Source organism: Histomonas meleagridis, assembly GCF_020186115.1.
Source record: "Histomonas meleagridis strain 2922-C6/04-10x chromosome Unknown contig_32, whole genome shotgun sequence".
NCBI classification, from domain to species: Eukaryota; Parabasalia; order Tritrichomonadida; family Dientamoebidae; genus Histomonas; species Histomonas meleagridis.
The window spans coordinates 289,015-519,354 of NW_027150863.1; the positions used below are offsets into that span (position 1 = coordinate 289,015).

The following is a 230,340-nucleotide window of genomic DNA, read 5'->3' on the forward strand; positions in this document are numbered from 1 at the left end:
ATAAAATAAATATGTAATTAATAAATAGTTATATTATATTAATATTATTTATTTAAACACTCTTTTTAAAATTATAAGTTGTAAAGAATTCTTTAATGATCATTAAATTCATATTTTTACTGTCTGTTTTGAGCGCTTTTTGTCGTCAGGATCCCAAACACAGCGAACGGTCAATTCAAATTGAAATTGCTCATAAAATATTTTTGAATGCAATATTATCGTTAGTAACAGTTTCCAAATGTATTAAATCTGAGTGGCAAAGATCTAAAATCATAAATGCTTAGCCAAAATAATTACTACGCATCTCAACAAATGCAATATTCAGGTCTACAAACAGGGTACCAGCAAACATTATATCCAAATCAACAGCAAGGACTTCAACAAATCGCATGTTTAAACCAGCAGCCAGGGTACCAGCAAATATTATATCCAAATCAACAGGTAGGATACCAACAAATTTCTAGCACAAACCAACAAGCACCATATTTAAATCAACAAGCAAAACCACTGCAAATAATATACCCAAATACATTAAGCACTGTCAAACTTAATTCCAATAATTCCAAAAAGCCTAAATCAAAACAAAAACAGCCCAAATTATCTACTAATTTATATATCAAAAATCTTCCATCAAGTATCACTACAAATGAAGATCTTGGCAATATGTTCTCACAATTTGGTACTGTTAAATCTCCCCTTCTCTTGAAGTTTGGAACCGGACTTTGCAATATGGCGGACCACAAAAGCGCAGTTGCAGCAATTAATGCACTTAACGGCAAATTTGTTGAAGGGAAATTCCTTGTTGTGAAATGGTATGTTAGCAGCAAAGAGAAAAATAAAAGGAAAGAAAGGAAACAAAAAGTTGAAAATTGTTAAAAAATTTGATGTTTAAATATATTTTCTTTTTATTAAATAAATTTGTGATGAATTAAAACTATGATAACTATTATATATGTTGTTTAGTTAATCATTTTGTAGATTTTATTTACTTCTATTCATTTGTATTTATGATTACGAAGATGATATGCAAATGCTATGGAATTTTTTGTCATTAATTTTTTAGTTTTATTAAAATAGAGCTATAATGTTCTAAATAATGCTTTGGTCATCTCATAAATAGGTGTTTGTGAACAAAATCATTTTACTTTTTTTCTAAAGGAAATGAAACTGTAATTAAATACCATCTTAATGTAAATAAAATTTTTATAGGAAAAAGGAATGACAATTATTGATGAAATTATAAATACGTCAGCATTAATTTGAAATTTATATCTTGAATTTTAAATTATTTATGTAAATTTTCTACTAAATTTTAACAAAAAAACCTTGGTTGCAATCACTGATTTCATAGATTTAAATTGATTTAAAGATCATTTTAAATTCTTTTTAAAATCTTTTTGTCAAAAAAGTGCACGTTTAATTTTTACGAAAAAAAAGTTTCACCGGAAAGAATCGAAGTTCCAACTTTGAGATAATGGGTCTCACGAACTGCCATTGTTCCACGGTGAATTTCAAAAAATTGGCTTTTGGATTTCTTTTACGATTTTTTTAACTATGTTCTTTTCTCAAATAAAAAGAAATAATTACATTTTTAAAACGAGGGTTCAATGATGGAATTTCTTATGAAGAAGTTTCTAGATATCTTCGAATCTTACTTGTTTTTGCAACCATCATACAATAAGAACAATACGAATTTTCCATGATTTGGTATCTTGTTCAAATCAATTGGATCCATTTCCTTGAATTACACATCTAGCTTGGAGAAGAATGTACGGAAATGTTCATACAATATCTTATTTGATGATTTAATACTTTTAGTATATTTATCAGATGAATGACATCTCTTAAAGATATACAAAATTGGCATATCAATGATTCGTCTAATTCAAGTTTCGGATTTTCGGATGTATTAAATTGTTCTTTTAATAATTTAATTACAATTTCTTTCTTGAGCTTTTTTATGCCTTGTGTTCTTTCCTTTGTTTTAATTTAATGAATTCATTTCAATTAAATGTTTTTCCATTTTTGGTATTTTCCATGTCTTCCATATATCATTGAGTCAAGTCGACATATTTCACGTTTTAACGCTTTGTTTTGAGATTGTAGTGAAGTAACAATATATAATTTTTGATCTTTTGGAAGGCTCATAAGAAGTTCAGGTGTTATGAATTGATTTGGTATAGGGTTTACTGATTGCTTAACCATTAATTTTAATTGACGTGTTTTTGATTTCTCAATTTGTATGGATCTTTTTAGTTCAGTAATTTTGTTTTGGAGTTCATTTTCTTCAGAAGATGAATTGTATATTAAATTTGAAAAATGTTTCGGTAAAATCGGATACTTCTGTTTCTGATTTGGAACTTTGATTAATATGTTCTTGTTGTAATTGTGACAATTTTTGAAGTTGGTTTTGATGTTCTATCGAAAGTTGAGAAACTTGAATTTGATGATTATTTTTTAAACTTAAAAGTTTCTTTTTTAAATTGTTCAGCTCTTTTTGCATAACACTTTCATCAGTAAATTTTTCATCATAAGTTTCAATTTCTGATTTTAATTTTGTTAGTTCTTCTTTAAGTCTTGCTATCTCATCATTACGAAGATTAATTTCACGGTTACATATAAACTGAAGAGAATCATATATTCTATATTGCATTCTTTCATAAGAAGAATTCATTTTTTTTTTCTTTTTTAAAACGTTTCCAAAAGAATTAACGTTCGTTTCAAATGCAATCGAACAAGAAATCAAAAAATATAAGATCAAATTCATAATTGTTGGTGAATATCATAATTTAGAAATTTTCAAATTTTCCCCTTCTCCAACAACCCTTACAATTTTTTTTTTAAACAAACAAAATTAAAATAAAAAAATTAAATAAATATGAAATTCTTGTTTATTTTTATGTTTATTATCTAAATTTGTGTTTGTTTTTCTATTAAACAGTTACTTTGTGTTTTCTATTTGTTGCCGTTGGAGAAATTTCATAATAAATTTATTCCTTTACCACTATTTTTATCAAATTGTGCAGCTAACATCAATAAGTATCCAAGCGAAGATTTATTTTCACTCGGCTTCTGAAATGTTTGCTTCAATTGACTTTCTTCATATTTAATTCCTTCTTTCCTTTTAAGTAATTCAACTATTTCTTTATTATTCTTTATGGATGCAACAACAATTGCTGTTTTGCCTTCCTTATTTTGTGCATTAACATCAATATCATTTCGTTCAAGAAGTAATTTAACAACTTCAGTATTCCTATTTTTTGATGCAATTATAAGAGGCGTTTCAAATAACTTTAATAAATTCCTTATATTTTATTGGAATAATATATTATTAAAATAAATATTAATTACAAAAATTTAATATTTTTAATATTAACATCAATTCCTTCTTGTTTAAGAAGTAATTGTGTGATTATTATATTACCAAATGAAGTTGCCCAATGAAGTGATGTCCAAAATATTTTTAATAATTTCCAAATATTAATTTAAAATATCAAATTATTGTTATTAAAATTAAATAATTTATTTATACATTTTTAATATTAACATCAATACCTTTTTGTTCAAGAAGTAATTGAACTATTTCTTGATAACATAATTCAGATGCTCTTATTAATGCTGCTTCAAAATGTTTACATAAATTCCTGATTTATTTCGAAAAAAACAGTATTATAGAAATAAATGTGATACAATAAAAAATTAACATCTTTTGCATTAATATCAATATCTTTATGCTCAAGAAGTAATTTTACAATTTCGATATTACCACAAATAGATGCAATCATAAGGGGTGTTTGCAATATTTTGAATAATTTCCAAATATTATATTAAAACATCATATTATGAAATTAATTAACTTATAAATCAAATAAATATTTTTACTGTTGATATCTATTGTTTTGAGAAGTAATTGAGCAATCTCTATTTTATTAATTCCTTTTTTATTCATTAGAAGCATTTCAAATATTATAAATAAACAAAAATTATATTTATGAAACTGTAAATTCATGAAATAAAATTTATTTAAAGAAAGTAAATAATTTTATTATTTAAATCAGTTCTCCCTTGATCAAGAAGTAATTTTACTAATTCAACTTCACCATTTTGAGATGCAATCATAAGTGCTGTTTGAAATAATTTGAACAAAATCTAAATATTATATTGAAATATTAAATTATTAAAATAAATATTAAACATAACAAACGAAAATTTCTTACATTAACATCAATTTCATTTTGTTCTAGAAGTATTTTTACTATTTCTATATAATTTTTTTCAACTGCTAGAATTAGAAATGTTTGAAAATATTTAAATAAATTCCAAAAATCGTTTTAAAACTTCAAATATTTACATTAAACATCAATTAAATTAGATGAACATCTTGATCATTAATATCAAATTTATTCCTATTATAAATATTATTTATGGTTTTATTGATTTGATTTTGCATGAAATATTCGTTTTGAATCTTATTGTATTCCAAAAGATGTTTAACAAAATAAGAATTACCATTTATTATTGCTTTCGAAATCATCATTCTATTTATTATTAGTTTTTCTCCTAAAAAAAAAAAAAAAATTTCATAGTTATATGAATCAATACAATTATTAGCAAAATCTTTTAAAGAATTATTTAATATTTCTATTTTTTGTGAAGGAGAATAATTATCTTACGAAAAATTTCTTAATGGTATCCTTGGCATTAAATATATTTTTTTTTTTAATATAATCATTATAAAGATATTTGAAGATATCATTATGATGAAATTTAATTGCTGCTTCTAAAGAACCGTAAAAAGATGCATGATTTTGTTCACATAAATGAATTATTTCCAAATTTCCATTTGCAACAGCATAATCACCTGTTTTATATATTTTAGCTCCATTCATAAGTAAAAATTTGAAACATTTAATTGATCCATAAAATGCTGCATAATCAATTAATGAAATACCACAATTCCTAATAAATGAATATCTTTCATAAGTTGATGGAACAATAAATTGATTAAAATCGAAATTATTTTGTGATGAAATCTCTTGAAGTTTTTCGATTTCATCATTTCGAATTATTTTAGATATTTCATTCGGATTTCCTTCATTAATATTTTTTTATATGATTTCTCCAATTATCTTTTTTGATGTTTTCAATGTTTTCTTTGTGTCCAAAGAATATATAAAGTTGACTATCACTTATTTCTTTTAATAATTTATCTGAAAATAAATGTATGAAATATAATTTTGTTTTAACTTTATCAAAATCATATTCTATTAGCTTTTCGGAAGCTAACTTAGCAATAAGATATTTTGATTCATCACATTTTTCCTTTAGAAGAAAGTCAAGAAAAAGATTGAAAATTTGTGGATTTTTTTTAATGATTTTTTCTTCTTTATATTCAATGGTTTTTAAAAATTGGAAATATAAAGAAAAATCTTTTCTTTTAGAACGGAATGAAGAAAATACAAATTGACATAAAAGGATATTAAATGTGAAAACTAAGTTTTCATCAAAATACTGTATTAATTTCTCTGCAGATAAATCTATATTATCTTGTTCAAGTTCGAATATTATTTGGTTGATTAACTGTATAGTTTTCAATTCTGGAGAACTTTTATTAACAGAAATTGTTCTTTCTTGTTCCATCATCCAAAATATTGAAAATAGAACGTTTATTAATTAATGAATTCAATCATGAAACCGTTATTTACAGAAATACCCATCGTTATGTTGAAAGTTCTATCGTTTGTCCCAAAGATTTATAAAAACATCAATAACTCATTAATCCATCTCTTGATTTCAAAAATTTTCCATAAAAATATCGGAAATCACATAAGCAAATTAATTTATTCATCAAATATTATATAGTGAATATTAAATGCGTTGTTTTTTTTTTTTGAATGTATTTAATTTTTAGGTCACTTTTTTAATAAATATTATTTTTCAAATCAGATAATAATATATGGCCACGAAATATAAGGAAAATTTACAAATGTTGCAATGCCTTACACAAATTATTTTTTGAATTAAGCTTAGATAATATTAATGAATCAGTAAAATCATCATTAAATTATTTTTATAAAGAATCACCGTTATCATTTAATATTATAGTGTGTAACTTATTATATTCATACTTTGAAGCAAGATATCATGATTATTTTTGTATTAAATATTTAAAAGAACTTGAAATAGAAGAAAGTAAATACAAAAATATTTCTCATAACAAAGTGATCGAAATTTTTGTACAACTTCTTTTAATCAATCAAACTCAAGAATCAAATTATCTTCTTGAAAAAATGATTAAAAATGGATTTGCTAATTCAGAAATTTGTAAAATTAAGAGAACACCATATTTTGTTCATAGGGGTATTGAAGAAAGTTATTTATTTATATCTCATAAACCAGACCCTTATTTTATGATTAATAACTCAATTCTCAAAGCTAATGATTGGGAACTTCATAAGAAATTAGTTGATGAAGGAATTAATCCTAATGAAATCTCAAAAATAATTCGAAATGATGAAATAGAAAAACTTCAAGAAATATCATCACAAAGTGATTTTGATTTTAATAAATTTATTAAACCATCGCAATATGAAAAATGTGCATTTATTAATCAAGATAATATTTTATTGGTTGATTATGCAGCATTTTTTTCTTCAATTAAATGTTTTAAATATTTACTTATGAATGGAGCACATTTAATAGACACAGGTAAATATGCAATTGCAGGTGGGAACTTAGAGATAATTCATTTATGTGAACAAAATCATTCATCATTTGATGGTGCATATGAAGCAGCAATTATATTTCATCGAAATGCTATCTTTAAATATATTTATGATAACAAATTAGAAGAGATTAATAATTTAGAAGAATTAGGAATTAAATGTATTTTTCATGACAATTATGAGGTTCTTTTATTTTTAGAAAAGGTGGGGATGAAAATTAATGATTCTCTTATTCTTGAATCAATAAAAAAAGGTAATTTATTTATAGTACAACATTTTCTTGAAAAAAATCCAATTAAATTAAATATTTTGGATATCTCAACATTTTCTGGAAATAAAGATTTGTTTGATTACCTTATTAATAATGGATTTATTAATTCAGATGATTTAAATGTTTTTTAACTTTATTTAATTTTTGTTAAAATGTTTTAATAATCCTAATTATTATTTGGAATTTAATAAATATATTTAAAACAGCATTTTTCAATGCTTCTAAAAATGGATATCTAGATATATTAAAATTTCTCCTAGATATGAAAATAATTGATATTAATGTTAAAGATGTTTCATTGTTTTATTTGAAATTTGATTCAATTTTGTAATGTTTTAATATAACAATTGGAATTTATTTAAATTATTACAAACAGCACTTATGCATGCATCTACTAATAATATAGAAATTGTTAAATTCCTTCTTTATCAAAAAGGAATCGATATTAATTCTAAAGATATTTTTCAAATTGTTTTAATGCTTATTTTATTATTTTAATAATTCATAATAATATTTGGAAATTATATAAAATATTTAATACAGCACTTATTTTATCAGCAATAAAATATAAACCTGATATTGGAAGATTACTTATACAACAAAAAGGTATTGATATTAATGCTAAAAATATTTTCTTATTTTATTTCATATCTGATTTAGTAATATTTAATATCAAAATAATTTTTGGAAAACATTAAATTTATTTAAAACAGCACTTATGTATGCTTGTATAAATGGTAACAAAAAAATAGTTCAATTGCTTCTTGAACAAAAAGAAATTGATGCTAATGCTAAAGATATTTATCAAATTATTTTAATATTTATATTCATTATTTAATAATTTTTATAAATATTTGGAATTTTTTTGAAAATATATAGAACAGCATTTGAAATTGCAAAGAGTTTAGGCATCAAAGAAATAAGTAATTTATTTATTAAGCATTCCTTAGTGCATAAGAAGAAGAAGTTCACTTTCTTTTACTAAAAAAATTATTGTAATAAATTTTTCATATAAATGCAAAGAATTCATCTAACTCTACATAACAAAAGATTTTAGATGATAACAATCTCCAGCACATAAAACCAAATTTTTTATTGACAAAATGAACAATATCATACATTATACTAAAAAGGAAGTATATAAGTTATCTTTCAAATTCAATATATTTTGTTTGAAGAGTGGATTTAAATATGGTATAATCTTTTCCTTAATAAATAATATTAAATTCTATTTATTCGAATTAAGTATTTAAATCAAATAAAATGAAAATCAGATTAAATTTTTATACGATATTTGATAAATTAAACTATAAATCAAAAAGAATATCATTTAAAAACAAAAGAATTTTAAGGATCATAATATTTAAATTTAAGAAAATATAAATATAAAACAAATTTATATTTATTTATTATCATTTTTCATTTTATCTCTTTTTTCTCCTTCTTTAAATGTATCCATTAATTCCTTTAATTTGTCTTGTATTTCTTGTGCTTTAATTTGCTCAAAAAATTTCACTTTTCCTGCTTTGATACACATTTCATCTGCAGCTTTTTCATCTTTTTCCACGCCTTTACCATTTTTTAATAATTGTGCATAATCGAACATCGAACGTGAATATATTTGATCTGAAGACAAACGTAACCATTTTGCACCTTCTTTATAATTCGGTTCACATCCGCGTCCAATTATAAGTGAAACTCCATAATTAAATTGTCCATGTTTCAATCCCATTTCTGCAACATGTTTCCACATTTGATTTGCAAGTTGAGGATCTTTTGATTCTATACGTGACGCATAATTATTAATCGATTGTGGATAATCATTTTCAACTCCAACTTTAAAATAGTCAAGTGATTTGTCATCATCTAAACCTATACCTGATTCAATTGCCAATCCATACATATGAATCGCTTCAGGTTTTGTTTTACGTGCTGCAATACGTAAATATTTGGAACTAATATAAAGATTAATATTACGCATAAGACCTGAATATTCCCAAATTGCTTCGGTGTAACTTTGATTAGCTGATAACTCAAGAAAATGTTGTGATTGTGCAATATCTTTTGATGTACCAATCCCTTTAAGATAACAAAGTCCTACATTATATTGTGAAATCGCATAATTCATTTCTGCACCTTTAAGAAAATATTCAAATGATTTATGTTTATCAATGTTTAAATATAACATGCCAATATTATTATATGAATGTGCTGTATTTTTGAAGAAGTGGATTTTGATATATAGAAATAGCTTTATTTATTTCTTTTGCTTGAGTATAAAGATAACCTTGAATAAGTAAATTGATAATTGTTGTTGTTGTTTCAGTGAATAAACGGTCGAATTCGGAGTGCTCCAAAATTTCGACTTTTTCTGTCTCGTGACCGTTAAAGAAATTATTAATTTGGAAAGAAGTTGGACGCGTTTTATAGTTATGTGAAATACATTGATGTGCTAAAGATTTTAAAGGTGTATCATCATTTATTATTTCTTGAAATCTCCAAAGTTCATCAAGAAGTTCACTTTGTGTTTTTTTATTGAGAATTTCTATTATAAGAAGGCCAAACATAAAAACATCACGCGTTTGAAGTGGTTGTTTATAGAATGGAAGATAAAGATCTTCTTTTTCTAAATCAATGAGTGAAAGTGGTTGAATACATCCAATAAAGAAAGTATTCGAATCTTTAGTAAATATAGATGATGATTTAATACGTAAATGTTGAAAGTTATTTGAATGAAGAAAATTAATAATACTTGCTGTTGTTTTAAGTAACTGATTTATTTGTTGTTCTGAAAGTAAATCTAATTTAACAATATTAAGGTCAAAATCATCATAATATAAAATTTGTAATGTTTGTGAATCTGACGAAATACCATAAAGTGGAAGTAAACCTTCAAATTTAAAATTATGTAAACTATAAAAAAAAAAAAAAAACTCATAAAGTGATTGAGAATTAAATCCATTTAAAGGTAAAACATGAGATATTAATTTTTTGTTGAGTTTTAGAATCAATTAATTTCTCGACTTTTATAACACCTGCTTGAAAAATTACTTCTTTTGGAATTAATCTTGTTGAATCAACTTGAAATTCTTTTGTTTTATTCAAAAATATTTTTGTTGGATTTGACATTTCACATTTTCATACAATTTTCATTGACACAATAAAAATTAAATATAAACGAATTCTATTATTTTTTTATTTAAATCTATTTCTTTCTTGTTCTTTAACTTTTTCATTGATTAATGCTCGTTTTATTTGACCTTCTGGGAGATTATTAGGATCGAAATATGACGGGGAAGCTTCTAATAACCATTCAGGTTGAATTTCTGAGACATTTCTTAAATAAGCTTTTGTTGTGAACACATAATCACTATAAACGATCCATTGAGGTTTCCTTCTTAAGCAAGAAGAAGGATGAATAAACGCTTCTTTAGGATTATCAATTTGTAAATAACTTCCTGTGGATTCATTTAACATTGCGATTTGCATAAAAAGTCCTTCAAGTAAACCTCGTAATATTAAACGCTCTCGGTCAACATTTGCTCTTGAAATAGATACGATTTCGATATTAAATTTTTTGTAACAAAGAAATAAGTTGATTTCGTGATCTTTCTGCACGTGATAATACTTTATAATTAATGAAATTATCTTCACACCATTTTTTATCACTACCATTATTAACGAATTCTTCATAAACATTAATTAATGAAATATGATCTCCATAACCACTTTTAAATTGTGAATGTGCTGCATCTGCTTTAGTAACTTTATCACGTGGACGTAGAAATATTTGTCCTTGTTCTGAAAGAATAGCTATTAATGTAGACATTTCATTCGTACATCCGAATTTCTTAGATGCTATTAAAGATTTAGCATGTTTAGGTTCAACTGGTAAAACGGCCATTAAATTTCCGATCTCTGTAAGTTCTGCGTTATTATTAATTGCTCCTAAATGATATAATTCTTGAATAGCTACTGCTAATTGTGTTTGAGGTGGTGCATCTATAAAAGGAAAATGAATAATATCTTTAATACCTGTAGCAAGCATAGTTAAGATTACTGATGAAAGATCTGTCCGTTGAATTTCTGGAATTGTTTGTTTCTCTAATTGATTATTATATGAAGATTCAGTATATAAACGATAACATTTTCCTGGACGAGTTCGTCCTGCTCTACCACTCCGTTGATTAGCTGCTGCTTGTGAAATAGGGGTGACAAGTAATGCAAACATTCGACGATCTGGTTGATATTGTGATTGTTTAACAAAACCTGGATCAATAACATAAACAACTCCATCAATAGTAACTGAAGTTTCTGCGATATTCGTCGAAACTATAATTTTCCGAATATTATCATGTTTAGGTGGTAAAAATACTAATTGTTGTTCACGTGGTGGTAATGAAGCATAAAGTGGTAAAACTAATGTAGACATTTTAGATTTACTATTTATATTACGTGTACCTTCACGAATTCGTTGACATGCAGTTTCAATCTCTTCTTCACCTGTTAAAAAGATTAATATATCACCAGATGGTTCATCACGATGAATTTTAATAGCATATGTAATAGCTGATTCAACATAATCACTAACTGGTTCTTGCGTATAAATAATATCAACTGGATAAAGTCGACCTGGAACTATTAAATGTGGTGCACCACCAAAAAAAATTTGTAAATTTTTGTGCTTCAAGTGTAGCTGACATAACTACAACATGAAGATCTGCTCGAATCTCTGTAAGTTGTTTTAATAATCCAAGAATAATATCTGAATTAATATTACGTTCATGTGCTTCATCAATAATGACTATACCATATTGTCGAATTTGTGGATCAAGGATAAATTCTTTCATTAAAAGTCCATCTGTCATATAAATTAATCGTGTGTTTTCACTTACACGTGAATCAAATCGAACAGAATAACCTACAATACTACCAAGTGAAACATCCATTTCTTGTGCAACACGTGTTGCAACATTAATAGCTGCTACACGACGTGGTTGTGTACAAAGTACTTTCTTGTCATTACTAATAATATTGGATTCTAATAAAAATTGTGGAATTTGTGTGGTTTTACCTGAACCTGTACTACCTTCAATAATAGTAACTTTATTATTTTGAACCGTAGAAATTACTTCTTCTTTAAATTCATAAACTGGTAATTTACGACGTTGTTTAAGTATCGTTTTATAATTTTCTGAATATGGACGATCTGTCCATGGATTAGTAACATTTTCTTCTATTGTTTCTTCAGGTTCTTTATGATGATGATGACGACGACGATGATGATGTTCTTGCATAATTTTTAATTAAATTGTTTTTGTGGTCTTATGAATTTGATGAAAAAGAGAACGTTATCAAATAAACGGACTCAAATTTTTTTTTTTCTTTCTCATTTTAAAAATATGAATTAAGAATGCAAATTGAAAATAGAAATAATCATATGACCATCTCATTTTATTTTTAATTATATTAACTTTATTCAATAAAATTAAATTTTTAATAATCAGCTGATTAACACTCAATCATTTTAAAATAACAACATTTTCTTTTAACATAAAAATATTTATATAAATTATTTTATTTATTTGTTTCTAATGCTTTTTTTGCATCAGGTTGACCCGCTTCAGCTGCCTTTTTCATATATTCGACAGCTTTTTCTTGGTCAGGTTTAGTTCCAATTCCATTAAAATAATAAAGAGCCAAATTATAAATAGCATCAGGTTCTCCATTATCAGCTGCCATTTTCATATATTTAAATGCTTCTTTCATTTTTTTTTTTTTTTTTACCTTCTTTAAAGTAATATGCGTATGTCCCCATAGCCATTGTATGTCCCATTTCTGCTGCTTTCTTTTTTTTTCTTTTAGATTCCTTATCATCTTTTTTTAACTTCAAATCCGGAATATAAGAAATAAGCATAATTATACATAGCATCTGGTTGACCTTGATCAGAAGCCATTTTATAATATTTAACAGCTTCACTTAAATTCTTTTTAATTCCTATTCCATTAAAATACATATTACCTAAAATGAATTGACAAACACTATTTCCCATATTTGCGCCAAGACTTGCATATTTGAAAGCTTCATCATAATTTGGTTCACCTAAATATCCATCCATAGACCATATTGCACATTGAAGAATTGCTTCTGCATGACTTTTATCAGCTGCCATTTTCATATATTCATATGCTTTCTTTTTGTCAATTGGAACACCATCACCACGTGAATATATAAGTGCTAAATTAAAGTTTGCAACAACATCACCTTTATCGGATGCTTTTTTGAAGTATTTAATGGATTCTGTTGGATTAGTATTCATTAGAGAAACAGCATAATCGTTTTGAGCTGTTGTAAAGCCTGAATCAGCTGCCTTTTTCATATATTCAAGAGCTTTTGCTTCATCTTTGACGACACCATAGCCATTTTTAAAGCAAAGAGAATAGTTATATTGAAGACGTGGATCTCCAAGTTCTGATCCTCGCTTAAGATATGCAGCACACTCAGAATAATGTTTCTTCTCAAATAAACAATTAGAATAATTCGTAATACCAGCAATAGAATTAAGGTCAGCCGATTTCTTAAAATATTTCTCAGCTTCTTCTTGATTCTTTTTAACACCATTACCAGATGCTAAAAGTTCACCATATGAATTACATGCTTCAGGATGATCTTTGTCTGCTGATTTCTTAAGATATTCAACTGCTTTTTGAATGTCTGGTTGAATATCTTTAGTACCCTAAGCCATGTATGATATCATAATCATAAACTAATTAATTGATATTTTGAATTTTTTTCATCAAAGATAAATTTTATATTGATTGAAATGAGTTAATTGAAAAAATTAAAAAATTTCATTAAAATTTAATGAAAAATTGTTTAGAAGCACTTGCGGTGGACAATTCCTGGACCAGCTTCGTTGTATTCGTCACGTGTGATAACCATTTGTGGGAATGTGGCAAGGGAGGCAAGGATGGAGCCACCGATCCAAACTGCGTACTTACGTTCTGGTGGAGCGACGACTTTGATCTTCATTGTTGGTGGTGCGAGGCGGACCATTTCCTTCTCCATACGTTCTGGGAGACCTTCGAACATTGTGGTACCACCAGAGAGAACAATGTTAGCGTAGAGATCCTTACGGACATCGATATCGCATGCCATGATGGAGTTGAAGAGGGTTTGGTCAATACCTTCGAATTCGAAGCCATTGAAGTGTGGCTTGAAAAGAAGTTCTGGGCACCTGAAGCGCTCGTTGGCGATGGTGATGACGTTACCATCTGGAAGTGTGTATGAGATGTCGCATTCGGATGTTGTGGCGGCCTTGTTCATTTCTTCGTCAAAATCAAGTGCAACATATGCGTGCTTCTCCTTGATATCACGAACAATTTCCTTTTCGGCGGATGTTGTGAAGGTGTAACCACGTTCGTTAAGGATCTTTTGGAGGTAGGCTGTGAGATCACGACCGGCGAGGTTGATACGCATGATGGCGTGTGGAAGGGAGTAACCTTCGTAGATTGGAACTGTGTGGGAAACACCATCACCTGCATCGAAAACGATACCGGTTGTACGACCTGATGAGTAAAGGGAAAGAACGGCTTGGATACCAACATAGAATGCTGGAACGTTGAATGTTTCGAATTGGAGTTGGATCATCTTTTCACGGTTAGCCTTTGGGTTCATTGGGGCTTCTGTAAGAAGAACTGGGTGTTCAGCTGGATCAACACGTAATTCGTTGTAGAATGTGTGGTGCCAGATCTTTTCCATATCGTCCCAGTTGGTAACGATACCGTGTTCAATTGGGTACTTAAGGATAAGGATACCTGCCTTAGCACATGCTTCATCACCAACATATGTATCCTTGTTTTGACCACCAGCGATTGTTTGGACATACTTTGGACGACCAACAATTGATGGGAAAACTGAGCGTGGTGCTTCATCACCAGCGAAACCAGCCTTGCACATACCGGAACCATTATCGATAACTAATGTTTGAACTTCGTCTTCAGCCATTAGATGAAAGTGAAATGAAAATTAGATAATTACGGACAATTGATTCACACAACAGACACCTTAATTGAAAAAGTTTATAACACCTCACCCGACCGAGTTTTTCTTTGCTATAACCAACGGTTATTGTTCGCTTGGGAGCGTTTACAAACGGTTTAAAACTATGGAGCTCAAAAAGTTGAAGGGTTGGCCGTTAAATCTTAATCAAAGATCGAACACTAGGGTTAATTTTTGGTTCGCAGAAAGACAAAATAAACAAACAACTTCAACGCAAAGATTCTTTCTATTGAAAAAAATATAATTTGGAATGTCATATTGTGCGATTGCTCCCTCAAATCCACATTTATTAAATTAACGTTTTCCCCTTATAAAGAAAACCGTAAATTCAACACAAAAGGTTGTAATATTTTAATGATTCAAACGTCATAACGATCAAAATCATTATCAAAAATTATATTTCAATAGGGTTGTACGTTAATTTCAAAACTTTATATAACATTTGAAGTATACGACTATCTTATCTATAATTTTTTAATTTATTTCCATTATTTTTTGATTTATAAACATGTTCAAATCAACAAGCTTTGGTGATTTTGAACAAATAGGTACGTTAGGATATGGTCAAGCAATTAAGGTCAGGTTGAAAAATTAGGAATCTGATGAAATATTCATTATTCGAAAGATAGAACAATGTTTTGATTCTTTAGATGAAATGTATAAAATATATAACGAATTTGTTCATCCTTATAAAGCTGAAGTTCTTCACATTATCAAGCCTGATAATACTAATCCAGGAGGATTTATTTATCCTTATTATGAGAATAGATCTTTATATATATATTTAAAAATTTTACAAAATGGTACTGCACCTGAAGGTTGGACTCCTAACTTTAAAATATTAAAGGAAATTGCTTCATTTATGAAAACTTTACATGAAAAAGGAATCATTCATGGTCGCTTAACTTCTTTTAACATATTTATCAGGGAAAATTTCAAACCAATTATTTCAGATTATATGTTTTATAAAGTATTTCCGATCGACTACTTAAATGAATCACAAAAATACTCAAATGTTATTATTTACATGGCATCAGAAGTTCTATCAAAGAATGAATATAAACAAGAACCAGATGTATATGCATTTGGGATTTTAATGTTACAACTTTTTACTTCTAATTATGATGTCTTTGCTCTAAGTGGAATAACATATTATGACTAATATGAAGCGATATCACATAATGCAAAGCCTTTTATTCCAACAAAATTACCAAATGAAATTAAATCTCTTATTGATAGATGTTTAAATGAAGTACCAGAATCACGTCCATCTTTTAATGAAATAAAAGAAATATTATCAAATCTTTGTAAATCATCAACAAATCTGAATATTCCAACTTTTATTGAATATAAATCAATGATTGTTCCATTAGAACAAAGTTTATCAAAGGATTTATTAGATAAGAAGGATCTTGCTGATCGTGGGAACATAGATGCAATGTTTCTTTATGGGGTTAAACGTTATGAAGAAGATCCAAAACCTCAAAACGAAGTAGAAAAGATGAAATGTATACAAAAGGCAGCAAACGAAGGGAATGAAGCTGCACATATATATTTACCTTCAATTGTAACTGAACAAGATGAAGTAAATGAATCTGATAATGTCGAAATAAAAACTGATAATATTAATCAAAAAGAAACTCATGAAACCAAAGAAGATATCATTAGTTTATATTCTGATCCATATTTTATAGAAAACGAAACTAATTTCAAAGAAATTATAGAAAAAATACATGATAATGCAAATGTACCAACAAAAATTGATTTAAATGAGGAAGAACTTATTAAGCAAAACTTTATTTTTACTCAAGGTGCAAAAGAAAGATTATCGAAACTTTATGATTGTTTATCAGTAGGAATTCCAGTTGAATGTTCAACAGAAACATCTAAAACACTTAGTGCTGAAGTAGTATGTAAATTAATGAACAAAGAATTAATACGATTTAATTTAAGCTCAGAAACAAAGACTTGTGATTTATTAGGAAGATATGTAGGTGAAACAAATTCATGGGCAGGAATTATAGTCAAACCAGGACATTTTTACAAGCATTTTCTGAAGGTTAATGTTTATTATTAGATGAAATTAATTTGGCTTCATTTTCAGTATTACAATGTATTGAAGAAGCACTTGATAGTGGTGTAATTAGTGTAGAAATTTATGGAATGCTATTAAAGGCTATTAATATACATCCTGAATTTAGACTCATAACAACACAAAATCCAAATAAAGGATTATTCGCTAACAAAAGACAAGATTTAGGGATTAAATTTTTATCTCGATTCCAAATAATTAATTTCCCACAATTTACTCAATGTGTAAAACTCAATTAGCAAAATGGGTCTCAGAATGGTATGATAAAAGAAATGAAAAAGATATAGAAGCAAAACCAAAAGAATTCTTTTGTATGTGTACAGAAGAAAAAAATGTTCAGATTTAATAGGAAAGCAAAAACCAATTGAAAATGCTGATGCTGGAGAAGAATTAATTCAATGGAAACCAGGATTCCTTACACAAGCAATTCAAGATGGTAAATGTGCTGTACTTGATTCTGTTGATGAAGCTCCAGCAACTGTAACCGAAAGATTAAATAGTCTTTTAGATCAAAAATATGATGGAGTCCAAAAGATGTTTGATATTCCTGAAAATCCTCAAAAAAATTAAATTCCAATTGATCCGAATTTTAGACTTATATGTACATGTGATATTGAAAAAATGTATTTAATATCACCTGCATTCTTAAATAGATTTGATGTAATTGTATTAGAAAATCAATTAGATGATTTAGATGAAGGAAAGAAAAAAGAATTAATAGAAAAATTAATGGAAAGATATTATAAATTCAAAGGACAACCTCAAGAAAATTTAAATTATGATCAAGATCAGGACGATGATGATGACGATATATTACTATTAATAGTAATAAATGAAAATGAAGAAGATAATAATGAAGAAAATAGTCGTGATGATAACAATGAAGATTCAAATAATATATTTGGTGGAGAGTCTGATGATTCAGATGATGATAAAAATGAATCAAATATTAATATATCCAATCAAAGTAATGATATCAAAAATCAATTCAGGTAACTCTCGAATTAGTAGATCTTGTATATCAAAGTTTTTCAAATTCTTCGATGACAATATATTTGGCTTGGTTTTTTATGCAAAGCAGTTGTAATATATTATAATATATTATAAAATATTACAAGATGTATTCAGTGAAGATTTTTCACAAAATGATATTGTTGAATTTGCAATTAATATCTTAAAGAAAAATGAAGATTTCCAAATATGAAAATTCAAGGATATTTATTATCATTATTAAATCAAACATCTTCAACAAATGATGATAATCAATTCTTTTTTGAAGATTCACCACCTCTTTGTGAATTTATTACAAAGATATTTGCTGCATCATTAATTGGATTGCCTGTATGTGTTTCAGGTCCAACTGGTGCAGGAAAAACATCTGCAGCTCGAGCATTTGGATTAATTCGTCCAATTGAAACAAGAAATAATGTTCATTTTCTAATGCATTAATTTCATGCAGGAACGAAACCAAATCATTTTTATGATACACCTACAATTAAGAATGGAAGAGTTATATTTTATAATGGAACTTTAACAAATTCAATGAAAGATAGTTTAACTTTTATTGCAGATGAAATGAATTTATCAACAACAGGATGTATGAAAACTTTAGCACCTGCATTAGAACCAAGTTTAGGAGGAAGAATATTTATTCCTTGTGTTGGAGAATCGATTTTTGTTAATGATAATTTCTTTTTCATAGCTTGTCAAAATGAACTTAATACAAAGGGACGTAATGCGATTCCTGATTCAATTGCATCACGATTTAGATATTTTAATTATCCAGAGCAAACAGAAAATGATATATCTAATATATGTGCCGACATAGAAAAAAGTTGTTATAAAAAAGGTGAACAAATGATAATACTTAATGATATAAATTCAAAAAGAATTGGAAAATATATGATCGAATTAAATAAATTAAAACCAAGTATTATTCCACCTTGGTCATTACGCGATATAACCAAATTATTTATACGTGTTCATCAGCAAGATTTAAATTCTAATAATTATCATAATTTAACATTTTATCATCAAGTGTTATTTTATACATTATCACCTGCTAATGAAAATGATATCAAAGATATTTTCGATGATATACTAAAATTAATTGTTAAAATATTCGAAATAATAAGTGCTGAACTAAGAAATGAATTAAGAGAATGTTATTTTGCGACACCTGAAATAAAGCCTATAGATAAAAAAGGAATTTTTATAATGAAAGGTAACACAGGAATTTCTCTTGAATCAATACCTTTAAAGATGGAAAAAGAAAGTTTAAATGAATTAGAATCTTTATTAAATAGTGCATTTCAATTATTATTATTAACAGATCCTTCAGAACCAATTTTATTAAATGGTAATTCTGGAAGACATTTTTAGCACAACAATTTTTATATGATGCTAAAGTAATTACATTAAATCAAGAATCAACAGTATCACAATTATTAGGTTCTTCAGGTTTCTTCACGAATACTGAAGCCAAATTATTTTATTTAGATCATATATGTAAAATGTGTCGTTTAGATTATTTAGATCTACAAAAGAAATTATTAAATAAAATTTTAACAAAAGAAGAAATTATAGAATTAACAAATAACCGAAAAAAATGCTTCCACATTCATTTCATTATGCAATTGTACATTTAATAGATAAATTATTTTTAGAAGAAAAAGAAAATAATTGTGGAATATCAAATATTATTCTTGAATTCCGACCAGGATTATTCTTATCTGCAATACTTGAAAGGAAATCATTAATCTTAAAGAATTTATCAAATATTCCAACAATCGTTTTAGAGAGATTTAATGAATTGTTTTCAGGTAAACATAATTTAACATTAAATGAAGATATTCATAACACTTTTACACCTGATAATAATAAAGAATTCACAAACTTTAATCAAAGTTTCAGAGTTATAGGTACATGTCCAAAAAATTCACCTTCAAAATTATCAGAAGCAGTTTTATCACGTTTTACTGTTGTTGCAGTTCCTGAATATAAATCTACAGAACAAACAAAAGTACTTAAAAGTTATATAAGAATTAATTAATTAGATTGTAAAGATACAGAAATTGAATTACTTCAAATGTTCTCAGAAGAATTTAATGCACAATTTAAGCAACATTTTAGATTCTCACAAATGCTTAAATCGATTGAAATGTTAAGTTCATTATCAAGTAATAATATAATCGAAAATCATGATATACAATATAATCTCGGATTAATTATATATCGATTATGTTCAGGTTTATTAGAACATCAAAAACAAAGAGAAGATCTCATCGATTTATTTGATAACTTAAATATTAATTTACCAACAACATTACAAAACTTTAATGAAAACCCACTTGAAAATTGTGAAGAGAATCATTATCAAGGATATAAATCTAAAATAACTGGTTTCTTTATAGAAAATACACATGAATATCATGAAAATCCAAAAATTGCATTTACTGGAAAATTCACAGAAATGGTTGATGTTCTTCATTTAGGATTAATTACACATACGCCAGTAATATTTGAAGGTAAGCCAGGGCAAGGTAAACAAACAGCAATTAATTACATTGCAAATCTTTTAGGTTTTGAAGTTGTAAATATAATTATATCACAATCAACAAAAGTTGATGATCTTTTAGGTAAAATTACTATTAAAAGAGATGAAGATAATCAACTTCATATTGAAATGATTGAAACAAAACTTGTTAAAGCAATTAAATCAAATCAATCGAATTTCATTATTGTATTCCATAATATCAATAATGCATCACCTGCTGTTTTAGAAGTAATGATAAGTATTTTTGATACTAATCAAAAACATGTTTTATTACCAAATGGTTCAACATTAGAAAAAGGTAAAATGAATCTTGTTGCAATATTTAATCCACAAAATGGATTTTCTAATCATTTACCTTCTTCATTAATGTTTTCATCTATTTATCATATAGTATTTAATCCAAAGAATGAAGATGTTTCTGATATAGTTTTAAAGCAATTTGATGGATTACCATATTTTGATGAAGCTCCTTTATTTTATGATCAATATTTAAAGACAAATAATATTTGTCATGAATCAAATATAACTCAAAACATGACATTAAATGATATAGGTAAATATATATTATTTAGAAATGTAACATTTAAATCATTTGATAAAATAATAGTATCACAAATGTTATTTGCATATCGTTTTATTCAAGAAGAATTTATTCAACAAGTTTTATCAAAACTTGATATGAATGATATGAAATTTAATCCTGTTTTTATATATAATATTCAAGCTAAAGAATTAAATATTCGTTTATCTCAAGATAGCAAAACTGGAATTATATTACCAATTATACCAGAAAATATAAATCAAGAAGAAATACAACCAATCATAGGTTGTTTAACACTTCCTGAAAAACATTGCTTATTATTTTTGGCTTGTTCTTATCTTGCTAATCGTACATGTGTTATCAAAGGTGGTACAGCATCTGGGAAATCACACACAATCAGATTATTTGCTAAAATGCTTGGTAGGAAACTTAATGTATATCAAATGAATGCTGATACAGGAATTTCAATTTTAACAGGACAATCTATACTTGACAATAAAATATCTAATGATGATATAAGATTATTAACAGAAGCATTTGGAAAACTTTATGGTTTTAAAGAATTGAAGAATTATATTTATAATAATATTAGTAAAAATCCAAAAGATTGGACACCTAAAGATTTCAAAAATCTTCTTTCAGAAATAAAACAATTTAAACAAAACGCAAATAATCTTACAGAAGATGATAATAAACTTATTAAAGAAGTAGAAAATACTATTAAAGAATCAATTCAACCTGCTAAAAGATTTAAACATGAATCATCAACTATTATTAAAGCAATTCAAAATGGAGAAATGGTTTTAATTGATGGAATTGAATCAGCGCCACCAGAAATAGCAGAAAAAATTTCTTCACTTTGTGGTGATGAACCAGAACTTAATTTATATGAATGTGGTCAAGAAAATTATTTCTCTAAAAAAGAAGGAACAATTCATAAAGATTTTCGTTTAATTGTCACATATAATCCAACTTCAACAAATGAAAACAAAACTATTGATCAATCATTCTTAAATAAATGTGTTTCATTTACATTACCACCAATCGATTCTAGTGTAGAATCTTCAGCACAAATTTTATTTGGTTCTTTAATTAAGAATTTATATCCACAAAAACTTTCAATTGAAATAGGTGCAAGAATGGCACTTATGCATGCATTTGCTAAAAACGAAAGTGAAGCTGATCATGATTCATTTGCAGGTGATATCGAATTCACTGGAAGAACATTAAGATTTATTATACTTAACTTCATTAAGCATCAAAAAGATTACAAAGAAAATTGTTCTGAGAATATTTATCTACCTGTTTGTAAATCAATGAAAGTATATTGGAATTCATATGTTGATCAAAATAAGAAACAAGAATTCCAAAATAAAATGATAAAGAGTTTTGCTGATGAACCTTTGCAAGATTTAAGATCAAAAATTAACTTTTCAAACGTTAAAAATCGTAATGAAAAATTATTATATTATCTTCGTAACATTCAAATATACTTTAAAGAACAAAAACTTCCTGAAGATTTTTCATTTTATTCTATTGTTAAAAATTCTAATTTTGTACAAATAATTGATAATGAAACTATTCAATATCATATTAATGATACAATAGAATTAATGAATAAATTGATAATTATTAAACAAAAGATTAAATATATATATGGAAAATTTTATACAATTAATATAATTTCGAAAATATTTCAAGAGATAAATAAAGGACTTAAAGAAATTCATAATTCAACAATTTCAAATTTACCTCTTCAAGATAATGATTTACTTTCATTAAGGAGTATTCGTAAACCAATATCAAAATTACGGTTATTAACTCGATTTGCTGAAGAAAATTCAAAATGTTTCACAAAATATGTTCCATATGAATTAGCTAAACCTGATTTACTTGAAATTATTAAAATTATGAACATAATGACAATTAATTATGATCTAAAAATATTTAATTTATTTGTTTTAAATTTGAAAAAATATGAAAGGTTAATACCTATAATTGACAAAATATTTCCATATAATAAATTTGTTTCTACACCATTTGAAAATATTTGTTATTGGTTACCATTATTTAATGATTTATATCAAGCAAAAATAAGTTTTACAATTGTTGTTGAAAATGATACTTATGAATTTAAGTCTAAAAATAATATTCTTCATCCAAAATTTGTTTTTAATCAAGCAAAAACATTATTATTATCAAAAGAAACAAATATAAACATAAAAGATATGAACGTATTTTCAATTAAACAAAAAGATATTAATTCAAGTTCGTATAATAAAAAGAATTTAGCAGTTTATGGACTTTGCAAAGATGTAATAAAAGCACAAAAAATTACTCAAAAATATATTAAAGAAAGAATGAATACATATATGAGTTCTGTCATAGAAAACCCACGAAAAAATCAATTTGGACAATTATCATCATTGTTTAGTTATGAGCAATCACCTTTAATTAGTAATCTTTGGACTTTAATATTTACATTTTCAAAAGAAGAAATTCCCGAAATTGGACAAATTTTACATCCTCTTGAAGAAGAAATGCTGATAACACTTTCATTCGTGTTTGATAAAATAGAAACATATGAAAACTTCGATATGATTATGAATTTCTCAAAAGCTTTACTTAATTTCGGAGATCCCTATTCAATATTATGGAGAATTATGGGAAATATTTATACAAATAATCAATATACTGAAATGAACACTGCTAAAAATGAAATTTCTAAAATTGATCAAGAAATTTCAGCCATTAAAAATGTTATATTTGATGATAAATCAATTTGGAACCCTGAGCCTTATATAGAATTACTTGAAAATGCCAAAGTACCATTAAACAATATAATAAATGAAATATATAATCAAAACGTAATATTTAAACTTCAACAAAACTTTGAAAATCTTCGAAAAAAGATTCAAAATATTAATGTTGAAAAGAAAGAACTTAAAAGTATTCGTAATCATATTATAAAATACTTAAATGAAACTTCTAAAAATAATCCGACTGAAGAAAATTATAATAAATGTGTACAAAGTGTTACTGATTTTATAGAATATATTGAGAAAGTTGATAATTCAACTGTGACTAATTCAATAATATGGCCTATTTATTCATCTGATATTGTAAGTAAGGTTCGAACTAATTATATTAAAATTTATGAGCATCTTATTTGGTATTCTAAGATTTATGATATTTTTGAAAAAATTACTGATAAAAAAAATAAAAACATTGTTCATTCTATATATGACTTAAATAATTTCCCAGAAATGAAAAGTGTACATCAATTATTATTTAGTCGTTTCTTAAAAGATGGAACAGGAATTCAAGCAGAAGATACTGATATAATGTATTCAACATTAAATGCAGCTTTTATTTATAAAATGCATCAAGATAAACTTGATAACTATATCTTCAAACTTGATGAATTATTAAATAAATTAGCAGATAGAAATGAAAAAGATGAAAGGGAAATACAATGGGCTTATAAAATTGCTAATGAATTTCATCCAATGTTTGTCATTTATTTACCAAAGTTTAAAGCTAAAGATATTATATTTATGTTTATTAATCTTCCAAATGATAACGAAGCTAAAAATGGAATTTTTACACAAAATTGTGACTTTGCAAGTATTTTTGATGCTTTAAGAAAAGTTAATTATCAACGATTTGAAAATATGTCGAAATGCGCAATAGAAATTGCTGGGACAATATATCGTAATTTATATGATATGAAATTTGAACCACCAACTAAACTTGAAGAAATTAAAGAATTAATAAATCGAAAAATTACATATAAGAAAAATCAAGAACAAACATTACTTAACAATGTTTTATATATGTTTGATGTTGCTGAAGAATTTGATAAAACTAAATCTTTTCATCTTGAATTTGATGATATTGAATTTATAAAACCAGAACCAAATAATTGGAAAACTAATCATGATTTTATTAACAATTATCCATCATTAATTTATTGGTTATGTAAAAATCAAAAATGTGCACAACAAATTCAAACAATTTATTCATCACAAAAATTAGAAGAAGATAAACTTCCACTTTGGATTCTTGTTTTAAGAATTATTTCTTCAATTAATGTGGTTGTTTTTGATGTAAAACAAAATACAACAACAAGTAAAAAAATAAAAGAAATTCTTCATGAAAAAGTGCATGAAACAATTATTCATAAATTATCAAAACATAAAGAAATAGGAACGGTATGGTTAAATCTTTTATTACCAACAGTACCACCAGAATTTGTTGAACAAAACACAAGATTATTAAATGGATTTTTACTATCATTATCAAATGATAAATATTCACATATAGCTTTAAGTGATATAAAATATCAAAATATTGATACATTCATTACAAATACAATTAAATTAATATTTAAATCTAATTTTGATGAAATTGTTAATTCTAATATTAGTGATTCAAATAATGTACTACAATTTATTATTGATCCAAATAAATTTATTAAACATCAAATTGGTGAAATTAAAGATGAAAAAATAAATGAAATTGGTAGTAATAAAAAGACAATTAATCTAAAGGAATTCATAGTAAATATGAATGAAAAGTTTCCACAAATTTTTGATAATTTAAGGAATACAATTATGGTTGCTAAAGAAAATAAGAAAACAAAATACATCGAAAAAAGAAAGATTGAAGATACAAAACAAAGGGAAGACATGATTAAAGAATTAACTGAAAAAATTGATAAATATAACGAATTATTATCATTAGAGAAATTCGAAACTAAACAGTATAAGAAATTGAATGAGATTAAAGAATATTTTGAAAATAATTATCCATCAATTTTTGATTCTTCGACCACCAAAGAAATAACAATAGCAATTATATCGAAATATGGCTCTGGCAATATTAAAGAAAACATTAAATTTTATTATATCCAAAAAGAAATTAAATATGATGATCTTATTCCAATTATAACAGAAGAATCATATGAAAAAACTGTACCTAAAATTATTTTTGGAAAGAACATTGAATGTGATGATTTCTTGAAATCTCTTTCAGGTTTTAATGAAAAATGTCAAAAAGAAACACAAAAATTATTTGATGAATTAGAAAATTCTAAAATGAATGATAACACATTCAAAATACCCGAAAAATTATTAAATATTATAAATGATTTTATAAAGAATTTAACTGCTCAATTTACAGATGGTGAAAAATGCAATGAAATTCATAAAGAAATAACTGAATTACTTAAAACATTCAAGCAATTAAAGATATATCTTGAAGAATTTGATTCTTACATTAAAATCAAAATTAAGAAGTTTTTGAATGATGTTAATTCCAATTTATCACAACCAATGTTTTCATATACATATAAAATACCATTTCCTTCACAGACTCCTGAAAGGTATCATCCATCATTTAATAACATAACTGATTCTAATTTCTTTTCTACACCAATATTAAATGTTTCACCAGAAGGAGATATTCAATGTTGTTATAAATCACTTAGTTGCTTAATTGGGCCAATAGTTCCATCATTATATGAAGGAAACATTGCAATTAATTTTATTTCATTTATTGATGAAGAATTTTCAATCGATATTGAAACAGAAGAAAAAGAATATGCAAATATTTTTTATGTAAGAAATAATATTAAACCAGGAGAAAATGTACAAATACTTTTATCATTCCCACTTCTTTTAAATAATGATATCACTGATTTAGAAATTTCAGGAAATATTCATTTTACTTCAAAGTCATATAATGAGTTAATTCTTCCATGTACTTTTAACTTCAAATTGGTTCCATTATCTTTACTTATTGAATGTAAAGAATATGATTTGTCGTATATTAAAGATAATATCTATCACTTATGTTGTAAAGAAATTTTATCAAAATCTACAATTTCATTTGAAGTTAAGAATTATTATATCGATAAAGAATTAAAATATATTGTTAGTGTAGAAAATCTTGAAGGTAATACATCAGATAAACCCCAAATTTTAAATCAAAAAGAACATTTTTATATCAATTTACCTTCTGTTACTGAAATGAAAAGACTTAATTGTAATGTTTATATAGCATTCTCAGCGAATTTTATAATAACAATTCATATTGATACAATATTAATACCATTTGATTTTGATTTTGAAATTTATGATTTCTCTACAAAAAGATTTGCAAAGAAAATATACTTATATTATTCATCAATGGAAAAAATTTTTAATCTTCCTTTGCATTGTAAAATAATTGGAAGACCACATATTGGAAATATAAATGCTAAATTCATAAAATCTCTTCCAAATGCTGCACAGATTAAGGAAAATATAAGCGAAATTAATTTTGAAGAAATAACAGAATTTACATTAAATTTGGAATTTGATACGTCAAAATATAACTCATATAGAGATAACGGCTACATTTACTATTTGAAAATTGAATCACAAAAATTAGAGAAAAAGGTTGAAATAAAATTTGAAAATTCAACTAATAAATACAATAACTTTAATTATACAGCTAAAATTTTCGACTATATACGTAACACTTGGAATGAAATAAATATTAAATCATCAAGTTTACCAAATGCTCCTGTTGTAACGCCATTTAATTATTCTAATCTCAAATCGTATATTAAAATTCAATATTATGAGAAAGATATTTCTGTCAATATTAGTGGAATAAATTATGTTCATTGTTGTGAAATTGGAGAATTTGTTGAATACCAAAATATGCCATTTGCTTTCCCAAAAAATAAAACCTGGAGCACAAAAGTTTATTATACCCCACTGATTGGATATGATTCCAATTACCAATGGTTTCCTACATTTTCAATATATCCAGAAATAAATGAATTAAATGAATTAGAAGTTACATTAGACAACATTGAAAATGCATTTTCAAGCTTAATTGGAAAAGCTGTATATAATAACAAACTCAAACAAAGAGATTTTATTCGTTTTATTTTACTTTTTAATTATCAAGAAGTTATTTTTAATATCGAAAAATTCATTGATAAATTACCAATTGAACTTCAAAATATTACAAAAGATTTAATTCCTTATTATGTTGATATCAACAATCCAATTTTAGAAGTATATAAATATAATGCAATTATTCGTTTTTATAAAATATTTAAACAGAAATATGAAACATTAAAGCAACGAGAATTTTATCTTTATCCAAGTATTGAATAGGAGTAGCTAAGGAAATAATGAAAGAATTATATAATAAATATATTCATTTTGATGATCAAGCAATTTATAAGCAAATTAATATCGATTATGATAATAAATATGAAAAAGAAAAACAGAATTTCAATTTATTAAAAAATCAAATTACTCATTATAAATCTGATGAAATTAGTTCAAAATGTTATTTAATTAATGAATTTAAAGAATCAATAAAGAAAAATAATCTTAATGAACGAAAAATTATTAAGCGAGAGAATATTGGACAAAATATATCATCCGATATAAATTGTTTTAATTTTGATTTACTTTCAATAACAATTCCAGAAGATATAAATAATGAATCAATATCATCATTAATACAATTATATTCTTCATGTATCCAAGGCACACGAATATTACCAATTTATATTCGGAATCTAAAAATATCTAAACAAGATTTCCTACCAGCGGAAGAATATTATTCAAAACTATTACAAATATATCGAAACTTACCAGAAACAGATCATTCATTTTTATCTATATATGTAAATACATTTTGTGAAGCATTTAAATTATTAACAAGTAAATTAAAGAAAGCAGGTGTTAACTTTAATTATCTTAATTTACCAAATAATACAATTTTTGATTCACAAAATTTATCACAAGATTTCATTCAATATCCTCATGAATGTCAAATTCCTCAAATACAAAAGAATTGGACAACAACATTTGACAAAAATATAATAAAACATAATCAATTTGATATGTTTAATCAATCAAGTAATCAAATTCTTGCTAATGATCAATATGAAAATAATGATCAATTACCAGAAATTCCAAATGCACAAAAAACAGATGAAAATTCGATTTTTGTTGAACAACAAAATATTGATAAAATTGATAATATTCAATATCAATATGTAATTACAAGTATGCAAAATCTTCTTCAAAAGAAAAAGAAAATGAAAGTGATATAGAAACTGAAACAGAAAGTGATAAAGAAGAAAAAGAAGAAAACAATGAAAATGTAAAAGCATATCTTTTAATTAAAGAAGAATCTAAAATGCGTGAAATTAGTAGTCAAAAATTTGATGGGATGATTTCTCAATTTACAGAAGAAGAAGGAATTGAACGAGCAATTAAACGTATGGAAGAAATGACTAACGTAAAAGATGATAATATAATTACACGACAACAAGGTTATGATATTCAAAGTGATTTAAACAAACCCAATATAAATAAATTCCCAATTCAAACTCTTATCCAACAAAGTTATTATCTTAGCGCACCATTTATTCAAGCTGCAACTGATACAATTGTTCCATATTCGAATATTTGCGTTTGCATTTTAGTTGATTGTAGTTCATTTATTTCTGATGAAAACAAAATCTTTAATATGTTAATAATTTGTGCATTAACTTCAGCACTTAATTCATTAGAAATTCCTTATTCAGTATCATTAATTGCTGATGAGAAATTTAAATGTGTTATTAAACCATTTGAAGAAGAACATTCATATATTGCATTACAAAGAATTCTTGATTGTTTATTAATTAAAAGATATCGAACGAATTTAATTCATTCAGTTAAATTTGCAATGGAAACAATTCCAAAATCTATACTTGAAAAAAACCAAATGTTTCATTTTTCACATTTACTGATGGATTAGATGAAAATCTGATAAGAACTAAAGTATGGTCAAGTCTTTTATCTAATCCTAATTATTCATTTGGGTTTATATTTATTAAATCTAATAAATTAATTGGAGAAAAATTAACATTTGTTGAAGATGTATGGAAAAAATTCGAAAGTGAAACAAAGAAATTTGGCGCAGAATCAACAATAAAGATAACATCAATTGATGCAGAGATTAATAGTCAGACCAATAAATCATTAGTCAATTTATTCATGAATATAATTAAACGTGAAGATGATCAAAATTCACAATTAGGATATAAAGAAATCACATTATCTAAATTTGCAGAAAATGTGCCAGAATTAAAAGATTTAACAAGTTTCGAGAAACTTATTCAATCAGCTAATTATGATGTATTTAAAGACATTTATTCAAGTAGAACAGATGTATTAAATAAAGTAAATAATAGATTTAGTAAAGTAGAAATGGCACATTATCGACAAAAAGCAAATAGAATTAATTGTATCTCAAAGAAAACTGATAAAAAAGAACTTGATGCATTTATGCATACATTTATTAAGAATAAAAGAAATCATAATTCTTCTTTAGAAACGATATTTAAACCAAATAAAGCATCTCAAACAGTTTTATCTTCAACAGGTACAGATTTTGATATAACAGCATTAATATTAAATATAATAAATCCAGTACCAGATCCATTAATTTATTTAGTAGAAAAAGGAGGATTAATACGTAATTATGGTGTAACTATTATTATTGATCCATCAATTTCATGTTTTAGTGAACTTAATGGTGCACATACACTTCAAACAATTCAAAGTCTTTTATCAGTATTTACAATTCTTGATTTACCAAGTTTTGATTTAATTATTGCAGGTTCACCAACACCAAATATATTATGTTCTGGTGTAAGTACATTTGGAGCATTAAATAATAAATCACCAGTATGGGAATCATTATTTGCATTTTTACAAAATAACGAAAGAAATGTTGATTTAGCTTCAGCTATTCATGCAGCTTTAGATCTTAGAAGAATTAAATCAGCGGATTATTCAAGTATATTATTTGTAATTACTGACGGTTTATATCAAGAAAATGAACATAAACGAATTCTTGAACAAGTTAATTCTTGTGTTCAAATTGGTATTAATACAATTGGTATAGGTGTAGGTATATATCCTAAAGGAATTACTAATTTATTCCCACAAGTAGTTTATTCACCAAATCCTTCATTGTTATTTAATGGAATAGCTTCTATATTTGGTGATGATATAATAGAAAAACTTGATCAAGTTCTACTAATACAAAATTCAATACCTAAATCAGATACATTAAATGAAATATTTAAAGATATAATTTCAAATCAAGATAAACCTACATTCTCTGATCTTAAAAATGAATTACATGAAATACCACCTGCACTTGATGCATTTTCTGATTTTTATAATGAAGAACAAGATGTAGGAAATGCAGATAAAGGTTTCGTTAATCCAACTGAAAAGAATACTCAAATGTATGTGAAAGATTTCTTAAAAGGACAAAAGATATTAATAGTAATGTTATGGTCAAATGAATTAAGTCCGAAAGAAAGAGAATTTGTTAATCGTAAATATATATTTCAATCATCTGAAAAAGGTTATTCTGAATGTATCAAAACAGCTGTAGATCATTTTGGAATTGAACTTGTAGTAGTTATAAATTATTATGATGCAATTATTGAATTAACAAAACAAACTAAACCTGGATATTGCGATTATTATGCTGTATGGGTATTTTGTGGCCCACCTTATTGTATTTTACCTAAACAAGATAACCCACATGCAGATCCTAATTTAGTTGGACAATTTAATGAAGTATTAATTCAATATTGGCAAAATGGTGGCTCAATAGTATTTTGGGCTGAAGGAGATCCACTTCATTATCAAGTTAATTTATTCCTTGAAACAGCTAAATTTTATGAGTTAGGTAATAAATGTGTTGAATTTAGAGTTGGTGGTGAACATATCGGTAAGAAAATATTATTAGGTGATGAAACAGGAAAATTATCTAAAAATCAAACGTTTAATAGAAGTCCTCAATTCTTTAATAAAATCACAAGAACTTCATTAGCACATAACATTGGTAAAATATTTGAAGGAATTACTATATCATTTGTTGAAAGCACTGGAAATATAACACCATTCCAACCATTTTCACGTGATTCAGATGGAGGAATTAGTTCATTATATTATCCAAGTAATACATCAATCGGAAACGGTGATATAATCATCGATTGTGGTTATACAAAATGTTTCACAGAAATAAGAACAGATGGAACATTTAGATACATACAAAACATTGCTGGTTGGACAGCACGACCTGAAGTACACATCAGAACAAATCCAGGAATAAAACCCAATGAATGGAGGCCAAAAGCTGTATATTATAATATACAATTGGGTGTTAAATGGAATAAATTCGAAAAAGGTTATTTTGGATCATTTGATATCATTTATATGGTCGATGCAACTGGATCAATGGGAGATTATATTACAGCTGCTAAAAATGAATGTATTAATATATCAAATGAATTAAAAGTGAAATTACCGAATGTAGATTTCCAATTCGGAGGTATATTTTATCGTGATCCTGTTGATTCGAGTTCTGATGTACATCAATACTTTAATCTTTCATATGATGTTGTCGGATTACAAAGACAAATCGGTACCGTTAAAGCTGATGGAGGTGGAGACGGTCCCGAAGATTGGGTCGGAGCATATACAATTGCATTAAACAATATCAGATGGAGAGATGGAATAAAATTAATAATACACATTGCAGATGCTCCTGCACATGGAAAAGCATATGGAGGTGATACTAAGCATCAAGTTGAAGAAGCGAAATTAAAACCATTAGTACAAAGATGCGCACAAAGAGGAATTAAAATTATCGGAATGTATATTAATAATTATGCTTTGCCATCTTATAACCAATGCCAAACAGAATATAATACGATGTCGAATCCTGATATGATGTACAAAATTCAGGAATTTAGGGCTGGTTCGGATATTTCTGCATACTTCAAAGAAGCTGTTGTTACAGCTGCAATAGCCGCCGCTGCGAAAGAATAAACCAAAAAAGTATCTGAATCATATTTGAAAGTCAAAATAAAGAAAACATCAACTTTTATTTTGAATTTAATTTAATCGTACTTATGAGTTCATTTTTGATATTCAATTTTTTATAAAAATATTGTTTAAAAGGGTACATCAAAATTAAAAGTTTACACGACAAAATAAAACAAAGGAATATTATATTATAGCGATATTCTATAGAATTGGATACAGCAAATGAATTAAATAATAATTTACAACAAATTATACATGATAAAGATTTTCTAATACAAGCATTAGAGTTATAACTCATTATTTTCAATAATTCATTGATATATCAATAAATATTATTATATAGATCTTAATGGAGCTTATATGTCTTCTGTAATATCAATACATCGCACCAATGAATTAGGTATGTTATTGATGGATCCTCAAATATATGAGCGTTTTATTAATCATAAACATGATAACTATTTAATAAGTTCTGATTTAAATAATTATACAGGAATTACTTATCATGAAAATTTATTAGAAACTAATGAGGAGGAAGAGGATATTTACGAAATATATACTTTAATGAATCAAAATTCAAAAGTTAATGGAAGTATAGAAGTAAATTTCATTAATGATATACTTACCTGTTGATGATTTTTTTTAAAAAAATCATACTCATACGTTTGATTACTTAAACTTTAATGAGATTGATATATCAAATAATTTGTGGCAAAAAACAGCTTGAAAATAAGTTAATAATAAGTGTGAAAATAATTTTTTATGCTTTTTATGATATTTATTCATTATATTTTCTCAAAATGAAAAAAAATAAACAGAGGTATTTTTTCATTTTGAAATTTTTTGGTTCTGTTATTTAAAAATTACATTTATTTTTATTGTATAAAAATAATGATGACTCAAGAATTCGCAATTAATAATATTGATTTTGATGATGAACTGATCAAATTTAATGATGAAAAACTACAAAAATTTTTAAATAATTTCTCGCCAGATTTTAATATATATATCGAATTATTAGCACCATTATATCACTAATCATATAATGAAGATCTTTTAAGAGAAAACTTAATAAAATGGTATTCTAAAGGAGAACATCAACATGATATAGAAACTTCTATATATATTATATATAATATATCAAATAATTATTATTAAAAAGAGTATAATAATAAATGGTCTTTTTCATTAGTTAAACATTTACCAGAATATATTAAAATTGAGTATTTAAATAAATATACAAATTATATTGATACGACTATAAATATTAATAATAGTGATCGGACTTTTGAAAAATTAATTTCAAAAAGTTATTCTATAAATGATATTAATAAATCATTAAATGATAAAAGGGGTGTTATGAGTTCTGTTGAATCAAGAGTTCACATCAAAAAAATCAAAAATGATCCATTATATATTAAAGAAACTTCATTATCTAAGATTAGAGGAGAATTTAGTTTATATAAGTTTATCAGATTTAATGACGAAATCACATTATATCAAATTCTATATAGATATTTTGAATACTTCATTTATAGATAAGCTAAAATAATGACAAAAAATGATAATGAAGATACTATTATTAATATCTTCCAAGGATTTGAGTATAATGAATCTGTTAGTAATGATTTCACAATATTAGAACCATTATTTAAATCATATTAAAAATATCATATAGTTGATAATTATCGAAAATTTATATATGGTATCGAATCATATTATATCAAAGTTGATGATTATTATAATTCCATTGTGTTAGCTAGAAAATTAATTTCAACTTGCCATCTTTATAGAATTACGTTAATGTATTAAAACAATACCTAAAAATTATTGATGAACATAGTGAATCATATACTTATACAATAGTAAATAAAAATCAAGTCAGAATATATATATATTAAAACCACGTGAGCAGATACCTGATTTATATAATATTATATAATATTTTAGATTAAAAATCATATTCTGATAAAATATCAGAAGATGAAGTAGATGAGGATGATATATCAGTTAACTTATAAATTTATAAAATATATATTGGGTATCTTTTTACAGCACAGTGTTCTGCAGCACAGTAAACCGATAGAACGTTTTGGTTGGTTTAAAACGTTTATGTACATATATATACATTCATTGCATTCTGAAATAGAACTTAATTGTCCCTATATTCAATAAATTTAATGAAAACTCTGTATAGACATGGTTTCTTACGACACAAGGGTATAGTATGAATCTAAATTTCAATGTTTTATGACTAAATAAAAGACAAATTATTTTTAAATTTATATAGATTGATTAAAATGATTATATTGAATATATAAAAAATCAGTAATAATTAATTGGTGAATATTTTCCCCACACTAAATTTATACATATTGTAGTATCGAACATCAACCATAATAAACCTGATAACATCACCACCGTTTATATAACCGTCCATATTTGAAAGTAAAACAATCTATCGGTTTTTTGATAAAATATGACTGATAATTAAATACTATATTAAAATCAAATGAAAAATATTGTTCTATTACAACATTCATATAAATTTTTTAAAGATATGGTTTTGAAAAAGAAGAAATTGAAGAAGAAAAAGGAAAGGAAGAAAATTAATAAAAATGATGAATAAATAATCATGAAAACAAAATTCAATATTGAAATTAATACGAGAAATTTAATTTAATAATGTGATAACATATTTTCTGAAATAAATTTAGAATTCTGAAAAATAAGAGAGAGAAAAAACAAATAACTCAAAACGCATTAAAAAACACATCAAAAAAATTGAATTCAAATCGATAAAATTGCATCCAATTTAAAAAATAAATTAAATATTATAATGAATAGAGGGGTGGATATAAGTGATAAAACATAATTAAATCAAATATATTATTCCAAAATAGATCGAAAATAACCAATTAAGAGATATTGAAAATTTGAAGTCAAAAATTTCAAATGCAATTTGTTAACACATTTCAATAAATATTAATATTATACTCTGTTTATATAATTTATACATCCATGTAATTTATTTTATGAATAATTAATTGAATTTAATTTATATAATTATATTTTAAATATATTTCAAAACCGATTTTCTTATTCTAACTTTTATGCTTTTTTCGATGGATTTTAATCGTATTTTTAGAATTCAAACAACATTATGTAAATAAATAGAGATAATTACAAAATATAAACCCAAGTATAAAGCTAAGATAATTTATTAATTATAATTTTGTATTATCGAAGAATTCGAATTTTTGAATTTGAAATGAATAGAACTTTATGGATAACTAATAAAAATTAAAAACAGTTAAATATTTATTTATATATTAGGATTTGTAAAAATGTAATAAAACGATTTTTTCATATAAAATTTAATTATCTGTTATATTTTACCAATAATCTTAATATATCAATAAATAAATAGTACATCATTAGGTAGAAATATTGTTTATTTTTAATCGTAAGTATTGCATTCAATCACCGAGATTTCTTGTAAAAAAAAAAATTTCAGGGAGACCGTTTATACTGTACCCTTTAAAAAAATGAATAATAAGATAAGAAAAAAAAAAAAATAAAAAAAGAATAAAATTGATAAAAAAATGAATCAAATTATAATATATGGGAGCTCGCTGGTTGACATGATATAGTAAAAATGGCCAGCTCGAACAATAAGTAGGAAAAAGTGCACAAGTAAATCATTTAATTCGACAATGAAACTTTTTCTAATTATAAAGTTTTCAATATTGAATGACGATACATGTAAAGAATAAACATCAGAAAAAATAACCAAAATTTTCTAGGAAAAACTGGGAGCCGCTCCGATAGATAAAATTGAATGATAATTTTTGAGAAGATATTACGGTTAGAGTGTCAACCGTCTGTTTTGTTCTTATACATCATAACAAAATATAAAAATAGCAACATAAGATTAACAATATTAGAATAAAAATACAAGAATAACAATATAAGAATAACAATATAAGAATAACAATATAAGATTAACAACATAAGAATAACAATATAAGATTAACAATATAAGATTAACAATATAAAAATAAAAATATAAGAATAACAATATATAAATGAAAATATAAGAACAACAATATCAGATTAACAATATAAGAACAATACAAAAGAAGATTAATACAATAAGATTAACAATATAAAAATAAAAATATAATAAGAATAACATAATATGAATAGCACAATGAGATTAATAACATATAATTAATATAATGTAATGTTGCTAATTTGGAATATTTTTTTTGCCCAGGGCAAAAAAAATATCCCATAATCATTTGAGATTTCTGTAAAAAACAAAAAATGTGGTGTGTCAAAAAACGTCAATGATACCTGACAATTTCTTTAATAAAAAGTTTGAATGTTATATAAGTATATAACACTGAATATGTAATATTTAAAAATATTGTTTCATTATGTTTGAATATATTGAGATATTCTTAATTCTTTTATTTTTTGATTCAATAGTTTATGTAATTTTTGAGTTCAAAATGATCGACTTCTTTCAAATACATCTGTTAATATCAATAGGGAAATATGTCTCAATTACTTCTATTTTGATTACTATAATTCCGAGTAATGATGTAATTTTGAAATTATGGGTTGATTTTCAGATTATCGAGTTGCCAAATCCAAAATTCATCATAATATAATGATGAAATTCCCGAATTTTTCGGTGTCATTATTGAATTAGACATACCAATTTTTCTATGACTGTCATATGTCATTCGTTTTGATGGAATCAATTAGTATAATGAGTTGAGTGTCACAGGTAATTCGTTTGATGGGACGATCGTAAATTTCAATATCATTCAATTAGCCCGGAGCTTTACCAAAGCGGCTGTATTCAAATTTGAATAATAATACGACCAAAAATCACTCAATTAGCCCGTATCGTTGCCCAAAACAGTTATATTCAGAAAATCATGTCCGATACAGGAAAAACGGCTTTTGAGTTATCGTTGCAAAAAACATCGTCATGACTACGGTTTATACAAAAATTAAAATTAAAAGTGAAGGTTTGAATTCAAACAGTAAAATTATGGTGAGGAAAAGTGAACTGAGATGATATCATTTTCGATATAAGATATTGAATTCGGCATTACTTATTGGGTTAGGTTTTCATTATCCCTGTAGAAATGGGAAAAACTAGCATCATTAAAATAATAATAATAATCAAATTACATATAAAATATTCCTCAATCGTTGTTAATTATAAAAAATAAATGGTATATGTCAAAATGTTGTTAAAAAGTGACATTCAAATTATATAAAATATTCAAAATGATAAAAATTATTTTTTGTTATTATTATTTCAATATCAAAAAATTACATTATTGGTAATAATGAAAATAATTCTCTTGTAGTTCATTAAGAACAAGAAGAACTATCTGAAAAATGTTGTGGAAATCAATGAATCACATATTAATTGTACATGTGGTCAAAACATTGTGTATGGATACCCATGTCCACACATTCTTTGTGTTATTCCGCATACAAATTTAATCCATCCACATTAAATAACTTCTGGGACATTCCCTTCTATGACTATTGATGCTGAATCACTTTCGAAGTTAGATAATTTTGATATAAAAATAGAACGACAAATAATTGAAAAAAATCGAAATGAAATTGATATTAGTCTTGGAAATCAAAGTAGATATTGCAAGATTGCATGTCTTATAAAGCAACTTGCCAGAATTGGCTCGCTTGCTTCTGATTTCGACTATTGTGACATCGTTTTTCATATGTCAAGACTTCTATCCACAAAATCATCACCAGTGATTGCATCGAATGAACCTGAAATGGCGGTCCCACAAAAGTAAGGATATAAAAGAATAGTAAACTTGCGAAAATAAATCGGCATTGAGGAAACTATATAATACAGACCGTATATTATTAGGTACATTATGAACAATGCCGAGAACATAAGCAACCTTTACAAACAAGGATTCAGCCAAATACAAATAGCAGGGATAATATCCCAACATGTTGGAACTCATCGAGTTGCTGATACAATTCGACAGTTTACCTCAACGAATGAAATTCCAAAAGAATCAAAACGTGGAAGGCCTTAAGTAATTAATAATCAAATAAAGAAATATATAGAAATCAAAACACTTAAAGACGCATCATGAATTGGTAAAAAAAATCGAACGTAAGATGATGAATTAGAATGCATGTATCATTCATACCTTGCGTTATGAACGTCTTGAATCTTGTCAGTGTTTGAATGAATTCTGTATTGATCTATAGCATCGCATGAACATTTATATCCGACATTATATTCTTTGAATAAAAAATTTGATTGTGACGGAACGGTAATTGGTACTTCTTGTTCAAAAGTAATATATGAATTATTTAAACCAATAATCTTAAATCTATCCGTGAATATGTCAATGTATGTTGTATCTCCTTCGTTAATGTCTCCAACATTGCCGTAAGAAGTAGCGGTCGTGTATTCATAATTTCCAGAAATAATATCAAAAGCTTTAACCGCTTCATCGACTTCATTATACCAATCTTGAAAATTTCCAGTCATTGCATCAATAACATTTGGTTGTTGTATTCCGATTTGTGCTTGACTTTTCATTGCTTTTTTTGTATACTCACTCGCTAACTCGACATCTTGAGCTCTTTTTTGATTTTGTAACTTTGCTATTTTCGAATTTGTATTTTTCTGTATTTGTGCTTTATGTTCCTCAAAATTTAAATATTCTTCTAATTCAGCATCAAGAGCGATTTTATTTTCTTCGGTTGCTTGTAATTCCTCTTATTCTTTGATGTCTCTTCCACGTTTCTTTGTTTGATTTGAAATTAGTACTTTTTTCTTAGCGTTTTTAACAATCGGTTTTTTGTGCCTTTTGCTTATTTCTGGTTTTAATACTACGGTTGTTTGATATGCTTCTAATTCTTGTGCTTTTATTTTATCATTAATTGTTATTCGTTGTTCCTCGATTTCAGCTTCTACCAATCTTTCAAATCTTGCTTTTGCTTATAATCCAGTTCGTTGTTTTTTTTTTTCAATTAGTTGTTGTTGATACATACCATTGATGCTTGTTATGTACTGACTATCAAAACGCCTGATATTGCTCCGGCGTTAATGCTGTTATTCTTTTAATTTTTTTTTTTCAGATTTTATTTCAGCTTTTTTTGAGTCTTTAATAATTCATTATCATAACGTGCTTTTTCTAATTCATATTGTGTTTGTGCTCGCTTCTCATTTGCATTCTTATAATCTTCTGATTTTGAAACTTTCTGTGAAGTTTCATTTTCATTCTTAACTTTTCCTAACTCACGTTGCGAGCTACTTTTAATTCGCATTTGTTCATTAGCTTCTATTTCATGTTGACGTTCAATAATAGACATTTTTGCTTCAGCTAATTGTACTTAAATTGTTGCGTATTGATTTTTTGATACATCTATATAACCTTTATACTGAGTTTGTTTAAATTTTGCCAAAGCTTTTGCGTCACGTTTAGTTTCTTGTTGAGCTTTGTTTGCTAATTCATGCTGACGTTCAATCTCTTTTTCTGCCATTTCACGTTCTTGCTATTCTTCATTATACTTTGCTTCAGCAGCTTTTGTCGCTTTTTTCATATTTCTTTCTTGTTCATCCAAATTTTTCTTTCTAGCTGATTCATCTTGTTTCTCTCTCCGCGTATCATTCATTTGTTGTTGATGAAAATCGTTTTGATTTCTCATATCATGTATTGCGTCATGATTTACGTTTTGTGGAGTTTGTGATAAAGCAACGAAAAGAAATGGATTTTGTAAATTCGTTATCATTTGTGACCTAGCAGTATTGAAATTTCGATAATTCGATGGAGGAAGAATATTTGTTCTTACCGAAGCGTTAGAATTGAATGTTGGTGCTTGAGTAATCAGTTGATGCCTTAATTCGCATTTAACTTTTTTCTTTGTTTTCCTAATCCTTCGTTTAATTGTTTTATTTGCCATCTAATTAAGATTAGAAATATTGATTAATAGATATTTATATCTTGCTCTCCATCCGCGTTGTACAGGTACATTATAATCTTGTTCTTGACGTTCTGACGAAATTTGACGTTCTGACGATACTATTTCTTCCTTTTGCTTATAACTTTGCTCTTCTTCATTTTATGTTTGTTCGACCGAAGGAATTTCCTCAGCATCAATATTAATATCATTTTTTTAATATCTGTATTTTTTCTTGAGCTTTTTATGCTCACCTGTTAATTTATCTAATCATGAATTCGATTATTTTATGCTCCATTTATAATTGGTCATTTGATAAATAAACTTTACCCTTGTTGTTTTTAATTACTTTTTGACTAACCGTTGAAGTTTTTGGTTTCCTTGCTGTTACTCTAGCATTACCGTTCTTGAAGAATTTAACGTCAAAGAATTCATTTTCGATTCCTTTTTTAGCATTAGCGATTATAATTTCTTTTTCTATTTATGTTGAATTTTTTTACTGATTTCTTTGTTATCTTAACTGAAGTTTTTACTTCATAAAAGTTTTCGTTATCCTCATCCTGAACAATATCTGTTTCAGTTTCGTGTAAAACTTAAAACTTCATTTTCTGTCATTATTTATATTTCGTGAAAAAATAATTTTCACTCTATTATTATTCTACATTCGTTTTACTTGTGGCATAACTGCAGGTCTAATTGTCCATAAATCTATTTCGAGCTTTATCCAGCTTGAATTCAAGGTTAAGTTCTGTCGAATATCCTCTGTCCAGTATCAATTACTCGGTAGGCTACTTTTTTGCTCTGATCTACCGTTTAATTTCGTCTTCAATTATACCGTCAGAAACTGCATCAACTATTCTATTAATTTTATCTGTTATATCTTCTTTCCGCTTTCTTACTGTATCGATTATTCCTGGAATCTTTTTACCAAATTCGATTCCACTAATGATTATTGGCGAGACCTTACCGTAAATTTTCTTTCCTGTATCAATAACTTTCACTACATATCGTCCTGCACCTTGGATAAATTTCATTATTTTATTAAAGATTCGACCTGATCCCATTTAATATAATTAAAAAAACATTTAAATAACATCTAAATGAATCTAAACGTTAATTAAGAAATTGACAAAACACATCTTAAAACTCACAGTCACGTAAAAAAACACGTGCAAAATAAATTTCCATATGTCAGTGATAAGAAAATTGAAAAAGTAATTTCAAGTAGATTAATAGATAAATTCATTAAAACAAAAGATATAAAATTTCATATGATGAAAATATTTTTATTAATTTCTAATTGTTGGTTCCATGAATAATATGATAATACAAAAGATAAAACCCCAAGATATTGGCACGTATTTATTGGCACAAATAATAGATATGTTCATTGTTTACAATTGATGTCGAAATCAGCTTCGGCAGTACATGAAACGATAAGACAATTCGTCGAAAAATTCCATCCTGTAAAATTAACGTCAAATGAGAAATCAGCATTCATTTAAAGAAATAATTTAAAACTTCTTTCTGATAATAAATTTTCCGTTCATACGATATCAAATAGAAACCATTCGTCTTTAGGCATTATTGATTCATGCGAACAATAAAAGATATGAATACTCTAACGGAAAAATCAAAACATTAATCACATGATGAAAAATATACGTTCATTACTCCAGAAATAATGAAAAAGTTTCTGAATATTTATAATTATACTTACCATTCAGCCATCGGTTGTTCTCCAAAAGAAATGTTCGATAATAAGAATTTATAAAAATTATATATCTTTAAATGTTAAGAAGCCTCAGATGAACAGAAGAAAATAGACAATCTCATTTTTCCTGTCAGTTCATTTGTACTTTATGTATTACCACGTCATGATGGAATAACTAAGACAAGATTTCAAATCAGCCGTTAATGTTATAAAATTGATTAACAAAAAGGCAACATGTACGTATTAATTGCTCAAGACGGAACGGTAATAACAAAACCAAGATTTAAATTAATACCGATTTGTGAGAATAAGCATGATAATATTAAATGGGCATCAACAATTCCTGGTAAATGGAACGGTACCGTTGAAAATATTGGGTCATTTAATCCTAAAACAGATAAGTATAAAGTACTTTTTACCGTTCCTGGAAAACGTTCGTATAAAGATGAAATTCCTGCTTTATTTCTCCGCGATAATACTTCTCATAAACGGTCAGAAATTGATGAAGAATATTTTGAAAATACTACTAATACTACTAAAAAATGAAACCAGCTAAAGGAAATCCGAAAGCGTTTTGTGAGTTTATCCGTTAATGTATTTATATATTTGTTCTTTCGTTTCATAACTAACGTTAGTTATCAATAATGATTATGTTGATAAGCATGAAATAGCATCATCAAATATAGAATAAAAATGAATAAAGTTGAGATAACATAAAGAACTGGGGGGAAAAAAAAACAAAGTTAACATATATAACATTGAAAAACATTTAATATACATGTCCATTAACAAATATAACATAGCATGAATTAAATTAATAAATGTGAGTATATATGATTATTAAATATGAATATTATATTAATTTGTATATTATAATAAATTATGACTTCTCTACTCTAATTTAGTGTCTCTTTTATGATTCAAATAATGAAATTTTTTCGAATATTCTAAGTTATCTTGATCTATCAATGAACAAAATGTATAAATTTAATATAGTTATATGAATTATTATGATACTCAACTTAAAAACAAATTTTTTATATTATGCATAAAAAATAGTAGTAACTGGAAATGTAATAAAAATAATTGTACTTAATGAATTGGATATAAAATATATTGGAAAGCGTAGATTTCATTCATTATTATAAAGGGGATACTATAAAATATTTAAAAATGATTTTCTCGGAAAATTATATTTATGCTACAATTATAAAAATTGTACATTACAATTATTTTTCGGATCAAGGTTCGTAAAATCACCTATAAAGATCTTTAATAATGTTAAATGTCAATTAATATATATATAAGTGATTTATAATTACAAAGAAGATTTTAAAAATTTAAAATGGAAATGTTTTCATGTTGAACTATTTCAAGATTAATATACAGTTTATTAATGATTATTAATTATGATTATGATCAAAAAATGAACTAATCGTAATCATATCAAAAATTGATCAATAAATTCATATTTCTCATAAAATCACTTAGCATAATGACAATAACTTCATATACTTATTTGTCGGTAACTTTAGAAATATTATAAGATATACATTCATGTACATATAAGACTCTGAATAAGTTGAATCCCCGTGTTTTTGGTAAGATTTGAAAAAAGAATATTATCAAATTAAAATTATTCCAATTTTTGTCATTAAAAATTATATATTTCATTAGATTTATATTTCAAAAAATAATCTAACATTTTTTAAAAAAAGAATAGATTATTTCAATATTTTTTTCATACAAAAATGAAAAATTTACGAGAGAATAATATTATTGCTTATAAATGAATCTGTGTAATTGTTAAGTTCACTTTTTGGATAAATGTTTGGAATTAACTGCTTTTTACGCATAATTTTCTGTATAAATATTGAATTATTATTCAATAATTGAATAAACATCATTTTATTATACATTGGGGTGGACCACGATATAGGATTGATTAATGACGATTTTTTTCAAAAATTAAATTTGCGAAATTTCGAAATTTGTAACAAAAAATTTACACAAAACAAAATCTGAACAATATAACAAGATGTTATCAAATAAAGATAATATATACATATTTTCAAAAAATTAAATTTTCGAAATTTCGAAATTAATAACATAAATTTACACAAATCGATATTTAAATAACATGATGGAATATAATTATTAATATTCCTTTCCTCAATTTTCTATAAACCAAAAATAATCATAACACTCGAAGATATGAATTTTTACTTATTCCAACTCTTTTTTTTTTTTTTTATCGCAATCCATTACTATTGTAAACTTTGTGTCTGCAATTGCAAAATTAATTGAACGGCGGCCCTAAACATTTGATTCTAATTGAGAATAACATTCCATCTCCACATGAACTCTGATATATGTTCATTAAATTTTTTTTCTGGGATTCCTTCATATCTTTTATCAATTTTTTATAGTTCCCTACGAAGTCTTTCTATCATTTGAGTGTGCGCTTTAGTTTCAGGATCAACAAAATTACATGAATGATTAACAGTTTCATGCTCGTAATCATTGTCATCATCAAGAAAGTCATACGCTTCCCAGCAATCAGAAATTATTTTAGTTCCAAGTAATATATGATTACGAATCTCTTCTTCTAATGTTTCTTTTGTTCGATCGAGTACAACAAGACACAAGAATTGTCTATTATCAATACAAATTCTTCCAAAAATCCATACTTGATTTAAACATCGTCCGACATTATATTTTCTTCGGCACATTGAAGTTTCATCTATTTGAACAGTTTTATCAGGACCGCCAACAACAAGACCTTCTAAAAATAAAACATATGCATCACATGCATTTCGAAATAAAGTAAAATAATAAGTCACTGTGTTTCTGCTCACTTCTACTTCTCTTGCAGTATCTTTACATGAATATTTATATACCCAACAATATAATAAATAAAAAATCTTAGAAAGTGGTATTTTTGCTGAGTAATAAATACTTCCATAGAAAATACTTTTTGATCTGTGGCATTATGGGAATATAAATTTGTTTCCAAATTATTTTGAAGAATCGCTGTAGATCTGCATATCGAAATTACATTATTCACACATCATTCGATCATAAATAACTCCATTCTGTAATGCGAATTGAACAGCTGCGTTCTCATTCGTAAAAAGCCAAAAATAAGAAAGAGTATTATCAATAAACGGGAAAGATAATTGTTGATACTGATTGTAATTCATAATAACATATAAATATTAAACGCATAATGCATAAAATATTGAATTATTATTAATATGGAAAATAAATAAAAGCGTATACATTAAAAGAAAATTAATTTATTAGTCTGAGTCAGTAGTAATAATAATCAAATATTATAATCAGCAAAATCAATTAATTCATATAATATTCCATAAATAGCTCAATTAATCAAATATAATATATTCTATCTAAATCCATCTGAATTTTATAAAAATAATTAGTTTAAATATATTTGTGATCGAATATATAATGATTATTGTTATCTAGACATTTAGCTCATAAAAAAATTAATAATATAATTTTATTATATAGAATGAATGGATTTCAATATATATCAAAAAATATATGAGGGTCAATTTGTATTGACTCACATATCTCTACATCAAATGAATAAATAATATTTTGAATATTATTTTATTATATAAGATGTGTGTATTAATGAACTAGAATTTAAGTCCTTAAACTTCTATTTGATGATGAAAAAAATTTGTTTGAAATTTTGATGATGACCAAAATTTCATTTAGAAAGTCCGAAAAAATCATGGTTGGATTTATGTCAATTTTATAATTAAATATCTCATTCTTATTTATTTGAAATATAAAATCATGTATGTAGTATCGAAGAATCTAGTTAGAGGAAATTATATCTGCATAAGAAATAAAAATGATTTGTAAAAAATGCAAAAAAAGTGAATTTTCCATACTTATTCCAGAATACTAATAAAATGAACGACAGTAACTTAATTGAGTCATTTACATAGATCTTCCCAAAAAATTCATATGCAAGTGGAAAAAACATAGAATTTAAATATCAGACAATCCATTAAATATTATTATAAGTTTTCAAGTATGCTTCGTATAATATGGAATATGTTCGAAAGCTGATCCCATATAAATTGACTGTTTTTAGAAGAAATGAAATGGTACAACATTCAAATGAATTTTGAGAAAAATTGATGAAAGTTAGAAAAAAGTTTTTTATTTATATTATAACAAATAAAAGTCTAATGTTATATTTAATATTTGAAAGTTATAAAATTATGTTGTCAGCTAATAAAGATATCATCCGTAACTCAATGTTAATTTTATATAACAATTTATGTTTGCAACTCTACTTGATGAAAATACCCTTGTATTTCACATTATAACTGCAGTTATTTCACTTGTTTGAGTAAATAGTTATAAATTATTAGAAAATATAATCATTTAAGAGAATTTCTTATACGAAAATCGATACATTAACTTTAAGGTGTTTCATATAAATTCGATTATATTATGATAAAATGAGATATATATATATTCATAAAATCGTAATATTTATTATTGATATATGAATGAGGGGTAAATATAAATCGATCTAAATACCCTAATTTCTGGTTAGTAAAAAATAAGTTTTAAAATATTATATTATTATGTAGAATATGTTTATCAACAGCTAATGCATCAGCATATTATAGTTTTATTTGTATGCATTTAAGAAATCAATGCAGATATTATTATTTCTCTTTTTCGATCAAATGTCAATTTTTCCGATTTATTTTTCTTCAAATATTTGGCTTTAAGCTTTCGAACAACCTTTTTATAATATGCACGTAATGATGCAGCAATTACAACATCGAACCGTTGAATGATGTGTGTCAAATGGCAAGGAAAAGTGCATACTATAATATTATTTTTTCGGGAATTTTTTATCGCTTTTAAGTTCTCTATTGATGTATGGGAATTCAAAACGACAATATTGGCTGACCGGAGTCCATACCATTCCTTTCTTTATATGAATGAATCCAATTGGTGAAATAAACCGAATATTCATAAAATAAATCTTGTGTCATTGAACCATTCGTATTTGCATAAATTGGGAAGTTTTTTTCATCAGATATATTTTTTAACTTCTGTGGAACATTTAATAGACCACCGATAATCAAAAATGGCATCGGGAAGTTATGATTAGTTGAAAACCTAATCACGACAGAAAAATGATCAATGATTTGATTTTGAGTTTTGAAAACCGGTCTTTTCAAATTTCAAGGTGCTGCGACCCTTGTCATGTCATTCCGATTGATTCCCATTTCATCCATATTAAAAATTGAATTTTTGGGAAATAATAACGAAATATCTTGTGTAAATATGTTATCAAACCAAAATTAAATATTTAATGCACAAGATGCTTGTGCACGTGATATATCCAATGAATCAGATCTGACAAGCTTTAATTCGTGTTTTTTTTTCAAATTTGTACATCCAATCCACCTCGAGTTTAATTACTTCTATATTAACTTCGTTTTTGATTTTTTGTGATTTTATTAGATCAGCAAATGCATTGGCAAACTTAATTTGTTCAACTCTGAATGTATATGCTTTGTTTTGTATTTCTTCAACATTTGGTGCTATGTTTTTGTCATTTCTTTTGATAATCCATTGTAATAATTCTTCTTGATATCGTGGGTTCAAATAAAGTGCTGTTACCGAATGTTTTTTATGTTTATTTGAACCCAAATCCGCTATTGTATCTAAACCGAGTGCGTACGATATTAAGACACCATAAAAATAATTCGTGGAAACGAAGAACTCTTTGGCAATTGGTCGTATGACACCTGGATTTTCCTCGGCTGCAGTTACCATTTGGTAGTATTTTGATATGTGTGACCTTACAGCAGCGGATAATTTTAATATTCTGCATTCCAACAATTTTATCGTATTCTAGAAGTTTTTTCTGACAGAAAAATACTTCCAGCAAATGCTATGACTTGTGAAAGGTATTTTCTAATCAATGTTATCATATTTTTTTTTATGTACGAAGATTGATATACCAATATCTGCAGTTGGTTACTGGTGTTTATTGTGATCTTTCGCAATAACTGTTAGTAAATATATTGTTGGAAAAATACCTCTACGAATTCATTCATCATATTTCTCATTATTTGATATGAGATATTATCCTAGCCGAGAAAAATTATTAATGAAATTAATGCCTAGTTATAAGAATATTGTAATAGCGCCTATGTGTGATGAAGGAACTTCATCAGCAAAAAGTGTCGTTGAATGGATGCTCCACAGACATACTTAGACAACTGATAAAGTCATAATTAAATTAGCATTATATTTGATAATCAATGTTTTTAATGCATTAGCCGCTAAGTATATTCAGATTCCGATGTTATTTCCAATCCATGTGTGTGAAATAATAGATTTATGAAAAAACAAAATAATCATTAAAAAAATTAGATTGAGTTTCTCATAATACACAAAAAATAATTAACTATTGAATGAGATAGATAGATAATAGAAAAGATAATTGTGAGATTAGATTGGAAACATTTCAGAAGTTGATGAAATATAATATAACGATCATATTAATCATTATGTTGAAGAATATTTTCCGAATAAAGAAAAAATTTCGATTATGTCAAAAGTCAAATCGTTTCAATAAGTCAAAAAAAGAATGATACGTCAAGCTGACATCATCTTCGCGCTCGGGGGAACCCGAAGCCAAAAAATTACAAACGTTCATAATACACAGAAACAAAATGAAAAAATAAAACTTAAAAGAATTATAAAAATTTAAAAATCATAACAGAAAAATGATGTCATCAAAATTTGATGACAAAAGATATTTCGTCTCTAAAAAATTATTATATATGAAAAGTTTGATTAATTAAAAAGTTGAAAATGATTTATTAATCCCAATGAATCAACAAACAATGAATAAGCTTTCATGGAGTTATAAAAAATCAAACGTCAAAATATATAATTTTCACAAAAAAATATTTGTTGCTGATAAAAAACCTTCATCAATTTAATATATAAAAGTTCCTCAAACAAAAAGTTTTTTTGGATACACTTAAAAAAAAATGAAATATATCTTCGTTTGGGAGAACTTCAAGAAGTTATCAATCCATTAAAATTATGAAAAGGGATTAATTTATCAAAATATTAGGAATTTTCGTGTGTGTGAACTGATGCAAGAGATAATGTTTGGATATGAATGTTTTGATGGAGAATATCGATATTTTGGGTATATTGCTGAAATAAAAAAATTTGAAATTCATTTATCTAAAATCATTTAAGGTAAAAATATATGAAATCTACACGTCAATTAATCAAGATTTGAACGTTACCTAAAGGTTAACGGATCGCTGATCTCCAATAGCTTTAGCTGTCGCGGTAATATTGAATGTTTAATTATCACGGTATTGATTTAGATGAATTATCAGTGATAAATAATGATATATATAATATTAACGATAAATTAACAGGAATTGATTATAATATAGATTATGTCGATACAAATGAAGATATGAATGATGATTATGATTGTAGCGGAATAGAACATTACGTAGGTTCTGATGATAATATTGATACTTGTCTCAGATTCGAAGTTTGTGATTGCAAAAAAGTAAATATTCAGAATCGATAATATTAGTCGTAATAATATTAATATAAATCGTATGCCTCCTATTAATAATATTTATGTTAATAACTTGTCATTAAAAAATCATACTCATGATACTATTAATAATGATTAAAATGTCAATGTAATATATTGTGAAACAATTAAAGCAAAATTACCTGAAGAATAATTTCATTAAAACGGATATTATATCTCAAACAGTATTGGCGAAGGTTCTAACTCAACAGTAAAAAGCAATAGTTTTTATGAAAAATCTATTGGAATCTGTACCGCAAAACATAACTTTGTTTACAAATCATAAGATTGCGAGCAAAACTCCGCTTAAGCGGATGCTTTTATTTTTGTGGAATCAAATGTATGAACATTCGTTATTTTCCAATAGACTGTTACTTCAAGCATTTCTTATATCTCATCTTTCCGAATGCTGTATTTGAACACATGTGGTTCATTAAAACCATTCATTCTAAATTCCGAGATTTCAATAAAAAAAAAAATTAATCCAGGATTTTTTCCTTACATCAACACGTCAGATATAGATTTGAGATAATTTGTAATATTTACAGATTTTAATGATACTAATATGTATGTATCATGTAAAATTCAAGCATTAATTGCTTCAAAAGTATTGAAATGAGATAAATATAAATTATTGAGAACTTTTATTCAAACGCAAACGGTCCCAAGAAGTGAGTTGGAATGAATTACTGATTAAATTAAAAATCACAATGTAAGTCAGAATATTTTATATAATGATACAAAATAAACTTTTAATTTCAATGAATCAACAAACAATATATAAGCTTTCATTAAGTTATAAGAAATCAAACGGAAAAACATATAATTCTTACAGTAAAATATTTGTCCCGAATAAAAAAATCATGATCTTTGTTTGTCAAAAAAATGTATCAAACAAAAAGTTTATTTATATTTATATTCCGGAGTGAGTGAAAATAAAATAAGGTGTGGAATTCATTGTCCAAAAATTATTTGGATTAAGATTTATTTGAAACAAAAACTTTATTACATCGACAAATGCGGAGCGAATATGTCAAGTGTTCAATCAATTCCTGCTGTACTTCGATACACAAACCGAAGCTTTAAAGACAAAAACACCAAGATTAGAGAGTTAATAGAAAAATTATATGAGGCAAGAATGAAAGCATAATTAAACGGAAAAATTGTCAACAACATTGAAATTCATATGAATTCATGTTTTGGTTATCCAATACAAAAGCCAAAAGTTATAAAACATAAATTTGTAAATGACGTATATAAGTATATTGATGAATTCGCGTATTATGTATTAAAATACACGTATGAAGCTGACGGAATTTAAGGATTAGTTGATAACGTGAATTTTTATGTTGAAAATTTCACTTATCTTCAATCCACGAAAAGTGTTTAAGATGATTCTAAATACGAAATAAATTTAATGAATAATCTTGTTAACATCTATTATTCATTCGTTGATTCCGCGTTAATATCATAAGAAGATTTTATGTTATTGAAAGATAAAGGATTTGATGGTAATGAATTCGGAAAATTCAAGATTGAACATGTATTTACAGAAATATACTTAAAATCTCCGGAAAATTGGAATGGTAAGCATGAAGACAGAATACTGTAAAAATTCGAGTGATCCGATAAGAAAATTACTGAGTATTATGAGCAGAAGATGATTACAATAAGTCATATCAACTTGGTTATATTGGTTATTAATAACCTAATTAATTAGGTCACTTTAAAATATAATATATACTCATAAAAATTTATTTTAAATCACTCGATAATTGGATTGGTGAAAATATTGATAAATATATATCATGTTAATTAACATTATTAATAATGAGTATTAAAATATAAGTATTAATCGCGAAAATCTCATAAAAACATTTATTGAATTATATAAATAGAGTTATATTTTTACATATCGAATCTCATATTTGATTTGAATTATTTGACATAACATTAATACCAAAACTATTATATAAAAATCCTGCCCATCTAAAATTTTTTATTTGACTCACAATTTGAGCTATATGCTGTATCAGCAGCTGTAGAAAATGTATCTATATCAAATATACTATCAACAGAACTTTCTTTATATGTGGTTTCACCTGGCGGTCCCATTAAAATTTCTTGTATGTCTTTATCAATGATCATTTGTTTTGTTATATTGTATTCTGTTTTTAATTCTCCATCATTATTAATTATACCATAAGTACGTCCGCTATCTTCTAACATGATACGATCATCATTAAAAGAATTTATTAATGTATTTATAATTAATACTTACAGAGTTAGCATTAGTTAGATAATCACTATTAATATGATTTAAAGGAGGGTATTTGTCGTCGTGATTATGTGTGTTTAATGTTATATTATTTGTAGAAATATGATTAATACTATTTACTGTTATATTACCGTTATTATTACAACGAAATGTCCTATCATATATTGCTTGAAAACTTAATGTATATCGGTCATTGCTCTAATTCTCCACGTATTATCTTTATTATAATCATCTTTATAATGAAAATCAATATACTCACCCACTTCCATGACTCCATCTAATTTAATGATCGCGATTGATTAAATATTTACTGTTGAATTAGAACCTCCGCCAATACTGTTTGAGATATAATATAATATTTTTTAATAATGTTTGCAACTATACTTCCATTAATAGCTAAATCATTATTATTGATAATTATATGTGTGTGATTTTTTAATGCAAAATCACTGATAGAATAACTATTGATGGTATCGATAATTAAATTTGTAATTGAAACATCATTACTATCTTCATTGTTGTTAACCAATTGTTTGTATAAATCTATAACTCTATTTATATTATCAAACATTTCAATTATATCTGCATTTTTCATTATATTATCTCCAGTAAGTATACTCCATATGAAGTATTACAGTTTGAAGTAACTCAACCTGATAGTGTGTCAGTGGTTCTTCACCTAATCCAAGTATCATTAAAATACAAGTTATGACACAAATTACTTTATTTGAAAATTTAACGTCAATTTTTAATAGTTATAATAATGCATTCGCGAGTTATAGATTATTTTATTGATAAGAAGATTCAAGCAGTTTATATTATGCATGATCTTAATTTTATTTTATTTTCGGCACATGTTACCGTAAAACTCGACCGTTAATCCTAATTTTCAATCATCCTCTCGTCGTTAATGCTTTATTTTATGTAGCGAGGGATTGAGCGAGTGCGCAGCACGATGCTCAAATAGCTCTGTGTGTGTAAACGTGTTTTTGAGAAAAACCTTGGCGAAGGCTTTACCCTTGAATTGGGGCGAGATATTCCAATATTAATCGAAAATTTTATCCAATTTAATTTCGACATTGCAATGTCCAACTATTGAATCAGAAACATGCATGTTCAATTAAAAACAATAAGTTCGGCAAAGATTAAATTAGATGAAAAATATCCAATTCATTTAAGAAAGCTCAGTTCAACAAAACATTAGTGAATGATATAGATCATTAAGTTTTTCTGGTGAATTTAATTCTTATGTTAAGGATTGGACCCAATATTGATATAATAATATTAATTTATTTTTATCATCTTGAAATTTTTAAAGAAATTAATAAAAATATGGCATTTCCCCATGACATAGATATCTATGCCAATCAATATTAATTTTAAATGATCTGGGATATCTTCTGGTAGCCATTTATTAATTTCTTTATCATTTTCCAAATACTCTTTATTCATTTCAAATAAACTTCGAATATTATGATTTTCAATATTAATCATAAAATATCTTTCATTATAGCCTTCTAATAATTGAGGACTAAATTTTGGAATAATTTTTATATAATTTGTATAAATAGTATTTGTCAATAAATTTTGAATAAAATAATTTTTATCATTCGTGTTATATGAAACAAATTTTAAATTATATTGTATCTTTGTATATTTATTTCTTGTAATGATTATTTTAGGCATTACTGGAAGTTGTATAATCATTATTTTATTTTTATTTGGATCATTATAATGATTATAATTTGTCATAGTTTAGTTTCAAAAATTCATTGTAATTTAATAAAATTTGAATCATTTCTATTAAGGAGCGGTCCAAAAGGAATGACTCCATTCTTTTTTCGATGAATAACAGAATATTAATTTTTTCTATCAACTTTATTGATGATATTACTCTTTATGATTCTTAATCACCCATTCAAGTCTCTTGATCCATGCTTCAAACACCATTTGAAGCTCTTCAAAAGTGATACCGTCGTATATGCGTATAATTTCATTTTTTAAATCTTTTCATGAATTTATCTCCACACCCTTTATATTTTTCTTTGACATTCCGATAAACCAAAAATCACATGGACTTAGATCTGGTGAATAAGGTAAGTGAGGAATTCTATTAATTCTTTCTATATTTAATTTTTGAGCAACAAGTGATCAATTATGTATCGGGGAGTTATCCATATGAATCTTTATATTTTTCAAAAATGGTTGTTTCTTGTCATGATCAACATTTTCGTGAAATTGTGGAATCATATAATTAATAAAATATTGCTGATTAAATTTGTGATTAGAAAATAATGCATCAATGCAAAGCATTTTCGTCCCATTGAAGATAATTGTGAACATTGTTTTTTTGGATAGAATTTTCTTAGAGACTATCGGTGGCAACATATCACGTGATTCTTCATACATTTTTTTATGTTCATATTCATAAAAGAACCACGACTCGTCACCAGTCATAATTGAATTATATAAGTTTTTTCTAGCTTTGATTAATTCTTTTGAAATTTCTTTAAAATACTCAACTTTTTTTTCCTTATCGTCTTCCGATAGCATATGGGGGATCCATTTTCTTCGATACTTTTTTAAACCAAGGTCGTTAATTAAAACTGATTTAATAGCAGTAGGAGAATTACCTAGTTCTGTTGCAATATATTTTGCTGATAAGAATGATTGTTCTTCAAGCATTTCTCGAATTTGATCCGCTACATTATTTTTAGACCTTCCGCATCTTGGTGAATCATTGCAACTTTGGTCACCTGAAGAAAATTTTTTACACCATCGTTTAACGCTTGAAAGAGATATATCGATTTCAGGAAGAGCAGTATTTATTTCTTTGTAAATTTACAATTGATAGATATCCCATTCCTTGTAGAAAATAATATTTAACAACAATTTTTTTTTGAGCTCCGACTTTTCCATTAAATTTTGTGATGGAAAAAGTGACGTTTTTGAATCGGGTAAAAAGATTTAATCACTCATAAGTGAATTATAATTCAACAAGTGTACAAAATTTTTAAATAACAACAAAACACACATCGAGTTCATTAATTGTAGTTTTTATTTATATGTAGTTCATTATTATGGATCAAGTAGATGTCGAAAAAAGGGGGTGAGGTCAGTACTTTTTGGACCCCCTATATGTCTAATTATAAACCTGAGGTTATAGAAATTTTTTACAACTAAAATAGGTTAGATATTCCTGAAATTACAAATTTAATAGATAAACAAAAAAGGGTGTCATTTACGAATGCAATTATATTTGAGAAACCAATACCATTTTCGACTTTAAGACAAAATAGTGAAATATATGTTATACCTTATGAAAAAGAAAATAAATAAAATACATATTATTTATTTGTGTATTTAATTCTTTAACATATTGTTTTACTGACCATAATGAAAAAAAAACATTAGTAACATAAATTGTCTTCTTCGTATTGCTTTAAGCATTGTCAACAGGTTAAGTGTTAAAATTATTGAAATAATCATCATAGAAATCAAATGTAAAACAAAAAATCATCCTCAGACATTAAAAAAATGAAGTGATTATTGTTTTTATTCGAACTAAAGCTTTAAAACTATCGGGATCGATAGAATTCATATCAAATATCGATTTGAATTCATGATTATCAGGTATTTTATGTGATATAAGTATATCATTAACTTCATCTTCCTTTGATTCATATAGAAATGCTTGATGCCATCTCCCGAAATTACTTTCTAATTGAATTAAATGAATCTCTAAATGATGGATATTATTAGTAAGTGGTGGCTTTTTGTTATCAGTTATTGGTATTGATACTTTGATAATTTTTTGATTGAAGAATTCGATCAACTCTCTATGAACATAATAAATATCTATAAAATTAGTTTAATTGATAAATTTTAGTTTACCATTTGATATAACAGTATTGTTATTTCAATAGCAAAATAAAAAACAAAATTATGTTATTAATGAATTTTTATTTTTTATCATTTTCTTTGTTAAATTCAAGAATCGTTGTCCAATGTTTAAACATTTGAAGAATTTTCATTTATTTTAGATATTTTGTGAATATATTTATTTAATTTTTATTTTGTTTTTTGAGAAAACGATGTGATATATACGTTTTTTCTGAAACAAATATTGTTTATCATCAATATCAGTTACAAAAAAATTGTTGGTAAACTTGAAAAAGGTTATCACTCGTTTACAGGTTTTTCTTGGAAGTCTATATCGAACGGTATATTTTATAATTTCAATTAATTCTGATGATGCTATAGCTGTAGTATATAAATGTTACAGAATGTATGGGACTGCTTATACACTATATGAGAACTCAAATTAATGTTAAAGATTCTGATGCAGAAATATTAATACGTAAAATCAATACTAAAATGATAGCTTATGCTCGAAACACAACAATAATGTCGTCATCCATTAGTAGTAATCATGAATCAATGATTTTATTATGATCATAAAAAACTGTATCACCATCAAATTTATATATTGATGAATTCTTGACTTCAAAATAATGATCATCATGTGATGCAGAATTCTGCAGGATAATAAAATTTCGATCGATATTTTAATGATACCAGCAATTTTATATCATAATCGAAGAAGTAAAAATAATGTGGCTTTATATTTCTAAATTTTCATCGATATCACAATCTTGGCATATGTATGAATCAGATTATCACTATGATAATCATTATTATGTATAATATGCTGTGGATTATCATATAATTCATTAGCTGTTTATATAGATTTCTCTTTGATATTTACATTATAATTTAATTCATTTCGATTAGGATATCTTACTTCATAAGGAACAACACTAACATTCTGATGAAGATAGATATTGACAAAAATTGTATTATATGATGTCGGGATCATTATAATGATAATCATAATCATTCTTTTGAAATGTTTCCAATGATAGCTGATCATTTCAGTCAGCAAACGATTGATTCACATTCATTACGTAGGAATGATGAATATATCATCATTTTCGTTAAAGATAAAAATTTTTGATTATCGAATATATTCAGGACGAATTTCAATGCATTTTTTATCCATTACTTTTATCTAGTATTAGGCTTTAGATATTATTTGGATAAATATCTTTATAAAATATATAAATTACTTCATCATTTATACCTAATACTCCTTTTCTTCTTAAGTCACATGTTTGTGAATTATGACTTCGTGAGTCACACAAACTTTCCATTAATTTTCATTTTTTGACCACATAAAAGATTGTTTCGTCAGAAATATTTGAATAATAATGATTGGAGGATATGTAAATTTCTCGATATTGACAACTGGATCATTGTCGATTTAGTTTCGAAAATCTCTTTTTTATTCAATTTATTTTAATGAATTCTTTTAATTTTTTCCCAATATTACTGACTGCTTCTTTATCACACATGTGTACCACCTATTTTTGCATGAAATTGGATTTCTTTCGTTTATATGTTGTAAAATCAATTTCCATTAACGAAGCTAAATCAGGTAATGATTGTTTCGCAATGATCGAATTAACTAAGAACTTGCGATTCAATGGTTCCTGGCGTTCACTGTGATTTTAGCGATATTACCTCAGCATAAGAAGTTATAGTTAAGATTCCTTCAAAAATTCCAATAAGTTATTGTCTTGATGTTATTTAATATGCGATATCATCCGAACTGAAGCAATAAGCTTTCAATCGAACAGATGTCTTCATTGCAAAATCTTGTTATTGCGCCTGTATGCGACCATGAATCGTTAGTTGTCGGAAAAGCCGTAGTTGTAGGAGATTATTTATGGGACTTTGGATTTAGAAATGTTAATGAATCAGTAAAGATCAATATTAAAGCAACAGCAGGAAGCGGAACAACAACTTATGCTTCAATGGATGCACCACAGCAATTTGTTCGCAAGAGTCAAGTTATAAATAACGTAAAAATTAAGCTTGCAACATATCTTTTGAGAAGGGATGTGTCAAATGCTCTTGCTGCAAAATTAATTCAAGTTGCGATGCTATTTTTAATTAACGTTTGTCAAGTAAGAGATTTCACACAACCACTCGGAAGTGATTCAACAAGTGCTCAAATATCATTTAACACGGCAGCAACAATCGGATATAAACACTGCGATACTATGTTAACTGTATTCAGACAAAGTCAATATTCACGGACTTGATTTTTAAATCCAGATAAGATATAGTTTTAATATTGAAAGTAACATCTGTACGATAGAAGCTTATGAAATCGTTGATGACCTTAGAAATCTCAATATGCTTTTTGATGCTGTTAATATAGATGGAAGCCTTTTGAGTTCTTTAGCAAAAGATATTAAAACTTCTGTTCAACCTAATTATGAGAATACATATAATGCTTCAGGAGTTAATACTCGAACAAGAGCATGGCACGGTTAGGATTACAGTAATTTCTTCATTGAATTACCGCGCGATGAAGGTGAGGACTTCATAAATGAAATATCAACTACAGGTACCGTACAAGTTGAATTATTCGGATTAGCTGATATTCGCGTCAAATCATCCGAAATATGCTCATTTCCTCCGTTTTGTTGAGCATTAGGAAAATAATTAAAAAAAAGGTTAAAATTAACCCTCAAAAAATAAATGGTACTCTTTGACACTCGACATCATAATTATTTGGTGAATCTTAACCATCAGCAATTGTAATATCACAATTACCTGGATTCCACATCGAAATGAATCTATTTTTTGCGGTATTTTATATTGGTTCGTAAATCTTAACATTAATGTTTATGATAACATTAAATAATGATTATAAACCGAAACGTTTCGGATTTAGAATTCTAAACATCTTTTGACGCACAGCAATGACATATTTATATATTACGCAATCATTAATGTAGGAATAAATATTTTTCATAAACTGTGATTGTATCGTAAGTTTTGAATGTTTGATGTGATCGAGAATATCTAATGGAATCAGAGATTCTTTAATTCAATAACAGTGAAAATAATATCTTATCACTTAAAAAATCTCAGTTCCTAAAAGTGATGTTTTATTATGCAATCGAGGATTCCTTGCAAGAGTTGGAACAAATTTAAATTATCGGAAACGAAGTCAAAGCCGAAACGTTAATGTTGTAGTTAGTCTTTATGAACGCGTCTCGGTTTATTTTGATGTTAATGCAACAAAAAAAATAATCCTGATGTTATAAAAGGAAGTGTTGAAACAGCTGATAATACGTTAACTAATCTTGGACAAATAATTAATCACAAAGACTTATTGATTCAAGCGTTAATGTTGTGTTTGGATATAGTCGAAAATAATCCTCTGATAGTTAATAAATATGTCATAGCAGAAGAAGACGAGTTAGTAAAATTAATTCAATTGTTATGTGATACACAAGGAGTTGAGTTAGTTATAGCAGATCGAGAAGCGGGTTGTTGTAGAAGCAGTTCATATGATAATGTATCGAATAATTAAAACATTAAATTTTTTAAAAATTAGGCTTATTTTTTATTTTGTTAGTTCAACCGAAAAATAAGATTTATTTTTAACCAATAATAGGAATAATATACTTCAGAAATTGAACTTCTAATATGATTCATTTGATTATTATAATTATTTGATACAGATCTCGCAAATTGTGAATAGGTAGAGTGTTCACTATGAGGTTTTACTGTATAAACATACCCATTTTAATCATATTTAATAACATATGGTGCAAATCCTTCGATATATTTGTTGACATTAGTCTATAATTTCTATTTAAAATTAAGTGGTTTTTTGATAAAAGATCCCCAACAACTATTCATCATAAATTTTTGTGTAGTAGCTAATTTATTATTATTTAATTTTTTAGCTTTCATTCTTAAATTATATAATATTTGTATAAGTTGTTTTACTTTGATATTTTCTCCTGTAAAATTACAGTTATCATCAGGTTAACCTGCCTAGGTACACATTGATATTACAGAAAACATATAGACACCATTTGAATCTATATAATAATGTTTACCTGTTAACAGGTGTTAAATGTATTTGTTTTTATATGGTTTTTAGGGAATATACATTCATTTCGTATTTTATTAGCTAATAAAATATTGCTATATTACCTAATAACTCAAATACCCTCCAATACAATCATATTCGTACATGATTTTTAACATACAGCTCTCATCTCTGGATTAAAATCAGGCAAATCATCAAGATAGGGATCTTTATCTGAAACTATGTTCTGATACAATATCAAATCATTCTGTCTTGGAGGAATAATTGTTGAATCATTTGTATTGTCTTTCAAATAATTATGGATGAAATCGTTTATATTACTTCCATCCATATGGATGAACATATATAGCATTTCATTGATTATGAGCTTAAAACCTTCATAGAGTTTATTAATTGTTTCGTAAGTTGTAACATTATTCCAGTACTCAGCACATAAATCCTTTACTTCTTTGATATTTGTCGGATGATTTTGAGTAACATAATTGTCCATCAACTCCCAGACATTTTCGATTGGCAAAAGATCTGGTGAGTTATAAGGCCAATTGTTCAATAAGTTTATTCTCCGTTCAAACCATAAAATTGTTTGTGCTGATTTAGCACCGTCTTGCTGAATGATTCTTGGGTCGATATCTTCAATTTCAAGCACATAATTTTATCAAATTAAAACAATACTGCTCTGAGTCAATACTTATTAATAAGTATAATCGAAAAAATCAATTTTGTCTTATAATTAATATCGATTATACCAAAAACCATATGGTTCAGAAAAACTTTCCCCAGGAATTCGTAGGTTGTCTACAGTCATTTTAAAGAATTTAATACTCGAATAATTTAATACTCCAATAATTCGAGTATTATCTGCATTTATTTTTGTTGTACGTCCTCTTTTGGGTGCTGGTTCTCCAACAGACCATCCTGCTTTGATACAACTAGCTAAAACATTTGAAATTGTATTTGGTGAAACACCTGCGAGTAATTGAATTCAATTTGAATTTGTTTATATGATAATCCCAGTATCCAAAGGCGATATATGCAATACCTCTCTGATTCACCTTGGAAAATACTATAGAAATGTTACTTTTGATAACGCTATTTCATGTGCAAATTGATCTTGTTCCATGACAAATTATAAACCGTTTCTATCGTACTACAACTTATTTAGCACCAGTTTATATTATTTAACAATAAACAGTTTATTAAAGGACTCTACGAGGCCTATTAAAAGATATCATTTTAAAAGTAATATTTGTTCGCATTACACTCTTTTGTATAGATATACCATTTGTAAAGTATTAATTCTTAATTAAATCTCTCCTATTTAATCAATATCTTATAACGATAACATCGAAGGGCCCTGAAGCGAAGCCGTAAGGGGAGCCTGTAGATTATCTGCATTATAGATTATCTGTGTGTGTGTAGTATATTCATAATTGCCAGATATAAAATCTTATATTTTCAAGCAGTCGTCGACTGCTTTATACCAGTCCTCTAAATTACCCGACATAGCATCTATTACATTTGGTTGTTGATTTTGCGGTGCATACATTTTTAGAATATATAAAAATAATATAACGAAGGATTTATAAAATTTGTCGTGTAAGACACTTATATAATAATAATATATTCAAAAATAATATAATCTTAATGTAAATGTTTTTCTTCTTCGTTGGATTTTTTCAAAAATTCATAATATTTATTAATCATATCAGAAATTGCTGTAATATTACCTTCGCTGCCTTCAGATTTATATAGTTGATTGAATATATCGCTATATAATGGATTTTGCATTAAAGAGTTATTAAACATTCTTTCATTACTATTTATTATTTGTAATAATTTGATTTCAAATTGCACATTTTTAAAAGTTTTAGCTAAAAAGAGAAGATTCAATGTCACGTTTAAACGTTTTATCATTATTCGACTGGTTCATTCTTTAATTCCTGCAACTGGGTTTGAAGCATTTCAATCCTAGAATCATCGTAATTACGAATTTCTTTTCCTATGGATTCAATCTCATTACTAATTTTAATCATTTCTCGGCAAGCATTTACTTTTGCCTTGGAGTACATTTCTAGTGAATCTAGTACCGTCAAAAAGAGCTGTTTCTTATATTCTTTCTCTTCTTTGGCTAGTAATGCTTCTCGTTCATCTGCTTTTGAAACATCAATTTGTTTTTGTTTGAGACACATATCATGCTCGTCTTGAGCTTTTTGCATTTCAGGGGTTCCAGGCTTCGTGGCTCTTAATTGTTCTAATTTGGCATTAGCTTTTTCCTCAGCCTTTGTTGTCTTATTTGCACGATCACGTATTGCTTGATAGTTTTTGCGCTTTGATTTTATGTCTTCGTTTAATGGTCTAAGTTTTGTAAGCTCGGTACGCATTTTTGGAATAACATCGGATGCGTCTTTTGAAAATTGTTCTACCTTCCTGACTTTTTCATCTGCTCTGAATACAGGGTCTTGAATTTGTTGATCTGGTTGTTTACGTGCAAATTCGGTAAATACTTTTCCATGAGCAAGCCCAAAATAGTTATGTTTTTTGCCAGATGCAATAAAAGAAGATTCAATTGCGTTATCCATGTTGTGCCATTCTGGAAAAGCTCTTAAGCTGTTGAACATAGAGCAGATTGACTTGTAAACCTCTTATTGTCATAAAGTATTTAAATTTCCCATTGACTTTTGAATTTTGAGAACAATGGTTAAAATGTAAAAGGGCATGTTTCTTAGGGTTATCTTGATATGTCTAGTTTAAACTCATTACTTAATTAATATATTAAGACCTTGTATTTTAATTTTAAACATCAAACTAATAAAATATTTTTTGTTTATTATAAAATTTTGAAATTAAATACAATTTCAATATTTAAATAATTTGCATATTTTTTTTTCGATGGAGCGGTGTTGGATAATTTTTGTCAAGACAATTGTGATCAATTGATCTTTTTTCCACTTGTTTCTTACTGGTGTTTTGTTGAAACGGTTAGAAAATCGGCTGGTCAATGCTTAAAGCAAATTCTTCTTTAAAAAGATCATTTACGAGGATCAACTTCAAAGATGTTTCTTTTTTAAGCATACCAATTTTCACAAATAACAAAATTTCATCATTTAACCATGTTCGTTATTTTTCAAAATCCATAAAATCACAAGATCGCAATTGCAACAACAAAAATAGTCAAGATAACATTGAAGAACTAAGGAAAAAAGCTGACGCTGGTGATATTAAAGCGCAATATTTAGTTGGAAAAAAGTATTACGATCAAAGAAAATATAATGAAGCTGCTAAGTACTTTAAGCTAGGTACCGACCAAAAAGATCTCGAATGTACAAATTCCTATGCAATATGTCTCATAATGGGTGATGGTGTTAAGCAAGATTTTGATATGGCAGCAAAATTATTTAAAGAATGCTCTGACAAAGGACACAAGGAGAGTCAGTTTTTCCTTGGTTTTTGTTATCAAGTTGGTAAAGGTGTTCCTCTTGATCTTGAAGCTGCCACTAAATATTACAAAATGTCAGCAGACCAAGGTTATGTTGATGCCATTTCAGTTTATGCAGCATGCCTTGCACGTGGTCAAGGAGTTAAAGCCAATAAAGAAGAAGCAGCTAAGTACTTCAAAAAAGCAGCCGATATGGGGCACCCTCAATCCCAATATTACTATGGTGTTCTCTGTCAAAACGGTGATGGGGTACCCTGTGACCAGCAAACAGCAATAAAATATTTTAAACTTGCTGCAGATCAAAAAAATGTTGATGCACAATATACTTATGCCTGTATTCTTGCAACTGGTAATGGTATTGCACGAAATCCCACTGAAGCTACTCGTTATTTTGGACTTGCAGCATCTTCTGGACATCCTGATGCATCATTCAATTATGCTATTGCTTTGATTAATGGTCAAGGAATTGAGAAAAATGAAAAAGATGCAGTAAAATATTTCAAGCGCGCTGCTGACTTTGGTAATGTTCAAGCAATGTATTCATATGGAATGATCATGGCTGAAGGTACTAAAGATATTCAACCAGACATTCAAAAAGCAGTTGAATATCTTAAGAAAGCAGCAGACAAAGATCATCCTGAAGCATGTAATTCATATGGTGAACTTTTAGCATCTGGTAATGGTGTTAAAAAGAATCAAGAAGAAGCTGAGAAATATTTTAAGAAATCTGCTGACCTTAATTCTATTGCTGGTATTACGAATTATTCTAATTGTTTATTTGAGAAGAAACATTATTCTGAGTGTGCTGCATATCTTAAGCGAGGATCAGAACTTGGAGATCCACGTCTTCAATATAACTATTCTCTTTGCTTTAAAAATGGCTATGGTGTCGTCAAAGATGAAGCAAAAGCTCTTGAATATATGAAAAAGGCAGCTGATTCAGGCTTTACAACAGCTCAAAACGATTATGCTGTTTCTCTAATGAATACTAATCCAACAGAATCCATTAAATACTTCAAAAAAGCATCCGATAAAGGTGATGTTGTTGCAAACTTTAATTTAGCACTTATATATTCACGTGGTGATGGTGTTCCAATTGACAAAAAGAAAGCATATGAATATATGAAAATGGCAGCTGATAAAAGTCATGCAGAAGCAATTCTTCAATGTGCAATATGGTCTATGGATGGATATTTAGGTGAACCAAATTATGATGAAGCTTTCAAATATGCAAGTCTTGGCGCAAATATGGGAAATAGTGTTTGTCAATTCATTTTAGGTAATATGTATTTTAATGGAATAGGAATTAAAAAGAATTTAAGTGAAGCTGTTAAATATTATAAAATGGCTTCTGATCAAGGTCAACCAGATGCTATGTATAATTATGCTTATTTCTTATATTCCGGATTTGAAGTTAAAAAAGATGATAAGGAATCTGCAAGATTAATAAAGAAAGCAGCTGAAATGGGACATACAATGGCTATGGGTACATACGCATATTACTTAAAAGAAGGTATAGGTATGGAAAAAAATGAGAAAGAAGCATTTAAATATATGAAAATGGCAGCTGATAATGGAGAACCTGATGCTATTTATAATTTGGCTCTTTATTATTTTAATGGAATTGGAACTAAACCTGACCAAGAAAAAGCTGTCGAATATATGAAAAAGGCAGCTGAAGCGGGTCAACCTGATGCAAAAAAAGCATTAGAAACAAATAAATAAAATAATTTATATAAATATTTTTATGTTAAAAGAAAATGTTGTTATTTTAAAATGATTGAGTGTTAATCAGCTGATTATTAAAAATTTAATTTTATTGAATAAAGTTAATATAATTAAAAATAAAATGAGATGGTCATATGATTATTTCTATTTTCAATTTGCATTCTTAATTCATATTTTTAAAATGAGAAAGAAAAAAAAAATTTGAGTCCGTTTATTTGATAACGTTCTCTTTTTCATCAAATTCATAAGACCACAAAAACAATTTAATTAAAAATTATGCAAGAACATCATCATCGTCGTCGTCATCATCATCATAAAGAACCTGAAGAAACAATAGAAGAAAATGTTACTAATCCATGGACAGATCGTCCATATTCAGAAAATTATAAAACGATACTTAAACAACGTCGTAAATTACCAGTTTATGAATTTAAAGAAGAAGTAATTTCTACGGTTCAAAATAATAAAGTTACTATTATTGAAGGTAGTACAGGTTCAGGTAAAACCACACAAATTCCACAATTTTTATTAGAATCCAATATTATTAGTAATGACAAGAAAGTACTTTGTACACAACCACGTCGTGTAGCAGCTATTAATGTTGCAACACGTGTTGCACAAGAAATGGATGTTTCACTTGGTAGTATTGTAGGTTATTCTGTTCGATTTGATTCACGTGTAAGTGAAAACACACGATTAATTTATATGACAGATGGACTTTTAATGAAAGAATTTATCCTTGATCCACAAATTCGACAATATGGTATAGTCATTATTGATGAAGCACATGAACGTAATATTAATTCAGATATTATTCTTGGATTATTAAAACAACTTACAGAGATTCGAGCAGATCTTCATGTTGTAGTTATGTCAGCTACACTTGAAGCACAAAAATTTACAAATTTTTTTGGTGGTGCACCACATTTAATAGTTCCAGGTCGACTTTATCCAGTTGATATTATTTATACGCAAGAACCAGTTAGTGATTATGTTGAATCAGCTATTACATATGCTATTAAAATTCATCGTGATGAACCATCTGGTGATATATTAATCTTTTTAACAGGTGAAGAAGAGATTGAAACTGCATGTCAACGAATTCGTGAAGGTACACGTAATATAAATAGTAAATCTAAAATGTCTACATTAGTTTTACCACTTTATGCTTCATTACCACCACGTGAACAACAATTAGTATTTTTACCACCTAAACATGATAATATTCGGAAAATTATAGTTTCGACGAATATCGCAGAAACTTCAGTTACTATTGATGGAGTTGTTTATGTTATTGATCCAGGTTTTGTTAAACAATCACAATATCAACCAGATCGTCGAATGTTTGCATTACTTGTCACCCCTATTTCACAAGCAGCAGCTAATCAACGGAGTGGTAGAGCAGGACGAACTCGTCCAGGAAAATGTTATCGTTTATATACTGAATCTTCATATAATAATCAATTAGAGAAACAAACAATTCCAGAAATTCAACGGACAGATCTTTCATCAGTAATCTTAACTATGCTTGCTACAGGTATTAAAGATATTATTCATTTTCCTTTTATAGATGCACCACCTCAAACACAATTAGCAGTAGCTATTCAAGAATTATATCATTTAGGAGCAATTAATAATAACGCAGAACTTACAGAGATCGGAAATTTAATGGCCGTTTTACCAGTTGAACCTAAACATGCTAAATCTTTAATAGCATCTAAGAAATTCGGATGTACGAATGAAATGTCTACATTAATAGCTATTCTTTCAGAACAAGGACAAATATTTCTACGTCCACGTGATAAAGTTACTAAAGCAGATGCAGCACATTCACAATTTAAAAAGTGGTTATGGAGATCATATTTCATTAATTAATGTTTATGAAGAATTCGTTAATAATGGTAGTGATAAAAAATGGTGTGAAGATAATTTCATTAATTATAAAGTATTATCACGTGCAGAAAGATCACGAAATCAACTTATTTCTTTGTTACAAAAATTTAATATCGAAATCGTATCTATTTCAAGAGCAAATGTTGACCGAGAGCGTTTAATATTACGAGGTTTACTTGAAGGACTTTTTATGCAAATCGCAATGTTAAATGAATCCACAGGAAGTTATTTACAAATTGATAATCCTAAAGAAGCGTTTATTCATCCTTCTTCTTGCTTAAGAAGGAAACCTCAATGGATCGTTTATAGTGATTATGTGTTCACAACAAAAGCTTATTTAAGAAATGTCTCAGAAATTCAACCTGAATGGTTATTAGAAGCTTCCCCGTCATATTTCGATCCTAATAATCTCCCAGAAGGTCAAATAAAACGAGCATTAATCAATGAAAAAGTTAAAGAACAAGAAAGAAATAGATTTAAATAAAAAAATAATAGAATTCGTTTATATTTAATTTTTATTGTGTCAATGAAAATTGTATGAAAATGTGAAATGTCAAATCCAACAAAAATATTTTTGAATAAAACAAAAGAATTTCAAGTTGATTCAACAAGATTAATTCCAAAAGAAGTAATTTTTCAAGCAGGTGTTATAAAAGTCGAGAAATTAATTGATTCTAAAACTCAACAAAAATTAATATCTCATGTTTTACCTTTAAATGGATTTAATTCTCAATCACTTTATGAGTTTTTGCGAATAATTTATAGTTTACATAATTTTAAATTTGAAGGTTTACTTCCACTTTATGGTATTTCGTCAGATTCACAAACATTACAAATTTTATATTATGATGATTTTGACCTTAATATTGTTAAATTAGATTTACTTTCAGAACAACAAATAAATCAGTTACTTAAAACAACAGCAAGTATTATTAATTTTCTTCATTCAAATAACTTTCAACATTTACGTATTAAATCATCATCTATATTTACTAAAGATTCGAATACTTTCTTTATTGGATGTATTCAACCACTTTCACTCATTGATTTAGAAAAAGAAGATCTTTATCTTCCATTCTATAAACAACCACTTCAAGCGCGTGATGTTTTTATGTTTGGCCTTCTTATAATAGAAATTCTCAATAAAAAAAACACAAAGTGAACTTCTTGATGAACTTTGGAGATTTCAAGAAATAATAAATGATGATACACCTTTAAAATCTTTAGCACATCAATGTATTTCACATAACTATAAAACGCGTCCAACTTCTTTTCCAAATTAATAATTTCTTTAACGGTCACGAGACAGAAAAAGTCGAAATTTTGGAGCACTCCGAATTCGACCGTTTATTCACTGAAACAACAACAACAATTATCAATTTACTTATTCAAGGTTATCTTTATACTCAAGCAAAAGAAATAAATAAAGCTATTTCTATATATCAAAATCCACTTCTTCAAAATACAGCACATTCATATAATAATATTGGCATGTTATATTTAAACATTGATAAACATAAATCATTTGAATATTTTCTTAAAGGTGCAGAAATGAATTATGCGATTTCACAATATAATGTAGGACTTTGTTATCTTAAAGGGATTGGTACATCAAAAGATATTGCACAATCACAACATTTTCTTGAGTTATCAGCGAATCAAAGTTACACCGAAGCAATTTGGGAATATTCAGGTCTTATGCGTAACATTAATCTTTATGTTAGTTCCAAATATTTACGTATTGCAGCACGTAAAACAAAACCTGAAGCGATTCATATGTATGGATTAGCAATTGAATCAGGTATAGGTTTAGATGATGACAAATCACTTGACTATTTTAAAGTTGGAGTTGAAAATGATTATCCACAATCGATTAATAATTATGCGTCACGTATAGAATCAAAAGATCCTCAACTTGCAAATCAAATGTGGAAACATGTTGCAGAAATGGGATTGAAACATGGACAATTTAATTATGGAGTTTCACTTATAATTGGACGCGGATGTGAACCGAATTATGAAGAAGGTGCAAAATGGTTACGTTTGTCTTCAGATCAAATATATTCACGTTCGATGTTCGATTATGCACAATTATTAAAAAATGGTAAAGGCGTGGGAAAAAGATGAAAAAGCTGCAGATGAAATGTGTATCAAAGCAGGAAAAGTGAAATTTTTTGAGCAAATTAAAGCACAAGAAATACAAGACAAATTAAAGGAATTAATGGATACATTTAAAGAAGGAGAAAAAAGAGATAAAATGAAAAATGATAATAAATAAATATAAATTTGTTTTATATTTATATTTTCTTAAATTTAAATATTATGATCCTTAAAATTCTTTTGTTTTTAAATGATATTCTTTTTGATTTATAGTTTAATTTATCAAATATCGTATAAAATTTAATCTGATTTTCATTTTATTTGATTTAAATACTTAATTCGAATAAATAGAATTTAATATTATTTATTAAGGAAAAGATTATACCATATTTAAATCCACTCTTCAAACAAAATATATTGAATTTGAAAGATAACTTATATACTTCCTTTTTAGTATAATGTATGATATTGTTCATTTTGTCAATAAAAATTTGGTTTTATGTGCTGGAGATTGTTATCATCTAAAATCTTTTGTTATGTAGAGTTAGATGAATTCTTTGCATTTATATGAAAAATTTATTACAATAATTTTTTTAGTAAAAGAAAGTGAACTTCTTCTTCTTATGCACTAAGGAATGCTTAATAAATAAATTACTTATTTCTTTGATGCCTAAACTCTTTGCAATTTCAAATGCTGTTCTATATATTTTCAAAAAAATTCCAAATATTTTTAAAAATTATTAAATAATGAATATAAATATTAAAATAATTTGATAAATATCTTTAGCATTAGCATCAATTTCTTTTTGTTCAAGAAGCAACTGAACTATTTTTTTGTTACCATTTAGACAAGCATACATAAGTGCTGTATTAAATAAATTTAATGTTTTCCAAAAATTATTTTGATATTAAATATTACTAAATCATATATGAAATAAAATAAGAAAATATTTTTAGCATTAATATCAATACCTTTTTGTTGTATAAGTAATCTTCCAATATCAGGTTTATATTTTATTGCTGATAAAATAAGTGCTGTATTAAATATTTTATATAATTTCCAAATATTATTATGAATTATTAAAATAATAAAATAAGCATTAAAACAATTTGAAAAATATCTTTAGAATTAATATCGATTCCTTTTTGATAAAGAAGGAATTTAACAATTTCTATATTATTAGTAGATGCATGCATAAGTGCTGTTTGTAATAATTTAAATAAATTCCAATTGTTATATTAAAACATTACAAAAATTGAATCAAATTTCAAATAAAACAATGAAACATCTTTAACATTAATATCAATTATTTTCATATCTAGGAGAAATTTTAATATATCTAGATATCCATTTTTAGAAGCATTGAAAAATGCTGTTTTAAATATATTTATTAAATTCCAAATAATAATTAGGATTATTAAAACATTTTAACAAAAATTAAATAAAGTTAAAAAAACATTTAAATCATCTGAATTAATAAATCCATTATTAATAAGGTAATCAAACAAATCTTTATTTCCAGAAAATGTTGAGATATCCAAAATATTTAATTTAATTGGATTTTTTTCAAGAAAATGTTGTACTATAAATAAATTACCTTTTTTTATTGATTCAAGAATAAGAGAATCATTAATTTTCATCCCCACCTTTTCTAAAAATAAAAGAACCTCATAATTGTCATGATAAATACATTTAATTCCTAATTCTTCTAAATTATTAATCTCTTCTAATTTGTTATCATAAATATATTTAAAGATATCATTTCGATGAAATCTAATTGCTGCTTCATATGCACCATCAAATGATGAATGATTTTGTTCACATAAATGAATTATCTCTAAGTTCCCACCAGCAATTGCATATTTACCTGTGTCTATTAAATGTGATCCATTCATAAGTAAATATTTAAAACATTTAACTGAAGAAAAAAATGCTGCATAATCAACCAATAAAATATTATCTTGATTAATAAATGCACATTTTTCATATTGCGATGGTTTAATAAATTTATTAAAATCAAAATCACTTTGTGATGATATTTCTTGAAGTTTTTCTATTTCATCATTTCGAATTATTTTTGAGATTTCATTCGGATTAATTCCTTCATCAACTAATTTCTTATGAAGTTCCCAACCACTAGCTCCGAGAATTGAGTCACCAATCATAAAATAAGGGTCTGGTTTATGAGATATAAATAAATAACTTTCTTCAATACCCCTATGAATAAAATATGGTGTTCTCTTAATTTTACAAATTTCTGAATTAGCAAATCCATTTTTAATCATTTTTTCAAGAAGATAATTTGATTCTTGAGTTTGATAGATTAAAAGAAGTTGTACAAAAATTTCGATCACTTTGTTATGAGAAATATTTTTGTTTTTACTTTCTTCTATTTCAAGTTCTTTTAAATATATTTAATACAAAAATAATCATGATATCTTGCTTCAAAGTATGAATATAATAAGTTACACACTATAATATTAAATGATAACGGTGATTCTTTATAAAAATAATTTAATGATGATTTTACTGATTCATTAATATTATCTAAGCTTAATTCAAAAATAATTTGTGTAAGGCATTGCAACATTTGTAAATTTTCCTTATATTTCGTGGCCATATATTATTATCTGATTTGAAAAATAATATTTATTAAAAAAGTGACCTAAAAATTAAATAAATTCAAAAAAAACAACGCATTTAATATTCACTATATAATATTTGATGAATAAATTAATTTGCTTATGTGATTTCCTATATTTTTATGGAAAATTTTTTGAAATCAAGAGATGGATTAATGAATTATTGATATTTTTATAAATATAAAGAAAGGTTTCATGATTGAATTCATTAATTAATAAACGTTCTATTTTCAATATTTTGAATGATTGAACAAGAAAGAACAATTTCTGTTCATAAAAGTTCTCCAGAATTGAAAACTATACAGTCAATAAACCAAATAATATTCGAACTTGAACAAGATAATATAGATTTATCTGCAGAGAAATTAATACAGTATTTTGATGAAAACTTAGTTTTCACATTTAATATTTTTTTATGTCAATTTGTATTTTCTTCATTCCGTTCTAAAAGAAAAGATTTTTCTCTATATTTCCAATTTTTAAAAACCATTGAAAATAAAGAAGAAAAAATCATCAAAAAAACCCCCACAAATTTTCAATCTTTTTCTTGACTTTCTTCTAAAGGAAAAATGTGATGAATCAAAATATCTTATTGCTAAGTTAGCTTCCGAAAAGCTAATAGAATATGATTTTGATAAAGTTAAAACAAAATTATATTTCATACATTTATTTTCAGATAAATTATTAAAAGAAATAAGTGATAGTCAACTTTATATATTCTTTGGACACAAAGAAAACATTGAAAACATCAAAAAAGATAATTGGAGAACTCATATAAAAAATATTAATGAAGGAAATCCGAATGAAATATCTAAAATAATTCGAAATGATGAAATCGAAAAACTTCAAGAGATTTCATCACAAAATAATTTCGATTTTAATCAATTTATTGTTCCATCATCTTATGAAAGATATTCATTTGTTAGGAATTGTGGTATTTCATTAATTGATTATGCAGCATTTTATGGATCAATTAAATGTTTCAAATTTTTACTTATGAATGGAGCTAAAATATATAAAACAGGTGATTATGCTGTTGCAAATGGAAATTTGGAAATAATTCATTTATGTGAACAAAATCATGCATCTTTTTACGGTTCTTTAGAAGCAGCAATTAAATTTCATCATAATGATATCTTCAAATATCTTTATAATGATTATATTAAAAAAAAAAATATATTTAATGCCAAGGATACCATTAAGAAATTTTTCGAAAGATAATTATTCTCCTTCACAAAAAATAGAAATATTAAATAATTCTTTAAAAGATTTTGCTAATAATTGTATTGATTCATATAACTATGAAATTTTTTCATTTTTAGAAGGAGAAAAACTAATAATAAATAGAATGATGATTTCGAAAGCAATAATAAATGGTAATTCTTATTTTGTTAAACATCTTTTGGAATACAATAAGATTCAAAACGAATATTTCATGCAAAATCAAATCAATAAAACCATAAATAATATTTATAATAGGAATAAATTTGATATTAATGATCAAGATGTTCATCTAATTTAATTGATGTTTAATGTAAATATTTGAAGTTTTAAAACGATTTTTGGAATTTATTTAAATATTTTCAAACATTTCTAATTCTAGCAGTTGAAAAAAATTATATAGAAATAGTAAAAATACTTCTAGAACAAAATGAAATTGATGTTAATGTAAGAAATTTTCGTTTGTTATGTTTAATATTTATTTTAATAATTTAATATTTCAATATAATATTTAGATTTTGTTCAAATTATTTCAAACAGCACTTATGATTGCATCTCAAAATGGTGAAGTTGAATTAGTAAAATTACTTCTTGATCAAGGGAGAACTGATTTAAATAATAAAATTATTTACTTTCTTTAAATAAATTTTATTTCATGAATTTACAGTTTCATAAATATAATTTTTGTTTATTTATAATATTTGAAATGCTTCTAATGAATAAAAAAGGAATTAATAAAATAGAGATTGCTCAATTACTTCTCAAAACAATAGATATCAATAGTAAAAATATTTATTTGATTTATAAGTTAATTAATTTCATAATATGATGTTTTAATATAATATTTGGAAATTATTCAAAATATTGCAAACACCACTTATGATTGCATCTATTTGTGGTAATATCGAAATTGTAAAATTACTTCTTGAGTATAAAGATATTGATATTAATGCAAAAGATGTTAATTTTTTATTGTATCACATTTATTTCTATAATATTGTTTTTTCAAAATAAATCAGGAATTTATGTAAACATTTTGAAGCAGCATTAATAAGAGCATCTGAATTATGTTATCAAGAAATAGTTCAATTACTTCTTGAACAAAAAGGTATTGATGTTAATATTAAAAATGTATAAATAAATTATTTAATTTTAATAACAATAATTTGATATTTTAAATTAATATTTGGAAATTATTAAAAATATTTTGGACAGCACTTCATTGGGCAACTTCATTTGGTAATATAAAAATCACACAATTACTTCTTAAACAAGAAGGAATTGATGTTAATATTAAAAATATTAAATTTTTGTAATTAATATTTATTTTAATAATTTATTATTACAATAAAATATATGGAATTTATTAAAGTTATTTGAAACGCCTCTTATAATTGCATCAAAAAATAGGAATACTGAAGTTGTTAAATTACTTCTTGAACGAAATGATATTGATGTTAATGCACAAAATAAGGAAGGCAAAACAGCAATTGTTGTTGCATCCATAAAGAATAATAAAGAAATAGTTGAATTACTTAAAAGGAAAGAAGGAATTAAATATGAAGAAAGTCAATTGAAGCAAACATTTCAGAAGCCAAGTGAAAATAAATCTTCGCTTGGATCCTTATTGATGTTAGCTGCACAACTTGATAAAAATAGTGGTAAAGGAATAAATTTATTATGAAATTTCTTCAACGGCAACAAATAAAAAACACAAAGTAACTGTTTAATAGAAAAACAAACACAAATTTAGATAATAAACATAAAAATAAACAAGAATTTCATATTTATTTAAATTTTTTATTTTAATTTTGTTTGTTTAAAAAAAAAAAAATTGTAAGGGTTGTTGGAGAAGTGGAAAATTTGGAAATTTCTAAATTATGATATTCACCAATAATTATGAATTTGATCTTATATTTTTTGATTTCTTGTTCTATTGCATTTGAAACGAACGTTAATTCTTTTGGAAACGTTTTTTTAAAAAAAAAAAAAAAATGAATTCTTCTTATGAAAGAATGCAATATAGAATATACGATTCTCTTCAGTTTATATGTAATCGTGAAATTAATCTTCGTGATGATGAGATAGCAAGACTTAAAGAAGAACTAGCAAAATTAAAATCAGAAATTGAAACTTATGATGAAAAATTCACTAATGAAAGTGTTATGCAAAAGGAGCTAAACAATTTAAAAAACAAACTTTTAAGTTTAAAAAATAATCATCAAATTCAAGTTTCTCAACTTTCGATAGAACATCAAAACCAACTTCAAAAATTGTCACAATTACAACAAGAACATATTAATCAAAGTTCCAAATCAGAAACAGAAGTATCCGATTTTACCGAAGCATTTTCAAATTTAATATACAATTCATCTTCTGAAGAAAATGAACTCCAAAACAAAATTACTGAACTAAAAAGATCCATACAAATTGAGAAATCAAAAACACGTCAATTAAAATCAATTGTTAAGCAATCAGTAAACCCTATACCAAATCAATTCATAACACCTGAACTTCTTATGAGCCTTCCAAAAGATCAAAAATTATATATTGTTAATTCACTTCAATCTCAAAACAAAGCGTTAAAACGTGAAATATGTCGACTTGACTCAATGATATATGGAAGACATGGAAAATACCAAAAATGGAAAAACATTTAATTGAAATGAATTCATTAAATTAAAACAAAGGAAAGAACACAAGGCATAAAAAAGCTCAAGAAAGAAATTGTAATAAATTATTAAAAGAACAATTTAATACATCCGAAAATCCGAAACTTGAATTAGACGAATCATTGATATGCCAATTTTGTATATCTTTAAGAGATGTCATTCATCTGATAAATATACTAAAAGTATTAAATCATCAAATAAGATATTGTATGAACATTTACGTACATTCTTCTCCAAGCTAGATGTGTAATTCAAGGAAATGGATCCAATTGATTTGAACAAGATACCAAATCATGGAAAATTCGTATTGTTCTTGTTGTATGATGGTTGCAAAAGTACATAAGATTCGAAGATATCTAGAAACTTCTTCATAAGAAATTATATCATTGAACCCTTGTTTTAAAAATATCATGATTTTTTTTTATTTTAGAAAAGAACATAGTTAAAAAAATCGTAAAAGAAATCCAAAAGCCAATTTTTTGATATTCACCGTGGAACAATGGCAGTTCGTGAGACCCATTATCTCAAAGTTGGAACTTCGATTCTTTCCGGTGAAACTTTTTTTTCGTAAAAATTAAACGTGCACTTTTTTGACAAAAAGATTTTAAAAAGAATTTAAAATGATCTTTAAATCAATTTAAATCTATGAAATCAGTGATTGCAACCAAGGTTTTTTTGTTAAAATTTATTAGAAAATTTACATAAATAATTTAAAATTCAAGATATAAATTTCAAATTAATGCTGACGTATTTATAATTTCATCAATAATTGTCATTCCTTTTTCCTATAAAAATTTTATTTACATTAAGATGGTATTTAATTACAGTTTCATTTCCTTTAGAAAAAAAGTAAAATGATTTTGTTCACAAACACCTATTTATGAGATGACCAAAGCATTATTTAGAACATTATAGCTCTATTTTAATAAAACTAAAAAATTAATGACAAAAAAATTACATTGCATATCATCTTCGTAATCATAAATACAAATGAATAGAAGTAAATAAAATCTACAAAATGATTAACTAAACAACATATATCATAGTTATCATAGTTTTAATTCATCACAAATTTATTTAATAAAAAGAAAATATATTTAAACATCAAATTTTTTAACAATTTTCAACTTTTTGTTTCCTTTCTTTCCTTTTATTTTTCTCTTTGCTGCTGACATACCATTTCACAACAAGGAATTTCCCTTCAACAAATTTGCCGTTAAGTGCATTAATTGCTGCAACTGCGCTTTTGTGGTCCGCCATATTGCAAAGTCCGGTTCCAAACTTCAAGAGAAGGGGAGATTTAACAGTACCAAATTGTGAGAACATATTGCCAAGATCTTCATTTGTAGTGATATTTGATGGAAGATTTTTGATATATAAATTAGTAGATAATTTGGGCTGTTTTTGTTTTGATTTAGGCTTTTTGGAATTATTGGAATTAAGTTTGACAGTGCTTAATGTATTTGGGTATATTATTTGCAGTGGTTTTGCTTGTTGATTTAAGTATGGTGCTTGTTGGTTTGTGCTAGAAATTTGTTGGTATCCTATCTGTTGATTTGGATATAATATTTGCTGGTACCCTGGCTGCTGGTTTAACATGCGACTTGTTGAAGTCCTTGTTGTTGATTTGGATACAACGTTTGCTGAAATCCTATTTGCTAATTTGGATATTGCATTTGTTGAGAGCGTAGTAATTATTTTGGCTAAGTATTTATGATTTTAGATCTTTGCCACTCAGATTCAAAACATTTGGAAACTGTTACTAACGATAATATTGCATTCAAAAATATTTTCTGAGCAATTTCAATTTGAATTGACCGTTTGCTGTGTTTGGGATCCTGACGACAAAAAGCGCTCAAAAAAGACAGTAGATATGGTCGAACAAACATAACGAGATTAAATACAACAAGTTTCCCTTAAAGCCTTTCTTGCCAACAAAGAAAGAGTATGCCAAACCAGGAGAATCTTACAAATGCATCTAAGAAACCCATTTATTGATTATTCAATTGAGGGTATTATATTTTCTATCATTTCAAAAGAGGAGAATGTTGATCCAGAGTTTCAACATCAAAATGGGGAAAAAATCGAAATATATTTAGAAAGGGTTGATGGAACTCATAAAGTTGTTTTTTGAGTTGAAAATGATCGTTTCTGAAATGATATTATTTCCAAAACGGTTTCTATCGATTCAGATCGTGTAATATTTGGCCGGCTAATTATACGCATAAAATTTGCATTTCAATGGTTTACTCTAAAAAACAATTTTCCTAAAAAAACATACAAAATTATGTAGGATCTTCCTATAGATTTGGTAAAAATATTAAAAATTACAAGGTGTTGATGAATTTCCCTTCAATAAATTAGGTATTGTACAAATTATTTTTTTTTAATTTTGAAAATTTTCGATAAATGTGGAATTCGTGTATTAATGGCTTATATCAAAGCTAGTTCTTATACCATATCAAGGTTAGAACGAAATCATCAAATTTTACCAAATCTTTGTAAGTTACAAATATTTTAAAAAATCTTTTTAAACTTAATTTGAGCAACCCTAAATGGGAAGATAAACTTCAAACGGTTGAATGGCATTGATGGACGAAATCGTCACTTTTATGCCAGAATTTCGTTTTATGGCTGTTATCTACTCCTCTCAAAAAATATTGTGTAAAACATGAATATTTTTTAAACTAATTTGTTTTACCAGAAATAAAATCTTTTTATGTGCTTTATATCATATATATTTTATATATTATTAAAAGAATTGGAAATAATATTCAGGAATGCCTGTTTTCACCAGCCCACATCTTTTCACAGACCGAAATTGAATAAAAGGAAATTGAATGATGAATATGCGGTATCTTCAGAAAAAGTATGGTCAATTTCTTTGAAACCGAAATCATATCTCAAAAACAAATTTTCGATGATTTATTTTTCTGGGCTTTTGTTGTGGGGAGCAAGATCCCTCAAAATCATAAATTCAAAAATTGAATATCAGATTAAAATTTCAGACAAATAACATCATGACGAAAACAGACCAATACCCAAACCATCAGGTAAAGAATAAGGCTGAGCAGAAGCCGACAGAAAGACAGCAGTTCGGTTCTTTGATCCACAGAATCATTCGCCAATTCGAATTGACGAAAAACATACCAGTTCGATTTTCAGATATTGCTGATTGTGACAAAAGAAGACAATCAGACCTGTACAACATCTTAGAAGGACTTGAAGTTTTTGGCCACTATTCTGATAAGTTAATTATTTGGAAAGGATTAAGTGCAACCTCTGCTTCTCTTATTAAACATGGGATAAAGAATGAGCTTAGAGCTCTGGAAGAACCTATAACTTCCATTTTCAGTGCTGGTCCGTCTCCTTCACTAACGTCGCTTGTCAAGAAATTTTTGTCCCTCTACGTTTTTCTTGGTGTTGATTGCCTCAATATCAAAGAAGTTGCCAATTTAATGGGTGATTCCCCAGAACAAGCAAAAAAAATTCTTCGAAGATTATATCTTATTGTTTTTGTCCTTGAACAGGTCGGAGTATTAGAGCACGGATTTGCATATTCTCAATATGTTCTGAAACAGCCACTTTCTGTTATCATTCCATCTATTTTTCAAGAAGTTGCAAGACTCAGATTATTCCCAGATGAATCTGTTGAAGCTTTGCTCAACCGTATAGATGATGTATACATCAAGGTAATTCACCACGGAAGAAAAGAGAGTTACTCAATTGCTGTTAAAAGATTTTCAATAATCACAAAAGATTGAGAAATAATCTCACATTTACTTGTTTAATTAAATTTCCCAATCATCAAATTTTACCTTTTATTAGCTCCTAAAGCATTTATTCTTCGCAATATTTTTGTTTTATTTCATCCATGAGACAATTAATTCCATTCAAAAATTTCCCGATCATCTTTTCAAAAATCAATGATTGAATAAAACGCTAAAATCACAGCGGTTTTTGAGGGTGAAACGTTCATTCAAAATTGTATGATTTGTCCTCTGAATTTTGATAAGGTTTTATGTCTGCTGTTTATCGTTTGCGGCAATTCGAGGAATTTGAAGGTTAACCTCTCAGTGAAGTTCACATATAAAAAAGTGTCATTTTATTTTTGAACGTTTAAAAATAATTCATTCTGTGTTTTTCAATAGTTTATTTCAATATTGAAAAGACACTTTTGAATAACATACATTTTTATGACAAATTCCTGTCAAGTGTGTGTGTGTTGAATATGTGATTTATTTACAATTTAATTAATAACACATCATCATCAAAACAAAGTTTTAACTATTTTTGCTGAAAGTCATTAAAAAGTGCTTTAAAGCACAAATTTTGTCGCATATTTAATTTTATTGTAGCAATTTGGGTAGAATTATAAAACAATATCTGGCTAAACAGAAAAAGTTCCATGTGAAAATATGATGTATAATCGAGGTATTAATTATAATTAATGATTTTTATTCCAATTTCATAATATCTAAGATCTCCATTAAGAATCAATTAGAGAAGTTCGAGATGTCAAGCTTTAGGTTTTTGTCGTTATTCATATTAAAAGCGTGAATTGAAACGTTTCAACGGTGTGTGTTATATTGCCGATACACTTCTATTTGAATTTTTATTTGACACATACAATTAAATTCATATAAATTGAAATGAAATGAACATTCATTATTTTCGGCCATTTAAATACTCAAAAAGTAATAAAAGGTTTCACTGAGTCTGTTTATTAATATCTATCGTTTCCATATCTCTCTGTTGATTAATTTGGGCCCAAATTAAAGTGAAAATTTTAATGGGTTTAGTGACTTGCTGTAAACCTTCCTTAATCTTTCAATTTTCAGTTACAAAGCATTTCTTAACCATTTCAAAAAACTTTGATTATCATCAAACAAAGGTTTCCAAGTATCCTTAAATATATCCTTTATCTCATTTATTTTACTCATTTTTTTCTCGAAACTTTCAGCGAACTTCATCCAATATTCCCATAATTTTGCACAATTATTTTTCATTTCACTTTCAAAGTCAAAATTTGGTTTCTTTAACATATAATTCATTTCATTTACAATTGCAAACATTATTAAAATTTCTTTTAATTCATCAAATAATTTTTGATCATTTAAATCATTTGGAATTTTTAATGAATGAATATATTTCTTTAATATATTTTCTCTGTTTCTTTCCCATTCATTTAATGACATTAACCATAAACTTAATGGAAACGCATCAGTCGAATTATTTTCATCAATTAAAACTTCATTCATTTTATTTCTAAAATTATTAATGTCTTCTTTATCTAAAAAGATAAAACCCGAATATAAAATAAATGGAATTAATCCAACTGTATTTACAAATGTTCCACCTCCTTTTGTTATTTCAATTCTCTTCGAATTTAAATTAAAAAGATGAAACTTTAAATCATTAAAAATATTATGAAATAAATTATTTTTATCATTTTCACAAATATCATAATAATAACGAGCTAATGCTTTCCTATATTCTTCATTTGATATAGTATTTGAAGGTATAGGAAAAATAGAGTTACAACATCTTTCACAATTTCGAACTTGGGCTGCTTCCCATTCATTAAGTTTTGAAATTCCACTTTTTGTATCCTGAATGTGACACTTTTCGTGTATACCAATGAAATGTGTTGATGTAACATAATAATTATCAATTGGTGACAAAAAAACATAAAATCCTAAAATATCATTCGGCATATAATTATAACCTTCTTTACAAATACAACATTCCCAATCATTATTGTCATCAATTTGATTAAGAAGTTGAGAAAATGAATTATTTTTTATTAGATTTAAAATTTTTTCTTTTTCTATTTTTGCGCGTTTTTTATTTTCGATAATTTGTTTTTCATTAATTTCATTAAAAATTAATGAAATGATTGAAGGCTTTATTAATGATCTCTTATGAATTAATAAAGCAAGTTCACCAATAGAATTATTTGAAGAAACTTTTTCAAGTTTTAAAATTAAAGGAATTAAATTATAATCAATAAATAATTGTTGAGTTTTTTGATGAGTTGATACCATTCCAGCTATAGTTTTAAGTAATGCTGGCAATGAAACAACATTAATATTTTCTTTCCATTTTAATGAGTTTATATTTTCATTTAATGGGAAAAGTTCAATTAAATAATTAATTGCATCGAAAATATATTTTTCTTTAAATATAAAATCGCGAATTTTATTTCCTTTTTTATTTAATGGAATTGTAACTATAAATTCACCAAATCCATTTAATAAGATTATCGAATTATATTTTTTAAATATATTTATTGATATTTCTTTAGGTTGTAAACCATTATTAAAAAATTTTATAACTTTTCCAATGAGAAAATAAGATTTCGTTAAAATTGGTGAAATTAATGCTAAAATTGGTGAAAGTAAAATTTGTTCATTATTTATAACAACATTAGAATTTAATGATTGTAATATTATATCAATATGTATTTCAGGTGTTTTATCATTAAATGATTTATTATTAATAAATTTAGATAAAACATTTATTAGTTTAAGAAACAAATTTATATTTATATCCAAACTTTTAATTAATTCATTAAATAAATCAAAAAGTATTTCAATTGCATTAAATTTAAGCATTTCTTTTATATTAGTTTTAATAGAAACAAATGCTTCCAATACATAAATTGCTTCATTAAAATAATTTGTCGATTTATCTTTTTTAAAAGTATTTAAAAATATTTCAAATCCATTATTTCGAATTAAAACTTTTGTGAAATTAAAATTCTTTTTTTCTTCATTTTGATTATCTTTTGAAGGAATTGTGTTAATTATTGGTTCAGTAGCTTCGCCATCTAATCCTTGAAGTCTAAATATAATTAACATTGGCGTTTCACCATTATTTGGTACCCAAACATGTTTATAAACTTCATCTACTAATAAATCTAATGATATAATATTTCCTTGTACTATTAATTCCATTCCATTATCATCATTAAACATTCCAATCATTCCAAGATCATTACATATTTTATTTTTTACATCTCTCATTAATGGTCCAAATGTTTTTGACATGATTGGAGTTTTTGATAATCTTCCAGGAATATAATCTTCTTGTGATCTAATTTTTTGGATTATAATTGGAAAATTAAGTAATTCGGGTTTAGGATATAAAAATTTTGAGATTTCACTTATAACTAAGAAATGATTATATTTTATACATTTGATTGATGTTAACATAAATATTTCAGGACCAATAACATTTAAAAATGTAATCTTATCTTCTTCATCTAATATTAATTTTTCTTTTATTATTAATTTAATATAATTAGAAAGAATTAACTTAGAATTTATTAAATAATTTGATCTTTGAATGATGATTGTTATAATGATAAAATATATTTTCATAAGTTTTTGAATGAAATTGATTTTATATTTTAATAAATATCGAATTGTTATATCATTAAAGAAATATATTCCTAATAATTTTGCCAAAAAATTAATGGAATATCCGATTGATAAGTTTAAATAAAGACTTTTTTCTAAAATTATAATTTTTTCTGTTTCTTTTTCTATAAGTAAGATGATTTTATCAAAAAGTTCTTTTGGTATTAAATAAAAATATTTCTTTTCATTTTTAAATATTATATAAAGACAATTACAAACTTTATCATAATCATCTATATATAATACATTAATTGATAGAATAATGTTAACTAAAAAATTTGTTATTACTTTGAAATGATGCTTTGAAATACTTGAAGCGTTAATTAAATAATCCATAATTTCATTTCGAATTATGTTTGATTTACAATTAATAAGTAAAATTTTTAATGAATTTAATGGAATTAATTTAATTATATCAATGATTTGTAATTGTTTATTCCATTTATTAAAAACATTATATTTTTGATATGTATCTTGATTTCTTAATATTAAAGGTGAAGAAAAAATGGATAAAATTAATGGATAAAATAAATTTTGTAAATCATTTGACTCAAAAATAATTTCACTTGCAAATTTTATAGTTTTAAGAATTGATATTAAACGTTGTTTTTTAAATGAATCATTAATACTTTCAAAGTAATAAAGAAGTTTTAATAAATGCGTTTTAGGATTAGGTAAAGAATATTTTAATAATTTAATGATTTCATTTGTAAAATTTGGTTGAATTTTACAATATGCAACAAATGTATCAATTATAGTATTCGAAAATATTTTAATTTCTAAAAATGAAATCAAAAAAGTTATCTCATTAATTTCATATTTAGGTATAACTTGTGAAATAAACTTCAAACATTCATTTATATAAGTTTTATGACAATTATAACAAACATTTTCATTAAACATTAAATTTTGTGAATTTTTTTTAAGATTAATATAAGAAGCAATTGAATTACGTATTAATAAAACATGTTGAACATTTAATGTTAATTCTTGATTTAATAATTTACATTTATCATTATAAAGGTTATTTAACATTTTAATTTTATCATTTAAAAGTATATTATTTGTGGGTAATAAAATTTCATTAATTAAATCTTTAGTATTTGTTAAAGTTCTATAAATATCATTTATTTTATTCATTAATTCATCATATTTTATTAATGACTTTTCCAAATCTTTATTAGAATTTATTTTTATATTCGAAAATGAATTTATTGCTGTTATATTCCATTCTAAAGTTACATAATTTGAAAATCCACATTCGCTACATAAAAATCCATCCAATTTATTATAGTTAATATGTCTACAATTCCGACAATGATATGCATTTTCATGACATTTCGAACATATTCCAGATCGTTTATCAATTATTTCTGTATGACATAAAGGACAACACAAAACAATTTGATTTTCATTTTGATTTTCCCAAAATTCTTCGAAATGAATTTTAATTGATGTAACAAGTAATTGCAAAGGGAAAATTATTGATGCAAATTTTTCATCACGTTGAAATTTTATATTAGAAATATGTTTCCATTTAAAATTATTATTTAAAAGTTCATTTATATCTTCAACTTCTATATCAGAAATATAAATTTTTATAATTTTTGGGATTCTTAAGTTTTTCTTTATTGTCATTGATAAGAAAATGTTTGTAATTAAAAATGGATTTTTTAATTTATAATATAATGTGTCATGGGAATATTTTGAATATAATACAATTTGATCAAGTGAATATTTCGTTGGTGATATTTCTGGATTATTACATATATTACATGGTTGTGAATCTAAATAAGATGCTGAAACCTCAATGAATTTAGATAATTGTGTATAAATATGAAGATTTGGATGCGTTTTAATAAAATTGAATTCTATTTTTAATGTATCAATTAAAATTTGAATAATTTCATTACATGTTTTAATTTTTAAAAATAGTTTTGATAAAAACATAAAAAACATTGATGAATGTGATCCAAATTTAGAAATATTTGGAATAGAATTAATTACAATTGGAGAAATTAAATTTGGTTGAAGCAAAAGCAAATCTGAAAGTCTTTCTTTCAATTGATTTGAATTTGATGAAATAAACAATTGAAAAATTTGTGTGTAATCGGTTAATTTGATTTTTCCAATATTTAATAAAGTTGCACTTATAATAACGCAATTTTTATCATAATCGCTCATTAATAAATATGTTAAACTTTTCGTTGTTTCAATATTATCATTTAAAAAAGATTTCCAATTATTAGATCGAGATTCAGCAAGATCTAATATATAATGAAGTGTTTTAGATAATCGAATTAAACTATTATATTCTAAATGCTTTTTGAAAAATTTTGTTTTTTGTGATTTTCGAATAATATGTTTAGAATAAATGTGATATTGTTTAGTATCATTATATCGATTAGCTTTACTTTCATCTCCATAAAACAATTTAACTAATACTCGATGAGATAAAGATGAAAGATAATTAGTTTTGGAGTTACATAATTTTTGAACTTTTTCTTTAAGAGGTTCAATGCTTTCCTGATTGAAGTTAACCAATACACGTAAAAGGAAACGAAGTATCGACATATGTAATAATAAAGTAATATCTTGAAATAAGTTTGCAGAAGGAAGATAATCTAATGGAAGTGGAACAAGGAATGATATCATATCAACAACAGAAAAATCCGAAATAGAAAATTTAATATTATTTATAAAATCTTTTTTATCAAGCAAAACATTCAATTTGATAAAAAGATCATTCATTTCAATTGATAAAGGAATCTCAATTCCAGAATCAATAAGTCTACTAACTAAGCAAAGAATTCCAATAACAAAATGTATCACATTTGGAATATCATAATCAATATTTATAATGAAATCAAAAAGACATTTAAAAATGTATATATTTTTAAATTCTTCTAAATCATCTGATATTTTTCTAGAGGAAATAGAATATAACAAATAAAGCCATTTATATGAAGAAATTGGAGAATATGAAATTATTTGATTTTTGTTTATATTTAAAGGAGATAAAGAAATTATTTCACGTATTGATACGAATGTATAAATACAATTTAAACATGGTCCTCTATTTAAAAAATTTGCAGCTTTGTAAAAGAAAAGGTTTTGATCAACATTCTCATTAGTAATAAAGTCTGTGATTGGAGGTGATTTGTTTGTTTTTTCGTAATTTAGTTGAAGAAGTTTCTCCATTTAATTTGAAAATAATTTTATTTTCGTTGTTAAATAAAAATTTATAACCGTACAAAATTTTTGCTAACTGAAAACCATTTTCGATAATAATAATACTGAAAACGCTAATTATTTAAATATTGCCTCAAGAAATAAATCAATAAAATAAATTTAAATCACTATGGCTGTATATGTACATTTTAGATCATAACCTCAACCATCCCAATGATTTTTGAACATGTTTTCCTCTTACATAGCAGAAAAAAGTTAATATATTATTTTTTGATATTATATTATAATCAATTTTTAGCAATTCATAAAATGGTGACATAATAAACCACTCAATTATCCAAATACGTGTAAAATCTGTTATGTTAATTAACCATTCAATCCCATACTTTTTGAATTACATTTGACATTTTGTAATTGATGCATGTGTTTCGATCGTCTGCCGCGGCAGGTCGTTCCTGAACAAGATTTTATCGTAAACTTTTTTCAATTAAACAGAATAATTGTATGTTTCCGTTAATCCAACTTAATGCTTCTATACTTTTTTCTATTTAATATATTTATCTATCATTTTTTTTTTAAAAATAATAGGAAAATATCTGCTTTAATGAGTGCGTCAACAGATAAATATACATTATCACCAACCCTAATTCGATTTAAATCGAATAAATATTTAAATGAAAAACAAACATCCAAACCTTTACCTATCAATGTTTCTTCACTAACAATTACAAACCAAAAAACGCAAACTTTATCTCCCTTATTTACATTAATCGACACAATATCTGCAACGCATTTCGAAACATTATTTCTTAGATAAATATACAATATCACCAACTCTAATAAATATAAACACATTAAGTGAATTATACACAGCAACATATTATATATCAACAATTTTTTCACCATCAATTACTAGTAATATTGTCAACATTGAAACGCAAACGATAACAAATACAATTCAAGAGACATCTATACCCACCACAACACATATTGTTACAACTATTCAGACAAAAACAGAGAGTCAAACAGAAACTTTAACACTTACATATACATATGTTATTGGAAGTGGATATATAAATACTTCCCAATTTGTTGTTTCAATGCTATCAATAGAAACAGATATATTAACTTCTTCAGATGTTTCATCACAAACAATGACTATTTCATCTGTAACAGTTACAACTCAAACAAGTACTCAAACATCTTCACCTATTGAATCAATAACATATGTTGAAACAAACATACAAACATTAACATATGAACTAACAGAAACAAATTCAAACTCACTAACATTATCATTCACAGAATCACAAACGATATTATTAACACAAACAATTATAGAATCGAAAATTATTCTCACATCAGAAGTGTTAACTTTAACAAATTCATTAACTCTTTCATTCTCTTTTACAATTTCAATATTATTTCCACCTACAGAAATAGAAGAAGAATTCACAGAAACAAATATCAAAACTTATATCAACACGAAAACAAGCTCAAACATCGAAACGAATTCAAACGTTGAAAAAAATTTATCGCTGACTCCAACATTTTCATTAACAATAATTAAATCTTATTCATTAATCAATTCATTCATTTCACAATCATTTACATATTATATTATTGATGATAGTTTTACACTTATTAATTCTGAATTTATTTATTATGAATATACAATTATCTATTATTCTACTTATTTTTGTTTTTATAACGATTTTATTAATATTAACTCTCAAGATTCTGAAGCAAATAACCAAAAGAAAGTTAATGTATCAATGATTGTTGGTATTGTAGTTGCTGTTGTTGTTATTTTATTGGCGATAATTATAATTTTGATTAAATTTGGTACACCTAAAAAAACAGAAAGTGAAGAAATTCAAAATGAATTAGAGTATGGAAACAATGAAATTAATGTTCCAATACCAAACACTCAAATTGATGAAGATCCATTTGCAAAAGATTTCAAAGAAGAAAGTTTTGTTATAAAATTATAATTGCATAATTACATTCAAACCAAATAAAAAACAGATATATGTATGTTAGCCCGTAATTAAAAAAAACCTTAATAAATTTTGATTCGAATTATATTAGAATCAATGCATAATAACAGTTTTTTATACTATAATTTGGTTTTTGATTTTGGGTAAACGTTCTCTTATTCAATGCTTCCAAGATTTGACAAAAACTTTTAAATGTAGAGAAGGTACGCGTTAACAAAATGCTTGCGTACAGATGTTTCTACAATTGCCATTTTATTAGACTTCGCCGCAAATTGGACACCATCTCAAAAACGACAGAGAACGGTTTAAAAGTGACACTTATTTTACGCCTAAAACGAAAAACACCAATTATAATGTCATGTACAAAACTGTATGTCGATTAATAAATGTTTTTATTGTTTCTGTCTTTTTTACCATGGATAAAAAGGTTCTCCCTCAAAACAGCATATTCAATTTTTCAGTGAGTATTAAGAAAAAATCATTTCAAAATTGCATTCAATGGCCATTTGCCGATCAAAAACAAGGCCCATCCAAAACGGTTAAAGGTGTGTTTTCAATACGTTAAATCAGTTAAATTTAATTCAATTTTAAAGGCAAATGACTTGTAAATAATACAATATCGTAGATGTCCGAAGGAAACTCTCCTCCATATACTTTTAAATTCCTTATTGTTGGCGATGGTGGTGTCGGGAAAACGTCAATAGCCAATAGGTTATGTCATCATGAATTTATTGATACAACTGAATCAACTGTTGGTGTCGAATATTTATCTTACACCCTTAATGTAGAAGATCAACAAATAAAACTTCAAATCTGGGACACGGCTGGACAAGAAGAATATAAAGCACTAGGAAAGGCTTATTACAGAAATGCAGTGGGCGTTTTATTGGTTTTTGCTTTTAACGATGAAAAGTCATTCGAAAACATCTCAGCATGGTTAGAGGACATCAGAAGCCTTTGTAATCCAAATGCACAGGTTTTACTAATTGGTAATAAATTTGATCTCACAGAAGAGAAAAAAATAGCACAAATCCAAATAGATCAGGTTAAAGAAGCCAACAAGCTTGACTTTCTTGAGACATCAGCTAAAGATGACTTAAATATTGAAATTGCATTTCGACGCCTTACTGAAGCAATTTTGCAAAAAGTCAAAAAGAATGAAATTAACTTACAAGCGAATTATCAACAGCTCAAGCCACAGTCAGAAGATGCCAGAAAAAATGGATGTGGTTGTGGTAAATAGTATTATCTTTTTTTTTTTTTTTCTTTTTTTAATAAGTAACACTTCTATGTTTTTTGTGTTGATTGTTGTTTTTGCTATCAATAATTCCGTTCTTAGCTTGGAAATTGTTGCACCTTATCAAAAAAAAAAGTTGAGTTCGATATCGTAGCAGTTATTAATTGAAAATCACTCGGTTAATATAGCTATCGTTGCAACGAAGTTCCAGAAACAAAAGCTTTTATTTGACATACTAAGGATAGAGCTAAGACTTAACCTATTCAATGAAAGTCAAATTACATGGCTATGCAACTGTGAGAAATGAAAAAGAGATATTTATTCAAATTTTATGCGTAATGGAAATGAAAAAAATACAGAAATTAATTATGGCATTTCTATATCTATTTATATAAGTACAATAATTTCTTCTAATTAAAAAATTAATTTTTTTTATAATTTCATATTTCAAAAACGGTACTTATAAATGAATCATCAAAAGATCACATAAAAATTGTTAAGTTTCTTGTGAAAAAATTAAGGATTAAAATAGATAAATATTTATTTTTTACTCTTTTAAAAGTGCATAGAATAGTTATAGATAAACAAATATATGAACAATTTTATTTATTAAAAAATGGCACAAAAGTTTTGAGCAGATAGCATATAAGAAGAAAAGCGCCGCACAAACGCAAGAAGTGGTTCATATTTCTTTCGAATGTAATCGATTTTGCACTTACATCGAATTTTCTAATTATCTCAGAATGTGATTGCATGATCTCATCTAATGCATGTGATGACTCTTCAAGCAATTTATCACATCTGGAGTTCACGATGTTTGCGGTTTTTATGATTTGCTTTGCACTTTCAGTTTTGATTCGAATACATTTAACTCTATCTTTTAATAACATGCATTTTTCTTGCAATCGCCCTGAATCCTTTTCAACCGCATTTTGTAACCACACTTCAGCAACTTTGAGATCAGGCATTTCTTGAAGCATTTCATTCAATTTTTGCCTTAAACGTTCTCTTCCTGGATCTTCATCAACTTTTTCAATTAAACCGTAATCGTTGTTTTGATGCGGAATTTCGAATCCTGCTTCTTTAAGTAAGCCTTCACTGTCACATGAACTTAATAATGACTCGATCCAAAGGAATTTTAATGTTTGAGAATCACAGATTCCTGTTTTAGGGATATTATGTTGCTTCTGAAATTTTTTGATTGGAATGTTAATAGAGGAAAAATCATTTGGTTTAATATGAAACCCATTTATTGTAAGAAGCTTCTCGAGTAGTTTATAAGATCTCATTAAAAGTTGGTAATTTCGACCAATTAAATTTGTATGTTTGGTATCTGATTTGTTAAGTGTTGTTATTAGGTTGCATTTTACGTTGTAATTCTTTATGGCATAACTAAGTTCTCCAAATGAGTAAAACATCTTATCTTTTTTTGAGAGTTCTTTGATTTCATCAAAATTTTCTTTTTCTGTAATGTTGTCTGTTTCAGCAAACCCGAAGATTTCTAGTATAAACAAACTATTTTGGAAGATTTCAGCAAGGCATTCTTGCAAATTTCCATTGGTTTTATATTGTAATTTTAGATCGGCCTCATATTCACTTAAATCAAAGTTAATTTTAAACATGTCCTTTGAAAAAGCTGTAATAATACCCAAGTGATATAAAGCCCCTAATGTTTTGAAACGTATAATATCATTTTTCCATATTGTTGATTGTATAGGAATGCATTTATTTCCCATTTCTGCCTTTGAAAATTCATCTTGTGTCATATATATTATGTTTCCATGGGGAGTTTGTTCAGTTCTCAGTCCAAAAGATTGAAAATCAGGAATTGTTTTGGAAAAAACAATTGGATACAAAATTGTATTTTTGTCAGGAGCTGGGACAGCAACTACGTTAAAAGGTGCTGTATATGAATCCAACATATTTACCAATAAGTATAGTTGAAATCCATTTACTTCAATTGGATGTAAAGTTGGTGGTTCAATATCTTTGAAAAGAGAATGCTTATTTCTTGTGGTATGTAATTGTATTTCGGGTATTAAAAATATCTCTGAGGTGGCCTTTGTCTGAATAATTTTAAAAGATTCCATACAAAGTTAGTCAATTTTTATTTTTTTCTTCTCAAAATGTCAAATCTATAAAGGGATAAATTTACCCATTTAAAACAATGAACTCCTACAAAGCTGTTTTCCTTGGTGAAGGTCGTGTTGGTAAAACTTCGATAGGGTTAAAGTGGAGCCGAGGTGAATTCGACCCACAACGAAAATCTACAGTTCAAGCAGGATTATATTCAAAGAAAGTTGAAACATCAAAAGGAATGATCGAACTTCATCTTTGGGATACAGCCGGACAAGAAGAATTTCATGCAATCGCACCAATTTACTATAAAGAAGCTCAAGCTGCACTTTTGGTATATTCTGTAGTTGACCAAAGGTCATTCGAAAGAATGGTTCAATGGCATAAAGAACTCAGACAAATTCGAGGTGATGAAGTTAAAATTGTTGTTGTTGCTAATAAAATTGATATGGTAAATGATCGAGTTATTCCATCCCAAAAAGGCATTGAATATGCACGGTCAATAGGATGTAATCACTTCGAAGTTTCAGCCAAAACTGGTGAAGGTATTGATATGCTTTTCAGATATTTGACTGAAACATTGGTTAGCACAACAAAGGCTAATACAAACAGGCCTACCAAAGGAAGAAAGGGTCTTATGGTACTTGAGGCCGAAGAAACTCAAGAAGATAATGGAAAATGTAGCTGCTAAATTTATTCTCCAAAATGATAAAACTATTCTTTTTCGATAAACAGCCAAAAAAATCTCAATAAAAGTTTCGAAGCATTAACAATTTTTTGGTAACACAAAAAGAACTTCCAATAAAACATTTCAAATAAAAATTATCATTTTAATGATTTGCGTAATCTCAATTAAAATTCTTTTACGACCTCTTAAGTAAATAACTCGTCAAACTTATAACAATATTATTGAATCAAATAACTTGGGATCTGTCAATTAAAAATTAATATAAATTCGTTAAAGTTTTATAAAGAAATAAGAATGAAAGAAGCTTACGACTTTTGTTTATTGATGAAACAGATTATAATATGATGCAACATATTATTTGACAATCATCATGTGGGATTTCATGGTGTATACACGGGGCGCCTTAATGATGACCGTTAGATTTGTGGTCAAGTAAATTCTCCGGGAATGAGCTTAAAAAGAATCAAGAAAGTTAATGCACCTGCACACGAACAATCACTTGCTGATGAAGAAATGGAGTCAAGGTCAAATTTAGCTGTTCAAAAGACAGTTCGTCAAAAAAAGAAGGTAATCGAAGATCCACGTTTAGGTGCCGATATGACCAAAAAAATATTAAATGCAGCTGTTGAACAGCTTGAAGAAGAAAAGGAAGTTGGAGATACAACAATTACTTTACCATTAGCAGAAGATGATATTGATGAAGGCGAAGAAATTGTTCTTAATTTCGAAACCAATGATAAGGAAAGTGCTGATATGTTTAATTTATTCAAAGCACAAAGTGAAGATGCTTCCAAATTAATGGATGAAAGGCTAGTTAAAACGGCTCAACAAACCAACAAAAAAGTTCGCCAATTATATGTTCAGCTCGGCTCATTACTTAGGATCTATAAAAGTGGTAAATTACCGAAAGCTGTCAATACTCTTGCATCACAAAATATCCCAGATTGGTTAGATCTTCTCTATTTATCACAACCCATGCGTTGGTCCATCAATGCCATCAATGCAGTCACTGTTTTATTTGCCCAATCTGCATCTGATCGCCGGTGTGAAATTTTTTATCATGAAATTCTTCTAGAATACATAGAGGATGTATTAGAAAAATCCAAAAAATTACCACAACAATTATGGAAAGCACTTTTAGGTGCAGCACGTCGACCCAAATGTTTCATTCGTGGAATTCTTCTTCCATTATCTGAGTCTAATTGTCCCCAAAAAGAAGCACGCGTTGTTTCGTTAATTGTTCAGCGTGTTAAATTACCTCGAGATCATGCTAATGCATTTATCATTAAGATCTGTGAAGGTGATATAACACCTGTTCGCACAATATTTTTGGCTAACATGATTGCTAAAGGACAAGCGTTAGCTATCCAAGCAATTGATGCTATTTTAAATTATTTCTTAAGATTCGAGGCGTTGCCTAAAGAGCCAAAGTTACCAGTGTCGTGGCATCAGGCTTTACTCGATTTCGTGAACAAATATGGAACAGAATTACTATTCGAACAAAGAGATCATTTGGAAATATTGTTAAGAAAACATAACCACGAAAAAATTACGCCATTGATATTCGAGTACTTGAATAATAACCCGCCAAGAGAAGAGTTCGTACATGCTAATGTTCAAGATATACCGACTTACTAAATAATATTTGATATATTTTTGTTTTAATATAAATAAATTATATCCTTTCGATAATGAAATCGTTTATAATGGAAATAATGCGTTGGGTGAAATTGGTTCTTCTTTATGTTAATTATTTGTTCATTTATAAATGTACAAAAGATTTCATTTATTGAAAATTATATTGTTTATTTTATCTATCTATAAAATAAAGTTGAAGTAGATTGGCTTTGTTATGATGCTATTAATGACATTTATGAGAATTAGAATTAAGGAAACATAATAAAATATTTTCTATAACGAAGAGATTTTCTTAAATACGATTTTATGCATTTTTGCATATATATGTATGATAATATTTTTTATAAATATAAATTTTATGAATTTTTGAGTAAAATTTAAGCTAAAAGCAAAATAACAATCAATTGTAAAATAAATATATATGCCTAGGAATATATTTTTATTAAAAAAAGCTTAATTTAATGCGTGAAACATATTCCCTCATTTTAATTCATATACAAATTATATACAATAAAATACGATTCCATATTATTTATCTATATTAAAGAAATCAATAAACAAATGAATATTTGTATATATAAATACAATTCTGAACTTGAAGATGATTTCATATTTTCTTATCTAAAATGTGCGACACTTCTCATGATATTGAAAAGTTTACAAAAAGTATTAGTTCAGATTTAACAAAGTTTGCTCGATTCACATTATATGAGTGGTTCTTTCATAAATGAAAGTAACTTAAGAAAAATATTTGATGCAATGTGCGCAAGCATACGAAATAGGACAGAGTTAGAAAGCATGTTTGACAAAGATTCCAAATTAACTTTAGATACGAGAAAACAAGGAGCTGATGAAATTGCAAAATGCATAAATCAAAAGGAAAGGGAGCTACAGATTACAACTTTTTCATACTTACAAATTGGTCCTACAACTACATTAGTTAATGGTGATTGCATATGGGGAAATCGGCAATCATATTTTACGACCGTTTTACAGCACCCAGTTTCTAGTGAAAACGTACCTCAGGTGAGTATTAGTAATTTTATGATATTCTAAACTTCTCATATTTTTTCTTTTTGATTATTTGTACGTTTACTAATTTTTTTATGATGGAACAAATCGGAATTCGTCTGCAAAATCTCCAAGAAAAAATTAAATCTCTTAGTTGTGGAAAAGACGATTTCGTTCCTAAGCAGATTGAGATTATATATAGAAAAGAAGAAAATCAAAATTTTTCAAATCTTAATAATCAAATTGAAAATTTTGAAGATGTTATAAAAAACAAAACGGAATATAACAATGAATTTAGAAAATTTCAAATTGCTCAAATACGTATCCAAGAAAAACTCAGATTTCAAATATCAATTCTCGAAAAAATGCAAAAGCGAACAGAACATGAAAATAAAAAATTAGCACTTCAAACTAAAAATGACAACGATAATAAAAATAGCAAAGAAGAAACTTTAAATGTTAAAAACAATGATTTAGAAAATAATCAGGAAAAAAGCAATGATCAAAATGAAAAAGAATTTCTTCCTTATATGACAATATTCAAATCTAAGCCACTTTTCCCAAATGCCAAAAATATATCACTTTTGAAAAGCATTGAAAATAATTTACAATCCAAAAAGGTTCAATTTATTCCATATTTTACCGAAATAACAAGTAGCAACAAAACAATTAACAACATTGAAATAAAGTTTTTATATGAAAGTCAAATCAATAATAAAAATCAAGAAGAGCAAACAAATGAAAATCCATCATTTCCGCTTCCAGACATAAATGAAGAAGAAGAGTTTGTTTTTAACAACGATAGTAGTCTTCTCGACATTGAATTACTTGATATATCAGAAAACGAATTATCGCCAATAAAGCACAAAACGCAGCATACCAACAACTCAGAACCTTCTGGTAAGAAATCTCCTTCTAAATCAGATGATGTTTTTTCAAATTTCACATACAGTTCAACATTTGATGATACCCAAGACATAGAAGGATTTAACTCGCGTGACATTAGTGATATTTTAAAAGATATTGTGTATGATTAAATAAATGTTATTTTATAATTATTTACACAAATTTAACAATTTCGCTGAGTGATCAAAATGAATTCAATTTAAACATATTTGAATCCATTATGATCGTGCCTAAATTAACGATGAGATAACATCGAATATGATTCAATAGCACCATCAATAATCTGTTCAACAAAGCAAAGGATTGTGTCAACAGGTACAAAATCATCAAGTTCTGGATTGTTAAGATTCATTTGAAAATTTGCTTCTGCATGGCGTTGAAACATGTCTAAAATCCATTGGAAGTTACAACCAAGAAGCTGATGTATCTCGAGGATATCATAGATTCTCTTAACTGCATCACCATCAATGTAAATAATCTCTTCCTCTTTAACAATTTGAAAAGATGTTTCAATACACTTGCGAAACCACTCTTTAAATTTTTCTTTCCCATTTGTTATAAGGTATGCGCAAATTTGCTCTGAAAAGTATGAGCCACATTTGTATCGAAAATCACAATCATTAGGATCAAGCCCTGCCTTATGAACGCTCTGAATAAAAGTTTCAATGTCGCTATTTGATATAAAACCATCATGATCTGTGTCTAATGAAAAAATAAAAAATAAAGAACAATCTTCAATATCATGATTTTCCAGAAAATTAATTTTATCAAGTTTAAACGACGGAATTTTTTCAGTGTTTTTTTCTTCCAATATTTTTTTATAATAAGAAATCGAATTTACGACTGATATGTCGTTTCCCATTCAGATGCTTTAAAACAAAAGTGACGAATTTCAAAGATAAACCACTTTTTGCAAGGAAAACGATCATGACACTTTTATTAGTTGTGAATCATATGATTCGCACTGAAATCATCAAGAAACTATTTTAAAATGCCTCCCTTTTGAGGAGATAATAAAAGATTTTCTTTTTCTCTGGCTTGGTGAAGGTAATCCAGTCTTAAACTTTTGTAGGCAATGATTTAATTTCTTCTTTTGCATCAAGGACAAAGGAACTTTTTATGTGGTTTACGCATATAAACATTTCAATTTATATTGTGACATACGTCACTTTTCCCAAATACTACTAGAAATTTCTAAGAAAACTAACCGATAATTCAATTAGAAACGATTATTTATGGTATGAACAGTTGGTTTTGCTTGACCTCTGCATGACGAAGATAATAACACATGGTTTGCATCATGTTTTTTTTTTTGTTTTGTTTTATTTCCTTGTCCTTTCAGTTGCTCTATAAGAACATCTTTTTAAACAAATGAGACTTTAATTACTTAAATTATTTTATAAAATTATTAATTATCTAACGAATCAATAAAAAACATTAGAATTAACTTCAGTAATTGATAATAAAACAAACTTTATTTTGTTACTCTATTTCAATAATATTCTGTTTATTTAACATAATATAATTATATTTGAAAGGTTCCCAACAAAAAACACGTGTATGTTTATTTTTAATAATTATAATAAATAGTATATTCTTTGACAAAGAGGTTCCATGACTCATGAAGAAGAATTTTCAGAATTTAACCTTATTTTGGCGATTCAAATTTCAGATACTTACTTTCCAATGAATTATTGAAAAAGTTGTTTTAGAAAATTTCCACTTCATTTTTAAAATGGAACTAGTAAAAACATATGGTCCATGTGCAATTTGCGCAACAACAAGTCTACTTTTATACTTGAAGGTTCAATCAGTCGAAAACAAGCAGGATAAGATTCTTGAAGAAGTCGCTGAAATCAAAGGAAGCTTATCACAATCATCTCTTGCTGAAGCTATCCTCCAAGCCACAAACGCTACAAAGGATAAGAAAGACAAGAAGAAAGATAAGAAGAAGAAGGACAAGAAAGACAAAAAAGACAAGAAGAAAGATAAGAAGAAGAAGGACAAGAAAGATAAGAAAGGAAAAAAGGATAAGAAAGATAAGAAGAAGAAGGACAAGAAGAAGAAGTAAGTAAACTTCTTTTATACATTTTGTTTAAAAAATCTCTAATTGCGTACGAGATTGATTTTTACCTTCATCCAATTTTAAAATTCATTTTCAAATTTTCACGTTCATATGAGTATTGTATGAATGGAATGCAAAATATTTCAATCTGTTATAAATTTTTAGTTACCGATATGAAGTATTCGTATGTTGACTCACAATTATGTTTTCTGTTTTAGATTCATAATACTAATGGAATTCACCATAGGATAAGCAAAAAATAGTGAAAGCAAATTTCGAATTAACGTTCATAATATATTTTTAAACGCATGTAATTTTGTGTTGTTTACATAAATATTTTTTGGAAGTTAATAATATGAACATAAATGCGATCAATAACAAGCTTTGTGCAAATATTTATGCGTTATATAGATGTTTTCATTTTAAAAAGTTCAACATTTACTTAATCCTTTCTTCTTTCCTTTCTTTTTAGGTTGGGAAATATCAATTGTGTTAGCTGATGGCTGTTCAGGTTCACTTTCTTTACGTTTCTTAATGACCTTAGCCATTTCAAGAAAAGTTTCTTGTATATTATTACCTGTACAAGCTGAAGTTTCAAAATATCGAACACCATTAGTTTTCTGGAATTCATCTATCTTATCTTGAGAAACAACTCTTGTAAGATCAGATTTATTACCCACAAGGAAAATGTCAACAGTAGAAGATGCATTTTCCTTGATTGAATTCATCCAGTCATTAACCATATCAAATGAATTTTGATTTGTAAGGTCGAAAACCAAAAGAATTCCGTCTGCACCTCTTAAAAAAGATTTTGTAATTGTACGATATTGCTCTTGACCAGCAGTATCCCAAACCTGAAGTTTAATAGGCTTTTCGTCAATTACCATACGTTTAACTTTGAAATCAAGTCCAATAGTCGATAAAAATTGTTCCTGGAATTTATTTTCAGAGTAACGCAAAAGTATACACGTTTTACCTACTGAAGAATCCCCTACGAGCAAAATTTTTATTGTCATTTCACCATTCTGTGCTGCGTTTGCCATGGAGCAAATCTTGGATTTGATTAATAACCGCTTAGATTTCTGTCAAAAACCAAGTGGTTATTTCTTTCAATCACAAGAGGGAAAAGTGGCATTTTCTGAGGCTGTTGCAGAACTTAAACCGCTTGTAAATTACTGTTTGGGCAATAATTTCATATTTTTGAATGGAACCATGGCTGTTAAAACCGTCGGCAAAAATTTTACAGCCAAACAGTTTTCCTGACATTCAAAATTAGCAGTTAAATGAATATTTTATTCATTTAACAAAAGTGGCAATTTTTTAACATCAGCAAAAAAATACATTTTTCCGAATGAATGTTCAAAAATGTCATTCAGGACCAAATTAGTTTAGAAGTTTAATAATATTATTGATATAGTTTTTATTTAACATGGTTTTTAGAAGGACTTCTAAATGGTTTCCTTGATATTCGCATTTGTTATATTCAATTAGAGAATTTTATGATAAACTTTTTCAGAGCAAAGGTTTTTTTAATAGAAATTTAAATAGTTTATTTTCGGTGGTTTTCTTCCATTCATTAAAATAAAATATTGAAATAATTAAGACAAATTGAAAACAAAAAAATATCATATATTCAAATTCCAACAGCAACGGTTTATCAAATTGTGAGCTAACTGTTGGGTGATAGCTTGATCACAAAATAAACCATACAATCAGCTTATTACAACAAAAATTTTCCAACGTTAAAAATCGATTAATTGATTCCAGACAAACAATTTACATAAAAATATAAAAAAATTACTCTTCCAGCTTCACCTCAATTCTCTTTGTATTCTCCACTACTTCCATTTCTTTCATTATTTCGAACACTTTGGAGCAATTCTTATTTTCACATCTACAAATAATTCCAACTTCTGATGACAAGCATTTTCTAAACAAAACCTTCAGCTCCGCTGTTGCAGGAAAGCAAACTTCAGCCTTGTTTGAGAAATAATCTGCAAATAATTGTCCTTGACATATCAATTCCTCAACAATTGGAATCAATTGATCAGCAAGCCTTTCGTGGCTTACATCAATAAACTTTTCAGGAGTTGTATTTCTGATGACAATATATGTTCCAAATTCTTTTCTTCCATTTTTCGTTTCAATTTTCATTCGTTCAACATATTTTTTTAATGGCCGAATGAGGTGTGGAATCGTTCGTAATATTTCGAATGAAGGAACACAGTTTGGTTCAAGACACATTAAGAATCGAAACTTTTTAAATCGAAGTGCAACAAGTGGATGAGGTTCACCATTAATAAATATTGGAGGTGAATATGAAGAAATGTTATTTAGTGTGGACATATACACGCCAATTGTCCAATATAATTTCTCATCTTCTTTCGTTAGAACTCGAGGATAAAGATATTGAAATTTGGTCCTAAGGCAATAAGAAAGAGTTTCAGCAACGTTTGTCGGAAATGTGTAAAAAATGACATAACGTGAATACATAAGAATGATATATTTGATGGGAGTACGAGAATTGACAACTGTTTGAATAATTGGATAAAAATTGCGAGTGATGCGATTGTCGATGTGAAGTTGATAGAAAGAATGAAATAATGTACAGAAATCTAAATCACACCATTTAACAGAATGAATAATAAGAGAAAATGCGGCCTGAATACTGCTACGGGAATTGGTGTCAAGGTAACCACTGGAATCTCGTTGAATTGGTGGGAAAAATAGATTATAAATATCTCGACATAAACGAAGAGATGAAGACAGAATATTAACGTTTGAAGAGCGATGTGAGGCATTTCGTTGAACTGCCATCCAAACGTTGTTACCTAATTCTAAAATACTTGATTCATATAAATTTGTCGTAATGTAATCACAATGAAATTCTTGAGTAAAATATTTTGTAAATTTGATGAAAGTTAAATAAAGTCCTGCTAGATTCATTGAAGTATAAGAATTCTTATCTGCATGAGCGAAGTATGAAAAATAAACCAAGGGCTCACTTAGCTGAGACTGTGAAAGTTTGGAGTCGAATATTATGAAGCTATTAATATCATTTTTATTTGTGAACTCAGAATCCAGCCCCAGCATTTGACAGATACATTTTTTGTCAAATTTTGTATCAGTTCCAAAATTGAAAAAAAATAAATTTCTGTTATGAAAACGTTTAAAATTCAGATGTACGATAGAACGGTTATTTCGTCCAATTAAAAAAAATCATTTTATTTATTGTTCAGGGACAAAAATGGTATCTGGAACTCTTTCTGGTTTTCCATTAGATGCATCACAAACCCAAAACATCTCGATTTCCCATTTCTTATTTTGGGATTCATGTAATCCTTTGATAATTTCAGCAACAATTGGAACAGCTTCAGCAACAGTTACTTTCCCCCACTCAGTTCGTTGAAGTTCTGCCCTTGCAAGGCTGCTTCCTTTTCCAAAGCAACATGCATAATATCCAAAGTAATTTCCATTTGGCTCAAGTGCATAAAGATAAGGTCCTTCTAATGACCCAAATAAGAGAGTGCATCCATAAGGTCTAATTGAAGCAAAAGCATGAGCTTGATGAAATGTTGATGCAACACGTGAAACAAGTTCTGGAACAGAAATTTGGCATCCGAAGTTATTGAAGTAAGAGTCAGCTTCTTTCCTTGCTTGAAGAACTGCTGCATAGCAATCTGGTCGATATCCAACTGTTGCACATGCAATCTTAGTATCTACCCAGAAAACACGTTGGTTAGCTCTCTCTGCCAATAAGGGAGATGAAAGATTTTTTTCTACTGCGAAAAGAACACCATCATTACATCTTACACCAATTGCAAGTGTTTCCTTATCAACTGCTTTTGTTGCGTACTCTACTTGAAACAGACGACCATCTGGTGAAAATGTGAATGAATTGAAGTCATAACCACTTCCTGCTCCAGACATTTCCTTTTTTTAAATAACAGTAATTTTCCATTCAATTTTTCCGCCACTTTTTTAATTGGCCAACTAATATATAGATAACACGATAGAATCGAAAAGGTTCTGAACAAAAAATTGTTCTCTTCTCTTATAGGTAGTTCACTAAAATACATAAAAATTCAGTCTAAAAAATATTGTTGCTGCATTAAATCGTTTGTGTTATTATGAAACTATTTAAAAAGCAGTGTGTGATTATTAAAATTTTAATTTAAATTCAGATCTTGCTTTTAATTACTGACCCTGGCGCTACTAGTTTTTGCGAATAAAAAATAACAGAATCATTTGTAAAATGCGGAAAAAAGAAAAATCAAATTTCGAAAATTAGAGTTTAATTCTTTGCTCATTAAAATAAACCTTTCAATAAGCAAGGTTACCTACAATGTAATACATTTTGCAAGATCTGCTTTTTTTATTCTTAACTGTGATAAAAATTTTTAACTCAACGTTGAGTGAATTGAATTCCATTGTTTTTGACGATGGTTCTGACATTACCGATTATTTTGTATTTAATGAATGGATTTTAATTCAATTTTGAGGGCCCACAGAAAAATGAGAATGTCGGTTGGATCTTGAATGACATCATTCACACAAATGTTTTCCTTCTTACTTGCGTTAGCATCCTGCAAGCGCTATGCAGTTTTGCTTGCCGGCTCAAACGGCTGGAGCAACTACCGCCACCAAGCCGATATCTGCACCATCTATCAATTACTCATCAACCGTGGTTTCACAGATGATGAAATCACAATGATGCAATATGATGATATCGCAACATACTCAAGAAACCCATTCAAAGGTCAAATCTTCCACACATCAGCTCATGAAAACGTCTATCCAGGAACTGAGAAAATGGATTACACTAAGAGCAAAGTTACAGCTAATAACTTCTACTCTGCCTTAGCATCCGTTAAGTCAACATCCCAAGATTATGTTTTCATCTACTATGATAACCATGGTGGTCCAGGTATCCTTGGTATGCCAGCTGGTGGTAACATCCAGACAGCACAACTTAATGATGCCCTTAATCAAATGAACAACCTTCATCTTTACAAGTACTGCTTATTCGGTATCGAAGCCTGCTATGCTGGTTCCCTTGCCCAAGAATTCACAGCACCAAACATGTGCACAATCACAGCTGCTAATGAAAAGGAATCCTCCTATGCTGCTGTTTATGATTCAGCCATTGGTACATATCTTTCCAATGAATTCACAAACTATTGGATCAATGAAATGGAAACCAACCCAACAGAAACAATTGGTGATCTTTACACCAACCTTAAGTCCCTTACAAAAGGATCCCATGTTATGTTCTATGGTGATGAATCAATGAAGTCAATGACAGTTGATACATTCTTCGGCACGCCAAACAAACTTCTCCACAGATCAATCGGCAAAGTTGACATTGTTCCACAACGTGAAGCCACAAAGATGACACTCAAGATGATGAAGGAACACACAGACCCAGCCGTCCGCACACGTGGTGCCCTCTTAAAGCAAAAGCTTGGCTCATTGTCACGTAAGCTCAACTTCGTTCTTGACGCACTCGTTAAGAACATCGATCCAAAGAACTACGACAAGATCATGAAGGATGTCGACGCACCATACACTAAGGAATACTACCAAGTCCTCGACGTCTTCCTTGAAAAGTTCGGTGAAATGAACCCAGACGATTTTGGTCGCTTAATGGTTTTGAAGGCTCTCGTTGCTACACACCCAGCTGCTGAAGTCATCCAAACAATCAACGAATTCCTTTGAAACATTTGGTAAAAAAAACCATTTTTCGATTTTTATTGGTTACTTGTAATGTATGTTTGCAAATTAATTTTGGATTGTGTTACTGCATTGGACGTAATGTTAATGCAGAAGTCATTGAACAAGTTTCTTCAATATGATTGGAATTATATTTTAGGGAAATGCAGAGTTGTATCAATACCATTAGTGGATTTAATAATAATTTCGTCATTCGTTATGAATGGATTTGGGAGTATGAAATAGAATGATAAAAAGATTTTTGATTCTTCTCGAAAGTTGAGTTACACGAACTTTTTGATTCTTTTTGTGTCTAGACAAAAAATTTGAAATGAAAATCAAACGTTTTATCACACAACACATTTATGCTCATGAAGTATCTGCAAAACATAAATCAGCTGAATTCTAGTTTTATTAAATATCTTCATCAATGCAATTCATCAAAACAAAAACATTTAATTCGCAGTTCGAAAGCCTTCTTTATTTAATAACCTTTCAAACAGTTAACGGGTAATATTCCTTTGTGTCCCAATTATCCAACATGAATGTCATGAAAGCGATTGAAATGTCCGAGTACTGTTTAATCTGCCCTGGCTCAGTGAAGTCCGCGGCCGTCTGCACGATGTTTGGCGCGAAGACGATGGCCATATTCTTTGACCCCATCTTCGTAACGTTTTCAAATTTGATCAGTTTTTGTAAGAAACCGACCAAAAAACCGAACAATTTGAGATGTGCGGTTGGCAAATTCTTTACAACGAAATTGATGTAATCGTTGGTCTCAAAAGCGGTTTTCAAGCAAGGCAACGTCTCAGCAGGCACTATAGGGTTAGGGATATCTCTAAACCACATCTTAAACAATGACAACACGTCAAACAACTTCGCATTTTGGAAATCAATTGTACCTTTCGAATAATCTGAAGCCATTTGTTGAACTAGCTTAATATTTCCTGGTAACCGAAAGATTCCTTCCATAGCTCCGGGGTTCTTTTGTAAAATGGCTTCGGACATTTGATAGACAATTATCGGAATTGGGAAATTTGGATATTTCTTACGCTGAAACCATAAATGCTCATAGATAGAAGCATCAAATGCACAGTACTCGTTGTTGATTTGTTGTGGGATCCTGCTGACGTAACCAAGTCCTAAATCAGTTTTCGGTTTGCCAATAGCACATCGAGACGTAAAACGAATATAACACAATTGGGCTAAATGCGATATCTCACGACGATGTGCTGATGATCTTTGAGCTAAATGTGACTTAATCCAAATTTCTCCATTTCGAGATGATGGAAATATTGTAGCAATGATCAAAAACAAGTTCCAAGTTTTAAGCTCCCATTCAGGCTCTGGGTTTTGTCGAGTTTGTTTAATTAATTGGAAATAAACTTCGTCGTATAAACTTGGATTATTATTTAAAATTTGGACAAGTTGCTCGGCACTGTTAGCTGGTCCTTTGGTGACGCCAATGTATGTTAGTATTAACTTGAAGCATTTGACGGCGTTCTTTTGGTCGGCCGGATTACTTAATTTTATCAATGAAGAAGTCAATGGCTCCTTGGAAAACTGTGTCATCTGTTCAGCTGAGACTAATTTACGACTAAAGACACGGCGTTTACGATGTTCACGAAAGAATTGTTTGGCATAATCTTCAACTTGGAATTTTTGTATGTCATCTCTAATATCAGTGGGCAAGAAAGGTGCATTTTTATCTGGCACAAATGAATTTTTGCGTTGTTCTTGTTGTTGGTTTGCAGATTTCTTCTCGTCAAATTTACTGACAGCATCTGGAACATCTAAAAGAGCTGTTGAATTATGCCTACGGTCACGACGGCGGCCACGTCGCTTATGTGATTGGCTGCCAGTATCAGTTTCAAGTGGAGATGTTGTGTAAATGGCACTTTTTCGGCTACTCAGATTTGATGACTTCTGTGTAGAATCAGTACGAAGCAATGGAAGCGGTGATTCCTTGGGCATCTTTTGTACTGTTTCAAAGATAGCAGCGCTACGAGTAACTCGCAATGGTTGATTGGTAGATTCGACACTTGCAACACTGCTTTCATCGGTGCCATGATCTTTTTCAACATTTGCATTGGGAGCTTCTTGTGGTTGCTTTGATTGTTCTTTGGAGTTAAGTTTTGGATCTTTTGATTCTTCAATTGGAGTTGTTTTTGTTTCTGAAGGTGTTGGTTCTGTGGGCACTGGTGCTGATTCTTCTTTAGGAGGCTCAATAGGTGATGGTTCTTTTGGTTTTTCATCATTTGATGGATTGGCTTGATCGATTTTTTCAGGTTCTGGGGTAATATTAGAATCGCCTGCAGGAGGGGCTTCGATTTTTGGTTGAGTATTACTGTTTTCAGAAGGCGGAGGATCAGGATTGGATGTTCCAAGATTTAATTTATTTTGTTGCTCCAACAACAATGACTTATACGCTTGGAGCATCATATGATATTCCGGGTTTTCGGCTGGGTCAACTTCAATAGGAGTTAATGTTGTTGGATCAAGAACAATACCATTATTAGGGAATTGATAGGTTGTGACATTTGTTGCGGGGTCAAAGAAGTATTGAGTTCCATCCGAATAATAGCGATAATATACTTGTATCATTGACATCTTGTCAATAAGATTTTGGTCATCGGTTTGACGATAACGTCTTTTAATTGAATTTCAGGAAATTTTTCTATACTTTTAATAATTTTAACGTCTTCGTAAGAAAAGGTTGGCAATATATTTAAAACGCAAAAAAAAATTGGAGTTTACAATGAAGAAAACGAAAAGAAAATGCAAAAACTTTCGTAAAGATTAAAACCTTTTGTTGTTTTTTTTAATTCTTCTTTCCAAAGTTTAAGAAATCATTGGGAAATAAATTTTTCATTGTAGATAAACTCAATGAATTACACAAAATAATCGATAAAAAAGTGACAGCCTTTCGTTGCGCGGGGATTTTTGCACAAAATTATTTTTTTAATGTACTACGGTATTTTCGTTAATTAATTACTAAAGGCGTTCAGCATTTGGAAGCTTTTGAATTTTCTTACTTCCAGAAATTATGACAAAAATAATTTAGTCATATGAAAAAAGTAAACATAAAATAACCATAAAAAGCGCATACATAAAACGAAAATCAATTGTTTTGGTATTAAAAGTTTATCTTTTGTGATTGAAGTGATTCATCTTCTGGAAAGTTTTAAACGGCTTCATCAGTTTTGGTTAACCAGGTGAACTGTTGATCGTTTATTTTTCCGATAGAGTCAAAAAGGCAGAAAATTTGAATGGTCGACCGGTAGAGATTGTTTAGCTAAACGAAATGGAAAAAGAACAGATACAAAAAGAAATCAATGAAAAATCTCTTCTTGAAAATGCAAACAATGCAATAAATGCAATTGTTCGTCCACCAAGAACAGATTATCTAGAATCTGATATTACACCAATTTGTTTTCCTGGTAGTATTTCAGCAATTATTCCAATACCAGTAACATTTTTAAATCGAAGCAAAGTCAAAATAGTTGGTACAGTTTATAAATCATCCACATTTTTAAAAGAAGATCGTCATCGTTGTGTAATATATCTTCACGGTAATATTGGCACTCAACTTGAAGGACGGTTTTTAGTACGACATCTTTGTCCACGCGGTGTATCTGTTTTTTGTTTTGATTTCAGTGGTAGTGGACATTCAGGAGGGGAATATGTTACTTTAGGTTATCGCGAGCATACTGACATTTTAGATTCCATCGAATTTTTAAAGACATCTTTTTTATATACAGATTTTGTATTATGGGGAAGATCGATGGGTGCCTCTTCAGCCATAATGGCAGCACCTCTTCATCCACAAATACGTGGCATTATCGCTGATAGTGGATATTCCTCGTTAAATGATCTTTTTTCTGCGATTGCGACACAAATCCAATTGCCCAGCTTCATCAAAACCGTTGGGATCTGGTGGATTAAAAGAGAAGTACAATCGCGCGCAGGCTTTGATTGTGATCTTGTTAATCCATTAAAGTCTGGGCAGCAATCGAATGTTCCTTTAATGTTAGGTCATTGCATCGATGATAATTTCATTCCTTATGAGCAAGGATTAAATATATTTCAAAATTATCTTTGCAAAGATAAGGAAATGATGACTTTGGAAGGTGGTCATAACGGAAGAAGAGATCAAGGATGGATAATGAAGTGCATTCGATTCGTGCTAAGAGTGTTCGAGTTGCCGTTTCAATACTTCGAGGTTGAGATCACTCCTGAAACGATTCAACACGTCGCATCGTTCTTGGAGTTGTTGAAATCGTACCAAAAATCAAAACAAACAGATGCTTAAGCAACTCTTAGAGTTGGCTGCAATTATTGTTGTTTTTTAAATTGTTATTTTCAATTCTATATTTCATTTTACTTTTTGGTATTAAATGATTTGGTGGAATTTTATTTAAAAAACATGTTAAGACCATTCATAAAGAATTAAAATTTTCAGATCTGTAGGAAAAAAAACAAAATATTAAAATGTTTCAAATTTAAAAAAAAAAATTCATATATGAATAGGTAAATTCCAATCAAAGATATTCTTCATTAGCTGTTTTTATATATTTTCACATAAATAGGTATAAATATTAAAATTTCAATTGCTTTAAAATATCTTATGATGTGAACTACTTAGCATTGCTTTGTTTATTGTTGATAATGAATTGGAGCCTTTTATCCTATGGAATCATATAAGCATGATTTAAATATGTGTTAAATAATTTAATAAATGAATGTATAAAATAATTTGAAAAATTTATATATATATATATATATATATATAAATATTATTAATACTGATCAAATAGTTCTTGTTTGTGAAGTAAATTATCTATTTTGACATAATCTTTTGTTAGTCCATATACGTGTACTATTTTAATTTATAAAAATATTTTCAAATAAATCAAATTTTTATCTTCTACATGAATGAGAATTCTTTTTTGGTTGTTTTGATTATATAAAAATTAATTTATTTAAAATTTATTATTGTTTTTATTTGATATATTCCATTTGCTATTTATTGGAACATTAAAAGAACATGAATCAAAAACACATAAATCAGTTAATGAATGTATTTTAATACTATTGCAAGTGATTTCATAACATAAGGACAATCATTAACACCATCATTATTACATATATCTGTTGGTATAACACCAAACTCATAATTATGTAAGTGGTACAAATGATGCTATAGTATGTATAATTATCATCAAAAAATATTTCTAAAATGTTAACCTTGAAGATCTTGAGTAATTTTGTTTAATATGTTTCAGGATCCTTATCTGATCCTAATCCGAGAACAGAAGTATTTCATTGTGCATTGCAATTTTCGAAAACATGAATTTCTCAACTAACCAAATTTGTTAAATCTTCCCACGTCGGCAAAATGATAATACATTGGAATTAGCTTTTGTAAAAAGACAAATTGTAAAATTCAAGGCAAAGGCCATAAATTAAAAATAAATTTATATTAATGTTTTGCATTATTAAGTTTCATTTTCAATTCTCTTAAATTTGCTGATAAAATACGAAAAATCAAATTTACAAAACTCATTTTATTTCTATTGCTTTTCAAGTTCGCGATTTGCCTCTTGGATTAGTTCGTTGACTTCTTCAACTGTTGCCTTTTCGATGAGCATTTCCAAATTCCTCAGCGGCATTTCATCGATCACTTTCCGTACGAATCCTTCAGTGTTCATAAGCGCCAACATTTGCTGCTTCATTTCAGGATATTTATCCATATATTTAAGGAAGACTTCTTTTGTTATTGGATTATCTAATAAGATTCCAATTGTTGTGTTTCGATGAACTTTAAATATTTTCTTTGTTGTCGATTCAATATGAATTTTATCCCTTAAAATAATTTCATTGACTGATTTTCCAACTAAAATTTCATATTCTCCAGTCGGTACATACCAATCTTTAAGTTCTTCATCATAAAAGGCAAACGACCGTTTGTCGAGCGTCACTTTTACGGTTTTGGTTTCATTCGGTTTAAGTTCAACTTTTGCAAATCCTTTTAATTCTTTGGCTGGACGATTAATTGTATTTGTTAGATCAGAGACATAAACTTGAATTACTTCTTTGCCTGATAAAGATCCAGTGTTTTTAACATCAATTTCAATATCAACAGTTTCATTATCTTTCATAGATTTCTTACTTAGAACAAGATGCGAGTATTCAAAAGTAGTGTAACTTAGTCCGTACCCAAATGGGAATAAAACATCTAGTTTTTTCGTATCATAATACCTATATCCAACAAACATTCGTTCTTGATATATAACTTTACCATCGTGACCTGGGAAATCGAGGAAAGATGGATTGTGTTCAATTCTAAGTGGAAATGTTTCTGCTAATCTTCCAGATGGATTAACTTTACCAAAAAGAATATCAACAATTGCTTCTCCTATGGCTTCTCCTCCAAGGTATGTTTCTAATATTCCGTTAACTTTATCAACCCATGGCATTGTAACAGGGGATCCTCCATGTAAAACAATTACAACATTTTCATTAACTTCTGCTATTTTTTCTACAAGGACATTATGTGATTCTGGTAAGTTGATATTTGTTTTATCAAAACCTTCTGATTCATCTTTCTCTAAAAGTCCAATAAAAAGAACCGCTACATCGGCGTCGGTTGCCGCTTTAACGGCTTCCTCAATGAGTTTTTCATCGGCTTTTTCAGAATCGTACCCTTTGGAGAACGTTACGGAGTCAGTGAATTCCTTTGTGAGGTCCAATGCGTTGCTGATTTTATATGGTGTAATTCGTGAACTACCTGATCCTTGATATCTAGGGTTCATAGCAAAGTCACCAATGAATGCTATTTTTTGTGTTTTTTGAAGCGGGAGAATGTTATTGTTATTTTTCAAAAGAACAATACTTTCGCTTGCAATTTTCCTTGCAAGGTCATGATGCTCTTGCTTGTTATATTCCATTTGCTTCTTATTTTCAACACATTTAAATACAATATTCAATATGCGTTCGACGCAACGATCAACAATTTCTTCATCTAGTTTCCCGGATTTCACAGCGTCTACAATTAGTTGATCATTACCTGGTGCAGGTCCAGGCATTTGTAATTCAAGTCCAGCTTTAATACCTTCAACACGATCGTTTACAGCATACCAATCAGACATTACAAATCCTTTGTATCCCCATTCGCTTCTTAATATATCTTCAAGAAGGTATTTATTTTCTGATGAAAATGTTCCATTGACTTTATTATAAGAACACATAACTGAATACGGTTGGGAATCTTTGATTGCGCCTTCAAATCCTGTAAGGTAAATCTCACGAAGAGTTCTATCATCAATAATTGCATTCACAAACATTCGATTAAATTCTTGATTGTTTGCTGCAAAATGTTTAATGCAAGCGCCAACACCCATGGATTGTATTCCTTTTATAATTCCTGCCGCAAGTTTTGATATCAAATATGGATCTTCAGAAAAATATTCAAAGTTACGGCCACATAATGGTGAACGCTTGATGTTAACACCAGGGCCAAGTATTATACTGACATCTTTTGCTTGCGCTTCTTCACCAAGTGCTTTTCCCATTTCAAATAGAAGATCTGGATCAAATGAACATGCTGTTGTGCATGCCGTTGGGAAGCACGTTGCTTCTTCATTGTGTTCTATGTCAATTGAACTTTTCTTTTCATATTCTTTCCGAATTCCATGTGGTCCATCTGTTACCATAATAGATGGAATTTTAAGTCTAGGAATTGCTTTTGTATGCCATGCATCACCACCTGAACAAAGTGATGCTTTTTCTTCTAGTGTCATCTGGGAAATTAGAGAGGAAAAATCCATAAAAGTGATGTCACTTTTCCGGCCACTAACGTTATCGGGGTGCACCAAAAACATACCGCTGTTGTAAATTATTTGAATTGTGTTAATGACTTTTTGAATAAAAATAATTCGCAAATTTCAATTCTGATCATACAAAAAGTGGAAGTAATAAAATTATGTAAAACTTAAAATGTTTCTCATTTTTTTTCACATTTGTTGAACAATAAAATGACAGATAAACTTTATTCACTAATACATTGACAAAATCATAGCTTAAACAATTTTTCACAAAATTTGTAATCAGAGCACATATCGCAAAGCTTTTGGTTATCTTGAATTATTGACCATATTCCGGATGAGAACATTGCCCATGATTCCAAAACACTTTTTTCCCAATTTCTTATTAACAATGCACTCGAAAACACAAAATGATGTAAAAACAAAAACGAAGGCAATATGTCAGGGATTGGTGGAGGGGAAAGGAAAATTGTGGAATGAAACATTTCTACAAAATATTTTGCATAATTTTCGCCTCCAATTGTTCTGAGTTGTGATTCGAATTGTAAAATAATTTTCAATGTTTTACCGTAACGTGCGTTTTTGAGATGCGAAAGTGCAGAACTGACACTTAAGATGTGTTTAAGACGGGTGGAGAATGGTGGCTTGACTTTGATGAGTGGCCACTTACTTTCCATCCAATTATTAATAACATTTACAAACATATCATACATCTCTTCAAAGGGTTCAGATTGATGTAATGGTATTGTATCAAGAGCTGAACATGTGATCTCAAAAATAGCATTAGTAGGAGCATTTGGTTTGGTGATAATCTGTGATATTGATTGGTTGATACGATCAACTAAATTTCGTCGTGAATTTGTGCGCATTGCTACTTGAAGAAAGCCGAATGAAAAATGATGGAAAAGTTGATACATTGATGATTTAATTGAGTCATTTAGATCTTTTAATTGTTTAAGATGTTCATGATAAAGAATAGATTGTTCTATAGAAGAGAAATTAGATTCATAGTAGTTGATAAGCTTTGAGAGTAGATAATCATATGTTTCTTTGTCTTCTTTTATGAAATCAAATTTAGATGGAGGATTAAGAATTGTCTCAGTTATGTTCTTACGGTTTTCAAATTGGATAAGATTGGTCCAGAGCTTCTCATTATCAACATTCTTTGCGAATGATTGACGAGGAGGTCTTTGTCCAAAAAGTTCGATTCCTATCGTAGCGGTTATTTTAGTATTTTTGTCAAATGATGGGTAAAATGAATGTGTCAAAGGAGATAAAGAATCCGTGAATTGGATTTTGTTGGGATCATAATAAAACTTAAATTGACCTGATTTATCTGATTGGAAAATTTCATTCATAAGACGAATATCTTTATGACATACAAGAAATGGAATCCCTCGTGACCATTCACTACTGTTAAGTGATGGATTGATTTGAAAGCTTGTGGAATCTTTAACAAAAAGATCAATAATCATTTGGGCACTTGGATTACTTATATTGGTTGTGGATAGTTTTTCAAGAAAACTAATGAAAATGTTGGTGGAATTAGTATCAATGATATCTGAAGAGCCTTCTGCAGCTGTTTGAAATGGTTTTTGTAGTAAATTAATTGAAATGAATGATATGGACTGTTTTGGATAAACTGAAATAAAAGATTTAAGTGCACGAACATGATATTTAGATAGAAGGGTAAGGGTTTTGTGAAGACATTTATAAAGTATTTGAGTCAAATGAACAAAACGATTTTTTTTAGGGATGTTTGCAAGATTTTTGGAAAGATTGATCCAAAGCTGTTTATAAAATAAAGTAGAAGAACAGAAAAAAGATGATAAAAGTTCAGATGAGATGAGATAATTATCAGATCGAAAGAAAGCTGACAAAAATAATGAAGCTGACCTACAATACTCCTTGCCAATGAACTCCGAATAAATAGCAGGAAAAGTTGAATAAGCAAAAAATAAAAAATCAATACAATCAAATTTGAAATATTCAGCAATAAGATCAGCAAACTCTTTTGGATGCTCAAATGCATACTGTATTTTTGTTATTATTCCTTGAATATACATTGGAGAATATTTCAATAAAAACGATGTAGTTTCTGAACAAATTGTACTAAAAAGCTCTGGAACAGTAGGTGTATCAAAAAAACCAGTGGAGTCTCTGGCATACATTTCCATAAGAAAGCAACTGCGGAAATAAATTAATGTTTCTGTATAAGTTTTGTATATTTCTGATACCGTAGATTTAATTACTGAAGATAGTGGGAAAGAACCGAATTGTTTAAATTTATTGACAATATTTACAAGGTTTTTTGTTTGCTCCATTTGGTTGCTTACTAAAAACCGCCACGATACACCGGTACACCCCACAATAATAAACGGCCGAAATGATAAGTTTTCTTTGAATTAATTAATTCAAGATTTAACAACGGTTATCAATATCAAAAAGGCGATAGGAAATAGAAAAGAAAAAAACAAAAATTTCATTAAAAAGATTTAATTAATCATATTATTTCTAAGCTCATTGATTAATATTTATCGTGTTTTAGTCATAATGTCCTTTATAATAAAAATAACAATAAAAGAGTCATGAAAATAACAAAAACAAAAAATGAAAAAATTTAAACGTTATATTCAGTTTTTCTGAGAGCTAAGCGGCTAATTATTCAAACAACAGATGTCCGAAACCAAAGAGCTAAAACTTGTTCTTATTGGGAATACATTTGTTGGAAAAACATGCATTGTTAAAAAAGCTATATCTGGCGTGTTTTCTGAAGATGCAAATCCAACACTTGGTGCTTCATACGTGTCAAAAGTTATTAATGTTGGGAAAAATGAAGTTCGATTACAAATATGGGATACCGCTGGACAAGAAAGGTTCCGTGGCATGACTCCAATGTATTTTCGCGGTGCTCATGTTGCTATGATTGTATATTCAATTTGCGATAAAGAAAGTTTTGATGGAATTGATAGCTGGGTAGAAAGTCTTCATGAAAATGCCGAATCAGATATTCTTATATTTCTTGTTGGGAATAAAGATGATCTTGAAGACCAACGTGTAATATCGTCGGAAAGAGGTCAGGAAAAAGCAACTTCTATTGGCGCATACTTTTACGAAGTTTCATCCAAAACTGGAAATGGAATTGAAGATTTATTTAATGATATCCCAAGAGTTTATTTTGAGAAACATGAAGAAAAAGACATCACAAAAGATGACAATACTGTTCAGCTCGGAGGTTCGTCCAAGAAAAAAGGAAAAAAGAAGAGGTCTAAATGCTAAATTAAAATTGAAGATCTTTATTACCGGATAAATTTTTGACTAAAGATAGTTCCAAAATTTCCTTTTTTTTGCCAATTTGTTTTGTGAATTAGTTTTATCAAAATAAAAAAGAATTTTGTAATTTATGTCACTTTTATAATTTAATTAAGTCTGATCAAAAAGTCAAAAAGGAAAAAATTGTCTCACAAGATGATGTTTTAAAGTTTAAAGAAAAGTACAACCTTCCGCTGTTCGAAATCTCAGCAAGACATAGTATAAATGTTAATGAAATGTTTTTTGAAGTAGTAAAAGTTATAAAAGAGCACAAAGAAAGAGAAGCTTCTCCTAAGGAAAATAAAGCCAACGAAGCACAAGCGCATAATACGGAAGAGAATAAACCTAAAAAGGAAAACAATAAGGAAGCATGCGGTATATATTAATGTAATATTTCTTGATAAAAATGTAATAACTTTGAGACTACCATTTTAATACAATAATTCTTATTCCAAATCATTTTTTATTACATTATATAAACTTACAATAATTTTATATTGCTTTGCTATCAGTTTTATTGCAGTGTAATGCCCTATTATATAAACGATAGGAAACAATTGTCTATTTTCCTCTTGTTAGAAATGTAATTGTGAATATACAAATTTAAATAACTATCATATTCATCTTGAGATAGAAATTGAACGCACACACATAAATAAAAATAGTGTTTCAACTTTGACTTTATATGCTACGCTTTGTATCAGATATTTTTAGCATTAAAAAACATTTGAAAAAACACATCACATTCATTTTTGTTTTATATTTCACTTAGGGCTTTAAGAAGTTTGTTTTTTAGAATCAATTCTCAGTGTAACCATTTGTTGTTTACGGAACAAACCTATTGAAAAATGTAATTTCAGAAAACATAAAAATCATTTCATAACCATAATTGCAGGAAATGTATTTCGGTTTATTAAACAACATGCAAAAAACAATTCGGGAGTTAAAAGAGGAAAATTTTGATGCATCATTGGAAGCTATCAAAACATTATATGATATAAATCTTCCGAATTCTTTCAAAATAATTTTGGCTCAAACTATTTATTCATCCATAATATCATCTATGAATGACTTTGAATTATATTTTAAATTCATGAAAGAAATTCAAACAACATGTGATCAATTGATTGATCTTTTTGTACAACATCTTCTTCATTTATATTCTCAAGAATCCAAATATTTACTTGAAAAATTGATTAACCTTAATTTTGTTGATATAGCTCATGCAAGATGCAAAAAATCTTTTTATTTTGCACACTATAAAACAAAAGCTGAAATTAATAAACTAATTGGTGATAAAATATCATATTTCAAAACATTTAAAGATAACATTGAAGAACTTTCAAAGAATGATTGGGAACTTCATAAGAAATTAATTAAAGAAGGAATTAATCAGAATGAATTATCAAAAATAATTCGAAATGATGAAATCGACAAACTTCAAGAAATATCATCACAAAGTGATTTTGATTTTAATCAAACAATTGAACCATCACTTTATGAAATATGTTCTTTTGTTAATAAAAAAAATGTTACATTAATTGATTATGCAGCATATTTCGGATCTGTTAAATGTTTAAAATATTTACTTATGAATAATGCAAATGTATTAAATACGGGTAAATATGCAGTTGCAGGTGGAAATGAAGAAATTATTCATTTATGTGAACAAAATCATTCATCATTTGAAGGTGCATATAAAACAGCAATTAAATTTCATCGAAATGATATCTTTAAATATATCCATGAAAAAAATATTATCAGAATTAAAAATTTAGAAAAATTAGGAAAGAAATGTATTTTTTATAATAATTATGAAATATTTCAATTTCTGGAAGAAAATGGTTTAATAGTTGGTGAAGATTTGATTATTGAAGCAACATTATATGGTAATATATATCTTTTAAAATATTTTAATGAAAAAAGTGAATTACCAAATGGAATTTTAACTTGTGCTGCTTCATCAAGAAATATTGAAGTTGTTAAATATGTTATTGATAAAGGTGGAATTTGTTTAAAGGTTGCTGATATTTTTTTGTAATAATTTTTGTTTATTTTAAGTTATTAATATTTCAATTTTTTATTTGGAATTTATTATAACTATTTAATACACCGTTTTTAGTAGCTTGTAAAGAAGGTTGTGTAGAAATTGCAGATTTCCTTCTTAAAAAAAGATATGATGAGGTAAATGAGGTTAATATTTTATAAATGATTTCAAAATTAATTTTTAATGTTTAATGTTTAAAGTGATTATTTAAAATTTGATCTTTTTGTTTTCCAATGGACTTTACTTAGCTTCGGAATATGGACAAATTAAAATTATTAAATTCCTTCTTGACAAAGGTAAAATTGATATTAATGCTCCAGATTTTTATATGTTTCGTTTCGTGATAATTTTTGGTTTTTGATGTTTATATTTTACTTTTGGTATATTTTTTTCTTATTTTGGACACCACTTATGGTTGCATCATATTTTGGCCAAGTTAATGCTGTTAAAAAATTACTCAAAGAAAAAGGAATTTATATTAATAAATGTGAATTTTATTAAAATAATTTTCTGGAATTTTATTCGACAATTTAGAATTTCTAAATAATATTTAGAGGCTATTTAAATCGGACAGCATTAATGCTTGCATCGCAAAATGGACATGCTGAAATTGTTAGATTACTTCTTGAACAAAAAAATATTATTGTTAATAACTTGGATTTTTATTTGATTTTATTGGACATATTTTATTATAATAATTGGGGTTTAATTAAAGGTTAATTCACGGCATTTATGTATGCTTGTGAAGGTGGTTCTGCAGATGTTGCTAAATTGCTCCTTGAAAAAGGAAATGTTAACATTAATCATCGTAATTTTTCTTGTGTTTATTTCGTGTTTAACCTAAAAAATTTGATGTTTCACAATAATATTTGAAAATTATTCAAAACATTTTATACAGCACTTATGTTAGCATCATTTTATGGTCATACAGAAATAGTTAAATTGATCCTTGAGCAAAAAGGCGTTGATATTAATGCTAAAGATATTTATTTATTGCATTTCGCATTTATCATAATAATTTAGGATTTCATAATAATATTTGGAAATTATTTTAAATATTCCAAACATCACTTATAAAAGCATCTATTTATGGATATACAGATATAGTTGAATTACTTCTTGAGCAAGACGATATTGATTTTGATGTTGAAGATATTGATTTGCTATATATAAAATTTAGTTTGTTAATTTGATATTTCAAAATAATATTTGGAAATTATTCAAATAATATAAAACTGCGCTTGATTATGCAACTGAAAAAGGTTACACTGATATAGTTTCATTGCTTTATGCAAAATATTGAAATGAAGTCTTAAGAATTCTTAGAATAATAATATCAGTATTTGAGTATAAAAATATTTATTTTAATGATATTTGCAAATTATTTAAATTATTTTGTAAAGTACTTATCACATAATATATATAAAATTTTGCATACAGCGCGTTTTTTTATCCATGCTCTGTATATGAAAATTGAAAAATGATAAATAAATATTTCAAAATTCATGTTTTAATTTTTTCTAACCGTAAAAGTGGCGTGTTCATGACTCTGAAATGGTTTAGGCAACCGCCGCATTCAATTTTATTCCTAAAAACCGATTTTTGCACAAAAATTTTCACGGTTTTAAATTAACGGTTATGAGTCAAATTGAATATGCGGTAACGGCTATTTTTCGCAAAAAGAAAATGACAGAAAAACCAAAAAGGAATTACATTAGGAGAAAGAAATGCTTGAGTAATTCAGTGGCTTGCATCAAAAGCACATTTGATAGAATCAAAGCAATTTTAGGAAATAGCTTCCCAAACATAGATATTGAAAAAATCTCGATTGATTATGGCCGAGGAATTGAGGCAGCTTGTTGGTTTCCTCATTGTAAAATGTCAGATGTAGATTACCAAAAGCTTGTTAACATGAAAACGGCGAAACTATGTCAAACGCTATTTAAACAGTTTCTCCCATTTCAACAAATCACTCCAAATTTAAAACCTAAGAGGCAAAGGCACGAACTTCCAGAATGTCCTAGGACTCCTGTTCCAATTACATCATCATCTTTACCACAAATGCCATTTGAAGCCCCAATTTTTCCACAAATACAAGAAAAGATGGAACCAAACAGTATCTCCACTGAAATTGTACACCATAGTAAGTCGGAAGATAGTGATTCAATTTACACTGAAAACGTTGGAAATCTCTTCACTTTTTTGAGCGATGATCTCTTCGGCTGAAAATGTTTTGTTAATTAAATATACATTTTCCATGTATTTTGCCTTTTTTTTATTAAAAATACAGCATAAAAAATGATGTTTTTAATGTTAATTCTTCGTAACTGAAAACTTGAAATAAATTGTAAATAACACATTTTTCCTTGGAGAAATCACAAACACTAAATAATTTTGAATATTGTCAAAGACAACTAACCAACCAAATCAAAGAATAAAAATACAAATTTTTGATTCGAATTTTTATGGAAATGTTAATAAATATCATCAAGGAAAAATCGAAATTTTGATCAAAACAGTGAACAGAAAATATATAACTCTTTCCACATAAATATTAATAACCAAAATATCAATAACTTTATTCCAAATTAAATTTTATTTCCTATTAATAGTTCTTCTTAGTTTATTATGTAAAACACGCACAAAATTTCTCAAATAAGATTACAATCAATAAACTCTTAGATAATATGAATAAAAAAAAAATGCTTTTATATATGTATATTACGTCTAAATAAAATACAATGTGTAGAATATGTTTACATTTTACAAATCATTAAACTTATCTTATAGCAGTGCACTTAAATTATATTTTAACTTTTGATACGGTTCATAATCGAATCCATCGACGACTTTTGGTATTGGCACTGGTAGCCACCAACAAAGGAAATATTTCCTTGATCCACAAACTTCTTCCCAATTACTTAAGCAGTCTTTTCTATATGGACTTTCTTCGGTTTCCCATAATCCCTTCATAAGTTCGACATTTAAATTATTTTTTGTGATATTGATAATTTGCGCACGCACTTGATTTATATGATGAAAACCATATAATGTAATTAGAATGAAAATTGCAAAAAAGATAATTTTGTATCCCCTAATCTCGGATTGGAAAAAATAATAAATCATAAAAAGTGAATATGATGCGGCATAAACGGTTCCTGAAAAAATTGCAATGAGAAAATAGCGATGATTATTAAGACCAATCCATGTATTAACAACACCACATTCATGATCAGCACGTAGAACATAATAGCCATACTTCTTAGTGAAGATCGCTCGAGGGGGTCTTTCGGAATTTCGAGCAAACTCAATTTGTGATGGTGTAATAGCAGTGCCACTCTTAAGTTCATTGGGTGAATAGGACTTTCGTCTTGTAAGAGACCAAGTAAAAGGAAGAATTCCTGGATTCATAAAATGTACAATAAAATAAGAAATTGCTGCTAATGTATAAAAAAACATAAAATAATAAGGTAAGAATTTAGGGACATCAACAAATGGAATAAGATATTTATGGAAATAAATAACAGTGATAACAGAAAAAATAAAAATTGGATAAAATGGATAATAAATACCAAGGAGGTGTTTGTAGCGCGTGTATTTTGAATAAATATTTTCTTTGTTTTTATTTCGATACCTATAAAATGGATAACAACAATAATCCCATTCACTTACCCATTCTGATTCTGGGAGAGTAGGTTTGTTATCTGTTTCTGCTTCGAAGATAAGCTGTCTCTCAGTTTTATCTTCGTTTGTTTGGTTCATTTTTGTCGGAAAGCGTTTGAACCAATTTTGTCGTCAAAAGAAAACAAATAAAAACGTAATTTATTCCCAACAAAAACAGAGAACAAAGGCAAGATGCATAAAAAAATGACCTGGCATCTTTTGATGAACATCAAAAGAATATATAATAATAAAAATGGTTCATTTCGAATATTATCAAAATCGATTTTACATCAGAAGAATCAGACATAATAACTATAACACAGTTGGTTTAAATAATTATACAACAATTTTAGCAGCCACATCCCGATTTCGGAGGAATTTGCATATTGTCATCCCCGACTTTTACAGCAATTGTTTCTGTACTACCTCCATACTTTTGCGCAGGCGCTTCTTCCTCAGCTTTCATTGGAACAGCAGCAACTCGTGAAAATAATTCCTCAACATTTTCTGCTGTTTTAGCACTTACTTCTATGAAAGAAGCATTTATTCCGCTTGCAAATTTTTCTCCTTCTTCGGTGAGTACTTCACGTTCACTATCAAGATCCAATTTATTACCAACAACAAATAAAGTTGGAATTGAAGTATTGAGAATAATTTGGTGCCACTTATGAAGGTTTTCAAAGCTTGTTCTGGATGTTATGTCGTATGTTAAAATAGCAATTGTTGAACCTCTGATATATGATGGAATGAGAGAATGAAATTTTTCTTGTCCCGCAGTATCCCAGATTTGTAGTCTTACCATTTCTTCGCCTTTTGAAATAGTTTTTGAAAAAAAATCAATTCCAATTGTAGCTTGTTGGTCAGGAGAACAAGAATTAAATATAAACTGATAAATAATAGAAGTTTTTCCAACAGATGAATCGCCAATAAATACTGCTTTATGGCAGAGTGTTGAAGGCAAAACTTGCATGGAAATCTTGTCACTTTTAACTTTGGTCAATGGGTGGGGCTGAATCCGACCAAATATTTATTGAAAAATAAATTAAATAAAATAAACGTTCTCTTTATAACATTAAATAGGACAATTTATGTGTGAACAAAATCATTGACAAGGAATCTAGTGGACATATTACTAATTTTGACATGCATTTTATTATCAATGTTTAACTATTTAACGAATTTATGATAATATCTTTGGATTATGCCAAAATATTTTTATAAGACATAAAATTCAATATTATCTACTTGAATATATTAATGTAATTAGATTTAAAAAGTATTTATCCGAAATAATGAAAAATCAGAAAAGGATTTGTTTTCATCCTCTCTTTTAATCTGATCGAGATCTCAAAATTCAGCAGTCAAAATTGCCTAAAAATTTATATTTAAACTCAATACCCGAAGTTCCCCATATACTTTGATTTTTAACAAAAAATTATTGAGGAATTTAGAGTTGAAGTACCTCTCGAATTCCCAAAAAATTTTCAATCATATGGTTATATGTAAACTATACAAATTCAGTATTGAAAATTGTTAGTTGAAATGCTTCTTGGCTTTCGCTCGTGCAGTGTTTTAGGCGTGAGTGATATGTCACTGACGTACACCATTCCCCATACAAGAAATGCTTCAAACGATAAACTATTTTCATCAATATCTTCAATTCTTATTAATACCAAAAAAGCATTGTGGATTTCAACTACATACCAGCGAAACCCTTGTATATTATTACATAATTTTTTAATAATTTTCCTCACTTTTTTTGTTACTAAATTATTATTCAACAAAATAAAACACATATCAATTAATTTATTTAATAAATTAATAAAACCTAATAAAACAATGAAAAATAAATTTCTTCCTCTAATTTTCATTATTTTTTTCATTCATACAACAGAAACATTTTCTACTGAAACATCTTTATGTTACTTAAAACCCATCTAAAAACTAATAATTTAATCCTGATTAGCTTCAAATAGAAAAAAAAACTCTAATTCAGATGAAATTAAACACAGTTTATAACATAAGATGCTGAATGTATTTAATATTGAAAATATATATTTATAATTATTCATCATTTTCTTTATTGCTATAAGTGCACTTATTAGTCCAGATCTTCCCAATTTTGATAATATCTTTCCAACCACATCAGGAGTGATGAAAATTCCTTGATTTTCAAATTCCTCCAAAATTTCATCAACCGATGAAGAATGATATACTTTCTTTCCCAATTCTTTCCATTGATTTTCTTAGCTATTTCATTAATAGATGCATCGAACTCTGTCATTTCTAATTCACCTGTTTTTATCATTTCGTCTTCTTCGTACCTTAGAAAGAAATCGTACAAAAGAGCTTAATGATATTGGGCCACCATATCTTTCTATTAAGTAATCTAATTAATCTAATTCGTCATACGGAACAATAATTTTACATTCACGTGAATGTAATCCATCTCTAAAATCTTCTGTATCTAAAGCATTTTTCTGTACACCTCTCCACTTTTGATAATAATATTTGTTTCCCATCGAAGAACTGAAAACATGATTCGAAATTTCAACCATTAAATCTTCGGGTGAAAGATTTTTGATTCTTTTGGCATATGTAATATCATCTGCGCATAGTCGAGAAATATAATCAGAATTTGGTCGTGTGTTTGAACGATAATTTATAGGTTGTTTGGGGACTACGTGGTGGTACTTGACGCGAATGAGTTTGACTATGTGTTTGATTTGTGAAGCGTTTTGGATAACGTTCATCACTTTCTGGTGAATATGTAGCAGCATCTAATAAATCATCATCAATGCCACAAGTGTTTTTCTCACGTTTGACAGATCGGGGCTTTTCTATAAGTTCCTCTTCTTCCATTTCATGGTAGTTTGGAAATGTTAGCATCATAATTTTAGTAATGACGAGGTGTTTAAAGATGTGCATTATCAGACATAAAGATAAGATACTCAAAGCGTTCTGGAGTTAATTCATATTTTGGTATAAGTGAATCTATTTCATCGATTGAAGTAGGCTTGTCGAAAAATGCCCATTTTATATGCCCATGCCCTGCCCAAGGGCATTTTTAGGCAAACCAATTTGTAAAGGCTAGACAATTTTTGGTTAAAAAACCTTTATGAGATCACATTCTATTGGAAATCGTGTTACTATAACACTGAAGAAATAAAACCAAGATTAATATGATATTAATTTTGAGATTTATTTCTTAAAATTTTACCAGCAGTTGAGCGACTACATGAAATGCTTTACCGTATATTTCATAAGTGAATAAAATAATGGGGAAAAAACCAAAAAAATTAAATAATGCGATATTTATATTTTTTATATACCAATACTAAGTGAGGGCATTAGGTTAACCATTGTGTTGTAGTTATGTAGATGATGTTTCCCAAGATAAGTATCAAATTAATTTCAAATAAACCAACTAATAACGAAATGGTTTAGAAAAAATGTCGGATATTACAAGAGTATCCTAGAAAATCACGAAATTTTTGAAAGGACATCCAACAGTTAGAACGAATTTGTATGTAAATTGAATCACTCCTGAAAAAGTTTAGTCAAATTTGTCATTGTAAAAGCGCCAAAAAAGTAAACGATCATTTACCTATCAATATCTGTTTGAATTCAAATTTCTGATGAGCATTGAGAAGTCACTTCTAGAGAAATTCGCTCCAGACGTAAATTTCAACGTTGAACAACCATTAATAGCTCAATCAGTAATGATGGGGACAAAGAAGCCAAAAGACTCTGCATATTTTCTTGTCACAGATGTTGCATTTTATTTTCGAGTTGAAAACTCATCATCTTCAACACGGTACTCTTGGTCTTCTTTAAGAAAGGTTGGCCTTCATGGAAATAAATTAAAATTTTCATTTGATAAAAAAACGAAAATTATTGTACTTCATCCTGAAGCCCAAATCATGAACACAGTCCTTGAATTTCACGCTTGTTGTTTTTGCTTTCCAAGTGAACTACCAAAATTCGAATCTTCAGCTGGCATTGATACTTCAAAGATCTCAATTACACCAAGTTTACGATTTTTAATCGAAACTGACAAGAAGAATATTAAGATTGATAATCAAGAGCTTGATAAACTTCGTGAATTTCTAAATAGTGATCAAACAGATATTCATTTGAAAGATTTTCCACAAATCCAAAGTTATTTCGATGTCTTCATTGAATGTGTTCAATTAAAGGAAAAGCCAAGAACACTTTATGTTGATATTCCAGTTGATGATTCAGTTATCAAATTATTATTATCATTATTAAAAGCCAACAAAACCATTCAAAAAATAGCATTTACACAAGAAATCAAAACGCCCTTTGATCCTATTGCACAAGCATTTGCACAATGTCCACCAATTTCTGCAATTTCATTTAATAATATAAAATTCTCACCTCAAGTTGCCACCAGTATTTGTGACTTATTATCATCCAAGCCAATTAATTCTATTGAGATCATCAAATGTTTCAACAATCAACAAGCAATTGAATTCATCAATGCTATCAAATGTTCTAATTTTTCACAACATATCAAATACCTTGATCTTAGTTACACACCAGTTCCTTTGGATATTTTATTCACCACATTTATCACAATTGAACGATTAATTCTTGTATCATGTGAACTTCAAATTCCCGGTGTTTTTAGACATATTGATGCAAACCAACTTGAAAGCCTTGAGTATTTAGATCTTTCAGGTAATGCAGCAGATGAACCACTTGGTAATAAGATTCCAGATTTACCAAGTTATGTTCAAACACTCAAACTTGAAAATGTCGCATGGTCTACTCCATGTTTTTGTGAGATTTTTACTTCTATTGTGAAACATGCTTCTATCAATGAGTTTTCTGTTTCTTTTGCAAACCCAACAAACCACATCACGATAGAAGCCGTTAAGTCACCAGTGAAGTCATTTGGCAGGTCAAATATTGCTGTTTTAAATTGGAGTGGAATTGATATCTTCCCAGAACTATTAGAATTCATTTATAATCAAGAATCTCTTAAAGAACTTTATTTTGATGGATCCAAATTTGAAAGTGGTGATCTTACATTTGACCTTTTCCTCTTTCTATTAAAAATCACATCTAACATCAAATATTTATCATTAGGTGCAACAGAAGAATCTAAACTTAATGCTTCTCAACTTGATGCATTAATCGATTCAATCAGAGAAAACAAAAGTTTGGTTGGATTTTCATTAAAAGGACAAAACCTGACTGATGATAACCTTATTAAGCTTTCTAAAGCATTAATGGCCAATCGACGAATTACCAAATTTGATTTTGATTTCTTAAGTATCAACAATGCGCAAACATTCATCAGTTTTCTCACAGCGTTACATGGCAGAGGTATTAAACTTCAAATGACAACGCCTAAAGAAGTATTAAAGCAATGTCAAAACTTTAACTCAAAAGAAACCGAAATAATAAAAATCCAAAACTTATTCCAACAACTTCAAACAACAAATTCGTCCATAGTTCCGCCAACTGAATCTGTTGCATTTAATCAAGCGGATGATGAACAAAAGACGAATCTTATTAAGTTATTTAATAAATCAAACAAGAAAACAGACAAAAAGAACACATCAGAAACAAATATTAATTCCCAAAACATTTATCCTTCTGATAACACACCATTATATAGCTCGCCAATACATTCTACAAGTGATAATCAGTCATCTTTCGGCGATAATGTTTCTCCACATTCGCCATTGACGCCAATATCTTCTGCTGCTTCAACGCCTCCACTAAGCGGGGGTATCAATGACCCAGTGCCGCCGCCGCAAATAACTTCATTGTCATCAGCTTCAATTACACCACAGTCGAGCGGAAACTTAAATGACGTAGTGCCGCCGCCGCCAATAACTCCAATAGCGCCGCCATCAAGTGGAGGAATGCATGACCCAGTGCCTCCGCCGCCAATAACACCATTGTCATCAGGTTCAATAACACCGCAATCCAGCGGAAACTTAAACGATGTAGTGCCGCCGCCGCCAATCACTCCGCTGTCCCCATCAACGCCTCCAATTGCGCCAATAGCGCCATCAACAATCACTCCGCAATCCAGCGGAAACTTAAACGACGTAGTGCCGCCGCCGCCAATAACACCTTTATCATCAGGAGCAATATCACCACCAATGAGCGGAGGAATGAATGACCCAGTGCCTCCGCCGCCAATCACTCTTTTATCATCCGGACCAATGACTCCGCCATCAAGCGGCGGATACAATCCAGTGCCGCCACCGCCAATCACTCCTCTCACTCCGAGCGCCCTTCCGCCTGGCGACATGGCCATCACACCTCCGCCGTCTCCTCGCCCGAGCCACACTCCTTCCACGTTCTCCATGAGCGCAGCGCCTGTTTCGCCTTCTGCCGGTGACGTGGTGCCGCCGCCTCCGATTACGCCGTTCACGCCGCAGCACCCAACGGCAGCGGATGTCGCGTATCCGATACCAACAATACCCACTCCGAGCCTCGACGCAGCGCCGCTGCACTCCACGTTCAACCCCGCGGCTGCCAGCGCGCAAATTGTGCTGCCGCAAATCGTATTGCCGCCAATCAACACACAAAGCGGCCAGGCAAGCGCCGCCTACTCAATCGCCATGCCTGACCTCGGGCCACCGTCAGCACTGCCCGTCGGCTTTTCCATACCACCGCCGCCTCCAACTTAGGCGATAAGGTCTTAATTTAATAAAACAAATAAATTCGCAGTCATTTGCATATGTTTTGGTTCAAATGAGCTGCTGCGGCTCTGTCACTTTCGCATACTGTTTGCACTCACACGCATTATGAAATAGTGATTGCACTCACACACATTATGAAATAGTGATTGCACTCACACACATTATGAAATAGTGATTGCACTCACACACATTATGAAATAGTGATTGCACTCACACGCATTATGAAATAGTGATTGCACTCACACGCATTATGAAATAGTGATTGCACTCACACACATTATGAAATAGTGATTGCACTCACACACATTATGAAATAGTGATTGCACTCACACGCATTATGAAATAGTGATTGCACTCACACACATTATGAAATAGTGATTGCACTCACACACATTATGAATAATGCATTCCAAGGTTGTAAAAATCTCGCATGCATATATTATTCTGGAGAAAGATCACCAAGTATTGGAACAAATGCATTTTATGATATTAAAGCGAATACAGTAATGGTCACATCATCATACAGCGATAATTCATTTGGAGATCTTGAAGTTACAAATACAATAATAGATGGATGTACCCCATTAACAACTGCAACATATTCACAATCAAATGCATTTACACAAACAAATATATATTCACAAACAAACACATTCACACAAAGTAATACATTCACTAAGTCAAATACATATTCACAATCAAATACATATTCACAATCAAATACATATTCATAATCAAATACATTTACTAAATCACATACATATTCCCAAAGTAATACATTCACAAATTCATTTATATATTCTCAGAGTAATACATTCACTAAATCAAATACATATTATAATTCATTCACAGAAGCATCACAAGAAGGTTTAATTTTATCGCATTCTTATGTTCAAACATTTTCATGTTCAATTACAGAAACATATTTATTAATAACAAAGTCAACAAACACTATTATTATGTCGATGTTTAATTTGGAACACACATACATTAATACGATTATTTATTATGAATATGTAATTTTTGGGTATTCTTCTTATTATCAATTTTATACCGATTTTTATACGATAATAAATCAAAATGAACAAATAAATAATACGAATAATAACGATTATATCATTATTGGTGTAATTATTGGAATTGTTATAGTTTTAATTGTATTATTTCTTGTTATTTATCTTATACGTAAATATAAATATAAAAACAAACGAAATATTTTTGAAGAAGAAGAAGAAGAAAAATATTCAGAAAAAGAACAAGAAATTAATAATAATTTCGATTTTGGGATGAAAGTATCTAATATTGAAGAAGATCCTTTTGCAGTAGATTTTAACGAAGATAATCTTAATGTGCATATATAAATAAAACATAAGTAAATATCTTTCAAATTAAAACTATTTTAAAAATATTTTCTAACTATATAATTGAACATATTGTTGAAATAATATGAATTAAATTGTAATCGACTTATGTCTTTAAAATCAGTTGCATAACTTGTTAAACTGAAGTAACTGAACTTGAAAATAACCAATTTCAATTAAAGATAATAAATATATATACAAAAAGATTTATTAAAATTAATTTTGTTGATATGTAATTTCATGACCATATTCAAGCAAATGTGCAATTTTTTCATAGTTTCGTGTTTGAAATTCCTTATGGAAATTCTTAATCAGTGAATTTCTTGCATTTCCTTTTCTCAATTCCACAAACTTTTTTATCAAATTATTAATCTTTTGATTTCCCACACCAAAGTTCTCTCTATTTGTAATTCGTTTTAAATGTTCTCTATAAATTTCAGCATTTAATTTTTCGCAATCAACAACGCTGTCAAAAAGTGTCTGATATAAACCTATCGAATCCGCGTTCTCAATTCTGACTATCGTATCTTTCAATGATTCAATTAAACCGGCAATTTCCACTTTTTGAAGCGATTGTGTATCGTCTATTTCAATTTCCTTTTTGATTACGTCGATAACATTTTGTATTTCATTAGGGAAATAAGATCTACATTCAAACTCTTGAATTGAATATTGTTGGCAATATTCGTTCACAATTTTTCCTGCTGTTTCAACTTTGTCGCATTCGATTTTACATTTTTTCCCATCTGATGAGATCACAACTTTTTCACTTGTTCCTAATAATTGAAAACAATAATGAAACGAAGGGTTAACAGGTGTCGGAATCACAAAATTGGATGAAACAAACTCTAAAAAAGTATCATTTTCAGTTGTAAATTCGACAAAAAAATTTGGTTTCGCAGATTTAATTACTTTGAAACCAAAAAAAATTTTGTGTTCGATTTGGAACGTAATATAATTTCCAGGAACAAAAACATCGATAATCATTTTCCCTAATGTATCATCTGGAAAATTCAATAAAATGTTTTGTGTTGATGATACAGGAATATTCATTTCGAAAACAACGAAACTGTTTCCATTTTTAGTTGGACATTCAATGTTTGTGCCCAAAATTACAAATTCAGGTTTCGTATTTAGGCGTAATTCAATACAGCCTAAGTCTAACCTTTGTCCTAACCTGTATTCTATTACAGGAAGAACCGAATTTGTGTTATTATTAGTTATTTCTTTACTGTGAAGTGAATTCGTTAATTCGAATTCGCGCATTAATAAGTCTGATTTCTCCTTAATTAATGCGGGTTGTGCTTTCGCTAGATCAAATTGTTGTTTGGCTTCACGCCCAAGTCCTTCAGTACGGTCAGGCATGAAAACACGAATTGATCCTGAAAAGCCAATTACAAGTAAACATTGATGACCATCCTTTAGAAAGTCAATCAGATGAAATCCGGAGTTTTTAATTCCGGAGTTATATGTTTTACTTATGGTTCCGGTTGTGGAATTGATTAATGTGATGGTGCCATCTGTTGAAGCATATGAAATTTCGTTGGTGCTGAGTAAAAAATGGACACCAACAATTTCAGTATTTGATGTTATGCTCCAAACTTTTTCTGTTCCATTAATAAATAAAATTGTTCCATTGGTATGACAGATAAGATATGTATCTGGTTGATAAGACTTTAATATAGAGACAGGAAAATGTACTTTGCGCTCATGAATAGATTCTTCACCATCAAATATACGTATGCATAAGTCATTGGATGAAGAAAGAAGACATGGCTTGCCATGCCATTCAATTTCACACATTGATGTAACAACATCACCACTAACTGTCCAAAAAATTTCTTCTCCACTAAATGTATATCCATAAATTGAACAATTACTACCAACATATATGTATTTGTTATTAAAAATTGTAAGAGACGAAGCGCCATCGGGTATAATAACTGTAAAAATTGATGTATTTTGATAAATATCATATAATTGTAATGAATTATCTGTACCAATAACTAAAACATCATTTCCATTATATTGTACAGGAATCATACATGTGATTTTATGATCAACTTTAAAATATGCTTTCGCTTTATCTGGTGGTTGGGTGCTATCAAAAATACAAATTCTTTTAAAAGATGTAGCAAAAGCAAAACAATGACCTGAGCGCATGAACTCTCCAACAGCAGATAAATATATTATTGTATTTTCATGTGTTTCATATTGCGCAATTGGAAACATTGCTCACTGTTTCATCAAAAACGTTAATTCTCACTTTTTATGAAGATAACGATCAAGATATATCTATCGGTATTATCACTTTTTTTTCACAATAGATTGTATGCTGAAGATAATGAACACTAGCTTTGCTTATTAACACTGTTAATAAATGTTGTTACAACATTAACATGCTACCACATTTCATATAATAGAGATGTGGATATTTACGTATGAAAGTTTTTTATATTAAAGTCTAAGAAAGAAAAAATAAATTCGAATAATTTTATTAATAAATTTTTAACGATAAAAAATATATTCATATCATTGAGTTTATTTTTTTTCTAACGATGCTAATATTATACATTCTATTTTTCACAGATTCAGGAATAAAAATTCCGTAAATTGAGTGTTTTTTGAAAATAGCAATATGAAACATAGAAATATATAATAGTTATTTATGAATTTAAAATTAAACTTCACATTTATTCCAAATTTGATTGAGAATGAGCATTAAAGGAGGAATCCATACATAGAAAAAAATATGTTTATCGTAGTATTAAATAGTGTGACTAATTTACGATGTGTTACATAATTTATTGCGAGATAAAGAAGTTGTTGAGAACCTCAAAATAAACATTTGAATATATGACCATTTATATCGAACTCAATTCGAAACACTTTGAAAATTTCAGAGTGGTGATGGGTTTGGGGTCATATATTCAATATGTTGATGTTTTTGAGCACACCATATTTAATTTTTGAATATCATACAAATTTACCCACAAACTGGGTTTGTTTCCAATTTTTATCTTCATATTTAGTGTGTTTATAATGTTCAATTTGTAAACTCCTTCTAGTACTAAGCAATAAATCGATTTTTTATTAATGATATAAGATATCAATCATTTTTCTTATAAATCTTCCAATGTTTGGCAGCAAATAACCTTTTTTGACTTGACTTTTTTGTGAAATGCCGATAAAATTAAACGTTCTCTAATACAAAATGACTGAGAATGGACCCTGGTTTCCTAAGTCCCTTCCCAATTATGTCTTCATTAACCAGATTAACACAGAGCCATTTAAGAATTTTTGGAAGGGTGTACACAACACAACCAAAAAAGAAGTACTGATTAGAGTAATTTTCAAAGATAAACTTAAAGATTCAAAGAATTTTTTAAATTTTGTAAACGAAATATCATGCCTTAAGAAAGCAAAGCATGAACTATTTTCTAATATCCAAGATGTTATTGAAGAAAAATCAGAATATTATATTGTTTTTGATTTTCCAAAGCCTCTTAGTCTTCGAAACTACGTCACTAATTATGGCGCTTTTAGTGAAGAAAAAGCAAAATCATTAATTAATTCTTTTCTTTTAATTGCTGATCATTTAATTACACTAAATATTTTTGATGTTTTCTTTTTAAATCCAGACACTATTTTCCTCAACCAGACAGGAGACATTATACAAATTTTTCCGTCAGCAATTCAAACAGTCATTTTTGAAAATGCAAGTAGTGTTTTCAATTATTTCATAGCTCCCGAAGAAACAAAAAATCAAAGCATGCCAACTGACACATCTACATTAGTTTGGCGACTTGGTGTTATGTTATATTATTTATTTACAGGAAACTTTCCATTCAGATCAAAATCGATTGAAAAACTTAAAACAAAAATTCTATCGAAAACCGTCGAAATTCCATCAAAATTGAGTGGGCCCATTCAAACAATTCTGGTCAAAATGTTCACAAAAAACCCATCGATGAGAATACAATTATGCGAAATTCAATCGTTCTTTTCGCAAATACCAATAAATGAAGATAAAAAGAAGGCCCCAATTGTTAGAGCTAGGACAAACATAGCATTGACTTCATCAAAGACAATTTCAAGATCGTCGATGAATTTAAGACCCGTCAGTATCACTCCAAGAAGGCAATTACAAAGTACCCTTGATCAAGGTACTTTGTTGAACTTGGAAAGGCCACAAGATATTGAAGATGAGGGTCAGAAAAGGAAGTCAAGAGCACTGTTTGCAAGCAGACCAAATATTTCGATGAAAAGACCAAGAAGCTCACTGAAGCTTAAGTGACCTAAGATGTAATAAACACTCGATAATGTAAATATGTGATTTATTATAATGTTCAGAGACATTTTTATATAAATATACAAGAAAAAGAATAAATTTTTTTTTACTTGAGCCATTCATCATATTAAACAGGATGAGATTGGATTTGCGATTGAATTTTGGCATCACTATAGTATATTTGTATTGCAAGATTTGATAATAAATATGCATAAGTAAATAAAGTAATTCAATCATTGCAAACATTTGCTAACAAAAGTTATGTTGATGATATAATCATTAGATGTATTCAATCACTTATTCCAATATTGTATGACAAATAATCGTGGGTATTATTTAATTATGTTGTTGCAAAGTGTTAAGATACCGATGACATTGATATTGGATAAAGCGTATTATCGCATTGCGAAAATCCTTATAACATTGTAAATAATATAATTCGGGTTTATTTAATGTATCATCTTAAATTGTCAACAATTCTTTGAAGATAATATACCATTTTTAAATATCAATCCCTACATAATCCTATGATGAAATTAATACCAATTTCATTCTTTGTTTTTTTTTACATATATGTTATTTGAAAATGCATTTACGTTAAAATTATATTGAATAATTTTTTTTCTATCTGCCGAGAATACTGATAAGTTTGACTTGATTGGTTTCAAGGATATGAAGCATTTATTTTACCATATGTAATAGAGTATGTTATAATGCATTTTTTTTAATACTTCTTTCGAAATGTTTTATTAGCATATAAATAAGACGCACTTTAATAACAATGAAAAAAAACATAATCCAAATGTTGGCCCTTGATCATTATAAAAACACGCATAGATACACCGAATGTTTGTTCATCTATAAAATTTATATTCAACAATAGCACAATCATGTGAATGCTTCTCACAAATTTTGAATATTTATGTACACAAAACACAAAATTTAATGGGAAACATGACCAAATCCATTTCATACATAAGTTTAACATTTCTTATCATGGAGCTTTATTGAATTAAATATTTATATTTTATCACAATAATAACTAATTTGCGTCTGCATAGTTTTCCTGAACAAGAGAAAATACGTCAGCAGGGCAATGTGCTCCATCTTCATTAATCATCAATGTTATTAATTCAGGTGGGACATAGTCGCTCTCCGCATTCAGTGCCACAACGTTGGACGATAGGGGGTTTTCCTTCTCAAAAATCTTTTCGGGCTCCAAAAGCGTCGTGAAAGTCGTTCCGGGCCTCGGAACCTTCTCGGCAAGCTTCATCACCCAATAGAGGGCGATGAATGGCTTCGCGTGGTGTTTCGCTGCAAGAGCAATAGAATGTGTTAATGAAAAACTGACAATCCCTCCATTTGAAAGAACTGCACGAGCAGGAACAATGACTTTGTTGATGCGTGGGAAAATAGCAAAGATGGCAGAGTCAGGAATTACGATAACACGAATGGATTTTTCACGAATTAATTTATCGGCAAATTTAACACCATCATATGATGGCGCACCTTCTGGAATGACAACAGTGATGTCAGTAGGACATGATGTGAGGAATTTGAAAATTGAGCCGGAATTCCCTACAGTTAATATTATATCATCCTTAAATAAAAAATTAGGCGCGTTCTTTGCTATCATTTCATAAGATGAAACTAGGTTCTCGATTTGTAGTTCTAAAAATTCGGTCATTCGTGTTTTTAATTCTGACTTTGGTTCTGACTCATTATCATCTTCATTACCTAATGTCATCATGTCAAGAATAGAGAGAGACTTCTTAACCTTGTGACTTCTTTTTTTAGGCTGTGAGAGACGAAGTTCATCATTAAGACGATTGAGTATAATTTTGCATACGTTTACAATGATTACGTCTGATGGAAAATGATCCATGAGGGTTTCAACAATAAACTTAATACTACGTTCAACTTCAAAAGATGAAATTCTTGGAGATTCAATTGCTTTAAGAACAAGTTTAAGAGTGTGATCTGCAATATCATATGAACCAACGATGTCGCAACGACGAATTTGAAGTTCGAATGAATGAAGATCATGCTTCAGAGACTTTTTCATCCTGACAAAGAATCAAACAAACACACTCAAATTTATGTGAGACCGTTAAATATCATGATACCCAAAATCTATTGTACCCCTTTAAAAACATACCAATTTTTTTTAATGATTAATTGATTAAATTTTCAAAGAAAGAACAACTAAACATATTTTACATAAAATGAATTTATATCCTGATTTTGAGAAATTCTTCATTTATCATAATTTAAAACAAATTCTTATTATATTTATTTAAAGATTTAATGTAAGGGAGTATAGCTCAGTGGGAGTGCGCCACTTTAGCATAGTGGAGGCCTGGGGTTCAATCCCCCATACTTCCAATTTTTTTGTTTTTTTCTTATCCAAAACATTCTTCTGACATTAATTAATGCAAACGAAAAACTCTCAAATCGAGGCTACAATACAACTTTTCGAAAACTTTGAGCATGAAATGAATTACAAATTTGATGAATTAGTTAATTCAATCTCTTTTTTAAACCAACATTATGCTACTTTTGATGATATTTCTTTACCTATTAATCTAATTGTTTCTCAAATGAGCGATGTAATTACAGAATCAGATTATAAAACTAATTTAATAACAGAGCTTGAAGATCAAATTCAAAAGATGAATGATGATATTGCTCGACAAGAAATGACATCTGATCTCCAAGAGCAATATGATCAAGTATTACATGATCTTCAAGATGAGTTCCTCAAAATTGGTGAAGAAGAGGATAAACAAAAAAAATATCATGATCAAATCATGAAATTAAAAGAAGAACTTTTTGATTTTGAGGATTTTGTTAAACAGAGTGAAATCTATATCCGACAAGATTATGACAAAATATCCAAGAAGTCACTTGAAGAATTTGATCAATTTTATAACAAAAAGAATGATGAAATTCGAGGATTGGTTCGCACTAAACTTGACTTCCAATCACTCCTCAACAAGGAAAATGAAGAAATCGAGTCACTTCAGAAATTATTTCCACTTCAATGTACAGAATCTGATATTCGCCAATATGAAGAAGATGCTCGAAAACAACTTGCTCAAAGTGTAGAATCAACAGCAAAATATACCAATGATATATTGACAATGTACTTTAGCGAGGATAAAAAATATAGCGGCGAAGAAATGTTGGCAGCGCTAAGAGACGCACTACAAATTAGTCAAAGCGCATCGCTAAGAAAAGTTTTGTTTGGAAAGGAAATAACAAACGAAGAATTATATAAAATTTTGGTCAGACAAAATACAGAAGAAGAAGAAGAAAAAGATGTTGAAGAAGAGGAAGAAGAAGAAAATGAATACGAAGAGGAAATTGAAGAAGAATACGAAGAAGAAAATGAAAATGAAGATAACAAAAGTGATTCAAGTTCAAAAAGCGAAAATGAAAAAAGAGAAAACGAAGAAGAAGACAAAAATGAGAGAAAAGAAGAAATAAAAGAAGATGAAAACGAAGATAACAAAAGTGATTCAAGTTCTGAAAGTGATAATGAAAAAAGAGAAAATGAAGAAATAAAAGAAGATGAAAACGAAGATAACAAAAGTGATTCAAGTTCTGAAAGTAATGAAAAAAGAGAAAATGAAGAAATAAAAGAAGATGAAAACGAAGACAACAAAAGCGATTCAAGTTCCGAAAGTGAAAATGAAGAAAACAATGACAGGAAAGAAGAAAGTATAAAAGATGATGAAAATGAAGAAGAAAATATTGAGAGAAAAGAAGAAATAAAAGAAGATGAAAACGAAGACAACAAAAGCGATTCAAGTTCTGAAAGTGATAATGAAAAAAGAGAAAATGAAGAAATAAAAGAAGATGAAAATGAAGAAGAAAATATTGAGAGAAAAGAAGAAATTATAAAAGATGAAAACGAAGATAACAAAAGCGATTCAAGTTCAGAAAGTGAAAATGAAGAAAACAATGATAGGAAAGAAGAAAATAATGAAAAAATAGAAAATGAAAAAGAAGAAGAAAACAACGAGAGAAAAGAAGAAATCATAAAAGATGATGAAAATGAAGATAACAAAAGAGAGAATGAAGAAGAAGACAACGATGAGAGAAAAGAAGATAAAACTGAAGAGGAAAGCAACAATGATGTGAACGCAGGTGATGAAAAAGAAAATAGTAACAAAGGTGAAAGTATACAAGAAGATGAAAAGGAGGACAATGAAAAGAAAATAGAAAACGAAGAAGAAGATAATGAAAATAATGAAGGAAAAGATAATAACCAAGTGACAGAGGATAACAATGAAACGAAAGAAGAGGACAATCAGGAAAGCGACAAAGATGAAAATTTGGAAAATGCTAACAAAGAAGAAATAGATGAAAAACTTGAAGATAAAGATGAAAGAAAAGAAGAAACAGAAGTAAATGATAGCAATAACAAAAGAAAAGAAGAAAATAACACTGAAACCAAAATAGAAGAAGAAATAAAAGAAGACAAACAGAATAATGAAAGTGAAAATACTAAAGAAATTGAAGTTGAAGAAATAAAAGAAGACAAACAGAGAGATGAAAACGAAATTGAAGTTGAAGAAATAAAAGAAGATAAGCAGAATAATGAAAACGAAATTGAAGGGAAAGAAGAAAGTAATGCTGAAAATGGAAATGAATCCAAAAATAACATTGAAGCTGATGAAGCTACAGAAGAAAACAAAGATAATGAAAAGGAAAGCGAAGAAAAGACAGATAATAATAAAGAAAATAAGGACGAAGATATGGAAAATAATTAAGAAGAATAATGAAAATGTTTTGTAGAAAAGATTTTTGTAATAAAAAGAAAAAAATTATTTTATTTTTATCAGTTTAACATTCAAGCTGAGTTTTCATTAGAATTTGTGATTTTATTTATGTGAAATCTTATTAACAGAAGTGAAATATCTATCGTTTCCACTTTTTGACATTTCATATGCGGTTATATATTAACGTTTTCGTAGGCAAGGCAAATTAGAAATCTCAAACTCAATGAATCAAGATCAAAATAAACTTGACTCTTATCATCCATTGCTTAAGGCAGAAGAACTTAACGAAAATTTACAAACAGAAATTGAGTTTATTATGGCAACAACTAATGCAGAAGAAGAACTGACTAAAAGAAAAACAGAAATACAATGTGCATCAACATCTGCCATTTATAAACAAATACAACTTTACAGTGCTCGGAGGAAGGAAATTCTTCGAGAATTAATCAAAGCAAAAAAAGAATACATCGAAGCTCTTAAGCAAAAAATCAGAGAATATGATGCACAAGAGGCAACAGAATATACAAGTTATTATACATCAGAAGAAAATTAGAATAATCATTCAATATATTAAATCGTTAAAAACAAGAATAAAAGCAGTAGTTAAATCAATTTAGAAAACTGCTGGGGCAACAGATGCAATCTTTGGCCAAAGTTCTGCGCATTCCTTTGCAACTGGACCTGTGATTGCAGAACCTTTCATTTCACCTTTATCGTTGATAACAACGCCTGCATTATCTTCGAATCCAATTACAACGCCATCCTTACGACGCCATAATCTCTTTTGACGAACGATAACTGCGCACATAACCTTCTTACGAAGTGTTGGCTTACCTTTTTTGATTGTAACAACAATAAGATCAGAAACTGTAGCAGCTGGAAGTCTATTTAATCTGCCTTTATGACCACGTTTTGCAATAACAAACATTGTTTTGGCACCTGAGTTATCAGCGCATTGTACGACTGCGCCAACTGGTAAGGCGAGTGTCATAGCAAATTTTGTGCCTTGCTGACCTGTACGTCCTCTCTTTGACATCCTCGAAAAGGCAGCGGTTATGACAGCCACACAAATTGAACGTTGACCGTTTATCCATATGAATAAAATCTTTTTTAATCTTGAAGCTTGTTTACGAAGTCTAATTCATTTTTTAGACCATTTTTACTAACATTTATAAACTTAAACAATTGTTTTAATTTTCGAAGACAAAAATATTAATTTTTTTTTTTTAAGAAGTTAGAATTAATTTTATTTTGAACTTTCGAATTACAAATAATACAAAACCTCAAATAAAACGAATTCATAATGAAAAAATTAAAGTTGTTGAAAGGTCTTTCACAATAATTTCAATTTAAATTGATTTATTCTAATTCAGTCCAGCTATTGCTGGGTCAGCTTCATATAGTTGCGCCACTTTTTCGGCGTATTTCTTTTTTAGCGAATGTATTTGTGGCTTTAAAGAAGGCGTCAACAATCCATTTTCGATTGAGAACGGCTCATTATCGAATGCGATTGCTGTAATTCTTTCGAACCCTCTCATCTTTGAATCCTCTGCTTGTTTTCTCAATGCGTCCAACATATCCTTTTTCGCCATATTATTATCCATGAAGTCATTAATACCACTTTTTTCCCATTCCTTAATTTTATCTTGAGTTGGAACCACAATTGCAACCAAAGTGTTATGGTGCGAATCTGCGTAAATATAAATTGACTCGATTCCGGGCGTATTTTGATATTGTTCCGTGAGAGAAGTCATCGAAATATATTCACCTTGACTTAACTTCACTAATTGTTTCACTCTATCGATGATTTGTAAATGCCCGTCTTCAGTAATCATTCCGACATCGCCAGTAGCGAACCAGCCATCACACATTGCTTGGCTTGTAAGTTCTTCATCTTTATAATATCCACTGAATAATGAGATTCCTCTAAACAATATTTCTCCTGTTGGAGGATTACCTAATGGATTATAATCAAAGTCTTTAACAGACCTTAGTTTCATTTGTATGGATGAACAGACAACTCCAACATCGCCTGGATTCTTTGAGCCTGTTTCTTGCACGCATCCTCCAGCTGATATTTCGGTAAGTCCATAACCTTGGATCACATTTTTGCTTATGACGCTACGCATTAAGCCAAAGACATCCGGTAATATTGGCGCGCCGCCACTAACAATTAGTTTGAGCTTGCCGCCAAGAACACTACGGAATTTGGAAAATAAAAAGTCTAAGAGTAATGACGGCTCTCGGTCATTCATTAATGACTCGTTTTTGTTGTTGATTGCCCATGTAACAACCTTACGTAATAGCCATGGTAATGCATTAATTCCATCTGTGAAGGACTGATACAAACGATTCCAAATGCGTGGAACGCCGCACATTATGGTTGGTTGTAATGCTTGGATATCATCAACAAGACGACGTGTGTCACCTGTGTAAAATCCAATTTTAACACCTTGATTAATCATAACAATTTCGACACAAAGTTCATAAACATGTGCAAGTGGTAAAAATGAAAAATATGTGTCTTTCTTAGTGATTGATCCATTGACATTGGATAACCCAACACCACCAGCAATAACTCCTTTTTGAGTTAAGATACAGCCTTTAGGATTACCTGTTGATCCAGAGGTGTACATGTAGATGCAAGGATCATCGGGGTGGGGTTGATTTGGTGTAAAGTTTTGAATGTTCTCTGCTCCAATTTCCATAACTTGGAGAGCAGTGCGGTATTCTCTCGGTGATTCAGGATGTGCCTTTGGAATAATAAAGATTTCTTTGACTGTGGAATTTTTAGATGCTTCAATTGCGGATTGAAGTTTGGCTTCCATTGCAAATATTGCTTTACATTCTGAATGATTGATGATATATTCAGCTGCAGTTGGTCCTAATGAATCATAGACTGGAACTGGAATGCAACCAGCATATTGACATGCAAAGAATATTGTTTGCCATAATAAACAACTGTATGAGTAAATTCCAATTGTATCTCCCTTCTGAAAGCCAAGAGCTACAAGACCAGAGGCCATATTTAAGCAATTTTTGCGAAATTGACCATACGTAATATACTTGTATTCGCCAAATGAACCATCTGGTAATATTTCTCTCTCAGCAAAGCCGTCAAGCTTTCCAAATTTAACATCCACAGCATCAATCATTTGAGTTAATGTTCTTGCTTCTGGTTGATTTCTGAATGTTGTGATTGGTTGTCCAGCATTTTCTTTAATACACAATGAGTTAATGTATATTGGGCTTTCTCCCTCTTTTTCAGGTGGGAGCCATTCCGTAATTCGTGACATTGATTGTTGTGATCCCATTAAATGAGGTGATTGGTTTATTTGAGTTGAGGTAAGAATTCAAAATTTGAAAGGAAGGCGGTTGAGACAAGACGAAAATATTTTTTGTTGGTGTTTAAACACAGATATTTATATTTTTAAAGAAATATTTAACATTATTACATATGGATAATTCTATTTAATGCTTAGGGAATTGATTTTTTTGAAATTTAAAAATGTTTTTCAAAACGCAGAAGAAGATGGAAAAAATAAGTCAATTGACCAAAAACACTGACTTTATCAAAATTCTGAGTTTTCAATATCGGCTGTGGCCGGCAAAAAACGCCTGCGAGGTAGAAGTATTGAAAATGCGATCGTTGTTTATCAATTTATCTGTGCAAAATTTAAGTATTTTTATTCTTTCTTTTCGATAATTTTGATCAGTTTTAGCTGCTGAGCCCAATAGATTTTCGTAATAAATTGTAATTAATTAAAAAAACATTTGCATTAACCCAATGTCATATTCCGTTGGAATATTTATAAATATAATCAAATAAAACCATTTTTATTTTTTGTAAGCACAATATAAAGAGTTTCCCAAATTTGGGTACTCATATATCTATAAAAAAGGATATCATATGTCTTATATGACAAAAAAAATTGTTTATATTAGATTATTTAATTAAAAATGAATAAAATAAGGTAAAGTGAATATGTCACATGGGGAAAATTATAATTTTAAGTTATTGCTAACTTTGTAATTTGATTTATTTGAGTAGATCTTTTTAGAAAAATATGTCAAATTTTGTGAGAACACATTACAATTGGAAAGCGTGATGGTTAAACAATTTTAAAATATTTATATTAGAATGTATTGGGAAATGCAGATCAGAACACTTTAATTTAATTATAAACGGTTTCAAAAGAAAAGTTTGTCTTAAAATATACGTTTAATAATTTCAAGCCAAATGAAAAACACCTTTTCCCAAGAATCACCAACCAAAAATAAATCTTCACAAGATCACCAAATCTCAATCTATGAGCAATGCATTCAGAATTATCAACAAAATATCCAAGAATTAAAAGATCAAAATGCTGAACTCCAAAAATGTCTTCAACAAAATATTACAAGCAAAAGTCTTTCTAATACTGTCTCATCTCCAGTCAAAAAAGAACAAGATGATAAAATAATCAAATTACAAATAAAAATTAATGAATTAACCAAACAAAATCAAAGACTTAAAGAGGCACGAAAGAAAGAACTTCATTGGGTAAAGGATTATCAACTTTTATTAGAAAAAAACAATGATCTTCAAAAAACAATTGATGAAATATCAGAACGTACAATTGATGAAGGAGAACTTCAACAACTTCACTCACTTCTTCACTATTCCCAATCCAAGCAACGTGAGTCTGAAGAACTTCTTATTCAAAAAGACAATGAGATCAATTCACTCAAAGCCGAAAACACAAAACTCAAAAAATCTGTTTCATTATCACTAAAGCATTACAATTCTAGTAAGAACAAGAACGAAATACTTCTTAAGCAACTTCATGATATGAAAGATGCCAATCATAATCTTAAAAGCACAAACGAATCAACGCTATTAAAGTTACGGGAATGTGCGAAATATCTCGAAAGCGCGCAAAACAAAATCAAATCGCAACAAAGTGAAATTGAAGAACTTAAAAAAGAAAACGAACTTAACTCCGAACTCGAAACAGAATTTCAAATTTTAAGTGATCGCGTTGAGGAATTAGTAATGGACAATAACTTATTACTAAAAGAACGTAACGAAGCGCGTAATACATTAGAACATATTCAAGAAGATGTTCACGAAGCGCAAAAGAATAATTTTTATCTTAAAAATGAAAACACGAAATTAAATTCGGAAATAATTTCATTAAAAGAGAAAATCGAAACAATGAAACAAATGAAAGTAGAAAATGAATTTTTGTTAAAAGAAAATGAAAACCAATTAAATATCATTCATGAAATCGAGCAACAAAACAAAATTCTTTTAAAGGAAAATGAAAATCATTTAAACGCTATAAATGAACTTGAGCTGAATAATGATAATATACTTAAAGAAAATGAAAATCAATTAAATACTATAAATAGTTTGAAGCAACAAAATGAAATTCTTGTTAAGGAAAACAAGAATCAATCAAATATAATGCAAGAACTTGAGCAACAAAACGAAAATCTTCTTAAAGATAACAAAAATCTAAATAACAAATTTTATAATTTGGAAAAACAAAATGAAAATCTTCAAAAAGAAAACAAAAACTTAAATAACAAAATAAATAACTTCAATAAACAAAATGAAAATCTTCAAAAAGAAAACAAAAATTTAAATAACTTGAAAAAAGAAAATGAAAATCTTCAAAAACAAAACAAAGAATTAAATGATAAAATAAATAATTTGAAGAAAGAAAACGACGAAATGAATTCCAAAATTATTACAATTGAACAAGAACTTTCGAATCTTAATATGCAAAACATAAACATAAACAAAGATTTAAATATGGAACTTATTGAATCATCGAAACAATTAAAAGATTTACAAAAGAAACTTCATAACAGTACTCATGAAAACGATTCAATCCAACAACAGCTGAAAGATTTACAAGAAGAAAACGAAAATTTGCGAAAAGAAATTTCGTATTTACAACGCACCGATTCGGGGATTCAATCGGATTCAGAGGTCGAACAAGAATTGAATGAAGCGACTGAACGATTAAATGTTATTAACATATTAAATTCGAGAATTATATCATTACAAAATCAGAACAAAAAAGCGTATGAAATCTTCTCTAAGACACAAAAAGAATTACATAAATTACAAAATAATAATAATAACAATTTACAAATTAAGAAAATTCTTCAGATTTTATATTCAATAAATAATTTATTACATAAAATGAAACAAAATAATTTCGATAAGAACAAAAACAATGAAATTGTGAACAGATTTAATGATAAATTAAAGGAAATAAAGGAATTAATCAGTTTTGAAGAAGATACAAATGAAATTAAAGCGCAAAGTTTGGAATATATTAACATCTCAAATTCATATGATTCATTATTTAATGATAAAGATCCACTTTCAAAGACATTACCGATATATAATAATAAATTCGATGATGACGAAGATGAAATTGATTCATTCATTGTATCATTGACGCATTCGAGAGAACTCGAATACAGAGCGAAGATGTTAAAGTTAAATAAAAATATCTCGAAATTGAAAACAGAAAATTACAAACTGAAAAAGAAATTGGGAATGAAGAAATTGAAGTTAAGCAAAGAAGAAATCGAAGAAAAGACAATGAGCGAAATAGAGGAAATGATCAAAGACGAATTTGGCGATGAAATCGAAGCAAACGAAAACAGCGAAGTTGCAGTTAACGAAAGCGAATTAAACAGCGAAATTGTAACGAACGAAAACGAAAATGTGTTAAACAGTGAAGTTGAAATTGGCGAAGAGGAAAATGTTAATGAAAACGAATTAATCAATGAAGAAGAAAACGAATTAAACAGTGAAGTTGTAATGAACGAAGAGGAAAATGTTTTAAATAGTGAAATTGAAATTGGAGAAGAGGAAAATGTTAATGAAGAAGAAAATGCTTTAAATAGTGAAATCGGAGAAGAGGAAAATGTTAATGAAGAAGAAAATGTTTTAAATATTGAAATTGGAGAAGAGGAAAATGTTAATGAAGAAGAAAATGCTTTAAATAGTGAAATTGGAGAAGAGGAAAATGTTAATGAAGAAGAAAATGCTTTAAATAGTGAAATTGAAATTGGAGAAGAGGAAAATGTTAATGAAGAAGAAAATGTTTTAAATATTGAAATCGGAGAAGAGGAAAATGTTAATGAAGAAGAAAATGTTTTAAATATTGAAATTGGAGAAGAGGAAAATGTTAATGAAGAAGAAAATGCTTTAAATAGTGAAATTGAAATTGGAGAAGAGGAAAATGTTAATGAAGAAGAAAATGTTTTAAATATTGAAATTGAAATTGGTGAAGAGGAAAATGTTAATGAAGAAGAAAATGTTTTAAATATTGAAATTGGAGAAGAGGAAAATGTTAATGAAGAAGAAAATGCTTTAAATAGTGAAATTGAAATTGGAGAAGAGGAAAATGTTAATGAAGAAGAAAATGTTTTAAATATTGAAATTGGAGAAGAGGAAAATGTTAATGAAGAAGAAAATGCTTTAAATAGTGAAATTGAAATTGGAGAAGAGGAAAATGTTAATGAAGAAGAAAATGTTTTAAATATTGAAATTGGAGAAGAGGAAAATGTTAATGAAGAAGAAAATGTTTTAAATAGTGAAATTGAAATTGGAGAAGAGGAAAATGTTAATGAAGAAGAAAATGTTTTAAATATTGAAATTGGAGAAGAGGAAAATGTTAATGAAGAAGAAAATGCTTTAAATAGTGAAATTGAAATTGGAGAAGAGGAAAATGTTAATGAAGAAGAAAATGTTTTAAATATTGAAATTGGAGAAGAGGAAAATGTTAATGAAGAAGAAAATGCTTTAAATAGTGAAATTGAAATTGGAGAAGAGGAAAATGTTAATGAAGAAGAAAAAGTTTTAAATATTGAAATTGGAGAAGAGGAAAATGTTAATGAAGAAGAAAATGTTTTAAATAGTGAAATTGAAATTGGAGAAGAGGAAAATGTTAATGAAGAAGAAAATGTTTTAAATATTGAAATTGGAGAAGAGGAAAATGTTAATGAAGAAGAAAATGCTTTAAATAGTGAAATTGAAATTGGTGAAGAGGAAAATGTTAATGAAGAAGAAAATGTTTTGGAAATTTCGGATAATATTTTTGGCGAAGAAGAGAACGAAAACGAAAATAACATATTCGAAGAAGAGGACATTGAAGTTATTCACGAAGAAGATAACAACGAAAACACAAATGGAATTTCAGACGTTGACTTTCCCGAAGAAGAAGAAAACTTCGGAACAAAGCCCAACAAAAACAAAACAATAGAAATCGAAGGCGATTTGTTTGACAGCGATTCGCAACATAACAATAACAACTCGAAGAGTAACATCAAAAACTCGAGCGAACTCTTTGCGCTGGATGACATCGACCTGACGTCCGACTTCGACGAACTGGACACCGAACAACTGAACGACGAACTAATGACAGACTCGGACATAAATTCGTCGTTTGACATACCGGAGTTCAAGACAGAGAGCGAAAAAACGCTTTCGCCGCTGCCGCAGAATATATTTAACGTGGACATGGAGCAGCATAATGAAGAAGAAAGCGAACTGAAATCAGACGACGCGAAGCAGCTTTCGTTTTATGAACATTTGACAGATAACTCTGAGGAAGAAGAAAAAAATTCGAACTCTATTCTTAAGGAATGATTTTAATAAAAATTGAATAACTATAAATGTGATGAAAATCGTAAATTATAATAAAATTACTGAACTTTTAATATTTAGAAATTTCTTTTCGCAAGTTATCACTTTAATAAAATGAAGAAATTGCGGTGTATTTGTACATTGTTATGTCTCCATTAACAATGAATTTTAATGAGAATTTTGTGCTTGTAGAAATTTTGAACGTTCATCATATATTTGATGAGTGATGCAAATCGTGGATTATAATAAAATTCATTTAAATTACTGTGCTTTTAATATTTAGAAATTTCTTTTTGTATGTTATCATTTTAATGAAATGAATAAATTGCGGTGTCCTTATGCATTGTTTATATTCCAAATTACTAGAAGAAATTTTAAACGTTCATCATATATTTGATGGGTGAAAACTTGATTTCTTCCTTAATTCAGCAATTCACAAAAGAGCTCACGTGTTTCATTTGCAATAAGAAATCAGTTAACCCAAAAATAATGCCATGTTGCGGAGAAATAGGTTGTGAAAAATGCATACAAGAATTACTTCAAACAACAAAAATTTGCCCAAAATGTAATCATAAAAATAAAAAGAATTCAGCACCAATTCAACTTCATGTGTTAAACACAGTAATTGAACTTCTTCCATATTTCTCGCATACTTATGCAGAAACAAATCTTTGCAAAAAGCATTCCAAACAAATTAGCTTTTATTGTTTAACATGTAACCAAAGCCTATGTTCCAGTTGTATCTATGATGAACTATATTCTAATTCTAAAAATCATCAAAATCATGAAATTAAAAAAACGACTGAAATTGTTGATACTCTCAAACTGCAGCTTCAAAATGAACTTAAATCTCTTGTTCCAATTATGAAGAATATAGAAAATTCAACACATGATTTTTTGAATACACAATCTAAAATCAGTTCGGAAAAGAACTCAATTCTAATTGAACTTCATTCCAAGTTTCGAGAGATCCAAAGTAAACTTGAAAAGAAGGTTAAAGAAGCAGATGCAAATTTAATACAACAAATCAATATTCTCAAACAAAAAGAAGAAAAAGCAATTTCACTTGCAACACAATGCGAAGCCATTTTAGACTCTTCTAACCCACAAATACTTAAGCAAGCTTCTTCTATCCAAAAAGAGATCGATGAATTTCACTCAGATCTTCCAACATCTGATCAAGCCATTCAAATACCGGATATACAAAATGAACTTGTGCCTCCATTCCAAATGGTTCGAATCGAAATTCCAAATTTTTGGAAAGAGCAAGTAAAGTTTTCAAATTCCAACGATAGCCAATTTCTATACTCTGAAAAGCGGTTAATTTGTGGGAATAAATGGCGAGCTAAAATTTATCCAAATGGCAATTTAAGTGGAAGAGGAACACATTTATCGGTATTCGTAGAGCTTGTTAGAGGATACAAAATACCTAGTAAATATTATTATAGATTAGAAATTGAAAGTCAGAAACCACATGTCAATAATTTAGTCAGACAATATTCATCTATTTTCGAATATGAAGATTCTTGGGGATGGAACAAGGCTGCTTCACTGGAAACAATATATCAAAATGGATATTTGAGCCAGGATGGAAAATTATCTTTACTCCTTGGGATTAGACCAGAGTCATACTATCAGATGTATAGAGACATTAACTGGTCAATTTCGCTCATGAAAAACAAAATAAAAAAGATACAACAGAAAAAACAAGAAAATGTCCAAAAGAAGAACGAATGATTTTGTAGGATTTTGAACACGATCATTTTAACATGTAAGTAAAATAAATTAAAACACTAAATTTATTTTTCTCATTAACGAACTTTAAATTTTTTTTTTTTACTTGTTACATTTAACGTTCGCAAATGAGTTTGGACTGCCCCAAATTTCAAACAAAGCTTGTCAAAAGGAAGGCCAACAAAGCTGTTAAAAAGTGAAGTTCGGCCATTTCGATGCAGATCTTCTTGAAGACGCTGGATGGAAGGTTTATCAGTTTAGAAGTCGAATCTTCAGATTCTATCGAAAGCATCAAAGCCATTGCAGATGTTAATGGCCTTCTTGTTTTCGGTGGTAAAGAATTAAACGATGAATTCTCACTTGCTGATTATTCAATCGTTGAAGACTCTATTCTTTACGATTTACCAGAAGTCGATGGAGGTAAAAAGAAGAAGAGGAAGAAGAAGAGCTTCACAACAAAGAAAAGGGTTCCACATACAAGAAAGAAGGAAAAGATGAAGCTTCTTAAGCTTTTCAAGATCGGTAAAGATGGATCAGTTGAACCACAACGTAAAGAATGCGAGAACTGCAAAGGATGCTTCATGGCCAAACATAAAGATGGCCGTCTTTATTGTGGAAACTGTCATTTAACCATTACCAAGTAAATACATATCCTCTTCTACTTTCCCACTCTATTAAGGCGGGTGATTCAGATGATCAACAAAAGCATCAAAACACAAATTTTGATTAATAATTTCAATGTTATTGCATAATCTTTAAAAAGCAAATTGTTGGTTTCCTTTTGTGGTATGCCAAGAATTCAACGATGAAATGCTTGATAGAAATATGATAATAACATTGAAATTATTATTTATTCTTTGTACTAATTTTGTGTTTTGCTTCGCTTTGCTGATCATTTGATTTTGCCCTTTTTTCAAAATTTATCTTTTTTGAAATTGCATAATTATTTCAATTTCAAATTTCAACAAGTTTTTTTATGAGCTTTAATAATAATTGGTGGATGTTCGAAACCATTTTATTAACAACCAGGTTTTCGATAATCTGCAGCATTCCAGTCCGAATAGTGAAAAATTAGAGAAGATTTTTTCAAAAATAAACGGTTCTGTTGTATCAAAATCACCTGTCAAATCTAACTGTTTTCTGGAAAAAATGATCGATTTCATTCAATTGTTCACACAAAATTCTAACAGAATTCAATTTTTGTTTTAGGTTTGGCGGGTGTTCATAGAATGAAAATTTTAGAGAAAAATATTGAAATATTAATATCTCAAGAAATATCAAACCAAAAATCGTTTTGAAGATATCTCTTGAAAAGAGTATATATTAAAGTTTTGTCATGAGGAAAGTCGAGTAAATGAAAACTTTTTATCTTTATTGTGTAAATGATCATTTCATTCACAAAATTATATCGTTTTGCTTGCAAGCAACTTTTTGATAATTTGCGCACATTTGTATAAAAACGATAAGAAAACAGTTGAATTTGAGGTTTCCAAGTCACGCTAACAAAATCCATATTTTATCACAAATTTTAACTGCTTTACATTATAACTATTCGATTTAAAATCTTCTATTGGCTGATGATGGAGATCGAAGATCTTGAAAAACAATTCATCGTCCATGCAGACAAATTCGATGAGAGAGAATCTCTTATCAACTTCATATGTTTCCGTGAAAATTTCGCAAAAAATTTTGTATCGACAATAAAAGATTCAACAGAGAATTCAAAAACAAAAAAGATTCTTGTGCTAGACTTAGATGAAACATTGGTCCACAGTTCTTTTTATCAGCTTGACTATTACGATTACTGTATTCCAATTGAAATTGAAGGAAACTCTTTCGATTTATATGTACAAAAAAGGCCATATGTCGACAAATTCCTTGATTCTGTGATGAATGACTTTACTGTTTTCATATTTACAGCATCAGTTCCTCAATATGCAAATCCAATTATTGATTTACTTTGTCCTGAATTACCACCTTACAGAAGGTTGTTTAGAGAGCAGTGTACCTTTGTTGAAGGGTTGTACATAAAGGATCTATCAATTTTTCATGCACCGCTTGAAAACATAGTAATTGTTGATAACAATCCTTGCTCATTTCTCAACGATCCATCCAATGCAATTCTCAGCGTAACTTGGGAGGGCGATCAAGAAGATGATGAATTAGTTTCTAGAATCCTTCCTTTACTTCAAGAATGCAAAAATGCGTCTGACGTACGTAATATACTCCCTCAGAAGATGTTGATTCCCTAGGCTCCTTAAATTAATGAATTTTCATATGAAAAAAAAAATTAAAATGATAGAATATTTGTATTCAACATTAACCATTGTTCAGAAACCTAAGGAATTCACGTGATTCAATTTTTTAAATTGAATCAGAATTTGCAATAAATGTGAATGATATTAATATCTTTTTTTTCATTTTTTTTTCTTGTTTTAACCATCATTTTTGTTGGTATAATATGAATTGAAATGCTTTAGAATGAGGAAGAAATGAATATTTTGGAAATTTTTGATTGAGAGGGTTTGTTTGAATCTATGACCACAAAAAATGCATTCACCCAACACCCAACAAAAATCAAGCACAACTCAATTCTTTAGGCATGAAACAGTTCGAAGGATTAATTTTGATTCATGTCATATTCTTAACTCAATTACTAAAACAAATATTGGTCCATTTGGATCTGTTAAATTATTAGAAACAGATGATGGAGAACTTCATCTTGTCAAAGACGGAGGTGAATTTATTCGAAGCATTCAAATTATTCATCCCACAGCAATTTTCATTGGTCGAGCAGCATTATCCCAAAAGAAATCGCATTATGATGGTGTTTGTTCCTTAATTTGTTTTATAGATTCACTTCTTGAGCAAAGCGAGCATAAAATTCTCGATGGTATTCATCCACGAATTATCGTTAAAGGAATCGAAGAAGCTCGTGACCATGCCCTTAAAATTCTTGATGAGCTTTCGATACCTCTTCCCACTTCACGATCAGATTTAAAGGACATCATCACCTCAGCGACAATCACCAAATCTCCAATCCAATTATCCGACGTAATTCTGGATGCAGTTACATGCGTCCACGAGAACGACGTCCCGATTGATTTGGACCGCATCGAAGTCCTCAAAATCAAAAGCACGCAATCAGCAGTTCGATTAGTCAAAGGTTTAGTCATTGATCAAGGCTTTCGACACGAGTTAATGGCGAAGCGGATGAAGAACGTCACCATTTTATTACTTAACGTGTCGTTAGAACTCGAGAACACTGCAGTATCAACGTATATACCAGTTGCAAATAGTGATCAGCGCGAGCGTATGACAATTGCCGAAAGAAAATTTGTCGATGAGAAACTCAAACAAATCATCGAACTTCGCTCATTGTTTGACGGAGACTTCTTGTTGGTCAACGGAAAGGGTATTGATGGCCCATCATTAGATATATTGTCACATGCAAATATATCGGCGTTAAGACGTGTGTCGCGTAAAACAATGAATAGGCTCGTGTACTCTTGCGGATGCCATATGATTAATTGTATCGATGATATAAATCCTAATTTTCTTGGATATGCTGGAAGTGTCATCGAAGAAGACTTCAAAGGCACCAAATATGTTTTTATCGATGAAGTCAAGGATCCTAAAGCAGTAACAATAGTAGTAAGTGGTACAACTGAATATAATTTAAAAATGACTGAAACGGCCATAAGAAGTGGAATTTGCTCCATGAAAAACGCTTATAATGATAAGAAAGTTTTGCCTGGAGCAGGTGCAATAGAAGTTGCATTAAATGTCAAATTAAATAATTTGATAAAGGAGTTAACATCCAAGAATAGAATTGGATATCAGGTGTTTGCCGAGGCTGTTTTGGCTATCCCTAAGGCCTTGATCGATAACGCTGGTTTGGACTCGGTGAATATCATCAATGAAATGTTAAGTGAAATGGAGAGAGGCGAATTGTCGGGCGTCGACTTGGAGACTGGAGAGGTGATCGACCCAACAATATTCGGCATATATGATAATTATGGCGTGGTCAGAAACATTATTCAAGCGGCACCAATTATTGCATCACAATTGTTATTGGTAGATGAAATTATGCAATCTGATAGAGAGAAAAAAGATAAAAAAGAAAAAGAAAAATAGATCTATCGTTGCTTTCAAAAATCGGTGGACAGCCGATAGGAAATTCTGTTAACGATAATTGATTTTCAGAACAATACGGTTTACTGCTTTGAAGTTTGAAATCTTCCACGGATTTTTGAAAATAACAGTATGTAAAATCATTAAAATAAATGTGCATTATAATTATTTTGACATAAACCATAAGTGGTCCAAGAAAATTTAAAACGAAAATATCTCGAAAACGATCCATAGGTGTATAGTAAAAATTTAGTGACATTGCTTCTATTATGTGTAGAGTATAAATAATTCAAAATATCGAATTTAAAATTTTGATCATTCCATGCTGGCAGATGCGCATCTGTAATCTCAAAATGTTCATTTTCAATTATCTGTAAGAACAACATTTCTATGTATCTAGTCATTCTATATATCAAGCATCAACATGATTCTTTCTCTCCTTTCATGAAAAATCAATAGATCAACTTGTTTTACTTATAGAGTAAGATGTACCACTACAAATCGCTTAGCCACACCTATTAACGTAAACTTTAAACCTAAGTCTGAACTATATATCAATGTTGAAATGTTTTCAACGTCCGATATCAAGAAAACTAATAACAAAATCATTTCATCATGCTTTCTAATATGTAAAAAGACTAAAACTTCTATATTTTTTATAATTAATTGCATGCAATTGGATATCTTTTAGCATAAGTGTGAAGTTCACTGTTTATATATTCTAGGAAGATCAATTCACGGTAATAAAAATTAACAATCAAACACTGTGCTTTTTATGCAATAAAATTACATAGATTGATACACCATCACTCTTTGATCTTTTATATGTTATAAGCGTAGTGGCAAGTGAAGGAGATAAATGCAAAAGCTTTTCTTTTCACTGCTTCTTAACGTATGAACGATAAGTTTTTCAATTCATAACGATCATGTTAAATCAATTTTGACAAATTCAATGAGCAAAAAAACAGAGAAAGCAACCCTATCCAGGCAAATTGGTAGGCTTAAAAAGGATATTTCTAATTTTGAACAATCATCGGGGTACTACAAAAAAAAACCCAGATACTCGAGTGAATAATAGAAGATCATGATCCCACATTACTTCCACCAAGATTTTTTAAGGGTCAAAGGGAGTTCTATGAAGAATATTTGAGGAAATTAAAATCGGTTGACGGACCCGTAAACAAACCTATATATTTTGGGGAACAATTATCATTTGAATCACAGAACAATTCCAATCGTTTTCCTAATTATCGGCAATGGAGTCCCAATGTAATTATATTTTGTTTCATATTAAGAACTCTTGGAAGTAAGTGTTATGACTATCTTCGCTCCGTCATAACATTGCCATGTGAACATACGCTGTACAATCACTTTAGCCAAATTCAAAATTCGTGGAAGGAGTGTTTAACCAAGTGTTCGGAAACAATCCGCATCATCAACCTATTTAGAAGAAGACATAACATTCAGTATTCTGAGAAAGTGGATATTGTTTTGGGTATAGATGCTATGTCAATGGAACCTGTTACAAAAGTAATTTATGATTCAAAGAGAGGGGACAATAATGCATTTTTAATACATTTACAATTTTTATCATGCAAGTATAAATGTGTTCCTTTACATGTGTTACCATACAAGAAGGGCAATGCAGATGAAGATGTCAGAATTCGCCTAAGATATCTTGCTGATTTTTTAGGTGCAAATGGTTTCAATGTTCGCTGTATAGCAAGTGACGGTGATTCTGAATACTCTATAATTCATCGCTAACAGTTCAACAAGTGGTGGCCTATTTTTAGAAATAATAGAATTGAAGATGCACTTGGGATTCTGCGAAATGATAGATTGATAATTGGCGACTTCTTACATTTATTGAAAAATGCTAGAAGCAGGATATTGAATGGACAAATCTCAATATGTACAGACGGTAAGCTAGCCTTCATTGCGCTTGATATGGAAAAAGTACTACAGCTTGGAGCTCCATTAACAGACACGTCACCAAAGGGAAGGATGAAGGATCATTATTGTTTGAAGATCTTTACTATGGAAAACTTCTTCTAATTGTTACATTCTTATCACATTAACATGGCGTTTTACATAGTTCCGTATGCTCTATGGTCACATGCTATTCGTAATTCATCGCTGTCACCTCAAACACGACTGGATTATCTTTGTTCTTCACTTGATATTTTTGCATATCATGCAAAAAACTTAGACAGGCTAACACCAAATGTACAACAAGTGAAACGTAGTCATGGTACGCAATATTGTTGTTCACTCAATCAATGCATTCGAATTATGAACACATTGATTGGTGTTTTGAGAGAGTTAAGAGCAAGGTCTGATGATATGTGTCTGGAAAGATTGGGAACACATAATGTTGAATGTCAGTTTGGTTTAATACGTATTATGTGTCATAACAAACACAGTCGGGAAAAGATTATGAGTGCATTTTCACGTCTCACCTTAATGAATGATCTGACAACTGTGATAGGTCGAAAGATCAACATAAGAACCAGGATGAATGTAGGTGGAGTGAAACTTACTGAAAAGCAGGGCAATGTATTTGAGGAGTCACCACAAGAGCTAACTATGGAACAAGTGTTTGAGGCTGTTAATGTCGTCATGGAGAGACAAACTGGAAGTGAAGATATACCATTTGAAACTGCTATTGAGTTATGCCCTGACCTGGCAGAGTTTGATATGTGGTTGAATAGAATTCATGCTCAGTGGAAGGCGACAGGTGTTAGGTTGGAAGAAACCTACCAAGGAAGTCTAATCAGCAATTGTACAATCTTAGCCAGACTCATTTCATTTTGCAAACATGAGTATATAAATGATGCAAACCTTGGAGATGATAATACCAAAGAACAACAATCAGTAAGGTTGGAAGAAAATTTGTTTTTTGAGACAACCACACCTACCAGAAACGAATAATAAACGACCGTTTAAATTATTAATCATGAAAATCAAGCATGTTTTCACTTGTTTGAGTAACAAAGACACGATAACAGGAATAATGCTTTTTATAAACAGAATTAGAATATGAATTGAGAGTTGAAGAATAAATAAAAAAAATAGACAAATTGCGATTTATTATCTTCCAAACCAACGTTGTCATCTATGATATCAACATAACTATCTAACATACTGAGGTACTAGGTGAGATATTGCATGTTCTTTTTTACTTTACAATTCCTTTGGTGGGTTGGACCACGTATCATAAACCACTTTTAATCGTATTGTGCTTTGTCATACAGCTTTCCATTTTGTTTCTAACTTGCTTTCATTTTATATTATCGGAATTATTTTGCTCAATTTTTTTGTATGATTTTTAATTGCCAATATGTAAAGTATCCATTTCTATTATTTCATCTGAATCATTTTGATAAAGTGATGGTTCAATTATTCCCTTCTTTGATGAATTTCCTATGAAGTTCCCAATCATTCTTTGATAGTTCTTCATAATTTTCTAAAAATGTTTTCTTTTTCATAAAGTGATGGTTCAATTTTTTGATTAAAATCCAAATTTCTTGAAGTTTTTGTATATCATCATTTCGAATTATTTCTGCGATTTTCTTTGGATTAACTCCTTCTCTTATTAACTTCTTATGAAGTTCACAATTATTATTTGAAAGTTCTTCATAATGTTTTGTGACATAATTCCAGTATGATTTCTTTAATTTTTTAATATTTTCATCTGACATATATTGCATAAAATCCAAGAATCCGATTAATTGTGGGTTACCTTCGAATTGTAAATGATTTACGACTCCTTGATTATCAATTGTAGTGAAACACCAAAAGATTAATAACTCATCACTTTAGAATGCTGTTTCTTTAATGTTTTGGTAATACCAAAATCCATTTCGAATTAACAAAGCAATTTTTCTATTGACTTAATTCGTAAATTAATAACAATTTTCTCATAAATATCAACGGATTCAATTGTTATTAATTTATCAGTCGGAAATCCATTTATGAATTTAATGGAATTATCCCAATCTTTATAATTCTATATATGATATTTAATTTGTCCATTTTTAATTTGAAGAATTTCATTTTTCAAATTTACGTCATTTTCATAGATACCATTCATCGATGTTGCAAGTTATTTCTGCTAATGCATTTAATACTTGTTCAAATAAAAATGGATCATTATTTAATATAAATGTTTTAAGGTTTTGTAAATATTCGGATTGAAAAGTAGGATTCTAAATGATATTATTATATGAAGGATTTAATTGTAATAATATTATTAACTTTGTTAAGAATTGTTGAGATTTTTTAATATCATTTCTTTTATTATATATATATATATATATATATATATATATATTACCTAAGTTAATTAATCAATTATTAATAATATCTTTCGTTTCTGGTATATAAATATTCTTTGAACTTTCTTCAATAAATAATTCTAATAAATTTGTTTGATGACATACTGTAACTATTAATATTTTATTAATCCATTTTGTAACTTTTGTTTTTAATTTCATATTCTTTTCTTTTATAGAAATTGTATTGTTGGATTATTTTCATTCATAATTGAATCACGTATTAATTGATCTTGAATATATTCATTTAAATTATCATCATTAACATTATCATATTTATAATATTCTTCTTAAAATTAGTTCTACTTAGCCATGAATAATCTTATTCACATTGATATATTGAACCACCCCTAATTAAACGTAAAAAGATGTGATAAACTAGTTTTCAAAGATATTATTTAACGTGCGCGATATAGCCGTTTAGAATTGTCACTTTTTGTCTGTTTATCGAATCTGTACGTTTAATCGCATACGTTTACATCATTTTCATGCGGCATCTTCGCCAGTGTTTAAGCGAAGACATCTTCACACAAACACTTACTAATACAGATAATGAATGTTGTAATTCAAAAAGCTCTAGACCTTCTATTCAAATTATGGAAAATAATGATGATGATTATTCAGATCCAAGTTTTATTGATTATAGTGATGATGAATTTGAAGAAGAAGAAGAGTTTCAAATCGAAAGCATAAATGTAGATCCTGTTTTCGAGGTAACTTCAAGAGGAGATCCGCATGATGCATCAATATACATTGATTTAATTGCATTAATCTTACAGAGTGAGGAGCCACGGCACATTATAGAGCATGGTTCCATTGAGAAAATACATGGTTCAAAAATCAAACAACTCAGATATGTATTAGGCGAATGGCTTTTCAATTTAAGCTTTGTTTATATATCCACAACAGAAACATTGTTCCAAGCGTTTTCCCTTTTTGATAGATTCCTCTCCAAAAGATCACTCAGCACCTCGAAATTACAATTATTTTGTTGTTGTTGTTTATGGATTTGTTCAAAAATTGAACTTCATGCAGAAGATTCTTTGGAACCATTATTTAAATGTTGTCATAATAAATTTAATCGAAATGACTTTATCCAAGCAGAGCTCGAAATATTAAGTGGTGTTGATTATGATATTCATACTGTTACGCCTTACTTTTTCGTCCAAAGATTTAATAATTTAATTGAAGCTGATGAAAGAATGATAATAATCTCAAAATTCCTTTGCGAATCTTCTCTTTTATATATTGATTTCAGTTATATTCGATCATCAGTAATTGGATTCTGTTCAATTGCAGCTGCATGCTTAATTTTCGAGTGTCCTGATAGAATACAAAGATTAAAAGATTTTGCACAAAGCTTTTCTTGGCCTGAAGTAAGAAAATGCTTTTCATCTTTGCTCGTTGCGGCAAAGAATTGTTTAGCGAATGAAAAAAGTAGTGTTGTAAAAAAATTTGAAAAGTCAACAGTGAACGGCGTTCCAAACTGTGCGTTACAATTGATCAAAAGCGTTGACTTTGGCTCTGGTTTAATTCAGTCCTTAGCCAACCTGTTTGGTCATTCTTTATAAATTATTATTAAAATATTTTGTTAATAACTTTTTTCTTTAGTGTTTTTTACAAATTACAATTTAAATACTAATGAACTTTGCAAATTTAAAGGTGAAACAAATAAAAAGTGAATTAACTATTTACAAAAATGAGAAACTTTCTGAAAAGAAGATGAATAATACAACTTAATTGAGAATTTTGATAATTAAAAACAATGGAATGTTTATTCAACAGTTTGTACCTTTAATTTTTGCTGCATGATTGCATCATACAATTCTTTCTTTTTCATTTGTACCTTAATTTCGATTTTACGCGACTTGATCTTAAGCACAATTCCGCTTTTCTCCATTTTCACTTCGCCAATTGACTTAACTTCGATTTGTTTCTGTATCGCATAATATTGCCTTCTCGAAAGAAGTTCAGTTTTCTCCTGAACAATGATTATAAGGTCAGAAAACACAAAAATGAACATTTTGTCTTTCATTAACTTCCATTTTCCGACAAATGTGCAATTTACATCATCTGCCAAATTTGGCGCCCCTTTGATTTTGCGTTGTATTTTGATGAGAGTGATTCGCCTCTTCTCTTCTTTGAGGTTTTGCTCAGCTTTGATTGAGACTGGTGTCAAAATCTTCAAAACCGAATTTATTGGCTCGTAGTCGGGATGCCAGTTAGGAGTGACTTTGGAGATCTCAGTGAGCTTCTGGACATAGTTGACAATACCTTCGAGTGGCAATTTGATGTATTTCATGAATCGATTATTGGATCGACGTTGAAGAGATTTGACTCTCTTGCGGAAACTTTTGTTCCCATAGTACTCGGTTTGGAAGGAAGTGGAAATGGAAAGGAAGTTGTCGACGCTGTATTGAAGATTATTGAAATCAGATGATAGATCGAGAAATATTTGACCAATAGGAGCATTATGGCCTTTTTTATCGTATTCCTCCTTGAGGAGAAGTCTTATACGGAGATTGGTTTCAATTAGGTCATCTAATTTATCGAAAATTTGATGATATAAATCTTCTTTTAATAGTTTCTTCATACCTTCTCTATAATAATCCGAGAACGATTGTAGCATTTCACCATGGTGGTTTTCAATTGAAATGATTTCTGTGATGCAATATTTTCTTTGTCGAATCATTAATTCAGACATTGGTTGCTGATGCTCAGTAAGTTTACGAAGCTTATTTTGTTGAAGTAATTCGGTGTATATTGTTTTTTGTTGTTCTACTTTTGGAGATGGTAACTTTAAAATGTTATATTTAATAATATACGATATTTGGACATAAATAAAATGTATGGCTCGTATTATATAATTTGAAATGAAACATAATGAATTGAACAGCAATCGCTGGGATGCTGTCAAGGGTTTAAAAATTTCATTCATAGCGAATTGTGAATTGAAACGAAAACGTTAAAAATGTTTTGAATGAAATTAACGATCTTCTTTTTGTTGTAGCATTTTATCTTTAAAAATATGTTTTTCGCACGTGTTAACTATATTAATTTAATTGTATGCCACTAAATAACGAATTTTCATGCTTAGTTTATTAAGAAAGCATCAAAATTATTCAAAATTGTACGATTAATAAAATTTTTACTTGTAAAATTTCAAGGAAATATATTCTCTATAACATGTTTATATGTGTAATTCTCAAAACTCTCTATTTTAAATATATATTTCTATAATTTTTAACAGCATTTCTTCTCTTTTTTGTCTTCAGGCTCTAACGTTACTTGGAGTGGCTGAGACACCTTTGAGTTTATTGATATCTGGCCATTTGATAGACGTTTGTGAATTTCGAATGCTAATCTTGTAAATGCTAATTCAATATTTGAACCATTTTTTGCAGATGTTTCCATTGTTGCAAGGTTATGCATTTCAGCAAAGTTTTGAACTTGTTGAGCACTAACTTGTCTTGATTCTTCAAGATCTACTTTATTTCCAACAACCAAAATATAAGCATTGGGACTACATAAACTCTGTAGATCAGAAAGCCATGAAGTAAGCTGATCAAATGATCTAATATTAGTAATATCATAAACTAATATTGCACCAACTGAGTTTCTGAAATATGATTTTGAAATTGCCCTAAATCTTTCCTGGCCAGCAGTATCCCATATTTGCAGTTTGATATTCTCGTTCTCAATTGGAATAGAATATGTATAAAAATCAGCTCCACATGTAGATCCATCTTCAACAAATTCACCAGTTACAAACCTTTGTACAATAGAAGACTTACCAACACCAGAGCTTCCGACGATAACAATTTTATATGAGCCCCTACTCGTCATTTTATTTTTTCTTTAACCATACTCATGTAAACAATTGAAGAGGTAAATTTGACAGCATGTAAAGCTTTGAAAATATTCGAATTGTTTTTATTTTTTACAACACATTGAAAATTGAAATAAACAGACTTTGCAATTTAACCTGAACATCCATGAAAAACATGTTTTTTAGTTATCCAAACCACTTCATTTGATTTTAGCTCAAAATGTAAAATGACCTGATTGAGGAGCTCGAATTAATATAATAAATTCTAAAAAGATATTTATCTGATATACCTTATTAATATTTTCAGATCATGATTTTATATAAATTAAAACAACCAAATGTATAGAAATTAATTTTCTGTGTAAAATTTGTTAAATTGCTTTTATAAAAAAGATATTATGATTTGAAAAATGATTTTGTCAGATTCCAACACACAGTTTTTCTGTGGTGAACGTTAAACTATTCTGGCCAAATGGCTTGAAAATTTCCACCATGAATTCTAAATTCGAACAAGCTCATCATTGTTTCCTCCTTTCCTAACACTCTATAAGATCATTTGTATTTCTTGTTGTCTTACCATTAGATATCTCATCAAATAAAATCTCATCCACAAGTTTATGGAACGGGTTTGGTTTTTAGATCAGTGCCACTGTTCACTGTTTTACAAATTCATGATACCTTGGAAATCTTTTTCTCATCACAAAATTTCAAAAAAAAAAAACAATCAAAAATTACGAATACAACTTTCTCCCATGAAATCACAAACATCTTTTTATATGTAACTCAATCATCATTTTCTTGATAACGAAAACAAATGCCATGATGACAAGCTGCCCCATTTCTCAATTTTGACTAATTATAAAAGTTAATTTCAATGCAAAACCGTTTTAGACGTTAAATATAACCGTTATTAACATTGCTAATTTAAACCGCCAAATAGAATATGGAGCAAGAACCAGAAGGAAGGCGCTATTACCCAAATTCTATTGAGCAATCAATTTTAGTGCAGAACGTAAAAAGATATTTTTCACAACCTGAAAGATCTCAAGAACGTACAAAAATTGCAAATGAAGTTTCAGAAGAATTACTTAAATATTCACCACACTGGACTCATAGAACTGTTAGGTTATGGTTTAATAATAACAAACATGCTTTTACTGGAAAAGCTCAACCATTGGAAATTCCTCAATCAAATTCAACTCCCAAATATGTAAATCCAAAACAACGTGCACCTCCAGCTAAACCGCCTCCACAACAACCATATCCACCTCCTTATCCAAACTTACCTTTTCAATCACAATCAAATTTCCAAAATATTCCAGTTCAATCACCAATAATGCAAAGGCCAATGCCTCAACAAACCCAAATGCAATCAAATGCTCAGTATTATCAACAGCCGCCTCTTGATTCATATAATAATATTCCCAACAAAATTGAAAATAAGCCAAATGTTCGTGCTCTTTCACTTCATCTTGATAAAATTATGGAAGCTGCAGTAAGCTCCAATGAAATTGAGATGCCTAATCTAATCAAACAATTTGATGAAATAACTGCACAAATAAAAACAATGAATGAAATCGACATGCCTTATGCCAATTTTACTCTCAAGAAGGATAGAGGACTTCTTAAAGTGCCCAGTGCTCCTGATCGAACTATATTCAATTTTGTGTCTGGAGATATTGATAACTCCTCTGGGTTTGGCCATGTTCTACCACGTGGCCTTACACCTGATCCCTTTTGGCGTGATCAATTATTTGAGGACACACCAATAACATCATTTGATATAAATTATATTGATCAATACTGTGCTGCCTTTGTTCATAACGCAAGTAGCACGCCTCAACGCTCTCTGTCCTACTCCTTAAATATGGCCTCTGACTCTTCAATTATCTGGCAAACAATACCATTAAAAATTCAGACAAAAGTTGAGTCATTGGCCATAGATACTGTCAATCAATATAGCTGGCTCTATAGTTCGGGCCATCTTTATCGATATGGCCTGACAAATGACAAATCTGAAATTAATGATTTTGATCTTGTCCCACCCATGTCATATCCCACGCCAATCATTCAAATCTCTGACAGAACCATCATAGGTTTTCTTAGTTCCAATGATTTACATCTCATTAATCCAAATTTGACACGGACAATAATTAAAACTCCATTTCTTAATTCTGGGTTTTCAACAATTTGTCCGCAGGAGAACTTCATAATATTGTCACTTACCACTACTAACTCTTTACATTTATTTGACATTACTACACAACAAACAATTCGATCATTTATCGGCCATAATTCACAAGCCAACTTCATCAAAGCGATAAGAAATAACAAATATTTGTTCATAAGTGGCTCAGATGACCGCACAGTGAAGGTTTGGGACTCGAGGCAGCATTGCCCGGTGTATTCAATAGTTTATCCCGAAAGTGTCACTGCTATCACATCAAACGAAAATTTTGTCATCGTTGCAACTTCGGCAAGAGAAAGTCATATATACGTAAGTGATATTAGAGAGTTACAAGCGTATTTTGGATTGAGATTAGAAGAATATTGTGTTAATGGATTAAATTATTATGATACAAATGATGTGGACCAACTATGTATGTTTGCGGGAGCTTCGAAGGATGGAAGCGAAGATAGTCTGCTGTTCATGAATGATGACGGAAGTAGCAGAAAATATATTTTTAGGAAATATAAGAATTTCATCAATTTTTGTATGTAAATAAAGTGTTTTGTTGCAATATTTTTTTAATTTAAAAAAATTACTTTTTACTTATTTTGATGAAGTCTTTCAGAAAGCATTTCGGCGATTTCAGGTTACCTTTCCTTACATCAACGCCGTAAAAAATTTTATAAATAATTTTCATATAGATTTTTCAAAAAGAAAATCATAGAAATAAACTTTTAAAGAAGTAAATTTACATTTTTAACATTAAGATTAATTCCTTTATGCTTAAAATGTAATTTAACAACTTTCGGACGACGATTTGAAAATGCAAAAATTAGTGCTGTTTGAAACTTAATAAAGAATTATCAAAAAGAATTTTATATATTACACAAATAAATTTTCTTTATCATATGTATCAACTCACTTATGATCAAGAATCAATTTAACTATCTCAGCACAACCATTTTAAGCAGCATTTAAATGTATAATATAAATTCCTAAATACGTATACAAACATCAAATTATTTTTTAATAAAATTGAAATCAAATTAATGAACTTTTCTATTCTTAATTAATTTGTTTTTAGTTAAATAATCAACAAATTCATAAATCAAAAATATATTACCATTATTAATTGATTATTTAATAATCAAATCATTATTCATTTGTATTCCTGCTTGATCAAAGAATAAAATAAGTTCATAATTATCACATGTGATAATACATTTTCTTATCGACTCAGATATTTTTTTTTATTACAATAACTTTCATTCTCATAAATATAATGAAACATTTTATTTATACGAAACCCGATTGCTACTTCGTATGAGCCTTCAAATGTGTCTTTGTTTTCTTCATATAAACAAATTATTCTTGACTCCATCCTGTTGCATATTTTCCTGCAATTGAACCTTTTGAAATTAAGAATTTAAAACAATTAATAGAACCGAAAAATGCTGCATATTCAATTAGTGAAACATTTTCATAAATAATGAGTGTATATTTCTCAATTGCAAATGGTTCATTTGTTTGATCAAAATTTAAATTAGATCGTGATGATATTTCTTGAAGTTTCTCTGCATTATCTTCTCTCAGCATTTTCAGATGGATTATTTCCTTCATTTATAAAATGTTTTTTTTTTTATTTCATGGAATCAACCATATCATTTTCACCATTTAATCAAAAAGAAAATAAGATTATTATCATGATTAGAAACATGAGTAAGCAATTTTGAAAAAAAAAAAAAAATATTAATGATAATAAATGAAGCAAGCCTGCTTTTTACTTTTTTTCATCATGAAAAAAAAATTATGAAATGAAATAACTGCTACAAAAATGTTTACAAAGTTTGAATCAACTAACACCATTCAGAATTTTATTTAATTAAATTGTGTCGATCTTGTGAAACTCGCTCAACCAGTCAGCAAATTATCTCTTTGGGGCATTAAAATCATATTTCTTCACTCTGGATACCTTTTAAAAATAATTTGAATTATAAAAACAATTCCACCAAATTTAAACAATTTCAAAATTTAAAATTTTATTTGAATGAAGCTTATAGAAGTTTACTTATTTTAGAATTCTTGATAACCTATTGATGAAACACAGTATTTTCATGAAATTAAATCAGTAAAAAGATTCAATTGAAAATAAACGGATTTTTACTATTTAACGGTCGTTGATGCGCATTTTGATGCATAAATCAAAATCAAATGACTCGTTTAGCACAAAAGACTCGCCAAGCAACAGACACGTGTACCGAAGTTCAATCCATGACTCTTGTTCGTAACATTATACGTTCTTCTATTTCATCAATCTCTTATCTTAGATATCTATTTCCAGAAGACAATTTTACTGATACTAACTTAGCTGGATTAAAAATCAAATCCCTTGTTCCAAATTCAAATCCTGAAATAGAAGCTTTAACAAATTGGATTGAAAAAGGTGCATTTGATGCTCTTCAACATCATTATTTAAGAGCACTTGTGTTTTCAATATTTAGTGAACCTAACAACCCATCAAGTCTAATCGAATCATACACATTTAAGTTCTCATATCCATCTGATGGAAGTATTTCTTTTGATATGAAAGCGTCAATGAAAGGCAAAGAAGATCAAAAAATGACATATATGTCACGCGAACAAATCCAGCAAGCATGGTGTACAATGATTAGAACTCTAATTACAATATCTCATGCACTTCCACCTCTTCCAAGCGAAAGGTTTCTCTCTATGCGTCTGTATTATTATGATGATGTAACACCTCCTGACTATGAACCTCCAGGTTTTTCATGTGCAACCGAAACACCAAACTATGAATTTGTTGCAGATTCAGAGTTAATAGAAATAGGTGGGTCTGTTAATACAAAATATCACTCTGTCTCGTTAAGACTTGATACAGCAATGCCAAATTATCATCAAATGGAAACAGATGAATTAGATGAAAAAGTCGAACTTGCGATTCTATTATGTGCTGAACTTGATTACATTACCAGAGAAAAGTTATCTAAGAACTTGAAAATCCCAAAAAATGATTCAAGTCTTGACGATATCATTAAGAAACTTGAAAAACTTGGGTTCATACTACCAAATTCTTCTGGGAAAAAAATGGAAGTTATCCATAGTTCTGAGAACCAAAAGCTTATTGATAAAATTGCTGCCAAATACGACGATCTTGATGAATCTGATGAATAAAACTGACACCAATGACGTTTTTGTAAACAACGATACGCTGAAAAAATTGGACATTGAATAGTTTACATTGAAAATGTTTGTCTTTGGATTCTTCCGTCAGTAAACAGTTTCATTTGGTGAAGTTGTAATACTGTTGACATTACTGCGTTAAACTTTGCGATTTTTTGGTTGTTTTTGATGTTATATCGTATTGATAAAATTAAATTTTATATCACATTTCGGTTTTGAAATTTCTTTTAATGATAATAATTTATGTAAGAATTCTGATTTAATGTATTGTTGTGTTGATATCTTTTCCAGAAGATGTGTTTGGTTGGTTGTTCTTCTGTTATAAAATTTTTGTGAGGGTATTCGGTCAATTTTAGAAAATGTCTGATAACCCATTCCAAGAAGAAGTAGGTGATGATGAATTACAATTTGCAGAAACACCTTCACCAACACAAAAACCTACAGCAGGATATTCTCAAGCAAAAATGTCAAAATTGGAACAATTACGTGCTCGTGAAGCAGAATTACTGAAAAGACAAGAAGAAATTAACAGCCTCAAAGAAGATATAATTCCATCACCAAATTTCCCTTCTTTTTATCCCTTAATTATTTATAACCTTGATCGTGATATCCCTCAAGCTGCACAAAAAGTCATCAAAAACTCGTTGCTTGGCTTATGTTTTGCTGCTGGAATGGCAATTTTTAATGTCCTTGCAGTTTTGTCAGTTTCAGGCCTTGACAAATATCCTCATATTCGATGTTTTATATTTGCATTAATCCAAGGCTTTGCAACAGTATACTTTTTATATACTCAATCATATTCTAAGATATATGCAGATTGTAGAAAACACGATGTCTCTTTCCGATGGACAATTGTTCAGTTTATATTCGTCATTTGGTGCGTATATTTAACAGTTGGATTCCCTACGAGTGGTAGTGTTGGTTTAGCTACACTTTTAGATCTTATTGCTAAATCCAAAAACGGATTTTCAATATTTATGGCACTTGTCAACACAGGGGCCATAAGCGCAATGACATATTTCCAGTTTGTAACTCTCTTCCAAGCTCAGAAATATCAAAAGATTAGTGGCAATGACAAAGGTCTTGAAGAAAGACTGAATGATCTGAAAAATGAACTGTAAAGCACACTCTTTTTATTCAGAATGACTTGAGTAATAAAAATCTTTTCACCATAAATTTCTGATCAATCTCATTTATACCCAAAAATAAATTAATAATTAAATTTAGCTGAGTACTAATGTTTCATTCATGATGAACTTCGATGCATAGAAGCAAGAGAAAGAAATAATTGATGATTGGATGTGCGGACGTTTATTTCTGACCAAAAAACGAATGAAAAAGTGGATAAAAGTGACTTCATTTTTGGTGGTAAACTTTCGCCAAAAACCGTTTTCAATGAGTGAGAAGCAAAGACTCATCACCAAATATGTAACAAAGCTTAGCCAACCAGTGGCGACAAGTTTTTATCTTCACTTTCTCCTTAATGAATCTGATAGCTCTGCTCGCCACATGTTAATTAGTAATTTAAACCAAATCTCAGAAGAAACAGGAAACCCTAATATTAACAAATGCGCAGAAGCTGCCGGAAGTGGTAAGGAAATTCTAGATTATGGGATTTATCATAAAAAAGATAAGGAAAAGAAATCTGATAAAGATGATATCAAAGATGATGTTTGTATAACTCAAGCAAATGCTCTCTTTCATAAGCTTTATCTTATGGATGCGATTATGGTCTTTAAAAGAGTAAATCCTCAAACAATAGATTATAATTCCCAAAGAGTTCTTGCTGAATCATACCTTGTTTTACGCCACTACGATAAGTCATTCCGCATTGCCAAAAAATTCAAATTCAAGGATATATTATTTGCAAGTGCTATTTCTCTTTGCCAATTTGACTTTGCGTATTCTATGCTCAAAGAAATGCTGTACGATCTCCGCAATATCCAACAAAGGAATACTGTTGTTTCTTTTTATGATTTAATTCACCTTGCGATGATTATCTGTTTCGCAACATCAACCACACGTGAAACTTCGATTATTTCACAGCGTCTTTTTGCAGCCTCTGAGTTTGAAACAACAGTCCTTAATGATCTTGTCACAGATTTTATTAATCGAGATTTTACAAAGTTCATTGGAGAATTAGAAATAATCCGAAGCATCCTTAGTTATTCCATCTACACTTGTTATAATGCTGATAAAATCATTCAAATGATTCGTGCAAATGTTGTTGTTAATTACGTGCGACCGTTTTCGACGGTTCCATTCAAAATAATTGAAAACGATTTATCGTTAACCGAAACCGAAATTATAGCGGTTTTAAGGGAAAAAATTAGAACAAATAAATTAAATGCAAAAATCGATCTGGTCGATAATTGTTATTGTGGTGGATCAGGAAACACTACATTTTTAGATAAACAGGAAATTTATGTTCGAGCAATTTCAACACATGAAAAATTCTTGCTAAAAGAATGGAAAAAAGAATATAGATAATTATTATTAAACATTTCATTATTAAGTTGTTTTTATTTTAAAGTAGGAAATGAGTTAAAATTACTTTTCAATGATTGAACATGTTATCTGGTGAATCGCAATTTTTTTAACTAAGAAAATTATTCATTTTACAGGAGAATTAACTTCGAAAAATATTAAAAAAAATCGATTAATCAATTGATAAATAAGATAATAGTAACATATTATGTATGAACATTTTAAAATTGCTAAGCAACGATGCAAGAATTATATTTTCCGATTGGTTATTTATTGATCAGAAAATTCGCGCTTTTTTATAGATGAGGATAAAAAACTTATTATTTAGCACATTACAAAATGAATCAAAAATAAACTTAGCTATGACAATGAAACATTATGCAATTTACAAGAAATTTATTAAAGATGGAACCTATCCAATGAAAATACAAAAACAATATGAAATGCTTCAGCATTGAAAAACACCAGAAAATTTATTATAAACAAATCTTGATGTTAACCATATGATTAAACACTACTTATTAAGATATGATTATCATTATATTAATAATATAAGTAAACAAAATTTCATCTCCATTCATTTATGGAAAGAAAATTATTTACCATTTCGAGGTACATATAAAGCAATAATTGGATGTCATTTCGAAAATACATCTTTTCATCACAAATTTATGAAAACAATATTTTTTCCTGTTGAAACAACCATAAAAAAAGCAAGACAAACCGTTTCCTATTTTTGTATGGATTACACCATTAAATTTTTCGTAAATCATTCAATATTTGAGTTCCTAACTGTTCTCATGGTCGATTTTATGCAGCTTACTCTTGTCTAAGACATAATATGAAATTATCATAAAGAAAGTAAATTTTTGAATGATGCATCTTTGAAACAATATCCTTAGTTAACAGTATAATATTCTCATTTTAAGTAAGTTTATTTTGTCATTCTTTGAGCATTGAAGCTTCTTTCCTATCGTTTTTAATCCACCGTAAATTTTGAATGCTCACTTTTTCAGTTGTTTGAAAGGAACCTCCTCAGAAATAACCCTACATTTTCTTCACAAATTTCAAACAACCACCATTAATTTTTTCGGTTTCTATGAAAATTGAACAGAATAACGAAAACCGACAATACTAAAGTCTCTCAAAAATTGGGGGTTATTTGCTCAAAGTCACCTCATTTTTATTTCGGTACAATGTCTTCATCATGCTCATGCTCCTGCTCAAGCTGCAAATGCTGTGGTTGTAAGTGCAATCTTCTTTGAACTCTTCAATAAAAATCAACAACAATAAATTTTTTCCATTCTTTATCAATTTATTCCAAACAAAAGTTTTTATTCATTTACAGATATTTCTCCTTTGATAAAATCACTGACAAGATCAGATGGAACAACGAAAGGTATCAAAAAGCAAACAATATAAGCATCAAATGATAACAACTCAGCATTCTTTTTCTTTGATGTTATAAAATCCATTGAAGGGATCTGAACAGAGGAAGGTCCGGATGCTGAGATCGGATAATCCTTTGAACTAGGAATCTTCAAACTATTATCTTTTGATTTCAAAGCTAACCAAATCGAACTACAAAATCCTTCATAATCTGTACTAGTGATTTTTATCTTTTCGCTAAAAGGAGACTGATCCAAATATTGTGAAATATGATTTTTCAATAATTCTTTGTGAAAACTTATTATTGCAGCTACAACGCCTTTTGCAAATTTTGATATCTCTGAGAGATCACAAGATGTGTTTTTTTTATCTGTATTTATATTTATGAACTCATTTATGAAAAAGTTAATATTTCCTCTAACCTTATGCCACCTTGTTTTCCCTACAGCTTCAGGAAAGTCATGTGCGCTCAACAATTTAATATCATCGAATTTACAATGGAAAAATACCGAAAATATTTTTGCCATAGCATTAACAATTTGTATTGATGATATACTTGAAAATAATTTTATCATTACACTAGCTGAGAAATCCCTTGAAGTGTTAACTCTTTTCGAATCTAAAGTTTTCGAGCTTTTTGCTTCTTCTTTTGCCTCATTCAAATTTTCGGTTTTTTCTTCATTCAATTTTGATTCAGTAAACTTCACAATTTTTCTTTTTTCAATTTTTATATTTTCCAAAATGTTTTTCATAGCATCTGATACAGATTTCTCTGCATATTGACTTCTAATGAATTGAAGAGACTCCAATGTTTCTGAGTATATTTCAATTGGCGTTTCATCCAACTTGAATTCTCTAAAAAAAGCAATTTTCTTATTTTGATCGAATGAGAAATCCTTTGAAACATTTGCGAACATAACAGCCATAGAATGTGATTCGAACTCAGATACAATTGAGATATAATATGGAATTTGACCACGAATATTATATCTTAATCTTTTAATATTTTGATTTAATTGGTTTTGTATCTCTTCAATTGTTCTATTTCTTTCATAAAAATCATTTAAATCGTTTTGGTTCGACACATTTATGTTAAATGGTTTAATTAAATGTGCAGCCATTATTAAACAACGTTTTAAAAATTCGCCGTTAAATTTTATTTCTTTTTCATTAGTTTCAGTTTGGAATTTCCATCTTTTTAATGAGTTATTATTATTGTCGAAATTTCTTTTATTAAGTTCGATTTGTTTTAAATTCATTTCAAGTGAAAATCCAATGTTATGCGGAAATATTGTTTTCGTTTGTGTTTCTACATCACGAAGTTTATTTTTACGTAATTCGATAAATATGGAATTCTTTAATTCGATATCTGGATCAATATCGTTAATCCAGTTTTGATATTTTTTCATTCTAATTCGCGATAATGAATATTTCGCCCATTTTTGGAAACAATTTACAAGAAAAAATAATTCATAATATCCTTTTAAAAGAAAAATAATTTTAAACCCATTCGATGGATGCTGTTGAATTTTTGTGATCATTTCTAATTCTTTAGTCTTATTAATTCGTGATATTTGATGCCATTTTAATAACGTTTTAGTTAAACATCGTTTTTGATCAAAAATTATTGAAACTTTTGTAAGTTCATTAAAATTAATTCGATTATTAGTATACATATACCAACGTTTCATGATTTCATGTAATGTTGAGTTTTCTTGGGATCTAATTTGCGCATATTTATTCCATGCTCTATGCGCTTTATTCATTAAATATCGATTTCGAATTTCGTCACTTTTCTTTATCAAAAATGTTGATGATCGTGATAAAATTAATAGATTAAATAATGCTCTCTTAACTTTTTTAAATAAGCGAACTTTGTTTGCAAAAGATGCTTTGTCATTTTTGCTTTTTTTAATAAGAAGTTTCTTTTCAAGACAGTTCCATTTGATGCTGATTTCTGAGTATTGAATTTTGACTGGATTACGTTTAAATTTTGTGTAACGATACCAAATTATAAAAATTTGATTCACACCACAAAAAGAAACAGTTTTATGAACTGGAAATTTAATACTTCGTAGTTTGGATCTTTGTTGTATCCTCTTCTTAGCAATTTGGTTCCATGAATCGAGTATTTTCCTCATGGAACTCATCCATAGAAGATGAATTAGTTTGAATTGATCATTATATGACATTACATTACTTTTTTTAAAGGAGTCTGAAATATAAAATAAGAAAAAAGGATTGGAATTAAATTGATCACTTAAAACATTTTCAACAAATTTTTGATATTCTTCTTTTAAAGTTTCGTTCCTTATGGGTGCAATTAAATGCCATGAAAGAAGTGATTTTCTTAAAAGATTTGTTCTTTCTTTAATTAAGATTTTTCCTTTGGAATTAAGCATTTGACGATATTGATGCCGACGAAATGCTTGTTGAATTATTATAGCTTCACGCTGCTTAGATTTGTCAAGAACAAATCTATGAATAAATTGTGTAATATAACTTGAATCATTTTTGGTTTCTAATTGTGATGTAGAATAATTTAAAAAATTATCTCTTTTGCGTGATCGTTTTTCAAATGCATTTAACGTGTTTGAAAGCGAGTCTTTTTTTGTAGAATCATGAACATCAATGTTATTTATTTCAAACCATGAATTTGAAGAAGTTTTCCCATTGAATTTTATGCTTGTTGGACTTTCGACTTTAGGTTTTGTTATCAATGGCCTTGTTTTCTTTTGCTCAACAATTCCAGGATATTTCTTCTTCATCAAGCATCTGGAATTAACGTGTTTCTATCGTTATACTAACTTTTTCAGCTAAAAATGCAATTAAATATAAAGAAGCACAACTTGAAAATCGAAAAAAAAAATATTTTTAAAATCCAGTTTTTCACTTTGCTTTGAATGAAGGTTTTGAAGTTTCACTTTCGAGATAATGCAGAAAAAAACATTAAATTTGTGGTATAAAAAAAGATTAATTAACAATTTAATATTTTAAAATATTTTTCAGTTTCATAAAAATATTTTTACATTCATATGAAGTAAAGTAATTTCTCTTTCAGTAGCGGTGATGCATCGTTACAACCCAACTCATCCAAGCAGCACTCTGCAGCTCTCTGTGCGTTTCTCGCAGGCGCTGGTATGTCGTATGCTCCAGCAAACGTTGGATTGTCGCAACATAATGAATATGTAAGCATTGCCAGATGGTGATCATTCATACGCATATTCGCACTGTTGTACAAGACAGTGTATTTGATGGGCGGAGAGGTACTATTGGGAACAAAATAAAACTCTGCAACTCCATTCGTACATATATCATTAAAAACAACAGTTCCTGGTAATGGGCTTTCTGATGTATCTCCGTCATCAATGAAAAATCGCATAAGAGTTATACTTTGTAAGCCACAATAAACAAATGGAATTCCATTTAGCACTTTTTCTATCATCGGCACTTCATTCAAATTTGAATCAATCAGAAAATCGGCGGTTTCGGCTATACGATAAAACACAATTTTTCCCGGTTTTTCTAAGAAATTTTCGTCAAATAACTTCAGAGCTGATTCCATAAAATCACTGAATTGGCTCTCAGAAAGAAATGGAGATGAATTACGGAATACCTCGGTTTTGTATCTTGCATAAGTTTGATCATATGATGCTGTTATAGCTATAACATATGAATTTTTTCCATTTGGTAGGGTAGAAATACCAACTATCATGGTATGCCTGAGAGGAAGAGAAACATAGAACGGAACACCACCAATTTTTGCAGTGATTTGTAGAACCATGGAAAATATCTCGTCATGGATATTTTCGTTTAGCAATTTAGTAGAAAGAAAATGATATGGGATTCCTAATGTTGATGTTAGGAGTTGCTTAAGTTTGGTAAATATATTCATCTCATGAATAATTATGATGAATGATGGTGTTCCATAATTTTTAATGTAACCCAAAATTATGTGTTCACATTCACTTGGTTTATCGAAAAATTTATGAACAGGTTGTGGAAATATGACATCTAATTGAGCAGATATTTCCATAAATAAATTCACGAAATCATTCATTTGTTTGTTAAACGATATATGGGAAACAATTAATGGGGATGAATTAACTTTAGGAGGAACTGCTACAGAATAATCGCGAATATTGAAAAGCATTTGATCGTTAGCGGAGACCGTTACCAGTTTGCGTGAAGTGTCACTTTTTCGCATTGTGAGTAAAGGTTGCTCTAAAATATGGCCTTTAATCACTGTGTTTTCCCTTATATCAATATCAAAATTAGAAAACAATGATAATATTTTCTGGTCACTCTTTAATGAAGAATGAATAGATTCAATAAATTTTTTTCTATTTAATGGATTCAAATCGGCAAAATCATGATACATTTTCATAATTTTCGGATCGAGTTTCTCGGATTCTGTAAGCCCACATTGTACAAGAGCAGATGCAGGATATATTTTTCCATTTGATAATACAATAATTGGATCATCTGGCTTAGTAACAAAATTGTAGCGAGATGAAAAGTACTGTGATACAGTTTCCTTAGAAGTTTCATTAATAACTTTTGATTTTGCCGTGCAATCCCAATTAACACTTCTGACTTTGACAGTCTGTTTCTGTTCAGAATTGGCTGTAATGAACTTCATTTGTATTGTGAAGTCTTCCAATTCTTTTCTTTTCATGGAATCCATAACTCCTGATGTTAGAAAATCATAAAGATTTTTTTTCCTTTCGATTCGCACAGCAACATCAATAGATAAGTACACTTGACCAGAAAGAGCAATAAGTGATGGTTTATATCCTAGTACAAATCGAAGATCCATAAATTCCTGGTAATCTGTATCAATGAAAAATTCGTTATCGAGACAAGAATGGCCAAGAAGTGAGAAGCAATTGTTGAAAAGTGGTCTCAAAAACTGAAGTAAATCGTTTGTTGATTCAGAAATTGATAATTCTCTTTCAAGATCAATTTGAATTGTAGAATCATTTACAATAGCTTGATTCTCGCGTGAAAGGTTATCTTTTGATGAAATAAAATATTCTTTGTTATCAATGATTATTGTTTGCCATTCAGGATTTGAATTCATTGGTTCTGAATTTGGAAATAGAACAGAATACAAAAAATCACTAACAATTTTAATATCATCCTGCTTAGGCGTGATTGTAATTTTATAAAGATAAAGTTTTTTATTTGGTTCTTTAATGGTTATTGGATATAGATTCGAATGTAAATAAATTTCAGAGCCATTTTCCAATGAGAAGTTTTCCTGACGATTTGGATTGGGTTGAAATCTGTTTGATATGTCTGGATAAACTTGAACGCCTAGATTATCTTCCATCAAGGAAAATGTGAAGGGATATTTTGACAATAATTTTTTTGTATAATATTTATGTGACATTCTTATTTCTATTCAAATGCATTGACGATAGAGCATGTTCATATAAAAGTGTCACTTATCCCGGGTATATTAACGGTCCACTAAATTGAACGTACGTCGTACGCATTATACTGCCCATCCAATTTTGATTAAAACATGTAGTGACAGGTTTTCATTATTCAAATTATGATGATAAATTTAAATTATTTGAAAGCTACATTCAAGTATGAAAACTTTATTAAGCCATGTGTTTTTTCATGGGAAGAACCAATGACACTTGTTGCAAGAATTGCAATATAAAGCGTTTGATAATTAATTGAAGCATTCAAGAATTCAATTCGTGTTGGTATAAATTTGCAACAGCACAAAAAAAGCTGAGGGACGACAGTTGTAAGCTTGTTATACTGAGATAGCCAAATTATGTTGAAGACGAAAAGGAATTTCATATTAATGCAATGTGTGAAATTAAAAATCATGCTTTCTATGAGTGATGAATGTTCATAAGGATATGATAAACTGTATTAAGGAACGTGCTTCATATTACAGTCATAAGTAATAATAGAAATAAATTTAATAGTTCAAAAGAGAAGAGAAAATTGATATTCATGCATAAATATATCTTAAGATGGTTGTGTACAAAATCTCCAATTTATGCATCTAAAAATGAAATTGTTAACAATATCTTCATTCGTTATACGTATATTTTATATAACTGAAATAGTAAAAACAGAAAATATTTTTCTTTCTGTAATTTAACACAATTGCATATATAATTTTTTTTTTTTAAAATCAGTTGAATATCATTAATCAAAACATATATTATGAAATTTCTATTATAAATCATTTATTATAAATTTGACATTAATTTCCTTTCCATGATGAAATTAAACATATTATCGACTTCTTTTCCTGTTTTTGAACTTACTTCATAGTATTTAGCATTTATTTTATTTGCCATTTCAATTCCTTGATTAAAAGTCACCTTTCTTTCTAAATCGATTTTATTTGCACATAATATAATTTTTCCGAGTCCGAATTTATAACTTTTAATCTTTTCATAAAAAGTCATAACGTTATCATATGAATTTTGATCATCAACTGAGAAAATGATTACAGCATAATCGGACATATCATAAAAGATGTTTAATGCATTATTTAAATGTTCTTCACTTCCTTCTGAATATTGGACATCAAACATTTGATCACCAAAATATTTTGTTTTATTTATAATTCTTAATCCTTTTGTTACAGTATCGAATTTATCAAATATAAATCTATCGACAAGACAAGATTTTCCACAAGAAACACTCCCAAGTATTAATAATTTAAGTTTAATAGTTTCATCAGTAAAACTAAATTTTGGTTTTTCTGGTTCTTGTTGAGAAATCGGAGAAAGAATTTTTGACTTTGGTTGGAGAAAAGACAATGACAATATTTGATTAATATTTGGACGACTTCTTGGCTTAGTTGATAACATTTTTTTAACAAGATTTATTATATTCTTATTATATTGCTTTGAAATTGGTTTATATTTTCCTTCTTCTATTGCTCTGCGGGTGCTTGCTAATCCATTTACATTGAATGGAGTTTCAAGTGTACATAATTCATAAAGAATACATCCTAATGACCAAATGTCTGTCTTGTAATCATATGACTTAAAGCTAATAACTTCAGGTGACATGTACTGATACGTTCCTATTCGAGTTGTACAAGATTGATGAATAGTTTCAAGAACTTTGATATCATCAAAATCACCAACTTTGATTTCTTCTGATTTAAGAAATATGTTTTGTGGTTTTAAATCACGATGAATTATTTTTTTATTATGAAGATATTGAATTCCAAGTGCAATTTGCCGAAAGTAATGGATAACTATATCTTCTGGAATAAGCCTTTTCTTTTGTTTGAAATATTTTATCACTTGAGATAAATCACCTCCATCTGCAAAGTCCATAACAAGAATTAAATATTTATCTGTCTCAAAATACTCATGATATTTAAGAATATTTTTGTGAGAGAAATTTGTTAATGTATCATATATTTTGTATAATTGATTCTTCATGTTGTCTGCAATATCTTTTTTTGATGTTCTTTTAAGTACAAAATATTCATGTGATATTTCAGATTCCGCAAGAACAACATCGATACTACCAAATTTCACAATATTGTTTAACTTTCTATATTTCTCCATTAATGGAGAATTAAAAAAAATGCCCACCGAAACAAGCGAATTTTTTGAATACTTCAAACAATTTTTGAATGACAAATTTGAATTGAGAACGATAGTTATGAAAATATGCGTCATATTACGCATAATTGCATCATAGAATTGTGATATTTGGCCAGGTGGCTAAACGGTTATGACACAGTTAATAACCCAAAACAACGGATATTTTCGATACAAATAGAACTCCGATAGTAAAAAGTGACATCGCGCTCTTCATTTAACTTCTTGAAATAAGAAATGTTGAAAATTCGCATAAAAAACAAAATTTCCGTTATTCTATAGCACTCCATATGCTTCAAAAATTACAATTTTTTTTTTAATTTCTTTTTTATAATCAATTTACTCACCACCATGGGAACCATCCCCTATACATCACGCAAAGGTTATTTAGACTTGTTGCCTGTGTTATTAGCTTATCCACTTGTTCATTTACGGTCAACACCTCGTCTTTAATGATATCTCTACCAGTCAATTTATCCTCGATTCTTTTCATTATATCTATAGCCGAACTACTTTCTTGAGCTGCGAATTCATCGGAAGTCAATTTATCATCTTTCACATTAATCCATTGTCTTAATGGGTCATATATGAAAACCTCCAATAAACCTAAGAATTGGTTACCGTTCTCTCTGAAAAGTGACATGACATTTTGACAGCAGCTTCTGAACGTCCCCTCAATTTTTGAGACCTCCAACGCGTTTTGTAAAATCCGTGTTAATCTAAACGGCACCACCTCAGGGAACTTTTCTCTATGCATTGCCACTTCGAAGCAATCACCGAAATCGATGTGCACCAATTTTGCGGTATTTTTCTTAAACATAATATTACTTAAATGTCGGTCACCTAACCCTAATATATAACCCGCCATTGAAGTCATTGCTAATGAAGTTGCATAAAAAGTTCTTCGTTCGATCCAATGATTCGAATCGTTTGAGTTCGAAAGGATAATATGTTTCAAGTCATTACCCGATTGTGCACTTAAACCTTTACGGAACGATGCGACTTTATTTGGACATAAAGGTAAACTTTCGAAGTTCGGACAAACTTTTAATGTTGTCTGATGTTCTATCTCCAAAGGGACATTATGTTTTTCACGGTATTGTTTCACGAGGTCATAGATAGTGTTACATTCTGGAACCCAACCAATCAGTCCGACTTGTCCAGTGATTGGTATTACTTTGTATGTTGTAATTGTTAATTTATCTTTTAATGGTATTGATGAATGAGATATTAATGTGTTCACTAAAGCGAAGAATTGCATTACACGTTCATCTAAACGCGTATCTTCATTAGCCTTAAGTAAGAAGACATATTTAATACCATCATTACCATAGATGGCCATTCTTCGTGGTCTTTGTTTACTTTTCATTACAGTTAATGTTGGCTCGAACTTAAATAAATTAATTAATGAATGATGAAACTTAAATGACCCTGGAATGATTAACTCACTATTATTTAATGAGCATAATGAAGGTGATGCATCTATTAATAGAATTGATGTTAATTCATTTATGATTGGCTTTAATTGATGGAAAACATTAATATATAATTGCCACGCTTGATATAAACATTCATCTTCTTTAGTTTCTTGATATTTCTTTATCCATTTCTCCGCTAATGTTAAACTTTGTCCAAATTGTCGAATGAACATTAATTCATATAATGTTTCGGGTTTTTTCGAGATAATTTTATGTAATGGTAATAAAAGATTTATCATTTCGTCATTATCTTTCCGCATGATATAAGCACGTGAAGCTTCATCTAATGTACTATGCCACATTTCCCACCAAGAGACAGCTATACGTATTAATTCATTTGCTAATGTTAACATTTGTTCAACAATTGAAGGATAATCATTACGTAATAAATCAAAGATATAAATTGCAACTTTTTGTCGTGCACTTTCAACTTTTAATGGTACCATTAATGAATATAAGACAACATGAGGTTGTTGTGTACCTACGTAATATATTAAATCTTTAATTAATTCTCGTAAATCACTATCATTCGAATCAGATCGAGCTATAATTTGTGGTAATACTTCAATCCATACTGATATAGGTAAAGAAGTATAATACTTTTGGAATAATGCATATAATTCTTTGTTACCTTTCCTAAATAATATACTTAAAATCTTTAATGTAAATGATAATGGATCACTTGGATATAATGAAATACCAACTAATAACCCTTCTAATGAATCTAATAAATATGAATTATCTTTAGTTTCTTCATATAACTTTAAGTTAACACTTGACCATAATGACCATTCTTCTGGTGTAGCTTTAGAATTATCAATTGCAATTTTGAAGTTATTACGTGATTCATTTAAATGATTTGATTCCATATTCCATTTACCTAATAATGATTGACATATAGGTAAAGTTTTAGGTAATTCTTTAATCGCTAATTCTTTCTTACCTTTAGCCCAATAATATTTACATTTAATTATATTGATTTCTGGATCATTATGAAATGAATCTTCAATATACTTTAAACTATGTTTAACTATTTCTAATTTATTATCTTTAATTGAAGTATCTATGAATTGTAACCATTGAGTTTTAAGTTCATTTGGTGTTAATACTAATGAACGAATACATATTATTTCATGCATAATTGTCGAATCTTTAGGTAATTGTTCAAATCGATATTCCCAAGTAGTTAATATTCTAGAAATTTGTTTTTCTGCCGTAATTCTTTCATTAGAAGATAAAGCGTTTTTAATTTTATTCTTTAATTTCATATATTTTATAACTTCTTCGATTTCAATTAAATAACATATAAAAGCAAAATCTTTATAAACTCGTTCATAATCTTCTGCTATTAATGGGAATATTTTATCAATATATTGAGTTCTAATTTCTGATATTAATTCTTTTGCTAATTTAAATTCATTTTTAATTGTATGATATAAACTTTTATAATATAATCCATCAATAGTATTATTATCATTTAATTTCGAAACAGTTAATAAGAATTGATCTTTCTCAAATAAACGCCATTCAGAAGAAGCTAAATATAAAGGCCAATTACCTTCTGATGCAACTTTCTTTAATTCGGAATATTTAGATAATGCTCTAATACAATTAAGTTTACCTTGATATAATAATTTGTTATTCGGATCAGATTCGATTTCTTTATTATATTGTTGTAATGCATCTTCCCATAAACCTAATTTCTCTGCTAATACTGCTTGTGTAGTAGTAAAGCCTCGTTGATAAACTACACGTAAAATACCATTAGCAGCTAAAGGTAAACCTAATTGTTGATTAATAATAATTAATCGTTCAGTTAATGAATTATCACATTCTTCAAATAATAACTCTGAATAACGTAATGATTGTGCTATACATTCTGCTGTTTGTGCTTTCTCTGATAATATCTTCAAAACAATTGGAATCTTTGCACCTAAAACTTCAATTAATTCAATCGAAGCTAAGAAATGACGCATTACTAATCGTGGCACATGATTACGTTTAAAGAACTTTTGTAATAATATATCAAGTGTATTATTACCTGCAATTTTATATTGGAAATAAAATAATGTAAATGCTATAGGATATAATGCATCTGCTAATCCTGAATATTTCTCAATAATACTTTCACAGACAGATATGGCTCGACTTGATGATGATTTAACCATCATCGAAAATAATTCATTACACCATTTAATCCATTGTCCTTCATCAAAATCTTTTTGTGGCATTGGAAATGTTAATGTTGGGACTTCTGTAGTAGAAGCTACTGATTTAATTTGTTTATTAGTTCGATCGATTGATGGAGTTTTAGGTTTTTCTTCTGGATAACATGGCGCAGTCATCATTTTAGGTGGTACGTCACCATTTTCTAAACATAATACATAAGCATTTAAATAAGCCTTTTGATTAAAGTTAAAAGTTGAAGTTAAATGTGGTACATAAAGTAAGAATTGATTCCCAATATGTACTCCAACTACAAATATTATATCTAAAGCTTTTAATTGTAAATTAGGATTAATTTCTACAATTTGTATCATTGTTTTTAATACTTGTGATGAAAACTTTTGTGCTCCTCCATTAATTAATATATCTTTTAATGTAGCTAAAATATCTTCAATATTTTCATTAGCATGAAATATTATCCAATTTAATAATGGTGGATATAATATATGATCAACTGTTTTTACAGCTGTACCAAATGAATATACTGATAATAATATAGCTCCAACTGTTTTAACGTCATCATGATCAATATTCTTTACGAAAACAGATGTAATTTGTGGTAAATGTGGTATATAAGCATCTGGTAAATATAACATTAACCAATTCGATATACGTGTTAATAATGATTGATCATAAGTAGCCCAATTATGACATATTAAATCAACTACATGTGGTACTAATGGTATAAACTTTTCTCCTAATATAGTAATGAATGTTGACATGTTTTTAATTAAGACAGATGTAGTTGAAGCACCTCCTGATGTCATTATATGTGTAATACGTTTCATGATATGTGCTTCTAATTCTTCTGTAATAGTTAATCGATAAGCACGAATAATATTTAATAATGCTTCCATTGCATTAGAATGTAATGCTGATAATGATTCTTCAGATAATATATCTAAGATCTTTAATGCTGCAACACCAATAGATGCCATCGTTAATGCTTCAACTGAATTAGATGCTGTATATTGTGATAAATAAATGTTTGGCGATATCGTTGTATTAGTTTCATCCGTGTTTTGTGTTTTATCTTGGAAATTAGAGATTTTCGATGGTGATATTGGTCCTATAGAACTTAAAAGTTTTAATAATATTATTTTTGTTTGATTTGTTTCAGATGTTTGTGCATTAGCTAAATCAATTAATTTGATGATTAAATTTGTATGTTCTTTATATATCGAAAACTTTAAATCAGTATAATCTAATGCGGACTTTAATAAATCTCGTGCAACTGATATTCGTTTAGGTGATGAATGAACTATTAAACAACTATTAATTTGTGATGCTAATGAATCAACATCTGCTACATGTGGTGCTAATGGTAATATTTGGGCTAAAAGTTTTAATGATGAATTAGATAATGGTTGATTAGATGATAATAAATGTGTAATTAAAAATTGTGCAAATGGTTCTAATAATTTAATTGCATACGGTGCATAAATCGCATTAGGATCAGAAAATGCTGCACTTGATACTTTAAGAAAACATAATATATGTTCCTTATATATAATCTTCGAGTTTTCTAAGTCATGTACTTTCTCAGTAAGAAATTCTTTTAATAAATCAGATGCTTCTTGGAAATGTGTAAAACCTGCAATGTAATCTAATGATGCTAATCGGATTTCAGGAGATAAATCATGTAATAATGATTGAAGTGATGGTAATATTGTTCGATCTGTCGGATGCTTATTTAAATGTTTCATTAAATATATTCGATGTTTATCATTTAATTCTGTGGCTATAACACTTAATACTCGATGAACTATATCAATAGTAGGAATTTGTGATTGATAATTTAATACAAAATCAGATGCAATCTTTCGTGTCTCTAAATCTTTGTTTGTCATATGTAATGAATATTGTAAAATTAATTCTACAGAAAAGTTACTAAATGGGATTTCCATCCTATTAAGACATTTAAAGGCATTAATAATTGAAGTGGATGAATTTTCAACATCAAGCAAAATAACGTTCGCCATTGAAATCACTTTGTGTTGTATCGGTTCTTTAACGCTAGGAACAATTTGACAAATTGTATACAATGCTTCAATTATCGTCAACGATAGAGGCAGACTATAAACCGCTTGTAAACTTTGCAAAATTGAGTCGTCGGATTTGACAGTTGATAATGCAACTGCACAATATGCTGCTTGTTCAGTATCCATTAATTCTTCAACTGATTTAAAACATTTGATCATTAGCCTTTTTTCTTCATCATCAAATTGACCTTTTCGAGCAAACAAATATGATCCAAATCCCATTAAAGCTTCATTACGATTTTGAGTTTTTTTCTTGATTAATGGCTCATAAGCTTTAAAAATTGATTTGTGAATTTCATTATTAAAGATAGTTGGAGTACAGATATAACATAATGTAATAAGTTTAAATCCGGCTAATCGTGCAGGTACTTCACGAGCTTGAAGTAAATGGACTGGAACTGTTTTGAAGTTTAAGTATTTGACCATTTTTGGATTAAAATCAATGATTAATTTAATGGCTTCACATGCGCCATCAATGTATTCAGGCTTATTAGAAGTCGCATTCTCCATAAGGATCTCACATAACTTCCTTAATGGAAATGTACAAACTTTTTCGTTGATGGAAGAATACTTTAAACATGTTTGAAGCGCTTTGGAAACTGCTTTGATAACTTCTGGTACTGTGGATTGGAATCCTTTCTTGAAGGCTGTGAGTATAGTGGCTTCTGGGAGTAATGAATTGACTAAAGATGAAAAATTCTTATAAAGAATGGAAATAATGATAAAAGTGGAGATATCTGATAAGGTGGCTTCGGATGAATCTTGCTTACTACTAAACGATAAGACAATCCCACGAAGTGAATTTAAATTTTGTTCAACGGTTTTGGGAACAGTATGATATAACCAAACTAATACATCTTCTAAATATTCCCAGTAAACAGGATCTGGGTTTGATGGAATACTAGCAAAAGAATGGGCCATTTTGTTGGCTTTTTGAACTTTATCACCAAGATCTATTTTGGAAATTGATTTTAATAAAATCACGTTGGTTAATGGATTTGGAACACGCGTTATCTGGTTAAGAAGATCAGTAAGAGTATCTTGTACAACGTTTTGTTCTTTTTGAATCAAATATTGTTGTTCAACAAAAATTTCAAAATTGTAAATGGCAGTTGAAAACTCTGATGTATTAATTCGATCAAGTTGGTTCCCAACTTGGTTTATGTAATACCAGAACATATTGATTAGGTTTTCGTTGTCTTCCATTTTTTGAATAACCGTTTTTCTGATTGTAATTGAGCGGTTATGACAACGAGAAATTGAAAAATAATGGAAGTGAAGTGCTCTCATCAGAGCTTTTATCAACTAAAATTACTCAAATATAATATAAAATCCTATTCTCTTCAATACATTGGAACAACAAATTCGAAATCATTTGTTATTTTAAAAAACTACTATTTTTTTTTAATCAAATGTTATTAATTAGTTTATTATATAATATGTAAATAAAAAATATTTCATCTGATTCATGGATAATAATTTATTTTATAATAATTTATACGTTAAGCGATACCTTTTACTCAAGTGTAGGGATTGTTCACTGACTTTTTGCTATGAAATAACTAATTTACTTTGTTTTAATCATAATTTGAATGTGTATCAATGGAATCGATTTATTTATCATATAATTATTTATCAACCAACAACAGGTAGATAATTTTAAATTATTTTTATTCGAAGAAAATTGTTATCATAATACCAACAAAAATCATCATGAATGGAATAAAAAAATAAAGCATGTGCTTCATCATATTACTCAAAATTACTTTATAAAATAAAAAATATTCAAAACATTAAATTTATATGTATGAACAATTAAATATTAATATCAAATTTATAGAACTTAATTAAATTATAATATGAAATATCACATTTTCATTAAAGGAACATTAAGTAATTTGTGACGTTAATTCACAAAAACTAATAATAAAAATATAAAGAAAATAACTTTTCTTAAAAAATGTAAATATGATTAAATTTTTACAGGCCACAGTTAATAAGCAAGACAAAGAATAACTATAACATTTTAAAATAGTTTATATGTTATTATTTCGATTAAAAAAAGAACCAGCTCAAGATTTACCTTAAAAAGTGAAACAAAATTGTTAAAAATATTAATTGAAAAAGTTCGCCTTTTATCGGCAATAGAATTTTCTGTCGAAAGCGCTATTTCAGAGAAAATGGATATATAAACATTGAATTCCCTAAATTCGGTTCGATATTATGTCCAAGACCATCGGAGAATATCGTGTAATTAAAATCCTTGGTGAAGGCTCATTTTCAAAAGTTAAACAAGTTGTTCATATACCAACAAATAAAGAATATGCGTTGAAGATAATTGATCAAAATTTGATCAAACAAAATCATATGGAAAAACAGTTGAAAAGAGAAATTGAAGTTATGTCAAAAATGGATCACCCAGGTCTTATTAAACTTCATGCAGTTATGCATTCTTCAAAAAATGTTTATTTTGTTCTTGATTTAGCAGAAGGCGGTGAACTCTTCAATAAACTTGCTCAAGATGGTCCACTACCAGAAGATGTTGCACGTTCATATTTCCAGCAACTTATTGATGCTCTAGATTATATGCATGAACATAAAGCAATTCATCGTGATCTTAAACCAGAAAATCTTTTACTTGATAGCCAAGGGAGACTGAAGATTGCCGATTTTGGTCTCTCTGTTTTTTCCAAAAATGATGAACAAATGCTTCAAACTCGTTGTGGCACTCCCAATTATGTAGCACCAGAAGTTTTCTCATCCGATGGATATGATGGCCGCCCAGTTGATATTTGGAGTGCAGGTGTCATCTTATATGTTATGCTTGCCGCAGCTCTCCCATTCGATGCGCCAACACTTCCAGAACTTGCACGAGACATTATGGATGTCAAAATCACTTATCCAGACAACTTTCCACCCGGCGCAGTTGATTTGATGAAACATATAATCGTCGCCAATCCGAAATCTCGTTACACTATCAAACAAATTAGGAAGCATCCGTGGTTTAAAGTCAATTACAAATGCATTAAAGGCAAAGTTAACAAGAAAGTTTGTGTTGATTCAGAAGTTACAGAAAAGAAAGAAGCTAAAGAGCCAGAACCACCCGACAGCGAAATTAATGCATTTGAACTCATTGCTAAAATGTCAGCGGTGAGAATGGATCGACTTGTAAATGACTCAGTTCCTGTTAATGCATCAACATCATTCTCGACAACATTTTCTGTGAAAGAAGTAAAAGATGCAATAACAGAAACATTGACAGGTATAAACGCTCAAATAATGCAATCTAAGGACAACAAAAATGTGATAAAGGCATATGTACAAATTGGAAAAAGTTACGTACATTTAAGAGTCGAAATCATTGAAGTGCATGGAACAAACTTGGTCGAGTTTAATAGATTGAAAGGAAGCAACTTCGATTTCTTGAGGATTTATAGAATGATTAAGCAAAGACTTACATAAAATGGTATTTGTGGATTCATAAATTATTTAAATTTCTTTATTTTGAAGATAATAATTGAACATCTGATGGATAACATAAATTTTTCTTTAAATTTCTTGTTTCTTTTTGACATGATGTAAATTTCTGAAAATTTTGTTTTGACAATGTGTGTTCGACCATGTCTGTCAGACGCCTTTTGGGTGTCTCTGCGAAATGATGATAACTTTCGACTGATTTCATGATTTAAAGTCATAGTTACTCTGATCGCACCCATTGTTTTGTTTGTTATAATAAATGTTATTTAGTTCATTGGAATCGGAATCAATTTTTTCCAAATTCCAAGTGAATTATATTTACCGAATAAGAAATGAGTTTTTTCTTTCAAACGTGCTAGTAAGGACAAAGTAGATTATGATTACAATTTTTTTAAAATGATTTATTGATATAAATAAATCATTTAAAAAATAACTATCATTGTTTATTTTGGCAAAACGAAAAAGGAAAATAGTTAAAAAGCGTATTGCTAATTGATAGAGTTTAATATCTATAAAAAAAAAACTTTATGAACATTACAAGAATCAAAAAAAAATTTATTAAAAAAACTCGCTGACCGGGAATCGAACCCGGATCACAGGAACGACAATCCTACATGATAACCATTACACTATCAGCGATTCTGTTTTATCACCTCAAATATAATTAATATGTGATACATTTTTTATCAGGTAAGAAACCTCACAAAAATTGTCTACATTTCCGTTCAAATCTATTGGCCAAGCAAATGGCTCAAGAACAAATTGCTGTAAATATAGAATCATTATATCCATCGGCTGAAGCCTTAGGTGCTAAGCCCTTCACTGAAGATATTTCAAAAGCTTTCACCGAAGCAACAGGAAAACAACTTCCTTTATTTATTCGCAGAGGAATTTTTAATGCACAAATTGATTTTGATGATGCAATTAAAAGGAAAAAAGAAGGAAAGCCATTCTATCTTTTCCTTTCGATTACACCAACAGAAAGATTATTTAATCTTCGTCATATTGTAATGTTCCAATTAGCAAAAGAGCTTCAAGAAGCATTTGATTGTCAACTTGTTATTCATGTTCTTGATACCAAAGCAATGCTTCGTGATCCAACTATTAAGTGGACAACAATTGTTCAACATACAAAGGAAACCATAAAAGACATTTTGTCGTTCGGGTTTAACGAGGAAAAAACTGTTTTGGTTAAAAACTCTGAAGCCTTAAGTTTGAATTATGTATATCTTTGTGATCTACAAAGGAAAGCAAAACTTGGCGACTTTAACAAATGTTTCATTGCCAACGATGGAGTTAGTATTGCTCTTCTCGACACCATTTTCCAAAATGCATGCTTTGCAATTCCAAAATACATTGAAAAAATCATTCCAAATCACCAAGAAAGCCGCTGTTTAATGCTTCTTAGAGGGTCACAAAAGAACCTTTTCGACTTCATTCCAACATTAGAAGGAAACTTCCATCCGATGGCGGTTTTCGGCGGTTTTGTTCCTGCTTTGCAAAGCGGCCAAAAGATGCCCTCTCTTGCTGCGTTTGCGCTTGGCCAAACCAGTGGTTCTAAAGGCGGAAAGCCTAAGAATATCATGCGTGAGTATATGACAATATATCTCAAAGATACACTCAAACAAATCACCACGAAACTTAATAAATCTGCATTCAGTGGCGGCAAAGACACTATTGAAGAGCAGAGGGAGAAAGGAGCCAACTTAGATGTTGACGTCTCATTTTATTATTTGAGAATATTCGAGAAAGATGATGACGTCTTCGAAAACATCAGAAGAACTTATGGACCGGGAGAACTTACAGAAGGAAACGACAAGCGAATGCTGACGGGACACCTCAAGAAGAAATGTGGAGAAGTTATTACGTCTGTTATTAAGGACCTTCAAAATAGCAGAGCAAAAGTTACCGACGAAATGATCGCAAAGGCAACAGCAATCCGCTCTATTTAAATAAAGGCAATTAAAGATTTAAATGTTTTTGATGTTACTTCGCGTGATTGTTCATTCGTTTTGTGCAAGTAATAAAATTATTCAAAATGAACTGGTGTTTTGAAAATCATCATGTAGAACTGTTGATCACTTGAAAGTGCTTTTTCAATACTTTGTGAGTCTTCTCAAAAGTGAATGACATTTGTCAAAAAGTCAATTGACCACATAAAACAGCCAAATTTGGAGGGAAAAAATCAACAAAAGATCCGACTTTCTCATGATTTTTTTTATAGTAACACTTTTAACTCTCTCAACAGCAAGTAATGAAATTAGACGTGCTTTTAATTTGTGTTATTTACAAGATAAAAATGATAAATCAAAACAAATTTTTAAACCATTTTTTAATTTTACACAAGAATATGATAAAATTAATATTTTAAGCAATCATATACAGATTTTTACTGATGACAATTTGATTGAGCAAATACTTTCATTTAGAATTTAAACATTTCAAACTAATTTTTTATTATATATAAAATTATTCGACTATTTTGACATTATAATTTCACGAATTAAAAAATTCAAACTTTTAATGATTTCTTTCATAGAAGAATTAAAACATCATCAAATTTATGAAATAAATATTCAATAATATTTTTGTCCTTATTATTTTATATTTTTATTGATAATTATTTTTCTTTTTCATTATGTAAGAATTTTAATTAATAGAAATAAAATTCAAATAAACATCACGAAAAACATAATTCCATTTTTAATATCTTTTTATTTTATCCAAACATTTTCAGAATCATATGATGAAAATACGAAAACACTTACGATAACTAAAGAAGATAATTTTGCTGAATTAAAAGAATATCAAAATTATATTGATAAAGTTATTATTGTTGAAGGAGTTACGACGATACCAAAAGAAGGATTCAGTGAATGGGAAACACTTCGTACGATTGAACTTAGTCATACAATTGAAAATATTTGTTCAAAAGCATTTTATAAATGTTCAAATTTGAAAAATATCACAATTCCAACATCAGTTACAACACTTGAGAATGAAACATTTAGCGAATGTCTTAATTTAGAAATTGTTGAAATTTATGGAAATATTGCAGAGATTGGAGATAATACATTTTATAATTGTCAAAATATACGAAGTATAATACTTCCGAATTCAATTACATCAGTTGGTCAATTTGCATTTAATGAATGTTCAAAATTAAAAAAATTCACAATTTTAAAATCAGTTACAACACTTAGAGGTTCTGCATTTCAATTCTGTACTAATTTAGAAATTGTTGAAATTTATGGAAATATTCCAGAGATTGAAGGTTATACATTTTATAATTGCAATAAAATGCAAAGTATAATACTTCCGAATTCAATCACATCAATTGGTCAAAATTCATTTTACTATTGTTCAAGTTTAAACTCTATTAATCTTGGAGATAAAATTGTGACAATTATGAATAATGCATTCCAAGGTTGTAAAAATCTCGCATGCATATATTATTCTGGAGAAAGATCACCAAGTATTGGAACAAATGCATTTTATGATATTAAAGCAGATACAGTAATGGTCACATCATCATACAGCGATAATTCATTTGGAGATCTGAAAGTTACAAATACAATAATAGATGGATGTACCCCATTAACAACTGCAACATATTCACAATCAAATGCATTCACACAAAGTAATACATTCACTAAGTCAAATACATATTCACAATCAAATACATATTCACAATCAAATACATATTCACGATCAAATACATATTCACGATCAAATACATATTCACAAGCAAATACATATTTACAATCAAATACATATTCACAATCAAATACATATTCACAAACAAATACATATTCACAAACAAATACATATTCACAATCAAATATATATTCACAATCAAACACATTCACACAAAGTAATACATTCACTAAGTCAAATATATATTCTCAAAGTAATACATATTCACAATCAAATACATATACTCAAAGTAATACATTCACTAATTCAAATACATTCACACAAAGTAATACATTCACTACTTCAAATGTATTTATGATTATTGATTCAAATTGTACTTTATAATTAGTTTTCACATTATCACTTTCTCAATCATTGAGTATTATTGATATATCAATCATTAATACATTTACTATTTCATATTTTTCATCAAATATTTATTACACTCCAACGAAATTCATCAGTTATATATTTACAGTTTATCAAATATCGACATACGTCAGTTATTATTCTAATTTTATAATATATTCAGAAACACAACAAGAAATAGCGTCAGGAAGTACATCCGAAACGATTATTATATCAGTCATATGCGCAGCCATATTCATCTTTCTTCTTATTATTGGAATTGTTATCTTTTTATTTAGTCATAAAACAAAGAAAGAAACAAATAACGAAAATGAAATCGAAGGAAACATTACTGAAGCGAATACGAATGAAATTGATGAAACATTCAAAAAGAATATTCTTGAGGAGGAAACAGATCAATGGCTATGAGACAAAAATGATAAAATGCGAATGCTCATTACTTTACTTGCAATAAATCGAATTTTATTTTCACAATTTCTTCACTATTCGCTAATTTTATTGTTTCTTAATAACAAAATTCATTCACTCACTGCTTATTATTAATTTGCAAATTAATAATAAATACATTAAAAATCAGTACAATTATTTTTATTGATTACGTTTTAATTTGATCGAGGATGCTCATAAAGATGTTCAGGATTTTAATAAAATTTTCGTATTCATTAATGTTTTTTTAATATGCGTTGTTTGTGTTTCGTGTAATACATCTTTCTCCATCTAATTTCAATCACATTTCCTAACGCCTACTTTTTACATGTATCATATAAAAGTCATATGAATATATTGTTGATTAACATAAATTGAATCTAAAAGATAAAATGGATGTATCAATGTATGTATTCAACTTGGTGAATTTGTTATATTGTGCAAAAGTGAATGTTGATGGAATACTAACTCAAATATTTGAGTAACATACAGGCTTCCAGATGTTCCGTCTTGAATGTTTTTCAATGTTATAAGTGTTGTTGTATTTACACCATCAAATGCATTTAGTATATATAATGAAATTTACCCATAATAATAAATACATTTAAGAGATGCACAATTACCAAATGCATAAGTCCTAATTTTTTCTAACATTTTATCCAAAAACAATTGTTACGAAATTAGTATGAAAATACATTCTTCATAATCGAAGACACTGAATTCGGAATTGTAGATGTTTTGCTTTTATCATTCTGATAACTTATGATTTGTGAAATATTTTTATCATATAAAGCTTTTAACTTAGATAATTCGAATAACAACCATTCTCTGAAACATTAATTAATTGAAGATTTGTACTTCTGGTAAATGTATTTCCTTCAATTGAATTATCAGAACTTAATAAGTAAATGCTCATAAGTTTGGAACATTATCTGAGTGCATTCAAACCAATTGCATTCTAAACCAATATCTAAAGTTAATGTTTTGATTCCAGAACATTTATAAAATGCATTCACAAATGAAAACTGTTTCAATCAAAACCGATCAAAAGTGCTGCTTCCTTTTTGGCTGATGAATCATCGGCGACTTTACATAACCGTCGAGGCCCCTCCCTAAAACGGTTTTGGTCATGCCTTTTCTGAAACATGGCATCACCAGAACTTGCAGTTGTTTACGCAGCTCTCATCCTCAACGACGATGGAATCGAAATAACATCCGATAAGATCAACAAGCTTATATCAGCAGCTGGTGTTAAACTTGAATCATATTGGGTTGATCTTTTTGCTGAATATTTCAAGAATCATGATATTTCTGAACTTGTTAAGGGTACCGCTCTTGGTGGTGCAGCTCCAGCTGGAGGCTCCGCTGCTGCTACTACTGAAGAAAAGAAGGAAGAGGAGAAGAAGAAAGAGGAAGAAGAAGTTGTTGAAATGATGGGTGGATTTGATGACCTCTTTGATTAAATAAACAGCATAACAATATGAAAACTATATACAAATTTTTTAATCTAAATTAGAAACTTTCAATTTCACATAAAAAATCAAATAACACAAATGGATGTTGAAGATACCTCTTGGCAAGTGTATAAATTGCTTGAAAATATGATATAAATTGTAACATATAATTAATGAAATTCTTTTGACCAAAAAATCCAACCAGAAGTGTTATCTCCAAATTCTCCTCCATGTTATTTTTATTCATTTGTTTGTTCTTTTAATGGATCTTTTCCCTTAATTACATACATCACAACCAAAACGCACGCAACAATCACTATTACAACAGCCACAATCACTCCAATTATCCAACCAGGAACGCCACCTGTCATTTCATCTTCTACGTAATTTTCTTCAACTACAGAGCCCATAGGCTCAACTATTTTTCCATTTTGCATCGCATAAGTTGAAGAACCGAAATTAACAGTTACTCGCACTCTATTACTGAAAATCGTTTGCTGCACTGTTTTATCGCTCGTCAAATATTTATGATCAGTCATTTCTGCATAACCTGTTAATTCTGAAACAGGCTGAGCTAGCTCATGATCATCGCCACCCCAATAAGATATAGCACAACCATGATAAACAAGTTCGAATAAAGGTATACGTATTGATTCATTTGTCATAACTCTTGTTTGAGATTGAGGTGCCTCATCTAAATAATGTTTAATACTTTCAGCCGTATCAGAACCAATTACTCTAAATGCGCCAGGACTCATTATCCCTAAGAAATAATCGCAATAAGGAATTGCTATATCTTTTCCATCTTCACTTCCAATAACTAATTTCTTATCATGGAAATATTTCAAAAGTTCCAAACGATATTTAATTGAATCTCTACGATTCATTAAATGGTTTGGGTTATAACATTCATATTCAATTGTACATGTAGCTCCATCTACATAACGCGCAGGCTCTACATAACCTGTTTCATTCATTTGTTCTTCATAACGCTCTTTAGCATATTGTATGTTCATCATATCACAAGTAGCATATATATCAACATTCTTGCTCGGATCTGACTTATTTACAACTGAACTTAAAGTGACTAATTGATTAGCAGAATTAACAATTACGCCATCAGGATATGCATCAGGCCAATTACCATTCCAATCAATCCATCCTTTTTCATAATGTTCAGGATTTCCTGTGTTTTGATATATATCATATTTGCCTGGTAATATATCGGTCATATTATTATTAATATATTCAACTAAACTTATTGGTGCTGCTGAGTCTAATATTTGTTGGATTCCAAGACTTTGGATTTCTTTATATAAATCAATACGATTTATACCAAATGGTTCATAGAACATGAAATTAGCACTTCCAATAAGTTTCGCAATATTCGGTTTCGTTTTAACTTTCTCAGTAAATGGTACAAGTAATCCTTTTTCTTGTGCTATTTTCCGATATCTTTTATCCATTGCAAAATGATCACCATATACAAATAAGATTCTAAATTTCCGTGTATAACCAAAAGTTCCTTTTTGCTTGAAAAATTCAAGATAATAATAATGTGATTGTAAAGAAGAATCATACATCATTAAAACATTACTATCATCAGGTGTATCAACTACATACATTATGGAATATTCGCCATTAGTCATACCAAACAATGGCATTGATAATTTGTATACATAATGTGTATATTCTTTTTGACATCCTTCGCGGATACAAACATTTTCACCACTTGGAAAGCTTAAACCTTCGCCCGATGCAATGATCATTCGATCGCCTTTATGCGTCCTAAAACCTTGTGGAAATGTAGGTGGACTTACTGGTGCTTCTGGATCTCCTTCATATGATACATTAAGCTCATCACTTGTTAGTTCTAGTTTTGCTTGAAATTCATATCTTCCATTTCTCACTGTAAATGTGGCTGATGTATCTGAATGCAATTGAATATTGGTTAACATAGTGGATATAGCGGCATTATTGAAGAACGGATATGCAATACCCGTAGTTTTATTATAAACAGTGGTATGTTGAGTGGTGGTATCAATTGAAATGTTAATTACATCATTTGAGAAAACAACGGTTTCTGGAATATCACGATGTGAGACAATTTCATACCAAACATTGCTAAATGTTCCTTCAGCATGTCCGTTGCCTAATATGCGTAATGTGATTTTGGTGACTTTGGGTGGGATAATAGCATCAATTTCAGGGATTCTTTTTGATTAGTTGTAGTTGTTGAATTTTGTAAAAATGTCCAGGAAAGAATGGTGTCATCATTAGATATGACAAGTAACATATTTACAGATCCCATTGTCATAATAAAATCACCACCAAACTTAATTTGATCCCCTCCACGAAAATCAAATTTAATGTCATGAGCCATACCAAATTCTTTGGATGATCCAACATATTTGAAATAAGGTTATGGCTGCCATCTTCTCGTGTTTCATGTTGAATTCGATCTCCTTCATTTGATGGCCATGTGTAATAGCTTCCATTAATGGGAATTCTTTCTGATTTTGCTAGAAGAATCAACAAACAGAACATTTTCGTTGGGGCGTTTTGGCGTGTTCAATTCTTCTTGTTATAAAATTTGAACCGAAGAATTGAATGGATGTGATTTTATTTTTAAGTCAAAAAGTCGTTTGTGACTGTATGAAAAAATGTTGCTTTAAAAGAATGAACAGCTTTTTTTGATATCATTCCTCCAAGATATTGTCATTTTACTTAATTTCGAACAATGAATAGTAACAAAAGTCTTGCTTTAAAGCAATTAAAACATAAGCTCACAAAAAGAGATTAATATAAAACATGTATAATTGCTGCTCAAAAATTTAAACGCAAGCTTAAAACAAATATTAAGTAGCAGAGTTATTAGTAATTTGTGATATAATAACAAAGTTTTTATTGAAGAAAGTAATTACTTATTTAAACAATTTCTTAAACCCAGCTTTAACTTGCTTTGCAAAATTTGTTCGGCACTTCACGAGTTGCTTTTTGAGATTACTATTTGTCATTTCTAAAGTTTTGTCTCTTTGAATTAAGCTATTCACTCTTTCTTTTAGTTCCAAATTTTCCCTTGCGAGCAATGAAGATTGAGGAACAGGTGGAGCTTCGTCATCTGAAGAAGATCCTATTTCAACCTCTGGGTATGGACCTTGAATATAATTTTGATTAGGAGTTAACGGATTTAAACATGTTGTCTGTTCATCATCTCCTATTTGAAATCCTTTGTAGTCCATTTCCCATTCATCAAAATCCTGTTCATTCGCCCATTCATCGATTTGGATCATTTTCGTTTCTTTTGCGAATTGTCACTTTTGAATTCGATTCGGCGTGAGAAACGATGATGTTTTTGAATCAATTTATTTCTTGGCAATTGAATTTTTCTAAAGTCAATCAAACTCACAGCCAAAGTGCTGAATTTGAATGAAAAATCAATGTATCGTTCACCGTAAAATCTTTTCTTTCCAACAGAGAGGTTTGTAATGAGACAATTTCATATCTTATAAAACTTTATCTATGTATCATTTTTTGTTTGGTGAAAAATTATTTTTACTCTACAATTTAAATTTAGATATTTTGAGCTGACTTTTCTTCGCCAGAAAAAAGTTCATTCAAAATTTTTATATTTCAATGGCAATAATATGCTTCCTCAAATATATCTATCGGAATTTGTGATAGAAACCGTTAACGAACAAAACCCTTTGGAATGAACAAATCAAAAAAGGTACAATCAATTTTAAAAATATTAAACTTAGAAAAACCCAAAGCATCTTGCAGCGCATTTGTTTTCTTTGGGAAGTATCAAAGAAAGAAACTTCAAGAAGAATTTCCAAATGATACCTTTCAAGATATATCTGCTAAATTAGGGAAAATGTGGAATAATCTTCCAGAAGATGAACGCGAATATTATGAAGAACTTAGCTTAATCGATAAATGCCGATTCAAGGAAGAAAAACGTGTATATCGTCAACAATTATATTCAAAATTATTAAAAGCACTTCATGATGGTACAATTCAACCAAGCCAAATTGACAAGAGCATTTTAATGACAAAAAAACAACCAAAATCACCATTTATGTTTTATGCAAGACATGTTAAGCCAATGCTCAAAACACACACAGATCCCAGCAAAACGCAATTGCTTTCGAAGCCATTGAGTTTAATGTGGAATTCATTGAACTCGCAGCAAAGGATTCCTTTTAATAACATGTCTCAAGAAAATGTTGAACAATTAAAAGAAGAACACATTCAAGAACAAGAAATATTGTCAATGTTAGACTCGTAAGAAGTACAAAATGCAGTCAACTAATTCTTGTTAATTATTTGTAAAATATGTTTGAATTTCTTTATCATTTTTCATTGTTGTCATTGCGTGTGTGTGTTATGCATGGTTTGAACTTATTTTATTCATATTCCACGATTAAAATTAATCATTTAAATGTTACACGACAGTAATGAACTCACAGTTTGAAATTGTAAGAACTAATCAATTATAACATAATAACTATGAACATTATGATAGAAAAATCTTTAAGATAAAAGTTATTTGTCAAATGATTGAGTTCAATCACATGTGATCTTTCAACTGTTTTTTTTGAATTATGTTTAGCGGTTTTGAATAGTTTATACTCCTCGGTGGTTTAGAATTAAATCTCAAAGGATTACAAACACAAAATGATTATAGAATCTCAAGATTTTCATTCACCAATTAATGAACCATTCCAGCTTCAAATATGTCCTGCTAGTTTTGTAAGCATAGAATTTGATGACAATATCTCTATAAAATCACATTTCAAAAAAATTGATACTTGCTGCTTGCCCTTTTATCACAAACCAAAATCTCCTCTTTCAAACTCAGGTTCGTTTGATCATCCAAATTTGCTTTCAAAAAAGATTATTAATAGACAACAATCATCACCAGCACCAATAGTTCCCCAGCTTTTAAGTGTCAGTGATTCCGAGTTCATGACGTTATGTAATGATATTGAAGTCAAATTTAATCCTAAGTCGCTTGGTTTTATACCATTTTCATTTTGGAATGATGAAGAAGTTACTTTTGGATACCTTGTAGAAAACTACTTCAGAAAGAAGAATAATCCTAACTGTCATTTCTTCATGAAACTATACAATGCTTTATTGATAACAACAGATGATCCATTCTATGCTGAATTTCTCGGCGTCGAATGGATAACAGACTCCATTCTAAGGATCGACAAATATGTTTTTTCAAGACTTTTTGGACTTAAGCAACCAGATAGCTCTTTGTTCCATAGCCATGGATTTTTCTCAACATACGGCTTCGCCGAGGTAAGCCCAAATGAAGCAGCTTCGTTGGCTCCACAGATAGATCTCTCAGAAATTGATTTTGATAATGTTCGTTTACTGATTCACAAAGACAAAATTTTTACAAAATCTTGTAGCTGTGATAATTTGTTTGAATATATGCAAAAGTTCAACGCCTTTGTTGGCATTAAGTGTTTATAAAAATTTTCGGATAATTTTGTTTTTACTGACATTGAATTCCTTTTCAATTCGCCTCTTTTTTTTATTTAGAAAGCGCTGATAAAAAATTCATTAAGCTGTTGATGATGATTGGGATAAATTTGTAAATTTATAAATGTGTTCTTTTCAAATTCAAAAGTAATCTTATAATAAAAAAAGTTCATTTCTAGTAAAATCAATTTTGTTATTTAGATTTTATCAATATCTTCAGTAGTCCAAACGATCATTCCATCATCATCATTTCCGGTAGCGCCACCATCATCTTCTTCATTATTGAAATCACGGTCTGTGAATTCGCCCAACTTCTTAAGTTCATGGATTTCATCTGGGCGATATTTTTGGATGATATCAGCTTTATCACTATCGTCTTCTCTTAAAGAAATCAGAAGGATATCATGAAGAGCAATATAAAGTCTACCTCTGAACTTACCTCTTATTTTACATTGTCTTTCTTTCCCATCTTTACACATGCAAAGGAATCTTCTATCACCGAGAGCTTTTATAACCATTGCATATGTTTGCATTTCATCTTCAGCTAATATAAGTTCATTGTTCTTAAGCCTTTCGTTGTTCTTCTTCTTCTGAGTTACGGAAGCGTGTTTCTTTGTTTTTCCCATAAATGTGCGACCAAAGACTCTTAACGGTCGTCTGATTTTGTCGTAAAATCTTGTTGGCGGTTTTGATCGGTAATGACATAACTCATAAATTATAAAAAAGAAAATCCAACATATTTGTTAGTTTAATCTTAGTTAACAGATGGGAGATCGTCAAGGTTAATTGCCGATGACATCTTGAAGAATTTTCCATTTCGAGATTTACGCAAAACTATAACTGAGATAACAACAACACAAACAGCAAGAAGTGCAATACCGCCAATAATCAAATACTTTCCAGTGCTGCTTTTGGCGTTGGAATCTTGTTCTTCAACGAAGGAATTACCTTGGGAATTTTCAAGTAAGACATTTAACTCAGGTAAAATTTGAATGGGCTTTTGTTGGCATTCTTCCTTTTCAGAATCCCATTGACACTGATCTCTGCAATGTCTTGGTTTTGTGATATGTGAGCATAAATCAATTTGATTAGAAAGAGCCTTTCCGAAAGTGTAGTTTTCGACAGAGCAGAGGTTATCTAATGCACCTTTAGATGTTCCAGGAACACAGATTTTATTTGTATTGCAAAAACCGCATTTAATTCCCTTCTTTCTTGAGAAGCAAATAACATCCCCTGCATTTGTATACTTAGCGAAGCAAGGTTTGATTGAGCTATCCTTATCTCCTGATGATTTATAATTGGAAAATACATTGATACATTTTTTGGTTACATCGTTATAATGGCAGCCATTCAAGGTGCACAGAGTCTCCATCCCATGGTACCTCTTGCACGATTTTGGAAAAACCGACTGAGAAAAGCAAACCAATGCGAGAAACATTTTTGGGTCAAATCTTACTTTTTCAATGGATTTGACGTCATATGGCAGAATTGAATGATTTATATCAATCAACGATTCCACAGTAAGAATTTCAAAAACGATTAAATTTAGCACAATTTCTTTTAAGTACTTTACATCAAATGGTTCAACGATCACCAAAAAAAATGTTGATTGGGAAAAAAAAAATATTTTAAATTTTTTTGTGCTTTATATCTATCTTTTCAAACCATATGAAAGTAAATATTTTTAGTTTTTCCTTACGATTTAACTTTTTTTAATAATAAATTTATTCATAAAAATTATGGAATTATAGAAATTTAATTATAATTTTATTACACAAATTTTTTATTGTATTTTATTCTTGAAAAATACGTATGTTACATCAATTAGCTGCTTAAGCAAGAAAGCGTGTGACATGTGATGCGAAACAGCGTATTAACCGTTAAAATTTATGGAAAATTTCTTCACCGATGAAAGGATTAATGGGTGCAATATCTACATCCACAAAAGTTGGAGTGCAATTTGTGAAGCAAAGAGTTGGAATCACACAGTCAAAGATAGATCCTTTGTTTGAAGAAGCAAATCAAAAGTATATAATTCTGAGAAACAGATATAAAAAATTTAAGACATACACAGATGAGATACTTGAATCTGTTCCGGAAGTATGTAGAATATGCAATGAATTATCAACAACTTTATATGAAGCTGATAATTCATCATTAAATCTTGGGCTACGTACATTTTTTAAAGCATCATCTGACTCTATTCACATGTGTCTTTACGGAAATAGTTTGATTCCATTAAAAGAAGCAATGAAGTTAATTGAAAATCAGCTGATTAATCTCAAAAAGTGTATTAAAGAACGAAAAAAAATTTCGCTCCTTTGTGGATATTGCAGTGACGAGCTTGCTAGAATTAGCAGCAATGGTAAACCAGAACAAATTTCTGAAAAGAAAATCTGTCTTGATAAAAATGTAAAAGCGCTGAAACAAATTACTAAGAAATTCATTTCAGAAGTCAACGAACTTTGGGAGCAGCGTTTTTTGTTTTTGGATTTACAATTAACAATTTTTTCTAAAAATCTGGTTGAATGTAGTGACCTTCTACAAATTCACACAAGTGTCCTTCGAGAACACATTCCAAGTGAGGAACTCGATGCTGAATATGATGTTTATAAATAAAAATGTACTTGATTTTGAAACCGTTAATTCTATTGACGATAGAAATTTGAATGCCATCGTTATTGCGACCGTTAATTTTTCTTAATTATGCTTAAAAGATCTTATATAAAAGAGTAATGTTTTTTCTTTCGATTTGTTTCCAAATAAAATTTTTGAGTGAGTTAAGTTTTACACTTAAGTCACTCAGACATTTTATATACATGTGATGTATTCCAATGCATCAATAAAGATCCCAACATGAAATTATTTTTATCATTCCCATTTTTAAATTCCTGTTGTGTTTTAAAATTATTCTGACTAAAGAATATTGGACCCAAAGCGATTATAATATTTTTTGCGTCCATTTTTGTGTATTGCACATGTCTAATCACATCTTGCAAGAAGCCAATGAAATACATCAATGTGTCTCTGTGTTCATTTGGGAGTGAATTAGCAATTGCTATACAATCGAAAGGTGAATCTTCTTTAACCTGTTTTGTGAATTCATCAGGTATTAAAGGGACTTGAAGTTCACGAAAGAATCTTTTAGTTAACGAAGCAACTGTATGAACAAGTGTGAGTGATATTTCCCAATCGCCATTATTTATATGTCCCACCATATTTGTTTCATCTTTAGAACTTCCAGGCACGCGAAATATTCCTTCTACATGTAATGCGTTTAGATTTAGCATTCTTTCAATAAGTTTTCTTACTATTTGTGGAATTGCTGGTTCATCATTATTATGTGGAATTCCTTTTATTCTTTCTTTTGCGATTATTTCGGCAAGAGAAGTCCCGAAAAGTACATTTAAATCAGTTAATGTTGTGAAATAATGATTAGGGTTAGCACAATCATTTAATGTAATTTGTATACATCTAGAAGCACATGCACGAAGTAATGCGATTAATGAATATTCACGAACAATATTATCAACAAGTTCACAACTAGTGGCTGCTAAAAGAAAACTAAGAAGATCTTTTTTATATGGCTCAGGAATAGTATATTTTGAGACAAGCAAAAGCATAAGTTTCCACATTCGAATCGTTGGAGGAAATGTTCGAAGTGTATTAAGTTCAGCAATAAGCATAACACAACATTCGGGAATTAAAAAAGAATTACTATCAAGAAGTTGATGAAATTCAACAATTTTCCCAATGTTACCACTGCTACGAAACCCATTAATAACTTTAAATAATGAAATTGAAAATGGTTTTGCTTCAGGTGGAGTGGAAGTTAAAAAGGCAAAATTTGTGGGTTTTTTTCGTGGAGAAAGTAATTCCTCAAATGTTATTTTCTTTTTTGATGTTACCTTTTCTTTTAGAGAATAAAATAAATCGGTGGGATTAAGAAGTGAATATAAGTCAAAAGGCAAAATTGGATCATCAAAAAAACTAAGTGGTGGAAAAACAGAGTTTTGGATAATCGATGTGTCTCCTTGTTCATTTAAATTAAATGTTGATTTACCTACATATGAAAATCTTCTAAGAGAAGTTGGTGAAACAAAAGAACTTGCATGTAAATTCCTACTTTGTATATCTTGAATTTCATCAGGTGGTTCTATAAAAAAACCATCTGGAGGATCAATATATTCAAACCCAGGAGGTAAAAGCCATGTAACGTCCCCTGTATTTTTATTAAAATAATATGGTCTGGATGCCATTGGAGAAATTATTTTATAAACAACATCCATTTAGTTCGAGCAACGTATCGGAGCACGTTTATTTTTTATGCAAACAGACTTTGTCAAGAGAATGGCGGTATGCATTTTCTTTGCATTTTGTCATTCAATCGAATATTTTGTAAGTTGGAATGGAGACAATCGAACAATATGCCACTCGTTGTGGCCTTGTAAATGGGAAGTTGCAATAAATTTATTTAAACGAGATGATATAATCCAAATTACAGATCCCATACTTCAAACGGAAGAACAACTAAGAATCTTCCAGAACATGACAAAATATGTTCTGGAAACAGGTGGTGGTATTGCTTCTAGTGTTCAAACTAAAATTGATGGAACTGTTTTTGAACAAAACGAAACAGATTTTTTCCTTGAAATTTCACCTTTTAATGATTCTTTTATTTTTGGTTTTGATTTCATCAAATTTCATCATCCAATAATTTCAGTTCGAGGAAATGAGTTTTTTCTAATTACTAATTGTTCCTTTTACAATAGTTCTGTTATGTATGATTATCCTCTTCTTTCCTTTTGCAATGTTACTGGCATATTATCCAACACCACCATTTATAATAATTATATTGAAGGATCTTCAGTCTTCGGGTTAAGTACTAGTTCTCTAGGCTTTTATAATGGGAGTATCCAAAACAATGTACAACTTTCTCGAGGTTCTATTCCATTAATTGAAGTATCAAATGCAGTTATTGAATTTACAAATTCCACGATTCTCAATAATTCCACTCCAAACTCGCCACTTTTTGGCTATTGGCTTTATGGTATTATTTATGCGACCAACACTACGATAAGTAATAATTTTTGTGGTCATTCCGCGTTAATTGTTGGCGATTCCATCACAAATCTCACAATATATAACTCGACAATTTCTAATAACAATGCGGCATTTGTTCATTCCATGTGTAAATCGATGATAAATATAACTAGTTCAGTTATCAAAGAGAACATCATTATTAATCACGCATTAATATATTCACCACAATCCACAGTTTATATTACTAATAATTCATATCTTGTGGAAAACATTGCCGAAAATATAATTTCATCGAAAGGTTATAATGAAACGTATTTATATTTTGATTACGCTGTTTTAACTAATAACACGCATAATGATATTGGGTTTTCTTTAACAGAATCCAATTCTTTTCTGAATAATTCATACTTAAGTTCGAATAATGGTATAAATAATTCGACTTTTCTATTAAATTCTTCAAACTTAAGTTTATATCAAACTTCGTTTTTTAATAATTGGGTAATAAATAATGGAAATGTTGTCCAAACTTTAAACACTAATTTGGATATAAGAAATAGCGCTTTTTACCAAAACGTTGGAAATCAAAGCGGTGTTTTTGTGGTTTTAACTCAAAAGCCAAATAAAACTATTTATTATCATTTTGAGAATTCGTATTTCTTGTATAACATTGGTAACGAAGTAAGTTCTGTGTTTTTCGATATTGAAATTCCGGAGTCTGTATTCGAATATTGTAATTTTAGTTCGTATAGATTCCAAGAAGTTAATGGTAACTTGGATTTAAATCAAGTTTTTCATCGATGCAGATTTAATCAAGGAAGAAAATTGAATTTAAGCTCTATCGATGATAATGTAACTGTAAGGAAAAATGATGTAAGAACGAAAGTATTAATCGCTGCGATAATAAGTTACGCTTTATTGTTTACTATGGTTCTTATTGCTTTATTCAAATACTTCTTGAAAAAGAATGACTTTGTATGTTAAATGTTTGTTTTATTTTTCTAATTTTTTTTAAAGAAAATATATATTTTTTAGTGATATATTATGAGATCAATATACGATATGTATTTGGATTAGGTTTCAAACATATATGTATAATCAAGTTGAATAGAATTTTATTATCCTACATTTTCTTCATTGATCATAATTTTGGCTAACAAAGTATATAGAAGATCATCATTATTAAGCATAAGATTTTTTAATTTTCCTAATATTTTTTATCAAATACTTAATATTAAGAATATTTTCAATTCATATATACATTATAAAAAATTTAAATGTTTACTTAATACTAAAAAGGAACAAAAAAATTTGTATATTTTGTGTTGTTGATTGTTTATTACCTCATGTAAGCAAATAATTATTTCTTTAATTTAAATATAGTTAAAAAATTATATTTTCATATTTTATTCATGTTAAAGTTCATTTGATTGCTACCTGCGTGCATGAATTTTTTCATATTTCTTCATTCTAAAAACAACAACAACTACAGCAATAGAATCAACTATAGCAATCGTATTTGTATTTCCGCCGCTTATGTTGGAGTCGTCGCCTTCTGTCTGAAGTTCTTCGTTCTTTGCTTTTAATTTTGCAACAATAGCATCAATTTTTACATTGTCTGTTGTAGTATAGATATCTCCATCATAACTTTTAAATAATTCACTTACAATACAAATAAGTTCTATAATTCGAGCATTTGTTTTGAATGTTCTTTCTTTTTCATTTGATTTACTTTCAGCTTCTGATACGATTGCATTTAATTTATCTTTTGTTTCTGCTTTAGAAATTTGAGCTTTATAATCTTGATTTTATTGATCCTCTAAAATATTTAACTCATCAATTTTATATTTTGCTTGGCTTTTAAGATGATCAACATAATTAAAGTCAAAGAATGCTTTTTCTCCAATTGATTGAAAGAATCCCAAATGATCTTTAACTTCAGCATACTTCAGTTTTGTTCCATTATAAAATCCAATAGCACCAACATGTGTAACATTTTCATCTATCTTAAGCTTTATAATATTAGCAAATTAATTCCTCCATTGGAACAGCTGCTGTAATTGCGAAAATTAATTCATTCAAAATAATTATTTGTCATTTTGTTATCTCTTAACAATAATAACATATTAATTCTTGCTTTACTAAAACAGAATAATATTTTATTTATTTGAAGTCTCTCTTGAAGCCGCTCTTACCCGAGAACAAGAACTTCGGCTCCAACACATCATTCTTCTTCACATAATAGTCGAACCTTTCGCCAGGCCCTCTCTTCTGCACTCCTTTGTTTCTGCTTTCCTTCTCCATCACTCTCTGTACTCTCTTCGGCTTCTGGCTCAGCACTTTCTCGACTGCCTTCGCTCGTGTTTCATCGTCTACGCCTCTTTCAGTCAACAACTTATTGACGTGTTCGACAACTTCGGCTTGCGTCCTCTTCTTATGCTTCGTGGGCATTATGCTTTTAACGCCTGCGCGTGTTTGAGCTCTTGTTCGAATGATTGCTCTTCTTTCACGAATGAGTTTAACCATTTCTTCTTGGTCAGGCGCGACGTGCCATTTGTTTGCTTCGAAGTCTTCTTTCTCTTTTTGGTATTCGGCATAACGAACTGTTTCTTCTTCAAGTAACTTTTGTAATTTCTCATTAATGTTCGGATCTATAAAATCAGCAACGTTACGTCCTTCGATAATTTCCGGTATTATGTCTGTCTTCCATTCATCGTTCGCAAGGATTTTCTCTTCGTTTGTATTAGGGACATAACATCCGGCGCCGCCTTGTTGCTCTTCTAATTCACGCGCTAATGGACGGTTAAGTCCTTGTGGAGCAAATACTGTCGGTGGAATATTTGGCTCAAGTGGTGCTTCTGGTTGTGCTATTGTAAGTTGTGAGCGAACTTTGTCTATTTTATCAGATGTGCGCTTAGTCTCTACACGCATGTCTAAAAGTCGTTGACATACACTTTCTTTAACTTCGGCAACTCCATCACCAGTGATAGCACTCATTTGACGGAATTCAACATTGGGTGCTAACATAGAATCGATAAGTGCTTTCTCGTTTGGACTTAATGAGTCTGGTGAAATCAAATCGCATTTTGTGAGGACGACCGTTACGGGGCGGTTACTGAATATTTCTTTCAAAGAGTGAAACAGACTGACTTGCTGTTCGATTGTGTAGCCACAGCTACCGGAAATATCAAGCATGTAGACAATGGCTGCTCGGAGATGAACCATGGCCATAACTGCTGTCATTTCAATTGTATTTCTATCTTCTAGAGGACGATCAAGTAAACCTGGTGTATCAATAACTTGCCACTTAAGATAAGCCCAATCTGTATGACCTAAGTAAAGTGATTTGGTGGTAAATGGAAATGCTGCAACTTCAACGTTGGCACGTGTAATAAGATTCATGAAAGATGATTTACCAGTAGATGGAGCACCAGAAAGAATAATTGTTGGTGATGATGGATCAATGGCTGGTAATCTTTGAAGATGCATTCTGACTTCTTCCAAATATTGAAGAGATGGTGTTAATCTTCTGCATGCTGTGCACATTCTACCAAGGGCTGATTTTTTAAGTGATTTACATCGATATAATGAATCACCATATTTCATGTACTTAACATAATCACGTCCAATTTTATCAACAAGATTCCTGGCTCCAGATACTTGGCCAAGCGCAAGTTTGTAATGGTCTTGATCATAAATAACATTAATTAATGAAGCCCAAAATGGATGAATTGCATCAAGACGTGGAAAATCATCAATGATTTGAGAAAGCCTCTTGTGAAATTCATTTTGCGCAAATTCAATTTTTGTCATGTAAAAGTTTCTAATTCTAGATATTTGATATCCTGGGTGTACAACAGTTGCTGTTTTTCTATTTGTTGCACTAAGAACGATATCAATAAGTCCTTGTGCTGTTGTTGGAATAGGGTGAATGCTGTTGAAAAGCAAAGCCATTTTTTGATGATTCCGTGGTCGTGTGATTGTGGTTGGATTTTATTTGAACACTTTACATTTTTAGGGCACTCTGTTTGGAATCGATTTTTTGAGTTCACTTGACAAGGCGAATTTAAAAATGTTCTTACCATTTTTAATAGACTTTTTTATATTAATTCTTGTATTATATCATGTTATGGAATACTTGCTTCAACGTTATTTCCATCCAGATTCAACAAACAAATCATCATTTTTAATTACAAATGATATTCTGATTGCATATGGATGTGGGATTGCAGAATACTTATTGGAATCATATCTTTTTTCATTCAAGAACAATGGTTCTATATTTGTGTTGATAGGTTTAATATGCGTTATTATTGGATTAATAATTAGATTTGCAGCAATTCTCACTGCTAAAAAGTCATTCACCCATCTTGTTGCAGAGAAGAAAGAAAAGGATCATGTTCTTGTTACGAACGGAATTTATAAATATTTCCGTCATCCTAGTTACTTTGGATTCTTCTTGTTTGCTGTAGGATCTCAGATTATGCTTCAAAACCCACTATGTATTATTGGATATTCAATTGTTCTATGGAGATTTTTCTCATCTAGAATCCAAAATGAAGAATACTATTTAGTCCAATTCTTCGGAAAAGACTATATTGAGTACAGGAATAAGACTCCTACAAGGATTCCTTTCATAAAATAAATCAAATTTTTTTAAGTTTATTTTTATATTTTCACAATTTGTTAACGGTCATTTTAATAATGAACGAAGAAGCAGAAAAATGGTGGAAAGATAATACAGAATTACCATCTGATAAAACACCAAACGTCAATGAAATGAATGCTGCTTTAAAAAAAATAGCAATAATTATTGAATTACTTGTTCATGATATCGAAGATCCAACTCAATATTGGGAATCAATGCAAACAATTATTAATTCTATTTCGAAAGCAAGGTGCCCAGATCCTCTCACAAATTTTCCAGAATTTATTAGTTTTTTATATACAATTCGAAATCATCTCAAACCTACAACACCAGAAGAAGTTATTTCCTTTATCACCTCATCTCCTGTTACAGCGGATTCAATGTTTTTAATTTGGAAATTTTCTGATGTACTTGGATCTCCTCTTCTTTTTATCGATTCATTAAATACTTTAATGAAAATGCGGATACCTTTTAAACAACAACTTTCAACTTATTCTGGTTCTCTTGACTTTATTTTTGATCATTATTTCCCAATGCTTGATTCATTTTCCACAACTAATAATAACACAATTACCACCCATATTAATCTTCTTCAATTTTTATGCCGACTTCTTATTGATTTCCCGACATCCATCCACAAATTTTCAAAATATCATATTTCAATGTGGAATAAGCTTCTTAAATACATGACTAATCCCAATCTAACTCTCAAAATATCTTCATTCCGAATCGCCACAGATTTTTTCCAAAAGACTATGCATCAACTCACACCTCAAAATCAAGCAGATTTACTTCTTAAGCTTATTGTACGAAACCCTCCTTCTTCGCCTCTTCATATTCCATCTATCCGATTTGCGATGGTTATAAGACCATCAGAATTTGGTTTTATCACTCTTTGTAAAACAATAATTGATCAAGGAATAATTGATCAATGTGACATTAGTATAATTGGTCGAGTACTTCGACTTCCTTGTATTAAAAACCCCACTGAGATTTTCCAATATCTGTTTAAAACAGGTACTTCGAATAAACTTTTGGCGAGTTCGTGCGCAAAAGTGCTACAAAAACCGCTTTTGAACTTCAAGAATTTAAACGAATTTCGTCCATGGGCAATTTTATACACAAAGCGCTCTTTCCAATTTATAGCATTTGCTGAAATGAGGAATAAGTATAAGTATAGGTCTGTTTTAATAGTGCGTTTCTTTTATGTGATTAATAATCTTGAAATCGATTGGTTAAGTACTACAATAAAAAGTTGTGCTTCAACCTTATTAAAGATGGAGAAATGTTTGAATTTGTTACAAGATAAATTTAAACAGATAAAAGATTTCGATCAAAGATTTGCTGATGAAATTAATAATACACCAGTCGATAAAGTTGACTTAAAACATTTACTTGATGATGTAAAAACGAATTTAAAGTTGTTGAAAACAGAAAATGAAATTGAAGAAGAAATGGAACAAAAGAAAAAGAAGCCAACAATAGCCGAAATGAAAGCAAAATTTAGAAGAAGCCAATTAAGCAAAAATAACGAAATAGAAAATAATAATGAGAATGTTTGTGAATAAACCATGTTATAAAAAATTACAAATTATTTTACTTAACAATAGAATCTATGTATTCCTTGTCCAAAGCTGATCCGTTAGCAGCATTTATTAATATTTGTGCTACTTGATCAATTTGGAGATTTTTATCAGTTGGAAATTTTTCTGTTCTGACGTCTTTTAAATATTGCGGAATATCGCTATTTCCATTGTGATACCCAATAATATAACATTTTTCTGGATTAAGTGATTGGCAAACATTTTCTGAAAATGGAGTTAAATACACCAAATTTTCAAGGTTAGGGAATATTTTCTCCACCGATTCATTATGAAACGTAACAAGATTTTTATTCCAGTTGAATGCATTTATTCTATGGAATAATTGCTTCCATGATAAATTCATTGATGTTATAATAAATGGAAGTGACTTCTTTGCTCCCTTGTTTGTCGCATATATTAGTGATGTTTGTTTCACTAATACAGCTTGTTGATCAGAATAATTTTGGATTTTGCTTAAATCTATAATTATTTTTGGTCCATCAGCTACCACAATTTTTTTGTGTCTTGAACTTTTTTTCTTTGCTTTTATATTATTTTCGACTCTTGTTTTTTCAGCAACATCCATCCCGATAAAATCGAACAAAGCTTGTCAAAAATATCGCGTTCTTCCATTTGAAGAAAAAGTGTAATAAATGAATTAAATATATGTATATGGACTGAATATATGAACGTGAATATAAATATAAATATAAATATAAATATAAATATAAATATAAATATAAATATAAATATAAATATAAATATAAATATAAATATAAATATAAATATAAATATAAATATAAATATAAATATAAATATATATATATATATATTAATAACTTCCAATTACAAATAATAGCATACATTGAACACCGTATAAAGATTATTAACAAAATTGAAATCTTCTATGAAAAACTCATTGTTATTTTTTTTAATAACTCTTATTATAGACAAAAGTTAATATAAAGGATTAATTGTTTTTATTACTGTGAATATTATATATTTGTTGTTTACTGACTGATTTTCTTCACAATACATAAAAATATTACTTTAAGGTTTGATGCAAGAAAATATAACCAAATTTATTAAAAAGAAACTTATTTTTTGATATGCAAATGAATATAGTTTCTTGATTTGATTAAACAGTTAAAGCTTTATGATGAAACTCAATAACAAATCGATATTATTTTTCCCTTGAAATGGTTTAATATTTTTCAGTTACGATGGACGTCAAATAAATATAGATAAGAACTAAATTTTTATGATTCAGTTTTTATCATTTGAAGAGTAATCCAAAATTCTAGAAAAAGAAATTTACTTAGCTTCGAATATGTAACATGTAAGTGCATCGCAATTCAAGTTGAATCCGCCATTACCACTATATTGTTGACCTGAGATAAGATCTTTGAAGGATGATCCACCACAATTAACATAAACAGTTGTTGGTGAAGTTCCTGTATTAACAACGAAGACAATTTTTGTTTGTGTTTGAGAATCCCATTTAACATTAATGAGTGCTCCATCTTTAGTTGAAACACTATTGGAGCCTCTCCACATTGCTGGATAATTTTGACGAATGCTCATTATCTTTGCAGTGTAATCATGTAAGTCTTGTTCATTATTGTTGAATCCAGAGATATGTCCATCAGTACGTGCAACATTATCACCAGCTGTATTACCACCACAGCCATAAGATTGCCAGCAGTCAGCGATGTCACCAACTTCATCACCATAATAAATAGTAATTGGACCAGTATAAGCAGCTAAGCAACCTAAAGCGATCTTATAACGCTTCCAATATGAAGGATTGCTTCTATCATAACCATATTTGTTACGGATTAAGTTACCAAATCTCCAAACATCATGGTTTGTAATGAAAAGATTTGGATAAACATCTGATGAATATCCTTTTTCACTTGGTGTCTTGAATACATTTGTAAGTGTACCAACACCATAGCCACCAGCACCACTTTCTTCTTGTGCTATAACTTGAACAAGGTTATAACGTGATGGGAAATCAAATGCTGATTTAAGACCATCTTGTGAATATGTTTGTGATTGGATTTCGCTAGCACCACTCCAATGTTCACCAACCATATAACCAAGTGTACCCCATTGTTTACCTTGGCTCTTACGTTCATTGCAAACACTTTGAACTGCTTCACGAATTTCATGCCAATAGTTATGACCGTTTTGATAGACTTGATAACATTGATCAAGACGCCAACCATCAATTTCATATTCACGGATCCAATATGTTGCAACTTCTTTATAAAAGTCTAAGCTTCCTGGATATGAAACTGGGTTACTGCCTCCTTGTGGATATTTACCACTTGGTGATCCTTTGACATTACCTCCATGATGACCGAAAACACCATCTAAAAAGATATACATTCCACGGTCATGACAGCCTCTGATAAGATTACGAAGATCATCATTAGAACCAAATTTTGGATCGACATTGAAATAATCAGTTGCAAAGTAACCTGTTGATTGAAGTAATGAACCACCAGTACCACCTGTTGAATCAAATACTGGTGTAAGCCAAATAGCATTGACATTAAGACCTTTGATGTAATCAAGAGCATTTATGATACCTTTGAGATTACCTCTATGACTGCTTGGACCATAGCCTGTGCAATAGCATGACGATCCATCGCCTTGGAATGATGAGACCATAATTTGATAAATTGTAAGTGAATTGAAATCAGTGTTTAATCCATTTGATGCTGTTCCAACTGTAGTTGTACCTATTGTTGTTTGTGTTGTAGAAGTTGTTTTGTGGAATGAGATAAATCCTATTGTTGTACCAACAATTAAACCAATTCCAACACATAATGCTGCAACCCAATAATACCTTCTCTTTGGTTTGACTTCTTTCTGTGATTCAATATCCTTTGAACCAAGAAGAGGCTCGTTTTGTATTTCTTCCATTAAAAAATGAAGTCAAGAAGAAGGTGAGGCATTTTCTTTGCAAAATGAACAGAGGGAGGTAGCTTCTCAAATCGAGCGGTTATTTCATTCAAAAGATAAATCTCACACAAAAAGTGCCGACAGGTAATACAATACTCAAAAAGTCGATGTTATCAAAAAGTGACAAATCCTAAGCAAGAGTGTGCCTTTGTAATATTATTTGGTCGTTTTTATTCTTAATTATTTCATTTCCTTTATTTACAAGATCCATGTTATTTTATACAATATTCTCAATAGCTTATATATTCATTTTAATATAAATTTTTTTTGAAAAAATCAATCAAATTTTGTTATATAAAATAGGTTAATATAACCTAGGAATCAGTAAATACTTCATGAAGGGTAACTCACCTTTCAATAAAATAAATTTTATCTGTTATCTACAAGGGTATAACGTTTGTGATTTTTTTCAAAAGTTTTACAAAACAAAAAGCACAAAACTAAACATAAATGCTGGTAGAAAATAAGACATTTAGAACACACTACATTTTATTATTTATTTATCTTAATTACATTTGCTCAATGAATTTATCTTCTTTGAAGTCATCTGCAAAAGGATCTTCTTCAATATTTGAGATAGATATTCCTGCTGTGAATGTGTTTGTGGTTTGGTTATTATCATTTTGTTGTTCTGAAATTTCATTTTCAGTAATTTCTTCTTTTTTATTTTTGATTCGAATCAATAATATAATAAGTAATGAAATTATAATAATAACAACAATAACGCAAACGATTATTATGATAATTGTTATTTTGTTATCATTTGTTTGAAATTCATTGTTATAAATAAATGTAAAGAAGTTCGAATAATAATTGTAATAAGTTGAATAAATAATAACTGTGTAATCATAATATATAAATTCTGTTTCAATATAAATATACGATGAATTGATCGTAATTAGAGAAAGTGATTTTGTTTGTATTTCATAATAAGTAAATGATAATGTGAATGATAATGTAACTGTTAATAGATATGAAAAAGATTTCGTTATATCATGTTGAAATGATTCAGTAAATGTATTCAATTTTGAAAATGTATTAATACTGAATGTATGCGATTGAGAAAATGTACTTGAGGCAGAATATGTGTTACTTCGACTGAATGTATGTGATGATGAAAATGGATTTGACTGAGAATATGTGTTACTTCGACTGAATGTATGTGATGATGAAAATGAATGTGTTGCAATTGCTTTGCAGCTTTCTCCCGCGTTTTCTTTGTCAACACTTAATCCTCCAAAGTTACTTCCTATATATGTTGAATATGTGATAACATTCGTTGAAACATTATAAAAATGCATATTCACCAATAGCTGGTTCTGTCTCACCATAATAATAAATGCATTCAAGCGCATTACAATTACTAAATGCTGATTCTCCAATTTCTGTTATTCTATACCCAAGTGTTAATATCATTAAATCAGAACATGATGAAAATGCTGAACTACCAATAGTTGTGACTGAATTTGGAATTATAATGTCTTTAATTGATGAACATAATGAAAATGCTGAACTACCAATAGTTGTGACTGAATTTGGAATTATAATGTCTTTAATTGATGAACATAATGAAAATGCTCCACTACCAATCGATGTAACATTTTCTCCAAAAATAATCCTTTCTAAACTTAAGCATGACGAAAACACATAATTCCCAATATCTGTCGTAGAATTACCAAAATTAACTGAATTAACTGATGGCCATCCTGAAAATGCATTATTTGGAATGAAATAAATTCCTTCACCGATATTTATAAATTTCGTAGTACTTTTATATTGGTCAATTTCACTAAAATCATTTGAGTTTGTTATTGTTAATGTTGAAGTATTATCATAAAATAATTGAAAAGAATTTATGAAAAATATAAAAAATATTATAACATTTTTATGTTTTTTCTTTTCGTTTGTTTTCAATTTGTAGTTGGTCAAAAAAAAATTCTGTGGAAACAGTGGTTTTTTCTGATAAAAATTGATATAAACCACCACAATCATCATTGAAAAAATAGCGGTTAAACGAACATAAGCATTGAATTTAAATGGTCGGTCTTTTTTATCGTTTTGAATTGATGCAAAACAAAGAAATTCGTACTGGTTTAAAGATATATTCCCATAATGCATATTCATAGGTTGTGTTGACATGTTGTTTTCAATAAGCATACTTGTTATAAAGAATTCATTTTGTGTAATTGTAAAATATGATGCTAGGAATTTTATTTTGTCATAAAAGAATTGAAGTATTTCTGATGTACAGCTACTGTCAGCCAAGAAATTTGAAAATATACTTGTTTTAAAGAAAGTAGAATTAATGTTAAATATATTAAAATTCGCATGCTTAATTCCAATGACTGGAACATCTACATTGTGTGTGTGAGTAAGACCTTCTTTGCTTAGGTTCTTTTTCATATTTGATATTTTTGTAGTTGTAAAAAATGGAATTCCTGGTATTGTATCGGTTGTAAATTGCTTTGTTATGCTCGAAACGAACAGCAAATGAAGAATTTTCATGCTTCAGGATCTAATATAGTTCAAGACCTTTACCAAATACACATCGGCCAATACAAAAGTTAAAAATCATACGGTTAGTATGTAAAAAATTTGTATCTTTTTTGAGGTTTTTCAATTTAACCTAAAATTTGTTTGTTTCAATATTTAAAGACACAAGGAAAGGATAATACATTTAATGCTTGCAAGTACACTTTTAATTAATATATTGAATGAATGTGTTAGAGCTAAGTTTGCTGATTAAAATGATATATCTTTGTTGTTGCTAAGCACTTTTTAGAGTATTAAATTTCAAGATTTTGAAGAGATATGCGTTCAATTCTTTTTATATTAATATATTTGTGTACGATTAAGCATCACAATTAATATAAAAGTAATAAGATATGAAGTTTGTGATAAAACTTTATTTTCTATTTATTCGCATGCAATAATATGTTTTTCTTTTCAATATATTATTTAATTATACATAATATCTCTAATATATTAGGGATGTGTTTAGCTTATTATTAATAGATTGATTCAAATTATCTTTAAATATAATATTTTGAAGTATGAATGCTTATCATATAAATAATTTATTTTTCCATTAATATTTTGTAAAGTAACTTTATGATTCATATCATTTACATTTAACATCTAATACTTAATGAAATATTTCTATTGTAAACTACAAATCATTTTGTAAATCATGACATGAAACTATTTGAACTTTAGAATGTTATATCAAAACAATATTCAACATATTCGGGCTTCGAATTATATCAAAGTGGTAATCGGTTAATATTTCTCATTGCGAATCATTTCATAGTTTTTATTTAAATTAAAAATATATCAATTAAAAATATATTTTTATTTTACATTAAATCATAGCCAATTGTCTTCATCTTCTTTAACAATATCTTCAACTAAAGTATTGACATCTTCCTTTTGATTTAAACTTGATGTAGTTGAATCCTTAAATTGTAATGTTGAAGTCGATTTTCGTTTTTTGATATTACTTTTTATTAAAAATATAACAATTCCAACAATTATTAATACTAATGCAATTGATCCGCAAATAATTCCAATCAATGCATTCGTTGTAAGTCCATTTGATGGTAAAATGTTCGTGTGAAACATTGTAATGAAATTTGAATAATAATTAAAATGTGTCGAATACATAATAACTGTGTAATCATAATAAAGAAATTCAGTTTCGATATAAGAAAATGTTGAATTAAATATGGATAATGAAAGTGATCTTGTTTGCGTCTCATAATACGTAAATGAATATGCAATTGTCAATGTATATGCTAACGTATATGAAAACGAAAATGTGAAATCGTTTTGAAACGATTCAGTAAATGTATTTGACTGAGAATATGTGCGAATACAACTGAATATATGTGATGATGAAAATGTGTTACTTCGACTGAATGTATGTGATGATGAAAATGTGTTACTTCGACTGAATATATGTGATGATGAAAATGTGTTACTTCGACTGAATGTATGTGATGATGAAAATGGATTTGACTGAGAATATGTGTTACTTCGACTGAATGTATGTGATGATGAAAATGAATGTGTTGCAATTGCTTTGCAGCTTTCTCCCGCGTTTTCTTTGTCAACACTTAATCCTCCAAAGTTACTTCCTATATATGTTGAATATGTGATAACATTCGTTGAAACATTATAAAATGCATATTCACCAATAGCTGGTTCTGTCTCACCATAATAATAAATGCATTCAAGCGCATTACAATTACTAAATGCTGATTCTCCAATTTCTGTTATTCTATACCCAAGTGTTAATATCATTAAATCAGAACATGATGAAAATGCTGAACTACCAATCGATGTGACTGAATTTGGAATTATAATGTCTTTAATTGATGAACATAATGAAAATGCTGAACTACCAATAGTTGTGACTGAATTTGGAATTGTAATGTCTTTAATTGATGAACATGATGAAAATGCTCCACTACCAATCGATGTAACATTTTCTCCAAAAATAATCCTTTCTAAACTTAAGCATGACGAAAACACATAATTCCCAATATCTGTCGTAGAATTACCAAAATTAACTGAATTAACTGATGGCCATCCTGAAAATGCATTATTTGGAATGAAATAAATTCCTTCACCGATATTTATAAATTTCGTGTTGTCTTTATATCGTTCAATTTCACTAAAATCATTTGAGTTTGTTATTGTTAATGTTGAAGTATTATCATAAAATAATTGATAAGAATTTATGAAAAATATAAAAAAAATTATAACATTTTTATGTTTTTTCTTTTCGTTTGTTTTCAATTTGATAAGTAATAATTTAATTTCATAACACAAAGAAAATCCCAAAATTAAAAAGTAACGCATTAGTGCTTGAACATTTTCATTGAATTTGAACATTTTCTTTATGAAACTATTATTCATTTGCATTGATAAATGTGCTTTTAATGAAAAATGATTAAACACTAAAGAAAAGAATTGGAAACAATGTTTAACATATGAAATCGGTAATTCTAGCAAAGGGGAATTAAAATGATATCTTCTTGTGCTGATATTAAATGGATTCGATTCATTATCTTTTAGCATAAGAAAATTGGTGACTTTGATGGACACGTTCTTTTTATTAAGGCACGAGAATGTAAAGTATGCACAACACTTGGATTTTAAAGTAAGGCAAGGAGAGCACTGGAGAGTTTGAGAAATAGATAATTGATCACTAAAAATCTTAGAGACCAAGTTTTTTGGTGAGGTTTGTAATAAGCATAAGAAATGTATGGGAAAAACCAAGATGAAATAGCGCATCCGTGTCAAAACTTGCGAAACTTGCCAATAAATCAGTCAAAAACGATACAGAGAGCTTCAACCGCTTCTTCTTTTCGTCAGTTCATTTGTATAACTTTTACTGAAACGCGTTTTATTGTTATTGCGATCGGAAGATGTTCACAAAGCTGAAACGTAATGATTTTAATGAAAAGTGACAGAATGTTCCCTTATTTAAATTGTTAAAGAAGACGAAAAAAATGAAACAAAGAAAATGATATCGTTTAGCATCAAAGGATTTTTGAATAAAGAGCGCTCAAAAAGTTTGTTTCAACACAATTAACAGAACAACAGATTGAATTTTTCAATTTAAATAACCGCCAAGAGGACGATGGGCGAGATCAATTATTTAGCACCTTATGTAACGTCAAAACAAATATCACAGAGTCCATGGGAATTAGTTGATTTGCTCTTGTTTTATCAATAATGTTCTCCAAATTCTATTATTCAAAAAAATTATAAAGCAGACAATTAACTTTATTTATAATATTATTTGTTTCACTTTGGAAGCTTACGTGTTTTTATTGATGACCTTATTGTTCTAACTGAATGTGGACTTTCTACACCACTCTTAGTTATTGTTTCTTGACTTGAATACAACTGTTGATCAGACAACACGAGTGTATTCATAGGCGATCCAAGTCTTTTGAATGCCTCATCTTCTGTTAATGCTCCTTTAACTTGAGATGTTTCTCTTCCACAAGCAATACAATGAACAGCACCAACTGAAGTTGATGAAAAATCTGGGAAGTTCTCTAGAGCGAATTCTCGAATCATTGCAATTACATCGTTTGGTGTAAGTGAATCTGAGACTTTTCGTTTGATATGTGTTAGATCTTTTTTCATACTATACACCACTTCTTTTAGTGATTTAAGAAGGTTGTCAAGAGCTTCAGCGTCAATTTGGCTATCCTCATCAACAATTTTTTCATGCATTGCTTTTAGAAAACCTTGAAGTCTTGGAATGAGTTTATATGTGTATTCAACTGTTTCTTTAATTTCTTCAAATTTGGGCACTGGCGGTAAATCTGGTGAATCTCTCCAATCAGCAGTAAATTCAGGTTCGGGTGAAAGATCTGACAAGTCAAAAATTCGTTTTTCTACCTCAGATTGAAGCTTAGATAACGAGTTACGAAGATCAGCAAAATTACTGGTGATGAAATTTGTGGAATTTTTCATTGATTTTTCAAGTGTTTTATCAAGAGAAACTTGAGAACCAGAAACTTCACCATAAGCTGTGGCGATTGTAAGAATGTGTTTCTTGTTTTCATTAATTTCGTTTGTATGATTCTGTACGTTATTTTTTAATAAATTAATTTCATCTCTAATGTTTTTACCTGCGTTTTCTTGTCTGAGAGCTCTTAATTCTTGTTGGAGCAGTGCTAACTTGGAATTAGTGTTGTTAATATTATTTGTTAATTTTTGGTATAAATCATCTAATTTGTCATTAAAATCTTGTTCAAGTTCTTTAACTTTGTCATTAAATTCTTGTTTTAATTTATTATTTGCAATTTCTATTTCTTGGCGGGATGGTTTATCTCGTAAAAGTCTTTGTAATTCGAGAATCATTTCCTCGTGATGATCAAGTGTTTTTTTAATATTCCTAAAAGCATTTTTAAATCCGGAATCATCAAACGTGAACTTGAATAATTCTTCCATCTTTATTGCGCGCCACTTTTGATTTGATAACGTACATTATGTGTGGATCACAATGAAAAATGTGCTCGAGTAAACATTAATCGAAAGTATATTCTTTTTAATCATAAAAAATCACTACCATGTATATAGCTTAATGCTTTAAATAATTTCTTTTCTTTCTTGGTAAATTTAATCATCTTTTTTTCCAATTGATCAATGATTATATCATTAAAGACACGTTGCTTGACCACCAATTCATGTTCTATATCCTCAATATTAAAAAAAATTTAAAGTAGAATTATCTTGACTGTGTTGGCTTAAAAGGGGAAAAAGGGTAAATATCTCATTCAAATTTACAGCTGTAATGAGCCCATTCAAAAGTTAAACGACGAAACTACATTTTCATTTCTACCGAATCTGATCTTGCATATCTCATCATCTTTTCCCATAATTTTAGAAGGTACCTTTGCATTTAACATTTTATAGTTTTGCCTCAATTTCTAGCCTCATGAATAACTTCAGATTTAGCATCATAAATTTTATGTCATGCTTTTTGATGCAATTTTGAGAAAAATGGAACGGCTTTTTGTATAGAAACCGTTTTTATAGTGGAGAACGATTGAACTGAAACGCCATCTGAAAATCGATTTGCATTTAAAAAATTGTGTATGTTGTAAATTTAACCGACATTCCTCTGGATCATAAATGGCTTCAAATTTCGCTTACCCTGAGATGCTTGTAGATCTAGGGATATCCTATATCGAAGGCTTTGTTACGTCACTAAGTCAAGAAGAAACTACAAAGCTACGACAAGCTTTTGAAGATTATCTATTCGAAAAAATCAGTTACCGAGAGTGCCAACAAATCCTTAACAACATTGTAGGGAGAGACGACGCTTTGGCTCGCATCAGGGATATCATAAATATCCCAGATGAGCCACTCCCTTATCATGAAGAAAATGATTTGGACGATTCAATATCTTTGCGTAAAAAGACAAGAACATGGACATCACAAGAAGATCAAAGACTCCTCGCTGCAGTTGCTCGTTTTGGCCTTGATAATTGGCAAGCTATTGCTCAATTCTTAGGAAATGGAAGAAATAGAGCTCAATGCTCTCAAAGGTGGACTCGTGGCCTTAACCCCAAGATCTCAAAGAAAAACTGGGACTCTACCGAAGATGCAAAATTAATCAATTTAGTCAAACAATACGGTGATAAGGCTTGGACAAAGATAGCTGGGGTCATGGGAAACAGGAGTGACGTTCAGTGTCGTTACCGGTACAAACAACTTACTTATGATGAAAATGACCAAAACTTCGTACCTCATACAATATCACAAAGTAAATCATTCCACTGGAAGCAAAGTCCAACTCAAAGGTATACCAACAACAAACCATACAATTATATGCAATTAAAATCTCGTGGATTTTCTTCTGAACCCACTGCAGTTGGTGGACCACCCGAAAAACTATTTGATACATTCCCACTTCTTCCAATCAACATGGGCATACCACCACTTGTCAAGAAGACTGTTCCAGAAAAACAAGATCCAATAATTCTCCAAAACTTACCAGGCCAAAAAATCAAATGGGGGCCATGTGGTAATGATCAGCAACGTTTAGATGCCTTCCTCAGCCACTTTAAGTAAATTTCATGTTATACAATTTCATATTATCCAATTTCTTGGATTATTGAATTTATAACCAAACTTAACTCAAATCGCAAACTCATGTAAATAAAAGCATCTCTCAATATTTTTTAGATTTGCTTCGAGATTTTATTTGTCATTGGGCCAAAGATTTTAAATAGTTTACACATGTCAACAGGTGTCAATTTGAAAATATAAAATTTTATACCTTCTGAAAAATGTTTAATTTTATACAATTTTTGAAGCCATAACCGCCGGTTGACAACATATAAAACCCACAAAATTTTGCACAATTTTTATAAAATTATCAAAAATTATCGGTTTTAATTTTATAAATTTTTAACAAAATTTCTATTAATATTCTTTACAATGGTTCCAAGTCATCACAAGCGCAATTACCCATGAAGTTACCTAATGCTTCTTCATACAATCTTGCGATTTCATTTTGTGTTGGGACGAATTCCAAAGCTTTTATTACGATCATTTGTTCAGGCAATTGTTGGAAGTATTCGTCTTTATTATTTTCTTCTTTTTCTTTTTCTTCTATTTTCAATTTTTCTTGTTCTTCAATTTTCTTATTTTCTATTTCGCACTTTTTTATAGCATTTTTAAATATTTCATTTACGTCAATTTCATCGATTAATTCCAATTTCTTCAAATACGAATTTTCATTTTCATAAATCGAAAAATGTAATTTACGTAATAACACTTCGTATTCTTGGAACGGATGAATTTTTAACTTCTTAATATCATTTGATAATTTTTGGAATTTCTCAATTCCCATTATCGATTCATCATTCGGTAACATTGGTGGCAACAAATATAAATCATCAAATTCATCGAAATCAATGTTCGTATCGACAATATCAGTTAATTGTGGTGCGATCACTATAATAATTCTTGGGATTAAAACTATTTTTGGTATTTCGTCATTTTCTTTTATTACTGAAAAATCATTTTCATTATTTACATGTTTATTATATTCTTTTAAGTATAAATCAACGTAATAACTTCGTAAAAGTTTCTTTTCAGCTTTAACAATTGACGTAAATTCTTTTAAATATTTTGTTAATGAGTTTTCTTTCTTAAGGAGAAAAGACATTAATGAATAAAAAGGTAATATTTGTATCGAATGCCTTGCGATTTTAAGTAATGAAGTAAAGAATTCGCATATTATTGGTAAATGATCCTTATTAATTAATTGTAATATTTGTTTACATATTTCATGCATAACTGGATAAATATCAATATGTATAACATCATCATTAATAAATACTTTCGAAAGATATTCTTTAAAATGAATAATCTTTAAGTTCCTTTCTTCATTTTCACTATTCGGTTGAATTATTTGTAAAAATGCATTAATTGTTTTCTTCATTGTAATTACATCATTCGTATCTAAGTTAAATCGTCGGACATCTTTATTAAACACATACCACATCCATGGTAACAATGATAATAATGCGCAATACATACAATCAACGGAGTTACTAAATAATGGAGTATATTTAGTTTGGACCATATAATTTAATACTCGAATTACTTGTTTCCCAATTGTATCATTATGAATTTTATGTTTATATATAGTTTTAGCAATCCCTAAAAACTGATAATGCCATTGTGAATGAAATTTCCAAAACTCATTAAGTGTAAAAGCTTCTTCATCAAATTCAACTTCTCCATTTAATACGATAAAACATTTCGGCTTTGTTAAATAATATTCTAAAATATCTAATGATCGTTCATATATATAATGATTCTTAAATCCTAAACATTCAATAGCAATCCAAAATATTGATGAATTTGGTGTGTTTAAACTTTCGGCCATTGATCTTAAGTTAGATAACATTGAAGAGATATATATTAAATAAGGCTTTTGATCATTAGTTTCTTTAGATGCAATAATAATATTACCTAATGATCGTGCGCATAATGCGATAATTAATGAATTAGTAATCATTGGATGTGCCATTAAACTCATTGAAGCTCTTTTTAAGTCATTACAACTTAAACCCCAACAAAGTAATTCATAAGCAAATTCATTTGAAAAATTGGAATTTGTTTCAGAAAAGTTTTCTTCTTCTTCTTCCTCTTCTTCTTCATAAATGTTTTCTTCTTTAAATGTTAATATTTGATCGAAAGAATCTAAAAACAAATAAATTGTATCAGCTACTGCTGAACTTTTATATAATACTTCATAATAAGTACAATTTGTTTTATTCATTGTGAAGATATGTTTTAATGAATCATAATCATGTTTTAATTGTGGGTCATCTGATATAAAAGGATCAAGTTCTTGAATAATTTGTTTATTTAACATGATGATTTTATGATAATATTTATCCGAAAACACAATAGAAAATGCAAATATAATTGATAAATGATTCATAAATGGTCGTATTGAATCATGACATAAGATAGATAAACATGAGATTATAAATGAATAAAGATTATCCAAATTCTTTGGATGTTTTGAGATAGAATTATTAAAAAAATATATGAACTTTAACGTGGAACATAAATATGATAAAACTAATTCATCATGAACACTATATAAATAACGCATTAATAAAAATAAATCTTTATGATGTTCAGAAGTTTCTGCAACTTCTAATAAACATAAAATGATAGGTTCGAAATTATGTATATTCTTTCCAAACATTAATGAATGCCAAACTAAGAAATATGGTGAACTAAAGTTATCAGATGAGAAACTAAAACTATTTAAAAGTTGATCTATAAATGAGAAACAACTAAATCGTATAAATATATATTCCGAGTTTTTACATATTTTTCGTGTTTGTGTATTAAAATCAATTAATTTAAACCATGGAATTAATACTGTTAAAGTTTTCTCAATTATTTCTTCTGGGAAATCAATTAAATATTTCATTGCTGTCGATAATAATTGTTCCATACAAAACGAAAAATAATTTGCTAAAGATTCCGATAATAAAGTAATTGTCGATAATTCAACAGATGAAAATGATTGACCAAAATCTTTACAAATGTTTAAAAATATTTGGAAAATAGGTTGAATAGTTTCTATTCGACCTTCATTATAAAACAATGATATTAAAGGTACTAATGTACCTAAAGTTATAAATGCTTCATCTTTTAATGAATTATTATAACGAATCATTGATAATAAACAACAAAAAATAAAAGTACCTGAATTCTCATATATTACTTGAATTCGAGTTGAATTTTTATCGATTTTATGAAGTTCTGTCCATTGTTGTTTCTTAAAGACATCACCAATATCTAATTCAACATCAGTATTTGAGAATCTAAAAAAATATGAAATCGCATGTAAAAATGGTGATCCGTCAAGTTTTAATGAATAATTTAAATAACGTGGAAACATTTCCGCGAAATTATGTTTTAATAAGTTTTGTAATATTGATGGAGTAAATCGGATAAAATGTTTCATTTGATGGATAAAATATTCATCGAAAAATGATGAAACATTTGGTAAATTATAACATGCTAAATATTTCGAAAATGCTTTCATTGATATTGATTTAAAATTAATATCTTTATTATATAACGTCAAATTAAATAATGGCGAATATAATGAATTTAATTTTGAGATTTCTTTAATTCCTGTTTTAGGTACAGCATTTCGTGAAGGGAAACATTCATTTTCTGGTTGTTCATATTTTAATTCGAAGAAATCAAATAATTTATAAGTAATAGTACAAAAGTCAGTTAAAAGTAATAAATTTTCTTTTACAATTGTAGTTTGTTCTTTAGTTAAATAAGTTTGCATTTCTTTAAATAACAAATTCTTATTTAAAAATGAATTATAAAGTCGTAAATAAATATTAGAGAAGATATCAATTATTTCATTATTATTCATAATCTTATTAAAGTCATGACTCCAAATAATAATTCGTAATAATAAACATATTGTTGTATCTTTATAATTATCATAAACTTTATCAATCAAATAAATTAACTTACGAAATGATATAATAGGTAATGGTACATACATAATTAATAATGACGAATAAAATTCATCATAAAATTGTTCAGTAGTTTTAATGAATTGTGTTAATATTCGTTCATCTAATTCATTACTTTCTGTCGATCCTGTCATTGCACCTAAAAATGTTAATACATTAATTGAATATAACTTACTTGTAGCTTTAGAAAAGTTTTGTGACGTTTGTACTAATGATAATGACATATCTTTTAAGTTCTCTAATGTATCATTAGTAAAATCATTGACTGCTGATGATGCTATTGAAGCTAATGTTAATTGCCATAATGTTACGTAATCAGAAACACACATAAGTTCTAAACCAAATGGTATATTCGGTAATGATGGTGGTGCTTCTAATAATTTAAATGGATGATCTTCGAAAAATTGTAAAAACTTCATCGGAAATAATTGGCGATTAATATCAATGAATTGCGTAAGTTTGGTATAGCCAACTGTTGATAAAGCTTCCATTAAACGTAATGAAGTACGACGAATAACAGGATGTACTGCACAAAAACCTAATAATGCAATAGAGTTTAAATATTTGAAATGTTCTTGTTTGATTTCATATAATTTTGGTGAATAATGTAAGACACTAATTATTCGGCGTATCAAATGAATAAATGTATGATGTTGCTTAAATGATAATATCGAAAAAAGAGGATAAATGTCATATAAAGCATCGAATAAAATGATGGGAAATAACGGATCTACTAAAATCATGATTTGTGACCATGTGAGTAAAAATGAAGCTGAGATAGGTTCATTACATAAAATCATCGTTAGCAATGTTTTGCCTTTCGCTTTTGTATCTAAAAGTGATTCATTTAAAAATGGCGCTAATTTTAATAATTGGACTTCATAGTCTTGGGAAAGAGAATAAGGCTTTTCAAAAATTAACGCACTTGGGCTTTTAATGGGTTCAGTGCCAGTGACTTCTGAGAAGAAATTAGCCCAAGGCGCAACTTCCTCATTCGTGGAGGTTTTGTCGGTTTTCTTGTCAATCGAAAAAATGTCGATTTTATGGAAATTGGAAATTACTGAAAGCGCTTCAAGATTAGTTGGGAAACCACATTGAAGATTAGAGTTACGATATGATGGGGGAATGAAAATGGATTGAAAATAAATTGAGACTAATGGAGCACATATTGTGGTTTCATCAATAAAACGAAGTTCAAGGTTTGAGTTGGAGTTAAAAATATCATTGATAAGAGAAATAACATGACTACGTACTTTTTGAAGTGATTTACCAAATGGAGTCGAAAGATCATCAGAAGAATTTGGTCCAAAAAATGTAAACTTGTGTGTCTTGTCATGCCATACATCATTGCGTTGTGATAATGGTGAATGTAAAAGAAATCCTGAAAAAGGATCTAAAATAATTGATAGAAGTTTACAATAAAGAATTTTAACTGTGGGATTTTCTGATTCAATTAACTTGGGTAACAGATCATCAACAAAATGAACAAAATCATAAGATGCTATTTGTGCTAAAAATCTTGCTGTAAGTGTAATATCCTGCTTGAATAATTTGATTTTATCAATGATTGTACAAAAAAGATTGTCATATATCTCAATGCTTGCCTTAGGATGAACAAATTGATAAGATTCACCAGGAAGAGATGTTTCTTTAGTTTGACATCCGCTTATTCTCGATAATAAATCTTTAAGTCTTGACATAGCTGAGTTTTCATCTTTTAAGTATTTATTTGGGAATGAAATATCTTCGTTCATCTGTTTAGGCCGAAATGTTATGTGAAAAAGGATAATGACCGTTTAAATTTTCCATCAATAATCATTTCTTTTATGAAAAATTTTTAATCAATGGATATATTGTATAAATTATCTTCAGGAAAAATCACTGGGTTAGTTCTCATGAGATAGTAATACTTGAAATTTTAAAAATATATTGCTTTTACCTAATTTTGATGTTTTGTTGGTTCTTACGGATAAGTAAACGGTCGTTCCCGTACGTTATCTGTTGATGCACAAAAACGATTCGAATTTCCTTAAATCTAATAATCGAAATGAAAAAAAGTAAAAACAATTTAAAAATATCAAAGAGTTCGAGATTTATTAATGAATTGTATCGCATTTCCATTGAATGTACTCTTATTGATTATAACCATTGATCATTTTCTTTAATGATAAAATCATTAAATTTTTGATTGATAATTTCAATGTTACCTTCTGATGTACTTTTTGATTTCGTTTTAGTTTTTGTAGCTAATATTCGTTTTTGATTTCCGTGAATTAAAAAGACAACAATTCCGATTATAAGTAAAATGATTGCTACTGCGCCACATATAATACCAATCAAAGCGCCTTGTGGAAATGCATCATTTTTGTGTAGCTCGTTTGGTAGTATAGTAAAGAAATCAGAGTAATATATATAAAATGACGAATATTGACTGAGTATATATTCATAAATAACGAATTTGGAATAAATATAATAATATGATGAACCAAATCGTGTGATTGTAATTGATTTGGTGAAAATCGTTTTTGAAATAATCGTTTGTGTAACAGAATGTGTGAGAATTATCGTGTGAATAAATGTTCCTCCAAATTGTAATGTATCAGAAAATGCGTTTAATTCTGTAAAAGTATTTGATTTAGTAAATGTATTTGACTTGGAAAAAGTATATGATTGTGAATATTTATTTGATTTAGATAATGTATTTGACTTGGAAAAAGTATTTGAATGTGAATATGTATTTGATTTAGAAAATGTATTTGATTTGGAAAAAGTGTTTGAATGTGAATATGTATGTGATTTAGAAAATGTATTTGATATAGTGAATTGATTGGATTCAGTAAAGGTATTAGATATAGAATATGGATTAGATTTGGTGAATATAAATGATGGTGTAGGAATATGTGTTGGAATTGGCAGACATCCATCAATAATTGATCCTTTGGCTGCTATCAGTGTGTCAAATTTTTCACTCTTGTATGAATTCAATGTCATAACATAATTTGTGCTAACACCCAAAAAAACATTTGACCCAAATGTTGGCTCTTCATTTCCATAAAAATATATACAACGAAGGTTTGAGCATCCAAAAAATGCATAGGTTTCGATAGATGTAACAGATGATGGTAATGTGATATCTTCTAAAGAAATACATTGGCTAAATGCATTACTTTCAATTTTTGTTACTTTTTCTTTTATAGTTATTGATTTTAAATAAAAGCAACTTTCAAAAGTAGAATTTGCAATAATGGTGAGAGAATTTGGTATTTCAATGTTTGTTAATAATGAACATAATATAAATGCACCAGCTCCAATTGAGTTTACATTATCACCGAAGTTAATTTCGCTGAATGATTTGCATAACATAAATGCATAATTTCCGATCGTTTTTACATTTCTACCAATTGTAATTCTTTCCAAACTTGAAGAAGCAAATGCATAATCCCCAATAGAAGTAACAGTATCGCCAATTCTCACTGAAATTAATGAAGTCCAGAGATAAAAATCCTTATCTTGAATTGCAGTGACACCACTAATGATATTAACATATAACGTTGTGTATTGCCAATTCTTTCTTTCATTATATTCATTAAAAGAAGTAATGTTAAGGGTTCCTAAATAAAACTCTTCAAATGTTTGTGTAAAAAAAAGAGTAAATAAAAGAAAAAGATTTTTTTGATTAATTTTTTCTTTCTTGTTAAAAATCTGAAAAATTAATTTAATGTTAAAAAAAGCAACAAAAAATAAAATAGTTGGAATAATTTTAAAAGATAAAACATCGAAAAAAATTTGGGCGTATCTTAAATCATCTTTGAAAGGATTAGAGGAGATAAAAAATCTCAAATAATAGGAGATATCAAAGAAAACCTGTGTTATTGGAGATTGTTGCTGCGCCAATAGAATAAAAAAAGTTTTAGGCAAAATGAAATGTTTTTGGTTCAACATGCTTGGTCGTGAATTATTTGAGAAGCATTTGACTTTATTCTTCTGAATTCCACGTGGAATTCTTAACATCGATAGAATCACAGTGACAGTCATTTATATACTTTACACCAATTAACCGCAATCCATTGTTGTAGGGATTTCATCCAAATTTATCGGAGCGCGGGGATCCGAAAGTGTACTTTGTTTAGATAAAAATCGCTTAAAATTCGTATGTTTATTAAAAACAGATGAAATTTAATCAATATTTGGTAGAATCATTAATTTTAGCAAAAAATTTTAAAAACCATTGATTAACGGAATAAAATAACACACAGGGGTAACATCAAGAATGTGTGTTCTAAAAAATATTCGAATCGAAAAAAAATTCTTTCCTTTGAATATTTTTAATGAATTCTTAAATTCTAAGAAACAAATCAAAAAATAATGGCTTCTAGCACAACGGAAAGTGGTTGATGTAAGGAATTTTTACAAAGTCATATGATGGGATGAACTAAAAATTTTTATTAATCTTCTGAATACTCTGGATAAACAAGTGGGTACATTTGAGCCATGTAAGTGCATGCCCACATAATGAAAGCCATTACTATAAGAATTACTGTGAAATTGACTGCATAACAAGTTTGTCCCTTTCTGAATGCAATAGCAACAATTGCTGCTCCAAGAAAAGCAACACCTATGAAAATAAGTGTTCCTATAAGAAGTCCATTTAAAGGTGGTTCAGGCCAACCCATTTATTGGAAAGAAATCTGGGTTACGATACTGAAAAGTGACAACGCTGAAATGCTTTTTGCAAAAAGTTATCAACAATAAAAACACACTATAAACACTTTCATAGCAAAATAATAAATGTATATAGTTTCGATTAAAATTACATGAAACTTCATATTTTTTAATAAGAATACGAAATTTTTTTATCTATTTTTGTTATAACATATTTAAATAAAACGGTTTCAACCAAATGAACGATCGTTTCAAATCAGAAAATCAATTTTTTTCATTTTC

The 230,340-nt window shown here is 28.7% G+C and overlaps 59 protein-coding genes across 59 annotated transcripts; 33 read left to right on the top strand and 26 right to left on the bottom strand.

Moving 5' to 3' along the window:
* Positions 1-276: 276 nt before the first annotated feature.
* GO595_005126 (putative polyadenylate binding protein) lies at positions 277-876 on the top strand (the record flags this gene model as incomplete). Its single annotated transcript, XM_067918335.1, has 1 exon — positions 277-876. One exon carries the CDS (start codon positions 277-279, stop codon positions 874-876), a length of 600 nt encoding a protein of 199 aa, XP_067774676.1.
* Positions 877-8,398: 7,522 nt separating this feature from the next.
* On the bottom strand, positions 8,399-9,184 carry GO595_005127 (sel1 repeat family protein; the record flags this gene model as incomplete). The annotated part of the gene is made up of 1 exon (XM_067918336.1): positions 8,399-9,184. The coding sequence occupies one exon, from the start codon at positions 9,182-9,184 to the stop codon at positions 8,399-8,401; it is 786 nt and encodes a 261-aa protein (XP_067774677.1).
* A 1,380-nt stretch (positions 9,185-10,564) lies between these two features.
* Positions 10,565-12,293, bottom strand: GO595_005128 (pre-mRNA-splicing factor ATP-dependent RNA helicase DEAH1-like; the record flags this gene model as incomplete). Its single annotated transcript, XM_067918337.1, has 2 exons — positions 10,565-11,634; positions 11,777-12,293. 2 exons carry the CDS (start codon positions 12,291-12,293, stop codon positions 10,565-10,567), a joined length of 1,587 nt encoding a protein of 528 aa, XP_067774678.1.
* Positions 12,294-12,869: 576 nt separating this feature from the next.
* On the bottom strand, positions 12,870-15,004 carry GO595_005129 (actin; the record flags this gene model as incomplete). Its single annotated transcript, XM_067918338.1, has 2 exons — positions 12,870-13,711; positions 13,906-15,004. 2 exons carry the CDS (start codon positions 15,002-15,004, stop codon positions 12,870-12,872), a joined length of 1,941 nt encoding a protein of 646 aa, XP_067774679.1.
* A 1,411-nt stretch (positions 15,005-16,415) lies between these two features.
* Positions 16,416-17,135, top strand: GO595_005130 (uncharacterized protein; the record flags this gene model as incomplete). The annotated part of the gene is made up of 1 exon (XM_067918339.1): positions 16,416-17,135. One exon carries the CDS (start codon positions 16,416-16,418, stop codon positions 17,133-17,135), a length of 720 nt encoding a protein of 239 aa, XP_067774680.1.
* Positions 17,136-31,566: 14,431 nt separating this feature from the next.
* Positions 31,567-33,165, top strand: GO595_005131 (Glutenin, high molecular weight subunit precursor-related protein; the record flags this gene model as incomplete). Its single annotated transcript, XM_067918340.1, has 1 exon — positions 31,567-33,165. The coding sequence occupies one exon, from the start codon at positions 31,567-31,569 to the stop codon at positions 33,163-33,165; it is 1,599 nt and encodes a 532-aa protein (XP_067774681.1).
* Positions 33,166-39,373: 6,208 nt separating this feature from the next.
* Positions 39,374-39,781, bottom strand: GO595_005132 (uncharacterized protein; the record flags this gene model as incomplete). The annotated part of the gene is made up of 1 exon (XM_067918341.1): positions 39,374-39,781. One exon carries the CDS (start codon positions 39,779-39,781, stop codon positions 39,374-39,376), a length of 408 nt encoding a protein of 135 aa, XP_067774682.1.
* An 18,703-nt stretch (positions 39,782-58,484) lies between these two features.
* Positions 58,485-58,952, top strand: GO595_005133 (uncharacterized protein; the record flags this gene model as incomplete). The annotated part of the gene is made up of 1 exon (XM_067918342.1): positions 58,485-58,952. The coding sequence occupies one exon, from the start codon at positions 58,485-58,487 to the stop codon at positions 58,950-58,952; it is 468 nt and encodes a 155-aa protein (XP_067774683.1).
* A 3,724-nt stretch (positions 58,953-62,676) lies between these two features.
* Positions 62,677-63,381, bottom strand: GO595_005134 (uncharacterized protein; the record flags this gene model as incomplete). The annotated part of the gene is made up of 1 exon (XM_067918343.1): positions 62,677-63,381. One exon carries the CDS (start codon positions 63,379-63,381, stop codon positions 62,677-62,679), a length of 705 nt encoding a protein of 234 aa, XP_067774684.1.
* Positions 63,382-63,761: 380 nt separating this feature from the next.
* GO595_005135 (cobalamin biosynthesis protein CobT) lies at positions 63,762-65,924 on the top strand (the record flags this gene model as incomplete). Its single annotated transcript, XM_067918345.1, has 1 exon — positions 63,762-65,924. One exon carries the CDS (start codon positions 63,762-63,764, stop codon positions 65,922-65,924), a length of 2,163 nt encoding a protein of 720 aa, XP_067774685.1.
* A 279-nt stretch (positions 65,925-66,203) lies between these two features.
* GO595_005136 (P-loop containing nucleoside triphosphate hydrolase protein) lies at positions 66,204-67,802 on the top strand (the record flags this gene model as incomplete). Its single annotated transcript, XM_067918346.1, has 1 exon — positions 66,204-67,802. The coding sequence occupies one exon, from the start codon at positions 66,204-66,206 to the stop codon at positions 67,800-67,802; it is 1,599 nt and encodes a 532-aa protein (XP_067774686.1).
* A 1,509-nt stretch (positions 67,803-69,311) lies between these two features.
* GO595_005137 (sel1 repeat family protein) lies at positions 69,312-69,947 on the top strand (the record flags this gene model as incomplete). The annotated part of the gene is made up of 1 exon (XM_067918347.1): positions 69,312-69,947. One exon carries the CDS (start codon positions 69,312-69,314, stop codon positions 69,945-69,947), a length of 636 nt encoding a protein of 211 aa, XP_067774687.1.
* Positions 69,948-79,476: 9,529 nt separating this feature from the next.
* GO595_005138 (uncharacterized protein) lies at positions 79,477-80,220 on the top strand (the record flags this gene model as incomplete). The annotated part of the gene is made up of 1 exon (XM_067918348.1): positions 79,477-80,220. One exon carries the CDS (start codon positions 79,477-79,479, stop codon positions 80,218-80,220), a length of 744 nt encoding a protein of 247 aa, XP_067774688.1.
* A 9,477-nt stretch (positions 80,221-89,697) lies between these two features.
* GO595_005139 (Ras family protein) lies at positions 89,698-90,315 on the top strand (the record flags this gene model as incomplete). Its single annotated transcript, XM_067918349.1, has 1 exon — positions 89,698-90,315. One exon carries the CDS (start codon positions 89,698-89,700, stop codon positions 90,313-90,315), a length of 618 nt encoding a protein of 205 aa, XP_067774689.1.
* A 2,161-nt stretch (positions 90,316-92,476) lies between these two features.
* On the top strand, positions 92,477-93,076 carry GO595_005140 (Ras-related protein Rab-21; the record flags this gene model as incomplete). Its single annotated transcript, XM_067918350.1, has 1 exon — positions 92,477-93,076. One exon carries the CDS (start codon positions 92,477-92,479, stop codon positions 93,074-93,076), a length of 600 nt encoding a protein of 199 aa, XP_067774690.1.
* Positions 93,077-93,520: 444 nt separating this feature from the next.
* GO595_005141 (Bystin) lies at positions 93,521-94,711 on the top strand (the record flags this gene model as incomplete). Its single annotated transcript, XM_067918351.1, has 1 exon — positions 93,521-94,711. One exon carries the CDS (start codon positions 93,521-93,523, stop codon positions 94,709-94,711), a length of 1,191 nt encoding a protein of 396 aa, XP_067774691.1.
* A 2,152-nt stretch (positions 94,712-96,863) lies between these two features.
* On the bottom strand, positions 96,864-97,490 carry GO595_005142 (uncharacterized protein; the record flags this gene model as incomplete). Its single annotated transcript, XM_067918352.1, has 1 exon — positions 96,864-97,490. The coding sequence occupies one exon, from the start codon at positions 97,488-97,490 to the stop codon at positions 96,864-96,866; it is 627 nt and encodes a 208-aa protein (XP_067774692.1).
* An 873-nt stretch (positions 97,491-98,363) lies between these two features.
* GO595_005143 (uncharacterized protein) lies at positions 98,364-98,699 on the top strand (the record flags this gene model as incomplete). The annotated part of the gene is made up of 1 exon (XM_067918353.1): positions 98,364-98,699. One exon carries the CDS (start codon positions 98,364-98,366, stop codon positions 98,697-98,699), a length of 336 nt encoding a protein of 111 aa, XP_067774693.1.
* Positions 98,700-99,124: 425 nt separating this feature from the next.
* On the bottom strand, positions 99,125-99,580 carry GO595_005144 (ras-like gtp-binding protein ypt1; the record flags this gene model as incomplete). The annotated part of the gene is made up of 1 exon (XM_067918354.1): positions 99,125-99,580. One exon carries the CDS (start codon positions 99,578-99,580, stop codon positions 99,125-99,127), a length of 456 nt encoding a protein of 151 aa, XP_067774694.1.
* Positions 99,581-100,490: 910 nt separating this feature from the next.
* GO595_005145 (uncharacterized protein) lies at positions 100,491-101,510 on the bottom strand (the record flags this gene model as incomplete). Its single annotated transcript, XM_067918356.1, has 1 exon — positions 100,491-101,510. One exon carries the CDS (start codon positions 101,508-101,510, stop codon positions 100,491-100,493), a length of 1,020 nt encoding a protein of 339 aa, XP_067774695.1.
* A 411-nt stretch (positions 101,511-101,921) lies between these two features.
* Positions 101,922-102,623, bottom strand: GO595_005146 (proteasome subunit alpha type-3; the record flags this gene model as incomplete). The annotated part of the gene is made up of 1 exon (XM_067918357.1): positions 101,922-102,623. The coding sequence occupies one exon, from the start codon at positions 102,621-102,623 to the stop codon at positions 101,922-101,924; it is 702 nt and encodes a 233-aa protein (XP_067774696.1).
* Positions 102,624-103,232: 609 nt separating this feature from the next.
* On the top strand, positions 103,233-104,411 carry GO595_005147 (Clan CD, family C13, asparaginyl endopeptidase-like cysteine peptidase; the record flags this gene model as incomplete). Its single annotated transcript, XM_067918358.1, has 1 exon — positions 103,233-104,411. One exon carries the CDS (start codon positions 103,233-103,235, stop codon positions 104,409-104,411), a length of 1,179 nt encoding a protein of 392 aa, XP_067774697.1.
* Positions 104,412-104,900: 489 nt separating this feature from the next.
* GO595_005148 (RhoGAP domain containing protein) lies at positions 104,901-107,015 on the bottom strand (the record flags this gene model as incomplete). The annotated part of the gene is made up of 1 exon (XM_067918359.1): positions 104,901-107,015. The coding sequence occupies one exon, from the start codon at positions 107,013-107,015 to the stop codon at positions 104,901-104,903; it is 2,115 nt and encodes a 704-aa protein (XP_067774698.1).
* Positions 107,016-107,709: 694 nt separating this feature from the next.
* GO595_005149 (Clan SC, family S9, unassigned serine peptidase) lies at positions 107,710-108,717 on the top strand (the record flags this gene model as incomplete). Its single annotated transcript, XM_067918360.1, has 1 exon — positions 107,710-108,717. The coding sequence occupies one exon, from the start codon at positions 107,710-107,712 to the stop codon at positions 108,715-108,717; it is 1,008 nt and encodes a 335-aa protein (XP_067774699.1).
* A 1,261-nt stretch (positions 108,718-109,978) lies between these two features.
* GO595_005150 (glycosyl hydrolase) lies at positions 109,979-112,234 on the bottom strand (the record flags this gene model as incomplete). Its single annotated transcript, XM_067918361.1, has 1 exon — positions 109,979-112,234. One exon carries the CDS (start codon positions 112,232-112,234, stop codon positions 109,979-109,981), a length of 2,256 nt encoding a protein of 751 aa, XP_067774700.1.
* A 245-nt stretch (positions 112,235-112,479) lies between these two features.
* Positions 112,480-113,706, bottom strand: GO595_005151 (uncharacterized protein; the record flags this gene model as incomplete). Its single annotated transcript, XM_067918362.1, has 1 exon — positions 112,480-113,706. The coding sequence occupies one exon, from the start codon at positions 113,704-113,706 to the stop codon at positions 112,480-112,482; it is 1,227 nt and encodes a 408-aa protein (XP_067774701.1).
* A 1,201-nt stretch (positions 113,707-114,907) lies between these two features.
* On the top strand, positions 114,908-115,510 carry GO595_005152 (small GTP-binding protein; the record flags this gene model as incomplete). The annotated part of the gene is made up of 1 exon (XM_067918363.1): positions 114,908-115,510. The coding sequence occupies one exon, from the start codon at positions 114,908-114,910 to the stop codon at positions 115,508-115,510; it is 603 nt and encodes a 200-aa protein (XP_067774702.1).
* A 6,092-nt stretch (positions 115,511-121,602) lies between these two features.
* GO595_005153 (Ras family protein) lies at positions 121,603-122,223 on the bottom strand (the record flags this gene model as incomplete). The annotated part of the gene is made up of 1 exon (XM_067918364.1): positions 121,603-122,223. One exon carries the CDS (start codon positions 122,221-122,223, stop codon positions 121,603-121,605), a length of 621 nt encoding a protein of 206 aa, XP_067774703.1.
* Positions 122,224-124,891: 2,668 nt separating this feature from the next.
* On the top strand, positions 124,892-127,930 carry GO595_005154 (uncharacterized protein; the record flags this gene model as incomplete). The annotated part of the gene is made up of 1 exon (XM_067918365.1): positions 124,892-127,930. One exon carries the CDS (start codon positions 124,892-124,894, stop codon positions 127,928-127,930), a length of 3,039 nt encoding a protein of 1,012 aa, XP_067774704.1.
* Positions 127,931-134,636: 6,706 nt separating this feature from the next.
* GO595_005155 (Translation initiation factor eIF-2B subunit beta) lies at positions 134,637-135,659 on the bottom strand (the record flags this gene model as incomplete). Its single annotated transcript, XM_067918367.1, has 1 exon — positions 134,637-135,659. The coding sequence occupies one exon, from the start codon at positions 135,657-135,659 to the stop codon at positions 134,637-134,639; it is 1,023 nt and encodes a 340-aa protein (XP_067774705.1).
* Positions 135,660-136,026: 367 nt separating this feature from the next.
* GO595_005156 (uncharacterized protein) lies at positions 136,027-138,372 on the top strand (the record flags this gene model as incomplete). The annotated part of the gene is made up of 1 exon (XM_067918368.1): positions 136,027-138,372. One exon carries the CDS (start codon positions 136,027-136,029, stop codon positions 138,370-138,372), a length of 2,346 nt encoding a protein of 781 aa, XP_067774706.1.
* Positions 138,373-138,604: 232 nt separating this feature from the next.
* On the top strand, positions 138,605-138,934 carry GO595_005157 (uncharacterized protein; the record flags this gene model as incomplete). The annotated part of the gene is made up of 1 exon (XM_067918369.1): positions 138,605-138,934. The coding sequence occupies one exon, from the start codon at positions 138,605-138,607 to the stop codon at positions 138,932-138,934; it is 330 nt and encodes a 109-aa protein (XP_067774707.1).
* A 60-nt stretch (positions 138,935-138,994) lies between these two features.
* Positions 138,995-139,372, bottom strand: GO595_005158 (60S ribosomal protein L23; the record flags this gene model as incomplete). Its single annotated transcript, XM_067918370.1, has 1 exon — positions 138,995-139,372. One exon carries the CDS (start codon positions 139,370-139,372, stop codon positions 138,995-138,997), a length of 378 nt encoding a protein of 125 aa, XP_067774708.1.
* A 373-nt stretch (positions 139,373-139,745) lies between these two features.
* On the bottom strand, positions 139,746-141,695 carry GO595_005159 (AMP-binding enzyme family protein; the record flags this gene model as incomplete). Its single annotated transcript, XM_067918371.1, has 1 exon — positions 139,746-141,695. One exon carries the CDS (start codon positions 141,693-141,695, stop codon positions 139,746-139,748), a length of 1,950 nt encoding a protein of 649 aa, XP_067774709.1.
* Positions 141,696-144,940: 3,245 nt separating this feature from the next.
* On the top strand, positions 144,941-147,040 carry GO595_005160 (Cysteine-rich, acidic integral membrane protein; the record flags this gene model as incomplete). The annotated part of the gene is made up of 1 exon (XM_067918372.1): positions 144,941-147,040. One exon carries the CDS (start codon positions 144,941-144,943, stop codon positions 147,038-147,040), a length of 2,100 nt encoding a protein of 699 aa, XP_067774710.1.
* Positions 147,041-147,901: 861 nt separating this feature from the next.
* GO595_005161 (B-box zinc finger family protein) lies at positions 147,902-148,774 on the top strand (the record flags this gene model as incomplete). Its single annotated transcript, XM_067918373.1, has 1 exon — positions 147,902-148,774. One exon carries the CDS (start codon positions 147,902-147,904, stop codon positions 148,772-148,774), a length of 873 nt encoding a protein of 290 aa, XP_067774711.1.
* Positions 148,775-148,986: 212 nt separating this feature from the next.
* GO595_005162 (Ubiquitin-40S ribosomal protein S27a) lies at positions 148,987-149,415 on the top strand (the record flags this gene model as incomplete). Its single annotated transcript, XM_067918374.1, has 1 exon — positions 148,987-149,415. One exon carries the CDS (start codon positions 148,987-148,989, stop codon positions 149,413-149,415), a length of 429 nt encoding a protein of 142 aa, XP_067774712.1.
* Positions 149,416-150,348: 933 nt separating this feature from the next.
* GO595_005163 (NLI interacting factor-like phosphatase family protein) lies at positions 150,349-151,023 on the top strand (the record flags this gene model as incomplete). Its single annotated transcript, XM_067918375.1, has 1 exon — positions 150,349-151,023. The coding sequence occupies one exon, from the start codon at positions 150,349-150,351 to the stop codon at positions 151,021-151,023; it is 675 nt and encodes a 224-aa protein (XP_067774713.1).
* Positions 151,024-151,321: 298 nt separating this feature from the next.
* Positions 151,322-152,908, top strand: GO595_005164 (T-complex protein 1 subunit zeta 1; the record flags this gene model as incomplete). The annotated part of the gene is made up of 1 exon (XM_067918376.1): positions 151,322-152,908. One exon carries the CDS (start codon positions 151,322-151,324, stop codon positions 152,906-152,908), a length of 1,587 nt encoding a protein of 528 aa, XP_067774714.1.
* A 2,076-nt stretch (positions 152,909-154,984) lies between these two features.
* GO595_005165 (uncharacterized protein) lies at positions 154,985-155,836 on the top strand (the record flags this gene model as incomplete). Its single annotated transcript, XM_067918378.1, has 1 exon — positions 154,985-155,836. One exon carries the CDS (start codon positions 154,985-154,987, stop codon positions 155,834-155,836), a length of 852 nt encoding a protein of 283 aa, XP_067774715.1.
* Positions 155,837-159,013: 3,177 nt separating this feature from the next.
* GO595_005166 (rho guanine nucleotide exchange factor 39) lies at positions 159,014-159,868 on the bottom strand (the record flags this gene model as incomplete). The annotated part of the gene is made up of 1 exon (XM_067918379.1): positions 159,014-159,868. One exon carries the CDS (start codon positions 159,866-159,868, stop codon positions 159,014-159,016), a length of 855 nt encoding a protein of 284 aa, XP_067774716.1.
* A 614-nt stretch (positions 159,869-160,482) lies between these two features.
* GO595_005167 (Ras-related protein Rab-4B) lies at positions 160,483-161,085 on the bottom strand (the record flags this gene model as incomplete). The annotated part of the gene is made up of 1 exon (XM_067918380.1): positions 160,483-161,085. One exon carries the CDS (start codon positions 161,083-161,085, stop codon positions 160,483-160,485), a length of 603 nt encoding a protein of 200 aa, XP_067774717.1.
* A 926-nt stretch (positions 161,086-162,011) lies between these two features.
* Positions 162,012-163,790, top strand: GO595_005168 (U5 small nuclear ribonucleoprotein 40 kDa protein; the record flags this gene model as incomplete). The annotated part of the gene is made up of 1 exon (XM_067918381.1): positions 162,012-163,790. The coding sequence occupies one exon, from the start codon at positions 162,012-162,014 to the stop codon at positions 163,788-163,790; it is 1,779 nt and encodes a 592-aa protein (XP_067774718.1).
* A 1,659-nt stretch (positions 163,791-165,449) lies between these two features.
* Positions 165,450-166,430, top strand: GO595_005169 (Hop1; the record flags this gene model as incomplete). The annotated part of the gene is made up of 1 exon (XM_067918382.1): positions 165,450-166,430. The coding sequence occupies one exon, from the start codon at positions 165,450-165,452 to the stop codon at positions 166,428-166,430; it is 981 nt and encodes a 326-aa protein (XP_067774719.1).
* A 368-nt stretch (positions 166,431-166,798) lies between these two features.
* Positions 166,799-167,560, top strand: GO595_005170 (scamp-domain-containing protein; the record flags this gene model as incomplete). Its single annotated transcript, XM_067918383.1, has 1 exon — positions 166,799-167,560. The coding sequence occupies one exon, from the start codon at positions 166,799-166,801 to the stop codon at positions 167,558-167,560; it is 762 nt and encodes a 253-aa protein (XP_067774720.1).
* A 274-nt stretch (positions 167,561-167,834) lies between these two features.
* Positions 167,835-168,929, top strand: GO595_005171 (uncharacterized protein; the record flags this gene model as incomplete). Its single annotated transcript, XM_067918384.1, has 1 exon — positions 167,835-168,929. One exon carries the CDS (start codon positions 167,835-167,837, stop codon positions 168,927-168,929), a length of 1,095 nt encoding a protein of 364 aa, XP_067774721.1.
* Positions 168,930-173,346: 4,417 nt separating this feature from the next.
* Positions 173,347-175,650, bottom strand: GO595_005172 (piwi-like protein 1; the record flags this gene model as incomplete). Its single annotated transcript, XM_067918385.1, has 1 exon — positions 173,347-175,650. One exon carries the CDS (start codon positions 175,648-175,650, stop codon positions 173,347-173,349), a length of 2,304 nt encoding a protein of 767 aa, XP_067774722.1.
* Positions 175,651-178,259: 2,609 nt separating this feature from the next.
* GO595_005173 (PIKK family atypical protein kinase) lies at positions 178,260-184,868 on the bottom strand (the record flags this gene model as incomplete). Its single annotated transcript, XM_067918386.1, has 2 exons — positions 178,260-180,337; positions 180,917-184,868. The coding sequence occupies 2 exons, from the start codon at positions 184,866-184,868 to the stop codon at positions 178,260-178,262; spliced, it is 6,030 nt and encodes a 2,009-aa protein (XP_067774723.1).
* Positions 184,869-185,885: 1,017 nt separating this feature from the next.
* GO595_005174 (CAMK family protein kinase) lies at positions 185,886-187,124 on the top strand (the record flags this gene model as incomplete). Its single annotated transcript, XM_067918387.1, has 1 exon — positions 185,886-187,124. The coding sequence occupies one exon, from the start codon at positions 185,886-185,888 to the stop codon at positions 187,122-187,124; it is 1,239 nt and encodes a 412-aa protein (XP_067774724.1).
* A 761-nt stretch (positions 187,125-187,885) lies between these two features.
* Positions 187,886-189,091, top strand: GO595_005175 (tryptophanyl-tRNA synthetase; the record flags this gene model as incomplete). Its single annotated transcript, XM_067918389.1, has 1 exon — positions 187,886-189,091. One exon carries the CDS (start codon positions 187,886-187,888, stop codon positions 189,089-189,091), a length of 1,206 nt encoding a protein of 401 aa, XP_067774725.1.
* Positions 189,092-192,775: 3,684 nt separating this feature from the next.
* On the top strand, positions 192,776-193,093 carry GO595_005176 (60S acidic ribosomal protein P1; the record flags this gene model as incomplete). The annotated part of the gene is made up of 1 exon (XM_067918390.1): positions 192,776-193,093. One exon carries the CDS (start codon positions 192,776-192,778, stop codon positions 193,091-193,093), a length of 318 nt encoding a protein of 105 aa, XP_067774726.1.
* A 230-nt stretch (positions 193,094-193,323) lies between these two features.
* On the bottom strand, positions 193,324-196,377 carry GO595_005177 (Carbohydrate binding domain-containing protein; the record flags this gene model as incomplete). The annotated part of the gene is made up of 2 exons (XM_067918391.1): positions 193,324-195,298; positions 196,067-196,377. The coding sequence occupies 2 exons, from the start codon at positions 196,375-196,377 to the stop codon at positions 193,324-193,326; spliced, it is 2,286 nt and encodes a 761-aa protein (XP_067774727.1).
* Positions 196,378-198,055: 1,678 nt separating this feature from the next.
* Positions 198,056-198,574, top strand: GO595_005178 (uncharacterized protein; the record flags this gene model as incomplete). The annotated part of the gene is made up of 1 exon (XM_067918392.1): positions 198,056-198,574. One exon carries the CDS (start codon positions 198,056-198,058, stop codon positions 198,572-198,574), a length of 519 nt encoding a protein of 172 aa, XP_067774728.1.
* Positions 198,575-198,780: 206 nt separating this feature from the next.
* On the bottom strand, positions 198,781-199,209 carry GO595_005179 (eukaryotic translation initiation factor 1A; the record flags this gene model as incomplete). The annotated part of the gene is made up of 1 exon (XM_067918393.1): positions 198,781-199,209. One exon carries the CDS (start codon positions 199,207-199,209, stop codon positions 198,781-198,783), a length of 429 nt encoding a protein of 142 aa, XP_067774729.1.
* A 128-nt stretch (positions 199,210-199,337) lies between these two features.
* GO595_005180 (uncharacterized protein) lies at positions 199,338-199,955 on the bottom strand (the record flags this gene model as incomplete). Its single annotated transcript, XM_067918394.1, has 1 exon — positions 199,338-199,955. The coding sequence occupies one exon, from the start codon at positions 199,953-199,955 to the stop codon at positions 199,338-199,340; it is 618 nt and encodes a 205-aa protein (XP_067774730.1).
* A 5,831-nt stretch (positions 199,956-205,786) lies between these two features.
* Positions 205,787-207,577, bottom strand: GO595_005181 (nucleolar GTP-binding protein 1-like; the record flags this gene model as incomplete). The annotated part of the gene is made up of 1 exon (XM_067918395.1): positions 205,787-207,577. The coding sequence occupies one exon, from the start codon at positions 207,575-207,577 to the stop codon at positions 205,787-205,789; it is 1,791 nt and encodes a 596-aa protein (XP_067774731.1).
* A 3,591-nt stretch (positions 207,578-211,168) lies between these two features.
* GO595_005182 (Alpha amylase, catalytic domain containing protein) lies at positions 211,169-212,788 on the bottom strand (the record flags this gene model as incomplete). Its single annotated transcript, XM_067918396.1, has 1 exon — positions 211,169-212,788. The coding sequence occupies one exon, from the start codon at positions 212,786-212,788 to the stop codon at positions 211,169-211,171; it is 1,620 nt and encodes a 539-aa protein (XP_067774732.1).
* A 5,853-nt stretch (positions 212,789-218,641) lies between these two features.
* GO595_005183 (uncharacterized protein) lies at positions 218,642-219,712 on the bottom strand (the record flags this gene model as incomplete). The annotated part of the gene is made up of 1 exon (XM_067918397.1): positions 218,642-219,712. One exon carries the CDS (start codon positions 219,710-219,712, stop codon positions 218,642-218,644), a length of 1,071 nt encoding a protein of 356 aa, XP_067774733.1.
* A 774-nt stretch (positions 219,713-220,486) lies between these two features.
* GO595_005184 (Myb-like DNA-binding domain containing protein) lies at positions 220,487-221,428 on the top strand (the record flags this gene model as incomplete). The annotated part of the gene is made up of 1 exon (XM_067918398.1): positions 220,487-221,428. One exon carries the CDS (start codon positions 220,487-220,489, stop codon positions 221,426-221,428), a length of 942 nt encoding a protein of 313 aa, XP_067774734.1.
* Between the last annotated feature and the right edge of the window lie 8,912 nt (positions 221,429-230,340).